Here is a 288,358-nt window from a genome sequence, read left to right on the forward strand (position 1 = left end):
GTTGCAGCAATCGGTTGCAAGAAACACCCCTAAAGCAAAATGGACTGAAGTTCATTTGGGATTATTGTAAGAATAATTTGTAATATTTCATGCGAGCTACTTTACTTGTGATATTTGAATGCAACACTTTTCAGCAACAGGAAGATTTCCAACCAAAACCAATTTTAACCTATAAGAACACAGGACCCACCACAAACGAGCAGAATGTTGTCTGCTGTTACAACAATAGAAACCAAAACACGTAAAACACATTTCTTTTAGAAGGTACCTTTATTTACAGGCTAATAAAAAAAATAACTTTAATGTATGACATTGTGTGGGAATGTTACTGCTACTTTCATTCATTCCAATATGCAAGGGTGAGGTGCAGAAAATCCACACTCAGTTTCTGAAAATCAATCAAATCCATGAATCAACTATGAGATTTTTAATGTGTGGAGAGTTAGAATCCCGTTGTATTGAATTAGACAAAATTTGCACAATTGCCAGAAAATCTTGCATTTCTTTAACTTTTCCTGTGTCCCGAACAATCATAAACCAATGGAAATGCCTTTTGATTACCAACGTACTCTGTTGCCATATATCTTGCAATCCCGTTTCAGTTCTTCAGCATTCCCAAAAACATAGCGTCAACCACACAAGTGATTAAGGATTTAGTGATTAAGCATTTAGGGGGAGGGGGTGCAGGGGAGGGAATAAACCAATAAAGGCAAGGTTGCAGTAAATCACAATGTTGAAAAATGGCCGTGTCAAGTGTGACACTCTCACCCAGTCCAACAGATCTGTATACAGCACTTAGAATTCTGGGCTTTGCAATATCTCAGTACAGGCACACCTCTTCTAGCTTAAGTAGGAGAGGTGCTGCTGGGTGGATAGCAGTAGGACTGTGTGATGGGGTGGTACAAGATTTGGGGCCACTCGGTGGCAAAAATCACATTGCAACTAAAATATGCCCATTTCTGCAAATAACATTTCAATATCATGCAGGAGATTTTCTGCAAGTCTTCTGTGGGAAATGTTAAGTCTATTCACATGGTTTGCATATAATAACCATAGGCCACAGAACAAACACAATCTGCGGAAGGACTAAGTTCTGTATTGCCTGTCACTCTAACTATTAATAAGGAGTGGGTGTAGCTCACTATTAATAGGTGCAAGCTTGCCGAGTGCTTACAACTGTAAGCCTTAAACACAGCTAGAAAGATTGTACAAAATGTTTTTGTAAAGGTGTATTACCTCTTACCCCAGTGTTCAGAGAGAAAAACACCAACTACTGAGGCAGTCTACACAATAAAGATAAAACGGAAACACCTAGTGGCCATTCAATGGGAAACGCCAGTGCTAAAAGGGATCCTTAAATTTTCCGGTTTCATTTTTCCCCAAATACAAATATAAAGAGAAGAAGTAGGGACTGCTGGGGGAAAATATGACAGTTTGCTGAAAAGTTCCTGTTTTAAGTTCTCTAAAAAAAAAATTAAAAAAGATTTAACACTTGCCTCGGCCAGTGGGGTGTAATTACGAGATAAAAGGTAACCAATTGTAATGATGTACAGAGAGGTAATGATACTGGAGAGGACAAAAACCAGTTATCAAGAATATAAAGAAACACACCTTACAAATAAATCCTTTCAATCTGTATTAGTTTTAACTCAAGGCTTTTCTGACGCAAAAGTTACTGATAGTTACTTGGCTCATGAATAAATGAAAATAGCAAAGTTTAAAGACGAGAAATAGGCTGCACCTTTAAATTTATAGCAGGAGAATAGGTTTATAATGTGTCGGCTAGTAAAAGGGTAACACGGAGCAGACAGCAACCCCACTTTAATAGGCTGAACCAGGTCTCGATGTAGAGAACCAGGTCTCGATGTATTAATAGTTTTAACAAAAGCAAGTAAATGTTAAACAAACAGGAAATGTGCAGTGAAATGTAAACAAAAAACTTTCAAAGGTTTCGACAGAAAAGAAACGTGCAACACTACACATAAGTGGTGTTAAAAGAGGAAAAAGCAAACAAAACGTTTTCAAATATTGTATTACAATTCCTGGTGCACGTGGCACATGTGATATTTTATAGGGTAAATCACTGCAGGTTATGTAAACTGAAGCTTTATGCTAAGCAAGCCTAAATGTACTGAGATCCTTTGCAACTGCACTCACTGTGGCATTGCCAATGCCAGGCCTGACGTGCCTTCTGCATAACTAAGCTTTACAGTGAGCAAAAAAAAAAAAAGCATAGAACTTTGTGAGAGATAACTGCCATTCTGCCTTCCGGTTTCTTGAAATCTGCTTAGATGAGAAGGTGCTTTTCTGAAACACTGCTGCGGAATAAAGCAAGCTGTTGCTAGACTTCCAAGACTGCGAGGGAATCAACATCCCAGATTCTTCTCCTTTCTTTTTTGACTAGTGCATAGGTATCCTGACACTGGGTAAACCTTTTACTCTACTGGTAATGGGCATCACAGCTTACCACTTACAAAGCAAGCTTTAATGAAGCAGCTCTTGTAACATATTATTGTTCACTCATCTTCTGTAAGAAATTAAAGAGTTCGGAGTATCTGCATAGACTAACTGCAAATATTACATCTCGGATATGCGTAATTTGCTCTCCAAAATGCTGTGACGAGATGTCTGGAACATTTAGGTTTTTGGCTACAATTAGCTGTGCTGCATTTAAAAATAAGGGCGTGTTCATTGCCCATAAGACCACAAAGAGCTTCATATATTTAAGAACACACCCTGCCTTCAGTTCACAAAGTCTTCCACTAATGGGTCAATTAAAGCTTTACAAAGAACGAGCAGAGCTACCTTACAACTACATTGCAATAAAAAGGTACGGAATTCAGCAGCACAAAAGTGCAAACAGGCAAACGCATGATTGTGTGTGTCACATCTGAGCAGTCTAGTTATACCAGAACCTTTGCTAAACCGCAGCTCCCACTTAAAGGAACTACAAATGCTATGCTGCAAAGCTCGGTGACCAAAAATAGCTTGGAATATAGTGCCAGACTTGTGAAACCAACCCTAGCACTAAGTACAAAATGAAAAAAGGTTCACATGTGGCTTCACATGGTGGTGGTATTTTACGTACTAAGGTCTTTCCCACCACATGTAGTTTTTTCGGATCGACTAAACAGTTGATTAGTGGAAGAGAAGTATCCTTGCTCGGCTAAAGTGCATTTACAGACTATGAAAGATAACAAATGGTAGATATACACTTATAAAGAGTTGTCTGCCATAACTGGCATTCATTTTCCCACTGTAAAATGCAGAGAACAAGTCTTCATCATTAGCGATATGTCTAGCTAACCCAACACTTTTCACGTTTTTGCCAGAACCAGGAGACAATAAGTTGAAATATTATAATATGATGTAACAATAAATAATAGTACATACATCACACTATAAATTAATAGAAAGAAAACCATGCCTAATGTATGTATAGAGACTGTGTTTTGGTACACTGAGCAATGAAGCGAAAGACCACACAATGAGCAATAGGTTTAGATTTATAAATAGATGAATCCTTGAATAAGGTATATACATTTTAAAGATTTTTCTATGGACCATATATAGTGCACTTAGAGACAAAAAACTGTGACTTACATCACCAGTTTTAAACATTAAACAAGGTATCAATTGATATTCCTCTAAGGGGTGACATATGCATTTAGTCCTTGTGCACTGCACTGCAATGCAAGTCAAGCACCAAATCCACTCAGTTTTTTTCTCAAAATGCACGTAGAATTTCTCTATACTCTGGGAAGAGTGCCTGCAGGGAAGCAAGAATGAGAGCATGCTTAACTTCATGCTTCCCACAGTACGCAGAACCCAAGATCTGCCTACAGCAGGTAAAGGTGCAGAACACTCATGGGGAGAAACAGCCCTCTCCACTGATTTCTCATGCATCACACATCCCTCTCGCTTCAAGATGCAGCTAAGTTTAGCTTAACATGAGCAGAAGGCCAACACTTTTCCTTGCAACTGAATACTAGTTTAACATCTGCTTAAGTACCAGGAATGTAGCAACAAATGCCCTTGAACAACTCAGAATTTATAAAACCATGTTATAGCTTCCCTAGAAGGAAGGGTATCCACGTGTTGATCTCATTTACCATGCACAAAAGTGCACATCATTTGAATCTGCCGTTCAGATTATTTAAAAAGTTATATATACTGGGTTGGAATACTGCCCATTTTCTGTTCTTTCCTGGTAAATATTCTGCATAAAGTGATAATGAATGAGTGAGGCTAAACAGAATTCAATGTGCTATTTCTATATACAATTCTAGGTCATACTACCAACACTGTCATATTCACCAAGAGAAGCGAGGAATATCAAGAACACATCAAATTTATGTCAAGACCACACACCCTGAAGCATCCTTCCACAAACTACATCTTCTGATGTATATTTAATTTAAAAAAGTGGTAATCACATATGCAACATTTTAACAACTACAGTGAATGGGAGAAAGACAAAAAGGATAGTTTTACTCATTTAGATTTGCTCACTAAGAAACCCTGAGGTAACCGCCTTTTAGTCAACAGTATTACAGCCGGTCTTCGGCTTCCCATAGTGCGCTGCATTCAGTCCTTCAATATAAACTTTGGAACGGTATACTGATTATCCATGTCTAGTGTTTCATATGTTCAGTCCTCCTGTGAGATTTTTACGATACTGAATTTGCATGTTTAGGAACAGTGTCTTCTGAAGCAGTCTCACTTGATGAACCGATGTCACCATTTTCGTGGCCATCCTGAACTGGTTTTCTCTCAAACACTGCCAAAGACAAAATAGTTTAATTAACTGAAAATAGTTACTGTGTGGCATTAGACAAATTAGATGTAGTAACTGTGGAAAAAATACATTTAAAAACTGAAAAACAAGTTCTGGATTCAAGATAGAGACTGAGGGCTAGTCAGAATATCAAGATAGGTGCAGGCAGCTACAGCAAGAAGAACATTATGGGCACAGACTCCTCCATCTACAAGAGATGTTGGAACAGACAGAAACAGCTAGAAAACTGTAGAAATAGATAATCAGAGCCAGAAGAACGGTGTTGCGGCATACAGCTACTGCCAGTAGCACAGTGCATGGTACAGACAATACTGCCAGAAGAATATAGAACTGTCAGAAGAACTAGGAAGGCAGAGACAGTCAGAACAAGGCAGGGGTACACATAGCCACTGCTAAAAGAACAACAGTACAGAAAGCTACAGTCAAAAGAGCAGTGTGGATATAGGCAACTGCAGCTAATAACACTTCAAAGTTGCATCTTAGGGAGACTTTAGGCTTTAGGTACAGCCCTTTCTTATGAACAATAGACTAAATTAAATCAAGTTCAAGGAGACTTAAGTTTAATATCCAGGAGAAAGTAAGTCAAAGAAAGTATGTTGTGGTCAAGGAGGCTTAGCATGTGATGCCAGTAGCCGCATAGAAAAATCCAAGCTTACTAGAGCTGCAAGCACGGAAACCATAGCTTGGTTATAGGCGAGAAAAGAGTTATCTCAATACCTCTTCTCAACCGGTAGAGTTAATCAGATCTTAGATCTGTTAATCATACTTACTGAGCCATTAGACACTATAGCCGCGATTCACTGAGGTAAAAGACGAAATCTAGGGGTAGAGTCTGTCTTTGCACTAGATTTACTCATTTCCTACACCTATGGGACACACAATGTCCTCCGGCAGACAATCCACCCATTTAGAGTGCAAAAGTAATTCCACATTATTATTCACTGGCAGTGTGTTTAAGAGTCACGTGAGCTGTAACCAGTTGCACTGTCCTTTTAGCCTGCGAAAACTGATAAAATTGTACAGTTCCTATTTTAATTCACATTCCTGCGTCCTCCATGAGGAAGCACTACTTGCGCGTGTTATGAGAGCTTCCATTGTGCCAAAGGAAGAAATTGTAGGGCAGAAGGCACTGCCACAATTATGTTAATAGATGCTGCATTGCTATGTCTGGTGTGAAGCCAAGGAAACAGGGGTATTTTAGGGATTTTAAGCTTTAACTATACACTGGCTTTTTGTTCTTCGTATTATGTTGTGCAGCAAAGATGGGCATGTTTAAAGAAAATAATCTTAACTTTTACTTTGCAAAAATAACTCACATGGATGAGAAAAGGATAGAACAGACTAATCCATGTACTGATAAATCTACTCGAGGGGAATCCTGGGTACATCACATTATTGGACTAAACTAGCTAAGAAGATTTTATTAAAGTATCTGTAAGTTTCTCTTTCTGCTCTCCAGAATAAACATTCTATAAAAACAGCGTCAGTGAGTGTAGTGGCGATATTAAAAAAAATGAAATGAGACAAAATCTGTTAAATGAGAATATTATCTGTCAGAAGAAAGGTCAAAGAAGGGTCTAGCTTGCCACACAGCTTATGGTCACATCACAGTGTAAGTTATTTACAAATCCACTCTCCGTACCCAAGAGGGATACTACTGGTCAGGTATCATGGGCATTTTTGTTTGATCAGTATATTGGGAAACATCTACATGCACACAGGCTACCGTTGTGGCTGTTGCCTTTTTTAACTATCAAATGTTTGGATAATACTTGAGAATGATACTACTTGCCCTAACACATAGCCAAAGCCACTCCACAGCATGTGAATAAAAGGGTAGGACAACAGAGCACATGAACAGGTATATGACCCATCAACAGTGTAGACCAATATTGCCATTCTAGGTAGACCAGGAGAAAGCAGGGGAGAGAAATATAGGCATGTTAGGAAAAGATTAGGGGCCAAAAGAGAAGATTGTGTGGAAAATGTAATATGAGTAGCAGACAAGGAAATCTAAAGATTGGACTGTGAGTACACAGCACAATTAGAGTGTCCTCCATCTAGAGTGCACTCCATGCTTGCCACACCTACAAAAGAAACATCATATTAAATACTTACTTCCAACTCGTTGAAACCGAAAGGTGCTATTTCCTGTTGGGACTGGAGGAAACAACTGCATAACAAGGCATTGTTAACTTTACTCAGTTATCGCTGTTACCAATGGACAATAAGTCAGGTAGGGAGATAGAGTGCTATTTATTCTGAACCTCATTCACTCAAACACTAAGTAAAAAAAACGGAGCATTGAAAGCAATTGTAAAAAAGAAAGGAGAGAAATAAAAATGGGGGAGGTGGGCTATGCAATGGATGAAAAACGGATATTTGGAGACATATCTCTAACAGAATTAAAAACATTGGCAGTCAACGAAAAGTGTAACTCAATCTTACCCTGCAATGGTTTTGCATCCCCACTTCCGTCATTCCTACTCGCACCCGTGCTTCCACCTTCTTCCAGTTCATCAAGGTACAACCGATAACGATGACCACTTTCATCTTCATACTCTACGTTTTCATCATCAGAGTCTACTTCTGGCGCAACGTATACTACTTCAAACTCAATCTCCCCTCTCTGAAATCCAATCAGGAACAACACAATATGAGAAATAAAGTCCCAACACAGAAACAGTAAACAATAGTCCCACTTGAATGTTTAACAAAAAGAAATAGAAAGTATGGTTTATAGATTTTATTTCAAAACACAAACACAATTGCAGATAATTATGTTCGTTTTGAATCATGCTTACGAGAAAACTACTACGCATCAATAGGAAATTAAAAGAATACAGGCAGTAACCCTGTTATTTGCAGATATGAAAAATATATCCTGCAATCGTTCATACGCTCCATTGTTGGCAAAACAGGTCTTATAATGTTTTACTTCAAATTGTATTAACAGTACTATCTAATAACGAGTTCCATTTAGCACCTGTAACCATGGACTTCAGTCAATGAAACGTTTTAATCGAGTATCTGCTACCAAATTGGGAATTTAAAGCATTTCACTCATAAGCAACATTGTTTAGTTCAAATGAACAAAATAATTGTTTCCAAAGACAAAGTCTACAACTCCCAGAAGGACGTGACTTACCTTCATGAACTATATTCATGATGAATACTATCTACCTGTAGATACTCTAAATTCCTGAATCCTAGCCGGCATCAAACTGATCTGGAAACTGTAACAGTTCTCCTGTGCCACTAGGTGTCAACACGGCTACAGATGTTAACAAAAATTGGTAAAGCCAATAGGTCTCACCTGTGGGACCTTATAAGTATTTAGGCATGCAGCACATTAAACCTTTATCAGAAATAAACTATGTTTGTACATTCCTTCACACAATTGGCATTAGACTGTAATGGGTAGAATATCCCCCTAGAGGCCACCCCAATAGAAATATCACTTGGAAGAAACAGGTCACGTAACCACATAGTCAGCCCCTAGAGGGCATAACCACATTAAAAGAGAAGGGCAGAGATCATTGTAATGTAACCATATATTCAGCCCCTAGAAAGCATCATGCACTACACATTTTCAGGCCTAACAGCCCTGCTAGAATATTATTACAAACAAGGCCCTGAGAATAAAAAACGCTCCCAGCTATGAAGCAAAAGCTCCAGCCATGAGAGAGCTTAAAAACACTGAATGGAGGGAGAGGTTATGAATTTGCCACCCCGTAGTGTGGGGACGCAGAAGAGCTGGACAGAAAGACCAACACAGGCTGAGTTATGGTCAAACATGTGTTGTCAAAGGAATGCTCCACAAAGCATTATGGGGCAAGTTTCCAGAGTGCAGTGAATATTGTAGTATTGGCTTTCCCACTGTGCCGGGGACAGCAATGTTGAGGATTTACCTTGTGTTTTTCTATTTAAAAGGTGCCAGTTTGTATATTTTTCAACTGCTATACTTGGGAAGAATTTAGGAATGAGGCTGCAAATTTAACCGGTTCAAATCAATCTTCGGTATGAATTCATACTACATAAATTAAAAAAAAAGAATTCCCCCTCCAGCTTTCAGCCTTTGTCGGACTCAGACACTGCAAAGAAACATCAAGATGCCAGAGTAAGAAGCAACATACTGCCACAAGCGCAAAGTGGAGAGGCAAAAGAAAAAAGTAGTGCACCGACAGTAAGGTATATGGCAGATTGGGCAATAATCCATGTAACAGGGTCTGTCTCCAGGGCAGGAACAAAATAGCCTCAAGGCGGGACAAACCAAAGCAAATTACTTAACAAACCAAAGGAATTTAGAAAGGCAGGCCAAGGAATTAATTAAAGTGATGGGTGCGGTGAAAGCCCACAGAAGTCCATTACAGCATGTCAAGAGACAGCGCAAGCACGCTGCCTAGGCTCAACCTGAACAGGAAGGCAGGAGCGATGGGTGAGGCATCTGCAGGCAGGTAGCTTATCCACCAGATAGATCATGCCATAAGTAACTTGTTCTTCTGATGGCTACTTCTATTGTGGATTGCTTACCTCTTGACTCAATACCACAACAGTACCTCCCAGGTGGTTCTGAAGAAACAGCCCAATCAGTAAGTCCTGCAAAACCCACCTGGCAAAACATTAATCTTGGTGGACTTCAAAGTTCACTTAATAGTGTCTGGTGAAGGTGTGCGTGGCGACCAGGTCACCACTCAGCAAATATCCAGTAGTGGTACTTCCCATAAAACCAACAAGAAATTGTCTGCTTCTGGAACATCTTGCCACTCTTGGAGCCAGTGTAGCCTAAGACAAGTTAGTTGTCTATCTGAAACTACTGGGTTCGGTCTATGTATCGCTCTGTATGGGTCCAAACGGTGTGGCTGTTCCTCCTTGGTAGGATAAGAAGGCAGGTAGAACACTGACAAACAAATTAAATGGCGTCCATGAAGTGCAGTAACAAACTTAGGAAGATAAGATGCTTTTGTCCTCAGGATAAACTTGTCAGGGAAAAATACAGTGAATAGAAGCTGAACCGACAAGGCTTGGAGCTTCCTAACATGCCTAGATGATGTTATGGCAATGACGGAAGTCTCAAGAAGGAACTGTGCATAGAGTCAAATGGAGAACACATCAAGAACAGGAGTATGAAATTAAGGTTCCACTGAAACAGCAGAAAGGGAGAAGGCGGGAACGAATAAGTCAGCCCAATCACAACTGCTGATCAGGTACACAAAAAACAGGACAAAAAGACAGACAAATAACATTTAACTGTGCTTACAACAAGAAATGCAAAATGCAGCATATTAGATAAGCAGGACTTTTGTAGATCAGTATCCAACCCATCACACCAGGTAACAAAATAGGAGCAGCACTGACACAAGTAGTGGATGGGTACAAGCTCAGAAGATGACATCAACCAGGTATGGGACCAGATCAAAGGAGCTCAAATTGTCCTACTCAATCTCTAGGCATCTTGCTGGAGGCTCTGGAAGTTTGGAAGCAGGACCTGACCCTCCTTGCGAGAGGAGGTCGGCTCTCAGAGGAAAAGGAAGGGGCAGGCACACAGGTAGGCAAAGCAGATGACAGTAAAACACTTAACGAGGCAAATTTGACATTCCCAATTTCATATGTGGCCAGTCCTAATGCAACTTCCTCAGAACACAAGGAATAATAGGAACTGTGGACAGCCTACTTGAGATGGAAGTTCCAACTCCGAATCAATGTGTGTCCCATGGATCCCTTCAACGGAAACTGCAGGGAGCAGGACCACAGGCATTGCAAATTCGAGCAGCTAAACGGACCCACTTGATGGTTGTTCTAGAGGTTGGATCTAACCATCTCTGGGTGAATAAATTACTCATGGTTGTCAAGGTGGTGCAGACTGAGGTCGTCTGGTCGCACCTTCAGGGAACCTGCCAGGTGGTTTATCACAAGTTGTATACCAATATCCTAAACCCACGACCATAGCCTCAGCGCCTCAAGACACAGAGCTCAAGGTCAAACCACTCTGCTTATTGGCATACACATCATGGTTGTATTGCTTGTAAACACCTGAAGTGACTAACCACAGATGAAATGCAGAATTGCCTTGAGACTTAGTGTGGTTTTTGTTCTATTGTTCAATAAAAGACTTTTCTTTATGAAAGTCAAAGTGGACAATCCTTTATTGCATGGATGTGCGTTTGCTTAGTGCTGAGCTCAAGCACACCCAGACTACCTCCCTAAAAAGCCTGTGACTGCTTGCCATCACTATCATTCAGAGTCAAGTGCTAACAGAGTTGTGCTTGGCCCAGTTTAAAGAGCCATTGTAGGACAGATTTGATGACATCAAAAGCAAACAAGCTGAACCTCACAATTGAGGCACAGTAGCCCATTCTTTCCCAGTGGTTCTCCGCCATTCGCCTCGTCTCCTGTAGAAATAACACTGTCCTGCACATTTGAAAGAGTTAATTTATGAGCAGCTGACAGTTAAGTTAGGAATCCTTTCCAAACATCAATTCAAATTTAAAATGAAACCTAATATCATATACCTGCTCATCTCGAGAGTCACTGTGGTGTTTGCTAGTATCACATTTTTTTGCAGGTATCTAAATATGAATGGCTGATTAAAATTTACCATTTGGTTCTGTCACCATTATACAGTGTGAATCAGTGTCCCAGAAATAAATTACAAAAGGGTCTGTCAGGGGCTGAGGTATGTGGAAAGTATGGAGAGCACACTGCGCTCCCGTGAGGGATCAGGGGACAATATGGCATAGGTTTTATCCACAGCAGCAATGCATTTTGAAATTGCTTGGAGTTGCGTCATATGAATTTTGTCCCTTACTCAGCAGGGTGCTATGATATGCTGGGCTGGGGATAAATAGTGGTCCCACTTTTGTTATGGCAGATTGCTACTGTCCTCTCACTAGCCTAGAGTGATGGTGGCAGATGAATAGTGGCATTTAACTTTGCACCCCTAGGAGTCGAAGTGTAGGCCAGTTCATTTAATAAAGCAGCACTAGTGGCACCATTGGATGATTTGAGAGCTGTTGGTTCAGGTGCTTTTGATATCCTAGACCAGGGGACCTTGCTGCAAAGATCTGTTGAATGGTAGGGGTAGGATAATTATGTGACACCTGTGCTTTGAAGTCTGGCACGCGGTAACAGTGGAACAAGGTTCACAAAGTTAGGAAAATGGGCTTGCGTCCTTGTTTTAAGAGAAAAGGCAAATGTTTGTACTCAAGAAGTCATTTCTGTAAAGGTCCTGTGAGACGTAGGGGAGCCGAGCTTGGAGTTCCTTGTTTACCACTGCTATATTGCCTCAAGAATTATGAGGCTGCGACAGATTGTAAGAGAGAAGGATAAGTTAATTACCTTTAATCCTAGTTCTCTTCCAGGGGAATTATTATCAAAGTCATGAGCACTAAATATTCCCGCCCACTTGTGGGGACCACGGAGCACATATAAAATATATATTCTTTTATAATAAATATCAAGTCAGTCTCAAGTCTTTCTGTAAGTCAGAAAAAGAGACCGATACTGTGCAAAAACGTCCTTTACTGAAGAGAAACTGCAACGAAATGCAAAGGCATTGTTGGCCAATAGGCTGCATTTAAAACCTAGCAAAGCAAAAACTGATACCATGCCTTTAAGATCTTCAGGACCTCCGGTATTCCACTATGCCCCAGAGGTGAGAGTGAGGTGACAGTTAGGTCAGTACTTTTTTACGGTGATATGAAGAACAGAACACCGCCATGTATTAACTGCTGTATAGGAGATTTGTCCAGGGAGGTGGGTGGGTTGCTTATGACGTTGATGGAGATTCCCCTGGAAGAGTACTAGGATTACAAGTAGGCAACTTATCCTTCTTTTCCAGGTGACAGGAGATCCTCATTATTAGTAATAAGCACTGAATAGAGTAGGAAGCCCATCCCACACCCCTACGGACAAAGCAAGGGTAAGTAAAGCAGTTGACCTGTTTATTTGAATACATTTCTTAAGGAGGCCTGTCCTACTTGGGTGTCTGGCTTAGTACTCAAGTCTAGACAGTAAGGCCTTGTGAAAGTATGGACCAATCTCCACATTGCTGCTTTGCAGATTTCGGAGATAGGGACATTTTTCAGAAGGGCTGCTGTTGCCACCTTACCCCTTGCAGAGTCGGCTTTGGACCTGGCAGACAAGTGCTTGTAGCTAACTGATAAGAAAAAATAATGCAAGCAACTATCCATCTGGAAATGGTTTGTTTAGAGGCAGTGATGCCTGTTCTCATAATACCATAGTTCACAAACAAATGATCAGACTGTCTGATGTCCTTTGTCTTATCAAGATAAAACTTTAGTACTCTTTTCAGATCTAAAGAGTACAAAGTGATTTCCGCTGGTTTGGATGGTGTGGGAAAAGAACATCAGAAGTGAGATAGTCGGTTAATGTGAAAATCATATATAACTTTGGAAAGGAAACTAGGATGGGCCCTCATCACTACTCTGTTATCATGCAACTCTGTGTAAGGCTCTGTGGCACAGAGAGCTTGAATTTCACTAACTCTACATCCTGAAGTGACAGCGACAAGAAAGGCTGTTTTCCATGTAAGATGTTGTAGAAAAGCTTTATGTATAGGTTCAAAAGATGGACCCATGAGTTTTGAAAGTACCACATTCAGCTCCCAAGGAGGAGAAGGAGAACGAACAGGAGGAAAAACCTTCCTTAAGCCCTCTAGAAAATCTTTAACCACAGGCATTCGAAAGAATGATGTCTGAGAAGGTGATTTTCAATAAGCAGTTATTGCTGCAAGATGTACCTTAATCGATGAACTGCAAACCTGATTTTGCTAGGTGAAAGAAGTAGGGTAGTATGACATCCTCTTGACCCAGAACTGGAAAAAGTCACTCTGGATACAACACATATAAAATCTTTTCCATTTAAATGAATAGGAAAGCCTGGTTGATGGTCTTTTGACTCCTTGAGAATGTTCATGCATTCCAGCAAAAGCCCTAGATGACCATATTGCAGGAATTCATAAGCCATGCTGTCAAGCTCAGCGAGGGAAGGCTGGGATGCAATATCTTCCCCTCGAGCTTGTGAAGGAAATTCGGTCTGCACGGCAGTATCCTGTGTGGCCTTTCTGATAGATGTCGAAAGTCTGTGTACTACCACTGGCGGGCCATTTTGGGGCTATCAGGATCATTCTGGTCCTGGCTCTGTAAAATTTGTTGATGAATGCTGGTACCAGGGGAATGGGTGAAAAAGCGTACAGAAATGTCCCTGACCAGTCTATTAATAAGACATTCCCCTTTATCCCTGGTCGGTAAAACCTGGATGCAAAGTCTCAGCATTTTATTTTATTTTTCGTCGGCAAACAGGTCTGTTTGATGGTACCCCCAGTCTTGAAAGATGTATTGCACAATGTTGTTGTGAAGAACCCAGTCATGCGAGTCGGTGAAGCTTTGACTGAGGGAGTCCGCTTCCTCGCTAATAGCCAGTTCCAGATGGTCTGTGCTTCCCGAGATAGGGGGCGAGATCGAGCATCCCCCTACTTGTTCAGATAGTCCACTGTGGTTGTGTTGCCCGTTTGGACCAGAAGAGAGCTGTCTTGTATGGATGGGTAAAAAGACTTCAGAGCTAGATGGACTGCCCTCAGCTCTCGCAGGTTTGATGTGATAGTGCTGTTTTGTCCAACTACAAGCCCTGAGTTTGGAGGGAGCCCATTTGAGCCCCCCAACCCTGAAGAAATGCATCTGTTACAAGAGTTTGAGTCGGAACGTCCTCATGTAAAGGGACACCTGTTAGCAGATGCTGTTGATGCGTCCACCACAGTAGTGACTTCCTTGCCGCTGGTGACCGAGATAATCTGTTGTCCCATTTGTCTGCAAATTGACGCCATTGATCCTCCATATCAATGGAGTGGTCTCATACGTAATCTGGCATTTGGAACAATGAAAATGCAGGCCATGGAACCCAGAAGTGCAGACGAACGCCAAGTGTGAAGGAGCTCATGACACTTCTGCGCTACTGATGATAGTCTCTCCTCCAAAGGATATACTTCTGCAAAGTTTGTATCCAGGGTTGCTCCTAAGTAATGTAGCCTTTGTGCTGGAGTCTGTATAGACTTGTCTAGATTGACCTGAAGTCTGAGATATTGGAGGTTCTCCAAAATGATCTGGTAATGTTGCGCTGTGAGTTGTGGAGGAACTTTTTACTAGCCAATCGTCAATGTAAGGATAAATGAAGATCTTTTTCCTCCGCAGGTGTACTGCCGCTACTGCTATGGACTTGGAAACCATTTGAGGAGCTGACTTCAGACAGAAGGTTAGTACTGGTAGTGTTTTGATCCGACTGAATCGCAGGAATTTCCGGTGCTTCTTTGCTACTGGGATGTGGAAGTCGGCATCCTCCAGATGTATGGAACACATCCCGTCCCCCTGATGGAGCTGGGGGTAAATCTGATGGAGAGAGCAAGCATTCTAAATTTTTCTTTGCGAATGTGTTTGTTTAGAAGTCTTAGGTCTAGAATTGGTCTGAAGTCTCTGTTTGGACCTTTTTTTCCTCACAAGGAAGTAATGGGTGTACACCCCTCAACCTCTTTGAGAGGGTGGGACCCCTTAGATAGCTCTTTTCCAAAGTAATGTGACAACCTCATTTTGTAGGAGCAGTTGCTGATGTCAAGATGTTTTTGACGGTGGGACCGATGGGGAAGGAGAGCTGAAGCATAGTGCATACCCATTTTCTACAATATTTAGGACCTAGCTGTCTTTGGTTATGGAATGCCACTCATCTAGATGATTACTGATACTTCCCCCTACCGGAGTGGTTGAACTGGCGGAAGCGATGTCTCATTGTCTGCCTGGAGTTTTGGACGCAGTTGGAAGTTGTCTGCTAGCTCCTCGGTCCCTCAGTTTATGGGACTGGTACTGGAGTTTCCCTTGTAGTTGGTGCTGCCTTGCAGCCCAGTGAGGGATTTGAACTCTCTGATCATAGGGGAGCCTGTCATAAGGTCTGTACCTTCTAAGGAAATCTTTATGTTTGTCCATACCTACGGCCTGGAGCATATCTAGCTCTGTTTTCATTTTGGCCATCCCATCATCTGTGTGAGACCCAAATAAAGAGTTGCCTGTGAACAGGAGGTTCATGAACCTTTGTTGTGCCTCAGGTTTGGGACCTGTCAAGATGATAGTCTAGTCCACATTCCATGGGCATATCCGTGAGCTGCTAAGTCTGAGCCGTCCGCAGCTGCGCTAATTTCTTGGTTTGCCACAAGGCATCCTTCAAGTAGGACCTCTTGATAATCTGGTCTATTCTCTCTAGGTAGTTTCTCAGCAAATCTGCATAGTGAACCGCAGAGAGACCTGTCATATCTACCCAAGAGCATGGAAGCACTGGATACCTTCATAAAAGAGGCTGATGTGCTGCACATTTTTCTCCCCAAAGAGTCATTAAGTTTACTTTCCTTATCTGGAGGTACAGATGGTAGCAACAGAATGTGTCTTCCTGGCAGCTGGTAAGATGACTGAATCTGGTGGAGGGTCAGCGCTTAAGAAGAAAGGGTCTAGATCTGGGGCCTTGTATTTCTTTAGGATTCTTGGTGGAGTCGCATGTAAGGATGCTGGAGTGAGGAAAATGTCCATTACCAGTTGTAGGAGGCTTGGAACCAGAGGGAGGAGCTGTCTTGAAGAGGAATGATAGTGTAGAGTTTCAAAAATGACAGAAGACATCGTGGGAGCAGGGATAGTGATATTTAATTTATTAGCGCCTCTAATGAATACTTCATTAAAGGTGTTTATTTCATCCACCGGGGATACTCTCGCCGGGGGAGTGTCCATTACAGTAGGTGAGTAATCTTGCATGGATGATTTAGTTGAAGAGGACCAGGAAAGAGATCTGTAGATTCGCTGACAAGACCTAGGGCAATGAGATCTCCTGGTAGGAAAGTGTGATCTTTCTCTAGATCAATGTTGTGTTCTACTCCTTGTTCGTGATCTGGGAGTATCATTCACTCTAGGTATCCTGGTGTGTCTTGGAGACCCAGTTGTTGTCGGCCGCACAGTCTCCTACATCTGAGGAGTTGGTGACCGTGTCCTTGGAGGAGACCATGTAGAAGAATAAACTTGAGAATACTGCGAGTTGAGACTGTGTAGGGTCTGACCCTGTCCGAGTCTCTCTAGCCATGTTGGCGATAGATTGACAGGACATAATTGTCCTCTTGTGGAGCCATGCAAAGAAGGTCTTTATGTTGCAGTCGAAGGTCTACTTTCCTTGGTTTTGGCTGTAGGTGACTCCTGTCTAGAAGTTGCTTGAGGTCCTGACGTTGACTGAGGCCTCTTAGGTGAGACAGTCTTTGTTGGTGAGTGCTGCTTTGATGTTGTATGACATTGTATTGCTGTCGACAGAGAGCGTGACAGTCTATGTCTCAATGTCAAGTGGTGTCTTGATGTTGAATGGGACAGCACAGGGGAAGTGTGTCTCTATGTCAAACAGTGCTTGGTTGCCATAGACGAAAACACAGATGGTTGTTATGACATCGACAGATGGCATGACTTTGACGATGTACTACTCGTCGCCAGAGGTGGTCTCAACGTCGATGGGCTATGATATACCCTCAATGGAGTCTCAGCACGCCTGTCCTGACTTCAATCAGCGAGTAGCTGTTGGCAGACACGTCTCCAACCTTGTCGAGAATGAACGGTGCAGTGTTACCTCTTTTGGCGTCATGTCCCTTGATGTCATGTGCGTCACCATCAATCGACGTCGTTGATGCGATGACGACGGTGCAGGCACCGTTGACGCCGATCCATACGCCGAGGGGGAACAAATAAGGATCTTTCTATCTTTAGAGGTAGATCTTGCACGTCGTTTTTCTGTAATTTGTAATATTTTGTCCTTGGAGACCTTTTCAAGAAGAGTGGCGGACCTGGATACTCCTGATGTTGCCTTTTCTCGCTCTTGTAGGCCAGTAGACGAATCTTCTTCCGGTCTTTCAAAATGTTGTTATCAATGACCAAATGGCAGGGATTAGCCATCTGAAAAAACGACATAAATAGTCTGCAACATAAAGAACGGCTTCACGGCTCTACCACCGAGAGTGGGAAGGACACTTCACCTCAGTATGGGAGTTACAAGAATGATGGTCTAGGGTTCTGCAGCTGGAAAGCGGCTAGGGTCATTTTGGTTGAGGGATCCTTAATCAACTGAGGACGTCCTCACATGTGAAAGGAGCCCAGTTTGGATGAAGGGAATTCTCCATTTACTGGCTAGTGCACCGGATAAGACTTGCATCTCACCATCACCTTTCTCAGAACCATCCAGGACATAGAAAGAAACATCTGGAAGGAATGTAGCCTCTGTCTGCAGGTATAAGACTGAATAACTCTTGACTCCTGCTGGCACTAAGGGACTGGAACCGTTCTCCAAGGTCCAAGTGTTAGTGTTTTGCTTCTTGTTGCTGCGAAAGGGGGGACACAAAAGGAACACAAGCACTGGCAAAGCCAATAGGTTTCGCCTATGCAAGAGCTATTGGCTTTGCCAATATGTTTTAGCCATTTTGTACACTAGCGTGACTGGTGTTCAGCATAGCTACAAGTAAGTGGGGTAAAGGAGAGTGGCATGGAGTGAAGTGTTGTAAAGTTCAGTTCTATTGAGTGTTATAGAGTGGTGTAGAGCTCAGTGCCATGTAGGGGGGTGTCGTGGAGTGGCACAGAGTGTTGTGGAATTTTTTGGGAAGGAGTAGTGTAGAGTTGAGTCACAGTGGAGTAGAGTGGAGTGGCACAGTGTTGTGGAGTGGTGAGGCGTGGAGCGGCATACAGGGTTGAGTAGAGTAAATCGTAAATTCAAGTGGCATAGAGTGGAGTTGTGTGGGAGTGTTGAATGGCAGAGTTGAGTAGTGTTGTAAAGTAGAATGCAGTGACAGAGTGGAGTACTGGACCGGAGTAGTGCGTTATAGAATAGAATGAGTAAAGTGGCATGGATTGGCCTGAAGGATTTGCGTTAAGCGTTGTACAGTGGACTTGTGTTGTAGAGTGGAGTGGCAGAGTGGAGTAGAGTTATTGAGTGAAGCAGAATTTAATTGAGTAGAGCGTCTGAGTGGAATATTGTGTAGTGTTGTGTTGTAGAGTGGCGTGTCCTAGAGTGGAGAAGAATGGTCTAGAGTGAAGAGGGTTAAAATACAGTGGTGCAGAGTAGACTGGCATAGAGTACACTGGCGCTGATTGAAGTGAAAGAGTGATGTAGAATGCAGTGGCATAGAGAAGAAAGAGGAGAAGGCAGTGGCGTAGATTATTTTAGAGTAGGGTGGAGTAGTTGAGGGTAGAGTGGAGTGGTGGCATAAAGTAGAGTGGTGTAGAGTAGAGTGGTGTAGAGTACAGTGGTGTAAAACAGATTAGAGTAGTGTCGAGTGATGCAGAAGCTAGTGGTGTAGAGTGCAGGAGAGTGGGATGGACTTGATGGTGCAGAGTAGAGTACAGTGCGGTAGAGTAGTGTGGTGCAGATTAGAGTGGCATAGAGGGCAGTGTGGTGCAGTGTGGTGCAGGGCAGAATAGAGTGGTGTACAATGCAATGACGTAGAGTGCACTGGTGGAGAGTGGCATAGCTTGCAGTGGCGGAGACTGCAGTCTTGCAGAGTAGAGTGTTGCAGAATGCAGTGACAGCAGAGTGGTGCAGAGAGAACTGTGATGCAGAATCGTGCGACTTGAAGTGGACTGACTGACAGTGTAGAGAGGCATATTGAGCAGCGGTGTAGAGTGCAGGGGCTCAGAGTTGAGTGACTGAGTTCAGTGGCAGAGAGTTCAGTCTGGCAGATAAGAGAATACAAGTGTAGTGGTGTAGCATGCAGAGTGTTGAAGAGTAAAATATAGGAGCAGAGAGTACAGTGGTGCAGAGAACTGGCACAGAGTGCAGTGGTTTAGAGTGGAGTGGCGTAGAGGGGAGTGGCGCAGTGTAGAATGCAAAGTGGAGTAGAGTGGCGCAGGACAGAGTGCAGCAGCATAGAATAGTGGTGTAGAGTGGAGTAGATTGTTTCAGAGTAGAGGAAAGTGGCTTTGAGTGCAGTAGTGCAAGGTAGAGTGGTGCAGAATAGAGTGCAGTGGCATAAAGTGCATTGGCGCAGAGTGCAGTGCTGCATAGTAGAGTGGGGTAGAGTTTACTGGTATGGAGTAGAGTGGTGCAGAGCAGCGCAGCGCAGAGTGAAATGGCATAGAGTACAGTGTCGGAGTGCTGCGGTGCACAGTAGAATAGAGTGCCATGCTGTGCATTAGCGTACACTACAGTAGAGTTTTGTAGAATGCTGTGGAATAGAGTGCACTGGTGCAGATTAGAGTACATAGAGTTCAGTGGAAGAGTGCAGTGTTACAGAGTAGGGTGGTGTAGAATGACATAGAGTCGTGAACAGTAAAGTGACGTAGAGTGAAATGGTGTAGAGTGCAGTGGCATAGAGTGTTGCAGAGTACAGTGGCATACAGTGAAGTGGTGCAAACTAAATTGGAGTAGAGTGTAATGGCATTACATAAAGTAGTGAAGAGTGCATTAGCATTGAGTGCAGTGCAACAGAGTGCAGCTGAGTAGAATAGGGTGGTGTGAAGTGGTGCAGGGTAGATAGTGTCACAGAGTGCAGGGGTGCAGAGCGGGTTGAGGTGGATTGGCATAAATGCAGTGGTGGAGAATGGAGCCATGTAGAGTAGTGACATACAGTGCATTGGCGAAGAGTGTAGTAGAGTGGCGTAGAGTACAGTGGTGCAGAGTCGCGTGAAGTGGCATAAAGTAGAGTGGTGCTGAGTAGAGTGCAGTGGCGCAGAGCAGAGTAGAGTGCAGGGGCAGAGAGTGCAATATTACAGAGTGCAGTGTTGTAGAGTAGACTGTCGTAGAGTGCAGTGGGGTGTAGTACAGGGGCTTAGAGTGCACTGGTATTGAGTGTAATGGTGTAGAGTGGAACAGAGCAGAATGGTAAAGAGAGCATTGGCCTGGGGTGCAGTGGTGCAGAGCAGAATAGAGAGGCGTAGAGTGCAGTGATGTAGAGTGCAATGGCAGAGTGCAGTGGAGCAAAGTGTTGCAGAGTGCAGTGGAGCAAAGTGTTGCAGAGTAGAGTATGGTGGTGTAGATGCAGCCGTGCAGAGTAGCTTGGCATAGAGTATAGTGGCACAGAGTGCACTGGTTTTGAGTAAAGTGGTGAAGAGTGCATTGGTTTTGAGTAAAGTGGTGAAGAGTGCATTGGTTTTGAGTAAAGTGGTAAAGAGTGCATTGGCATAGAGTGCAGAGTAGACTGCAATGCCGCAGAGTGAAGTGACCCAGTATATTGTTTACGAGTGGAGTGGTGCATGGTAGAGCACTGTGGTGCAGAGTGCAGAGCAGACTGGAGTGGATTGGCATAGAGAGCACTGACCTAGAGTGAAGTGGTATGGAGTAGAGTGCATTGACAAAGTGCAGTAGCAAACAGCGTAGTGATGTAGACTAGAGTGGCGTGGCAGAGTGGAATGGCGCAGAATAGGGCAGTGTGGGATAGAGTGCATTAGCATAGAATAGTGGTGTAGAGTGAAGTAGCATGGAGTAGAGTGCAGTGGCGTAGGGTGGTGCATAGTAGACTGGAGAGGAGAAAAGTGTAGTATTCATGGTGATAGCATACTGCCATCACACACAACTTCAATTGAAATGGCAACGACATATTGCTAAAAGTATAAAGCACACAAACAATGTGTGGAATTTATGCAAACTATACGACAAATAAGACAGACAGGCCAACATTAGCTATAATAAACGTTCAGTCCTGTTTAGCACAGCTCCATCTTGATACCTGTTTTTCTCCTGCTGCCAGTTTTACATATTTGCCTTAGCATAAGCCCTGGTTAGTGTCGTAATTGGGGCCCCTAAACATAAGCACAGCACTAGCACACACAAAAAATCAACTGGTAAGCCGTGAAGCCTCTGGTTGCTCAGACATCGCCGACCACTGAAATAGGAAGCAGGCGCAGTACAGAGCTTCAAGGCACACTGGTGGCTGAGCCCCATTTAAAGATTGGCTTTGAAGAACGAGACGTTCTTGCTCAGTGCAGCAAAAGAAATATCTCATGGAAAAAAACACAACTGTTTCCATAGCATTTCAGAGGCTTTGAGCAAACATGCCACCTGTGTGAGTAGCACGGATAAGTCTCTACTGCTGTACTGCAGACGTGTAATTAAACATGCCATGTCTGCGTGCAGTGTGGTGTCCGAGCAGGCTCTATGAGGAAAGTAATCAGTATTCCTCTTTCCTGTAAACATTCTCACTTTGAAGTCAGCATAAGCAAAGTAAACACCAAACTCCCTGGAAGACATAGCTTAACATTTGACCTTTGTCTCTGAATGCCCAGCGAATGTAACAGTGACAAGATAAGAAACAAGATTTAAAGGGCTGTGTATAGAAAATGGAAGGACTCAGTCAACATGATTTTGGCAAAGGGAGAGAGGAACTGAGCCGGGAGGGACTAAATTAAATGAAGCCAGCAAACAGAAACCAGTTACAAACCACAAAGCCAATGGCAAGCAGAGGACGGAATGTCCTTCTGAAAGTCCCCAAGAAGTTTTTAGCAAACCAGAGAGTTGCGCTGTCTGGTAGGCTGCGACCTAAAAAGAGTTCCCTGCCCTGAAGAAGGCACAGCTGACCACTGATGACTGGACCCCGACAGTCCTGGCTGGAAAAAGACCTGGTACCTGAAAGCCTGCCATGAGGATCTGGGGTTTAGAATTGAGACCAGAAAGGACTTTCCAGCTCCTACAAACCTTTAGGGCTCTTGGTTGTAACACAAAGCAGAGGCAGAGCTGTGACTGGACCCTCCCTCCCCCTGAAGAGCATCAGGAAGAGTATAATGAATGCAATGTGCCACCAGGAAAGATTACTCGTGCCCCAGACCTCACAGCTTGTGAACGAAGCAGTTTATTGGTGCCTATTTCTTGGGGTTCTTTTGTTCGGTGCCACAGCGGACTCTGTTGGCTGTTTTTTTAGGTAATGCATATAGACTGAAAATGGCCTATTGATCTGCATTGTTCCTACAGATATTTTTTACTATTTTTCCATAAAATCTAAAAATGTATATATTTACAATTCCCATTATCCAAGGTTGACCATCGTTGTGTCTTTTCACTTATTAAAGTTTGCTTGATTTTCTTGAATTTTCTAACTTGGTCTGGAAATCTATTGTGCTGTGGTCTTAACTTTAATGCTGTTTGGTCCTGCTTGAACTTAAAGAACATTTCATGGCGAGCTGCTCGTGACATTTCTACCAGGGTGGTTTGAGCAGATATGTTCTTGGAATTTGTCGTAATCTAAACAGATTGGATTTATTGAACTGGTAGAGATACAACCTCCAAAATTAATATTCAACATCTCTCAAAATACTTTTTGCGGTATTTGACAGAACCCCCTTGTTTAGTTTTTCTGTCCTACAAATCAATTCTGGCCACAAATCCAGTACATAGGTAAAGCCTGGTCCTTTGAACAGGAATTTGACTAAGAGCTTGCTGATGTGTAAATATATTAAACTGTGTGGCAAACCAAAATCTCAAGACAGGGATCTGGTAACATTTCAAGTATCCACTAGTCAGATCAGCCTGAAATTACAGCAGCTATATTTAAACTTACCCAGTAAGGAGGGATACTCACTCAACCTTGTAAAGGTAAGCTCGGGCAGGGCATGGCAAGAAGTATTAAATACTGAGCCAGAAATCCTTCTAGCCAATAAATACTGTTGATGAAAACATAGTGTAATCTAACATAAAAAGGATTTGAGAACAAATAACTGAGTCTTTTTAAGACCGAGGCATTCCATACAACTTGTTCTAAAATGACAATGTTAAGTGGCGTACAGGTATCCACATGCAGGAACGGCAGGATGTCACAGCCGAAAATGAAGAACACTAAAAAACAGTTTCGTGGGGTCTCCATCTACCAATTGTGAATACATTGTAACAGTGCAACTGATGCATAGATCAGACCTCTAGTAATCTGGCATAAATCATGACACAGTGATGCCATTTTATGGATCTCCCTCGGACCCTTTTTGCGTGAAAACCCCTTAACAGCCTCTTGTGCCTTTTCTTGCATTACAGCCTTTCTCCTCCTCTGATCTGATTTTCTCCTTTTTCATTGTGCGTGTGATTTGACATGAATTTATAAAATGGGCATTCCACAATTAACTTAAGTCTGGGTGACAGTAGTACTGTATGAAAAATTAAGACATTAGCAGACGTTGGAGCAAAAGAAAAAAATGAAAAGCAACGACGGTTTAATCTCAATGTTTACATAACTTAAAAGTCAAAGACTTCAAGTAAATCAGGAAACCAATCACCATGTTATATATTGTCAGTTAAAAATATATCAGTTCATCTGTCAGTGCAAAGCACTGTGGGAAGCAAGTGGTGCTACTTCCCTTGCTGTTACTTTTGCAGCTGCACAAGTTTGCTGCCTAGGTTTTTTTCATTAATTGTTTAAAAATGTAAGAAGGGAGGTACACATCAACAATCCACATAAAATACTAGTGTTTTTTTTCTTAAATGAAAAAGCAGAGACATGGTAAATATAATCTGCAGATAAGGTTCTAAATTGTACTTACTAATTACAGGTCTTTTTACTAAAATAGTAGGGATGTAAAATGTACCTAGAGATTCCACATATGTGTGGGACTAGTTCAGATTTAAGACTATCACTGAAGAACCCATAATGGAAAAAGCTACTTGACGGTTGAGAGTGGTAATCCCTGCCACCATCAGCCAACCTTGTCAGTTGACCTTCACATGAACAGGAATATTCACAGGATGGTTTATTTAAAACTTGCACGCTGGAAATATTAGCCTCTAAGTCGCATATTAACAGGACTACTAGAGAATAGCTTATTCAGCCTCAGGCTTAGATTTACTATTTTATGATAGTGGAGTGTACTCCACACAGACGAAATAAGACAAGAAATGCATCTGAACAGAAACGATCCTCATGGGTAGGCCCACAACACTGGCCATCCTACCCAGAACTGTGTAGTAGGTCAATGGGTTGTTAGTGAGTAAAGTGACTGGCGACATAAATGGTCCACCTTGTCCCAACATAAAAAACCCTTGTTACCCCCTATCTTCAAAACGATCTCCCTATCCTTGTTGGTTGGATAAGGCAAAAGGCTGTGCCTGCCTTCTATGGTTAGAAAAAGGTGTAGTCGGACTTGACACAGAGAGAGCATCAGCTAAAGAAACAAGCTACTTATCTCCAGGAATTCTTTCTGGTGGGTAGTCTCAGAAATTATACACTTTACAAATAAGCCAGGTGCCTGAATGGATCCAGAAAACTCTCCGAGCAATAGAGTGTTACCAGGTAGTATCCCACTATTCCAATCACAGCTCTGAACATCCTAGACATGACAACAGTGGTCCATATATGGCTCTTCTGGCACCTTATTCCACAACCAACTGATGCCTGAGGAAGACGATCTAAATCATGCCAGAATATCTGCAAGCAAATAGAAACCATACTAAACATGTTAGGCAAGAAAGCTACCACTGAAGGGGATTAGGGAGGGTAGTGAAGAAACTGTATGAACATGGATTATCCCCCAAGAAAGGCATGACTGAAGGTATGCAATTTAATCTTTTGATGAATACCTCTTCACGCAGATTGTTCACTTATGAACGGGTCCAAAAAAGATTCCCAACATGAGACAGTAATACTGTTTAGTAAACATGGGAAGCGAGACCAGGTTGCATCTGACAAATGTCAGCTAGTGAAACACTCTTGAACAAGGAAGTCTCCATGGCTACACTGGAATGGGCCAGGGTACTTTCAGGCAGCTCCTTCAAAGAATGATCCAGACAGAGATGATGCACTTATTCACAGCCTTACACTTCTTGACAACAGAAAAGCCTACATAAAAGCTAGTCTTTCATCCTGCCCGCCCTCCACCTGTCAATGTAGAATAAGAAGCTTTCCAAGGGTCTAAAATGTGTATTCTCCTTATTTCTCCTTAGAAGGGTGAGAGGAGGAAAGAAAGATGGTAACGTAACTGAGTAACGCATATGAAAAGCGAACCCCTCATTTTGCCAGAACGAAAGGCGGGTATGCAACACTAACATGTCCAGGTAAAATGGCATGTCACGCCTTCACTGCCTCATACACTTGCAAAAGAGGTAACGGCCCAATGCAGCTGTTTTTTCTTCTTCTTTTTTTTGATCCCTCGACGGGGAAACAAATTCCTTCTTCTGGGGTGGTTTATAGAGTACTAAAAAACTTGAAATGAGTTGTCCCACTGCTCACTAGTGACGTTGTCACGCACCTTGGGAAACCTACCTACCATAGACATTTCTGAACACTAGAACCAAGAGGAGTCATGGGTGGCCTGTGAGAATGACACCCCTTTTCCTTACCCAGAATTCCTTGCACAGGACAAAGTGAGTTATAAAAAGGATTTCCTCATGTTATTGTGATGGAAAGCACCAGAATAATTGGAGACATCAAACCTCCCAAACAACCCAATGTTTTCACACTTCTATCAATAAATTGGTAAAGTCAATAGTTCTGGCCTTGGAAAGTTTTTTCCTAGCATTTTTGCAAATACATGTAACATGCAAAAAATGTTTGCTACAGAAATATAAAGGAGAGGCCCAGGAGCGCAGGCAGTCAAGGAGGAGCAGAAGTGTAGGTCTTTCCAGGAAGCTGTGAACATGTGATGAGAAAACATTGCATCACTCATAGAGCAAGAAAGCAAATTAAGAACTAGGCCGACCCTTTGCCCCATGCTGTATGCTGAACACTTTAACAGACCAATAACTAAGGAAGGACGTTTGGTAAATGTCTTACTGGTGGATACTCTTTCTGCCTATAGATTCCTCAAACCTTGAATATCCCAGGAGCCAGACTGGATCTGGAAACTTCTGGCATAGCTCTGCAGCACCTATAGGGGTTTTTGGCTCCATCTCAATGCCGGAAGTGGAGTTGTGGTGAGGTCACTGGAGCCCATCCAGGTGCCCACACATCAGTACACGTCTGTTTTTACAGACACTATTTGGGGCAAACATACCAGCAGTTACAGCAGTGTAGCAGTATTGGTACCTTATTAACAAGCTTATGACCTCCCTTCAGAACGAGGAGGAGGGTGGGATTGGTAAGGAATCTGCAGGCAGAGCATCCATAAGAAAGACAAGCACCAAATGTAAGTAACTTTTCTTTCTCATGGGTACTTCTACTTGCACATTCCTCACCTCCCAAATAGATTTCAAAGTAGTACCCACATCCAGTAGAATGTCTGAAGGGAAGGTCAAATGAGGAAATCTTGGAGTACTAAGCGAACAAAATGGCTCTATCTTTTCATATAAGAGTAGCGTTTGGCAAAGTTGTAAAGGGAAGCCCATGTCCCCGGCTCTGCAAATCTCATGCACAGGTACACCCCAGGCTACATCTGCAGTAGAAGAGTTTGCCTTGGTAGACTCAGCCTCGATTACCTAGGCGGTTCCTATGTGAGAGTGTAAGCACATTTAATTCTTAACAGTACAGTATACAGAGGGACAAAATCTTCTTCTGGACCATATTGCCCTCCTTACTCCTGTGTACCCTATCACATTACTCTTCTTGCTGCCTGTGAACCTTATGAAGAGCTGGCCATTTGACCTGATCTGATTGGTGCTGTCTATATAACAACTAACTGGAAACCTGTGTCACAGCCAGTGCAAACTCTCCACCTCTTTGGTTAGTTGAGGTGGATGATAAAAAAAACTGGAAAAAATGGCCCAGCTGGAGGGGCCCACTACCTTGGGCAGGAAAGCTGTTTTAGTTCTAAGGATAGGTTTGGCAAGGAAGAACAATGAACACTGGGCGACTGCTCAAAAACCGCAGCTCGCTCGCATGTCTCGCTGAGGTGACAGCAACAAGAAAACAATGTCTTGCTAATCAACCAGCATAAATGTCCATTGTAGAAGGGTTCAACCGGAACTCCCTTCAAGACAGACAAAACCAAGTTCAAATCTTATTGGGGCATGAGAAAGAGTTTGAGGTGTCATGTTTGTCAGTCCTTTCAGGAATATCATCACCTAAGGTAATTTAAAGAGAGGCTGATCACTGAGGCAGAGCACAAGGCCGCAAGGTATTCCTTGATTGTGCCCACGACATTATTTTGCTTGGCCAGGATGAGGGTGAACTGGAGGATTTCAGACAAGCAAGCCTTTAAGGGGTCCGTATGTCACTCAGCACGTCAAGTGACAAATCTGTTCCTCCTCCTGGATTATATAAACTTCGTGGAAGGGTAGACAGCTGAAAGGCACACACTGACCACCTCCGGTGCAGCTGTAAAGAGCTCTGATTTCTCAGGACAATTTCTAAGTATGAAGTTGTAGGCTCTGCACATTGAGGTGTATCACCTGCCCCTCCGGCTGGAAGAGGTGGTCGGCCTGGAGAGTAAGACAAAGTGGGGGACACCGGGAGAGGAGCAGAACGTCTGTGTACCACACCATTCTCAAACAGTCCAGGGAAATGACCATGACTTGGGCTCGGTTTTGCCAAATCTTCCTCAGAACTTGAGGGCCCAAGAGCAAGAGGGAAAATGCATAGTAAAGAAGAAACGTCCAACTCAGCTGAAACACGTTTCCAAGTCTCTCTGCACCAGATACTGGAGGCACAGAACATTAGGAAATAGGCATTGTAATGAGCAGTAAAAAGGTCCACCCGAGTTGTGCCCCATTGTGCAAAGATGTTCTGAACCACCATAGAGATGTCACTTATGGTCAACAAGATGACGCTGTCTGAGACTGTCAGCCCTGACATTCAGACAGCGTCCAGTTGGTCAGCCACATTCCATGCTGGTGCACCCAGGTTCAGCGATTCAATGCTTCTCAACAGAGAAGGTGAGACCCCACTCCTCCTGGTTTATTGACATACCACGTTGCAGTTGTACGGTCCAGGTCTGGACAGACTGACGGCAAAGGGGAGGGAAAAAGACCCTGAGCACCAACCTAATTACCCTTAGTAAGGTTGATAAAAAAGAACCTGCTCGACCAACTGCCTCTAATCTCCAGTTCCAAATGATGCATATCCGACCAGAGTGGAAGCATTATTCATTACTGTGGCCACAGCTGAATGTGGGACAAAAGGACATCCCTTGAATCAGGATCTTCTATGCAGTCCTCTAGTTCAAGTTGTCTGCAGGGTCCCTGGAGATCATGATGGTGTCCATCAGAAATACCTGGTGCTGGAACCACTGCCTTCAGAGGCACCACTGAAGACCCCTCAGGTGCCAGCATAAATATGTGACCAACATGCACGAAGCCATCAGATCTAGTATGTGCAGAAACGCTAGGGCTGGAATCTGAACCCTGCAACCAAAACACTGAATCATATCTCTAAGGCCCAGGTACTCTGTGGTGGGGGCAAGGTTCAGGGTAATGTTGTACCCAGTAATGCCCCTAAGAACAAATAGCACCGACTCTAGCTGAGGCTTGGGCAGGTGGATGGAAAAGCCGAAGTTGAACAGCAGGGGTTTTGTTGTATCCAGGTGCTGCAACACTGATCTGCAGTAACCCCATTTGAGCAGCAAGTCGTCCAGGGATGGAAATAAATAGATTTCCAACCTTCCAAGATAGTTTGTGATCACTGCCATCACCTTTGTGAAAACTTGGTGCTGAATTCAACCAAAATGGGAAGACTACAAACTGGTAGTGAGTGGACCCTATCACAAAAAACTGGATGCTCCTGTGTGAACACAGGATAAGAATATGGAAAAAAGTATCCTGCAGTGCGAGAGATGCCATCCAGTCTCCAGCCTACATTAGCATAAGGACCCGAGCCAGGGACGGTGTCTTGAACTTCTCCTGGGCCAGGTAAAAGTTCAGGAGCCTGATTTCAAGGATTAAACAAAGACTGCTAGGCCCTTCTTGGGCACCAGGAAGAAAGCACCCCTGCCTAGTTTCCAGCTCTGGCACAAATTCCACTGCTCGTTTCTGCAGTGGTACCACCTCCTGCTGGAGGATATGTAGATTGTTCTCTGACTGAAAGGATGATGGGGAAGGATATGGGGGATGGAGATGCAGCTGGAAGGTAGGGTAATCCCTTTCTACACTTTCAACAACCTGCTGGCCTGAAGTTATAGAAACCAGTCTTGATGAAAGGAAGATACCTGTCCTTCCACGGCTGCACATGCATCTTCAGGCGTGAGCTAAAACAGACTTCCTATGGGTTTTGGGAAGGAAGAAGAGGAGGATTTTCTGGAAGCCACTTCCCTTTCTACCCTTGTACTGCTGTATGAAGGGGTTTTGTTGCTGTTGAGATGCCTGGGTAAAATGCTATTGCCTCTATTGAAACCCTTTACAATACTTTTTAAATTTCAAAACTGTTGACAGTCATTTGCAGGGGACTGAAGACCTAGAGACTTGGCCACTGAGCTTCCAGATTGAAAAAGCTATAACACAGCACTTACCTTGTCCTAAAGAAGATGTACAACATTAAACGGATGAGCATAAGTGTGGCCTAGACATCGCCAGAAAATCATGTAGCGCGGAACCAGGTGCAACAGCATAGGGTTAGGGGCATGGATGTGGAATTCCTATAGCCCAACGCCCAGGACATATTTTTTTGGGTCAAGGACAACAAGATTTACTGTTTATTTTGGCCTTTGGACAAGTATGCCCAACCCCATCCAGCACAAACCCTTGCGCTGACAGTTTACTGTAACACATTATGGAGCAGGGAAGAGCATTGTCTGAAGTTAAGGTAATATTTGTGTCCACGTGTTAATGCTGTTTGAACTTGTATTTGTGGTTCATTAATGCAAAGGCTTTATTATTAGGGTGTGCGCTCCAAGGAAATGTTATAAGCTCGGACTGCATTAGTGACAGGGGCCACAGAAAAATATGAGGCTACGTATAATGCTCCCAAAATGCTCTCTGATTACATGCTAATATTTGCAGATGCCAAAACCAAGAATCATGATTCTTTGCTTTCAAAATAAAATGTTCCCTAAAAAATTGCAACTAGGAAAGAAAAACGTTTTGCTAAAATACTGTGAAATTTTAGGCAGCATTTCTTTGAAGCATCATTTAGTAAAATGTGTTTATACACGTTAGCATTAAAAAAAAATATTCAAAATCTAAAATCAGTGTAACCAGTTTCAAAAAGATTATGGCAAACATTACAAAAAACAAGCATCGGCAAAGCCAATAGGTCTAAAATTGGTGGCCAGCCGTGTGGTTTTGTCAATGTGTGTCTTGTTTTGACATGATTTTGGTAAAACTTTACTGTTGTGGGAGCTGCCATGCCCTCGCCATTATAACGAGCATTGGCAAAAAACAAAAATATTTTTTGGTCTCAAAAAGCACACAATGTCACAGCAGTTCCTGGCACTTAACAAAACCTTGTGTGCTGATATACTCCTTATGAAAGAGAAGTATACTGTCCAGTGAAGCCAACCGATAGAGAGATAAAATGTGAATAATTATGAAACAAGAGTTTGTTAGTAGGGCGAGAAATTGTACTCCTAGAAAATATTTCTGAACTCTATTTTAGCACGAGCCAATGTGCATTTGTGGATTTGCTCATGGTTGAGCAACTCTGTTCAGCGTTTACAAGATCACTTTCCCTCCAACCACTTATTTCCCAAACCTGAAAGACGTTTTACTTCTGCCCTTGTCAAGGAGTAAGTGTCCAACCTTTTTCAGTTGGGAAAAGATTAGTGAAAAGCTGGTGAAAACCCCTAAAAGGTACAAATTATTAGGTTTGCAATTTTCTCAACAGGGCACTTCAACCCTGGAACTATTGCTTGCTGCTACCTCCAGTCCCAGTATCCAGATATGCAGAAAGGCGGCAAAATAAGGGAATTGCTAGTATTCAAGCCCTACTATAGCACAAGCGCTGGCATAATCAGAGAGGCTATTATCAGAGCTCTTACATGATGAGATTGCTGCCATAATTTGTCACCACACTATAGGGCATCAAAGGGACAAATGGATTTTGTTACAGGACAAGTAGATTAATGAAGAAACCTGTGCCATGGACAAGTAGATATTTTATGAAATTCCACACCCCGGTTGAGGCCACCATAGCTCTGGCCTCCCAGTCTGCACTGTCCTGACTTGCCCTTATAATGTGTGGGTACGCGTCGACCAGCACAGACGACCACTGCAAAGATCTTTCAGATGGTCAGGAAGGCTGGGTAAAGCATGTTTATAGTGTCCAAGGAGGCAAGCAGAACTGATAGAGCATGAAGCGAGGCTACCAGCATTGAATACCTTATTTTTTACCCACTTGCTCTGGCTTGGGTTTCTTGTCTTGTTAGTGGTATGATGGTAGGAAAAGAGCCTGGAATTACATTGGTGGTAAAGGACTGCTAGACAACAAGACTCTCTGGCAAAGGCTGCACTGAAATAAAGTTCAAACCTTCCAGTATGGGCCCTTACTGCTTAGCCACCATGTGACTCACTGACTAGGCCATTGTTGGTTTTACCCAGGACCTTTTAGGGACTCCAGAAAGCAAGAGCTCCATCGATGTGATGTAGTTTTAAGGATCTCTGTGAGGTTGTTTGGCCTGATTTCCACAGAAGAGAGTGTAATGACACCATCTCTGCAGAGGCAGGAGCCTGAGGTGGGCTTGTATCTATATCTAGCAATGTATCTAGCCCATCTGCATTCTGAAGGGCTAGCAAATCTGCTGCCTCAAAAGCCGAGCAAGGGGAGATGGCTCATAGTCTGTGCCTTGATGCCCTTAAAAGTTGGCAGGGATCAGAATCTGTGCCACAGATATTATCTATGGTGTCCCAATGGCACCAACTGGCACAAGCATGATGCAAAGCACTAATCCTCTGCAAGCAAGCACTGAGTCTGCCTCCTGACTGTCTTGATTGGATGCAGGGGTAGTTCCAGAGAAGGGTATGGTGATGGTCATGGTGGAACCCCGGGACTGTCAAAGGCCCCTGCATTGGGACAACATCATACAGCATTAGCACATTGGTGTCAAAAAGGAGGTTAGGTGCCAATGAAGGTGCCTCCTTTGTAGGAACAATCCCTACCAATTCCAGTTCTGGTGAAAAAGAGGCAGATAAGAAGAGTGCAGAGTTGACTTAAGCTTCTGCCTCCTACAGAAGTACGAGTGTTCATTTTTCCTCTGTTTTCCTCCTCTTATCCCGGGAGAGCTTTGATGCTGGAGAAGAGCAGGAAACAGACAGAGTGGAAAAAGATCACAACCAATGCAACTCGATCTCAAACCTGAGGAGAAAGGTTTCCAGACCACTTTTGAAAAGGCTGGGACAAATGGTACTAACATCAGGACACCAGATTCTGTACTATAAGGATCCAGTGACTGCACCATAACTTCAATTCTTGCATCGAGATGAAGCTAGCACACCATACTGCGGTGGGAGAGCTACAGCAGAAGTTTCTGAATCCAATCCGGTGCCTTGGCTATTCAGTGCAAGGAATCTGCAAGTAGCGGTTTTATATATTTATTTTTTGAAAAACATCAGGCAGATGAGATGTCTAAAGCTAGCTTTAAGACAGACTTAAAAATAGTAAGTCACATTAGTGGGCAAGACTATTGTAACTGACAGTAACAGGCCAAATATGTGACCGTGTTAAGTCAATGTAGTGTTAATGTGGTCTTCACAAAGTCACAATTTTGCACTATTACTGTCCCGTGCAATAGGCCATCCACGATGTGAAGTACTGTTTTTATCAGAAAGTGTGGGAACACAAGATGGCAGAACATTTGCACTTTCCCTCAAGTGTTGGATTTTTAGGTCACAGAAAAGGGAAGAACTGTGACTTTTTTAACCATACTTTGACATCTGCATGGGATTATGTGTAATACAACGTGTTGGGTTTCATGCAAGCCACAACACCGTGGACTCCCGTGTATCTAGTTTTCAGAAATTTCTGTAGTGGTAGGTTCCCAGGGTGCGGAATGTGAGCCCAAATACTTCTGACACCCCCAATGGAGCACCTTCTATCAAAATGATTTTCCTGTTGTCTACCTTGTAAATCCATGCTCACGCCCTTGAAATACCCTCCTTTGTCTGATAATGCCACAGTCAAATTTGAGTCAAGCCTTGGTTGGGTACGTTCCTGTGTGATGGAGGAAGCTACAATGTTTGTAGGGAAAATGGCTGAATATCTGACAAATGTCCTGTTTAACACTGTGCCATGGCCAGCCAAACAGGGCGAAGGAGGTTTGATTGATGAATGTTTTCATATAGTCATATATGTCATATAGTCATACAGTATGCCCTAAACCGAATTTTCACTAGCAAAAGTTTATCAAATTGCCAAAAGTCACTCCACACAGTTTATCGCCTTTGGGCACCCTGAACCCATAAAAAACCATACAAATGCAGTATCCCCCCCCACACTCAGGAGACCCAGAGGAACAAAGTTGGAGGTTAATCTTGGCAGGGATATGTTCCCGCAGCGGGACCTGAGTGGTAGGGGCTCTGCCCCCGAGCACAACCATTTCTTTTGACATACAGTTCTAACTGTAAGTGATCAAGGCAGGGGGTGGGAGACACTGCTTTCATGATTAATGCTTTTGTACCTTGTGTCCTATTAAAAACTAAAAGAGAGTCTATAAAATATGTTTCTGCACAAGGGAGACTGGAAGCCTACCTTGAAAGCCTAATTGCGTGTGAAACTGGTATCCCAACTCATTTTCGCCCTATCATCACGCTAATCTAGCATGGTCTCAGAGGCCTAGTTCTGTCCATTCTTAATGTGATATTGAAAACCACACTGTAGATTGGCAGGCACACAAAAGAACAAGTTACTTACCTTGGGTAACACATTTTCTGGTAGAGACTATCTAGCTGCAGATTTCTTACCTTTGAATTTCCTGGCGTCAGCTGCGAATCCGGAATCTTTTTGCTGAGCAATACCATGCGCGCGCCGTCGGGTGGAGTCGTTCAGATCTGGGTGGAGTCATCTGGGTTCGCGTGGTTTCGTCAGCGCTGTTGGATCTGTCTGTGACATCATGGTTACCTATAAAGGCTCCACCCCGCGTGTGTACGTCAGTTCTTTTCCTTCTGCACCGGTTAAGCGCAGGTCTGGGATAGAGCTACCCTTTGCCTTTTTTGTCAAGCTTTAATTTATTTTTTTACCCTTTTGTCAAAGAATTTTTGTGCGAGGAGCTGTCATCCAGGAAGACTGGGTTCAAGCCACGTGGCGCCATGTTGGTGAGGGACCCCCACCAGATATGTCACTGGTGCCTTGACCGGGACCACGACTTGAAGTCATGCTCTGACGGCTGGGCGCACCTTCTGACCTGTGGTAATATTTTTCCACGGGCCAAGGAAAAAAATGGAGGCTGATAGGAGAATGATACATTAAAATGGTTTGCAGCTGCTGAACTAGCAGAACGACATTGCTGATTTTGTGGTCTCCACCTGAAGTCTCCTTTCTCATGGAAGTAAAAAGAAAATGCCACAGTATCTGCATGTCTGTTCCAGTTGTAACAGTCTTGAAGGTTGATCCACAGAAAATCCCCCAAAACACTAATATTGCTTGTGGAGCCATTTGCCAGGGAAGTCTAGTCCCAGAAGTACACAAAGTCCTTGCTTTGTTTAAAGCACTTCAAGGAGTGATCTGCCTTTTCCATAAATTATCTTTCCCCATCCAAACAGCTTATCCATGATGGCCACCTGGATGTCTTCAAAGAAGTCAGGAGAGCACATCTAGGCATGACTTAGTATTTGCTAGCAGGCAGCCAGCCACTTAGTATTTGTTTGCGGGCGACCAGGCAATCCCAGACTACTGTTCATGAAGACAATGGCAGCCAAATTGGTCACTTTCCAAAGAGCAACAATATATTTCCCATGTGGCATTACCTCAAGGCACCTCAACTACCAGGTTCTCTGGCAAGATGTGGGTAGACAAATTGAACACTGGCTGGAGCTAGCCTATGGAACCACTCGAAACGGTTGTGGACTGCCAGGCTCTAAAAAGGGTTTCCCCTAGTTTTAAGATTCAGCAATGAGCAGGGGCAACTGAAGAACATCTGCAGCTTTACGCATCATAGCAGTGAATGAGCAAACTTATTCTAAAGGAGGACTCAAAGTGTATAGAATGTCCCATTCGTGGGTATGTTTGGGTGCTGGCATCCTGAAGGCCAAGATATAGACAGAATTTCTATAATGTTGATGGAAGATGTAACCCATATCGGTCACCCTCGTTGATGCACTGGAACTCTAAGAGTGACATGGCATCTGAGTTTCAGGCTAAAAGCTTCATCAAGCAGACATCTCACTGGACCTTGGGTACATGTTCCACCAAAGTGCAGATCTTCAAAGGATGACTGGACCTCCAGTGAAATTAGAATATTCTCTCTTAGAAGGGGGCAGGTGGTCCAAAACAGGAAATAAGTCTGCAAGAGGTGCTATCAAAGCTGTAGATGGTGAGGAAATCGGCTTCAGGGTTTAGCAGATCGGTGCCAATGGCAGGGTGGCTAGGCCACCAGGAAGCAGCATCAATGATGGGGTCTAAAGCATCACAGAGGCTAGAGGTGTTGAGGTGGAGGCCAGCACTGATGAATGAGGCATAGAGGGCCTCTCAGCCTCAGAGGTGTGTAGTAAGGACAAGTGGCAGCGACAAAGTAGTCCAACATTGCCTGATGAAAGGTCTCCATTTGAGAGGTGTTGGCAGATCTGGGAACTCTGTTCAAAGCTTGTTTAGGGTAGGAACCAGCACCAAAAAAGACTAAATAAGGTTGCAGGAAGATGCCATCGACTTTCTAACCAGTTCCAAAAGCAGAACCTTTTGCTCAATGAGGAAGAAGACGTGTCCCTTCAATACCTCTTTTTATGTTTTTTTATGGGAAGGCCCTTTGAAGGGCTGCTCCAGATCTCGCGGTTTACCTGAAGGGGAGAGAGGAACCATTTAGGGGTATCGTTAACAGCCTTGGCCAGGCACACCTTGGCCAGGCATACCTTGGCCAGGCATACCTTGGCACTCCACTCTCCTTTGGCCTGCAGATGCATAAAACTACTCAGGGAAGGATCCTGCTCTGGCCCCAAACACCACATGTAAATATCAAGGTGGTTGGAAATGGACACTAGTACCTAGATTTGAACTGTGACACGTTATAAGTTGACATCTGATCTAAGGTCTGCAGACATCACAAAGCCAACATAAGAAACCATCAGAAAAGACAAATTAGGAGCTCTGGTCCTGCATCAGTTAGGTCCAGAAAACTAGGAACTGATGTCAGCATGCCAGGTAGCAAGAATATGTAGGACAATGTTGTCATGTTCAGGGTGTTAAGAGGCATGACTGTGGTCATACATCACCATCTGATATAAATGAGAAGCTATTGCTTGGAGAATATATAAGAATCAGACTGGATATGTGTCAGGTGAGAAATCTGGAGGAAGAAGTATACATCAAAAACACACAAAATATGTCTGACAAAGCCCACATCCGATGTCTGATGCATACCAAGAGATGTGACAAGTTAGCTTTGGTCCTCCTGGTGCACTTGGGACACAAAAGACAGAAAACACCCCTTATTGTCTGCTTTAAGAAAATTCTTGACACAGACACATATCAGAACCTAGTTTACTACCTATTTGGGAACTGTGAAGAAGTAGAACAGGCACTGGCATAAGTAAATGATGGAGGGTGGGGGCTGTAACCGGTACAAAGAAAGAACTGGAATTAAGGTTGATTTAAGAGGATTTGTCTTGGATTGTAGTAAAAGTAGTAGCACCCTAACATCAGGGTTACTTCCCCCACCTCCCACCAAGACAACATTGGAAACGCTCTGGTTGTACAACTAGCCTAAACTTCACACACCGAAAGATTAAGAACACAATTTCATGACAATGGTCCAGCTACTGAGTTCAATATCACTTGACACTCTTAAGAGATTAGCAGCAGGTCTTCAGTGTCTAGAACACAAGGTTCTAAGCAACATTTATCTGAGGAGCTGTAGGACTCAGACATCAGAGAGTCAGTATACATGGCTTCTTTCAACAGGCTAAATCTGGCAATCAAATATCCCCAGAGTTAATGCTTGCAAGGCCTCTAGAGCACAATAGAAAGAAATAGAAGGAAAAGTTACTTAACTGTAATCCTAGTTCTCCTCCAGAGGAAAGAAGAATGAGAGAGGAGACAGAGGGAGAGAGAGAGAAAGAGAAAAAGAGAGAAGGGGGAGGAGAGAGAAGGTGAGGGAAAGGGAGAAAAACTGATGTCCAGAAGAACAAAAAAAAACAATTATCCAGTAATGAAAGATAAGTGTGTGTCAAATTTGTGTAATTTCCTTTTGCATAATTATAGAAAAAGTAAACGAAAACCAAATCATACATTTAGTTCTATATTTTAGTGCAAGATGCGTCCTCGCATCCCAGCACATTATGCTCTAAAAAGATATTGCAAACAAAAATAAAATACACAAATGCTGTGAATAACAGCCACTTATGTTCTATTTGTCCATTTTAGCTGTGCTCCCACATAAGTTTTTTTTTACTCAAACGAACATAATTACATAATGTGGCACAAAAGCATTATTATGAGAATTTGGCACAAACAATGTAAAGTCAAATGCAATGAGTTACACAAGATTACACTGACAAAATAAAAACTTCGTCCAGGCCTACTAAAAAACTAGTAAAATATCACGAAGTAAAAATAGGCATATTCCTGCTTGGGCACAGGCTTTTCAGAGTTTAACATCAAAATTAAAATGCAAACCTATATATTTAAGAAGACAAGCAAAATATATTTTAAAACAGAACGTAAAATGTGGCTGAACAAAATGTGGTGATTTTGCATATAGAAGGTAGAAAGTACCTGCTGTGAAAGAATGGTAACTGCTTCTTTGTGTTTAGCATCTCTTAGGTTTATTCCATTCACGGCTAATATGGCATCTCCGACATGCAGCCCACCACATCGATCAGCAGGCTGACCAGGATGTATTTCTGAGATCAGAATTGGAACACCATGCTCCTTGCCTCCCTGGTGGGAAAAGAAGAAACAAACTAAACTAAAAGTAACAATTAGTGTACATACAATTGTTCAAGGTTACATCTCAGCAACAACACAAAAAAATTTAATGGGTTTCTCAGCTATCTCAAATGCATAATTAATTTAGGCTACGTTTCCGCTGGGGAGTAAATCACAAAATAATGTTGAATAGGAACAATGAAATGAATTTCTTATCTGTATCTCCAGTTCTCCAGCATTGGCATCTTTCATATGTTCACATACTTGAATCATTTTTTATCATCAGGCTGGGAATCCCAGTAATCATAAACAGCAGTAAATCATGTTAGAACAGCCATATGCCTTAACATAGTGTTTATTAAGGAACGCATCCACCTCATTTGAAGCAACCCGAACCTCAGCCAATGAGATGAAGAGCCAGCTCGCTTTCTTACCCTAGAGGCCACCATATTTCATAGCACAAGTGCGAGACTAGTATATAATAAATTAGTTTCTGACCGGGAAGGAGGGAGGGTCGCAGAAGAATATATGAAATATACCAAGGCTAGAGAAATGGAGTTACAGGTAACTAATCTCTTTTCTAGCATTGGATTTTTCATAAATTCACATTCTTGAATCAGAAAAGTAAGCAATACATACAGATTATAAAAACTGTTGAGAAAGCAGGAAACAGGCTCACTTTAACTGAAACAAGTTAGGGAGGACTGCCCGCCCACAGCTGAGTCTGCCTCTGCATTCACCTAAAGGCAGTAGTGCTTTGTGAACGTGTGCCTGCTCCTCCAAGTAGCTGCAGAGCAGATGTCTTGCAAGTGTGCACTAGTACAGAGCTCAGTAATTGTAGTTGTGATCCTGCTGTAATGAGTACGGAGTGGATGCTTGGCTCTGCTGTGGCAGAAGGTGATGTAGGCTGACAGCCAACATGCTATGCCCTGTCTGGATAGGGATCAACCCCTCTCTGGTTGCCCAAAAGACACAAACAGGTGGTCTCTTGAATGGATGCACTTTGTTTCGTCTAGATAGACTCTAATGCAGAGGTCTTTAAGGGGGCCTCAAGTGATTCCAGGGGGAGCCGCTAGACTCTGGCCAAAAGAAGCATTATACAGATAACAGGCCTTTGTTTTAAGCAGAGGCATGTTATTGCATTTTTAAAAAGGTAACAGTACCTAACTGCAATGTTTAAATAGGTCTAGACATATTTAAACATTGCCATCTTTATAAAATAATTGTGAAACATTCTGAGGGGGGGGGAATGATTTTTATTTTTTCAACTGGGGCATTAAAAAGTTTGGCGAGAAAGAAGAATGAGAGAGAAGGAGACAGAGAGAGAGAAAAAAAGAAAAAGAGAGGGGGAGGAGAGAGAAGGAGAGGGAAAGGGAGAGAAACTGATGTCCAGAAGCATCTGTGTCTAAAGAGTGCAATGTTCTTTCTGCTGATGTTGGATTTGGGAAGAATGAGCACAGTAAGATAGGGTCATTCAGATGAAAGTTGATAGGAGCTTTGGGTATGATTTAATGGTTGGGGTGCAAGATGACTTTGTCCCTTGTGAATCGGAGAAAGCGTTATTTGACAGTGAACGCCTGCATTACCCCTTCCCTTTCTTGCTGATGTAAGCGCTAGAAGAAGTGCTGTCTTCCAAGAGATGAACTTTAGGTGTTGCTTGGGGATCGTTCGAAGGGAGACCAAATCAGCTGAGCCAGGGCAGTGTTAATTTCCCACGATACTGGAGGGTGCTGTACAGGTGGAAATGCTTTAAACAGTCCTTCCATAAATTATCTTATGATTCTTTGAAAGAATAGAGTTGATGAGGTGTCTTATGTTCATCTAAATCTTCATTGTCCAGCATAATGAACTTGTACTGTTGGGTACTTCAGACATCTCTTGGCTAGGTCCAACAAGTATGGGAATATATGGTGAGGTTTTTATATAGAATGGATGAAAACCTTTGGTTCTGCTACAGACACAAAAAAGCTTCCACTGGCTGGAGTTTTATACCCATAAGGTTGTTTGTGCTCTTACCTGCACCAGAATGTTCTTAGATTCTGGGCCAGATATAGGTAGCATTTTGCATGGTGCAAACTGCGAAAATCGCAGTTTGCACCATGCAAAATGCGCATTGTGATGATCATTCCCATTTTGCGAGTCGGTACCGACTCGCAAAATGGGAATGCTACTCATAAATATGAAGGGGTGTCCCCTTCCTATTTGCGACTCGCACTGCGATGCTAAATTGCTTTGTGACCGCGAACGCGGTCGCAAAGCAATTCACAGTTACCACCAGTGTCACACTGGTGGTAACCCATTCGCAAAAGGGAAGGGGTCCCCATGGGACCCGTTCCCCCTTGTGAATGGCCCTAAAAACATTCTAAAATGGTTAATATTTAAAATGGTTTCGTAATTTTTTTGTATTGCAACTCGTTTTCCTTTAAAGGAAAACGGACTGCAATACAAAAAAAAAAACTGCTTTATTTAAAAAGCAGTCACAGACATGGAGGTCTGCTGTCTCCAGCAGGCCACCATCCCTGTGAGTGCAGGGAATCGCTATGGGGTCGCAAAATGCGACCCACCTCATTAACATTAATGAGGTGGGTCTTTGCGACCCAATAGCGATTCGCAGACGGTGTCTGAGACACCATTCTGAATCCGAATTTGCGATTCAGAAATTGCGAGTTGCTCCGACTTGCAATTTCCGAATCGCAAATTCGGACATTGCTACTTCTGGCCCTCTGTCGGCAAATTCAAGTGATCAAACTCTTAGTGGTCATGCACCACGTTGTCAGGTTTAACAACTTGGGGTCGTGATGTGGTATATCTCCATGATGCCTGTAAAAGTCTTGAGTGTAGCTTCAGCAATATAAATGAATGCACAGATTGTTCCAGAAGCTTGCTGTACCTGTACGTGCGTGGTCGTGCCAGAGCAATGAGGATCATGCAAGGATCAGGCTACAGTGATCTGGCTTCACCTTCCTCAATACCCTTTGGATCAGAGGAAAGGCGTATGCAAAAATGTTGGCCCATCTAATCAAAAGGGCTTTGCCTGTAGTCCATGGTAACCAAAATCTGCTGGCATATCACTGTCATTTTCTGCTATAAAGGGTTGCAAACAAATCCGGCATGGGCTGTCTGCACTTTTGAAAGATGTAGTTGACTTGTGCCAGGTGAAGTTCCTACTTGTGGAAGTCTGACAGTAGCAGATTGAGTGTGTCTGCTTGATCGTTGTGGTGCCCTTGTAGAAGTTACCCTACAATTATGACTTCATGAGAAATGGCTTAATATCTTAGCTGTATTGCCTCTTTTGAAAGAGGTAGGTACAGTATTCCTCCCAGCTTGGCTATATTAAACATTGTCTGTCCTGATGAGCACTGCTTGACCTACCAAGTCTTAGGATGCCTGCTTCTATGCCCAGTCTTATGGCTTTGACATATAAAACCTTGATATAGAAAAAAAATTCTGCATATGACCAAAGGCCTCTGGTCGTCAGGTCCTGCAAGTGAGCACTGCAGATGCCCATGGACGATCCGTTGTAGACATTATTCTATCTGATAAAGGTTGGAAAGAAAGACCTGCTTTGAGATTCACAGGGGATCTTTACAACAGTGTTTACTTTATTATGTCGTCCCGTGAGCTCTCTTTTTGTTTGATTGTGTATCCAGTTCTTGTTGGGCAGGTCTTATTCTGAGTCTGCAAAAGGGCATAAGATCTTTGCAGGATAGCAACAGGCTTAGCAAACATTTGTAGTGCCTAACAATGACTGATTGCTTGGTAGACAGATTCTTTGCCACAGCCTTCAGCTTCACCACTCTTTCAGGCAGTTGCAATTGCATGTCTAGCAATGCTTCCATGAACTGAATATTCATGTGTGGTTCCAAATAAGACTGCTCGGTATTCAATCAACCAATCAGGATTTATAAAGTGCGGGTAATCAACCGATAGGTTATGCAGGCACTTGCAGGTCCCGGAGGCTTATTCGGACAGCGAGGTCTTGAGGGCCATTCGGAATTCCAGAAGTGAGGTGATGGTTCAGAGGTATGAAGGGAGGCTGTCCACGTTTTTGCTGCAATGTGAGAGAAGGAGTGTCCTCCACTATATGTATGTGTAAAAGGGAGCTAGACCATAGTCTTCTCAAAGGTTAGTGGGAGTACAGGCGGTGATTAATGTACATGGGTATTCAGAGTAAGATCCAACTTGTGAAAGAGACTAATGAAGGTGGCCGAAGAAGCCACTGCACCTTCCCTTGATGGAGTTTTGATGAGCCAGTCATCTAGGTATGGTACACTTGGTGACCTAGTAATCCGCAGAAAGGAGCAACCTGGCGCAGGCACTTTGCAAAGATCCGTGGCTCTGATCTGAACCTGAATGGAACCGCCTTCAATTATTAGTGCTGCACCACCACTGCAAAGCAGCATTATTTTCTGTGCTTCCAGTCTACTGGGATGTCAATACATGCATCCTGAAGATCCAGGGACGATAGCATGAGGAGGACTTCTTGGAGCTCTATTATGAGGAAAGTCGGTTTTCTGAGGTCCAAGATAGGTATCCATTAGACTGCTTTCTTCTTTATTGGAAAGAATCTGGAAAAAAAATCCCCGAATCTTTTGGGCCTTTGGGGCTGCTTAAGTAGGAGAAAGATAATTTCCTTTTGCAGCTTCCTCAAATGAAGATTATGCTCCTTTCTGGGCGGCAGATTGCTGGATTCTGAACAAAGTCCAAGGTATGAGCAGAGCATACGATCTGCCTTCCCCAACTGTCTGTTGTCATGGACTCCAATGAGGAGGCAAAAAGGGAAATTCTCCCCCATTTGTTGAAGTGTGGATGTTGGGGAGCGAGAGGTTGGGTGGGAATAGGGATGAGAGATGTTAAGCTATTTTTTTGTTGTCTAGGGAGCACGACGGCAAGGTGTTCCTTTTTCGCACAAAAGATCTGCCATACCCTTGCCAGTGGTTACGTTGGGCATATAACCTGGGTCATGTTTTGGTTGATTTGAAGGGTAGTATGGCCCTTGACCCCAATATTGTTTGAAACCATCTCTATAAGTCAAAGATCTTCTTGAGCCACAAAAAGGCTTAAAACCAGAAAAATGATATTAGAGAGATCCCAGAGATTTTGCTTTTTCTGTTTTAACATTCTGTAAGGCATCGTCAACATGCTTACCAAAGAGGGCGATTCCATCAAACTGCAAGCCTAAAATTTTTGCTTGGACTTCCAGGTGGACGTTAGTTGATTGCAGTCAACCTTGCCTTCTTAAAACAGCTGCTCCTGCCAATTGGTGAAAGCCTCTGTAGGAAACATCAAGTGCCACACCAATGACGGCTGCTAAAGTTGTTGCTCCCTCTTTGGCATGAGCTCTAGTCATGTCCCTCTTATCCTCCAGTATGATGTAACTTATTGGCGAGATGTCATGCCGCATCTGGCTATCATAATTGCCTAGAATTTCTAAGGCATTGTCTGCCTTGCCTGATGTCGCCACCAAGCACACAACTGCAGTGGAAGGCGTGATGGATTCTATCACCTACACTGAGCCACATATACTATAACAGTGTGGCTTTGGGTGACTTTTAAGCACCACAGCTGACACCTTGGCTTCTGTTTTCATCAACTTAGACCTTCTGACCAAGCAAAGTCTATTATAGGTATGGACTTGATCGCTTTACGTGGCTGCTCCTTGAAATCATTTTGTAAGCACTGATACTTCACCAAAGTCAATGGAAATAAAAAATACAAAATTAAGAAATTCACAAGTTAAGGGGTTTTTATGATTCAGAAATGGTTATAACTTACGGGTAATTAAGGTATTTTTAGGGCTCAGAGATGGGTAAAGTGAAAGGCTAGTAACAAGTTTGTAGGATGTTGAGATGGGTAAAGTTTAAGGGTAGGAAGGTGTTCAGGGATGGCAGGATATAGGGGAAGTAAGAGGTTTTTCAAGATTAGGAATGGGTAGAGTTTAGGGGTATTAAGGGTTTTAAGGATACAGGGGTAGGTAATGTAAAATGATTTTATATTAAATAAAATAAATATTAATTAAAATTACATTTTAAATACAATGCTTATTTAAAAAAAAAAAAACTTTTTAAAATTGAAAGTGTGTTTTCTTTATTTTTACAAATATTATTAACCAATTTATTTGCGATACAAAGGTTGTCTCAATATAGCATATCACAATCTAAAGGTATGTAAATATAATGGCTTTCAATATAATAGTTTTGGCATGGCGAGTGGGGTTATGGGAGTACATACTATCCCTGCCCTTTGGCAAAACAGAGGCAGTTACATTCACAATCCCTTCCCCTCATTTTTGAGCAAGGCTGTGGGAAACAGGGAACATAATTCCCCTGCCCTTCTGCAAAGTAGAATTAATCATTAAAAAGCAGCATCTCCATCAACTTTGGCCATGGATGGGGTAAGATGCCTCTACTGTCCACCCACATTACCTGGGTGACAGATTTATATTAAACCCAAACACATGGTCTTATTTCTATTTTTTTAATCTCTCTCAATGTAGAATATTTGTAAACAGAGACTGCAGAGGTTTGGGAGTACAAATGGAGGACGGAGGAATTATGGGGCCACATAAAATAGGGGAGGAAGGAGCCAATAGAAAGACAGGTGAGGCAGGGAAGGACATACACTGGCTCTATGCACTCGGCCGACACAGAGCTGGGTTAATTAATATAGACCGGCTACAAGGGTGATGACAGTGAGTCAATAAAGGTGGTACAGAAGTATGAGTACCATGGATTCCAGTGCTATTCACCCTTTACTTAAACTTCTATGGATTCCCATTACCCTCCAGGAAGGCCTACTGTTTCTTGAAGCAATTCAATTTTGGAACCACTTTCAAAACATGTGCATTACTTTGTAAAACAATTCACCCCAAAAAACGACTTCATACACCCATGATAGCATCAACATAACTGAAAATAGTGAGAAGGCTATTTAATCGCACAGAGAATTTATTTCTTACAAGAGATGTGGATGCACTTTATACAAACATTCCTTGGGATACAACATTAGAAATTATTGAACATTATCTGGATAAAAGGGAAAGACCGCAAACAGTGCTAAAGACTTCATTTTAAAGTTAGCCATGATAAGCCTGATCTGCAATTAAAAGGAACAGCAATGAGTTTGCGCATTTGCTCCAAAATGGATATTCTCTTGACAGAGGAATAAGAGAAGAAATTGATTTATAATAACAATCCATATATATAATACATATTATTCTGGATCAGATATACTGACAATATATTCCTAATTTGGAATGGTACAGATGAGCAAGTGTAAGACTTCCATCCATGAATGGCTGAATGAACGCTCAAGACATATGCATAAAACATTTATTTGCCACCATAAAAAAATCTGTTTATTGGATTTAAAAAAAATCAGGGCCATAGATGACACTTTTTTCATCAATACAAAAACAACATTTAGAAACTGCATGTCTAAAGACTATTTCTTTAAACATGCAAAAACACCTGAGACTAAAATATCAGCAAGAGGATATTCCAAAAGACTACCAAAAAGGTAATTGGTATGTGCCTGGAATACAACAAAGGAAACATTATTAATGCTGAGAGATAATAAGGAAAACACTGATATAGGTTATGTAGCCACTTACAGGAGAACCACAATTACACATTTGAAAAGATCATCGACAGACACTGGAAGATCACTGAAGTATTAACTGGTATGAGTGGAAGAAAACAACTTTTGTACTAAGAAGTAACAGGAACGTAGAGTTGTGGCAGGACGTTTGGGGAATGTTACAACAGAGTAAAGTCATAGATGCTCATTGACTCATTAGAATGCTGGTTTAATTACCTTGCAAACGTCAAAGACAAAAGTTCAGAGGCAGAAGTGTCAACCCAAACTTCTGACCTGGTGGGGATGGCTACGTGGGCACACCAGAAATGTGGACACCTGGGAGAAAAAGCCACTTACAGGTGGGCAGAGATTAAAGGGATGCACATTCCCCTAGATTTGACAAAAACTGTACTTTTGCAATGTCCTATTTGTCAGCACACAGAGATCTGTCCTGCAAACAGTCAAAGGTCAGTTGGGGAGAGAAACGTTACCAGGACAGATATGGCAAATTGATTACATTGGACCACTACCGATTAGTCAGGGGTGTCAATATGCCTGCACCGTAGTGGCAACTTATTCTGGATACTTGATTGCTGTCCCTTGCTAACGTGCTACTCGGCACAATACCAGAACTCTGGACTTGTTAATGTTATACTATGGAGTACCACTCCAGATCCAGAGTGACACTAAGTCACACTTCAAAGGCAAATTGGTACAGGACTACTGTTCTCAGCACAATATTGAGTGGATATATCATATTCCTTATTATCCACAGGTCTCAGGACTGATTGAGAGAATTAATGGTTTACTGAAAGCTCAATTGCGAAAATTATCTGATGGAACTTTGAAAAACTGGAGAGAGCATTTAATGAAGCCCTCCAGATTCTGAACAATAGACCATTAACAAATGCTGAAACACCTTTGATGCGAATGTTAACTCCAGCTTTGCAAATACAACCACTTGTGGCCACCAATACCACTGCATACTGGGAAATACAACCTGGAGTGTTAGCTCCTTACAGAGCCACACCTGAATCTGCAGGTCTTGACTTATATGCTTCACAAGCTTACAGACTAAAACCCCTAGACATGGCATTGTGTGAAACAGGTGTTGGAATACAGATTCTGCCAGAGCTTTTTGGATTGATTGCTCCCAGATCTGTGTTGGCCCTTAAAAGTATTCAGGTTTTAGGGGGAGTGATTACCAAGGAGAAATGAAAGTTATTCTGTTAAATAGTAGAGAAGTTGACATATTCATTCAAATTGGAGACCGAATTGCCAAACTTGTCATAAGTGTAGTGTATGGATGTTTGGTAAGGAAGGGGACTGCCCCAACCCTTCTGACAATGCAAGGAAAGGGAAGTTCAGCAGATAAAACCCTCAGTGCTAGGGGGTGGGTTGAATCCGCAAATGGCCCTCCAGAATCTGCAGAACTTAAAGCAAATAACGCCCTGCTGAATATAAAACAAGGAAAGGAAAAATGAGAGCACATTTCAGATGACAAATGTTATTTGCAAGAAAAGTCATATCTGTTTCTTTTGCAGATCTTACTACAACTTGCCACTGACCATGAGTATGCTTCGGGCATTTGCATGTGGGGTCGGGGGAGGGACCGCACACCCAACCTGAACCTGATTGTTAACCTTTGTGCAATGCTCCTGCTGCTTTTAAAGTACAAAACCTATGGAGCCATTTAGCGCTAATTGTGCTTCACTGATTCAAGATCTACATGGGAACAATACAGAGTACCATGGATGTTCTGTCAACTTGTTTGATTACATTCTTCCACTGGAACTAACCCATGGCTTTTTATCATCTGATGACTGCTGCCAGTCTCATTAAGCAAAACTGCCAGTTGGCTGGCTGTTTTTCGGGTGGAAACCTGACTTTCACTTACATTCCAGCAAACCTTTCAGGTGGACCGTGGACCTTTTCATGATTATAACTCATGATGTTTTCATCTCATTTTACACTAACTTGCTATCCTAAAGACACTATTCAATCAGTTATCATCCCAATCAGAATATATAAGCTTCAGTCCTTTAATTCTACGAGTGTCTGGTTTGACTGTTGTAGGAGGCTGGACTGGCTTGTAGTGAGTACCAAGGGGTACTTGCACCTTGCACCAGGCCCAGTTATCCCTTATTAGTGTATAGGGTGTCTAGCAGCTTAGGCTGATAGATAATGGTAGCTTAGCAAAGCAGCTCAGGCTGAACTAGGAGACGTGTGAAGCTACCACAGTACCACTTAGTGTCATATGCACAATATCATAAGAAAACACAATACACAGTTATACTAAAAATAAAGGTACTTTATTTTTATGACAATATGCCAAAGTATCTTAGAGTGTACCCTCAGTGAGAGGATAGGAAATATACACAAGATATATATACACAATAGCAAAAATATGCAGTATAGTCTTAGAAAACAGTGCAAACAATGTATAGTTACAATAGGATGCAATGGGGAAACATAGGGATAGGGGCAACACAAACCATATACTCCAAAAGTGGAATGCGAACCACGAATGGACCCCAAACCTATGTGACCTTGTAGAGGGTCGCTGGGACTATTAGAAAATAGTGAGAGTTAGAAAAATAACCCTCCCCAAGACCCTGAAAAGTGAGTGCAAAGTGCACCAAAGTTCCCCTAAGGACAAAAGAGTCGTGTTAGAGGAATAATGCAGGAAAGACACAAACCAGCAATGCAACAACTGTGGATTTCCAATCTAGGGTACCTGTGGAACAAGGGGACCAAGTCCAAAAGTCACAAGCAAGTCGGAGATGGGCAGATGCCCAGGAAATGCCAGCTGCGGGTGCAAAGAAGCTTCGACTGGACAGAAGAAGCTGAGGTTTCTGCAGGAACGAAAAGGGCTAGAGACTTCCCCTTTGGTGGACGGATCCCCCTCGCCTTGGAGAGTCGTGCAGAAGTGTTTTCCCGCCGGAAAGACGCCAACAAGCCTTGCTACACGCGAATCGTGCGTTTGGCGTTTTTGGACGCTGCTGGGGCCCAGGAGGGACCAGGAGGTCGCAAATTGGACCTGCAGAGAGAGGGGACGTCGAGCAAGACAAAGAGCCCTCACTGAAGCAGGTAGCACCCGGAGAAGTGCCAGAAACAGGCACTACGAGGATGCGTGAAACGGTGCTCGCCGAAGTTGCACAAAGGAGTCCCACGTCGCCGGAGACCAACTTAAAAAGTCGTGCAATGCAGGTTAGAGTGCCGTGGACCCAGGCTTGGCTGTGCACAAAGGATTTCCGCCGGAAGTGCACAGGGGCCGGAGCAGCTGCAAAGTCGCGGTTCCCAGCAATGCAGCCCAGCGAGGTGAGGCAAGGACTTACCTCCACCAAACTTGGGCTGAAGAGTCACTGGACTGTGGGGGTCACTTGGACAGCGTCGCTGGATTCGAGGGACCTCGCTCGTCGTGCTGAGAGGAGACCCAAGGGACCGGTAATGCAGCTTTTTGGTGCCTGCGGTTGCAGGGGGAAGATTCCGTCGACCCACGGGAGATTTCTTCGGAGCTTCTGGTGCAGAGAGGAGGCAGACTACCCCCACAGCATGCACAAGCAGGAAAACAGTCGAGAAGGCGGCAGGATCAGCGTTATAGAGTTGCAGTAGTCGTCTTTGCTACTATGTTGCAGGGTTGCAGGCTTCCAGCGCGGTCAGCGGTCGTTTCCTTATCAGAAGGTGAAGAGAGAGATGCAGAGGAACTCGGCTGAGCTCATGCATTCGTTATCTAAAGTTTCCCCAGAGACAGAGACCCTAAATAGCCAGAAAAGAGGGTTTGGCTACCTAGGAGAGAGGAAAGGCTACTAACACCTGAAGGAGCCTATCAGCAGGAGTCTCTGACGTCACCTGGTGGCACTGGCCACTCAGAGCAGTCCAGTGTGCCAGCAGCACCTCTGTTTCCAAGATGGCAGAGGTCTGGAGCACACTGGAGGAGCTCTGGACACCTCCCAGGGGAGGTGCAGGTCAGGGGAGTGGTCACTCCCCTTTCCTTTGTCCAGTTTCGCGCCAGAGCAGGGGCTAAGGGGTCCCTGAACCGGTGTAGACTGGCTTATGCAGAATTGGGCACCTCTGTGCCCAACAAAGCATTTCCAGAGGCTGGGGGAGGCTACTCCTCCCCTGCCTTCACACCATTTTCCAAAGGGAGAGGGTGTCACACCCTCTCTCAGAGGAAGTTCTTTGTTCTGCCATCCTGGGCCAGGCCTGGCTGGACCCCAGGAGGGCAGCTGCCTGTCTGAGGGGTTGGCAGCAGCAGCAGCTGCAGTGAAACCCCAGGAAGGGCAGTCTGGCAGTACCAGGGTCTGTGCTACAGACCACTGGGATCATGGAATTGTACCAACAATGCCAGGATGGCATAGAGGGGGCAATTCCATGATCATAGACATGTTACATGGCCATATTCGGAGTTACCATGGTGAAGCTACATATAGGTAGTGACCTATATGTAGTGCACGCGTGTAATGGTGTCCCCGCACTCACAAAGTTCAGTGAATTGGCTCTGAACAATGTGGGGGCACCTTGGCTAGTGCCAGGGTGCCCTCACACTAAGTAACTTTGCACCTAACCTTTACCAGGTAAAGGTTAGACATATAGGTGACTTATAAGTTACTTAAGTGCAGTGTAAAAATGGCTGTGAAATAACGTGGACGTTATTTCACTCAGGCTGCAGTGGCAGGCCTGTGTAAGAATTGTCAGAGCTCCCTATGGGTGGCAAAAGAAATGCTGCAGCCCATAGGGATCTCCTGGAACCCCAATACCCTGGGTACCTCAGTACCATATACTAGGGAATTATAAGGGTGTTCCAGTAAGCCAATGTAAATTGGTAAAAATGGTCACTAGCCTGTCAGTGACAATTTGGAAAGAAATGAGAGAGCATAACCACTGAGGTTCTGATTAGCAGAGCCTCAGTGAGACAGTTAGTCACTACACAGGTAACACATTCAGGCACACTTATGAGCACTGGGGCCCTGGGTTACCAGGGTCCCAGTGACACATACAACTAAAACAACATATATACAGTGAAAAATGGGGGTAACATGCCAGGCAAGATGGTACTTTCCTACAACTGTTTAGAAGATCACTATGTTATCAACTCCCATTGCTTTACAGCGATTGCTTTTATTATTGCATTATGTTGCTGTATACAATGCAAACCTGATTTGCCTATGATGTTTTCTTTTTATTTTAAATAAGAGAAATGTACAGAAAGTCATTGGTCAGAGTGTGGAGATGTAATGAAAATAGATGTTTTTGACCACTGACTTTGTGTTGCACCACTTTGCATATTATTTGTTCAGTGTTCACCAGTTGCAGATTACATTTTGTATTCAGTTTAGATGCCTATTGCCTTTTTTGTGGTGTTAGACGTTGCAGTTAAGACATTGCAGTTGAGCTGTGTTTTTCCACATGGTAAACTAAGCTTGTTTCTTCCTCACCGAACACGAACAGTTCATGATAAGAGAGCACATATTTTTTGTTTTCTTCAGTGCAGGGAACAGGTCGGCCTTGGAAGGAGAGCCTTAAAAGGCTGGCCAGTTTTCATTGTTTGTCTTCCAACTCTGACCTACAGTAGCCAGCATTTTTTAATATTTCCATCTGAGAGGGGGGGGTGCCTTCTAGAAGGCTCTTTCTATGGTTGTTTAAGCTAGAAAAGAGGTGGCCCTGCTCAGTAGCGAGGGAATTTCCGAGACCTCGTCAGGATTGGACATCAAATGCCTGACACTTGTCCCGTGAGGGTGGACATCTCTTTCTCGCAGTTGAATGGGGTCATCTTCTTGCTGGCATGAGAAAGACGAAGAGCTTGGCAGGCCCTACAGTGATCAATTTGTCTTTATTCTTTGCTTTGCAATTATGCTATAATATAATATAATCACATATATTTGCTACTAATCTCTTTTTAGGAACCTCGTGGTGACGTAATAATAAATGTCTTCTTTGAACTAAGAAGTGCATTCCAGAGATTTTTGTCAGCTCGGATATTAGTGAAAGCAAAACACCACCATTAATAGGACACCATAGATATGGTTCCTGTGCCATCTGAACAAATAATACCTAGATCCGAATTAATGTGCAACAACAAAAAGGAGATTCTTAAAATAAATTCAAACTTCAATACAAGGAATGGGGTGTTCATATTATTCTGCCCAGGTAATTTGAATGATGTGGGGAAAATGAATCAACAAATCAAAAAATTGATTTATCAGCACTTACAGAAAAGGAGGCACACGGAAATGACCATAGACTGAGTGTACCAGAGACTGTAAAACACAGGAAAGAGGTTGTTCATCTTAGAGAATTAAACTCCAAAGGGAATCCAAAAAGATTCAAAGCCTCCATAAAGCTGAGAACAGACTAAACAAAATGTCTGAACTACAGCATGTAGTGTAGACACACAACTCAAAGTAACCGCAACAAAGGACAACGGACATTCTCTTGATCCCATAGAGCAAGCTCGTAGGTACAGAATACCACATGAAGAAATATTAACCACTGAATCCAGTATTTTTAAGGAAATGTTACATAACGGTAAGAAGAGCGAGAGTCAATTTCTTTTTCAGGTCACAAATATATATCTGCAACAGGGACTAAGCCTCTTCTTTTCTGATAAATATAATGGCTTGGACAATTGAACAATCTATCATGTGTTGATGAATGCTTTCAATGCCTAAAAGAATGAAAAAATATGCTTGTGCATGTAACAGTTTTATCACATTGACACTGATGTGGCACAAACAGGATGTAAATTGTGTGTTGCATTTATTGGTATTCTTCGACTACCATATTCCAGTTACAACTAAAGCATTTGATGAAAGGGCTCAATTGATCTATTTTAATTTATCAGAAAATGTTACTGAGTACTACTGACAAAAGTTGCATGTTCAAGTGCCATTGTTAATGTGAGTAAACCAAAACATAATTACGGCCTAGTGGGAGCATTTCTACACTCAACAACAAATACCTATAAAACCAACATCAAATAGCCATGTAGTCACTATCTTACACCGACATGTCATTATACACTGATCCATCTACCTTCATGCAGACAAACAACAATAGTACATGCTCAACACATGATATACCAAAACAATGTTCATCATACACCCACAGTCCTCTTTTTCAAATGCTCTACAGCATGACTGCATTACAGTCACAGAATCATACATCCTTTTACTGACTTACAAACATAAACCAACGATTCACTCACAAAAATAGGACTTTGTAAGCTTACTCGAGGAATAACAGAAGTGACAAATCTACTATCAATAACTGACAAAGCCACATTTATACAACAAAACAATTACCATCATACATCAAAACACACCATTAAAGACTCACACATTAACCAACTTGCACTTGGACCAACATCATTATATACCAAAATGCCAATCATTATTCACCCACACAGCCACCAATTAAAAATACTCTACAATGCACTCAACAACTGAGTCACTCCATTGAGGACAATTTCACACACCTTTCTTTAGTTTACTTTATTCGGTGCAAAAAGACCATAAAAGACATAAATAAATAAATAACATACAGAATTTCACAGTCATAAAATTTCTAAAAACATTGTTAATACATTTTCCGAACACCAAAAGCAGCATGTATAAAGTTTAGCACAGCCAGAATTATGTCCATATTTCCCAGATCATGTAAGTGGGAGTAAGCAAGTTGGGTAGTTCTAATGCTGTTAGACTGGAATAGCGGACGTAAAAACCTTTTTCTTGGAACGGTATATAAAGTGCAGAAAAGCATAAAATGTAATGTACTTTGAGATGTCTTTCCATCGCAGCAACAGGGAGGGAGGATCTTAAACCAGGTTCCAGCAACTGGGAATGCTGCCAGATAATGTAAGGTGTTTAGACGTAGTCTTGTGAGTAAAAACCTTTGTCGCTCATGATTAATGATGGTCAAGTACAACTTTGGTTGAGGTTGTTGTGTCTCATAGCTTGTCCGTTGACTCATTAAACTAGAGGCTGGGTCCATATCCTGATTTTTCTGCCAGAATATGTCTTTAACCTTCTTAATGTCCTGTCTTGTTAAAGTATCTGGTTTAAGAAAAAAATCTCCTAGTCCTAATGATAGGAGAGAAAGATAAACATATCTAAGCCAGGGTATATCTAGAAATTGTGATATATCACGTATATTAGGGACTCCTTTAGATTCTAAGGGGGACTGTGAGAGTACATTTGTCTCCAGAGGATCTTGCGAGGGTGGCTCAATTAGTGATTGTCAATCTAACTGCTCTAATGAGGTCAGGATCTCATACCTATTAGATAATGTCAAAGCAGTGTCAGAGGGATTAGAGAGACCAAGGGTATTGGGATTCTGAATCCCAGAGTAGGTTGAATCAGGATGGCATGGGTTTGATAACGGATGAATAAACTTAGTCAAACGTTGGACTCTTATAGGCCCTACAGATAATCTCATAGGTGAGAGATGGTGAAACAGAGCATTAACGATCCGGGGGGTCCTAAAATGTATTATAATGCAATCCCCAGGTGATGTTTTAAGGGATGAGCCAACCCAAGGTACCCTTCTTACAGCTAAGATGTCCCTATGGAAGTCAGCCTGCCCTCCCGTGTGTTTTCCTACCCAATGAGTCACTTTATTCAGTAGAGACATATGGGATTCGGAGTGGGTGCTTTCCAATATAGGGGAATTTTCCAAAATTAGAACATAGGGGTTACATGCCAAAGGTATCCTTGGGCAGGCTACCTGAGTACTTATAGTTTCCTGGCCCCGGCGGCTTTCCCGTTTATTTGTGCCCCACTGATATTGTGGATTGGTAAAATGATGTGAGGCCTCTACATTCAGGGGTTTTTGGGTTGGGTTATGGGCAGGAGATATTCTAAAGTTCTGATGCTGATGAGTAGGTGGAGCTGGTAAATATTCAGGAATGGAATGAATGTTCTCAGATTCTACCTTCGGTGGTTCGGGTTTTATATTCATTAAAGATTCAACCTTGTGTTCAAGAATGGCCACTTTCTCCAGAACTGACGAGCATAGCTTTTTAATGTCTCTAAGTTGGTCTTCAATTTGCAAAAAACATGTTTTAATTAAATCCAGATTTTTACTGTCTTTTGGTTGCTTCCCTATAGTTTGTTTTATTTTTTGGGTTTTAAAAGGACATTTGTTCTTGGTCATCTTAGTTCCTGGTGAGGACTCTCCTATGCCTTCCCTATCTACAGGAAGTCCGACTTGGTGTATGGGGGTTACTGCCGTTTGGGAGGGGATTATTTGCCTGCTTTTTTTTTTTTTAAGGTGGACTCTCTGGAGTTGTAGGAGTAATTAAATCGATTAAATCAATTTCTGTTATTACACAGGGGTTTCTTTTCTGGGTCTTGCTCGGCAGCAGTGTTGCCGACGGGTTCCGTCCCCCCTCCCCAGCCTTTCCTGCTTTCTCAAGAGACGACTCCAGGGAAGCTTCCACCCTCCCTATCTCTGTCTCAATGGCACCCATTACAGACGTTAGGTAGCTTGTTATTAGCCTGGGTGGGGGGGGCCTCCTGGGTGGATTCCCTTCCCCCATTATCTCCCTTATGTTTTCCCATTTTGACAGGCTAGTCCCTTTGTCCAAGATAGGTTACTGTAAATTACTTTAACGGATATATCAAACTCAGATCCCCTGACTGGAAGATTATAGTCAGACCCTAGTTGGTTCAGATGTCCAGTCACGGCCTTTAACCACACCAAGTCCCCTGCAGTTATGGGGTTATAGGCAGGACTTACGCCTTACGTGTAAACCGCCTATGTCAGTCCTTGCGTGAGGGGGGGCGCGTCCTTCAAACTAGAAATCAGTGCTCCTTCTCAGCAGCACCAAAAGCGCACTTCCTGAAGACCCTCTTTTATTTTAAGGAATAATCACCAGCACAGTACCTTTAGGTAGCCCTGCTCATTGGGCTAACTGAACCGGACTTCTTTTGGGTGGATGTCAGGGGGGTGGCCCTGCCCTGCCTCTTCCTGGCAATGACGGGCCCGCCCTTGGCCCGGGCGCCTCCAGCGCGGCGGGAGCGCAACCAGTTTTTTCAAAGGGCTCCTGCCCCTCCTCTCTGCAACAAACGTGCATCCCGCGACGGCGGGAGCGCGACCGGTTTTTTAAAGGGCTCCTGCCCCTCATCTCCACAGCAAACGCGCTTCCCGCGACGGCGGGAGCGCGACCAGTTTTTCAAAGGGCTCCTGCCCCTCCTCTCTGCAACAAACGCGCTTCCCGCGATGGCGGGAGCACGACCGTTTTTTTAAAGGGCTCCTGCCCCTCATCTCCACAGCAAACGCGCTTACCGTGACGGCGGGAGCGCGACCAGTTTTTCAAAGGGCTCCTGCCCCTCCTCTCTGCAACTAACGCGCTTCCCCTTTCACACACCTATTAACATAATCAATCAGTCTCTGAAACTATTTGCATCACAGACTATATCAAGTAATAAATATTTTGAGAGTCAGTGCTGACTTACTGCAGTGGGCATGGGACACCAGGTGAAGTCTTATATTTTTAGGGATTTATGATGAAGCCACCCACTGCAAACATTAGTTTATTTATCCCACAGAAAAGGGATGGCATAATGACTGGTTCTAAGACCCAGAAGGGGGTTGATATGAACAAAGGTGTGGTAATATTCTAAGAAAAATCGAAAATATATGTATCAGAAGATGTAATTTTCTTTTCTTTAAAAAAAAAAAAAAAAAAAAAAAAAAAAAGAAAGGAAGGGGGTCATCATTGCTGTGGACAGATGAAGAGCCCAATAGGAATAGCAGGCTGGTTGCCCTGGGGCCTAGTTGCAGGCTCTGAAAGCTGTTCCCCGTGTGTGATGAGTGCATGATAGGTGAATGGAGTACATTATCCAAAACACTCCTGAAATGCTTTGCAATAAAAAACTAACAGTTGAAGTGAAGTTATGTTTCAAAACAAAACTCACTTGTTAGGTTCATTATGCAAACCATACCTTGTCATTGCCATGAGAACTATCACTTAAACTCCCAAGTTTAATTTGAGCATTTAAGACTTCAAAATATTTAGCTATTCCTCCATCTCCATTACACAGCTTGTGAGATAAAGAGCATTCTGTATTAAGTTTTCTTACTTTAGAGTGTTAGTGTGTGACTTCCCTGGTGGGGGAGTTGGTGCGGAGGGTTAAAGGCAGTGCCTGCACCTCTGGGTTCCTGTACCAAACTTGCTTGTTCACGATTAAAGTAATTATTTATTATCAAGAAGCACACCATATCTTTATTAGCTACAACATTCAAAGAAGTGTACCCAGAGGTGACAGACCCATGTCTGATGTTTGCTGTGCTGTGCCATGGAAATACAACATTTAAGAGGACATTAGAGTGGCTTTCCTTTGCTGCCTGTTAGAGATTTGTGGTTTATGTTTTGCCGGTGATGGGCCTGAAAAGAAACATTTTGGGAGCTTGATTGGCTCATTTGGGGGTAACCAATGATCACCCTTACCTAGTTTGGCTTTGATCACCACTTTTTTCGAGCTATCCTTGCATTTCTTGCCAGTGTCCGACCTGCTAGTCATGTGCTCCTACCAGACAGAGGTGTGTCCATCACATCACTGTGCTTCTGGGAAGAAGGAGTCAGGTACAGGGGCATGGAACTCAGAAAGGCGGATGGAGATGGCAGGGACAGGCAGCAGCCATCTGACCATGCTAGGTGGGAGGGGCAGTTCAACAGAACATTCAGAGTAGATAGGATGGGCAGTGGCAGGTCTATAGAACATGGTGGGCAAACAGGAGGGAGAAGGGGCTTGCACGCAGACATTGGAGGGCAGGGGGAAGGAGGGTAGAGGCAGCAAGCTCAGTACACATGCTAAGAAGGAGTACAATGATGAGGCACATAATTGAGCAACCGAGGGCAGGAGGAGTGGGCAGGGATATTGAGCTAAATGGAGGCTAGTGGCAGCACATCAGACCATGCTGGGCAGGAGGGAAGGGGCTGGTGCATATACTCGGACAACAGAGGGCAGGGAGGAGGTGGATGGGACAGTAAGCTAACTGTTCAGGGCAGCCTGGGAGGGCAGTGGCAGAGCAACAGCCACACAGGGCTGTAAAGAGGGAGCATGGGCATGGACAATGGATGGCAGACACAGCAAGCTTGGGTGGGGGGCAGCACAATGCCGGGCCATCAACCCCGACCTGCATTGCGATGGGCATATTACTTGCTAAAAAAAACTAGAAATTTACTGAACAAAACGAGTGTTACAGGGACGTTATAGCTAGGAAACAGAATTTAAAAAAAAACATAGAAATTTAATAAAAAAAACAAACAAACGTTAAAGGGATGTTATAGCTAGGTTCAGATTTCACACTCACAAAACCATAGAAAACCAGCTTTTACAATTTGAGTTATTTCAACTATAATTCGAGCACTAAGGTAACTATAACTTGCACCCTTACCATGCACTGCTAATTACCCCAGATATTACATCACTCATGACATCTTCTATGACATCATTGATAATACTGCTAACATTTGCAGTAAAATTATTGATGCGGTAACTGTGCATTGCAAGGGCGCGAGTTACTGTTACCTTAGGGCACAAGTTATTTTTACTTGAAATAATTAACTATAAAAGCTGAATTTCTATGTTTGGTGTGTGTAAAATCTGAACCCAACTATAACATCCCTGTACCCTTTGGTTTTTATGTTAATTTTTAAGGTTTTTTAAAATTAAATTTCCTAACTATAATGTCCCTTTAACCTTTGTTTTTTTCAGTGAATTTCTACTTTATTTTTATTTTTTAGCATAAAGTAATTTTCATTACTATATGTTAATTCAACAACGTGTGCGGTGGGGTTGGCCGAAGGGCCTGGCCTGTGACCAGGACCCGTGGCCAACTCCCTTTAAACACCCAACCCCATGCCGGGCATGGCCGAGGTTGGCCGCAGGGCCTGGCCTGTGACCAGTCCCTGCAACCAACCCCCCTAGCCACCCAACCCCACACTGTGCACAGCCTTTGGCCATGCACAGTGGGAGTTGCCCACAGGGCCTGTCTCTATGGGTGTGAGAATAGGTGTGAGAGGGTGTCTCTGGATGTGAGAGTGGCTGTGAGAGTGTCTGATTGAGCTCCAATAGGTGAAAGATGCATTCACTTCCGCAAAGCATTTCAGACAGTTTTTCAATATGGAATCAGGGAGTAAACACACTTGCTTTGCCTATGCCAAGCCCACTAGTTGGGATAATTTGTCCTTTCCAGAATTGGAGTTTCAACTGGGGCGTCTAGTACATTTATATTTGTAAGCGTTTCCTATTGAGGTTTAATTTCTCTGAAATAAGCATCATGGCCAGAAGGAAAGCTTGTTTATCCAACAATAGTCCACAATTTTCAATACAATGTCTATCCAACTGGAGCACTTTCTACTGGTTAATTAGTAAGTGCTACCTTGCTAATCGAAGGTCTAGTGTAGGGGAACCAAGCCGATTTCAGCCCCTGGGCCCCCATCCCTGGCCTGCACTAAATGGAGGGGGCGGTGTGCAACCTCCCTTCCCCAGACAATTTCGGGCCCCAGGAACTCCATCTCCCAGGGCCAGCCTTGATATATATTTATTTTTGGGGGGGAGGGGGGCACGCGCCATCCTCCCCCGGCCGATCTCAGCCATCTGTCCTGGGTGCTCTGCAGGGTACCCAGTATGCAAAGGAACCGCAAGGGAAGCCTGAAGGCCCCTGAGGTCCCAGCCGGCTGCACACCTCCTGCAGGATCCGACATTCCTTTTGCACACAGGGAGCTGCTAAAGATGCAGCTCCCTGTCTGCAAAAGCAACTTCTTATAGATACCGGGTCCTAACAATAACTACCTAGTGGCGGTCCCCACTAGGTAATATATATAGATATAAATGTGTAATACATAACAATAATAACCAGTGTCCTATGTCCAAGTGATCTGTAAATGCTACTAGTACCCTACAAACACTGTTCCCCGAAAATTAACTGACATACATCATACAATTGTGCTGTGCTGTTTCTACAATGCCTGTATTTCTCCATCTACAGTATTATCTAGATTTCAAATGTTTTTATGGTTTAAGGTAATGCTATGTTCATATTGAGTTTCATGTTAAGTGCCTTAATATCCTGCAGTCCATAACCACTATACAATTCGGTTGAATCAAAATAAACACTATGAAACTCTATCTTTAGGTGCGTCAAGGATTGTTTTCTGCTCGTAACTAAATGGTCCTTTTAGACAATCAACCGTGTTATAAAGAGTATCCTTACTGTAATTGAAATCCCTAATCCTTCATGATCTTCTTTGACCAGTAGGACTTTTCTGATTGGGCCCACGCCTTGACTCTTCTTTAAACAGTCAGGATCCTAGTAACAGGCAATCAAAAACATTCTGCCATGAAATAAACATGAAGGTAAAAAGTAACATAGTTCAAAGACAGTTCTAAGACTATACATGATATACAGAAAACTCCTGAGATTTATCTAGATTGCTAATGCATTGCCAATTTTATTAATATGTTTCGTGAAAACAATGTTCTCATTATACTATTCTCTACAATGGCTTACTGGATTCATGGACAAGCTGCAGGTAACAGATCTGAAGCAATAGTTTACTAATTTATGAACTGGTACAAAAGTTGAGCAGAAGAAGTCACCTGCACCAAGCGAGACTGTGTTACATTCTTCAGATCAGGAGATGCGGAAAAACGTTTTACCTCACCACTTATATTGTGATCTTGATTTGGAACATTACAGGTAGCCAGTGTAAATTATAATGTACATATGTGAAGACTACCCAACAATGAGTCAAGGAGGCCACTGCCCTTGCTTTCATTATGGCCCAGGGCAATGTTGCAACGTTTCAATACTGCTCAAATTGGTCTGACTAATATAGCTCTACTTTATCAATCAATTTGTTTGAAATAATTTCCCCATTAAGTTTAATTATGTGCACAGTGCTTTAATACTCATTTGTGATGCAGAAACACTATATAAAAGTTAAATAACCTGCATCTCTGGACAGCTCCTGTCTTTGGTCCATAAATAGAGAAATCATTTCACTGAGCAATGCCCCTACCGACAACTTGTGGTACTGTGCTCTCTTAGCTACTTTCCAGCGCTTAGCAGTGGAACTTCAATGATAATAAATGGGAACAAGGAACACAAACTGAAATGGAGAAATGAATAAAAACATTTGCCAATAAACACATTTAACTAACTCATCATGCTTATGCACAGGCACATTGTTTCCCATATTAGAAATCATCATATTACTAATCATTAAAAAGGAAAATGTTGCTTACGCAGTAAGCATCTGTTTGTGGCATGTATTGGTGTAGATTCACATGCTTAGCATAATCTTGTGATTGGTTCTTGGATGTATGCAAGTTGGTTTTCTTCAAAGTAAGTCTTTCGAATCACGAGGTAGTGCGGCGACTCCCCTTGCTTGCAGTGGCATAACGAAACTTGAGGGCCCCCCTGAAAAGTCCTGGAGGGGGCCTCCTCCCCCTGTACCTAGTCAGGGGCCTGCTGCCTTTGCACAGTGTAGTGTGCTAAGGGGGCCCCTTGGGACTCCGGTTGGGGGGGGGGGGGGATAGGGGCGCACCTTGGCAGCTGCCCCTGTCTAAGGCCCCTTGGCAGCTGCAGGGACCTTCGATACACATGCTTAGCACAGTCTCCATAGACTGTGGCTAAATCCATAAGCGGGGGCTATCCTGTGGGGGCTCCTGTTTGAAATAACGGAGTTAGAACTACTTGGCCCAAATTGGCCTGCTGAAAGTCAGCAGATCTAGACAGCAATGTTTTGTAAATGCATGAGGTGTAAACCATGTAGCTGCTTTACATATGTCAGCTATAGGTATACTTTCTATGAAAGCCACTGAAACGTCTTTTGTATGATTGGGGTGAGCTCTAGGAGGGAAAGGTAAAGTTCCTTTAGCTTTACTATAGCACGTTTGAATGCATTTAACAATCCAACATGCAATACATGACTTAGAGAATACCCTTCCTTTGTGTGGTCTTGAAAAAGAAACAAAGAGTTGTGTTTTCCTAAATGATTTAGTTTTGTCGATATAGTACATAAGAGCTCTTTTTACATGTAAGGTATGTAGAGCCCTTTTGGCAACAAAGTCAGGTTGGGAATAATAAGAAGGGCAATTCAATAGATTAAAGTGGAATTGAGAAACCACCTTTGGAAGAAATTTAAGATGGTTACGGAGTACCAACCTATCTCTATCTAACTGGAAGAAGGGTTATTCTAAAGTTAATGCTTGAAACTCACTGACACAGACACGGTCTGAGTGAAGTGATAACAACAAGGAAAGAAACTGTTACTTACCCAGTAATCATCTGTTCCTGGCTGTAAATTCACATGCTCTGCATACTCCTGCCATCTAGTGTTGGATTTGGAGTGTTGCAAGTTGTTTTTCTTCGAAGAACCATTTCCAAGTCACAGGATTGAGTGACTCCTTCTCAGGGATACTGCACATGGGCACAGACTCCTTTCTTAGATAATTTTCCCGCAAACGGGTGAGAAAAGGAGTCTACAGGAAGTACAGAGAAAGAAGTCCATACAAATGTAATTATATATGTACAACAATATACAAGTATAAAAATAAGTGAAACGGCCACAGGTGTCCGGGTTGGAGGGACGGCTCATGTGAATATACAGCACTACATGCCACAAACAGATGCTTACCGGGTAAGTATCATTTTCTGTTCGATGGCATGTGTGGCTGTAGATACACATGCTCTGCATAGACTGTAAATCAGTCCCTCCATAAAAGCGGTGGCTAACCTGTGGGAGATGCAGTTGACTGGAAAAGTGTTCTTAGTACTGTTTGGCCTACACCAGCTTGCTGGTTTGCAAGTACGTCCACACTATAATGTTCTGTAAATATTTGTGGTGTAGCCCATGCAGCTGCCTTACAAATGTCAGCTATGGGTTTGTTTCCAAGGAAAGCCATAGTGTCTTACTTCTTCCAAGTAGAGTGTGCTCTGGAAAGTTGTCTTTTTGCCTTGGAGTAATAAGTTTGTATGCATTTCACTATCCACCTAGCTATGCTGTTTTTGGATATTGGATTTTTTTTGTGGGATAATGAAAAGCTACACACAGCTGCTTGGTTTTCCTAAAGTCTTTAGTTCAGACAATGTAAAAGAACAATGCACGTTTAACATCTAAAGTGTGGAGGGCTCTCTCTGCAACTGAGCCAGGCTGCAGAAAGAAGACTGTTAGTTCAATGGATCGGTTGATATGAAATTGGGAAAGTACTTTTGGAAGGAACTTCGGGATTCTGCAAAGGACCACCTTATCTCTATGAATATGGAAAAAACGCTCTTCCAAGGTTAGGGCCTGGAGCTCACTAACGTCTGAGTGATTTGATAGTGACTAAGAACACCAATTTTTCCAAGAAAGATACTGAAGAAGGCATGAATGAAGTGGTTCAAAAGGAGGGCCCATGAGACTGGTAAGCACAATATTGAGGTTCCAGGATGGTACAGATGGCACTCTGGGAGAAATAACCCTTTTAAAGCCTTCCATGATAGCTTTGACGCCTGGGATTCTGAACAAAGAAGTGTGTGGTCTGTTCTGTAGATATGCAACAATTTACTTTTTGTAAGTGCCACAAGTAATACTGTCTTGGACAGTAGCTTTAATAGGATAAATATGTTTGGATTGGCACTAGCATACAAAACGTTTCCATTTTGCACCATAACAAGCTCTGGTTGTGGGTCTACGAGCTTCCCTGAGAATGTTCATACATTTCGCATGCAACCCTAAGTAACCAAAATCTGACTTCAGGAGCCACCTATAAGGATCATGGTGAGAGATGTCCGCCTGATCCTCTGAACCAGAAATGGAATGGAGGGAGAGGTGGAAAAGTGTACACAAATATCCCTGACTAGTTAATCCATAGTGTTGCCCTTGGATAGAGGGAGTGGGTACGTGGAAGCAAAGCTTGGGCATTTTGCGTTTTCTGCTGTGGCGAAAAGGCCCATCTGAGGAGTTCCCCATTTATGGAAGCATTTTTGAAAGACTTGCGGGTGGAGTTCCCATTCGTGGACTTGTTGCTGTATCCTGCTGAGCAGGTCTGCAAACTCGTTCATTCTTGGGAGATACTCTGCCACAAGGTGAATGTGGTGGTGAAGAGCCCATTTTCATATGGTCTGAGAGAGTTGTGACAATTGGGACGACCGCATCTCCCCTTGTTTCTGTAGGTAAAACATGGCGGTCATGTTGTCCGTGCACATTAAGACAACCTTGTGACAGAGGTGATGAAGAAATGGCCTAAAGCTCATGATAAATGATATGAAGGGATTGGTGACTGAGATCCCAAAGGCGCTGTACTGTGAGGTCTTGAAGGTGAGCGCCCTCACCAGTCAGTGATGCATCTGTGGTCAGAATGACCTAGACACAGGGTCCAGACAAGGTCGCCCTTTCATCAAGTTGGTGGTGTTCCACCATTGCAGAGAACGGTGAGTTTGGCGATCTAACACTAGATCTTCCAGGTGTCCCTGTGACTGAGACTACTGACGGGACAGACACTGCTGTAGTGGATGCGTGTGAAGTATTGCATGAGGAACTATGGCAATGCAGAAGGCCATCATCCCTAACAGACCGTGCATGAACAATTCTCTCGAAACTGGGGAAGAAGAGACAGGAAACTGAGAACCCAAGCGGGACTGGGATATGCTATCCCTAATTCTACATTGATAACAGCTCCTAGATAGGTTGTATTTGAATAGTTTGTAGGTGGGTTTTGGTTATGGTGAGTGTGAAGGCCAAAGTATGGAAAAGGTCCACTGTCATCTGAGTGTGACGTTGGCATTGTAGTACCGTGCTGGCTTTGATGAGCCTGTCATCTAGGTAAAGGAACACATGTATGTTGTGTCTCCCGAGATGTGCTGCCACTACTGCTAAACACTTTGTGTAGACACTGGGAGCTGTGGTGACTCTAAAAGGGAGGACCTTGACCTGCTAGTATTTGCGATGTACACGGTGGATGGGGATTTGGAAGTAGGCTTCCTTTAGATCTATGGCCGTCAAAGTGGTAATGACCTAGTCAGTTAACTGCTCTGCCACCTCGTAGCTCCACCGGCAAGTAAGCCTTTCTGTTCCTCTGAACTCTGATCTCTGTCAAGAGTTCGAGGCCCTCCTCCACCCGCAGGCTTCTGCCTGCGCCTCATCCCTGGTGTTTCGTGGGAGAGCTCTGCTCTTCTATTGGGCTGCCCTCTGCCCTCTTTTGCCTCTGTTCTCTCTTTGTGTGTATTTCCTTCCGTGTTCTGTTCCTTTTGTGTCTTTCGCTCTCTCCTCATCGTTTTTCTCCCCTCACTCCGCTCTCTCTCTCGCTCTCCCCTGCCGCTGCTTTCCCTGCAGCCCCGCTGCTGCCCCCAGGGTCCTGGCCCCTTTTTTTGCGCCGTTTTCCGCTCCCACCTTCCAGATGGCCTCCCTTTCCCTCTCCCTACTTCATGGCAGCTACTGTGCAGCCGCGTGAGGCGGGTGCGCCGCTGGTGTACCTAAGGCAAGCCTGTCTAGGCACGTCCGCGACCTGAACGCGACCAGGACCCCTGTTCTGCCACCCGCCGCCTCTACACCGCAGATGTACTAGTCGCACTCAACCCAGGATGTAGCAAAAACTGCAAGCTAGCAGCTCCAGGCAACACACATGGCCCCTTCAGCTGCCTCCGCTGCCGTCAAACCTGCACCACCACCAAGACCCGGGACCCAGCACAACCCAACAGCAACAACTCACCGAACCCAAAACCCCTGCAGTGCATCCTCCTCAACATCCGCTCCCTCCATAAACATGCCAAACATCCCGGACCCCGCACACCTTTCGCCGACTCATCACGGACTTCATCTCCGCACAACCCATCGCAGCCACCAACTACAACCTGCTGGGACACCTCAACTTCCACCTCGAGAAACCTCAAGACCCCAACACCGAATCCCTCCTAGACAACCTCCACAACATAGGTCTTCGACAGATCGTGACAGGGCCAACACACTCGGCAGGACACACTCTCGATCCCATCTTCACTACAGGAACCTCCGCTACTTTGAGCGACACCACAGAACTCCCATGGACAAATCACTGATGCATCCACTTCACCTTCAACTCGCCCACCATCACCAGACCCCAACTCTAGCCATCGCATAGAAACTGGACAAGAATAACTGACGATCAGCTCACCGCCGCCCTCGCCGCACCCACCATCGCACGCAACGATGACCCAAACACCGCAGCACGCACAACACCCACGCAAAGAGAACCAGCTGGTTTACCTCGGAACTCCAGAAATCAAGACGCACCTTTTGCCGCCTTGAGAAAATCTGGAGAAACACTAAATCCCCAGAAGCCCACAGCAACTTTAAAGCCGCCACCACCACCACCGCACACCACCAAATCATTAGAAACCCCAGAAAGAAGGCTATCCAAGACAGGATCCCCTCACAAGCACATAACAGCAAGGAACTCTTCAACATCATCAATGAGTCTGCCCAACCCAACAGAGAGACAACGGACATCCCACCCTCACAGGACCTATGCGACAGACTCAACACCTACTTCAACCACAAAATCAAGACCATCTACGACACTTTCAACAATGACAACCCACGTGCAGAATCCCCTCCCCCCCATCCAACCATCGACACCAACAAACCCACAATCTCCACCTGGACACCCCTCTCCACCAAAGATACATTGAAAACCATGGAGTCCATACACTCCGGGGCCCCCACGGACCCATGCCCCCATCACGTCTTCAACAGAGCTGCAGACACCATCGCCCCCAAGCTCTGCCTAACCATCAACTGCACACTAGCTGTCGCCACCGTCCCAGACGGCTGGAAACATGCAGAGATCAACCCCCTTCTCAAGAAACCCTTGGCTGACCCCACCGACCTCAAAAACTTTAGGCCCATCTCCCTACTTTCATTTTCTGCAAAAATCATAGAAAAAGCAGTCAACAGCCAACTCCCCACGTTTTTGGAAAGCCACAACATCCTCAACATCTCCCAATCCGGATTCAGGTCAAACCACAGCACCGAAACGGCCCTACTGTCCACAACAGACGACATCCGCTCCCTACTGGACAAAGGAGAGATGGCGGCACTCATCCGAATTGACCTCTCTGCAGCGTTCGACACAGTCTCCCATCACACCCTGATAAGAAGACTCCACGAAGCCGGCATTAGAGACAAGGTCCCCGACTGGATCCAGTCCTTCCTCTCCGACAGAATGCACTGAGTGAGACTCTCCCCCTTCCGCGCAGAACCCACCACCTGCAGAGTACCCCAAGGATCCTCCCTCAGCCCCACGCTGTTCAATGTCTACATGGCCCTGCTAGCCAGCATCGTCAGAAGCTCGGAATAAGCATCATCCTGTACGCCGACGACACTCAACTCATCCTCTCCCTCTCCAACAAAACAGACAAGGCCAGACACAACTTCCACGAGGGCATGAAAGCAGTCGCCAACTGGATGAGAGATAGCTGCCTTCAACTCAACACAAACAAGACCGCGGTACTAATCCTGGGCCATCAACCCAATGCATGGAGTAACTCCTGGTGGCCATCCAACCTCGGAAAACCACCTACCCCCGACAGCCAAGCCTGCAACCTCGGAATCATCCTGGATCCCAACCTCAGCATAGATCAACTCAGTCACCTCCACCTGCTTCCGCACCCTCCGCCTCCTATGCAAGAACTTCAAATGGATCCCCCTCGAGCATAGAAAACCGTCACACATGCCCTCATCACCAGTAGACTGGACTACGGCAATTGACTCTACTCTGGAATAAAAAAAAAAATAATAATAAATCACCCGCAAATTGCAAAACATCCAGAACACCGCCGACAGATTGATCCTCAACCTACCCTGACACTGCTACACTCTCACAACACCTACCTACACTGCACAGGCTCCCCATTGAGAAAAGAAACACTTTCAAAATCCTCACCTATGCACACAAAGCCCTCCACAACACCGGACCTGCCTACCTTAACCAGCGACACAACTTCCACATACCCCACAGGACCCTACGCTCAGCCCAGCTCGCTCAAGTACCCCAAATCAGGAAAACCAGAACAGGAGGACGCTCCTTCTCCTACCTCGTCACCACCACCACCTCAAATGCCCTATCTATCCACATCAGACAAACCATCTCCATCCCCAGCTTCACAAAGGAACTGAAGACATGGCTTTTTTTTTTAATCCACTTCGGGTACACGCTACACCCCCTTTTTCCCCCAGCGCCCTGAAACTCTAACAGGTGAGTAGCTGCGCTTTATAAACTCTGATTGATTGACTGATAAAGTCACCCTGTTGTAGGAGGGGAATAACATCTTGAAGAGTGACCATGTAAAAGTGTTCTGATAGAATGTAGTGGTTTAAGGGTCTGAGATCCAGAACAGGCCTGAGACAGCCATCCTTTTGGGGGATGAGGAAGTATAGGGAGTATACTCCTGTTCCCTAGTGTTGTAATGGGACCGGCTCTATGGCCCCTTTAAGAAGAAATTGTACCTCCTGTTTAAGAAGGGTGAGGTGCTCGTGGAGTAGCCTGTGAGAGCAAGGGGGAATGTTTGGAGAGGTGGTAATGAGCTCCAGACAGTAACCATGTTGGATAATAGAAAGGACCCATTGGTCCGAGGTGATGTTGACGAACTCTGTATGAAAATGTTTAAGTTGTCTCCCAAAAGGTGTGGAGTGGGGTGGGGAGACATAGGTAGTCACTGTTTTGATGTGGAGGCAGAGCTACAGATAGTGATGCTCTTACCTCTGCCTATGTTGTTATTGCCTCTATAGGCTCCCCTGAATATACTTCGGGAATATGAAGTTGAAGGCTGTTTGGGCTGGGGGTAGGGGCCTCTGAGGTTTTTGATCTGTAACCATGTCTGCATGCAGGGAGTCAAAAAGTGCCTTGTTGTGAGGGGGACTGAAGAGCACCTGTGACTTTTGCGGTGTCTGTAGCTTGTTTCAGCTTCTCAAGGGTGAAATCCACTGGAGGGCCAAAAAGATGCTGCTTGTCGAAGGGCATGCTGAGCACCACTTGCTGGACCTCTGATTTGAAGCCAGAGCATGGAAGCCAGGCGTGACTCTTTACTAGGATACTGGTGTTTAAGTTGCGTGCAGATGCGTCTGTGGCATCCAGGGCACAACAGATGGAATTATTAGTGATTGTTTGCCCCTCTGCAACAATCTGTTGTCCTCTTTAGGGGTGCTCATCTGGGATATACCGGAGGAGCTCCTTAATTTCATCCCAGTGAGACTGATCATATCTTGCTAGCAATGCCTGTGAATTGGCGATGTGCCAATGATCGGCTTGCTGTGCAGCCACTTTTGCCGGCAGCATCCAGCTTTTTTCTCTCCTTGCCTGGTGAAGGAGAGTCCCTTGTTGCTTGACTATTGGCCCATTTTCGTGCAGTGGTTGCCACTATGGAGTCTGGCAGGACTTGGGATCTGATATATAGTCAATCAGAGGGAGAAGGTTTATACATTGTCTACTCTAGGGGCGATAACCCTAGAGTGGACCAGTTCTTTGAAAATGTCTGCATCTCAAAGCATGCTACAGAGCACGGTGAGGAAATGAATATCACTATGTGTGGACGTTAGGGTAACGAAAAGGCGGTCCTGCTCAAAGGCGTTCTTGTGCAGCTCAACATTGTGGAAGGCGGCTGCCCGAGCTACTACCTGCCGGTAGGAATTTAAATCCACTGGTGGGGAGGGTGATGCAGGGGTCTGTCCTTGGAGTCATAGGTCTTTAATGGATCTGGGTCCTGCTGTGTCCCACCCAAATCCTCCCGGTAAATAAAGAAGAACCCTGAGGTGTCAGATCTCCTGCAGTAGGAATGAGGAGGGAAGGCTGGTAGAGGAGAAGCAGGGAATGGAGGTGGTGGAAAAGGTGGATCAGGAGGAGGCGCTGGAAGAGAAGGCTTGAGGGAAGTGGTGGTAGCCTTGTCCCTAGTGACTTTCTTTGGCAGTGGTAAAGTGTCCAAAGCCTCTTGTAAGGACAGTTTCCTCTTGAATGTAACAAGGGGGATCAATAATGCACCCTGTACCCTCCTGGATATAGAGGCGACACTGTCGAGAACCGATAGTCTCCAAAATAGGCTCAACTGGTGATGCTATAGCTGAGGACTGGCTGGAGTCTTTGTGCCCCGAAGGAGTTGGCTCCCTTTTGTCGGCACTGAATCAAGTTGGAAGCTGGTAGGCTTGGAACCAAAGTGCTCAATGCCAAAGTCTGGATCGAGATGGCTTGGATCGAGAAGCTGGAGGCCGATGCCTTAGGCAGTGTTGTGGTCTTGGCTATTTTCAGAGCCGAGCCGGAAGGTGGGCAGCCAAAGCAGTTTTTTGGGATCTGACCACGGCTTGAAGCAGTGGTGGTCTGCAACCTCTATAAAGGGCCTTTTAGCACATATAGGGTGGGCAGGAGGGGCCACGGTACTCACAGGGTACACGGATGTCACCTTGTGGCTTTCAATATCCGATTGAGCTTCGGAGTCGGAGTCCTGGATGGAGAATGCTCTGCTCCTCTTGGGTGTCGTCCTTCCCAAAGATGTCTGGAGTGTCATCAGAAGTCTTGTGCACCATCTCCAACCAACAAGCTATTTGGTCCCGAAGGGTTATCTTCAACCGGCAGGATTGGCAGGCGTTGCAGGAAGCTTTCTGGTGACAGGGATAGAGGCACAAGTTACAGAACAGATGCTGGTCGGTGTGGGGGAATTTTGAGTGGCACAGAGGACAGAAAAGAAACAGCGACTGTTCCATCAGCTCAGCATGTTCTTCTGTGCCCCGTGATGAGGAAGGCCCAAGACAGGAGAGGGTGCGCAGTCGGTGCCCAGACCGACGAGTGGAGACGAATGCTAAGATGGAAGTAAGCAATCAAGCAAACAATACCATTAATAAAGGGAAGACAGAAGAAAAGTTTAGAACTGCAGCGAGTCCAAAGACGGAGCAAAGACACACACATCCGAACCCGATGGCAGAGACAAAACAATCCAATGGAGGAGTCAATGCCTATGTGCAGTATCACAGAGGAGTCGTCACCCGCTCCTGTGACTCGAAAATGCTTCTTCGAAGAAAAACAACTTGCAACACTCCAAACCCAACACTAGATGGCAGGAGTATGTATAGCATGTTTATCTACAGCCACACATGCCATTGAACTGTTACTTTCCAGGATAAGAACTGGTGAGAGCAGGACTGGAGGGGTTCAAATGGAGGGCCTATCAGTCTTGTTAATACATTACTCAAGTTCCATGTAGGAGCTGGAGGACCTTAAGACCTTCCAGAAATGCTTTGATGACTGAAGTCCTGAATAGTGAAGCGAGTTGAGGGTTTTGTAGATATGCAGCTACTGCCGTTAGGTGTAACCTTATAGTTGTAAAACCTAAAGCAGAGGTATCCAAGTGAAATAAGTTGCAGACAATGTCTTGAACTTTGGCTGCTAATGGATCAACGTGTTTGGAATAACAACAGTGAACACATCTTTTCCATTTAGCAGCAAACAGGCATGAGTAGTAGGTATGCTTGCTTATTTAAGAATGTTCATACACTCCTGTGGGAGATTTAGGTAACCAAACTCTAGGACTAAATTGGCCAGATCGCAAGGTCGATGGACTTGGGGGTCTGATTTCTCCATGGTTCTGCCTGAGAAGGTCCTGTTGGTTCGGCAATACTTCATGTGGAACCACTGAAAGTTCTAACAGTGTTGTGAACCATGGTGCTGTGCCCATGTGGGAGCCACTAGGATGAGGGGGATTGATGTCTGCCAAAGTTTGTGAATCACAAACGGAAGCAGTGTGAGAGGTGGAAAAGCATAAGCAAATATCCCTGACCTACCTATCCATAATGTGTTGCCCTTGGACTGTGGGTGTGGACACCTGGAGGCAAAATATGGGCAGTTGGGTTTTTATGCTGTGGTGAAGAGGTCTATTTGTGGTTGGCTCCAATGCTGGAAGTATTAGTGGACTTGTTGGCATCTCCTGCTGAGTTTATCTGCAAACTCATTGTCCTCTCCCAGGAGGAACTCCACTAACAGGTGAACGTTGTACCGGCAGACCCACCTCCAAATGGTCTGGACTAAATGAGAATGCTGAGGGGACCGGTTGCCCTCTTGCTTTTGGAGACAATATATGGAAGTCATGTTATCTGTTTTGATCAGGACTACCTTGCCAATCAGGTGAGGAAGGAAGGCTTTGAGCACCAAATGAACAGCTAGCAACGCCAGCTGATTGATAAGAAGATGTCTCTGGCTTGATGTCCAGTGTTTCTGGACAGTTTGGTCTTGGGAATGCACTCCCTGGACAGTTTGATCTTGAAAATGCACTCCCTGAATGTGCTTCCCAACCCCATGAGGGAGGCATCCGTTGTTAAAGTTCTCGAGGGAACTCAGTCTAGGTTAATACCATCCTTTCAGAAGGCTGTTGGTGTTCCAACACTGCAGAGAGTCCGAGAGTGGCAACACTAGATCTTTCCAATGATCCATTAGAGTACATTAGTGCTCTACGAACTCTTGAAAAGGATGCATGTTCAGTCTGGCATGAGGTACTATGGCTATATATGAAGCCATCTTACCTAAGAGATGAATCACCCTCCTTACTGTTACCTGTTGGCCTGATAAATTGAGAAGTGTGTCCGGAAGGATTGTATTCTGTTACTATTGGGGTAAGCTATTTCTAGTTCTGAGTTGAGAATTGCTCCTAGATAAGGTTCAATCTCAAGTTGTTGGAGGTGGAATTTGAGTGCCTTGATTGTAAAACCTAGTTGGTGAAGAAGGTTTATGGTGACCCAAGTTTGTTGGAAGCACTTTTGGTGAGCTGCACTTTAGTGAGCCAGTCATCTAGATATGGAAAGACGTATGCTTTGTCTGCACAGGTAAGCAGCATCTCCTGTGAGACATTTGGTGGAAGACCCTGGGGGCGGTAGTGACCCCAGAGGGAAGCACTTTGAATTGGAAATGCTGACCATCTATTACAAACCTGAGATATTGGTGATGTGCTGGGTGGATGTGAAAATAGGCGTTCTTGAGGCCGAGAGCTGCCATGAAGTAGCCTTGTTGTAATAACGGTATGACATCTTGATGCATGACCATGTGAAAGTGCTCTGAATTAATGTACTTGTTTAGAGGTCTGAGATCAAATATCTCAATGACCTGCCTTTTTTGGGAACAAGGACGTATAATGAAGAGAGTCTTGTGCCCTGCTGGTGGAGTGCAACATGTTATATAGCTCTTTTGTTGAATAATGCCTGTACTTCTTCCCAGAGCAACTGGTGATGTTGTGGAGAAAATCTGTGCTTGTGAGGTGGAATGTTTGGCAGTGTGGCAGTCAGCTCCAGACAATAATCATGTTGGATAATAACCAACACCCACTGGTCGGAGGTGATGCTGTTTTTCTGGCTCCGAGGCTAGGTGTGTTTGAGACAGCCAGTCAGTGCTGACTAAGGCCCGAAGGCTGGGGTGGCCAAAAGGTGGATTTTGGGATGTCTGGCGTGAGTAGTCGACCCTTTGTGGTGGTCTCCTGGGGTCGGGGTCAAGTTGGAGGAGGCAACTTGACCTTGTGGGAGATCTTGGATTTTGAGCTTCGAGCTAGAGCTGTCAGCAGGGGAGAAGGTTCCTTCTTCTGCAGCAGATGCCTGACATGGTGTGTGTGGTGGGGGGGAACGCCAAAGATGTAACGCCCGCCTTAAATGGCGAAGGCCTATGAGGGCCACGGTCGAGTTGATTTGTCCTGCTGAAGTCGACTTCATCGAATGGTTGAGAGTGAGATAGAAGAAGCTGCAAGCTAAACATTACAGATGGTAAAGCCAAAGAGAAATAAGTGAAGATGGTTTTGAACGGCAGCGAAGGAGCACAAGTCCAAACCAGGTGCCGGAAGAAAACAATCTAACAATGGAGTCGATGACCATGCACATTACCAGCTAGGGGAGGAGTCACACTTCCCTGTGACTAGAAAGACTTTCTTTGAAAGAAAAAAAAAAAAAAACTTGCACACATCCAAGCCCAATACTAGATGGCAGGATTATGCTTAGCATGTGTATCTACAGCTACACATGCCTTGAAAATCGAGATCGGTTCAGAGGAGAAATCTTACATCAAACTTCAGCAAAGAAAACATAATGTCAAATAGTAAGATGTTGGTATTAGTAAGTCATGCACACTTACATGTCCAGAGGGTACTGGCAGAGGTCTTTTCTGGTCATTGCGACCTCGACAGGCTCTGATAACCGTTTTGTGACGATGTAGGTGTATTTCTGCTTCTAACTGGTTCCATAGTTTGTCATGAGCAGGTCCTTTCATATCACGTCCAAGTAACTGAATCTGCTGCACCCTATGTGTTAGTGAAGTGAGGGGGGGGGGGGAGGACAAAAAAACATGACTTTTAACACCTAGAGCAAAAGGTACTAATGAGCCTTAAACCATCCTAGTTCATTTACCCACTTTTCATTTCCTGAGTGTTTTACTTCACACAAGCTCCTTAACAAAAGAGAGTACTACTAAATTTGTATTAAAAGACACTTAGCAACAATATGTTTTAGACTCTGCAACTTGATAAAGATTAGAAATAGCACAAAATATTTCTGAAGATTGCTTAAACAATTTAAGTTAACTTTGTTAAAAAATGTTTGCATTTTCGGGAGGCAGAGCTCAGTGGCGAGTGAAATGGTCACCTTTTTCTGAGCTGTGAAAGTTGCTCTTCCTTTTTGCTACCCTAAGTGGCTCACAGGGCTCTGTGAGCCACAGGCTGACGTGGTGGTGAGGTGAAGCAGCAACGAAAACTGGCCTCAATAGACTGAGACAGCCTGAGATGACCAAACACAAATGGATGGAGGTAACATGCCTGCCATTGGCAATTTTGAAAGTGGTGCTCTGCTGCGTCAGGTGTACCTGGAGGGCCAGCACTGCCAGTGAGAAGGATATCCTCTATGGGAAGGAAGTGCACCAGAGCAGCTGCAATCCCCTGGTTGACGAAGAATCTTCTGGCAAAGATGAAGGGTGTCAGCATAACTAGGGTTGATGCTGAGTCTGATGGCCCGATCAGCACTGGCAGAGGTGGAGGGATGTGGTGGGGAAGAACTGCCTGAGAGGAGTGACAAGTGTCAATGGGACAAACCGAGGCCCTGTTGCAGAGTGAGGCTGAAGTTCAAGCTTTTCAGTATATAATGTGAGACAGACACAGCAAAAGTGACATGCAAGAACAGGGATGTGCTGGACGATGACGCAGTAATGCAGCTGCCAGCACTTATAACCTCTCCAAGTGATAAGGTGACAACTCTTTAAAACATCCTGCAGAAACTGAAGAAAGTGGAAGAAGCAACAGCGGCAGTAGAGGTATGACTGTATAGTACTGAACCAGGACTGTTGAGAGAAAAGCTACAGAGGAGGCCATACTGCAGGAGCTGGGGATGGATGAACTACACAGACATACTGAAGTCCCTAAACAAGCAGGTGTTCAAGTCCAAGTGACACAGGCACAGCTGCCTCTGCGCACAGATATTGGCTAATATTATGGTTCTAGAGCTCTTTGTCGTCTCGCCGACAGTACAATCATGGAAGTAATTTGGCCTTTTTTGAGGGTGACGTTACATCAAATAGGCTTTTGACTCAATAGAGTAGCTGAAGGGAGCAAGTAGTCTGCCATCTCCCTTACAACCTAAGTAACGAAAAAGGGTGGTGGCATAATCATGATCCTTAGCAAACCTGACATAGTGGATCAAATACAGAGTGGCTACTCTGAAACAGGATCTGAAAGTCCAGGGTTGGTGCTAGCTCCTTTTTCCAGGTCTTAATACAGACAAATCGAGCAAGGAGGATATAACTAGAAGAGGTGCGAAAAGAACTGCTGGACCAGGGCACTGCACCATTCTTTTGGTTCCTTGCCAATCTGTGAGAGTTGTGGGACAGCACAAATGTAAGACTTCACCTAGATCAAGGTGCCATATTCCTTCCTGGAGAGCGCTAAAGCAAGCAGTGAAGCAACAGACATGTGACATTGGTGAGAGAGCAGTGGTGACTTTGTATGCTTGCAGTAACTGCTAGGTCCTCTAGAACGGCAGCTAAGTCCAGAAGAAATTGAGGAGACCATGGGATGTTTCTGCTCTTTTGCTTCCTGTGTGTCCATCCAGCTGATTATTCCTGGGTCCCTCTCCTTATTTCATTTCCTACCACACCATCCCTTTTTCCCTATGTTTATCTTAGTGGCGTATACTATACTCTAACTTACTGTAAATGAAAATTATGCAGTCATGACAATGTATACAGTAATTCCAAAAAGGTAGGGTAGACAATACATATGTTATTGTTAAGGTTATTTGGCTTTTTGGGCAGAATCTTTTAGATGTTGCAGGTTCTGTAATACTGGTGATGTATTCTTATTAAAAGTGATTTCAACGATTTAAATATAAAAATCGTTTTTGAATACAACTTACTTTTCTCCATGTGGTGTATGGTTCAGCTGGTGGTGACATTGCATGGCGAGTTCTGATCTGATGAATGGGCATACAACTGGGTAATTTGGCACCGTAACTAATGAGCTGCATCCAACTATTTCTCCACAAAAAATGAGAGAATCAGGATGCTGCCTCTTCACTTCCACAGGTCATGATTACTTTCTTCAGCTCTCTGAAGCTGCAGAATAAAGTGAACTCCATTCTGTAACAGTAAGTACTTCTCTTGTCGCATATCTTTGGGAAAAACATCAGATCAGTCTAAGTATACATAAGGGAAACTCGGGTGGCAGCTGCCTGCCTACGTAGCAAAGATGTGGATCTAGTAAACCTGTTGCTGGGGAGAATAAATTACCTGCTCGTAGGCTAAACGTACAGGACACAAAACATACAATAATAATGAGGCACCCAGCACAGTTACAGAATTTAGAAAAAACATAATTCATTTGAGGCATTCAAGCTCTTTGCAGGTTCTTGTCTATACAGTCAGACACTCGAAAGGGCATTTGAATTTATTAACAGTGTATTCAGCCCACATGCAAAGCATAAGGCTCTCTTTAACACAAGAATAAATATTATTTACATATAAAAAGCTGTGTACATATATTTAGCACCTTTAAGTTAAAAAAAAAAAAAATAATCACAAAAATATGAAATGGCCAGTACCAAAGTCATCATAAAAACCTGGATAGCAGGTTTCAAGGGACATAGGCAAGGCCAGGAGAATTCCCAATATGTATTAGTTTTGTCCTCCAGTTCCAGGTTTTTCTCATAAATATTCCAGTCAATTTTGTTGCTTGCCTGGACAAGTCACTTACGAAGAAAATAATTAGTTCATCCAGCTAGTCTAACTGTTCTCTTTGGACAACTTACTGGTAGTGCTTGATCCGACAGTACTGTACATATACCAATCCAGGAGGATATATCTCAAATCTTCTGTTGCACCACAGTGGCATTTAGGGGAGATTGCTATGTTTCTTTTATTCAGCATTTCGTAAAGCTCTTCTCACAGGGGCAAAAGGCCTTCTTTCTCTCTGGTTAGCCAGCAGAATTAAGTACTGTTATGCACTTGGTGAGGGGACAACCCTCCTTCTCTGATGGGTATGGGATAAATTGTCCAGTGCACCCATTCTCCGTTCAGTGAAAAGGGAACTGTGGTGGGTGAGCAGTTAATACAAAATGAAATGGAGGGGACTGGAGAACGGCTACACTGTGCAGAGAATACCACAGCTGGTAAAGGAAGTTCACGGGTTAAAATATAAACATGTATGAATCAGTTTTGAATAATACCACAAGGAGAGACTCATGTACACACGAGTTTGAACCCAGAGATACCCAACTGTATGAATTACAAAAAAAGACCGTAAAAGAAAAGAATAAAAAAACAGTAAAAAGCAGCATCATAAATTGAAAATACAAAATCATACTTGAAGTTATAACAAGCTAGGCAAGGCATCATAATGAAAATGTCACTTACCCAGTGTACATCTGTTCGTGGCATCAGTCGCTGAGATTCACATGTTCTGCATTAGCTCGCCATCTGGTGTTGGGTCGGAGTGTTACAAGTTGTTTTTCTTCGAAGAAGTGTTTTCGAGTCACGGGACCGAGTGACTCCTCCTTCTGTGCTCATTGCGCATGGGCGTCGACTCCATCTTCGATTGTTTTCCCCGCAGAGGGTGAGGTAGGAGTTGTACTATAGTAATAGTGCCCGCGCAATGAAATGTGTAAGTATGTACCTATTAAAGGTTTAAATAATATATATACAAATGTACAAAATTGAAGGTAACTTCTGAACTGCTACAGGCTTCCGGGGAGGTGGGTGGGCACATGTGAATCTCAGCGACTGATGCCACGAACAGATGTACACTGGGTAAGTGACATTTTCAGTTCGATGGCATCTGTCGCTGTAGATACACATGTTCTGCATAGACTAGTAAGCAGTTATTTCCCCATAAGCGGTGGTTTAGCCTGTAGGAGTAGAAGTTGTCTGAAATAGAGTTCTTAATACAGCTTGACCTACTGTAGCTTGTTGTGCGGATAGCACATCTATACAGTAGTGTTTGGTGAATGTGTGAGGCGTAGACCATGTGGCTGCCTTACATATTTCATGCATTGGGATGTTTCCTAAAAAGGCCATTGAAGCACCTTTTTTCCTTGTTGAATGTGCCCTGGGAGTAATGGGCAGTTGTCTTTTTGCTTTAAGGTAGCAGATTTGGATGCATTTAACTATCCATCTGGCTATACCTTGTTTTGATATTGGGTTACCTGCATGAGGTTTTTGGAATGCAATAAATAGCTGTTTAGTCTTTCTGATGTTCTTTGTCCTGTCAATGTAGTACATTAATGCTCTTTTGACATCTAATGTATGTAGTGCTCTTTCAGCCACAGAATCTGGCTGTGGGAAAAAAACTGGTAGTTCTACCGTTTGATTTAGATGGAACGGTGAAATAACTTTGGTAAAAATTTTGGATTAGGTCGTAGGACGACCTTATTTTTATGTATTTGTATAAAAGGTTCTTGTGTTGTGAACGCTTGAATTTCACTTACTCTTCTTAAAGATGTAATGGCGATGAGAAAGGCAACTTTCCAGGTTAGGAATTGTATTCCGCAAGAGTGCATGGGTTCGAAAGGTGGGCCCATGAGTCTTGTTAGGACCACGTTTAGGTTCCATGAAGGAACAGGTGGTGTTCTTGGTGGTATAATTCTTTTAAGACCTTCTATGAATGCTTTGATGACTGGTATCCTATACAAGGAAGTTGAATAGGTAGTCTGCAGGTATGCAGATATTGCTGCAAGGTGTATTTTAATAGAAGAGAAGGCTAGCTTTGCTTTTTGTAAATGGAGCAAGTAATTTACTATATGTTTTGGAGTTGCGTCTAGTGGTTGTATCTGATTATGATGGCAGTAACAAACAAATCTTTTCCACTTACTTGCGTAGCAGTGTCTAGTGGATGGCCTTCTGGCCTGCTTTATGACTTCCATACACTCTTGGCTAAGTTGTAAGTGTCCGAATTCTAGGATTTCAGGAGCCAGATTGCTAGATTCAGCGATGCTGGATCTGGGTGTCTGATCTGTTGGTTGTGTTGCGTTAACAGATCTGGTTTGTTGGGCAGTTTGATGTGGGGTACTACAGAAAGATCTAGCAGTGTTGTGTACCAGGGTTGTCTTGCCCACGTTGGTGCTATTAAAATGAGTTTGAGTTTGTTTTGACTCAATTTGTTTACTAGATAAGGAAGGAGAGGGAGAGGAGGAAAAGCGTAAGCAAATATTCCTGACCAGTTCATCCATAGGGCATTGCCTTGGGAGTGCTTGTGTGGGTATCTGGACGCGAAGTTTTGGCATTTTGCGTTCTCTTTTTTTGCAAATAAATCTATTTGAGGTGTTCCCCAGAGTGTGAAGTAGGTGTTCAGAATTTGTGGGTGGATTTCCCATTCGTGGACTTGCTGGTGATCTCGAGAGAGATTGTCTGCCAGTTGATTCTGGATCCCTGGAATAAACTGTGCTATTAGGCGAATTTGATGGTGGATTGCCCACTTCCATATGTTTTGAGCTAATAAGCTTAACTGCGTAGAATGTGTTCCTCCTTGTTTGTTTAGATAATACATCGTTGTCATGTTGTCTGTTTTGACAAGGATGTATTTGTGGGTTATGATTGGTTGGAAAGCTTTTAGTGCTTGAAAAACTGCTAATAATTCTAGATGATTTATATGCAGTTTTGTTTGATGTATGTTCCATTGTCCTCTTATGTTGTGTTGATTGAGATGTGCTCCCCACCCTGTCATGGAAGCATCTGTTGTTATTACGTACTGTGGCACTGGGTCTTGGAAAGGCCGCCCTTTGTTTAAATTTATACTGTTCCACCATAGAAGCGAGAGGTAAGTTTGGCGGTCTATTAACACCAGATCTAGAAGGTGACCCTGTGCTTGAGACCACTGTGAGGCTAGGCACTGTTGTAAGGGCCTCATGTGCAGTCTTGCGTTTGGGACAATGGCTATGCATGAGGACATCATGCCTAGGAGCTGTAGTATTGTTCTTGCTTGTATTGTTTGATTTGGAGACATGTGTTGAATGACTCTGTTGAAATTGTGAATTCTTTGTGGAGTTGGCGTTGCTACTCCTTTTGTTGTGTCTATTATGGCTCCTAGATATTGCTGTACTTTGCTTGGCTGAATGTTGGATTTTGCAAAGTTGACGGTGAACCCTAGTTTGTAGAGGGTTTGTATGACTTGATTTGTGTGGTTTGAGCATTGTGTGAGCGAGCTGGTTTTGATTAGCCAGTCGTCTAGATACGGGAATACATGTATTTGCTGCCTTCTGATGTGTGCAGCGACTACTGCTAGGCATTTTGTGAATACTCTGGGAGCGGTTGTTAAACCAAAAGGCAATACTTTGAATTGGTAATGTATTCCTTTGAATACAAACCTTAGATATTTTCTGTGTGATTGATGTATTGGTATATGGAAATATGCGTCTTTGAGGTCTAGGGTTGTCATGTAGTTGTGTTTTTTGAGCAATGGTAACACTTCTTGTAGTGTGACCATGTGAAAATGGTCTGATTTGATGAATGTGTTTACTACTCTGAGGTCTAGAATTGGTCTCAGTGTTTTGTCCTTTTTTGGTATCAAGAAGTACAGAGAATAAACTACTGTGTTTATTTGTGTGCTTGGTACTAATTCTATTGCATTTTTTTGCAGTAGTGCTTGAACTTCTATCTCTAGAAGCTGTGAATGGTGTTTTGATAAATTTTGTGATTTTGGTGGTATGTCTGGAGGGAATTGCAGGAATTCTATGCAATAACCATGTTGGATAATTGCTAGGACCCATGTGTCTGTAGTTATTTCCTCCCATGCTTCGTAATATTGACCTATCCTTCCCCCCACTGGTGTTGTGTGGGGGGGGTGAGTGACGTGTGAGTCACTGCTTGTTGGTAGTGGTTTTGGGGCTTTGAAATCTTCCTCTATTTCTAGGGAATTGCCCTCCTCTATACTGGCCCCGAAAGCCTCCCCTGTACTGTCCCTGGTAGGTGGACGGTGCGGACTGTGAGGTACTAGCTTGTGTGGCCTGACCCCGAAACCCTCCTCTAAAAGGTGTTTTGCGGAAGGTGGTATAAGATCCTCTGCTCTGCGGGGAGTAGAGTGCGCCCATGGCCTTGGCAGTGTCAGTGTCCTTTTTGAGCTTTTCTATGGCTGTGTCGACCTCCGGACCGAACAGAAGTTTTTCGTTTACTGGCATGTTAAGTACTGCCTGCTGAATTTCTGGCTTGAATCCAGACGTTCTGAGCCATGAGTGCCTACGGATGGTAACCGACGTATTAATGGTCCTTGCGGCTGTGTCTGCTGCATCCATAGAGGAGCGTATTTGATTGTTGGAAATGTTTTGACCCTCCCCAACAACCTGTTTTGCTCTTTTTTGTAGATCTTTTGGGAGATGTTCAATGAGATACTGCATCTCATCCCAGTGGGCTCTGTCGTATCGCGCTAGCAGCGCTTGTGAGTTTGCGATGCGCCACTGGTTTGCTGCTTGGACAGCGACCCTCTTCCCGGCTGCATCGAACTTTCTGCTTTCTTTATCTGGGGGAGGTGCATCCCCAGAAGTGTGTGAATTTGCCCGTTTTCTGGCAGCCCCTACCACCACAGAATCTGGTGGCAGCTGAGAGGTGATGAATACAGGGTCCGTAGGAGGCGCCTTATACTTTTTGTCCACTCTAGGCGTTACTGCCCTACTTTTAACAGGCTCCTTGAAGATCTCTTTTGCATGGCGTAGCATGCCTGGGAGCATAGGCAGGCTTTGGTAGGAGCTGTGGGTGGAGGAGAGGGTGTTAAATAAAAAGTCATCCTCTACTTGTTCAGAGTGTAGTTCCACATTATGGAACTGTGCTGCTCTAGCCACCACTTGTGAATAGGCTGTGCTGTCCTCAGGTGGTGATGGCCTAGTTGGGTATGTGTCTGGGCTGTTATCAGACACTGGTGCATCGTACAAGTCCCACGCGTCTTGATCTTGGTCATCGTGGCTCATGGCGGTGTGAGCTGGTGAATGTGATGGGGTGTAAGTTGGCGAAGCCGGAGTTACAGGTGGAGGCGAGGGAGGAGGTGTTACCTTCTTTGCTGTTTGTTGCTGAGGAGCCTCTAGTGCTCTAAACTGAAGTGTTCTCTTTCTTTTGACAGGTGGAAGGGTACTGATCTTCCCTGTCCCCTGCTGAATAAAGATACGCTTTTGCGTGTGATCCACTTCAGTGGATTGCAGTTCCTGTTCGAATCTGTGTTTTTTCATTTGTGAAGACATAGAATGTTCTTCAGTATATGAGCCTGAAACTGGGTCTGTTGGTGCTTTTTTCGGCTCCGAAAACCCTGTGGTTTGTCTTTTCGGCTCCGAGGTAACCTTCCTCTTCTTTTGTGCCGAAAAATCTTGGCCTCTATGGTCTTCGGCGCCACTGTCTCGGCGTCGATCCGTGTCGACACCGAACTCTCGGTGACGATGCTTCTCTTTAGCACTCTCTCGGTCCCGAGGAGGCTGCGTGCCGGTGTCTCGACCGGAGTCGGACGATCTCGACACTGAATGGGCCTTTTTCGGTGCCGATTGTTGGTCACCGGGAATTTGGGTTGAGCCATGGCCGGTTGGCAGTGGCGTCCCCTGGGCCTTTTTGCCTTTTTTAAGTTCTGATCTCGACGTCTTACTCACAGTTTTTGTATTGTCGAGTTCGTCGGAGTCTGAATCCTGGATGGAAAAGGATTCCTCCTGTTCCTATTCTGTCTCGAACTGTCGATGCTCCTTTGGCGTGGACGCCATCTGCAGTCTTCTTGCTCGACGGTCGCACAGAGTTTTTCGGGACCGGAACGCCCGACAGGCCTCGCAGGATTCTTCGCTGTGCTCGGGTGACAGGCACAGGTTACAGACCGAGTGTTGGTCCGTATAAGGATATTTGTTGTGGCATTCAGGGCAGAATCGAAACGGGGTCCGTTCCATCGGCGTTGTTCTCCACGCGGTCGGGCCGACTAGGCCCCGACGGTGTGCCGAAATCTACCCCGAAGGGCTCCGAAGCGCTTCGATGTTCAATGCGTCGTCGTATGTGTTTATCTCGAACCGGATCGCAACGATACCGTCGAAAATCTTCCGTTTTCAGCTATCTTTCCGTTCCGAAACTCGGAGCGACAGGAACACGTCCGAACCCGATGGCGGAAAGAAAACAATTGAAGATGGAGTCGACGCCCATGCGCAATGAGCACAGAAGGAGGAGTCACTCGGTCCCGTGACTCGAAAACACTTCTTCGAAGGAAAAACAACTTGTAACACTCCGACCCAACACCAGATGGCGAGCTAATGCAGAACATGTGTATCTACAGCGACAGATGCCATCGAACTATATATTTAGTTGATCTAATATGAAGTCACAGTACAATTGCCAAGCCTTGTCGTTGACAGTCATTAGAGAAATACACCTCGAAAGCACTTAGAACAGCTATCGCTTCATGGACTTCCCATTACAGATTGACATTTTTAAAAAGAAACAAACACTAAACCAAATCTGCTGATTACCTAGCGACTTTAAGTACAAAAGGGGACCCTTACACTTTTTAAAGACCAATGGTTTCACTATATGCTTAAGAAAAAGATAAAAACATTTCTTTTCAAATTTACAAATTTACAAAAGAACGTAAAGTGCAATAGTGACATCACTGTTATTCCACTGCAGGGACACGGGGGCAGCTTAGAGTCCCATGCCAAAGCCTCCTGAGGAAAGCACAGAGCACCACGCTGTGCCCGATCTGAACCAGAAGACAAGTGACCTCTCCCAGCAAGTGAGCTCTAGATTCAAATAAGGAGCAGGTACTCCAAGCGATAGGGTAACTAAAAAGTAGCTTATAGATTTATGTTGTAGAGCAGCATCAATTTTATGGGAGACAGCCAACTCTTCAAAATGGGCCTTGGCCCTTCTTTTATCAGACTTACAGATGGACTCTGGTGCAAAAATATATCTAAGAGTCCAATGTCAGCAAGGGACAAGTTAATATAGCTTAACCAAGGAATGGACAAGTCCTTGTCCTGTCTAAGCCAGTCAAGTAGAACCTCTTTATTAAAAGCAGTGTTTTTGTTAGACCATACACTCACCCACAACAAGAGAGGGGCCTGCTTAATAAGGTAAGAAATGTAGTCCAGAAGAAGCTCAGAGTGCAGAATAAAATTAGAACTGGAGGGTGGGAGGTTTAATATTTGCCAACAGATCCTGTTTTCCTCTACCTATATAATGGAGACATTACGAGCAGCTCCCCTGCCCCATAGGTTGCCAGGAATTGTTAGCATTAAACATAATACCCAGATAACATAAATTGCTCACTGATCCTAAACATGGCTCTTGCATTCCCAGGGAGGGCAAGCACTTCCAACCTGGGCGGCAGGCCTTTATATGGGATTTCTCAAAGTTGGTCTTCATATCAAGATTACCCATAAGTGTGAAAAATGAGTCAACCAAGAAGCGTAAGGCACGGGGGTTCTTGCCAATTAATACCATGCCATTCCAGTTTGGATCCAGTCATATGCAAATCAGTCTTCACCCTGTTCCCCATGGGAACAGTCCAGCCCAAACTGCCGGATCAGGTCCTCTCTGGACCAGAAACAAGCATCCTGGGACCGGTTTCGGGGTATCACCTCTCTTCAGCCAGGCTAGCTTGAATCTGGTGGCATAGTGTGCACGGGACCCACGTCTGGGCATACCCTTCCCACTTGGGGTGACAAACGCAAAAAGAACAGTTGATGGACGGAATGTAGAACAAATCAAACATTCACCCCAGTCACAGATCTGGGTTTAATCCATCAGTTTAAGCAGCATCAGCCACAATTTACTTCTGTTCACCCGACCAAAGGCTGATGACAAGTTCATAAAAATCCGGTACAGTGCATTGAGATAGTATTATACGTTCCAGTTGTCATTGCGTCTTAATTTAGAAAGGTCATTTATACATGCATTGGTGGTCAAAGGCATGAATCAATGTTTGTTACTGGAAAGTGGCTAAAATGCTCCATTAAACGTTTCGGAAAAACTCTCCCACAGGACACAGCAGACTGAAGAACGAGTTACTTACCTTCGGTAACGACTTTTCTGGTGGATACATTAGCTACCTGTGGATTCCTCACCTGATGAATACTCCCATGGCGCCAGCATTTGACGGAAATCTTCTTACTAGTCTCTGCACGTCGACGAGGACGTCACTCTAGCCCACGCGACGCCGTCTGACGTCATACAGGCAATAAGAAGTCCTCGCCGACGTGCCGATGACAGTACCAACATTTTTTACGTGCATGAGAATAATAATAATAACCCAATGCAATGAAAGAGCAAAGCAACATCTCTTAATATTGTAAATCACACAACATTGCAATAAAATTAGCTGTAGATTTAATATAACCTTTTTCTAAACAAATAAATATATTTATACATACGAATCATGTATATACCCAATATATATATAGATTTATATATAAATATACACATATATACAAATATCATACATGCAAAATGTATTGCAACTTTGAAGACCAAAAGGAGCACACTCAAGGATTGCTTGGAGAGACCAAAAAGGCAACGGGGAGGCGGGTGGGACCGTGAGGAATCCACAGGTAGCTAATGTATCCACCAGAAAAGTCGTTACCGAAGGTAAGTAACTCGTTCTTCTGATGGATACAACTACCTGTGGATTCCTCACCTGATGAATAGAGTCCCAAAGCAGTACCACGCCCGGCGGTGGGTGCCTAAATGGTCAAACCAAGAAATCCTGCAGCACTGACCGTGCAAAATGACCGTCCCTTCTGACCTCAGAGTCCAAACAGTAATGTTTCACAAAAGTGTGAAGGGACGACCAAGTTGCGGCCTTGCAGATGTCAACCACAGGAACACCCCTGGCCAAGGCCGAAGAGGCCGACTTAGCTCTGGTGGAGTGAGCTCTAATGCCCTCAGGCGGATCCTTCTTTGCCAAAGAGTAACAGATTTTAATGCAAAGAACAACCCACCTGGAGAGTGTTCTCTTGTGGACTGCCTTTCCTCTCCTCTTGCCCACGTATCCGACAAACAGCTGATCCTCCAGCCTGATATCCTTCATTCTGTCGATATAGAAGCTCAACGCCCTTTTTGGGTCCAGGCGATGTAGTCTTTCTTCCTCCTTTGAAGGATGAGGCGGAGGATAAAACGTGGACAAAGTGATTGTCTGAGCCAAATGGAAGGGTGAAACAACCTTCGGAAGGAAAGCAGCCTTGGTCCTCAACACCACCTTATCCCCATAAAACGTTATATAAGGGGGTTTAACCGATAAGGCCTGCAACTCACTCACTCTCCTTGCAGATGTTATAGCTACCAGGAATACTGTTTTAATAGCCAAATACCTTAAGGGGCAAGAATGCATAGGCTCAAAAGGGGACCCCATAAGGAAAGTCAGGACCAAGGACAAATCCCATTGAGGCATAACGAATGGTTTTGGAGGATATTGATTCAGAAGACCTTTCAAGAATCTGAGAACAATAGGGGATTTAAATAACGATGGTTGGTCTGGAAGACAAATGAAGGCTGACAAGGCCGACAAATAACCCTTAATGGTAGCTACTGCACAACCTTTCTGCGCTAGAGACAGTGCAAAAGACAATACATGTGACAGATGAGCATGTAAGGGATCAATCTGTCTCTCTCCACACCACATAACAAAATTAGACCACCTATTAGCGTAGATAGATTTAGTGGAGTGTCGCCTGGCCGCTAAGATAACATCCACTACATCAGGTGGGAGAGAGAAGGAACTCAGGTTGCCCCGTTCAATCTCCAAGCATGTAGGTGCAGACTCTGGAGGTTGGGGTGTAAAACCTGCCCCTGCGACTGCGAGAGGAGGTCTGCCCTGAGAGGGAGACGGAGCGGAGGGCACAGTGAGAGTTGGAGAAGGTCGGAGTACCATACCCTCCTTGGCCAATCCGGAGCTATTAAGATGACTTGGGCCCGGTCTTGGCGAATTTTCCTCAACACTCGAGGAATCAAGGGTATGGGGGGAAACGCGTAAAGCAACTGGTCGCACCAGGTTATCTGAAACGCGTCCCCCAACGCTCCCTGCATCGGATACTGGAGGCTGCAGAATAACGGGCAATGCGCGTTCTCCCGAGTGGCAAACAGATCTATCCGAGGAAACCCCCACATCTGGAAGATTAAACAGACTTGATCTGGATGGAGACGCCACTCGTGGTCTGCCGAGAATTGGCGACTGAGACTGTCCGCACGTACATTCAAGACCCCGGCCAGATGATTTGCCACCAAGCAAATCTGATGGTCCTTTGCCCAGGACCATAGCCGAAGAGCTTCTCTGCAGAGAAGGTACGACCCTACTCCTCCCTGTTTGTTTATGTACCACATCGTGGTAGTATTGTCCGTCAGGACCTGTACCGACTGACCACGAAGGGATGGGAGGAAGGCCTTGAGAGCCAAACGTACAGCCCGTAACTCCAACAGATTGATATGAAACACCTGTTCCTCTGGAGACCAAAGCCCTTTGATCTCCAGATCCCCCAGATGAGCTCCCCATCCTAGGGTGGAGGCATCCGTTATCACCGTGGCCACTGGTGGCGACTGCGCGAACGGCTTCCCCTGTGAAAGATTGTTGCCCGCAATCCACCACTTCAATTCCACAGCAGCATCTCTGGAGATCTTGACAGTACCTTCTAAATCTCCCTTGTGTTGAGACCACTGCCTTCGGAGGCACCACTGAAGAGCCCTCATGTGCCAGCGAGCATGCGTGACCAACAGAATGCAGGAGGCGAACAGACCGAGCAGACGAAGGACCTTGAGGACTGGAACTACCGCTCCATTTCGAAACATTGGAACCAATTCCTGAATATCTTGAATCCGCTGAGGCGGAGGAAAGGCTCGACTCAATGTTGTATCCAGTACTGCCCCTATGAACAGGAGGCGCTGAGAGGGCTCCAGGTGAGATTTGGGCACGTTCACCGAAAAGCCCAGGTCGAACAACAACTGGGTTGTTGACTGCAGATGATGCGACACAAGCTCCGGGGACTTGGCTTTGATCAACCAGTCGTCCAAGTAAGGGAATACTGCTATCCCCTTCCTTCTGAGCTCCGCCGCAACCACTGACATCACCTTTGTGAAGACTCGAGGTGCTGAAGTAAGACCAAACGGGAGGACCGCAAACTGATAGTGCTGCGACCCTACCACAAACCGGAGATACTTCCTGTGCGACTTGAGTATCGGGATATGAAAGTAAGCATCCTGCAAGTCGACAGACACCATCCAATCTTCCTTGTTCAACGCCAAAAGCACCTGTGCTAGGGTCAGCATCTTGAACTTTTCCTGTTTGAGGAACCAATTCAAGATCCTCAGATCCAGGATTGGTCTCAACTGACCATCCTTTTTGGGAATCAGGAAGTATCTTGAGTAACAACCTCGACCCTTTTCCTGCTCTGGGACCAACTCTACCGCGCCCTTTGAAAGGAGGACTTGAACCTCCTGTTCTAGCAACAGGAGGTGTTCTTCTGAACAATAAGATGGGCGGGGCGGGATGAGGTGCGGGAACTCCCGAAAGGGAAGGGCGTAGCCTTTTCCCACAATGCCGAGAACCCAAGTGTCCGTTGTGATAGACTTCCACTTGTGGAGAAAACGCTGTAATCTGCCCCCTACAGGAGAGGAGTGAGTGGGAAACGGTGGAAGCCTAAGGCTGCTTCCCCTGCTGCACCCCTCCAGAGGACGAGGAAGAGGCAGAGTGCTGTTGAGAGGCTCCTCTGGTACGGACCCCACCCCTCCCCCTCCCTCTAAATGACCTATAGGGGAGGGAAGAGGCGGGTTGCTGGAACCTCCCCCGAAAGGAAGAGGAATAAGAGCCACGCCCAAATCCCCGAAACCTCCTGAAAATTCTAGAAGAGGCAGAGGAAGAAGGAGCTTGCAGTCCTAACGATTTGGCTGTGGCTCTGCTCTCCTTAAATCGTTCCAAGGCTGAATCTGCCTTGGCTCCAAACAGTCTGTCCCCATCAAACGGGAGGTCCAGCAGGGTCGACTGCACATCCGCAGAGAACCCTGAGTTTCGGAGCCAGGCCTGTCTTCTTGCCACCACAGCCGTGCCCATCGCCCTGGCCACCGAGTCGGTCGTGTCCAGCCCAGACTGGATAATCTGGGTCGCGGCAGCCTGGGCGTCCGAGACCACATCCAAAAGACCCTGGGGAAGCTCCGTGAATGAAGACGAAATATCATCCATCAGCGCATGGATGTACCTCCCCAGAATGCACGTGGCGTTGGTGGCCTTCAACGCCAAACTGCATGACGAAAATATTTTCTTGGACTGCGCATCCAGTTTCTTGGAGTCTCTGTCTCCAGGCACCGTCGGGAAGGAACCAGGCGCTGACTTTGAGGAACAGGAGGCTTGCACCACCAAGCTCTCCGGCGTAGGGTGTCTAGAGAGAAAGCCAGGGTCAGATGGTGCAGCTCGATACCTCCTGGCCACAGCCCTATGAACGGCCGAGGAAGACACCGGCTTCTTCCACACCTCCAACACCGGATCCAGCAAAGCCTCATTAAATGGCAAGAGAGGCTCAGCTGCAGCAGAGGCCGGATGCAATACCTCTGTCAGCAAATTCTGCTTTGCCTCTGCCACCGGCAAAGGCAGGTCCAAAAAGCTCGCTGCCTTCCTCACCACAGCATGAAAGGAAGCAGCCTCCTCCGTATATTCCCCTGGAGATGAAAGGTCCCACTCAGGGGAAGTGTCCAGCCCACTGGCTGTATCCAGACCATGCAGTCCGTCTCCAGAGTCCTCAATCTCTCCCTCCTCTAGGACTCGCTGGTACTCTTGCTCTTCTAAAAGACGGAGAGCACGCCTCCTCGAATGAAGTCTCTCCTCGATACGCGGAGTCGACATGGCCTCCGCCGACGTCGAAGAACGGCGCCGATCTCCAGAAGCATCTGACGCCGCGTCCGGCGCCACAGGCAGCTTCGGCGCCGAGGCAGGAGCCGGAGGACGAGGTCTTGGAGCCGATGGACCAACCGGAGTCACAGGGCAAAATCCTGACTTCGACGGAGGGGCAACCTCCGGGGCCGAAACATCCGAAGCCTTCGGAACGGCCACCGACGCCGGCACCGGCGCCGAGCCCACATTCCCAAAAGGGAGAAAGGGCATAAAGGGTGCCGGCCGAAGAGGCGCAGGATCACCCGACGAAAAGGCCAAGGGCCCCGAAGGACCAGCCGGAGCAGCTCCTGGAGCCATCTGCTGAAAGATGGTATACATCGCATTAAGAAACGCGGTACTATCGGCTCCAGGAGTGGGAAAAGCCGGATACTGGGGTGCCTGGATCGAGGGCGACCCCGACGCCGGCCTCGACGTCTGCGACGCCGGAGAAAACACAAGAGGCTGCACCACCTCAATCACTGACGCCTGACCAGGTGAAGTCGGTGACGCCGGAGAGGGCAACGGCGTCGATGAATGCGGCGTGACCGTGGGGCTGACCTCCCAAGTCCTCCGACGCCGAGCCGAAGGTGACCTCGAACGAGACTCCTTGCTGGAGTGACGTCGTGAGTCTCTACGGCGCCGGGAGTCTCGATGACGCCGGTGAGACCTTAGCGAAGAAGACTTCTTATGATGTTTCTCCTTCTTCTTTGACTTTGCCATAAATAACTTGGCCTCGCGCTCTTTGAGGGCCTTCGGATTCATGTGTTGACATGAATCGCAAGTCGAGACGTCGTGGTCGGAGCTCAAACACCATAGACAGTCGGAGTGAGGATCTGTAACTGACATCTTGCCCCCACACTCTCGACAGGGCTTGAAACCCGACTTCCTCTGAGACATTGTTACCGCAGAGAAGACTACGCAGCAGACAATACACTGTAACCACGAAGGTAACAGTAACTCCCTCGAAGATAACCGTTTCGAATGCACGGAAAAAAGGGAACTGTCATCGGCACGTCGGCGAGGACTTCTTATTGCCTGTATGACGTCAGACGGCGTCGCGTGGGCTAGAGTGACGTCCTCGTCGACGTGCAGAGACTAGTAAGAAGATTTCCGTCAAATGCTGGCGCCATGGGAGTATTCATCAGGTGAGGAATCCACAGGTAGTTGTATCCATCAGAAATTAGCTATACACAGGGGGTTATACTGGATGTGCTGTCCTGGGAAGTTCTTACCTCACTACTCTCATGTTTAGCAACCACATGTTGTCTTTGGCTCAGGTAGTCCTACAACACCCACTCTTTTGCCAGACACATTGATGGCACCCAAGTCTACATCTGGCTGGAACACAAATCGGTGATATCACAAAATAACTTTGCTCCATGTATTTCTGGCCAAAGGAGAACTTCCTTTGTCTCAAGGGAGTCAAAACAGAGACCATGTTGCTTGATGGCGTCAACTAAGAAAAGTCATTTCGGGAGCAGCTAGACCATGTAGATCGCTACATCCACAACAAAAAACACTTACATTTTAGCATACTTTTTTTTACTCAGATGTCACTTCCTCATATGGTAGCTTGGATAATGTTGGAAAAAATGAAAAAGATATCTATTGCATTTGTCTATCAATACCACTGGGTGGAATGCACGGTGTTCCACCTATGTTAGGGAAGAACTTCAAAAGTGATTTCCTCTGATATAGAATGAGCCCATTTGGTGATCGTTTTCCAAATAAAACATTACCATTTATAGGAAGTGTAGACTTTGTGATTATATTTTCAGTCGCTATAGTATTTTGTCACTGAATCAGAGCAGTAACAGGAGTGGGTCAAGGATTTATCAGTTACGCCAAATGTACATAGGGCAAACGTGTATGTTACTAGGCTATCTGGAGAGGGCAGGTTGATATAGGGAACATACAAAGAGGAGTGTGCTGCAAAACCTTCTCCACCGACAAAGGAATAAGGGAATGCTAAGAAGTGGATTGAAGTAATGGCAATTCATTTTAAGACTGATTAAAGAGTTTTTAACATATACTACAGGTTTTGCCTAAGTATTAGTATGAATATATTTGGGTATAAATATCTTCATAGGGTCTAATAACCTAATGATCCCCACAGTCTCTCTTCAAGGTTGGCTAAGAATGCAATCTAACTAATTAACAGTAATCACATTTTGCACTTACATTTGGCTCTGCCCACTGAGCTTCTCTTTAGATCTGGTCTCTGCCATAAAATGTCTTTAGCTCAATATTAAAACTTGCAACAATGTATGGGTAAATATCTTGCACAAAAAAAGGCTAAAACATGCAAGACCTAAAATTTAGATTTAGCTCAACATTCACAGTGATTGGTGTTACCTTCCTGCTAGCTCTTTGTCCAGGTACTTCGCTGCCAGTCTTGCTCCATATACCTCAGCCTGCAGAACAGCAATATGCCGACGAAGGGCTTGATTCTCCTTCCTTAGTAACTTCACCTCTGCTTCCAGCTGAGCTTCTTTCACCTTTTCTTTTTTGTTTGCTTCAAGTTCTTTTTCCTACAACAATTTGCATACAAAAAGTGGGAGGTTACGTTATAGCAAATCTACACTGAAATATGGAATGTATACTCTACTAAGACAGAGTCCAGGCCCAGATTTCTCAACTATATCAAGGTAATTACATTTTATGGATTAGGCTTAAGCTTGATAAAATATAACACCACTTTAGGTGTCTTATTTTTGCTTTGGAAATACAACTAAAGAGGTATGCGTAGTGAAGTCACTTGTTACGCGATTTTGAATAACACTGGGTTTATTATTAAAAAAACAAGGGACTCATGTCGAAGATGCTGTAAAACCTAATAGGGTAACCCAGTAACCCCCAGGGGACTAGGTATAAAGTCGTTCATACACAAACAAGGGACTCCTGAAGGAGTAACTGCATGATAACTTCAACCAGTTAATTGATATCAAGAGAATCCAAGCACTAAAGTCAATGAAGGGGTAAAACAGACGGCATGTAAAATGTACAGCGGCACACTCAATTTGAAATTCACACTAGAACGCAAGATTATTTATTCTATAAACAGTTGTTTTCAACATTGAAATGTTTTTTCAATAGCAAATCAAATATTTAACATCAAGGCGAACTATCACTGCCCTGGTGAAGAGCAGTCAAGTGAAAAACTAAGTGGCTTTGAAGCATTCGCTCCTTGTTTCACTGTGCAGGCGGCAGCCCGCCTGTAATTTTAAGGGGAATTAAAGATCCCCCTTGCAGGTGGGTGCAGTGAGTGAGGGGATGTCTGGGGGGAGTCCACAGGACCACCTTTCTCCCCTCCAGAGGGCTGCCACTAGGGGCGCTCTGACAGTGTGCCACCTTTTAGCTTCTTTGCCTCTGCAACCGCATCTATAATACTGCTTGGCCACAGAGGCAAAGGGATTCCCTCATTTGCATGGGGCTAAGCCCCTATGCAAATTAGGGAACACCCTCTGGTGATAGCGCTGGCGCAATATATGCGCTAGCGCTATCTGTATTACAGAAAGGGCCGTACAAAGCGTCAGCGGCCCTTTCTATAATACCAAAGTGCCCAAGGGGTGTGCAAAGTGGGCCTGTATTATGGAAAGTGCCCCAGGGGGGCCTGTTGTACCCCTGGGGCACTTTCCATAATACAGCCCCAGGTTTTCATAGAAAAGGAATATTTATTTAAACACAACAGTGGAGTACGATCAATATCAAAACAAAATAAGAACAGATGCTGGAGAGGTGAATGAAACCCTAGTTAACTCTTAACAGTTAACTGTTCTCTTGTGGCTTACTTGACTGCTGGGTGTTTCATTCCCCTCTCAAGCTTGATGTAACCACCAAGTTTAAGTGGCCCTGTGGCATCACAAAGGGCTTTGGGGGAAATATATGGTGCGCACCTTAATGAAAACGTGTCACAACAGGTGATTTGAACAAGGATGCCAGTAAGTATTAAAGGGCTGAGATGGGCAACAAGTAACCTTTAACAGTGCCCACAGCAAGTTCATGCTGGGCCAAAGACAAAACAAACTACCATATTTCCGACAGTTTGGCCTGCAACGAGTCAGTCTGCTGGGTGCCGCACCCAAACACAAACTTATTCCAGCACCAAGAATACACTGATTTTGTAGAAGGGCCATGCATGCCAGGATGACATCAACAACTTCGAGAGGGAGGTCAGAGGAGATTTACAGCCATGCTTAATCTCCAGACATGGAGGTATACGTTGCACAGGTCCATCTGCAAGACCCAGCCCTGCTGCTGGGACAAAAGATCCTCTCAAATCAGCAGCGTGATTGGGGACAGATGCTCAGATCCAGAGGTTCTAGGTACCACCCTCACCTTGTCCAATCAGGAGCCACTAGGGTGACTTGTGCCTGGTCATTCCTCATTTTCTTCTGGACTTGGGGCAGAAAAGGTAGATGCAGAAAGGCATACACCTATCATGTGCTCTACCCTATGCAGAGTGAGTCTCCGAGAGAGAGCCTTCTTGGAAACGCTAACATGCAAAAGTACTGAACCTGTGTGTTATTACTGGTGGTGAAAAGATCAAGCCAGACTTCTCTCCATTGCTGGAAGACGCCCAGCACCACCTCTTGGGTGTAACTGGCATTTGTGATTAGCTAGGAATTGCCAGCTGAATTTGCCTGCCCTGTAATGTAAAGATCCAGCCAGGTGATGTACAACCAGGGAAATGGATCTGATGATTTAACAAGTTCTAGAGGCGCAGTGCCTTCTAGTACAGGACCAAGAATCCCACCCTGCCCTGCTTGCTGCAGTACCACATAGCCGAGGTACTGTCCGGAACATCCTGCGCCAACCTCACTTTGCTAGTGTTGTGGGCAATTTGCTTGGCGTTGAAGGCCTTCCTGCCCATCATCAAACTGACAGGGAGGTGCATTTTTGATGGAGACCAGAGTCTTCTGATCTCCACTCTCCCAGATAGCCTCCCTAAGTCTGGATGGGGTAGGGAGAACTGTCTGCTGATGGTCCAATTGCAGCAGAGTAGCCACTACTGCAGATCTTTTGCAGCCTCCTCCAACACATATATGACATCTGACAGGTTCCTTTGGGTCCACTGATTCTTCAGATCCAATTGCAGAGCTCAAATGGGGCATCTCAAATGGTTGGTGGGCAAGATGCAGAAGGCAAGCAGGCCAAGAAGCCTCAGAGCCATCCTTCCTGAAACCGTCATTGGTCCAGAGCAAAGGCCTGAATGCGCACCACATCAAGGATACTTTCCACGAAAGGGAGCCTTTAACAAGGAGCCAGGAATGACTTCAGCAGCAGTGCTGTTAGGCTGTTCGCCGTAGTTTGGAGGTGGTCCGGGACTGACTGCAGTGAGCCCACCTTCAACAGTCAGTTGTTGTGGTAAAAAAAACAAAAAAAAAGACTGGTGTCCCATCCTCAGAAGATGGGAAGTAAACCACCTCCATCACCTTTGTGAGCACCCAAGAGGCCCCTGTGAACCCGAAAGGGAGCATGGCAAACTGAAAATGCTGCATGACCTGTATGCAATGCCTGTAGACCTGCAGGATCGGAATGTGAGCAGGACCTCTCAATGGCCTATTTGGCCAAAACAACCTGCACCTTCCAGTGCAAAACAGACAGCTAGTCCTTTGAAAGCTGCTCTGACATAAGCAGCAGGTGCTGTGGGTCGAAGAAAAATGGCAGGGCATAGCTTGTTGAACAATATGAAGAGCCCACATGTCAAATGTGATGTTCTGACACCCCTGAAGTAAACAGCTAACCCTGCTCCTACTAGATGGTGGTTGTGGCCAGAGGGGTGGGGGATTGGGACAGAAGCTGTCTGATGGCCTGGTCATTGTTTGTCAGGCCACAGCCCCAACGTCAAAAGGGCTGGGAGAACTGCTAGGTAGGCTGCGGTGCCTGTTACTATTAATGCACCAAGACCCTTGCACAGTCCTAAAAAGAGCAATACTGTTGGGGGTGACTGCCAAACTGATGCGGAAAGGGGCAAAGAGCATGCCCTGGCATTTTTTTAAACGCTCCTTTTTGAGTAAACGACAATAACTGTCCAATGGCATTTCCATTAATAACCATCTGGAGATTCTAAGAGAAGCCTATGGATCCAGGTTAGGCACTAGTGGATCATGCATGCCCCAATAGTCTTTCCTAGATAATCAGTGTGGTCTAAGACTAAGCGGATGACAAGTTTGCCTCATACCAGCCAGTATGAATAGTTTGGGCCCGTAATTCTTCTAGGATTGCCTATAAGATCTCACCAACCATGCCCCAGAGTGCATGGGTGTCACATCCAAGGAGGCAGCAGGTGTTGAAGTATCCCAAAGCAAGGCTAGCTGACCATAACATTCTTTTGCCAAACATTTCCATACGTTTAGGCTCTCTGTCTGGAGGAATGTGAAAGGAGTTAGGGTTCACTCTACACTACCAGACTCTCAGGAGTTGAATGTAGAGTTAAACAGTCCAGGTCATCTGGACCTGGTCGATGATGGCATGCAACCTCGCAATTACTTTGAGAACCAAAACATGAAATGCCCAATACACGGTCTGTGAGGGCCTCATTGAAGAGCAGGAGAGGTTAGGTCATACTCTGGCCAGACTGAAAGACCTAAGTGAGCACACTTGATTTCATCTCCAAGGAGGGGATGGAGAGGTCAAGAACTTTTGCAGCCCTCCTAATAACCGTAGCAAAAGACATACTTTTGTCCGCTGCTGGTCCAGGATGGGAATGCTACACAGGATTGGGTGAGGTATGCAACCCACTAGCATTCTGTAGGTCAGTATACCAACTGTCTTCATCATAAACTGAGGCAATCTCTTTCCCATCCCCTCCACTGTTGTCTTCATATGGCTTGCTTTGGTGGGAGTGGGAGCCAAAAAGTTGGTGAAGTGTCTGTGTGCGACCAGGTGATAATGGAACAGTGTCTGAATCTCGGGTATTTAGTGCTGGCTATGCCACATCAGGATCTGGGTGCAGCTTCAGTCGAGGTCTAAAAAAACTTGGCTTGAAGTTGGATACAACAATAGAATCCGGCTTCCCCCCTGGTACTGACATTCAGCGGACAAGTGCAGATTTTGGCACCTGATAGAAAAAGCCTGCACAGACATCAGTGCTGAACCCAAAGCAGATGGGAATGGCACATACTACTATAAGAATGAATCCACTGGTGGTAACCTGACTGGATGCACTTGCAGATCCCTAGGGCTGAAAGCGTGCCGAAGATGTGCGGCATAGTCTCTCAAAAGGCTTTGTGGTACCAATGGACCCAGGAACTCTGGGTGCATCGGGATTCCTCAGTGGAACAGGAATGAGACCTGGAGGTACAGAGATGCCCTTGTGCCTTTTTTGGAGAATGAGAAAGGCAGGACAGGGCTGACTCCCACTTGGACTTTTATGTTTCTTCTTGGATTCAACTGAAGACTTTGACCATAAAGAAGATCTGTCGTGGGAAAGACTTAGAGAGTGGGTATACACTCTTGACTTTGACCTGCAGTGGTACCTGCATTGAGTCCTGTGGTATTTCAACACAGAGCTTAGCTTTACGTTTTGTGATGGCTTTTGGATACATCTGAGCACAGCTGTTGCAGGCCTTGGAGTCATGCGCCGAACCCAAACACTAGAGGTACACCCAATAGGGGTGTGTCACAGACATCAGTTTGGAACAGTCCCTACAGGTTTTAAACCATGCAGTCTTAGGGGGTGCAATGTTCCCTTCTGGAAGAATTTAGAGGAAAAGAATCTCTTCACAGAGTGAAGAGGAGCAGCGCTCTGGATGTGAGGCAATAACGAAATTGATGTCAGCATGCATGGTGGCTTATATGTGGCGTCACTCAACCCTTTCAGAACCCAATCCCACAACTCCACCTACAGGAACAGAGGAGAGATGCTTTTTGAGTTTCTGGAGCCATTCAGATATTCACAAGTTACGGAATCTACAGTTAGAGGTAGCCATCAGACTGATAGTGAAATAGTATGATCAATATCCATGGAGCACCAGTGAGACAGCCTACATCACATTAGGGACACAATAGGCCATACTTTCCTGTTTAACCACTGACATGTACCCAAAGGGCATGTGTGATGAAATATGCTGCACACATTCAAGACATTTTCAGTTAACATCTGTGTTTGAGATACATGAAAGCTACTCATCCCTTCATAAACTTGAAACAACTGCCCTTTTTTAATGATGAACCCCCAAATTTCCTTATTCTCAAACCAAACTGCTTTGTCTCAGTCACACACTTTCAAAATCCTCCAACTGCTACGGAATGGGCACTTTTTGGGCCATCGAGATCAGAGTATTTGAGCAGTGTGGAAGAACAGAGTGAGGAATAACTGCTACAGGGCAACAGCTTCAGCTCTTCTCTTCGAAGGACACTGGTAGGCAGCTAAAGAACATTTCTGAGAATCTTCCATTCCTTGGTGATGCTGTGCAAACTCTGTCAAAGGCTCATCCCCTGGCCACGTATCACTGGATGCTGGACAGGAAAGTGGTTGTGCCTTGACATTTTAAGTGGCAGTGTTTCTTTTTTACCCCTTTCTTCCTTTGACCTTCTCTACATGTTCATTGGAAATCGTATGATTTGGGCTATATCAGGAATCACCAGGAAACACTAAAATGGCTTGTGTTGAGGCACCTAAAGTTTTACCAGAACTGGCCATTTAGTGTGATATGTATTTCTGTGTTACTTCAAGCCTCGTATCGAGTGGTAATGGCGTGAAACTTCCTCCAACAAGTCTGCAGAGGCACAGTGCACAGCCTGGGCTTTTTTGGGCTGAGAGTATGTCCGAGTCTGTGTCTTGAGTAGAAAGTGATGCATGAAGGATGCTTGCATCTGCACCTCAAAGCGTCAGCAGCGATGGTGAATATACATATGGGCAGCATTGCTAGTGGCTTGTGGTAGAGGCAATTTCAAACATCCGAAGCAATCATTACAATGATCTTGCACAGCAGGAGGAGCAAAACATAGTACCATGACTTTAATAAACTGCAGCCAAGTCTTACTCCCAATTCGTGCCGTTATGCTTTTGTTGGTATATAATTTGTTCACCACGTCTATTATCGGAAGATGAAGATGTCCCTTGAACCACCAAAGTTATCCTTAACACTGCCAACAAGCCCAGAAGGCTCGGAAAAAGGGAAAGCATCTCAGCACCTCTTGTATAGGCTGTGAACGCGAAGCCCTTTAACTCCTTCCAGCAAACAAACATTTCTGAAAATCTAGGATACCCATGATCGCAATCATGAATGTATACAAGCAAACACTCAATACAGAGAATAAAAAGGCATCAAGTGCAACCTCCAATAAATGCAAAGAGATAGAAAAGTCCTTTTTCAGTGTATACCTACTTGTAAAAAAACAAAAAATGCTCAGCAACCTATTTCCTAGGAAACAGTCTCCCTCATCTCCCAAAACATTGAATAAGCTTTAAAAATAGAGAACATTTACCTCAGCCAGGAGACAACATTTCTGCCCACTGCCCTGAGAAGTAGAAGAAGGGTCCTTAAGAATCAACAAACAAGTTCAAGACAGCTTGGAAGACAAGCAACCCACAGGCAGATTGACACAATGTTTCACAATGCTATTCTCCATATAGAAACACCAGCAAAGTAAGCAACTAAGCCAGAAATGACGCAACACAAAGGCTGTTAAGGTGCAAATGAGCCAGAGGTGCCATTAGGACGGCAGTCTGCTAGAGATACTTGGACCACTAGAAACATTTTAAGGGCATAAGCGTGCTTGAACTAGTGATGCGTTTATTCTTTAAAAGAGGAGACCCTATCTACGTAATCAAAGTTATCAAAAGGTATCAACTGCTGAAAAATGGCTTTTAAGTACTGTGCTGCCATATTGGTCAGAGGGGAGGGACTCATTTGAAAGAAGAGCAGAAGGATAGAGCTAGAAGCTGGCTCTTGGGTGGAAGGTCTTGCATATTTTGGCCCACCAGCAGATAATGCACTGAAAAAGGTAAAACTGTGAAGCTGGTCACACTCTAATAAAGGGCTGACAAACTTTAAGATGTATATTATGCACGTGTTATAACTTTTTATTAAACCTATTTAAATCTGTTAAACAGCTAAGAACTCACTCTATACACCCTGCTTACTTTCTTACAAGGATCCTGCACCAGCACTCATCTCACACAAACATTCTTGCCTTGGTCACACATGTCAGAATAGTGAAAACAAAATGAATTGCTGTAGAATTTACATCAGAATTGTGTATTGTTGTCTACTATGGAATGCTGTCACAAAAGATAAACTAGCAACACTAACCGTGCTCGTTTTACTTTTGTGGAATTGCAGATCAATGTTCGTAACATCAAGGTGCAACCACAAAACACTGAGAAAATTCTTACAGGTTAATGTTTTTTTCAGGTTAACAATCTTAGACTAAACTAGCAACTTTAAGACTTTGTGCACTATTCCCATGGTGTGCTTGGGAGTGTTCAAATAAACCCCAAGGAGTTCCATAAGAGAAAGCTAGCACAACTGTCCTCGGGATCATAAGAGTCTGGTGAGTATTGGGCAAGATCAAATACCATCAAGAACTCATGGGCATCTGAGCTGTAGCTAGCTACAAAGTACTGCAGGCAAACGCAGGTCAAAAACAAGTTGTGCAGATGGCAACCACGTCTTAAGGGCTACAGAGCTGTCTTTCAGTTTCATCTCTCGTGAGTCATACATTTCTTCTAGGCATAGGGAGATACATAGGGTCTGCTGGTACTAGTATGGACGTGCAAAACATTATCAGAATCCTGATAATTTTCAATAGGAACTAAACAGATTGCTGACCAATCCCAGATCAATCAATAAACTGGAATTTCTTGAAGATATATGTGCTTGGTCTGCTCTGTATTAAACGTGTAATGCTAAGTAAGTCACCTAGTGCAGAAGATCTGATTTTCTGACCACGTACACCTTCCGCCTAAAGAAATTATTTTCACAGCGGATTTATTCCTGAATATATGGTGGAAGAGTAGTGATAGGATATTGGGGATTTGTGGCCTCCTTTACAATGAGGAAAGACCCAGCTCAAAAAACGCCCTGTGACTGGGTACATCATTTGGGATGCTGATGTCAAAGTCAACAAGACCCAATTTGACACTGATCATGGTTTTATTGTTCTATGTTGAATATGACTGAAGCGAGGATACTGTATGATTCCACAACAGGAATTTCCTGATTAGATGGTAGTTTCTGAAGTAGGTCATGATAGCTATAAGCTATAAAATGTTTAATGCAGATTTTGCAACATTAAAAATCATACCAAGAAGTCCAAGTATAGTACTGTGTAAAACTACAAAGAAAAAAAAATTCACAAATGGGTACGACTACCACTATGCTGCATTAGGATAGAGAGTGAAGTAAAATATAATGTTAACTTGTTTAGGATCCTATGTCGAGGACCAGGAATTTCTCAAGCATGTGACTTGATAGAAGCTACATGCTGTGAAGTCCCTGAAATGAGGAGCCAGTAATATGCAGATGGGCCAGGAAACTAAACTCCTCAAGGCACAAATAAGACCCAGAGAAAGATGAGCAGTGAGCCATACACAAACATGTTCTTTGGTTGGCAAATCACAATTGTATTTCAACATGGTGACTAGGAAGATAAACACCGGCCAGGCTACAGAGCACGCATACATATTAAGAAAACAAATCACAGAGTCAAGCAAAAAACAAGCATGTGCCATACTTACCATTTTCTCCACTGAGGGGACAGACTTAAGACAGAAAAGAAAAGAGGAATTATTAGAAAGTTAAAGTGTGCAGGAAAAGGAGAAGACAGAACACTCTCAAGGGAACAGCAAAACAAATTAGGATTCATATTCACACCTGTGGATAAAGAACCAGACATCTTTCATTGAGTCCGGAAATTTTACAAAATCTAAATGTTCTGTCATAACATAAAAATATATATATATATATATATATTTGTTATAATTATTATTATTTTTTTTAAATCGCAGACTGCATAGCTTGGGTTTTAATATTGCCATGTGAGAATTTACAAGTTGCAAAACATGTTAAAGAAAAGCAGACTATAGATCTTATGTTACAGAAACCGTACAGGGAATGATGAGCAATTTAATGGGGAGCTTCACAAACGATTAGACACACTGTGCCTCATATTCAAAATAATTTACATTTGCACAGTCAGTGCAGATGAATGTGAGATTACAATGTCGGCTATCAATAAAAGCACACATTCTGACCGCTTGCGAATTGTAAGGTAAGGGGAAAGCAAATGGGCTCCCCCCTTCCCTTATACTTCACATAGGTATAAACAAATAGTTTATGATGTGTTTTGAAATTGAAAAACGTGGGTGGGTTACTGCTTGCCAAAGGCAAGCACTAAACAATTGCAAAAGTAAAGTGCAATTTTTCCAAATTTGTTAGATTACTCTGTCTATACAGAATGAACCACATTATGCCACTTGTTCAGGTACTGTGAATCCTTCCCCCTTTAAAACTGCATGGGTCACAACAGTGGTACAATCTGATTCTTAATGTTGAGATGGAGATTTGCTGTCAAAAACCAGGCCACTGCTCCAGCTGACAAATTTTCACTACAAGTTGTGAGCCAATTACTGTCATATTAATATTCAGGAGGAGGTCTGCAGTTGTCTTTCGAGTTACTAAGTTTCATTCTTTTGGGTCTGACATAAAAGTACATGGCTTCTTAAATCTTAGAACTTTATAAAGCTGAATCTAATGCCCTTACGGCTTCCACTGTCATTCCTTGCAGTTTGGATAGTTTTACATTTTATACTGAATTTATTAGTTAAGAGTGCGTCTTTGAAAAGAGTTGAAATGAATAGAGGACTACTGGTTTAAATATGAAATGTATGGTTATTGCTGCATTTGGCCACCGAGGCTTTGGTGTATAGAGTGGTACATTAGTATAAAAATACACAGACAAAATAAAGATGTAGAAAAAAAAGTAATTAAAGAGGCAACATGCAGGAATAGGTCTGCTAGGAGCAGACGTGTGTTTGAAAAATTGTGTGAGACAAGTTTGCAGAGTCAGTGGCCTGACAACAAGGATTATTTGTGGTCTCCTCAGTATGCCCAGAAGAGCAGCCATGACACCCATGGTTAATTGACTTATTACCTGTGAACTGTAAGGGACCGTTGAAGAGGGCGAACTTCATTTTGTTCATGAGTGCATGAAGATGCGTGAGGAGTAAGGCAGGAAGAAGCCTGTACTAGAACTTGGAGGAATGGAACCACTCGTGTGAAAGTCTGTTTCTAATTGTATAAATTGATAAAATGAAATTAAGATGTCTTACGCCTCTGCATTTGCTGATTGGAAGTTTGCATCTTAAATTTTGATTGCTTAGGGTTCTGAGAACGTTTGCTACTTAGAGCTTAAATTCTCTGATGTGCATGGAAATTATGGCACCTTGTGGGTCTGTTAATAATTACCCCACCAACATATTGTCTTCAACTAAATCAAATCTTTCAAGAATCTCCTTGAGCATTCAATTTCTCACCTTCTCATACCATGATCAGGCTGTCAGGATATCATGTGCTGTCCCCACTTTTGGCTTCCTGCACTGCCCTATGGCTTGTTACTTTTGCTAGTTTCGGTAAGGTAAGTTTTGGTTTATAAAATATACACAAATGTCAAAATGGAGCTTGTGCTGTTATACTACTATTAGACTCCACAAACAATGCTATTTTAGGCAACCCGTCACAACAGTGTTGAACATAATTGACTGAGAAAGGTATGTCAGTGATAAACTGAGGTAGGAACTCATACTTGGAGTGCGAGTCTAAGCACATCCACAAGATAACCTATAAAGTACAATCGGCTATGATGCTGGCTTCCCACTTTTAGGTACAAAGTAAAGTATACTTATCCAGTAAGGACCGTTTTCCTCATGATGGGAATCCGCTATGGATCTAGACACTTCAATCTATTTCTTTTCAGCACTAGGTTTCAGGTCCCTCTAAAACTTTGGTTATAACAAATACTTGAACTGTACAGTCCGAATTCCAAAACTAATGTATCCCTATTTCACAGTGCACAGTACTGAGGTACCTGAGATTCGGAGTCTCCATCTTGGTAATATGTGGAGCAACCTAATATAAGAACGAGTTGGACAAATGGGTTGATGGTCTCTTCACTTCACTATTGTACTACCGTACCAAGAGGGAGGGTTATGTAACACTTTCTGATCAAACTGGGATCTAGCCCTGGAGTCAGTACGAACGTTAGTGTTTGCACAAAGGGGGAAAATAAAACTTGCTGCAACATCATCTCTCGGTACCAGCCACTATATCAGTCTTGTACTTACTGAATGGGCTGAAATTCCAAGTCTTCGTAAACATGAATATATACTGCCAAAGAACAGAGCCCTCAATTAATTAGCCATCCACAGCAGAGAGGAGATTTAGAGCCTGGCAACTGATCACAAGTCAAAAGCAAATGTTAAGTCCTTGAGAAGCACTTGAGACCTTTACAATTAAAACACAAAGCTCTCCTGACTGCAATTCTAAAGCTACATTTGCAGAGGTAGCATTGTAGTCCCAAAAAACATGCAGACAACATATTGTTTAAGTTCAAATGATAAATACCGAGAAATATGTAAGAGTAGAGAAAAGAAAAATATGGCCCCTTCATAAATACAGAGTGCAGCTTTTCAGTCATTCCTGGTGCTGAAGCCAATGAAAATGTTTATTGCAGTAACAATCTTCATAACCTCAAGAAATCTGCCTCCAGGGATTATTCTCTTATATGTGATCATACAAGACTGCCCTTCTCCATCTGGCAGGGACTTTCATTACACTACCCCCTCCCCCCCAGCCTAAGTATAAACATAACAATTTTGCTTAATTTTGGTGGACCTCGTGAAGTAACTTCTCAGTGGCACAGAGTGACTGAGAAAAAATTAACAAAGTCGAGATACCATGAGACCAAGTCAAACAAAGACAGTAGGAAAAGAGGAAGATTTATAAAATCCTATTTGAATTGGTTTTAACAGCTGGACTTGGTACCAAAGGGTTATGATCATAAAAGATAGCAGAAATGGAGAGTGGACTAGATATCATTTTTGGAGAGCACTCTTAAGACTTAATGGATAGGGGAAAGATTGGGCCAATAGGAAAGGGCGGAAACACCCACAACATGCCCAAAATCACAACACCTCCATTCTCAACTGCTAGAGAAAACCACAACAGACGCAGCTCTCAGTGGTCCCTCTTCAGCAGAGAAAAAATAATAATATACATTGTAGGCTCACCATATGACACAGTATGGGTGGGTGCTCACACAGGAAAAGACACTAGTATTGTTATTACTCATCTGAGCTGTGTATGTATGTTTGCTATTTGTATCATGTGAACATAGCCAAGAGGCAGCGGATAGCTGTACATGGTCAAAGACGAGCAGAAAGTCAACAAGCAGGAGGCGAGTGAACTGGGTTGTGGGTGGTTAATGTTTAACTTTTATAAAGAGCTCCAGGGCTGTGCTGCATTAAGGAAGTATTCTACAGTTTGAATCAAAGAACAGCATTTAAAGTAGAAATGTTTCTTAATCCTGTGTACAATCTAAAATGTTACCAATTCTGGAAAATAAAGGCAAATGTTTTAGTGGCTAATACGCACCAGCTTTGCTTTGATTGCTCCAGAGTCCACACTCTGGCCGGTTTTGGCATGAAGCTGGAGCTGAACGGCATGGAGTTGCAGAAGCTGATCATGTACCTCCTTATCCAGTACTACTTTCTCTGCCTGGGTCTCTGTCAGCTCGGACTTAAGATCAACCAGCTGTGCCTATAAAACACAATGAGAAGGAAAAACCATTAGGTGATATGCAAAGAGTACACTGTTTATAACTAAAACTTGTCTGCATGAATTGATGAATGCTTGTACTTGCAATTTTCATCTAAAGAGACAGATTCCTTATTAGTAATTCTATTAAACAATGTTTATCCCAATGAAAGCTTCACCTCTGCCGTATGTGATCAAGGGATCCAACCAACTTTGCAAACAATGCACAAGTGTCATTCGTATGATGTAATAGTGGTAAGGTACTGCAGTGCCAACCAGCTGGTTAATCATTACAAGTCAAACACTGGCTTTGAGTATGTAATGTCCTTTTCAGTCCTGTCATCTCTCCCATAGAGTTTGCTTTAACACTCATCTATGATCAGCTTCTGCTAGATGGGTAGCCACGAGTTGTCTTCCTTCCAAACTTCATTTGACACCTTCCCCAAACTGGTCACTGCATGTTATCGACGCAGACGCTTGCTTGCCTAATTTACAAGGCAGTCTGTGAACTGCCTCAGCAGTCTTGCTTTGCCCATCAAAAGAGACATTTCAACGTGCGATGACTATACATCACTAGATAAGTTAGCTTTATGTCAGGAATCTACATCACATTGATGTGATTACTAAACTTAACTGTGTCAAAAACGGAGTGACAGGATTGGAGTAGTTAGTTTTAAGAAAAACAGAATCTGCTCTCTAGTAACACACATTTTGATTTCTACAAAAAACTGGTATGTCCCATCTGTTGAAAACATTTGACTGTAAGGAGAAGGGTAACGGCCACATTACCTTAACAAAAAGGCTGAAAGTTTTCATATATTAAACAAACAAGTACATACCCTTAAATCTTGGAGAAAAGACCGTTCGCCCTTTTGCTGTTCATGCAACAAAAAGCATTCAACCACAAATACTGAGTTCGTGGACGGGCAGATATTAACAAAGGCGTTTTCTAATCAATGCCATGTGCTGCAGTGCTCTTGATCTTAGGATTTCTATCCCAAAGCAACAGAGAGACCTTTTTATTATTTAAATCAGTGAGGAATTCCCGTTTTCAAGTGTTATTCAGTAAACCATAGAAGTGTGTATTTGCAGATAAGGATTCAGCTGGCACCACTGGATGAAAAATGTGTTTAATGCACTACTGAGCAAGTTAATCTGATCAAAGCTCCGAGCGCAAATCAATTTCTTCTTCAACTAGACGGGTCAAACCCCATTGTGCTGAGAGGCATACTCATGAGATACAACAAAATGCAGAAGTAGATATCCAAAACTCAAGGCTTTGAACTGGACACGGACTTCTACCACTGACTGATGGAAGGATCCCTAGTTGAAAGAGGCGTTTTCTCAAACTTACTCTTTTTAGCCCAACAAGCAACTGAGATCTGGAGACTGTCAACTCCGAGACAAAACTTTTTGTGCGAACCGTAGTACTGGGCGTTTGAGATGTTGAACTGAAGGTTTAAGGGGGAACACATAACCACCTGTCAGTTAAACTGGGGGTGAATAGCTGGATTTTTTTATTGCTTTTGTGACTGAAGACCGCAACCCATTTGAACATCTGTTTTTGAAGGATAAAGCACAGGTCAAATGTTAATCTCAGATTTCTTTTTGAAGTGATGATGGAGCCAGGCTAAGAGAATGGTTAAAACAGCTAACAAGTGTTCTTTTTTTATTTGTATCAGCATGATATCCGTTTTGATTCCCCTTGGTTTGTGAACATCTTTAGACACAGATATCGTAACCCGGTCTGGAAGTGTTTGTTCGTGCCCTTAGATTCATGGATATTATCTATGTACGAAGGGGCTTAATTTCAATAATAAATAGCATTAATTAGTTTGGAACCTTTTTAAGGACTCTTAGGAAACTAGATAAACCCTATATCATTTTAATGGAAGCCTGACTCTTCTCTGAAATTTGGTAATGGCAGCAAAAAACCAAGTGTTTTGAAAGTAGCATGGCGTTAAGATTAAAGAAGAAAATAAAAACGGGCCCAAATTATAATCAAACATGCAGTTTCATTGTACTTAATTTCGAGGTAGAAAAGGTGTCTAAGCGCATTCGCAAATCACACACTTATTCTGCAGAGTACCTGGAGGCCCAATTACTTTTTAAAAGACGTGCACAGCACTTCGGATAGCAGGTGAAACATTGTTAAGTCAAATGCCGTCCAAAGATCAGACCACAACGACGAGGGCTAGAACACTGTAAATTTTAAGGCACAGTACATACTTTTTAAGAGCAAACAGGGAGAACCACGTCATCATTTCAGAAAGGACTAATGGCACAGATTTACTGAGGCATTTGCTTCCAACTCCTTGTTGGAGCTAATATACGAACTGCTGTAGGAGTGGTTACACTAAACAGCAGTTTTCACACTGAATTCAAGAGTATGAAAAAGGCAAGCTGCAATAGTTAAATCATGCGGAAATTGCTGCAGGCTTTCACTTACAAAGATCACTGTGAAGGTGCATCTCACAAAATAGATAAGCGCTAAATTAAAAGCAGCAAAAACATACACTGTAGACTCAGAGCATTTTGAAAGCCTTCCATGAAAATTGTAAAAATTGTCTGTACTGCATTAAACAGAAGGAAACATTCAATGTCCGAAAAAGTATTAGGTTTTCAGGGTTCAAAAATGCTCATTGGCTCACTGATTACATTACTGGAAGTGCCATCAACTTTCACTTACAACACAGAAAACGACCATTTTACTCTGTGATGGAGGACTTCCTGGTGGCGAGGCGAAGAGGTGCCATCTTAAATGTATCCAGTTATGTAACGGCGCCTCTTAGACCGAGGCTAAAGAGGGTAACACATAAAGGCAGGAAGCTCGGAGAGCCAGACAAATAAGATGGGAAGATAGGAGGAGGGGGAGGGAGAAAACCAGACAGCATGTTAACAAGTGCAAGGCTAGCGATAGTGCATCAATACAATTCAATGTAATATGATGACAAAGCACTACGGTGAGCAAAAGCCCTCTGGCGTGGCTCTAGTGGCATGGCAATCTACCTCAGCGCAGTGACGGAAGCGTGTAGTAGTGACAGTGAAATCACACTGCAGTGTGAAGGCAGTGGTGCAGATAATGGGCCAGATCGTCCACATAGTTGTGACTTGCTGGCTGTGACAATGTGAGCTACAATGCTCAGAAGCAAATGTCCACTGGTAGTGGTGTATGTATGCTTAAGGTGCCAAGGCCAATCTGCAGCTCTGAGTCGCACATGCAGCGAGTTGTGAAGTGCAGGTTTGACAGGGTCATGTGATAATCCACAGTTGCTGAGGTTTGGAGTGCCAGTGTGCAGCACTACTGTCAGTCGGCATTGTGTGGTCATCAGTTTGCATGCTGGTGCAAGTGACAAAGTGCCAAGTCTACCAGTATGCAGTGCGCTCTCAAATGTCTAACTGAAATCGGAATGTGTTGTGCTGTTGCGGGGATGCACTCAAGGGCTGGTGTGCAGTATTGTCTGTATTCTTAAAAAGATATATCAAAAGAAGGCTTTTTCCAGTCTTCTGAGGGCTGTTAAAGTGCAGCATCTTAATTAATAAAATGGAATAACACGTTTATCAGCAAAACCAACTACCTTCATGGCCGGAACATAACTGAGGGTAAAACCTGTTGAAACCGACAACTCTTCCTCGCGGCTTCATAGTACTTTCCGAAGACTATTTGATTTGGTATCCTATGGAATCAATGTAGGGATAGGTAGTCAGTATGGACTATTGAGAATCTTGTAAATAAATTGTCAGAATAATTCTTTTCAAAATAATAAAAGAGCTTCCGTCACGGGCTTTCAATTGGTCCAATCAGTAGGCATAACATAAGAGCTGCTCCCTGGGCATTCTTATTTTCCTCTCTAATTGAGTAGGCGATCTGTTCGGCATGAATGTGGATAGAAGAGCACCCTAAATTTAAAAAGTAAGATTCTTCTACCCCCAAAAAGCTTTCCTAGGATAAACGGAAGGAGTTGAATGTGGCACTTCATGTATGATGTTGAACACTGCAAGCCTATGACACTCCATGCATGCTATGCAATAAGCTGCAAGCAAATCCGGACCAAAAAGTGGAGTGGTGATTCCCAACATTCGTGAAAAATCTTCAATCCTCAAGCCAAATGCCTATGTTATTTTAATCAGCAGAGCATCTACAGTTCTCTGACCACTTCAGAATAAAAAATGGCAGGATGAGCTAGAATAGAAGAGGAAACATATCAACGGGAGAGGCTCCTGACGGAGTCCAAAAATATGGGGCACAGAGAAGGAAACAGGCATAATTGTTGGCAGGAATGAGTTGCTGGTGCAACCATTTGATTATGAATGACAGCAGACGGAGGCGTGTAAGCACCAAAGAGCACTGGCATATGCAGGTGAGACTGTGCCAACGAGAACTGAAGGCTATCCAATCAACACAAACCCTGTAGCCATCCAGATACCACCAAAATAGAAATAGTCCGAAATTACTGAGGTAGGACCCCTCAATTCTTTAATCCGAACTGAAGTAGGATGTATCTGAACTGGAACAGAAGTCTGTTGCAAAAAAAGCATTTAATGACTTACAGCAAAGAAGTCCATATTACGAGAAATATCCTTTTGTTACAGTTATATCCTTTGCTCGCTAGTCCAAATATGGTGAAGTTAAAGAGCAGGAAATTAAACAAAATGATCAACACAGTCATGACAAGCATAGCTCAAACGAACCGGGCTGTAGGGCTGCACATCCTGGGAGTAGTGCCTGCCGTAAACACATGCAGCTAGCACAAGTGGCTGTCTTGACGATTACATTACTGAGAGCATGCTACTGGAAAGCAAGAAAAGCTGCCTTAACATTAGCAGGCGTTTTGTAAACATTTCTCACAGAAAGGAGGGCCATTGGATGAATACAAAGGCTTATGCAGTAGACAATGAACGACTGAGTGTCTTGCTGGATCTTTCCCTGTGTACATAACTATGAGCCTCAGATGAATAATCTCTGCTCTTTGTACCATCAAGTAAAACTTTAGATCAGAGATGTGAAGCAAACCGTAAATTCAGGACCTCAGGCAGAGTATTCTTTAAATAATGTTGGTAATTACTGAGAAGTGGACCCTATGTAGCACCTTGTCATCCCTCATTGTGTCTCAGATGCCATGAGTGAGTGCAGTGAATTTAAAAGTCAGGTACTGGGTGTAATATTACCACACAAAAGCCAGTTTTCCAACTTAAAACAGCAAACCACCCTAGTTTTAAACAGGGTTGACCAATATGGCTAAGAATTTTTAATTAGATTATTTAGATGTAAATTACACTGGAACAAAAGCTGTATCGTAGGAGAGGCAGGCACAGTTGGCCTTCAAATTGTATTTGACTGCTCAACTATGGAAATAAAAAGGCTTGAGATTTGAGTTTCTTGGCGATCTAATGGCAGCCAAGTAACCTTTTAAGAACTAACCTGGATATCAATTTGAACTTGATTTTGTTTTTAAAAACGAACCCCCATTAATTAGGTGAATGGCAAGTTCATTTTTGTTCATTTATAACCCAATTTCAACAAACCGCAACTACATGTTTCATGGCCTGCACATTGCTTTTGCCTGCCTGCTCAATTATTCTATGACACTTTTTGGTAGCTATATGCCAGACTTACAGGGTGTAGGTGAAAGAAAGTACCATCTTGCCTGGCATGTTACCCCCATTTTCACTGTATGTATGTTTGCTCTTGCCAGTGTCACTGGGATCCTGCTAGCCAGGACCCCAAGTGCTCATAATGTATGCCCTGTATGTGTTCCCTGTGTGGTGCCTAACTGTATCACTGTGGCTCTGCTAACCAGAACCTCAGTGTAATGCTATCTCTGCTTTCTAAAATTGTCACTGCAGTGACTAATTTTACCAATTCTCATTGGCACACTGGAACACCCATATAATTCCCTTGTATATGGTACCTAGGTACCCAGGGTATTGGGGTTCCAGGAGATCCCTATGGGCTGCAGCATTTCTTTTGCCACCCATAGGGAGCTCAGACAATTCTTACACAGGACTGCCATTTCAGCCTGAGTGAAATAACGTTCATGTTATTTCACAGCCATTTTTCACTGCACATAAGTAACTTATAAGTCACCTATATGTCTAACCCTCACTTGGTGAAGGTTAGGTGCCAAGTTACTTAGTGTGTGGGCACCCTGGCACTAGCCAAGGTGCCCCCACATTGTTCAGGGCAAATTCCCCGGACTTTGTGAGTGCGGGGACACCATTACACGCGTGCACTACACATAGATCACTACCTATGTGTAGCGTCACAATGGTAACTCCGAACATGGCCATGTAACATGTCTAGGATCATGGAATTGTCCCCCCAATACCATTCTGGTATTGGGGGGACAATTCCATGCATCCCCGGGTCTCTAGCACAGAACCCGGGTACTGCCAAACTGCCTTTCCGGGGTTTCCACTGCAGCTGCTGCTGCTGCCAACCCTTCAGACAGGTTTCTGCCCCCCTGGGGTCTGGGCAGCCCAGTCCCAGGAAGGCAGAACAAAGGATTTCCTCTGAGAGAGGGTGTTACACCCTCTCTCTTTGGAAATAGGTGTGAGGGGCTGGGGAGGAGTAGCCTCCCCCAGCCTCTGGAAATGCTTTGAGAGGCACAGATGGTGCCCATCTCTGCATAAGCCAGTCTACACCGGTTCAGGGATCCCCCAGCCCTGCTCTGGCGCAAAACTGGACAAAGGAAAGGGGAGTTACCACTCCCCTGACCAGTACCTCCCAGGGGAGGTGCCCAGAGATCCTCCAGTGTGTCCCAGACCTCTGCCATCTTGGATTCAGAGGTGTTGGGGCACAATGGACTGCTCTGAGTGGCCAGTGCCAGCAGGTGACGTCAGAGACCCCTCCTGATAGGTGCTTACCTCTTTCAGTAGCCAAGCCTCCTTTCTTAGTAGCCAAACCTCCTTTTTTGGCTATTTAGGGTCTCTCCTCTGGGCTATTCCTCTGATAACGAATGCAAGAGCTCACCCGAGTTCCTCTGCACTTCCCTCTTCGACTTCTGCCAAGGATCAACCGCTGACTGCTCCAGGACGCCTGCAAAACCACAACAAAGTAGCAAGACGACTACCAGCAACATTGTAGCGCCTCATCCTGCCGGCTTTCTCGACTGATTCCTGGTGGTGCATGCTCGGAGGGCTGTCTGCCTTCACCCTGCACTGGAAGCCAAGAAGAAATCTCCCGTGGGTCGACGGAATCTTCCCCCTGCTAACGCAGGCACCAAAATACTGCATCACCGGTCCTCTGGGTCCCCTCTCACCCTGACGAGCGTGGTCCCTGGAACACAGGAGCTGGGTCCAAGTGTGTCCCACAGTCCAGTGGCCCTTCTGTCCAAATTTGGTGGAGGTAAGTCCTTGCCTCCCCACGCCAGACAGTAATCCTGTGTACTGCGTGATCTGCAGCTGCTCCGGCTTCTGTGCACTTTTCCAAGGATTCCTTTGTGCACAGCCTAGCCTGGGTCCCCAGCACTCTGTCCTGCATTGCCCAACTTGCTGAGTTGGACTCCGACCTCGTGGGACCCTCCTTTGTGGCTCTGAGTCGACCAATGTCCTCAGATCTTCTAAGTGCCTGCTCCGGTACTTCTGCGGGTACTGCCTGCTTCTGCGGGGGCTCTCCGAGTTGCTGAGCGCCCCCTCTGTATCCTCCTCCAAGTGGTGACATCCTGGTCCTTCCTGGTCCCCAGCAGCACCCAAAATCCTCAACTGTGACTCTTGCAGCTAGCAAGGCTTGTTTGCGGTCTTTCTGCATGGAAACACTTCTGCAACCTCTAGCACGCCGTGGGACGACATCTCACCAAAGGAGAAGTTCCTGGCAACTTTTGTTGTTGCAGAATCTTCGGCTTCTTCCACCCGGAGGCAGCCCTTTTGCACCTTCATCCGGGGTTTAGTGGGCTCCTGCCCCCACCGGACACTTTTTTTTTTTTAAGATCTCTTTATTGCTTTATAATTGCATGAAAACGCATACAGAACAAAATAACTTCCCATCTTTTTGTGACCCCCCCTCCCCTTCCCTCTTCCCTTTTGCACATTCCATCAATTATATAAAGGTGTTTGTTCGGTTCACAAATGAATTACATATTTGGTCTCTTGTACAATCTTCAACAGGAATATCTTAGTCAGCTATACATGGTCTGGTTCTCATATATTAGCCTCTGCATCAGAGTTAGAAGTGTTGGGTGTTCTAAAATTGTCCAGTATCGTGTTCCAATGCTGAGCATTGTCTTTAGTTCCTAGGCCCCAGAGTGCCTCTTAGTAGTACTGTCCCTTCAATTTCCGCCCACTTAATTAATGCATTTCTCCAACGATTTATCTGTGGGCCCTTCGGGTCTTTCCAGTGTGAGGTTATTTCTCTCCTTGCTAGTATCAGGGCCAGGTCTATGAATCTGTTTGTAATTTTATGCTTGCTAGGGCAAGGGATATCTCCCAAAACCGCCACCATGGCTGATCGGGGTAATGTTCTGCCCGTGCAGGTGGAGAGTGCCTCAAATATCCCCGTCCAGTATTCCCCGATTAGTGGGCAACTCCAGAGCATGTGCAGCAACTCTGCTGCTAGTTCGGCACATCGAGGGCAACTGGCATTTTCTACACCATAGATCTTTGATATCATATAGGGGGTTAGGTAGGCCCTATGAAAGACATATAAGTTTATTAATTTAAACCTGGCATTTCTGGAAACTGTACATATATGTGTGAGGTTATTCTGGTCCACTCTGCGTCATCTATTGTAACATCCAGCTCCCCCTGCCATTTGGTCCTAAGTTTATTTAAGGGAAGACATGTGCTGGTTAGTAGAGATGTATATATTCCGGATATCAACCTCCCTTGGTCTCCTATAGTGCATATTTGGTCACAGGTAGTATGTCTGGGGGGTTCTTCCAGCCCTGTGTTCCATTGTCTACGAAGAGTTCTGGCAATTGCGTTAAAGGTTAGGAACAGCCCTGGCGGTAGCTGGAACCTTTCCTGTAGTTCCGCATAGGAGCACAGTTTCCCATTATTATATAGAGCCCCTATGGTGTCGATCTGAAATGCCATGAATCGGATGATACCCCCTATCACATGATTTCCTGCAACAGCTCCCACACAGATCAGGGGGGCCTCTGGTGAGTACGGTGTTCTGGCGTGTGTTCATTTTAGGTATTGTTCCCAGCAGTGACACAATGCCTCCCATTCTACCGGAAGCGGTTTAGTCTGTTTCTTGGGGTTTAGTAGAATGCCCAGAATTCTATCTCGGGAGCAGTGGAGAGGGGCTCTCAGTGCTTCCCCCACTGGGGGTGCTCTGATGAATCGCACCAGCCATAGGAGTTGGCTCGCCCAATAGTATAATTCAAAGTCAGGAACAGCCAAACCACCCTCTGCTGTTGTTCTCTGGAGGGTGCGCAATGCTATCCTTTGTCTGTTGGTTCCCCATATAAATCCTGTAATCAAGGACGAGATTGTTTTAAATACCACCCTCGGTATTATGAGTGGGATGGTTGCGAAGTAATATAACACTCTAGGTAATACTATCATCTTAATCAGTGCAACTCTCCCAGTGACCGCTAGTGGAAGTGTCTGCCAGAATATCATGCTGTTTTTGATACTCCTAATCGTGCTCTGTATGTTCCCTTCTAGTAGATCCTCAGTGGAGTGATAGATATTAACCCCTAGGTATTTGAATGTGGACCGGGACCACAGGAGGCCCGATTGTCCATTGGTTCTTCGATACCCCTAGTAGCTGGAAAAATGGACGACTTCCCCCAGTTTATCCGGAGCCCAGATGCAGCGCCAAAGTTGACTAACATTGTCATTGCTCCTGGTAGGTCGGCCTCTACGTTCCGGAGAAAGAGTAACATGTCATCCGCATATAGATCAATATGATGTGTCCAGGCATTGATTGTAATGCCTTCATAGAGCCTCTGGGACCTAGCTGACTGGGCGAGAGGCTCAACTGCCAATGCAAAAAGCAAAGGTGATAGTAGGCAGCCCCGTCTTGTGCCCCTACCTATGGCAAAGGAAGGGGATATTGTACGGCCAGTGCGCACTCTCGCTGTGGGGTTTATATAGAGAAGCCTCGTCCATTTGACAAACCCTCCCCCTAGTCCTAGCTGCAGCATGACTCGTTCTAGGTAGTCCCATCGTAGGCTATCAAAAGCTTTCTCGACATCTATCGAGATGATTACTTCTCTAGTTGCATCAGAGGGCAGGGCATGAAGGAGTGAAATCAATCGACGGATATTTTGGGCAGTGCTTCACTGTGGGATGAATCCCGATTGGTCCTGATGGATTAAGGAGGACATGTACGGTAAAAGTCTGTTAGCTAGCACCCTGCTTAGTATTTTATAATGTAAGTTCAACATTGATAGTGGGCGGTATGATCGAACTTCTGTGGGGGATTTGGTGGGTTTCAGAAGAGGAATCATTATGGCTTCTGTAGTGGAGGGAGGCAAGCTGTTGTTATTCCATGCCTCTGCATATAGTATGCTGAGATGGGGGGCTAATGAATCCTGATACGTAAGGTAGAACTCCAAGGGGAGACCATCTGCTCCTGGTACCTTGCCCCTTGCCATACTCTGGATTGCAGTCTTTATTTCTGTAAGCGATATGGGAGACACCAGGGCTATTCTATCTTCCCCTCTCAGTGCCGGGAGGTTGAGGCTTCCCAGATCTTGTAATTGAGCGTCGCTGAGTACTTCGGTGGGAGGGGCATATAGCTCTGAGTAATGTTTAAGAAAGGTGGCATTGATCGCCTTCTGCTCCTATACTTTAATACCCGGGGTGGTCTCCAACTCCACCACTATGGTTTGATGTTGGAGTGGTTTGGCCAACCAGGCCAGTAGGGCACCTGCTCTGTCACCCTCTGCATGTTGCTTCTGCAAGAATTGCGTGTAATCGAAACAAGACAATCTAGTTTCTGTTATTCTAGCCCTTGTCTCTTCTAGTTGTGTTGAAAGGTCAGGTTGTGTGGGTTGCATACGTTCGCGATCCCTAAGGGAGTTCTCGAGATCGCCTAGTTCTGTCTCTAACACCTTCCGTACTCCCACAGTTGGGCTAATACAATATCCCCTGATCACTGTTTTAAAGGATTCCCATTCGATAGATCTGGACAAAGCAGATCCAGCATTGTTCCCAAAGAAGTCTGTGATCTGCGTACTCAGTTGAGCCCTAAAAGCCTCGTCTTCAAGTGACTCTGCTCTCAGACGCCAAGTGGGAATCAAAGGTCTCTCGCCGCACCAGGCCAAAGAAATCAATAAGGGATTATTATCAGAGATGGTGCGGCCAAGATACTCGGCCTTCGCCACCACAGATTGCACCTCCGGAGACGCCAGTGCTGAGTAGAAAGAGTATTCTCTATTGGGGGGATTAAGTTTGCGCCAACAATCCGTTAGTTGCCAGTGTTTTTGCCACTGCTGGAAGTGCAGTGCTGTTTTATGGGTTGCGGATTGTGACAATTGTGGGTGCGATCTATCCATTGCGGTATCCATTACACAATTAAAGTCTCCTCCTATTAATGTGATGCTGGTGAGAAGTGTGCTCATGACCAGTGATAGTCTGTCTAGGAATCTTCCCTGTTCGTGATTTGGGGCGTATAGTCCCGCAAGAGTTACCTCTCTCCCGTCCAATCTACCAGAAATCACTACATATCTCCCCTCAGTGTTGATCAAGGTATGGAGAACCTGTTATGGAACGCCTGGTCTGATCCATATCAACACTCCCCTCGCAAACACTGAGTGGGTAGTGGCGAATATTTGTCCCCTCCAGCGCTTTTTCAAGGCCTTGATCTTCTGTTCCAAAAAGTGAGTTTCTTGTAAGATAGCTATGTGCACTCCCCTTCATTTAAGAAAACTGTGAACCTTGTACCTCTTGGACATGTTATTTAGGCCCCTGACATTCCATGTGATTATCTTGTATTCTGTGGTCATAATTTAAGGAGGGATGTAGAGGCGACCTACTGACGCCGCTCTATTACTACCACTGGACAAACCTATTGAGTTTCGTAATCTAAGGTGTGAACCGTTTGGGCTGCAAGATAGATGTGCCTGATATACCCTGAAAACAACACAAACAAGCTCAAACCCCCTTTGTAACTCCCTCTCCCCAGGACCGGTACCTACAACTCTCCCCGTCCAAACCATTACAACTAGTGTAATCTTAATTATCAACCTATTGGAAGGAGGCGTGCCAGAGACCAAGAGGCAGTGCTCCGGACCCTTCCCTAGGCCCGATCATGTGTAATGTGCCAGTTAAGAAATGACATCCAGGGTCATATCGCTCTATATTCACAGTTGGGACCCAGCAATGTCCCCAGAGTGAGGTTCCTCCACAATCCTCAGCTCACTTGCCAACTTGTTCTTTCAACGAGGTCAAATAATCTCGTCTGCAGTTCTTGGGGTGATCAATGGCAAGCCGATGAGTGTCCTGGGAGGATATTGAGGAGTGTTCGCAGTCTGAATCAACATCCGATGTAGCATCCGGGGCCCGGCGTGTATGGAAGTCTCCCCCGCTCAACGCTGCTGCTGTTTCCACCGCATCACGCATCTCCTGTTCTGACGGACGTTTCGATGGAGCCGCTTCTGTAGTCTTCTTCCGGGATCTACTACGTTTCTTCCCGGGGTTTCGAAATGTTCGGTCGCGGGTTGACCTGCAGTGGATGTTCAGCGATTCGAACCATTCTATCGCCAGCTGAGGTGTGAGAAAAAAATGGGTCCTGTTATCGTATTCCACTCGGAGTTTTGCCGGAAAGAGCATGGCATATTTTATACCATGCTCACGCATGGTACGTTTTACTGCAATGTAGGATGCCCTTTGTGCCCGTGTCTCTCTCGTAAAGTCTGGGAATATCATGACCTTTTGGCCATCCAATTGAATCTCTCCTTGCTGGCGGGATTGTAACAGTACGTAGTCTCTATCTTTGTGGTGGAGTAATCTAGCGATTATTGGCCGTGGCCCGACTCCCGGTGGAGGCGGCCCACCGGGGATCCTGTGGGCTCGTTCCACTGCAAAAAATTGTGAAAAGCCCTCTGATGCCATAGTGTCTCTAAGCCACTGTTCCAGGAATGTTTCTGTATTAGTTGCGGTGGTCTCCGCCCCCTCCGGAACCCCCACCAGTCTAATGTTGTTCCGTCAGGCTCGGTTTTCGGCATCTTCCGCCCTTGCCTCCAATGTTTTCAGCTGGGTGGCCAGATCTTTAATTTCTGAGGATAAGTCTTTGTGTGCCGCTAGTACCCCTGTCAGCGTAGTCTCTTGCAAACCCACTGTTTCCTTTAATTTACGGTGGTCATCTCGTAAAAGGGAAAGGTCTGCGGTGAGGTTATCGATTTTACGCTCAAGCGCTTCGCGAGAATCTTTAATGGCCAGCAGCACAGTGTCCAGAGTAGTTTCTTGTTGTTCGTGCCCCGCTTGTGATTCTCTGGTGGGCGTTGGGGGTGGATTCTCAGTGGGCGAGGAGTCCCCCGCTGGTGATTTGTCGTGTTTTTTGGGTTTTACTATTGTAATAGGTCTCAGGTTGGCGAAGGTCGTTTGTGTTAGTGGAAGGTGGTATCGTTCGTCAGCATCGTCCAGCCTGTATGTCACCTGTCTCAGTCCCGGTGCTCTCACATGAAAAGTACTGTTAGAAGTTCACCGTTTTGAGCTGTTTGACCATGAGGGAGTTCTCTCATAATTATGCACGCGTTGGTCGTCGGCAAGGGCAGCTTGTGAATGCCGAAAGACAATGTTACAATCTCACCTCTGGACGGGCTTCGGATGTCGGCATTTGCGTACTGTTCTGATAACAGGGGGAAGTTCTGTGCCGGTGTTCCCGAACTCCCCTTCCAGCACGAGACTGCGGTCTCCGATTCCTCTCAATGTGCCAGTATTAGTTCCCGTCTCGGGAGGCGGCCTCTGCGTTCTCCCTGGCCTTGCGGCAGCTGGTAATCAGACTCATCGGAGCCGTCTCTCTCTTACTCGAAGTTCCGGGACTTCGCTCCTCATCCGCTCCTCTCCACTCCACTCCCTCCAAATTCGCTGATGTTCCGCTTCATATTGTTGCTCTCGCCGTTGGTGGCGAAGGTGTCTGACCCCCTTGCGCCCCTCAATGGATGGTGGGGGGGGGGTCCTCACCTCCACGGGACCTTCGTATCCTCTCAGACGAGGGCCGCGGTTGCAACGGGTTCACTGCTCTGTTGCGGCCGCCATTTTGGATCGCGGCAGCCGCGAAGTTGTCGGGGCGTTTTTTCCGGGTAAACTCTGCCCCAAAGTGGGTCGCCGCAGTCTCTACTCGTGCTGTATATTCTCCGATCACTTCTCTTCAAATTTTAAGACCTCCGGTCGTTATTATGGCAGCATTTAAGCTTCAGGCCTGGATTGTGGTCTGAGAGCGCAGCACTACGCGTGCAGCTCCATCGGTCCCAGGCCACCCCCCCCCCAGGACACTTACGTGACTCTTGGACTTGGTCCCCTTCCTTTACAGGTCCTCAGGTCCAGGAATCCATCTTCAGTGTTTAGCTGGTGCTTGTGGTTCTTGCAGAATCCCCTATCACGACTATCGACTATTCTGTCTTTCTGGGGTAGTAGGGTAACTTTACTCCTACATTTCAGGGTCTTGGGGTGGGGTATCTTGGACACCATTACTGTTTTCTTACAGTCCCAGCGACCCTCTACAACCTACACTAGGCCTGGGGTCCATTCGAGGTTCGCATTCCACTTTTGGAGTATATGGTTTGTGTTGCCCCTCGGCCTATTTCTACCTATTGCATTCTATTGTGATTCTACATTGTTTGCACTACTTTTCTTACTGTTACTTACCTGTTTTGGGTTTGTGTGCATATAATTTGTGTATATTACTTACCTCCTAAGTGAGGGTATCCTCTGAGATACTTTTGGCATATTGTCACTAAAATAAAGTACCTTTATTTTTAGTAACTCTGAGTATTGTGTTTTCTTATGATATTGTGCTATATGATATAAGTGGTATAGTAGGAGCTTTGCATGTCTCCTAGTTCAGCCTAAGCTGCTCTGCTATAGCTACCTCTATCGGCCTAAGGTGCTAGAACACCTCTATTCTACTAATAAGGGATAACTGGACCTGGCACAAGGTGTACATACCACAAGGTACCCACTATAAGCCAGGCCAGCCTCCTACAGTAGGAGACTGAGATCAGCAATCAAGAGACAGAATGGAGATTTTACTCGTATCTTTGTAATGGAGGTTCTTCTGAAGAAGATGCAGGACCTGCCCTATGGCCATGCCACGATCCAAAAAATGAAGCATTTTCCCAACAAAATATATGATCACTAGTGAATAATTTTTTTTATTATTTATTCTGAAAAGTCAAACAAAATTTAGCCTCCTGGTTTAATTCAGAAAATGGCACTCAAAGGAACATTGACTGGTTTCCTCTTTGAGAAACTTTTACAGTTCTGCTGATCGCCTCAGAGTTCACTTGTGTCAGTAGTGGCTGCTAAGTATATCTTCATTCATATTCTCATGGCTAAGGTGATGGACATCGACTACTGAAAAACAAAGGCACAGCTACTAGCCCAGGAGGAACGTACCGAATAAACATAAGTCATGAACAGGCCAGTAAGAGTCCCATTAGGTAATAAGGGAGCTGCCTTTTGAGAATACAAATCTTTTTACCTTTCTTTAAAGCTAATGGCAATGCAATTTTCATTTAGAAAGCAGTATTTTCCAGTATTCAATGCTGTGCTTTAAGTGTGATGTAAAAGGTGTGGGAGGCAACCGCTAAAAGGGATGTAGCCTAAGAGGTGTTAAAGAATTTAGGCCTCATTTAGAGTTTGGTAGAAAGGGTAATCTGTCACAAAAGTGACGGATTAATCACAGCAGAGCAGTCGCAGGGCTGGCGGTGATCTCTAAATATGGCAGTCTACTGTTCAGCAGGGTGTCGGATATAATGTCCTCTGCCACCCTACCAGACAAGGTGACGATTAACATACACTAAATCAGGGCCACAGAATCCTCTACAAAAGGCACGGTCTATGTACTAAATATACAGAGTAAAACAAGTGAACTACAATCCTGAGCTTTCCATAAACAATTTTTACTAACAAAGACTAACTGGAATCAAAAGGCAACAAGCCATTTATGTGTTTATGGTGCCATTATCCTAGGTCAATTTCAATATACACTTGACAGGGCAGATTTAAACGTAGTCTTGCTATCTATTACTACTCTTGGAAAGTCAAGTGTCCAACGGGAATACCTTGATAATTCAACTATAAAGAAACTCTATCTTAGATCCTCAAAGACCAATGGTAAGCAACATTCATCATAACACTGCCCACTAACCGCCTACTACCACGTGCCTGAAGAGAAAAGGTCTTATAACTCCAGTCTGCCCTGAATCCCTTATCTGAATACACTAATGGTCAAAGGAAATAGGCCCAGTTCAGGTACTGAGAGCTTCAAAAACGATCTTGGATGCCTTGCCAATGTGGTAATTTACTGGTGTGCAGGCACAAACCCCAATGTTCAGCAATAGCTGAGGGCCAGTACACCCTGAAATGTAAACCTGGCTTTAACAAAATATATTGATGATAAAATGTCAACACAGTGACAATTTGCTGGACGTGCAGTTTTTTTTTTCCCTTCTGGGAGGCGAAGGACACTTCAGAGTATGATGGGCAGAAATATAGGCCCCACATCCGACCCTGTTTCCACGTCCATTTTACTCGTTCTGTCTTGACTGTGCAAATGTTTCAAGAAGTCTTGTAACCAATTATTTGAAATATACATATAGAGGGCTTTGGCTCCACCCAGAGAAGTGTACTTTACCCCCTCGTGCTACAGGGTAGTTGATGTATCATTTCACCTTCCAGGCAGTGCTTTAATTGGTATGAATGAGCTACTATTTTACAGTTGAAAAGCACGTTCAATGTTTGTTACATTCAATTATTTATGTCATATATGCATTCTATACTGAAAGATATTTATGTTGCTACTTTTCCCCAGAACTGCCGAAGCCAATCGGTCTGACGTTTCCACGTAAAACAGCTATTAAAAAACCTTGAAGTGGTAGCTATTGATTTTGCCAATGCTTGTTTTCTTTGCCAGGATTCAGCACTGGCATGCCATCTCAGAACTTTAGAGCACCGAGTCTATAACACGTGTTTATTTAGCAAGAACAGTGTCTGGCACATTCAATACTTTGTAAAGATGTTTTCCAATTAAGACATTTAAGATGCACTCAACTCCTGAATTTTCTCAGCCCGTAAAATGTAACTTGCCTCATATGTTGGGGTGGGGAGGAGTAAAAGACACACCATGTTGACGTAGGGATGCCCCTAGAGACCAGTAGCATAATACTGTTATGCTTTAACTCGGCAATCTCCACTCAGGCAGCGGCGGCACACCCGAGGATTAAAGCACCCGCGAGAAGCCGGAACTTTCCTTTCTGTGTCAGTGGCAGGTTAGCCTCGCCCAAGGCGGAAGCGCGACAATAAAACACCTCGAGACCCAATAGCACAGCACACGCAACGCCTTTAACTTCTGTACAACTTGGCAAGGACGGGCTGGTCTACTTAAAATAAATAACTGGAAAAACCTGAGCTGATAACACTCCTCACAGAAACCTGATCTGATGTTTATCTCCCGCTCAGTCAGAGGGCTTCTATTTTTCCTACAATTACAAGTGCAGCATCAACATCATTAAATATTGACCACCATAAATACCAAAACAGCATTGATGTTTCTCTGCCCATCCAAGTCAGCGCGTTCATTGCGCATCCATTAATCTTGACGGGCTGACATTTCGGGTAACATGCGTGACGTCTTCCGGTAAGAGCAGAACACGAACCACGCAGAAGGGCTAGCTCAGCACATGATCCTGGCAAAGGACTCAGTTCATTCACTTCGCTCAAGAATGAACGTTCTTAAAGCAAACTGTCAGCAGTTAATCCAAATGCTGGGAACGAAATGTATAAAGTTCTTTTTTAATAAGAAAAAAGTATTACTGAATCATCTGCACCGCAGTTCCCAAAAATATTTAACACACAAAATATTTGTTAATACGTTTTTAATTTTCTTGATTCTGAGATTCATAAAAATAAATCAAGAAATCGATGTCCTGATCCAACTGATGGCCTGGCGACATGTGTATCTTTTTCTACGAGTTCCCCTGTTCATTACTTTCATGAGCAATACCGTTTCTAATTAATGAAATGGTAGCTTTACTCTTTTACCATCATCTATGGGATAGTAATAAATTATATATCTCATTACGTAACAGCAATCATTGTAATCAGATTTAGGCCTTGACTGGGCATGCGGATAGTCCTGGCACCAACCAAGGCTGATATTTTAGAAACAGTGGACAAATCTGGTCAGATCTCAATTTTGTCCTTGAAAAGAATTTAAAGTTTTCTGTGTTTCTAAACTCTCAGGTCAGACATGCTCCTTTTATGTCTTCCAACTCCTAGACGCTATGCCGCAGTGTTCGAGGCTCACTTGTGAGTAAATAACAGCTACACAGACCCTTTCTTATTAGACAAAAGTTCAACTTGGCATGCATGCATAAGCATGGATGGCAATCACCAAGCTAAACTCCCAACACCACAGTGGGAAGAGGTAACAGCAGATACAATAAGACCCCCTAAAACATGCTGTTGTAGGCAAGTCCAGTCACTCACTGCACCCGCCTGCAAATGGATCGCTAACCCCTCTTTAAAGTGCAGGTGGGTTGACAACTTCATAGTGAAACACAGAGGCTTTGAAGCAGTCGCTCCGTATTTAACTTGAATGCACTGTCCCCAGGGCAGCACAATTTGAGTCTGCCCTGGGGAAAGCGTATTCACTGTACACTTTTACTGTTTGCATACAGAGCACCTACTTAAAAGGCGTGATGTGGCGCAAACAGGAAAACTGTGTCCTATATATAATAGTGCGCCAGGTGTTAATCCTCTTGCTATTCTCATCTGTTTGACTCCCCATAGCAGTTAAAATGACGTCTTTATGAGGAGAAGAATCAGATGTGCTACAAGTAACCCACATGGTATTTAAATTGCCCTTACTTGTTTATCCCTTCCGGTGTCTGGTAGTACCCATGCCTCTGTAGTTTCAAGGAAAGTATTCTTATTTTTAATAACATACCAAAGATCTGATTAAAATTTCACTTTAGCGAGGTAAGTGATTTCACAATGACACAATGCTCAGTGCAAAGATCGGAGGCTCTGTATTTGGATGTCAGTGAGCGGCATCCAACTTTTTACATTTAGTAATGATCTACCCTCACTAGTAATGCGCCACTCTAACCTGAGCAACAGTGGTTGACTGCTAGAAAATGGCTAACCTCTTTTTAATAATCGTCTCACTGCTATCTCAGAAATATAACATTGTAGCACCATTTTTCAGTCACAAACTAATTCCCTCTAAAACTAAGGTGTTCCTGTGTCATTTTGTTGGCCAATAGTGCCTACTGTGCACCACAAAAGGTCTCACAGGCAGAAGCTAATTTGTGGTGGTTTGTTATGCATTACTGCCTTTTCTCTTTCGCTTGCTCTTCAGTAAAAGCTATGTGGAATGCGGTGATGTCACTTCTACTTTACATCGCATTCCAAGTTTGGCAGATGCCGTTCGAAGATGGGATGGGAGGACCTTAATGCAGTTGCTTAAAAAAAAACATTTTAGAGATTACTAAAGCTCCTCATCATTGGTCAATGGAATGCTCTTATTGATCGGTCCCCATACACCTTCCTTGTCACATCTCTTCTGTCGCAGGATGTTGCAATGCCAGATTTAGTTACCTGTGGCTCTTTGTATGTACTCTCTATAAACCACTTTCACTCGTAAATCTCGCTCTATGAAAGAGGAACAGCCTAGCCACCTTAAATGGGGGAGCTTTAATTAATCCATGCTACTGGCACACAGTAAAGTTGTTTTTTCTCCTGCATGCTCAGATGTGGTGTTTATGTGAGGCATCTCTCTTATTCAATTTCTTCAAAATCTTTGGACTTTATGTTGGCAGCCATCTCGAGTCTCGTGCATCACCATGTGGAGCATGTTATATTTCCACAAGGTGCATGGCCACTTTCTATATTCCTTCCAGCTCTATTGGCATTATCTATTCTATGCCAAGATTTCTCAGTTGGGAACACTTGATTCTTTACTTTGGAACTGAATCTAATACATAGCTTAAAATGGCAGATTGTTCCACTCCCTATTTCTTTTCTACGTCATCCAGGTTAAGGATTTCTTCTACTAAATGCTTGTTGATTGCTCAAGAGGAATCCATCATCACATTGTACTGCAAAGCTTTGTTCCCTTTTGGGTTTCAACATCTGCTATTTTAGTTAATCGTTCCCACTCCCACTGTCCAATCTTGCTGGAAGGATTGACCCCAGAAGCTGTCGGCCCTAGCTTCGAAATAAGAGGTGTCCTCCAGTGTGTCTAGGGGACCAGCAATTGGGCCTCAGCACCAGAAGGACAGCAGTAACCACCCTCACAAGAGTTCAGTTGTTCCATTTAGACGATTTAGCATCCTCACGCTACGCATGTGAGCACTGCCATGATGAAACTCTGGGCCCCACCCAGTTCTGCTGTAAAGTCATACAAATGTGGGGCAGGAGAACGATCATCGGGCAGCTAGTCTTGCCAAAAGTCGATGTGACATCCGCCTCTGCACATTATCATTTTGAAAAAAGTAACTCATCTAAAAATCAGACAAAATAAGGCCGACCTTGTTTAACTCCAAAGTAAAAGTCAGTCTAAGATAAATATTGAACTGACCACTACACAAAAGTACTAAACATTTAGGGCAACTGAGGTTCAAAGCACGACAATCTAGGCTTCAAGGCAAAACATTCAAGGAGTCACATCATCCTAGAAGAGCTTAAAAGGTGATATACCAGGCCAGGAGGGGCCACGTGGAAAATCGAAAGTTTCATCTACCTGACAGCTATCGAATCCTTTGGGTGTGTAACCAAATGTGCTCAGTGTCACGAAGAGCTGCGCTTAACAGGTTGTAAAGACCAACTTGTAGGGAATGGCATATATTGCATTTCACACGTATCGCAATTATCACACCCAAGGGCAAAAAAAACACCCGAGATGGCTTTGTAACAGATCCTTCTTGTACATGCTTTACGTGGGCCATGACTTGTAAAACTCACGTACCACTACTAAAAATAAATGTTACATGCACATGAGAGCGATTCCATGGCCCTCGCGTTTTGATACTTCTGGCTAGAAGGTACTCAGTTATGCGGCGTGCGCTTTACAAACATAAGTAAACAAATAAAGATGTTACAGTGAAATAGCGCTATAGGGTCCGGAAGTGATCTGATGCAGGATCTTCCATCGTTTACTCGATCTTTCTTCTCAGGGTCTTTGATGTCGATTGGTGACTAGTGGCAGCGGAATCTCCGATCTCTTACAAGTTTACTCGTGCGACCGCTCAATTAAAGTGGCACCCACGTTCCTCACATTCGGCCACGGTCAAAGGTCAGACAATATCCAGCAATGTGTACTGCATTTTAAGATGAGCTATCCAAGCCTCCCTGTGGCTGTTTTTGAAAATACATTTGCTTAGATTTATTACGACAGCACGAGGAAAAGTGAGCAAGCATAAACAACACAAAAGCAGTCAAAAGCTAATAAAACAATGCATATTGTGATACCCACAATGACAACCAGCCCCACTGCCACTATCGAAACACTACTACTTCGATCCGGCCCAGCGACAAGACAGGAGACAACACATCAAATTAATTGCAACACTCTTTTTAAGAGTGAATACAAAGGGCACGGTGTTTACGTATTTTACATATTCAAAACAATTTATAGAGACAGCTAATCCGAATAATCTCAAATTCATAAACAGCAAGCACCGAGAGCAGTGACAAACCACCCAGAAAAACAAAGGGCACCAAGTGCATGTGGAAGATGAAAGTGCCAGTGGGCAAAATATTAGGGCAGGCAAGCACACTCTTTTTAAGTGCTGCATTAAAGTAAACAACAACGGAAAGAGGTTGATGCCATTTACTCATCCCCGATGATAGCCAGTGTAACCACAGAGAGGCATAAGGAGTCATCACAAGGCAGGTTCGGAGTGTGCATTTCGATGGCCTCTTCATTTGTCCCAACTCTCGAAAACGCTCTTCACGTTAACTCGGACACGTGATCTAGTCAGATTACTGATTTTACTCTGGGTGACAAGGTACCACAACAGGTTAATCCAGATTCCTGAAGCAAGGAATAGGTATGTGGATATGCCTGCTCTTGTGAAAAGACATTGGATGGAACCTGTCTGCGGCCGCGACAAAATATTTGGTGACTTCGAATCATGATATTTGTACTTGAGAGCTGAATTTTGTCACATTTTGCAATCGTTCCAAAACGTGTAATTTTCCAACAGCAACTTATTTTAACGCTTCCAAAGTATTAAAACTCAAAAAGATTCAAGAACAGCAACAATACTTTATTTTAACGATTTTAGGTCAAGAACTGGTGGAATGGAACAAGGATGACAGCTTTCTCATTTGAGTTATACAAATGAATATTCTGTTAAGTAAAGGTTTTAGCCACGCAAGGGGTTTTATTCTTATCTTGTATAGAAAAGCAGTAAGGAAATCACAAAGAAGAAACTTGCAGAGAAAGCGCAGCTGAAAAAAGCACTTCTAACATCAAACCTGGAGCCAATTGGTTGGCTGTTTGTATCTACTCGTGAAAAAGCTGGTGTAGAGAGGGATGTGAGCCACGTGTGTTATCATGTAACTACATTCTCAGGGGACACTGTGAAATATAGAAGTTAAAATGCAGAAACAACACAGTAACAGCAGACCCCTGGACCACGGAAAGAATCACATTTGGTTCCCTGGATTTATAGAGATTCTGTGAACCGAATAAAGAAAAAAAAAGACAAGCTGCTGATACAACCTCCAATGAATCTGAAAAAATATAATAATTCGGCTCAAAGTGGTTTGGAGCGACTGCTTCGTTCAAGTTCTTGGCAGCTGGGAAGCAGCCAATGTATCCACCTGTATCCTAACAGTTTGAAGATCCAACCCAGGCAGGGAGAGGAATTTCTGTGAGGGACAAAGCTAGACGTTCTCAAACTGCACATTGGTTGACAGTGCCTAAGTCGAGTTGACCATGTACTACCTTCAAAGGTGCTACCTTCGGAGGCCTGCTCTGGAAGGATACCTTGTGTACTCTCCTCAGACAAGTTACAGAGGACAGGGAGTTGGATTCCTGTGGGCTACTTGTCTGTCTAAAATTTGCCTTTGGTGCATCGGTGACCATGCCTTCTCATATTTCTCTCAAAACATGGCACCTCCTCACGCTACATATCAGGTCACTCGGTGACCATTTAGCTTTCTGTAAATCACTTAAAACTTGTCATTTTTAACTATTGCTGGTCTTCCATCAGACTGTCACTCCCTGCTGATCCTCAGGCATCAGGATACCCTTCCGAGTAAAAGTACATTCTATAAATACACAAAATAGAACCGGGATTTCGATTTAATATATTTCCTACTTACACATTACTGTGGTTCACTAGAGCAATGAGTCAACTGAAAGATATAAAGCACTTGAACGATTCTAGAGGGTGTATTAGAGATGTGGCAATATTCTACAAAACAAATAAAGGTAAGAAAATTAGCAAACCCCAAATATATCTCCACCCAGAAAAAACGTATGTTACAATTTCCAAACATACTACATCAGGTAAGCAACATCAGGATGGGGGCGAAAGAACGGTGTGACTATCCCACATGTCTGTTTCTATAGACAAACATAGTCAAAAAAAGCAATTATACTAAAAGAAAAACGTGTACTTCCTTCACAACAACATGGGTGCGCGGCTAAGCGACTCCACTTGAATAGTGCACCATACCAAAACCGGCAGTTCCTATAGCTGAATTTATCCTGATGCTTAAGCGCAAAAAGCACACCTGCAGTTTGAGTAGCTTCTGTGCTATTGGTGCAACGTTTGTCATAAGAAAGAATGAGGAACCAGGAAAGTAACCGTTGAGGGTGCAGTGTTAAGCTCGTATAACCAGTTTTGTTGAGATAAGGGCCTTTGTTGTCACACGCAATTTGCCATGCATGCCACCACACAAAATAAACTGATAAAATACGGCCTTTCACTGGTCATTATACAGTGTCATGCAACAGCATCTGTGTTGCCTTATCAACAAGGGTTGGCTTAATGCTGTTCGTTTGGCCTGAATGATTAGAATAAGAAGACGCCACTAAACATTTCATTTCTGAATGAGATTTTTCACGTAGGGTGGGCAATATATGGTCTGCATTGAAACACAAATAATGTGCTACAATTTTATAGTGAACCCTGTCTTTAAATCTGCTTCATTACTGGACTTGATCAGGACATTTAAAAAAAACTTGTAATTACATAAATTATCCCAGTGACAAAATAAATACAACAGGAACAGTCCTCCATATATAGTTTTTATTCCCACTCTCTCCAGTCAAGTGTGCCATTGACGTGACATCATCATACCTGACTGCCTCCAAGAGGAAGGCCTACCTTGAGCTGAGCAGCCAGGAGAGCCGTCAAGAGTAAAGGGAACTAAGGGTAACCAATGCAAGAGGTGACAATGGAGAGCGACTTGTAGTTACTTCTACATCCAGTCTCCCTTTTTCCAAACTTAAAATATAAAAATCGTCCATGCCAAAGAAGGTGCAGATAAGCGACCACCCTCTCTAAGTCAGAGGCCTCACGATTGAAGCTCAGTATAAAGAAGGACCCCACGTCTCAGGGAAACAATACGGGAACAAACATTACCATCAGTCAAAGGCCTTCTCGACAGGCAAAAAAATCACCCTTGTCTTGAATGAATGAGCAGGATGGAGAGAAAATGCCAAGCCGAATAGTTGGTACGAAAAGGGAAGATTTCCTTTAACGAGGGGACAAATCCAGAGGCACTCTTCTGCCTCAGAGGGCTCAAAAGGAAAATACTGTATCGGAAGGTAAGCGGGAACACCAGATCACGAGAACGAAAGGGTCAAGAATAAAATGTAAAAAGCAAGAGTGCTCAGAAAGGGAGGAATCCCAAAAGTCAACAACGCAGGCTGCAGTCACTCACCGTGGAATTAAACAAGAAACCTGGAGAGGAAGAAAAGCAGGAGCAACCTTCACATAGTTAAAAGAAAACTGGCCTGAAAAGAAAGGGCAGGTGGGAGGAAGTAGCAGGAAAAAATATGGAGGTCATAGGCTGATAATTCAACAGTCATAAAATGAACTTAACATGCACAACAAAAAGCAACGACAGTGCCATTATGTCCCGTCTATTTGAGATGTATTGGCTTTGTTATTTTAGTATGGGATGGTCTGGTAGGATATGATACGGCCGCTCGTTGAATAATATGGTATAGCTTGTCATACTGTATTGTATGGTATAGTATCTTTGGTATGGTATGACCCGCCATGATATATCATAAGGTATGTTATGGTATAGTATGGTCTATTACTGTATATTATGGTATGCGTTGTTATTGAATAATGTAGTATGGTGTGGTATGCCATTATGGCATGCTATGGCTTGTCATTTTCTAGTACCGTATGGCTTGGTATGGCTGGTCATTATCAATGTATACTATGGTATGGCTTGTCATTAAACAGTATGGTACAGCATGGTCTCTTATTGCATAATATGGTATGCTATGATATGATATGGCATGGTATGGTTTGCCGTTGTATAGTAAGTTATAATATGGCTTGTGATTGTATAGCAGTATGGCTTGTCACTGCAGGATATGCACTTTCCTGTAGTATGGTGCGTCATTTCTGGAAGGACTTACATTATGTTTTTAAGATGTTACTGCAGGGGAGTGGAATTCCTATAGGCCGACGCCCGTGACATATTGTTTGGGGTCAAGGACAACAAGTTTTCATGTTTACTTTGTCCTTGGGACAAGTAGACCCAACCCCCATAGCACAAACCCCTTCGCTGCTAGTTTACAGTGCCGCAATCCGGGAAGGGAAATGTCTGCAGTTTAGGTAGCATTAGTGTCCATATGTTAATGTTGTTTGAATTTGTATTTATGGTTCATAAACGCAAAGCTTTTACTACTGGGGTGAGCGCTCTAAGAAATGTTGTAAGCCCGGACTGCACTACTGACAGCATAAAAATATGTACACACGTTAGCAAAGTTTACCACTATGCGCTACATATTATGCTCCCAGAATGCTCTTGGAGAAGATGCAAATATGTGCAGATGCTTGAAAGCAGGATTGATGGTTCTTTGCTTTCAAAATAAAAAGTTCACAAAAAAATGCAACCTGGAAAAAACCTTTCCTAAACAAAAAAACACAAAAAAAAAAAAACAACCACACACCTGTGAAATTTAAGATTACATTTAAAATGTCTCGATGTATGCTAGTATTACAAAATGTATTCATTATGGAAAATCAGTTTCAACAAGATTATGGGAAACATGAAAATAAACAAGCATTAGCTAAGCCAGTAGGTCTGATATTGGTGATCAACCTTTTGGTTTTCTCAATACAAGTCTTGTTTTGACATGTTTTTTGTACAACTTTATTGCTATAGGAGCTGTTCAGTCCTCACCATTGCAACAAAAACAGGCAAAAGCAAAAATATTTTTGGTCTCAAAAAAGCACACATTGCCGCGGTGGTCTCTGGCACTGAGCAAAGCTACGTTGTGTGCGGATATGCTCCTTGTGCTGTCACTCACAGTGAAGTGAGCCAACAGATAGATAGAGGGACAAAACTGAATAAAAGCAAAAGGTCTTGGTTAACAACAGACCTAATTAGGGACCCAATTCTTAAAGAATGTCACAAAAGTGCACATACGATATATGTCCTTGCATCAACACAGATTGACAGCTTTCATTAATTCACAAGAATTTACAGAAGTAGGCCAGAAAATCACACTGCTAGAAAATATTTGTGAAGTGAACTTTAGTATGAGCAAATATGCATGCATAGATTTGCGTATGCAAAAATTTGATTTTTTACAAGTCCACTTTCCCTCCAACCACTCCCCCCCCCAACCCTGGAAGAGGTTTTACTTCTGCTCTTTTCAGGAGTAAGTTTTCTAATATTCCCAGTACGAGAAAAGGCCACAGAAGAACTGGTTAAAATCCTTAAAACATGCAAGTTAGTAGGTTTGCACGGGCTCAAAAGGGCATTCCAGCCCTGGAACTATTGCTTACCGCTCCTTCCAGCCCTAGTATGTAGATCTGCAGAAAAGTGGCAAAATAAGGGGCATATTTATAAAAGAGTTGTGTCACTCCTGCACCAGACTGACCTTGCAATTGCTTTGCTTGGCTTGATAAATCTACAGTAACGTAAAGCAGCGCATTACTCTGCCCTGGGAAGGTGTTGTTGCATGGGTGGAGCGGGGTGTTCCAACACATCCACCCATGGATTTTGGCCCATTCCCAAATTTACCATTACTGGTAGACCTGGGAATGAGTCAAAATCCAACCACTCCCCAGGGGAGGCCTAACAATGAGAAATATCTTTATTTCACCTTGTTACATACTCTTTGTACGTGTGCACATTGAAAGAAGAATATGCCTCAAGACAGTTTTTTTTTTTTTTCCCAGGAAGGTGCCCCTTCCTGCACAAAAACAGTCCCGCTTACAATGCAGGCAACCTTCCACCATGGTGCAAGGTTGTCTGCTTTGTAAAGTACACGCAGATAATTCCCTGCAGTGGTGTGGTCTATGTGAGCCATATCTAAAGTGTGTGAAAACAAAATCCTCCAAAAGCGGTCTGGTAGTGAGACTGCAAAAATGAAAGAAAAGAAATGCGAGTGACAATGAAGTTAACTAATGCTAAGTAATGGATGGAAACAAAGCCATTTTTAAGGTTTAATTTATTAAAAGAAAATATCTTGCAAGTGAGTGTGCATGCGCTGTCTCAAGCCAGACCTAAAACACTCAATTAGAGGAGGTTCATAAATGTCTGGTTTTGACAAGTAAACCAACACAACTACCAGTCACCCAGCAAGGATTCTTCCCATCTTAGTGAGGAGTTTTCAGGGAGCTCTGCTTTGGTTGTAGTAGAAGAATAGGGCAAAAAAGGCACAGAGCAGTCTGTATCACTTTATCAATCTCCAATGGCTTGATGGACGAAGGACAGCAGTAAGAACAAATTGCAGTGACAAATTCAACAACACTGGATCGGAAGGGTTAGGACTGAGCCATATTAGCAAGCCTGGGAAGCCAGTGTTTTGTGAAGGGTCTTGGAAGGCATCACAAACAGGCACAAAAAAAGGAATTTATGTGGCTTCTTGCAGCCCAATATTCAATCTAGCCTCATCAAATTCTTCTCTTTACAAAGTATCCAATAAATTCCATAAAAAACACAAACACACAAATTTTTGTTTACAATCGTGTTAGACCTGTCCTCTGTTGACGTGGTTTCAGCTGTCTTTTTGGCTTCTGACCAACCTGTTTCTTGATCCTGTGCTGAATTTTGTTTTTGCTGGCTTTAGGACTCTGGGCACTTTACAACTGCTGACTAGTGCTAAAGTGCAAGGGCTCTCTGTTTAAATTGGATTGGTAATTGGTTTACCCTTGATTGGCATATCTGATTACAAGTAGGTCCCTAGTAAAGTGCACTATGTGTGCCCAGGGCCTGTAAATCAAATGCTACTAGTGGGCCTGCAGCACAGATTGTGCCACCCACACGAGTAGCCCTGTAAACAGGTCTCAGACCTGTCACAGCATTGTCTGTGTGTGCAGTTTTACTGCCAGTCCAACCTTACCCACTTGCCAGGCCCAAACTTTCCCTTTTGCTACATGTAAGTCACCCCTAAGGTAGGCCCAAGGCAGCCACATGGGCAGGGTGCAGTGTATTTAAAAGGTAGGTGCAATGCGTTTAACATGCCAAGATAGTGAAATACTGCTAAATTTGTTTTTCACTATTACAAGGCCTATCGCTCCCACAGGCTAATAAGGGGATTTTCTTAAATTATCTTTTACGTGCAATTTCCCATTGGACGCAGATAAAGATTTGCAGTTTGGGGTCTTTGAACTCACAATTTAAAAATACATCTTTTAGAAAATGGGCAAGTACATCGACTCCAGAGAGACTTTGGTACAGGCACCAATGCCAGACTCTGCGCTACTACCTGCATAAGGAGCCGTGGTCCCCGCTAAATGCAACGACCGCGACCAACGCCGCAGGCCCACCCACGCTGCAGCACCTCCGAAGTCCCGCCACAGCATGAGTCCTTGGTACCATGTTCCCAATGTCCGGTACACCAGACTGACTCCACCACAGCGCCCATGGCCCAATGGTGTGATCGCAACACCGCAAAGTCGACGCCGCACTACTTGATCTGCTGGATTCATTGACCCGATGGATCGTAAGGAACCGATGCCTCACCACCGACGCCGCCGCATCACCTCCCCTGCAACCGTAAGGAACTGGTGCCTCACCTCCTCCGCCTTGCAGTAAGGAACCAATGCCTCAGCTCCCCATAAACAGTAAGGAACCGACGCTGCACTGGCTCCAGCAACGCCTCATCTCACCGACTCCGTGCAACGTCTTTGCTTCCTCATCGTTTTCAAACGTACAGGGCCTGGGGTCTGTGCGACTGTATGACCATACCGCATTTACTTGTGAGTGGCATCGGACTGCTGCGTCAATGACGTTGTGATAACCCCAGCTGGAGCTATTGTGTTTCTAAATGCTTTACTGAGATTTAATCTTTAATAATTTGTATCTTTGCTTGCGTTTGTTAGATTGTTGTTGCTTTGGTCTTGTTTTATTCAGAAAAATATTGGGTATTTTGTGAACTAGTGTGGAAAACTGTGGGGGTGGTGTGCACAAATACTTTACACATTACCTCTCAGATAAGCCTGATTATTCGTACCAAGCTACCAAGAGGGTGAGCGTGGGTTATCTTAGCTGTGTGGCTTCCTTATCCTGTCTAGAGTGAGGGTCCCTACTTGGACAGGGTCCAAACAACTGCCAACTAGAGACCCCATTTCTAACAAATGGGCATAGACAATTCTAGCATATAGTAAGGTCCATAATTTATTTTTGTGATGTGGACAACGTACCTGTGGTTAAGATCCTTTGTGTTCTACCTTCCACCTTCCTCTCACCCCCAACCCAAAAAAGGTCCAAAGTCAATTAAAAAAAGGTGATAGTGGGAAGTGTATTTCCCCAATCCTCCTACTATGAATATCTGTGGAGTAAATAGTCCTTGAAGTCCATGGGGAACAGAATCCTTTCACATCTAATGAGGGAGGTCATCATATGAACTGCAAAGTCTGTACATTTTGGCAGTGATCATAATGCCTTCAACAGGTCGGGAAGGCCACATATAAATCGCCATGGCTACTTGCAATGCAGAATCAATCTGAAATTATGACGTTTTTCAGGGGAGCCAGAGCCTGAGCTGGCACAAGCCAATACTATGAGGAGCAAAGAGGGTCAGCTAAAAAGCTTAACCCTATTCATTACTTTATTTCTCGTATTTCAATTCAGGGAAGTATGAAAAAATTCAAATCAATCTTGTCACAACAAACACAGAAAGAAAACTAGCATGGAGTCTGAACCCTGGTGGTAAAGAAGAAATCGCCAGGTTTCTACCTATCAGCTGTGTCCAGCCCTGCACAGACCAGCTACAAGCCTTTGTTACCAAAACCTGTTACGATTGTTTGAAGGGCCCACAATATCAATACGGGGGTCCCAGCCTTGCAATAGCTGGCTTACAAGAGTGAAAACATCAAAACCATAGCTCCTCTAGGGATTCCAGAGGGGCAGAGGATCTCAGGCAAGGCCTGATGTGGGGAAAACTAATGAGCCCTTGAAAAGAAGAGAAAAACCCAGAGAAAGAGATGCCATAATAAACATCACAATGTGGTGATGGGTGTAGTGTGGTTTCTGAAACAAGACAACAAAACCCTGGGTGACAACTCTGGACTGGAAGGGTGAGAAGGCAGAGCCATAAAAGTATTCATGGAGACCAATTGTTATGAAAGGGCCCATAAAGTATCACAACAGGCCCAAATAAGGATTCTTTGTTACTTCCTGCAGCTGGACCGGAGATAAAAAAAACTAAAAAAAAAACCTTAGGGACATTCAGGCACAACCAATCATGAATTATTCACTAAGGGCCATATGTACAAACACTTTTTTCCATAGACACAGAATGGGTAAAAACCTTTGCTACATCTGGCCCTAAGTCCCTTGGTGGGGAATGCTTTGGGAGTTACTAGGTTGTGGGCCTTGGAACAAGGGCTTAAAGATCAGTACCTCAGATGTCTAAATGATAGAGGGAATCTTGGGCAAAACCCCAAGGATCTATACAATGATCAAGACCAGATAAGAGGCCACAGTGTGAGAGGGTCCGGATGGACGTGCAGAACACGAAGCACGGTAAAGCACTTCAAGCAGGTAAAGTAGGGAAAAGCCTCCTAAATGAAACATTTTCATCTTGGCAAGAAGGGCACTATATGGCCCCACAGTTGTGGCTCTGTGAAAAGAACTCCAAGGGTCCAATAGCAAGGGCCTGGATGATGGGTTGCTCAATTGCAGTGCCGAAAGAAGGCCCCTAAAATATACCTTCAGGCAATGCTTGGTGACAGGGCCCTGTGGAACACTTCAGTCATAGTTTTGCTGATGAGGTCTAGCTAATGCTGGAGACAAAGACCAATGGACAAGCTAAGATGGGTCTAGGTGGTGGGGGGCTTTGGGAGTAGTGGGGTGCCCTGAGAACATCTCATGTCATGTGCAAGGCCGTAAGTGGTGTCAACATTCTAGGGGCTGCAATCTTTCCTCTCTCAAACACGCACATAAGTCACACATGTCTCACTTGTCAAACCAGTTTGCTACTGCAGTTTAATAAAAACGCAACATTATTACCTGATGCTTCTGCCCCTTTCTCCTTTTTCTTACAGTAACATCAAATTTCAGCACATATTCACCCCTTACACATCTCACTAATCCTAAAGGAGCTCACTCCTTCTGTGCTGCCTCAGAGAATGCCCAGATCATCAACTCCTCTCGGTAGAAACGCTCTACTCACTGTTCAGGCTCAAAACAGTCCCTACTTAAATCTAGCTTCCCTCCATTAAAGCCATGTTAATCCTTGCATTCTTAGGTGAATATGTGCTGACATCAGAATGCCTCTGTCCCCCTTTTATCTTAGACTTCTTAGAGGAAACAGTCTTTGAGTAACCTGCCAATTACCCCATAACCAATCATATCTGTATTATGGAGAAAAAAAATGGCCTTCGTCAAAATACACTGCATCAAAATGGTTTTCATCCATGTTGCCAACTTCATAACTAGCATCAAACTCAATCATTTCTCCTCTAACCTCATCCCTAGGCCTGTGCCTTGAGGCCTTTAACACCACTGTCTCTATTTTTTTACTAGTAACTATGCTCAATTTGGGCATACCACTGTCATGGCTTTCTTTCAATTTTTTCACCTGCCATACTCTGTATCCTGGTACTCTAAAAGGTTTGCTGACCACCACTCTATCAAACAGTGTCCTCAGTGGGCTGTCCATGCCCATTTACTACTCTTTAATATATACAAATATTAAATCAGCAATCTTCAACTCTCCATTTTCATCACCTTAACTGCAAACTCCACAACATTGTCAGACTCAGTTCCTAACCTCATACTTCAATTATATAAGTGTGATGCACTAGTATTTACTATGCTTTACTCGCAGCGCTGTCCTTAAACTATTTTAGAACTCCTTACAAGCTATCACAGCTTTAGTTTACAGAATTATGCAAGCTCTATAAAATATTTGTTGACAACTTTTCTCAAATGATGGAATCCATGTGGAAATTACATCTTAAGAGAACATATTTAGGGAAAAGAAAGCAAGAAACTTTAAAAAAAGTTAAATCAGGCATCACTTATGCTGCAATATTTAAAAAAATTGCATTAGAAAACTATAGTTACAATATATGCTTCTGTCAGTGGACGGAAAGCAGCTTCAAACATTTCAAGTGAGTCAGAAGGTAACACAGAATTTCCATCATGCACCTCTCCATCTTCATCACTTAATGCACCTAAAGAGCACTGAGCACAGATATGTTACTTAAAGAGACTTTTTTTTTTTTAGAACCAAGAGCATTACGTTTTTTTACTTTACTCATGCAATAATCAGTACATCGGTGAGAACACTGATTAACCATGAAATACAACTTTACATATGAGATCTACTTCAATAAAGGCATGTTCGTGTCAGTGTCTGGGAACAGCCACCAACAGATCCTTTTCCTCCCAGCATGTGAATCCATTTAAGGAGTCTGGAGCCCACTAGATGGGAGGGCAGATAGTGATAACATAGCGTGGCATACAAGCCAGTCGTAGGCGGTCTGGTGATGTCTTTTTAGTCACTTTTGAATGAGAAGGTCAAGTTGTCCCACACAGCAACAGGACATTTGCGCCTCCTTATGGAGTAGAGATACGACTCAGTCTCTGCCCACTGAATCACTGTGTCTAGACACTGTCTAATCTCGGGTGGAGACAAACCCTTCCCTCTCAATACGACTGAATGCCTAACTAGGTCAAGTCAAAAAATTGGCTTACCATCCCACTGGATTTCCGGTACTTACAGAACCCAATATGAAACATTGCACACATTGCAATTCATGCCGATCAGTGCTTTGTGAAAGAATTGTATAGATCTCAATCAATCAGTACTTGTAGAGCACAGCTTATCATCTGCAGGGTCTCAAGGGGCTGTGGTGGGCATGCTAATCATTCGAAGACCCAGGTCTTGAGATCCTACCTGAACTGCTTAAGTGATACGGCTTGTCTGAGTTTGAGAGAGAGTGTGTTCCATGTCTGGGCTGCGAAGTAGGAGAAGGATTCGCCTCCAGCTGGGCTTTTCTTGATTCTGGGGATGGCGATGAGAGAGAGATGGGAGGATCGGATTTGCCTGGAGGGGTGTAGAAGGTCTGGCGGTGGTTGAGGTAGTTTGGTCCGATGTTGTGAAGTGTTTTATAGGTGTCAGTAGCTTGAAGGTGATGAGTTTGTCGACCGGTGGAGGTCTCTGAGGTGGGCTGAGATGTGGTTGTGAAGGGGGATGTTCAGGATGAGTCTGGCTGCTGCGTTCTGGATTCTCTGTAGTCTTGCTTGTAGCTTCTTTGTGATGCCAGCGTACAGTGTGTTGCCATAGTCCAATCTGCTGCTGACCAGGGCGTAGATGACAGTCCTTCTAGTATCAGTAGGGATCCACTTGAAGATCTTTCGAAGGAGCCGCAAGGTGTGGAAGAGACAGCGTTTACTTGACGGGTCAAGGAAAGCGGAGAAGAAGTATCTTCCTTCAGTGGCCCCTATGGCGTTTTCACTGGATCGGTCCACTGGCTCACCAGTCGCCAGCAGGCATCACTGGGGAATAAAAGTGCTCGATGATGTTCGGATAATGAAAGATATTTTCAGGACCCGGCCAAGAGCACCACTATCTTGTGACGTCAGGCTACATCTCCTCCTGAAAGTGAATCTTAGCCTGCGTTTGGGGAAGTAGAGTATTTCAATCAATATATCAGACAAAATAATTTAAATCTCAAGACAGATCACACACCACTGGTAGCATTCTGTAACCATATGGTGGGTTACTTGCAACAGAAGGAATTACTAGATTAAGATTCCAGATCAAAGGAAATTGCAAGGAACGTATGTGCATGAAATGAAACAATTACAAGTAAGTGCCTCCCAGCTCTACCATATAATTCCCCTGACCTTGGCAGAAGGATAAATAGGATGTTGTTGCCAGCTTTAATGATGTAGTTCTACCTATTTTTGGTATGTTAAATGAGGAGTTGTTATACAAAGCTGAACTCAATGATGGTACTATGGGAGAGGTAAAGAAATCTTTGCAGTAAATATGAGTACATGCTCAATTTTTTTAATCATCTCTGCATTCTGAATCTAACAGGTGAAACTATTTTCTTTGAAGAGGTACTCTCTAATGTCCTAGAGAATACTCACAAGATATAGGGAGGAAAATCAGGTATGAGAGGTTTGTAAAGAAATGTGTTCTGGTGACCAGGAGCAAACTGCCACGTTGACAAGTGGGAGAGTAATTGTTCACTGTGTGCATAAAAGATCACCAAAAGTTAAAATATCACCTATATTAGCAGTGACCTACATAGAGTGCATGGCACAACATTATTTTGACATATCTGAACAGGGATGTGTTTATAAAAAAAATAAAAAAATAAAGAAATCTACTTGTCGATGTGACGAAAAGCTTTCAAAATCTGCATGTCCTGTAAAGAAATCCAATGGTCCCAACATACTCCGTAAATCAATTATTGTTAGCATTTCGTTTTTGCTTGATTAAACCTGCCAATTAAAATGAATCATTCGCAGTAATACTTATTCACTTATTTTTTGAATGAGAATACATAAATAAGAGAAAATGTTCCAATCTGTTTTTTAACTTCCTTTTTATATTCCCAGGACTCCACTGATGTGGAGTTCATATTGACAAGCAGCATACTTCAAAGTACATACATTACTTCCATGAGATTTCCTTGCATCCTGAGCTCTGGGCACCCGAACACATTTCTTAATGATCCTTTCATACCTGGCTTGCCAGGACATTAGAGAGTACATCTTCAAGAAGAATAGTTAGATTCACAAGGCAGAGGTAATCAGAAAAATTGAGTGTGCACTCTTATTTCAATACAAAATGATTTCAATAAAGGACATCACTGAATTCAGCTTTACATAACATCTCATACTTCAAAAAAATTAAATCACAAAAATAGGCACAACTACATCATTAAAGCTGGCAACTACATCCTCTTGTAAGACTGCAACTGGTGGACTGGAGTACAAGTATAGTACTGTGTCTGGAGAGCTGGGATTAAAGAAGGGGTACTGCACAGTATATTAAATAAGGCCTTTGGACCTCAAGCAGAGGAATTACTGAAGACGACCAGGGCTCAAGAGAGAAAGTCAGGCAATTGAGTCCCTGCAACAGTGTTAACAACTGTAGTGTCCCTGGTGCTCAGCACTGATACGGAGTCTAAAAAAGACAGCCTCCAGTCTTTTTCTACATGGTATCTAATGTTGCTTTTCCTTACTTTGCATTGCTTTTCTTTTTCTACTAGGCCTTTGCATAACTGAACTTGAAATCTAGTTTAATTGGGAGCTTTTTAATCTAAGAAAGAGCAATATACCAGAGGAAAGCCTGTAGTAATGGGTCAAGCAAAGCTTGCGTCTGGCCTGGTACTGGCAGTAATTCTTACTATATTACAGTGTCAAAGAAACCTTGGTGTGTCTGATGTGCAGGCATGAAAGAACCACCCGGAGCAAAAGAGCTCAAAGCCGATGCTAGAGATGTGCAAATTTAGGAGTTGCATCGTTCTTTGTGTGCAGGTTATTCATGATTACCATTTCAAAATGCCTGTTTATCGTAATTTAAGCTTTAGTCGTCTACTGGCCAAAACAGACATATCTTCTTGTCTTGGCAATTGAAAGATATTAACTCTATGTACCAGCAGGAAAACTCCTGATTTACCTCCACATTATCACTCTGGACTGTTAACAGAAGACCAACTGAATTGGCTAGAAATCAGACTTGCTCAAAACATTACCACACATGTTCTTATGGTTTGTTTTCTTATTTTTTAACATAGATTCCCACAAAGATTAGTAACAGACACCGGTTTTCAACTTGTGTCTAACCAAATGAAAGAGATTCACAAAGAGTATAATGTCAGAAAAATCACTTTAGCCCTAGATGGCCGCAGTGATATGGTCAAGTAGATTAATTTAATTGAGTTCTGAAAGAAAGTTTTTTGAATGCTATTAGGAATGATGTGACTGATACTGTGGCTTTACAGGATTGTGTCAAATTCCGTGATGGGTGTGAGTCCTCTTCTGTTGCTGAAGAGATCCAGCATCTAGTGTTGTTTCTTTGTACTTAAAAAGGAACATTAGGAAATAAGAGGACATTTAGAAAGGGTAAGCATGAATTCAGAGAGAGTACATAACAGTTATCCAATAAATATTATTATAATGTTGAGAGGGAGGTTGCAGCTCCCAATGTTGTTTAAACATGTAAGTGGATACGGATCCTTAATCTACGAGGAACTAGTAAAGGTACCTCACAATTTGGGAAACTTATTAAAATTTTAAATTGTAAATACAGTTCCATTATCCAAAGAAAAAGTTACTTAACTTCGGTTTTACAGGGGGATAATAAACTTTAGCAGATTCTTCACCTTTTGAATAGTCCCCGAGGCACTAGAGTGGATATGGGATCTTTTCCCTGCCATCATCTCTGTAGCAGTGCCAGGTGGTGCCATGAACGGAAATCAAAGGGGGAGGGGTGGTCTGATCACTAACGGGATGGATTTGATAACACCAGTGTTAGTGTTCAATAAGTTATAACATGCTATTGAAAATACCAAACTCAATTGATGTTCTTTTCCCGACTTTATTGTAAAAACATTTTCTACCTGGAGATCGGACTCTGAGCTTCTAAAATTATTTGACAAGACACTGTTTCTTTTTCAAATTCAATGCAAGGATTGTACCTTGTAGAAAATATAATTTTTTGCGTTTAACAAAAAACAACAACTTTCTTTCTTCATGTATTGGTATTTATAAATAGATATATGCATGCCTGCAATTAATTATATAATACAGTTGGAGGTACGAAGGAAATTGAAAAATGTAAATTTCTGTTAACATTAGGTATTCGTTTCACTCTGCACAACAATGAACGCCCTGAGAGATAACAAAATGTTTTTGGTTTTTACAGTAAATAGTCGAAAAAAGCCATCAATTGAGTTTGGTATTTTCAAAAGCAAGTTAGATTATCGAAGTAGATTAGGCACGAACTACAATGCTGGCATCAGCCCCAGTTACGTTTTCAGTGTCTCATAGTGGTGAGGTGGGAGGAGACGAACCAAGAGAGAATCCCCAACTGAAACAATTACAGCACATAACAGGTTGCAATATCTAGGCACCTTACTATACTCAGCACTAACTCAAAAAGAGGGAGAGCAGTGAAAATACGTGAATTAAATATGTATGGTTTAAGAAATACTGTTCCCAAAGTTAGCAGCTTTTCCTTCTGATGGATACATTTTCCCACCAATTCTTTACCTTACAAATGAATCTCAAAGCAATACCCTCCTGAAGCGGGCTGGGTAACACAGCTAAATCTAGGAAATCATGAAACAGAACCCTGACAAAGTATTCATCACTGCAAGCGTGGGCTATGGGGCAACAAAGGTAGCAAAAGTATGCAGGCATTACCACAAGGCAGCCCGACAGATGTCAGCTACCATGAAGACTCTGGAGGGTCTTTTTTGGTCAAGGCATAACGGATCTTGGTACAGAGGGTGACCCAGGTGAAGTGGTGAGTTTGGTCACAGACTTGCCTTTGGTGAAGTCCACAAGGAGCTGAACATCCACTTTGTCTTGCCAAGTGAGGTCAAATGGGCCACACACCTGAGGTCCAGTCTGCGCAGCTGCTTCTCCTCTTTGGTGTGATGAGGAGGGAAGAACGTTGAAGGGTAATAGGATGACCAATTTGAAAAGCATGCACTACGTTTGGCAGAAAAGACAGCCAAATACAACAAAAAAAACAAAACAAAAAAAAAAAATCAATCTATTTGGGTGGAAAAACATTAATTTTACTGATCCCACATGCTGATGTTATTGCAACTAACAAGTCGAGCCAGGCAACAGTGCATTGGCTTGAAAAGGAACGCCATTAGAAAAGTCAACACAAGACTCAGATCCCACTGAGGAACAATAGAGTGGAAGAAAATAAAGCAACCCATCAAGAAAACGTGGCACTAGTTGTCACTTTAACAAGGAGGCACATGAAAGCGGATAAAGCAGCCTTTTGATAGTAGCTACAGCAAAACCATGCTAAGGCAAAAGACGGAGCAAACCACAGAATATAGGAAAGATTTAACTAAAATGTGTTCAAGCCTTCAAACTCACACCACTGAACAAACAGTCCCTTAGATTCTGTGGCAGGCTTTCTGGCAGAAAAGATGAAACACACATCTTGAGGTGGCAGATAAAAGTATGTGGCCAGCAATGCTCAATCTCCACACATGCAGCCACTACATCAGAGGGTTGGGGTCGAGGAACACACAATCCTCCTGCTGTGCGAGAAGGTCTACTGTGAGAGGGAGAGAAGGCACAATAATGAGTGCCAACAGATCAGAGTACCACATTCTCCTTGTTCAATCAGAGGTGATCAGAATCAGCTGCGCTTGATCTTCATAACCTTCTTCAGGACCTTCGACAGGCAGAAGGGGAAATCTGGGGAAACACATATAGCAAGCCTCTGACCAGATGAACCTGAAGGCATCCTCCAAAGAACCATTCAGACGGAACTGTAAAGCACAACATTGAGGACACTTCCTGCTCTGGGCCTTGGCGAAGTGAGCTCCACATATGAACTCTCTAATATGAGGAACACCATAGCATTCAGTTTAGGGGTCAAGTTCCCAACCATGGTCCTTCGGGGAGAGATTCCTCAGTGCGTCCGCTATCATGGTGAGGAATCCTACAAAATGTGCAGACCCTGGAACAAACCGTCACTGGTGAGCTGACTGCCACAAGTGAATTGCCTACAACACGGGGTCCATCTCCCCCATGGGTCTATCTGTTAATATAGTGTATGTTGTTGGTGTTGTTAAACACTATCTGAATGGCACTCCTTGAGAATGCAGAGAGAAAGGCCCATAGCTCCAGCATGTTTATTTGCAGGCACAGTTTTGATGCTGATCAAGGGCCTTGCACGGTCATGTCACCCCGACGGGCGCACAAGCCCAGCAAGGGGACTTCCCCCACTACAAGTGGGGAAGCAATCAACAAAGATTTGCGAGCAACACAGAGTTTTCACACTATGTTGTGCAGAAGCAGGGAAATTTTTCCCCAACTGAATTTTGAAATGTGTTAAGCACAATTTAAACAAACATTGGGGAAAACAAAAGGTATCCTGTGTGGGAGAGCTATTGGCTTTGTCAATGTTTTTTTATGCTATGATGTGCAGCAGCATGGCTGCTGTGCACCATGCTGAAAGATTTATTTTTCCAGCGTGAGGGGCGGGGCAAGCAACAAAGTGAGGCGAGCAACATAGGGTAGCAAGCAATAAGGACGGGGAGCAGGGCAACAACGTCAAGGTAAGCAAACACATGCATTATTATGAAGTGCTGTAAAAGACAACTAATAAAAAATAGTACCTCGAAAAGCACAAGTAGCGGAAAAGCATATACTGTACACTGGAAGCAGTACTTGGGCTCTGCTCTAGGGGAGGGACTAACACACGAAGATGAAGTGAAACCCAAAGAGAAACCAGCAAATCAGAGTGAGAATGAACCAACCAACAGTAAGCAGTGTGTAAGGCCATTGTAAGTAATAAGTGAAAAAATGCCTCAAAAGTAACAGCACATGAGCTATCACAGATGAGATCGAAAAATGGTCCACTAACAAGATAGATGAAAGGATATCGAAAAGCAAGCCTGCCAACCAAAGTATAAAGCAGTTGGATTTATTCCTGCAGATGCTGTACTTGGTGAAAAAGAGTTTAATGAATCAGTAAAACTGGATGAAATAATAGAAGGATGCCAAATAATAGAAGACTCTTCTGCTGTCTAACCTTCAACACAAAAATCTTCACTCAATGTACCACATGGTCCTTATTCACTTTCCCATTTACCCAACAAACTCATTACAGCCGTTTCCATGAGCTTTGTCCTCAACCTACTCTCCCCCAGCGGCTGATTGGGAAATTAACCAGGAACCATTTAACACACCCTCTTTATACTAAAGTTGATCGCATCCAGGGAAAACAGACTAACTTTTGCCTTTTTAAAAAAAAAAAAATATTTTTAGATCCCGCTCTGGAACAATGTCTAGTTGTAAGGTCTTCAGCTCCCAATGGAATCACATCCATCTACAAACAACAACACCACTACTACTACAGAAAGCTTCTGTTAGTCCTCGCGGTCTCCAAAATTTTCCAAAGACTATTAGTTTCCACTACCCAGTAATGTTATCGGAAGAGGTGTAACCACAAAATTATATAGTTGGGTAAAAAAAAAATCACATTCAGGATAGATACTAAGCAGGTTTTACACCATATGATTGATAAGATATGTGAACATGGGGAGTTGTGGAGCCAAGGTGTTAAACCACATGTATTTGCTGGCAGCATTCAACACTAATGATGACAACTGTCTTACAGCAACTCTTTGATGCTGTCATTAGGGGACTAGCCAGGATTGATTCATTTCTGTTTGAGGAAACTTGGTGGCTTTCAATCCCTCATTTATATTGGGCACCTAATATCTAACAAGCAAAGAATCGGGTATCATAGACCAAGTTGTCATTACTTCCACAGATAAGCAAACTGGTCCAAGTGTTCTGTTCTGTATGAGAACTCTAAGAGAGAGATTCCTGTAACTTCATTAACTCATATGAGTGGTTGCATTAGTACTATTTCCCTCAACTAGGTTAGAGAATACTGAATCCCTTTATCTGGGTTGGTGGAATGTGCTCTGCTAGAATTTCAAAAACTACAGAACAGTGCTTCTCATCTGCGTTTGTTGCCAAAATAAATTCTGCCTGTGCTGAGAATCTTCAGTGACTCCTAGTTCCATGCTGTAGAGTTTTAAGCTGTCTGAACAGCACACCATACCTGTTTTGGACTTATACTGCCTTATTTGCCATCTAATTATCTCTCCTCGTCCTGCTTAGGTTTCCTTACCATCAGTTTTAGGTTTTTGGCGTATCTTGCTTCAGGAAAACATGCATAGGTGTAATTGAATTTGTGAGCTTGCAGCCATCCATTGGAACAGAATTCCAAAGCTTTTACAGTATACAAATACATGAGCTCTCCATGGCACTCAGCTCGCTAGACATATCTGGCAGTACGAAGGGGCTTGCATTGTATACAGAGGCTGTCTGAGTCTTTACATGGTCAGAAAAATAGCCTTACAGCTAATTGCAGAATCAACTCTTTATTTGTTTAATAAATATATGACGTCCAATTGTAGCACTCGTAAAGTGCCATGTACGGTGTTCAAAACTTGGCATGTTGGTGGAGCGACACTGATGATATTTGAAACTTTTTTGCACAGCATAGCTTTTGAAATTTCTAGGTGAGGTGTTCTGTAAATAAACAAAGAAGGTTTCTACCAAGTTGTGGGCATATTCTTCATACACAGTGAAGACTAAGATGACCTGGTAAATAATACATCTTTAGCAGGGGTTTGAATACATGAGCTCTCCATGGCACTCAGCTCGCTAGACATATCTGGCAGTACGAAGGGGCTTGCATTGTATACAGAGGCTGTCTGAGTCTTTACATGGTCAGAAAAATAGCCTTACAGCTAATTGCAGAATCAACTCTTTATTTGTTTAATAAATATATGACGTCCAATTGTAGCACTCGTAAAGTGCCATGTACGGTGTTCAAAACTTGGCATGTTGGTGGAGCGACACTGATGATATTTGAAACTTTTTTGCACAGCATAGCTTTTGAAATTTCTAGGTGAGGTGTTCTGTAAATAAACAAAGAAGGTTTCTACCAAGTTGTGGGCATATTCTTCATACACAGTGAAGACTAAGATGACCTGGTAAATAATACATCTTTTTGTTGGATTTCCCACGCCCTTGATATAGTCAGCACCGGGGCAATGTTACGGCTCTCAGAACATTTGCTTTATATAGCAATTCCAAGACATTTTGAAATTTCTCATGGATATTTCGCATTACTGCGTCCATATTACTCGTCAAAACATATCTTTCTATTTTCTCATTTAGTTCCATCATTATGCCCAGATTCCCATTATTATGCACACCTTTCGTAAGAAAAACGTGTTTCTACAGGGGCGCAGTAGTAATATTTACATGTATCCAAATCAATGTTTCTGTACAGTACAGTAGAGACAGAATCTAAATGTTCTAATTCAGAGTGATCCACCAAAAATTTCTTGTTATATAACTTGATATTATCGATCCAACATAAACACTAATTTGTTAGAATCACAATTCCATTTCGAATAATAAATGGTCTATTTTATATGTATTTATGTATTTCTTTTAAATATCAAATTCACATATTCAATAATCAATAAACAATCTTTGTTTATTCTTTTTTTTTATGACATTACAGTACACTTGATTCCAAATCAATTATTTCACGTCAATTTCTAAGTTATTTATGCTAAAACTCCACACCTCAACAGACTTTACTCTATTGGGCTGATTACGAGTTTGGCGGTCCGACCATCGGACTGACAAACCAGTGGGGATGAGGCTGTTGTCAAGCCGACAGCCTTATCCCCCCGTGGTAATATGATGTTTCCACCGGGCTGACAACAGAAACATCGTGTAGTATGACATTTCTGCCGGTCAGCCCAGCAGAAGCAGTGCAGTGGCATTGGTCTCGGCTCCCTTAGGGAGCCGAGACCAATGCCGTCGCACACCAGCACCCTTGCACCTAGGTCACTGTTTTAAGGCATACATGAAGGCATGTACATATGAACATTCTTTAGCAAAAAATAGTCAACAGAGGGAGAGGATTTGCTTTACATGCAATCCATTGGAGGTGGAAGGACAGACCCAAACAGCATTAAGTGAAAGAGAAATGCTCCTATGGGTTGAGTTAATATATGATTGGCCAATGTCTCAATCCAAAGGCTACAAGAGGCTGCTAATAAAGAAAGAAGACAGCATTTGAAGGGGATGAATCCAAAGTGCCTTGTATTTGGACTGGAAACAGTAGGTCTGTTTAGAAACATACGGTGTCACACATAGACCTAATAAGCGCAATTTTTAGGGCTTGCTTACACAGCGCATTCGCTGTCCCTTTGAGATATTTTGTTTACATACAGGGAGAGTACAGTCCACCCATTGCTTATCATTTGTTGGTATCACTGTCACTTTCATTCGCTTGGTTGTTGTTGGTGGTCAGCTGTCTTCCTCTTTGTGTGTTTGACCCTCACCTGGAGCATGGACTCATTATCTGCGTCCTTCCACTGCATATTCTTAGGAGCTAATTTTATCTTTGACTTTATGCACTCTACCAGAGAGCATCTGTTTTCACCTGGCTCCCTCGTGCACTTCTCCCTGTTCGTGTTCCTCTCCTGTTCATTTTTCTGTCTCAACCACACTCCATCCCTCATTTAGTTGTTTGTGTTGCCCTAAAACCATGCATTTTCTCTCCTTCTCTTGTCCCCGACCACATCCTCCCTCCCTCCCTCAGTTTTCAGTGTTAGCCCCCACCCACCATAACAAGAAAAGAGCTGTGACACTGGCCGCATTATAGCACTTATTTCCACTCCACACCCTTAATTGTCCATCTTGCCACCAACCCCCCGCCCCCTTTGTTTTCTCTCGACCCTTCACTCCCTACTGCAGCAAAAAAATATAAGACATGCATGGGCACCCCAAAAAAGGGAGCTTGCAGCCCAGTTACTGTCATCAGGGGACAGACCTGAGAGCAATATGCCTCTGCTCTTCTCCCTTCTATGGCTAAGCCTGCTGTCAGCAGACACTTTAATTTTAGACTGATTTTAAACTGATACAGCAAGGGGTCTTCGTTAGTCACCTTAAACAAGTTATATTTTGATAGTTGACCTTTTTGACGCTCAGTAGTTCTGTCCCTTGTCTGCTGCCATCACTAGCACAAAAGGCATTCATTCCATGTGAGCCTGTGCCTGTGAGCAAGGCCGGAGATGTCTGAAAGGCGTTAGGCCTAAAGAGAAGGAGGTCTGTATTTGTTATTATCTTTTCTGCACTCCAAAATAAAATGAATAGAACCTGTTGGGAGTGTGCCTTCGTTTTTAGACAACTCTTTTTTGTGAATCTATCTCCATCCATCGACCCGCTCACTATGAAATTGCTAATATCACGTCATCACCAATATCATCATCTCCCTGTGTCTATTGAAATATTTTCTTTAGACAGCGCGTGTGCGTTGAATATTATATAAAAATAGTTTACTTAATCTAAATTGGTTTTCATCTGTCTAGCTATCCATGGTAATAGTTTTTTGCCTGTCACTTTGGCAAAAATGTTTTGCGTAGAAAACTTTCATGTTATGTTTAACCAACTTGGTGCTTATTTATTTGTCTGCCCCTTCTCAGTCTCTCTCTTTAAAGGGACGTTATGTATAGGGGCAGCTATTATTCATAGTGCTTAATATCTACACAACTGTAGTACTTAGCAATATATATTACTGTTGCATAGTTTGTTGTTGTTGTGATTACTGTCCATCCCTCCATTCACTCTGTGTCTCAGCCCTAGTAAACTGGCTGATGCAATACTCTATTCCGAACCAGAATGCAGAATGCGGTTCACCTATCATAGTGTTATAATTGCATGTTTAAAGTTCCCAGTAATCAGACGAGGAAAACGTGTAGTAAATTGGCGAGTGCAGATAGGGATTCTTGTAAACATACTCCATTAGCTGCTTTGTCCAGCAGGGCACATAGACGTAAATTCGGAGCACTGACTTGTATACGCTTAATAAACAAGTACAAAATACCAGAGATCAAAAGGAATGATCGTGCGAAGATCAGACTATAATATAAAATACAGATATAATTTCGTCCTGTTTTGGAAAATACTGTCCCCCACGTAGAAAAGTAGAACTGCTGAGCTTAACCGAGACAAGTTTATGTTTGGTGCAGATCACTGGAACCGCAGTTTAAGTTGCTCCACACATGCAGGCGTCAGAGATCACCAACTGACTGCATTTAATAAGGGGCATAACACAACCTGACGTTATTTAACCTACAAACGTGTTTGTGTTCTGAAAATGTTCTAAAAAGCGTGTAAGCTTCGTACTGAACGGAATACGGGACCTGCGCTGTCTTGTGAAGCACAAGATCCGTGAATATAGAAATCCAAATTAAAAAATAGAGCAAACTGATCAAATGCCAGTGTCTAATGGGAGCACTTATGTGCACACACTGACAGCTGCTTTACCTTTGGAGCACATATAACAATAATGCAAGCTCTACAAATCACATTCTGTGTTTTTAGAAGCTAGCATTCCTGCATCAACTATGAAAACTGCTATACCCAGATACTCATCAGCGAAATTTACGGTAAAAGCGCCACTCTTCTCACTGAGATTTTTAACTAGAACATAAAGCATTAGAAAAGCCAATGAATGGCACTCACCTACGTGTGGTACTGGTTTTGTCAATGTTTTTTAGGCCACGTTGTAGAGAAGCGCAACTGCTGTGCATCATGGCTGAAAGTGAAAACCAAAAAGAAAAATGCCCTGACGTGGCCAGACTCATGAATGCAAGAACTACTGGCTTTGCCAATGCTTGTTAAATATTGAGCATTTCCTTCAGACTCCAAGAACAATCCTTTGAAGATATTAACTTTTAATGGCCTGAAGAGGACACGGAATCAAACTACCAACAACCGAGTCTCATTCTCTTATCACTCACTTATTTCCAAATAATTTAACAAAGGTGACATGTTGTTCCACTCATGGAAACTTTTCAAACTGAAAATACCACTGAAGTCAAATTCTTCATCATGCCAAGTGCTACAGATGCACACCGGGTGTATGCAATATACATCATATTCTTAGGAACTATCATTCCTTGCAGATATTTGAACTGCTGTTGGAATAAACTACACTTAACCATCACTACTACACTGCCCCCAACTGCACATTTTGCTGTCGTATGGCTTTTCAGCTATACCCGATCTGAAAGTGCATACTCCTAGATGTTTTGCAATTTCTCATATGGCAGACAAACAGTTTTTTCAGACATTGGTAGATACTTACCGCCCCTATTTACGATGAGCAGCTAACCGAGCTTCAAACGATAGCTCACTGTTAGAGCTACAAGGTGAATGACCAACTGGAAATGACTGCGTTGATATAGGGAATTTTTCTAGCCTCGTAAGACGCTTGGATCCCTGAATTCTCTTTAGATAGGCTTAGTGAAACAGGAGAATTACACTTGCTAGGCTCTGCACATGATTCGTATTGGTATGTACAATAATGCTGATGACCATCCAACGTTTTATAGCAGGGACACCGTCAATGCATTACAAAGCATGTATAAAAACGAGTTCTTGATAGGAAGGGCCATATTGATGGGATAGAGCCAACATGCTCTGTACTCTTCATCTAACTGTTCTATTTCTTTTAAGGCAGTGACTTGAAAGACGTTAGTGACAAAGTGTTGCTTGCTCTAAAGAACGGCCGCACCCTTGTCGACAGCCTGGTAGGGACTCTTCAATTCACCCTACAACTCTTATCTTGCTAATCTTCTTGTTGCTCTGGTTTTGTTTTTCATGTTCTCCTTGTTTCGATGACTGACTGCCCCCAATGCTTATCCCACAGGTTTTACACAACTGTATCTCGATAGATGTGTACTAATCAAGACAATATGTTGATAGCTGGGAATGATTGTTCCACTTAAATATTCTGAGTGTTCTGTATTCTGTGAATCTTATACTTACTTGAGTATATCCTAATGTGTTTCTTGCTCGAAGAGATCCCTCCATTATAGGCTTCTGCACCCCATCCAAACCATTCCACCCCTTTCTTTGACCAGTATCCTTACCTATTTACTTCTCAACTCTCTTATGCATTTTCCAAACTCGTCATACTAGATGAAGAAAGGTATGCTGATCACTTATGTAAATCTTCCGTATTCATTCTTACTACTATATGGATATTATTATTATTTCGCAAATATTGATGGATACTATTATTGTTTGGCGCACTGGTTAACTTTGCTAGCTGTTCTGTTGATTTTTCACAGTGTTTTATGCACTCCAATAAATAAACGATGCAAAAAAAAGTAAATCACCACTGAACCTAAAATACTAGCTATACTCGCTTAAATAATACATGCTTCCAACAAATTAGATTAGAGATGAAGATGAATAAATGTGCGACAATCACAAACTAGAATGTAGCATGCTAGTTGAAGACGTAATATGCTGTAGCTTCCCTCACTGCTTTCCAGGATGAGTTCACATTGTGCTCAGAAAGGTCACAGAATATTTTTTTCAGGCCAACGTGCACAGTCCAGAGGTGGCATATTGCCGATGTCCTATGGGTATATTAATGCTCCAGACAGGTCTCACATAACTTGATAGCCACCATGGATGACACATTTTAAGGATTGATCTTTCTATGTCATAAACATATAGAAACAAGCAGAACAGTAGTGCCTCTGTAGATGGAAGACTGCACCAAACAAAGCATGATTTTGCCCATGTGCCAGAGTTGCATAACTCTTAATAGTTCCGTGATGGGAATGAAACAGAACTAGTTCAACAGCAAGAGAGAACCAGGAAGGCAGAGCTGCTGCACTATTACCCGCTGTTGCTTTCAAGTTCCAGAAGCGCATAGTTAGACAGTGTTTTGTGTTAACTTATAACCTTTCAAAAAGCGAGCTAAATGCCCCCCATACAGACAAATAGCACAAATTGGAGTTCATTCGCCTTCTTTTGCTGATGAAGGGTAAAATGTGTGCTTAATTATAGAAATTATCAAGGGAGTTGTTTAGAGTCATGGGACGGGCGGTTAGATGATGCATGCTCTCCTTTGTACCAAACTGCAAAGATTCTCCTACGATTCCAGTCAATTAATGTATAATACTGCATGAATGCATTACAAATAGGCGTTCCCGACTCAAACTACGCTGTTTTCAAAATGTTTAAAAAGCAGAACTGTGTAACACACTGCCTAATTCCTGCCAGACTTCTAGTGGTTCTGAATAAGGGTCAAACTCAAACAAGCATTGCCAAAGCCAATAGGTCTCACTTATGCAAGGGCTATTGACTCTGCAAATATGTTTTAGCCATGTTGTTCATCAGCGTGGCTGCAATACAGCATGGCTAAAAATTAGTGGCATACAGGAGAGTGGCACTGAGTGTTGTACAGTGGAATGGAGAAGAGTAGAGTGTTGTAGGGTGGAGTGGAAGAGTGTCACGTGTTGGAGTGGCATAGTGTAGAGTCCCGGACAGTGGCATACACTGGAGTGGAACAGAGTAGAGTGGACATGTGCAGAGTGCATTAGCATAGAGTGTTGCAGAGTATAGTGGCGTAGAGTCCACAGGCATTGAATGCAGTGTTGTAGAATGCAGTGGCATAGATTAGAGTGATGCACAGTACAGTGGAGTGGCGCAGTATAGAGCCAAGTGGCACAGAATGCAGAGTGGCATAGAGTGGTGCAGAGTACAGTGCCAGTGGAGTAGTGCACAGCAGAGTGGCTCAGAGTCCAGTGGCTGAGAGTACAGTGTTGCAGAGTAGAGTGTCTGAGTGCAGCGGTGTAGAGTGGAGTAGAGAGGCATACAGAGCAATGGTACTGAGGACAGCGATGCTGAGTAAGTAGAGAGGCATACAGAGCAATGGCACTGAGGACAGTGATGCTGAGTAGAGTGCTGTCGTGTCGTGGTTAAGAGTAGCATGGCGAAGAGTTCAGTGGGGTGGAGTAGAGTGCCGAAGAGTGCATTAGAGCAGAGAGAAGTAATGTATAGTGGAGTGCTGCAGGTTGGGGTGCAGTCACAGTTGCACAGAGTGTAATGGCATAGAGTAAAGTGATGTAGAGTGCAGTGGCATAGAGTGCAGTGCTGCAGAATGGTATGGAGTACAGTAGTGTGGAGTGAAGTTAATTTGAGTAGTCTGGTGCTGCCTAGACTGGAGAGTTTTAGAGTGCAGTGCTGTAGAGTGCAGTGGTGTATAATATAATGGTAAAGAGTGCATCGGAACAGAGTAGAGGCACGAGGTAAAGTAGAGAGGTGTAGCGTGAAGGAACGTAGAGTGAAGTGGTGCAGAGGCATGGTGTGGTTCAGAGAAGAGTGCAGTGGTGTGGCATAGGGTGGTAGCGCCCTGCCATTACAGACAACACATTTTCACTTGAAACGACCATTACATTTACGCAGACATACATCTTTTCTAATAAAAATATGTAATGCACAGAAGAAGATGTGACAACACTGCATCACCTAGTTTAATGATTTGTTTTTAACATATTAAAGTACTTGTTTCCAACACACTTCAAAAATAAATGTATCGTTTGTGAATTCACAATTCTGATATATTCTGAAATACTTATACACTTAATTTAATTGTTGTTGTGTGCTAGAAAACAACTCTTTCCTACCCCCAGTACCCAGCAAGATTGTCTCATAAACTCTCTTTGAAGTCAGAAAAAGAAAAGTAAACAAGCACCATTGACCTCGATCTTGGAATGCACATCAAATGTGACAAGATAAGAACAAGATTTAAAAGCCTATTAATAGAAAGCAAGTTAGTGGGTGAATACAGAAAACACGGTTTAGGCAACGGGAGGGACAAACTGAAACCAGTGAGCCCAAGGCAAATAAAGCCAGCAAATGGAAATCCAGAAAGTGCGAGTTACAAACCACAAGCCAATGGTAATCAGCGAGTGGTATGCATTCCTAGGTCAACTTTCTGAAAATCCCCAAGATTTCTTTAGCAAACCAGGCAGCTGCGTTGTATGGTAGACTGCAACCTGGAAAACCATACATGTCTTTTAAAAAGCATGGACACCATGTCTCTTCAACAAGGTTAATCCCAGAGCACAAGAACAAACCTCTTTGCAGCCTTAAGCCATAAACTGGTGGTCCCTCAAACAAGATACAAAGGTAGGAACAAAAGACACACGCACTATAGAACATTATTAAACAACACCAACATCCCAACCTATCCTATGTTCCGTAAAAAATGTTACAGGGATGTGTAATTCCTATAGCTCGATGCCCCGGACATATTGTTTGGGTTCAAGGGCAACAAGTATTCCTCTTTATTTTGTCTTTGGGAAAGGTAGGCCCAACTGGCTGCACGACAAACCCTTTGGCTGCCAGTTTCCAGAGAAGGAACTGTCTGCAGTTGAGGTAATGTATGTGTCCATATGTTAATGCTGTTCAAACTTCTATTTATGGTTCATTAATGAAAAGCCTTCGTTATTAGGGAGAGCGCTGTAAATAAAAGTTTTAAGGTCACAATGCAAGTGTACACATATGTTTGAAAAGTTTAACAATATGAGGCTAAGTATAATGCTCCCAGAATGCTCTCTGATTAGATGTAAATGTTTTCAGAAGCTTGTAAACAAGAGTGATGATTCTTTGCTTTCAAAATAAAATTTTAAGAAAAATGCAAGTAGGGAATAAAAGGTTTCACTACTATGAAATTTTAGGTGCTATTTCTTTCAAGTGTCATTTAGTAAAATGTGTTGATGCATGCTAGTATTTCCAAAAAAATATTCTTAATGGAAAATCAGTCTAGCCATTTTCCTCAAGATTATGGGAAGCATGCAAATAAACAAGCACTGGCAAGGCCAAATGATCCAACATTTTTTGTGAGTCTTTTGGTTTTGTCAAAGCATATCCCGTAACACTTTATTGTTGAGGGAGCTGCCAAGCCCTCACCATTGTAACAAACACCAGCAAATAGGGAAAAAAAAAAAAGTTTTTGGTCTCAAAAAGCACACATTGCCAGCAGTGGCTTAACAAAGACTCTGAGTCCCCCTCCAAACAGCACCTGCCCTGAGTAAGTCTGGAGGGGGCCTCCATGTTCGTCGTAAAGGAGCCCACTCCAGTTTCGTTACACCACTGATTGTCACAGTAGTTCCTGGCATTGAACAAAACTACTTTTTGTGCCAATACGCTCCTTGTGGAAGAGCAGAATGCGATCACTCCCAGTGAAGCCAGCCAATAGATAAACAGAAGTTAAATAAAAACAATATGTCTTTGTTAACACCAGACCCAATTAGAGACCCAATTCTTAAAGAAAGTCACAAAAGTGCATCCGACGAATGTCTTTGAATTAGTGGCTTTCAACAATTCACAAGAACTTACAGAAGTAGACCAGGAAATCGTACGCCTACAAAATATTTGTGAATTGTATTTAGCACGAGCAAATATGCATGTGTAGATGTGTTCATGTGAAAATCTGTTGAGCGTTTACAAGATCACTTTTCCTTCAAACCACTTTTTCCCAACCCTCGAAGAACTTCAACTTCTGTCATTGTTCATTGTCAGGAGTAAATTTCCAACCTTTCTCATTATGGGAAAAGGTTACATAAGAGCTGGTGAAAATCCTTAAAACATGCAAGGTAGTAGGTTTGCAGATTCAAAGGCATTCTAGCTCTGGAACTATTGCCTACTGCATCCTCCAGCCACAGTATGTAGAGCTGCGGAAAGGTGGCAAAACAAGGAAACTGCTTTAGTAGGGATTGAAATTGCAAGTATCCAAGCCTATAGTAGCAGCACTAGCATAATCAGAGAGGCTGTTATTGGAGCTCTTACATAATGGGATTTCTGCTAGAATTTCTTGCAACACTACATGGCACCAAAGGGACAATTAGATTTTTTACAGGACAAGTAGATTTAGGTAGCAATCTGTCCCATGGACAAGTAGATATTGTACTAAATTCCAAACCTCTGAATGTTGTAAACACAATTCCACTCAACTGGCCAGCACAGTCAAGATGGCTGAGCTACCAGAATATGCACCTTGAGATCAGTGACTTAACACTGAGCGCAAAACACATCTTGTCATGTCTCAACTAAAAATTAGATTTTAGCAACTGTAAATACGCATAATTCATACTGAAGCATTAAGGGTAGCATTTTGTTACAATTAAACAAGCATTTAGAATTAAATGTAATAAAAACAGAAAAGGTTTTGAGCAGAGGCTGAACAAAATCAGACGTTATACAAAAAAAAAAAAAATGTATGCGTGTCTTATGGCACAAGGGCTGTGTCATAAAAAGAAAATAGCATAAAAACAAAAAACACAAATAAATGATATGTTTAGCACCTATTTCGCGGAACTTTCCATTCTAAAAAATTATATCGTTTGGTTTCAAGATATGCTGTGCCTGCTTCCTCAATATCAGTTGTCAGTTTCTGAAAATGAGACCTGTAGAAAATAAAAGCTCTCCAAAAACACTCAGAAATGAGACCCAGTGAAAATAAACTAGACTGATCTCTGGTTTTTATTTTTTTATTTTATTTTTTAAATCGCTTGCACCCTCACATGGCAACAGCATACCCTCCAAATACTCTAAAGAAATTAGAGCTATATTTTCAAATAACCATGGGTTATACCCTGCTAAAGAAAGCTACATCCACTACATGATCACCAATGATCACAACACATTGCGGGCTGTCACTGTAAATCAATGTTTATTGTGTAAAACATTCGTACCACAGCTCAATTTACAGGCCAATTTCTGTCCTAAACATGGCACTGAAAAAGAATATTAAAAAATTCATGTAGTACAGACCCTTAATTTTCTAGTCACATCACATCCTGTGGACAGCACCACAACCATTGCACCCTCATCCTCCCTCTTCAAAATCCCAAAGATCATCGGAAACCACAACCCCCAGTACCAATGCTCATAACTCCTCCTACTACTCACAGAACCAACAGAATGGCAGCCAGCTTTCTGAAATGCAATGGATCTAAATATTGAATTACTATTGCTTGATGCTACAGTGACCCCACACAAATCCAAACTCTGCAACTCATTCTAAGTGGATTCGTCACCCAGGGTGAAAGCCTGTGTGTCATTATGGACTTTCAAATGTCAACACACAGATTGGACATACTCTAAGCTTATATCACCACCCCAAAGAATCGCTCAGAAAAGTACATGGTTATAGAGGGAACTAGAATCAACCCTTAACTCAACTAAGTCACATAATTAAGTGTCTCATAATCTCTCCTGTCTGGTAGGGGATAAAAATGCTTCTGACACACCAACAGATGTCAAGGCTCTACAGAAATAAACCCCTGATATCAAGATATATGCTTTCTATTGCTGACCAACTCTTCTGAAAGATTTTCTGCTTCACCTAAAAAAGCATATGCAGGAAAGTAACAAAAAACCCCTGCAACAAAATATTATGCTGCACCCAATCACAGAATGCACAAGAGCACCTGAAAATGTTTGGAAAGAAGGACAATGTTTTGTAGCCAAACTTCTGTCTATTAAGTGTGCTCATTATGACAATCTAGAGAAACCAAACACTGCACCTTCAGAAAACAACCTTTCCTGAACTCTTCCTCATCCAAGGAAGCACCTTCAAGCGAGTCAATTTCAACATTCCAGCATTCCCTCAAGAAAATGTGTGACTATATACGATAAGTAACACAATTAAGTAAGGATCTACAGTATCAGTGATTGCCATGTGACCGATTGTCTCAAAAAGGACCATAGACTATGTATTTGCAAGTATAGGTGCAGCAGATGAGCATGCATATTAACATGCACACAGAACCACTGCCTTCATCATCAGCTCTGTCTCCTTCTACTATGCTTCCAATCATTGTTAAGATACAAACCTTAAACCTTTTTATTTACTGAGACACTTTCAGGATTCTATTTGGAATGCTAATTTATATAACAAAGTTAACAAAATGGATCACAACAGAGTAGTCAAGTGACTCAGGAACAGATAACAAGTTTGCCCTAGCATAAAATAATGAAGCACAGCTATGCTGATTTTGAGATGTGTAATACCTGTGGTGAGAGCATGACTGATTACCATCCAGTGTCTATAAAAGTAAAAATATAAAATGCCTGGTAATTTAGAAGAGATTGGGTAAATGTCAGCTTTTGATGCACAGCAAATCTCATAAATACATGATACAGGGATGTGGAAATCCTGTCGCCCGACGTCCAGGACATATTGTTTGGAGTCAAGGGCAACAATTTTTCATGTTTATTTTGTGATTGGGACAAGTAGGCCCAACCCCCTGCAGCACAAACCCTTCCTCTGGCAGTTTACAGAGAAGGGAAGTGTCTGTAGTTGAGGTAATATAAGTGTACATATCTTAATGCTGTTCGAACTTATATTTATGGTTCATTAATGAAAAGCCTTCATTATTAGGGTGAGCGCTGAAATAAATGTTTTAATGTCACACAGCACTACTGACAGTGGTTCCAGTAAAAAAAAAAAAAAAAGCAAGAAGTGTACACGTTTTAAAAAGTTTAACAATATGAGGCTAAGTATAATGCTCCCAGAATGCGCTCTCATTAGATGCAAATGTTTCCAGACGCTTGTAAGCAAGAGTGATGATTCTTTGCTTTCAAAATACAATGTAAAGAAAAAAATGGAAGTAGGGATAAAAAATCATTTCACTATCATGAAAGTTTAGGTGCTATTTCTTTAAAGCGTCATTTAGTAAAATGTATTGATACATGTTAGTATTTCCCCAAATACATTCCTAAAGGAAAATCAGTGTAGCCATTATCCATTTTTAACAAGATTATGGGAAGTATGAAAATAAACAAGCGCAGACAAAGCCAACCGATCTGACATTTTTTGTGAGTCTTTTGGTTTTGTTAATGAGCGTCTTGTTTTGGCATGGTTTTTGTACCACTTTATTGTTGAGGGAGCTGCCAGGCCTGTACCATTATAACAAACAATGGCAAAAAAAATAAAAAGTTTTTGGTCTCAAAAAGCACACATTGCTACCAGTGATGTAAGAAAACGTCCCACAGTCCCCCTCCAGGGGGCTCCCTCAGCACAGTACCTGCCCTGAGTGAGCCTGGGGCAGGGGGGTCTCCATGTTCTTTGCAGGGGAGCCCTTTCCAGTTTTGTTAGGCCACTGATTGCCACAGTCGTTCCTGGCACTGAACAAAACTACTTTGTGTGCCAATATGCTCCTTGTGGAAGAGCAGAATGCAATCACTCACAGTAAAGCCAGGCGATGGATAGAGAGAAAAATAGAAGTTTAATAAAAACAAAATGTCTGTGTTAACGCCAGACCTAATTAGGGACCTAATTCTTAAAGGAAGTCACAAAAGTGCACCCATGGTATATGCATTTAAATTAGTAACTTTCATGAATTCACAAGAACTTACAGAAGTAGACCAGGAAATTGTACGCCGAGGAAATATTTGTGAACTGTATTTTAGCCCGAGCAAATATGCATGTGTAGATTTGCTCATGTGAAAATATATTGAGCGTTTACAAGTTCACTTCCCCCCCAAATCCTGGAAGAACTTCTACTTCTGTCACTGTCAGGAGTAGATTTCCAATCTTTCTACCTTTCTCATTATGGGAAAAGATTAGAGAAGAACTTGTGGAAAATATGCAAGTTAGATTTGCAAACTCGAAGGCATTCCAGCCCCGGAACTATTGCTTTCTTCTTCCCCAGCCCCAGCATGTAGATCTGTGGAAAGGTGGCAAAATATGGAAATTGCTATAATGGGAATTGAAATTGCAAATATTGAGGCCCTATTATAAAAGTAGCCCTGGCATAATCAGAGAGGCTATTATAAGAGGTCTTAGATGAGATTGCTGTCATAATTTGTCACCACACTACCAAAGGGACAAGCACATTATTTTACAGGACAAGTAGATTTCAGAAGCAACCTCTCCCATGGACAAGTAGATATTTTAATAAATGCCACACCCCTGATGGTAAGATTTCCACTGCATGCAAACAGCACATTGTAGTCGCCATACACCATGTCATGTGGGCCACCCACATACAGCCAAGTATATAGCCAGTAGTTAGTATATGCAAAATACAATGTCGTAAAGCTAAGCAAGGATCACTTAGTGACCAGCTGTATTTCTGCAATGGGTCTTTGGGAAATGAGTGGCTAGACAGAAGCAATTTTCCTAATATCACTAATCTAACAAGGGTCTTCAGATTTTATAGAGCTTACCTCTGCGTTGTAGCCTACAATCTATCCATTTTAATACACTGTAGTGACGCAGTGTGCCCAGGTTTCGTCCACTTTACACTAATAGTGAATTGTCCTTTTGACACCTTCATACGTGTACAAGAATATTCACTAAACATTTTGCAACTTTTATCTAGCCCCTGTTTTTCTACACTTTGTCATTTCTGCTCACTGCACAGTATTGAAAGTAACAGGTTCAAAAATTGCAACACCCCACTGCTCATCACCGCATTTGGTTTGATCACGTCTTGCCTACAATAATCCAAGAATAATAAAAGCAGTGAGAAGTACCTGTGCAGTTCTCTCGTATTTGGGTAAAAAGTATCCATTTATATTTCCAATTTAAATATTAATTTGTTCCTTCATTGGTCTTTTTTCAGGTTCACTTGTCGGCTGTTCGATGCACCCACACCTCTCTCCTTGGTACGAACACATGGTCTCACAATAACAACCCCCACTCTGCTAAATCTCAAACACGTGTCAAAACACATGCAAAAACAAAACTGTTTTAAATGCTCTAGTTTCTCATATCAAGAGATGGATACCAGAAATGTATATCTTCTGCTTTGAAGAGGTTCCATTGCACACAATGTTTAAAGGTGCCTTACATACAGAACTGGTCAAAGTATAACAAATATTCAGTGACGTGTTCAGAGTAGTTGTTTCGGATGCAGAACCATGACTTTTTAAGCAGTATACAACCAACTTCCTTTATTCATCACCATTAAGCATTTGCCTTTAAAAACAGATTTTATATCTTTGAAACCTGCACTACCATGCCACTCTCAAATACTAGTCAAATCAAACTCTGAAGTCAACTACTGCGTCTAAGAGTTGTCACAAACACGTACTACAGCACGTGGTTGGCACCATTTCCATGCTCTGAGTTCTGAGCAGAGTTCCAGCCTCGCTTTCTCTCTCAAGATATCAGACTAACCCAGTGCTTTGTAGGCATACGGAGCTCAAAATAACTCCTTGACTACAATGTTGAGAAAATTAATTAAAGGGCAGATTTGCTTTATGGCTTTAGTCGCTCTAGGTGGTGAATAAATTAATTTGCCAGGGATATGGTCACTTTGAACTTCTTTCATTTCTGCAGGCCTAGACCCTTTGAGAGCTAACTGTCAGTGGCACGGGTCTGACCTCTTCTGTGTGCGATCATTTTGCATATACTTGAAAGAAATCAAATCACTCCTTGGATGAAACAGCCTGAGATGCAAGATGTAATTTATAGATAAAATGATCTAGCAGTGAATTTGTTCAAGCAATGTTTATCTAACATGTTGCTAAAAAAACATATGCATCTTTTATTGCATGTATGAGAGCCGATCCTTAAACACTCAAAAAGGTTAGTAGGATGGGGAGCAGTCATTGACATACTGACATAGAAGCCCCTTTCAAAGGTGATATAGGGTTTATTACCTAGTAGCGCTTCACGTGCAGAGGCCTGTAAGTGCACACATACAATGAAAAAAACAAAATCTACAAGTTCCAAGGAACAGCGTGAAAAACTTTGATTTGCTGAAGGTAATAAAGAGGAAACTTGGGGGACCACGCAGTTCTCATCATGATCATCTATGAAAAACGGGCACGAGTGGAGTCTAATGCATGTCAGTGTTACCAGGGCTGAGAAAGAGTTGGTCACATACGAGGACCCACTATAAAAAGTCAGGATGGCTCTGTAAACGTCAGTCATATGACAGATTTTCCCATGAAAGGGCAACAGGGCTGGTTCAGATTCAGTCACATGAAACACCAGTTAATGAATCAGTAGTAGTGTGAGAACAGTCGGTAACATGTCAGGATCATTGCTATAATGCTAGCTGGGTTGGGCACAATCAGTCCTGTCACTCTTGCAGTTGAAAAAGCAGCAGAGCTAGGGTAGAATCAGTCATGTCCCAAGTACCTTCATACACCCGCCTTGCTTCACCTCATCACTACTGCATCATATGACAAAAATTAAACAAACATAAAAACTGTTATCTGTAGAGTGAGTGCATATTCACCCTCTGAACTCAGATAACAGGTTTATTTTTGCCCAAATCAATGGCACTCATTTTATCAACTTCAGACTGACTAAACTTTGAGTGGATCCACTGGGATAATAATCTGACCATAATGCAATCGTTTTAACAAATTAAAAACCTAATAAAATATAAATGTCACCTCAACTTTAAGAAAACAGTGGATTGGGTGACACTAGGGCTGCATTAACTTAAAGTTACTCACATGCAGGCCTACGAGTAATTTGTTAATTTTCAAGCCCTCGGCTGGATGTTTAAGCTCTCCCGACAATTATATGTAGCTGAATATATGGCAGTCTTAGTCACACTGTAGTCAAAGATGTTGACTAAGGCAGACAGATAACCAAGGGACTGCATTTAGTATCAGTACAACTTTCAACTAAAGGGGGTAGTTTAAGAGGAACCTATATCTTCAATGTAACATCTCTGTCCGAGTAAGGCATCTGAAAACTTTTGCTACACAAGAGGAAAAAAAATGTTGTTTCAGTACTCTGCCAACGGAAGAACTTAAAATTCTGTTAAGCATAAGCATCCACATTCAAACGGACAATCTGTGTAGAAAATCAACATCGATTTCCAAAAACCCAAACCATAAAAGCAAATCTAAGTAAAAACACGCTAGTTCATAAGTATACTAGATAAAAAAAATAATTAAGAAAACATTCAATAAATTGATGAACTGTCTAAGAAAAAGTGATGATAGTGCCCGAGGAATGGAGATTTTGTAAAAGCCCGACGGGACCTGCAGAACAGCAACAGTGTTGTATTAAGAACTTACGACTGACACCGATATAAGAACAATTCTCATGCTTAGCTAGCAGTTTAAGAATTGGGAAAGATCGCGCTGAGTAACGAAACTATATAAACAGCTGCACTGTAGCACAGTGGACATCAGTTGCTTTCTAAAAGCATGCATGAACAAACTACATTTTTAAAAACACGAACATTTAATGTACCGTCCCACCCACTTCGGGCTTCTTACACACCCACACACTCGATGATTCTCATCATGGTGAGAAACTATATCTCCTCTACCCATTTACTTCCCTTCTAATTCACCTATCCACTGATAACCCTGCATTTTCTTTCTTCGGGTCAAACTCTTTCAGTCTACACACAAGCAACTAGCCACTCAACTCATAGGCCTGCTCTATACTACCCAGTACTCTCTAATTGTCCGTTCTGTTTTTTGAAGTCGAATATTTTCTTCCCCATGACACTCTTATTTCAAAAGCAGTTTCTTCTGCCGGTGATCCATTCATACCAGGTACCACTGACCTACACTTACTGATACCGAAACTCTCCGTCCACTCGTCATCAAACTGCCACTCAAACATCCACCGGACCCACAGCAGTCATTGCTCCTCACAGCCAGACTCACACCGACTCCAACTCTATCACCCCAACTTATAGTTGAAGTTCCTTCTCCACTATGCGCCCCTCATTTCAGGTTCTGTCTGAGAACCCTGTGCTGGTGGCCTGTCGCTCTTCATCTGGTAGACAGCCCATTCACTCATGACCGCACCCCCTGCTCCTCACCTCCAGCTTGTGGTTGATCTGGAAGACGGTCTGCGCCTTGTGGCAGAGCTGCGCGAAGCAGGAGCTAAGGCTGGTCATCTTCTGCCGACCCTCGTACGTGATGTCCGCCTGGTCGGGGTCAATCTCGCCCAGTAACAGGTCCACATCCACGAAGGCCTTATCGAACTCCTTCTCCAGGACCTCCAGCCAGCGGAACATTGACACCCCGGGTCCCGGGGCAGCGGCACCCCCTGCAGCGCAGGCAGTGCCGGCCGGACACTGGGGGCCTGACATGGCTGCGCCGAGCGGGCAAGGGTACGGACGGAGACTTTAAGGCTTCGGTCAGAGCTGCCTCTCCGCCCTACAGCCCTTACCGATGAGAAGCGAAGTCTATGATCGGCTACTACTGCCTGCCACAACTGACAGCAGAGCTCCAGGTCGGCTGGTCGAGCGACGCATAATGGATGTGGAGTTGAGAGCTAGAAACCGTACTCACGTAAACACGGAAGCAGTAGGGAAAGCAATAAACACTAAAGAAGGACAACAGGCGAGCAAACGTGTTTCCACCTACCAGTAACATGGCTACACCGTGATGAAAAAAAAGTGGGTGTGTGGCATCGACGGAAGCCATGTAGGTGGGCTAGAAGTGGGGAAATTCGCAGTTCCTATTGACGCTAGAGCAGGTTAGGGTTGCCACCTTTCCTAGAGTAAAATACCAGCCACTTCACGTTTTAAGATTTTGCAAAGGCCCAAACATGCTACTTTAATAGAGACTTAATAATTATTCATTCTTTTGCGATCATGTTTAACATGCCCTTTTTGACTTTGTGTCCTTTAAGTATTGTTAGAGCAGGTGTTTTAACTAGAAAATATTAATGAGTGTGTATTTTGAATAATGAGTTCATGTAGAAAAGGAATAACAGAGAGAAATAATGCACGCGTTTGGAAATGTGACCTCGAAGAATGGCCACTATGCTCACAAAGTGTATAAATTAATGATTTTATGAAATATTGAAAATGTATTAGATTAATGTAGTAATATGTCATATTTAGGGTTATGAAGTATGCTTTAGGTTATTAAATGTTGGCCTTAACTTAGCAAGTCTCTTGGACTAGTTTTGCCAGGCCTCATGCAGAAGCTGTATTTCTTCGCATTTAATAAAAATGCTGACAGAGTTAATTAAAATGTGAAATGTCCGTTGTCTTGTTAAAAGTGCTTAACAGAAGCTTTTTGTGAGAACCGACTAACATTAGATGATGTTCCTGCCAGTGTAACAAATTATTAATTCAGCAAGGGGTCATTTGTGTAGATCCTACAAGGTTTTCCTGCAGAAAATAACAGCTGAAATAAAAAAAAATATTCATATTGAGGTGAAAAAAACAGCAATTTTTCTCCACGTTTTACTCTGTAACTTTTTCCTGCAATGTCAGATTTTTGAAAGCAATATACCGTTTTGTCTGCTGGACTCTTTCTGGTTGCAGGGATAAATAGGGCTTGTAGGTTCATCAAGAACCCTAGGTACCCAGAGCCAAGAAATGAGCTGCACCTTGCAATGGGTTTTCATTCTATACCAGGTATATAAAGCAATTCATTTGCTGAAATATAAAGAGTAAAAATAGGTATCAAGAAAACCCTTGTATTTCCAAAATGGGCACAAGTTAAGGTATTGAGAAGCAGTGGTTATTTGCACATCTCTGAATTCCTTGGTGCCCATACTAGCATGTGAATTACGGGGCATTTCTCAAATAGATGTCTTTTTTACACAATGTCGTAATTTTGGAAGTTAAATATGTAGAGAAAGACAAGGGGCAATAACACTTGTTTTGCTATTCTGTGTTCCCCCAAGTCTCCTGATAAAAATGGTACCTCACTTGCGTGGGTAGGCCTAATGCTCGCGACAGGAAACGCAACATGCACACATCACATTTTTACATTGAAATCTGACGTGTTTTGCAAAGTGCCTAGCTGTACATTTTGGCCTCTAGTTCAGCCGGCACCTAGGGAAACCTACCAAACCTGTACATTTTTTAAAACTAGACACCGAGGGGAATCCAGGATGGGGTGACTTGCGGGGATCTCACCAAGTTCTGCTATCCAGAATCCTTTCCAAACCTCAAAATTTGGCTAAAAAACACTTTTTCCTCACATTTTGGTGACAGTTCTGGAATCTGAGAGGAGCCACATACCCAGCGTTCCCCCAAGTCTCCCAATAAAAATGGTACCTCACTTGTGTGAGTAGGCCTTGCGCCCGTGACAGGAAATGCCCCAAAACACAACGTGAACACATCACATTTTCCCAAAGAAAACAGACCTGTTTTTTGCAAAGTGCCTAGCTGTGGATTTTGGCCTCTAGCCTAGCCGGCACCTAGGGAAACCCTACCAAACCTGCACATTTTTTAAAACTAGACACCTAGGGGAATCGAAGATGGGATGACTTGTGGGGCTCTCACCAGGTTCTGTTACCCAGAATCCTTTGCAAACCTCAAAATCTGGCCAAAAAAACACTTTTTTTTCACATTTCAATGACAGAAAGTTCTGGAATCTGAGAGGAGCCACACATTTCCTTTTACCCATCGTTCACCCAAGTCTTCCAATAAAAATAGTACCTCACTTGTGTGGGTAGGCCTGGCGCCCGCAAAAGGAAATGCCCCAAAACACTATGTGGACACATCAAAATTATCAAATACTAAACTACCTGTTTTTGCGGGTGGGGGACCTGCGTTTTTGGTCCTGGGCTCAGCAGCCATATAGGGAAACCTACCAAACCCAAACATTTCTGAAATTCACACACCCGAGGGAATCCAGGGAGGTGTGACTTGCATGGATCTCCCAATGTTTTCTTACCCAGAATCCTAAGCAAACCTCAAATTTAGCTAAAAAAATCACATTTTTACACATTTCTATGTGGGATCACTGCACCAGGTCAAATTTCCTACCACCCAATGTTCCCCTCAGTCTCCCAGTAAACATTATACCTCACTTGTGTAGGTGGGCCAAGTGCCTGTAAGAGGGAAGAGCCAAAAACATGTTGAAATTGAGGGGGAACAAAAGCGGGTCACAAAGAGCAGTTTGAAAAAAAATATTTGTAGGCTGACAAGTGCGGCAGAATTTTTATTGGTATAGACGAGACAATGCTGGGTGGTAGGAACTTTGTGGATTCCTGCAGATTCCGGAAGGTTCCATCACAAAAATGTGGGAAACATGTGATTTCCAGCAAAGTTGGAGGTTTGCAGGGCATTGTGGATAAGAAAATGGTGCTGGGTGCATGTGAAGCACACCACCCTGGACTCACCCAGATGTTTAGTTTTCAGATGTGTCTAGGTCTTGTGGATTTTTCTACATGGCAGTGTCACAAAGCCCAAAAAGTGCAACCCTCACCATTCCAAGTGGGACGATTTTGAGAGTTAGCCAAGCTCTCGTGGCCCAAATGTAAAACCAAAACCCAAATTAATCAAATGTCCTCTTGCTTGCTGTGGGATAAGATGTTTTAGTGTGCGGGGGGAGAAATGAAAGACTGTTATGCCCTTCTGTTGGGGTGAGGGCATTACCATGCCCATACTGGTTGGTAGCCACCACCACACTATTTTTTTTTTTTAATTCCCTGGCATCTAGTAGACTTTCTGCCTCCCCCCCCCCGGTGTGGACAGGGGGTAATTTCCCCATCTGCCAACTGGTGGGCAGAACAACTTTGGCCCCATTTATTTGGGGTGGGGGTATGGCTATACCCCCACCCTCTTAATTTGAAAAAAAATCTTCCCTGGTCTCTATTGGGCTTTTTGCCCCCATTGGGGGCAGATGGGCCTTCCAGAAATAGGCGGATCAGCCCCCAAGGGGGGTAGATATGGCCAACAGTAATGTGCCCCCTTGGGGAGCAACCCTTGCCCAAGGGGCTGCCCCCCAAACAAAACACACACACACACACACACCAATCCCTGGTGCCTAAGTGGTTTCTGTCTCCCCAGGGGGCAGATCGGCCTAATAGAAATAGGCCGATCTGCCACCAAGGGGAGCAGAAATGGTCTAAAATAAATTTGCCCCCCCAGGGGAGCAACCCTTGCCTAAGGGGTCGCTCCCCTTGCGTGAAATTGTCGCAAAAAAAATAATCCCCGGTGCCTAGTGGTTTCTGCCCCCCCTTGGGGACGATCGGCCTAATAAAAATAGGCCAATCCGCACCCCAGGGGGGCAGAAATGGCCTAAAATAAATTCCTTCCTCCCCAGGGGAACGACCCTTGCCTAAGGGGTCGCTCTCCTTGCGTGAAATTAACACAAAAAAATAAAAATCCCTGGTGTCTAGTGGTTTCTGCCCCCAAGGGGGGCAGAAATGGCCTAAATACAATTTGCTCCTCAGGGGAGCGACCCTTGCCTAAGGGGTCGCTCCCCATACATGAAAACATAAAGTAAAAAAAAATATATATATCCCTGGTGTCTAGGAGTTATATTTTGCTCCCCTGGGGAGCGGCCCTTGCCCAAGGGGCCGCTCCTCTTATACGAAAGTATGAAAAAAAAGAATTCCCTGGTGTCTAGTTGGCATTTCTGCTCCCCGATAGCAGGCCTTTTCTTTCCTTTCATGCCTCTGCCTGTCCCCTCTTCCTGCTGAGCATTTCTCTTCCACATCACGGGATGTGACCTCTGATGAGGCCAGCACGCAATCGCGTGCTGACGTGATCAGATGTCACAGGGGGGGAGATCAGGGGGGTGGAAGGGGAAGCGACGGGGTGTTTTGGTGGGCCGGGTGCAGGACCAGCATCAGAGGGGTTAATAGAGACTTTACAATTAGTAACTCTTTTGCGATCATGTTTAACATGGCATTTTTGACTTTGTGTCCTTTAACTATCAGTGAAAAATCTTTAAGGAAGCACTAGAAAACATTTCAAAGTGCACCTTTTCTTATATTTACTGCTTAAAGCATGTACTAATGAGGGGAAAATGCTGGCTTTTCGAGACTTTTCAAATTTTTGTACCAGGCACGACATTGCCATTTGTACCAGCCAGGTGGTCCCTGCAGCCCCAGTGGCCCAGGCCAGGGGAGACCACGCTTCAGTGAGTCCCCATTTAGTCAAACAACTATGAATATCTGTGAGATATGCATAGCTGGCAAGTGTAATGATGAGGTAAACGGGCTAAAGTTTAACTCTTCTTTATTTCCGAACTTCCTTCCCCTAATGTGCGCTCAACCGTCGTAATGCTGAGCGCCTCATCAACATTCCAAAAGCCACGTGCGGCGTATGCCGCTCGCACAGACACACAAAGATCACAGACAGCAGGGGCAGACACAACACAAGGGCTAGTTAACAGGGCGTTACATCTCACCGTGCTAACAGTTCCTTACATCTTTTCCCTTTTTTCAACAATTAATTCAATACGTTATCTTTGAATCGGACGGGTGGTACAATGTTTTTTTTGGTTATTACAGAATCCTTTGGATTGGGCGCAATCATATTTAACATGTTTAAAGAGTTATTATTTGCAATATTGGCATAGCTTGTTTTGCATTGCTTACTGTGATCAGCTTTTCTGTTGGATTCAGGCACATTACTGTGAACAACTTCATGGTCACTGACTGGTTCCCACAATCTAACGCCTACCACATTTGATCCATTCCACCATTGACCATTGTTTAATAAAACAACAGTGCAATGGGTCTTAACTACACGTCTTGGTTCCCTGTACTTGCTCATATAGGCTTTCTTTCGATACTTCACTCTTATAAAATCACCAGCACAAACATTCATTTGCTTGACTGCATTCCTAGCACTGTAGTTGCTATGCATGAGTTTTTGACATTTGTCCACTAACTTTCTCATTCTGGTTTCACTTTCCTTCATGTTCTCCTCTTACCATTTCTTCCATGCTAAGGACCAGTATGGCTGCAATTGTGTTTTGGCTAATCTACCCCTGAGCAACTCGAAGGGTGTTCTACTCGTAGTGCTATATTGAGTGGTGCGGTATGACCACAGTCTGGTTCTAAGGGCAGCCTCAATGGGAATATGAGACCTTAATGCCTTTTGAATGGTTTCCTTGACCCGCTCGACCTGCCCATTGCTTTGGGGGTTATATAAGGAAGACCGTAGATGTTTTGTTATTTACCTTCAGGAATGTAACCATTTCTTGGGAGAGAAACTGCACTCCATAATCAGGGACTAATTGATGTGGGAAACCCTCCCTACAAAACAATTCCTTCAGAGATGTTGTCACTTCAGATGTGGTGGGTTGTAGTACAAACTTAGCTTCGATCCATTTACTGAAATAGTCTAAAATAACAATGGCGTAACCATGTGTATGAGTAATGCATTCATTGGTCCAATAAAGTAAATTCAAATTTTTATCCAGGGACCTTCAGGTAGCTCTACGGATGACATGGGGCACCGGTGAGTAGTCATGGTTTTGTCCGCTTTAGTACAAATGGAACTGTAGCCGGCAGACGGATGTTCCGGCTACCGTGAGAGCAGAATCGGGAACGGAGTCCCGATTCTCTCTCCTTGCCGACGCCCGGACAGGGCGTCATAGCAACATGGACGCCGCCTGCCTCGCCGGGAACCCGGATATCCGGGTTCCCGAAACAGTAAAAAGGGACGACGGACTACGCGCGGCGCGCGTAGGAGAGGAAGGAGACGCCGAAAGACACGGAGGAGCGACGAAAGGAGGACCCGAGGAGACAGGAGGATGCCCGACCTCAAGAGAGCCCCGGAAACCGGTCGTCCAGGAACGGATAGAAAGCAGAGAAGACCCAGAAGAACGTGAACTCCGCCACATCCCAGGAGGGACGTGGCTCAACCAGGTACAGTCCTACATAAAGGACAGTTTCTGGTTAAAAGGGAGGGGGGACGAAGGGAGAGGAGAGGGGAGGGGGGCTACAGGGAGAGGGGAAGGGGAGAAGGGTACTAGAAGGAAGGAAGAAAGGCATTAAGGAATAGGAGTCCTATAGGGGAGGCAATAAAATACTGGGAAAGTAGAGCACTAGAAGGGAGGAAATAAAAGCACTGAAAATAAGAGCACCCACAGAAATAAAAATCTGTCACTCCGAAAACACTCAAAGGTGACTAGTCCTCTATATTCTGATCTCCTAGTCATCACACTATCCTAGGGGACAGTTTCTATCTCTCTCTCTCTCTCTCTCTCTCTCGTGTTGACACTAAACGTCCATCACAAAACCCTAGACTCACCCATATCTCCATTCCTCTTGTTTCCGGTATACCTGGGAGTCCCACGAAGAGTATCTACGCCGGTCAAGAGGAACCCTGGGAAAAGAAGAGACAACTTAGTACTAAAATCCCACAAGCCATATAACTCTGAAGACTACCTCGTACCTCTAAAATTAAATAAAGTCATCATTCATACCCCACCTGAGCCTCATAGTCCTTATTATCGCCACACCCACTGCCACAGGAACATTGACTGACAAACATGTCAACATCATGATTCATGGCTGGCCACCAATATCTTTCCCTAAGCTTTTGCTTAGTTCCTGTCATTCCCACAAGGCCTTCATGGGCAAGGGTCATCAATCTACCTCTTAGGGACACTGGCACAATTAGGGTTTCTCCACGGAGAAGAACCTCATCAACAATGGTGATGTCATCTCTAATTTTTAAATAAGGTTGCAGCGTTTCTTTCAATAACTTCTCATGCGGCCAAACTTCAGTTACTTACTTTTGTATTTCTGCAAACACATTGTCATTTCTAGCGACCCCCCTCCACTCTTGTTTGTTGATAGCACCACTGGATTCTTCACAATAAAACAAACATGCAACCAGCAAATCATCATCGCACTCATCTTCTTCACAATCAGATTCATTATCACCCAGAGCTCGTGACAAGTAGTTAGCTGAAACATTCACTCTGCCAGAAATATGCTCCATTTTGAATTGGTACTTTTGCAACTTACATGCTAATTTTGCTATCCTTGGAGAAGGTTTGCTAGAACCTTTTCCTTCCAAGATGCTGACTAAAGGCTTGTGATCCGTGAGTATAATGAACTCTTTGCCCCAAAGAAAACCGTTAAACTTTGTAACTGCCCAGACACAGGCTAACAGTTCACACTCAATCACTGAATACTTTAACTCTGCTCCTCTCAGCTTTCATGATACAAAGGCAATGCTTTTTTTTCTCCTTTAACTGTTCTCTGGCTGAGTACCGCCCCAAACATGATCTGGCTAGCGCCAGTGGTGCCTATGCTTTGTAGATTTTCAATGAAAGACTGCAGGGATGGTGCCAGTTCAAGTCTTTTTAATGTCCTTTATGCTCTGCTCACACATTTCATCCCATATAAACTCTGCATTCTTTTTTTATTAATTTTTGAAGTGGTTCAACTTTTATTGCATAATTTTGTATGAATTTAGAGTGAAATTCACACATGCCTAAAAACAATGCAGCAAGTTTTGTTTTGTTATTTGGGGTTTGCAACTTTTAAATTGCAGAAATCACGGATGGCTTTGGTTGAACGCCATGTTCATCAATGAGGTGTCTGAGGTACTCTACTGTTCCTTAGAACACTGTATATTTGTTTCTTTGTGATGTTAGACCACTCTCTTGGATTCTTTGTAGAACCTTCTGCAAGATAGACATGTGTTCTTCTTTTACTTCACTGTAAATTAGTATGTCATCTTGAAATGACCTTACACCTTCCAATTCTGAGAAAAGTTGGTTCATTATGCATTGGAAGACTGCCGATGCCGAACATAACCCGAACGGCAATCTGCAAAATTGGTAAGCTCCTTCAGGAGTAACGAATGCTGCGTAACCTTTTGAAGCCGCACTGAATTCAAGAGTTGTGAAGATTTTTTTTTCTCCAAGGTCATTGCCATTTCATGTATTAGAGGCAACAGTTAACAATCAGCTACCAGATGGTGGTTGAGTTGGCGAAGGTCGCTGCATAAACGTATTGATCCATTTTTTTTAGCTATGACCATGGGTGATAACCATTCCGATGCATTGATGGGTTTTATTATTCCATCGTCACACCAATTCTTAAAAATATCTTTGACCTTGGAGTGGGCTGACAAGGGTATATTTCCTACAAGTTGTTTGACAGGTTGCATGTTTCTTTTTTGAATTATTTTATGTTTAAAGTTCCTTGAGCATCCAGGTTTTCCAGTGAATGCCTTCTTGTACTATTAAAGAATAGCTTTAAACTATCTTCTTGGATGCTGAGCACATATGGAGGTTGACATGGATTAATCAACATTTTCAGTTTTTGTTGCTCCAACCATCCATGGATGTTGACATTCTAGTCTACTATGAAGACCTTGGATGAAACATTTTACTCCATGAACATAAAATCAGCTTTAAACACTCCTTCCAGCTTTATTTTATGACCTCCATAGTCTCATGGGATGAACCTGGTAGCATGTAATGGTGCTTTGCATTCTAAATTTTAGTAGGTGTCCTTTGATAAAATAGTGATTCTGGATCCAGTGTCAACTAGCATCTCCACACTTTCCCCATTCACTTGCACATTGCATTTGTGTTGATTCTGTAAGTCTTCCTTATTGATGATGGCCACAAGTAACACTACATTTTCCATCATTTCACTGTCATCTGAGTCTTCCTCTGATTTAGATTTTTCCACTTTGAAGTGTTCCTATGCATGCAACATTTTGCAAACTTTAAGGAAATGTCCAGTCTTTCCAATCCTTTGCAAATTTTGCCAATAGCAGGACATCCCTTGCTTGATGCTAAATGGGTACTGGACCCGCAACTATAGCATGTTCATTTTTTGTTGCTTGGATTTTAACCACTCTTTCTGTTGTATTTTTTGATTGATTCATAGATGCTTCTTCTTCTTTGTGAACTAGGTTGACGTCCGCATGATGGTTATCAGATTTGTTCAGCAATTTCACTGACCTTTCTATACTCTTTATAGTTGATATCACCTTCTCCAAGCTAGGATTCCAATGACATTATAGCTTTTCTTGCTCTTTGACACAAGTGGTGCGCATTACTACTTGATCACGGATCGTTTCATCTATGTCTCTAAATTAGCATGTTGTGGCCAGCATCCTTAGTGTTACAAGACTCAATTGATTCTCCAGACGTTTGGTAGTGGTAGTAAAAGTTGTATCTTTCCATAATGACACTCATTGTTGTATCAAAATAGTTTTTCATTCTAGTTTTGGCTTCAATGAATACATCACATTCTTGGCCTTCTTCCTCCTCTTTCTCAACAGGGGTTATGTGGTCAAATAACCTCCTTCCTTCAAATCCTCGACAATTATGCCTCATGGCTTGTTTCCTGGCTGGCTCATACTTGGTTCCATCTATAGCCTCTAAAAGTGTTTTTCAAAACATTTGATTTACTGTGCCCAATTTTATGCAGGTGATCCTGGCACTTCTAAAAAGGTACTGGGCATTGCACTGCATTCATTATGCCAGCCATCATATTTTAATCAGCTGGTATAACGCTTAAAATATGTTTTGTGTAAGTCATTGAAAAAATGCTTATGCTTGTAGTATTCTCTTAGTATTAGTCCTTAACATTACTTTTAAGGATCTGGCTCCCTCCAGTGGCTATTTTGTTTATATCATGGTATTAAATTCAGTGCATTCAATGGGTTAATAACTCACAGAACTGTTCATGAACTCCTCCCAGGGGCTGGTTGAGGTGGGGCCAAAAGATCTTTTATTGCCAGTAGAAACCTTTTGTGGCTTTAGTGGGCGTGTTATGGGAGTTACCGGTAGATAATAAGCACTCCTCTCACCTCGTCAAGCCAGAATATGAATTTTATGAAGTTTGTCCAAAGCTGTGAACACAGCGCTGATTCCAGCAATAAAATTCAGAAGTGCAATGGTGACTTTAGCAATGGTTTCCCCGCCATCATCGCCAAATTCAACAGTGTAATGACGGGGTAAACGGAGTAAAGTTTAACACTTCTTTATTTCCTATTTTCCTTCACATAATGGGTGCTCAACCGTCGTAACGCCAAGTGCCTCATCAACATTCCAAAAGCCACGCGCGGCAAATGCCACACGCACAGACACACGAGTATGACAGACAGGACCAGGTCAGACACAATGCAGGGGCTAGTTATTGGTGTATTACATCTCACCGTGCTTGCAGGACATTACACCAGTTCCTCAGGTCCCAGGAAGTTTTTCTTAGAACTATGAGACTAGTAGTCCTGGGTTTGTACTGGGTTGAATAAAACTACAAGTCCTGGAATTCTCAGAAAAACAGGAATGACCAAACTTGTCATGCATGCATCAGGAAAACTTCGCTGCTATTGATATGGGAGTCTCATGTGCATCTCATGACATTCTTCAGGGAAGCCTGTCATTGTGAGGTACTCCACCAGGCTGCAGGAAATGAAAATATGTGTTTTTGAGCGCTGCGTTGAGCGTTACCAATAAGATGCTGACAATGTGCAGCCAGAATAGCAAAATATAGAACTACCTTGAATATTTTTTATGCACTTATGAAATCTAAGACTTGCTCTTATAGCACCATTTCAGACGGCCATGACAGGAATCACAGCTTTAGGTAAAAAACTAGGAACAGTGACAGGCACCCCGAGACCACCGTGCAGGACCTCAGTAGCTCATAGCAAGAGCACACTATACACCAGTATGTCCATTAACATTTAGGCCCTCATTATGACATTAGTGGTAAATCCCACTTACCGCCACACTGACTGCCGCCAACTTAACGCTGCCGCTGCGGATATCCGTTCACCATATTATGACACACACACACCAGTCCGTCAGTGTTAGAAATGGGGTCTCTAGTTGGCAGTCGGTTTGCACCCAGTCCATGTAGGGACCCTCACTCTAGTCAGGATAAGGGAGATACCCGCTCAGATAACCCCTGCTCACCCCCTTGGTATCTTGGCACGAGCAGTCAGGCTTATCTCAGAAGCAATGTGTAAAGCATTTGCACATAACACACAGTAATAAGTGAAAACACTACAAAAGGACACTACACCAGTTTTAGAAAAACAGCCAATTTTTATCTATATAAAACAAGACCAAATACAATAAAAATCCAAAATACAGTAAGAAAAATATGAATTCTGCAGGATTTACTCAAAACTACAGATCCTTGAAGTCGATAGCTCCACCTGGGGCTATAACGGCGTCGTGATCAACAAAACCAACAGTTCAGGCCGGCCGCGGTGTTGCAGGCCAGCTATGGTGTCGGGAAGACCCGCAAACAGTACCTTAGATTTGCAGGGCGTCGTGATCCTCGCGGTGAGCTCCGGAGAGCGGCGTCGCTGGCGTCGGTTCCGGAGTCGGTGCAGGAGTCGTCAGGCCGTTGACGTCACGCACCTCGGGGATCGAACTCCGGGCTGATGAAATCAGGTGTGCTGGCGTGGATGGCGTCGGGGCTGCGGTGCGAAGCGGGACAATGCGACGTGCGGTGCCCACAGGTCACAGTGCAGACAGTGGCTCGGTGACGGCGTCCAGTGGCGTCGGTGAGACCAGGGCTGCGGTGTGAAGAGGGGCGGTGCAGTGTGCGGTGTCCACAGGTCACGGTGCAGGCAGCGGCGTTGTCGTTGCGGAAGCGCTGTCGTAGGTAGGCCCAAGCCAGCGGTGCGGGACGGTGCTTCGCGACCCTCACGAGCAGTCAGGTCAGGCAAGGATGCCTGGTGACGACACTGGAGCCGATGGTGCTGGTGTCGGTGGACCGGGGCTGCGGCGCTGGACGGGACGGTGCTTCGTGCTCCTCACGAGCGGTGTCCACAGGCCACGGAGCAGGCAGCGGCGCCGGTGTCAGCAGGCGCGACGTCATCGGGGATGCCCAGGCTGCGGTGTGAGCAGGTGACGCCGGAGTGCGGGACCCACAGGTCGCAGTGCGAGCAGCGGCTCGGTGAAGTTGTCCGATGACGGCGTCGGTGAACCAGGGTTGTGGTGCAAAGCGGGGCAATGCGAGTCCGTGTGGCGTTGGCAGGTCACGGTGCACGCCAGCGGTGTAGCAGTGGTTTCTCCTCTTGAACAGAAAAGGTAACACTGTACTCCTCCTCCAGCTCTTCAGCTCTTCTCCTTAGCAGAGGTTCCTCTTGATTCCAGAAAGATTCTAAAGTCTGTGGTTTTGGGTGCCCTTCTTATGCCCATTTTGCCCTTTGAAGTAGGCTTACTTCAAAGAAAAGTCTCTCTTGTTTGTGAAATCCTGCCTTGCCCAGGCCAGGCCCCAGACGCACACCAGGGGGTCGGAGACTGCATTGTGTGAGGGCAGGCACAGTCCTTTGAGGTGTGAACGACCACTCCTCCCTCCCTTCCAGGACAGATGGCTAATCAAGATATGCAGGCTACACCCCAGCCCCCTTTGTGTCACTGTCTAGAGGAGAGGTGTGAACAGCCCAGCTGTCAAATTGACCCAGACAGGGAATCCACAAACAGGCAGAGTCACAGAATGGTTTAAGCAAGAAAATGCCTACTTTCTAAAAGTGGCATTTTCAAACACACAGTCTCAAAACCAACTTCACTAAAAGATGTATTTTTAAATTGTGAGCTCAGAGACCCCAAAATCCACATGTCTATCTGCTCCCAAAGGGAATCTACGCTTTAATAATATTTAAAAGCAGCCCCATGTTAACCTATGAGAGAGATAGGCCTTGCAACAGTGAAAAACGAATTTGGCAGTATTTCACTGTCAGGACATATAAAACACATTAATATATGTCCTACCTTAACCATACACTGCACCCTGCCCATGGGGCTACTTAGGGCCTACCTTAGGGGTGTCTTATATGTAAGAAAAGGGAAGGTTTAGGCCTGGCAAGTGGGTGCACTTGCCAAGTCGAATTGGCAGCTTAAAACTGCACACGCAGTGGCAGGTCTGAGACATGATTTCAGGGCTACTGTTGTGGGTGGCACAACCAGTGCTGCAGGCCCACTAGTAGCATTTGATTTACAGGCCCTGGGCACCTCTAGTGCATTGTACTAGGGACTTACCAGTAAATCAAATATGCCAATCATGGAAAACCAATCAACAATACAATTTATATAGAGAGCATATGCACTTTAGCACTGGTTAGCAGTGGTAAAGTGCCCAGAGTCCTAAAGCCAACTGTAGCCGGTTGTCTTCAGACATGGCTCTGGCATCCGAGTTGCGATGCTCGCACGGCCGCGAGGTCGGTGTCACTCGTTGCCCTGACGACCGGGGGGCCGGCGTCAGTGACGTGACCCCGGATTTCCGGGTCCGGGAGACAGAAAAAAGAGAGGGCGGACGAGAGCCGAAGTCAGAGGAGTCGGACGCGGATAACTTCCAGACGGACGAAACCACGGAGACGGAGAGCGGAGACCAGGAGGATCCCAAGACAAGAGCGAGAAACACGGACGGTTCAAGGGACGCAGGAGGCACGGAGAACCAGGAACGGAATGAGGACACGCTGAAAAGCCGCCACGTCCCAGGAGGGGCGTGGCTCACCAAGGTATGGTCCTTTCTGAGGAGCAACCAGCTATTAAAACGGGAAAAGGGTGGCAGGAGGGGAGAGGGTAGGGACGGGGAGAAAGGGGTTGGAGAAGGGAGCAGTTGGGAAGGGGTAGGGAGGTGATGAGACAAGGAAGGACTGAGATAACAGAAACAGTCTTTTGTGGGGTATAAATCTAATAGTAAAAAGAGACATTAAGTTTGACATTGCTCTCTCTGGCCAAACACCGAGGGTGACTATAATCACGACCTACCATTCATATCTATCCCGGGTTTACTCCCTCTCTCTCTCTCTCTCTCTCTCTCTCTCTCTCTCTCTCTCTCTTTCTCTCTCTCTCTCTCTCTCTCTCTTTCTCTCTCCCCTTCTTACCTATCATTTATACGATCCCTATAAAAATCTATCCTGACTTACCTTCCCTTTCGTTCCATTCCGGTACGTCGGGAGACGCATCAGAGGATCTCCACCAGTCAAACAGGGAACTGTGAGAAGGACAAAGAGAGAAGACGGACTAAGAGGACACCGACACACTGTGACAATTATAAAAACCTTTAAATAAATACCCACTATCACTTACCTGAGTCTCAGAGTCCTTTCTATCACCTGCCCACTGTAACAATGGTGTCAGAAGTGGGATTTTAAAAAGGTGATACAAAGGAGACCCTGAATCATGGGGGAAAGCCTACCCTGGAGGACATGATCCAGCAACTAGCCGAGGGACAAAGGCACCTCCAGCTAGTATGGGAGGCGGACCAGAGGGAGGCCAAGGAAGACCGGGAAGCCTTACAGAGTGCACTAAAGAGCAAAGCCACCATCTTGACCAATAACCAATTAGTGCACGAGACGGCCCTACAGAAGTTGACGGATACCATAGCGGCGAGTAAGGTACACCCCAATGTCCCTAGTTCGGTCCTCCAGAAATTCCAAGACGGAGAGGATCCAGATGCGTTCTTCACGAACTTCGAACAAGTGGCTTCCTCTGCCCAATGGCCTGAGGAACGTTGGGGACAGTACATTGCACCGCTTTTAACCGGCATTCTACAAACAGCCTACCAAGCTGATAACCCAGGAGGCACGACACCCTATAAAGAAATTAAAAGAAGTATACTAGAGAGGGTGGGCCATGATTCCGAATATTATAGGTTGAGATTTCGGAAGATCAAGTGGGGCCAGGCTGAGGATCCCCGGACCTTCTACTTTAAAGTCAAGGATCTCGGGTTAAAGTGGTTAGGAACCCTAGGAATGAAGAGTGAGGATGTAATTAAGGCAGTAATACTGGAACAATATCTGGAATCCCTTCCCTCATCCACCAGGAGTTGGATAAGACAACACCCTAATGTGAACACGGACATGGCAGTAGATTTGGCCTGTGCCTACCATCGATCAGTCGATTAAAAAATCCCAGTCCTAAGATAACAAGCAAACCACCTATTGTACCCTATAAGTCTTTTCCCCTAAAATTCCCAGAAGAGACAGGGCCTGGCCGCAGCGGAGATATCCCTCCCATGCAACAACCACAATGTTACAGCTGTGGGGAGTGGGGCCATATAGCCAGATTATGCCCAAGAAAAGAAGAAAGAGGGGAACCCATGAAAATTGGGGTCACCCGGGGAAGGGTCTTGTGCACAGGGAAGGGTACTCTTAAGTACAAACAAGCCATTAAAATAAATGGACGGGCTGTCCTAGCTCTTATAGACTCGGGTTGCAGTCAATCAGTGGTGCAAGCAGAGATATTAAATACCTCCGACCCACATACTAACCAATGGGTATCCATCTGTTGCATCCACGGCGACAAGAACAACTACCCTTTGGCGGTAGTTCGAGTAGACTGGGAAGAAACCAGGACCTCTTACCAGTGGGAGTCATGGACCGACTAGTGGAAGAATGTATTCTTGGCACGGACTATATAAGGTTTCCCGAACTTTTAGAGAAGGTTAAATCCCATACCTTGACTACTGACTGGTCGACAGAAGCACCCTTTCATAACACCAATATCGAAAACAAACCATGTCGCACCAAACTGACAAGACGGGAAAAGAGACAAGCAAAACAAAGATATCTAACCTCTGGACAAGGGAAGGTCACAGAAAAAGTAGTAGCCACTCTCACCACGTCCCCACCATCATTTAGGGCGAGTCAACGATAGGACCCAACCCTACGTCATGCGTGGAGGACGTCAAAATCCTAATCCACGAATGAGGTGGGTCCCTACTTTCTTATCCAAAATAACCTCTTATATCGGGTCCCAAAATCCAACAACATTGAAAAGAAACAATTGGTAGTACCCGAACCGTATCGCATACAGGTCCTCTTCTTAGCACATAACCAACCGGGGGAGGGCACTATGGAAGAGAAAAGACCGAGGAATATCTACTAAGACGGTTTTATTGGCCCGGGATCTATGGCCAACTCTGAAAATATTGTGCGCAATGCCGTCGGTGCCAACTGATCGATTCCGGACCCCACAGGAAAGCCCCACTACAACCCCTTCCTATTATCGATGTACCCTTCTCCCGGGTCGGTATGGATCTTGTAGGCCCCCTTTTACCCTCCACCAAGGGATACACATATATATTGGTATTAGTTGATTATGCTACGAGGTATCCCGAAGCCATTCCCCTCTCCAGCATGACCACTAAGGCAGTGGCCCAAGCGATGATCACGTTCTTTGCAAGAGTGGGATTTCCTCAGGAAATCCTAACGGACCAGGGAACACCTTTTATGTCCGCTCTAATGAATCACATCTGTAAGATCCTCGGGATAAAACAGTTAAAAACCTCGGTTTATCACCCACAAACGGACAGCTTAGTCGAACGTTACAACCGTACCATCAAAACACTACTCAGGAAGACGGTATCTGAGACAGGGAGGGATTGGGACCAGAAAATCCCTCTAGTACTCTATGCTATAAGGACCCACAAGCAGGCTTCCACCGGACACAGCCCGTTTGAGCTGGTCTTTGTGAGACAACCCCGCAATCTCTTAGATATGGCCGCAGAACTCTGGGAAGAAGAAGGCGGGGAAGTGAGACCTCTGCTAGAATATGTACACAAATTAAAAAAACAGCTCCAGTCCGTGTGGGAAGATGTCCGTAAACACTTAGAAAAAGCCCAAATCAGTCAAAAGAAATACTATGACCAAGGGGCCCGTCCTCGCTCCTTCCAATCAAATGACAGGGTCCTAATATTAAGGTCCTGTTCTGATAACAAACTTTTAGCCAGGTGGCAGGGTCCGTACACCATCTTAAAACCCCTATCCCCAGTCACTTACCTAATTGAGCTCTCCAGACACCCCAAAAGAACCCAGATATATCACGTCAACTTACTAAAGAAATGGGAAGAACCCAATGAGAACGCTCCTATGGAGACTACGGGTTTTTAGTAACTCCTGAGGCCCCCCTAGGAATAGAACTATTTTCCACTAATCAGAAGGAGATAGAAGAAACTCCACCCATCAATCCGAACCTTACAGAAGGTCAGAAGACCCAACTTCTAGGTTTATTAAAATCATATCAAAAGTTATTTTCCGGGACCCTCTGAAGAACCAAAATCGTGCAACATCACATCAGGACCCCTCAGGGACAAACAATAAGACTAAGACCCTACCGTATACCTGAGGCCCGCATACACCTCATTGAAGAGGAAGTACAAAAGATGCTTAAATTACACGTTATAGAACCTTCCACAAGCCCGTGGTGCTCCCCAGTGGTTATAGTACCAAAACCCAACGGAACTATCCATTTTTGCATTGACTTCCGCAAACTGAACGAAATCTCGCTATTTGATACCTATCCCATACCCCGAGTTGACGATTTACTAGAGAAATTGGGAAAAGCACAATATATGTCAACCCTAAACCTCACAAAGGGATATTGGCAAATTCCTCTAGCACCCGCAGATAAGGAGAAAACGACCTTTGCCACTCAATCAGGGCTTTATCACTTTACAGTTCTACCCTTCGGCCTACACGGGGCCCCTGCAACGTTCCAACGATTAATGGACCATTTATTAAAACCATTCCAGTCATTTTCCGTAGCATATTTAGATGATATTGTCATATTCAGTAATACATGGGACGAACATCTAGAACACCTACATAACATCTTCCGTGCCCTGCTTCAAGCAGGTCTCACCGCCAATCCTAAGAAATGCAATCTCGGGAACAATAAGATTGCATACCTGGGGAATTTTATTGGAGAGGGACAACTACGGCCCCAAAAAAATAAGGTGGAGGCCAATACTTCAGGTACCCACTCCCACTACTAAGAAAGATCTACGTTCCTTTTTGGGTCTTGTAGGGTATTATCGTCATTTTATTTCCCAGTATTCAACGTTAGCCGCTCCCCTCACTGATCTCCTTAAGAAACAATACCCATCGAAGTTACCTCCCTTCTCCACGATACAGTTAAATAGCTTTCACCTACTCAAAAATGCCCTCACTTCCAAACCAGTTTTACGGTGTCCTGATTTTTCTCAACCCTTCCATCTCTACACGGATGCTTCCGATGTGGGTCTTGGGGCGGTTCTGGCACAACCAAGCGAGTCGGATCTTGACCTCCCTATTGTTTATATCAGTAGGAAATTGCTTCCACGTGAATGTCATTATCCCATTATTGAAAGAGAGTGCTTAGCCATTAAGTGGGCAGTGGATAGCCTGAAATATTACCTTTTGGGTCACCCTTTTGTGCTGTTCACCGTCAAATGCCCCTTTGACTTGGTTGGCTTCCCATAAGGACTCCATCTCCCGGGTGCTGCGCTGGTTTATGGAACTCCAACCTTTTTCCTTCCAGGTCCGGCACATTCCGGGCTCTCAACAAGGCCCGCCGACTTTCTGTCCCGGTTTCCGGATCCTACGGTACTGTATCAGTCCCGATCTTGGGATGGGGTGTGTAGCTGGTTGTCTTCAGACATGGCTCCGGCATCCGAGTGGCGCTGCTCGCGCGCCCGCGAGATCGGCGTCACTTGTTGCCCTGACGACCTGGGGGCTGGCGTCAGTGACGTGACCCCGGATTTCCGGGTCCGGGAGACAGAAAAAAGAGAGGACGGATGAGAGCAGAAGTCAGAGGAGTCGGACGCGGATAACTTCCAGACGGACGAAACCACGGAGATGGAGAGCGGAGACCAGGAGGATCCCAAGACAAGAGCGAGAACCACGGATGGTTCGAGGGACGCAGGAGGCACGGAGAACCAGGAATGGAGTGAGGACATGCTGAAAAGCCGCCACGTCCCAGGAGGGGCGTGGCTCACCAAGGTATGGTCCTTTCTGAGGGACAACCAGCTATTAAAACGGAAAAAGGGTGGCAGGAGGGGAGAGGGTAGGGACACGGAGAAAGGTGTTGGAGAAGGGAGCAGTTGGGAAGGGGTAGGGAGGTGAGGAGACAAGGAAGGACTGAGATAACAGAAACAGTCTATTGTGGGGTATAAATCTAATAGTAAAAAGAGACATTAAGTTTGACATTGCTCTCTCTGGACAAACACCGAGGGTGACTATAATCACGACCTACCATTCATATCTATCCACATACACACCCGGGATTACTCTCTCTCTCTCTCTCTCTCTCTCTCTCTCTCTCTCTCTCTCTCCCCTTCTTACCTATCATTTATACGCTCCCTATAAAAATGTATCCTGACTTACCTTCCCTTTAGTTTCTTTCCGGTACGTCGGGAGACGCATCAGAGGATCTCCGCCAGTCAAACAGGGAACTGTGAGAAGGACAAAGAGAGAAGAAGGTCTAAGAGGACACCGACACACTGTGACAATTATAAAAACCCTTAGATTGAACTGGGGTCAGAGGTGAGTCTCTCCCTCCCCCGCCCCTATTCCTAGGGTTCTGCGCCCCCCCATGGAGAGTACCCCTAGAAATCACACCGGGGGGTGATTGGGCAAACCACCCCCCCAAAATCAAGGCAGGGTTTACCCCATGCACCTGATCCTCCAGTCCAGGGTCTGTACCCTCAGACTGGACCACTGCCTGGCAACCTAGGACTTCCTGGGGGGCACACCTACCCCCCACCAGGTCAGAGTTTACCCTCTGAACCTGGTCATCCAACCCAGAGTCACCACCCTGGGGTTGAACCACTGCCTGGCGCACCAGGACTTCCTGGGGGGCACACCTACCCCCCACAAGGGAAACACCTTCCCCTAGGGTCACACAAGAGTCTGGCTGGCACAGGTCTCCTGACCCCTGCCCATCTGGCAGAGTCTGGATTCCACCCAACCCAGAAATGGTCTCACCAAGGTCATTCCTGGGGGGCTCTGATCTCAGAGCTAACCCCTGACCCTCCAGGTTTTGCACTGGGGCCTGCAGCCCCCCCTCCAACCCTCTGTCTAGACTTCTGCACCCCCTCCCTAGGAGTGGTACTGCCAGACTCCAGAACTGGTGAGACGGTGGCTACAGCTGCCCCACAAGTTCTCCTGACACTGTGGGGTCTCCCTCAGCAGGTGGCCCTATGGCACAGGCTAGGCTCTCCTCCTGGTGTTCCCTCATGGAACCCTCCAGGACCTGGGACTGGATCTCGGGCACCCTGGGCCTCAGCCCAACGCCATTCCCTCTCCTCTGAGACTGGACATGGGGACCCTCACCCATCCCACTACACTGGGACCTACCTGGGACACTACAGTCCTTTCCCACCTCACCTGGTTGGGAAATACCTAGACCACTCCTCTCAGGAGCCCCCCCAAATGCCTCTTCAGACTCTTTGGTACTCACCCAGAGGTCTGCCTCCAATGTGAGTTCCCTGGGGTCAGAGAACTCACACTCCACCTGGTGTGGCCGTAGCTCTGGAAAATAAGGACTAGACATATGCTCTCCAGCAATTACATCACTCAGCTCCTCACATGAATTAACCAAACTACCCTTCACCCAACCATCCAGTGACTCAGCTTTGAAAAAGTACCCCACATCCCCCTCCTGAGACTGGTGAGACAATACCTGACTGTCCGTGACAGTCAACCCACACTCTTCTGGGATGTCTCCACCCTCCATAACCAGGACTTCTACCTGGGGGGAACCCCTCTCCCTGTCACTCCCACCTAGAGCCAGTAGAGTGTCCTTCCCATCACTAGGAATATGACTCCCTATGCCAGTTCCCCAATCCACCTCAGGGGCCCTGTGCATCACTGGAGCTACCTCATAACCCTGAACATCCTGGTGTGTGTTAACCCCCTCCTTCATGTCAGGCACCAAGTCTCTGGGCATGTGCACTTCTTCATCAGCACTGGATATAACACTTTTGCTACCACCATGTGAACTGGACTCAGCCCTCACGGCTTCCAGCTTCAGCTCTTCACAGCTCAGTTCCTGGCTGCACACAATTCTTTTTCCTTGGCTAAGGCTCTCTTAGCCTTAGCTCTCTCGAGCTGTTCGTCCAGCTCTCTCATCCATTGCTCCTGAACTAGGAGCCATTCCTCTGTCTCTGGTTCCATTTCCTCATCAGAGTAGTCCTCCTCCTTGGAACAGTCTGGTATGGCTGCTTCCCAGCGTGTCATCTCATACTGAAACAGGGCTGTCTCAAGACCCACCTTGGGGACCTTCTCTTCACAGCCAGCCCCCTTTCCTTGCATAAAACCTTTAGCTCCCTCAATGTGTAGTACTCCAGGTGCCAGACGTTGACTTCCATTCTGCAAAGGCCTCACAACCAAAAACCATAGTCCAGAAATATCTCAATATCTCGAGGAGGACACCAGGGAACAAAAAGGAAAACACAGTATGTGGTACGCAGTGGTCTGCGATATGGTAGTAGTATACACCAATCACTGTAAGTCAAGTGCAAGTGCAAGTCCTATCCTCACCGCTGACAACCAATGTTAGAAATGGGGTCTGTTAGACCCCAAATGTTAGAAATGTTAGAAAAGTTGGCAGTCGGTTTGCACCCTGTCCCAGTAGGGACACTCACTCTAGTCAGGATAAGGGAGATACCCGCTCAGATAACCCCTGCTCACCTCCTTGGTAGCTTGGCACGAGCAGTCAGGCTTATCTCAGAAGCAATGTGTAAAGCATTTGCACATAACACACAGTAATAAGTGAAAACACTACAAAAGGACACCACACCAGTTTTAGAAAAATAGCCAATATTTATCTATATAAAACAAGACCAAATACGATAAAAATCCAACATACAGTAAGAAAAATATGAATTCTGCAGGATTTACTCAAAACTACAGTTCCTTGAAGTCAATAGCTCTACCTGGGGCTATAACGGCGTCGTGATCAACAAAACCAGCAGTTCAGGTCAGCCGCGGTGTTGCGGGCCAACTACGGTGTCGGGAAGACCCGCAAACAGTTCCGTGGATTTGCAGGGCGTCGTGATCCTCGCGGTGAGCTCCGGAGAGCGGTGTCGCTGGCGTTGGTTTCGGAGTCGGTCCAGGAGTCGTCAGGCCCTTGAAGTCACGCACCTCGGGGATTGAACTCGGGGCTGATGAAATCAGGTGCACTGGCGTGGATGGCGTCAGGGCTGCAATGCGAAGCAGGACGATGCGATGTGCGGTGCCCACAGGTCACGGTGCAGGCAGCAGCTCGGTGGCGGTGTCCAGCGGCGTCGGTGAGACCAGGGCTGCGGTGTGAAGCAGGGCGGAGCAATGTGCGGTGTCCACAGGTCACGGTGCAACCAGCGTCGTCGTCGTTGCATAAGCGCTGTCGTCGGTTGGCCCAAGCCAGCGGTGCGGGACTGGGCTTTGTGACCCTCACAAGCGGTGTCGACAGGCCACGGTGCAGGCAAGGATGCCTGGTGACGACAATGGAGCCGATGGTGCTGGCGTTGGTGGACTGGGGCTGCGGCGCCGGATGGGAGGGTGCTTCGTGCTCCTCGCGAGCGGTGGCTACAGGCCACCATGCAGGCAGCAGCACCGGTGTCAGCAGGAACGACGTCGTCGGGGATGCCCAGGCTGCGGTGTGAGCAGGTGACGCCGGGGTGCGGGCCCACAGGTCGCGGTGCGAGCAGCGGCTCGGTGAAGTCATCCGATGCCGGCATCAGTGAGACCAGGGTCGCGGTGCGAAGCGGGGCAATGCGGCTCCCTGCGGCGTTGGCAGGTCATGGTGCAGGCCAGCGGCGTAGTTGGCGGCGTCGCAGTGGTTTCTCCTCTTGAACAGCATAAAACGCACAGTTCCCAGTGCTGCATGTCAAGGAAGCTGAAGTCTTTGGTGTCCATGAGACTTCCAACAGGAGGCAAGCTCTACTCCAAGCCCTTGGAGAACTCTCTCAAGCAGGAAACACAGCAAAGTTCACCCTTTGCACTCTTTTAAGGCAGAAGCAGCAACTGCAGGCCAGTCCAGCAAAGCAACACAGCAAAGGCAACACAGTACTCCTCCTCCAGTTCTTCAGCTCTTCTCACACACCTGACAACCATACACATACCACACCCACGCCACTATAAAACACACACCCACATTACCCACAACCCTTTACCATTTCAAACCTTTGCCAGCAGAGACATCCAGACCACTGACACAACTAGAGCCACACACTATTCACACCTATACACCACTCCCGCACCCCACATCGCACACCCCACTACATTACCCAACACACCCTCACCTACACACCTCACACAACACCCATGGCACCACAAAGACACCCCCGTTTCACAGAGGAGGAGCTAATGGTCATGGTGGAGGAAATTATCAGGGTAGAGCCACAGTTATTTGGAGCACAGGTGCAGCAGATATCGATAGCTAGGAAGATGGAGCTATGGCGGAGAATCGTGGACAGGGTCAACGCTGTGGGACAGCACCCAAGAACTAGAGATTACATCAGGAAGAGGTGGAATGACCTACGGGGGAAGGTACGTTCCATTGCAGCAAGACACCAGCTCGCTATCCAGAGGACTGGCAGTCCTGCATCCCGAGGGCCTGGCTGGAGTAGGAGGAGGACTGGACTCTGGTATGTCAACTCTCTACTACTACTACCCCCCTACCTGCATGCCATCACATACCCCCACCCTCACTCCCATCACTCCACTCCATCCCACACACCCCACCATCACATCTCACACATCCCAATGCCAAGCCCTGCATGCTGTACCAATGCATGGACACCACTCACAGCCCTGCATGGGCACTTATCACTAAAGCATGCACACTTTAGAGAACTAACTATCCCACCATACACCAACAAACAGAAGTGAAAGCTGCCAGGACAAATACAACCAAAGAGGGCAAGCCACGGATACACAGTATGTCAGACACAGAAACCATAACACATCATTTACATCCCCACAGGTACCCCAGCAAATGTTAGCGGAGAGGAGGTGCCAGCAATATCCAGTCCCCCAACTGAAGAGGTTCACAGTGATGACAGCAACTCTGGTCTTCAGGATATGGATGACCCACCTGGCCCATCAGGGACCTCTGGGCAGCCGGTACCCAGGCCCAGGCACACACCACCACAGAGCCTCCCCATCAGGAAACACCACCACAGCACCCACCCAGCATCCCCAGGACACGTCAATCAGCAGTGTGTCTACCTCTACAGGGACCCCAGGACACACCTCATACCCAAGACAATCAAGGACCTGGGGTCAGTGGCAATGGGCACCCGGTTCAGGGGACAGAGGCACAGGCCAACAGGGAAACTGGGAGCACTGGTGTGCGCCAGGGGGAGGACAGGCCCAGGGAACCGACTCTCCAGGAGGCACTTGCAGAGATCCTGGGTGTAGGAGGCTGGCCTGGTTTGTAGTGGGTACCTTGGATACTTACACCTTACACCAGGTCCAGTTATCCCTTATTAGTGAAATGTAGTAGTGTTCTAGCAGCTTAGGCTGATAGAGGTAGCTATTTCAGAGCAGCTTAGGCTGAACTAGGAGACATGCAAAGCTCCTGCAATACCACTTATATTTACACAGTACTTATACACAAGTAAAGACAATAGTCAGTGTTAACAAAAATAAAGGTAGTTTATTTGGGAGGCACAAGGCCAAAAATATCTTAGAGGCAATACTCCTTCTGGAGGTAAGTGTTAAACACAATATATACACTCAACACCAGAATAAGGTAAGTAATTAAACATAGGATAGTGCAAACAATAGGAAATGCTATAGAATGCAATGGGAGAAAATAGGTCTAGGGGCAACACAAGCCAGATACTAAGAAAGTGGAATGCGAATCACAAATACCCCCCTAGACAAGTGTAGTGTGTAGCGAATCGCTGGGAGAGTAAGAATACAGCAATGGTAAGTAAAGTCCTCCACCCCAGAGCCCAGAAAAGCAGGAGTAAAGTACTGCAAGGTCCTTAGGACACACTACAAGTCGTGATTAGAGTTATTGCAAGAACCAAGCAAGACTGCAAACAACAAATGGTGGATTCCTGGACCTGAAAACCTGCAAAGGAAAGAGACGAAGTCCAGAAGTCGAAAGAAGTTCCAGGAAGGACCAGAGCCCCTGCCAACCCAGAAGAGGGTGCAAAAGAAAAGTCCCCAGTTGGACGAAGACTGTAGAAATGCACCCAAGGAAGATGTAAGCGGGTTCCTTCGTGATGCATTGGATGTCCCACGAAGAGAAGTTGGATGCAGGCGAGTTTTGGCACTATGGGGGTCATTCCGACCCTGGCGGTAAAAACCGTCAGGGCCGCGACCGACGGAAAGCACCGCCAACAGGCTGGCGGTGCTTCCTGGGCCATTCCGACCGCCGCTGTAAAGCCGTGGTCGGAAAACCGGGTCCGGCGGTTTCCCGCCGGATTAACCCTGGCTGGCCGAATCCTCCCTGGCGGCGCTGCAAGCAGCGCCGCCATGGGGATTCTGACCCCCTTCCCGCCAGCCTGTTTCTGGCGGTTTTTACTGCCAGGAACAGGCTGGCGGGAACGGGTGTCCTGGGGCCCCTGGGGGCCCCTGCACTGCCTATGCCACTGGCATGGGCAGTGCAGGGGCCCCCTAACAGGGCCCCATTAGGCTTTTCACTGAAAAGCGCGACAGGTGCAACTGCACCCGTCGCACACCTGCAACACCGCCGGCTCCATTCAGAGCCGGCTTCAGTGTTGCAGGCCGCTTTCCCGCTGGGCCGGCGGGCTCTATATTGGCTGGCGCCCGCCGGCCCAGCGGGAAAGTCAGAATGGCCCATGCGGCAATATGGCGGTTCCCGCCTGGTGGGCGGCGACCGCCCCCCGCCCGTGTTGGAATGAGGGCCTATATTCCTCCAACAAGCCTTGGTTCCGGCAAAGTTGTGTTTTGCGTCAAGGTGGCACTGTCTGGACTCAGGAGGGACTTGGGGGTCTCAACTCTGCATGAGGAGGAAGAGTGGGCTCTTAGCACTTTAGAGAGCCCTCAGACAATCAGACAGCACCCACGGGAGTCCCAGGACATGGGGACAAAGGAGGTGCAAAATGCGGTTGGTGCAGCACTATAAAGGAGGGTCCCACGCCACCATAGGTCAACTCAGCGAGTTGAGCATTGCAGGATAGAGTGCTGTGGACCTGGGCCGGGCTGTGCACAAAGGAATTTAGTGCACAGAGGCCTCAGGAAGTGAAGAAGATGCACTGCACAGGGGTACTGTCGTACTTGGGGAAGAAAAGGTCTTACCGCCTCCAAATTGGGACAGCAGGACCTCAGGACAGTCTGTGTCAAAGGGATCCACCCTCTGTGTTCTAAGGAGCACACTCGTTGCCAGGAGACGAGTCCAAGAGAACCGGTCGTCGACCTAGAAGGTGCCTGCTTGAGCAGGGAAGTGACTCTGTCACTCCACGGGAGATTTCTTCGGTCCTTCTGGTGCTTGGTGAAGACAGTGATTCCCCAGAGCGTGGACACCATGGAAACTGTTGCAGTTGCTGGCTGGAACTGAAGTTACAGAGCAAAAGTAGCCCTTCTGGATATTTTGTTGCTGTTACAGCGGTTCCTGGAGCAGTCTGCGGTTGATCTGAGGCCAGAGGATGAAGTAGTAGTTGCAGAGGATTCCTACTGGAAACTTGCAAGTAGAATCTGAAGAGAGCCCACAGGAGAGACCCTAAATAGCCCTGAGAGGGGGATTTCACTACCTTATCAGGTATGGACCTATCAGGAGGGGTCTCTGACGTCACCTGCTGGCACTGGCCACTCAGAGGCCTCCAGAGTGTCCCCACACCTTGGAAAACAAGATGGCTGAAGTCTGGGACACACTGGAGGAGTTCTGGGAACCACCCCTGGGGTGGTGATGGATAGGGGAGTGGTCACTCCCCTTTCCTTTGTCCAGTTTTGTGCCAGTCCCTGAACCGGTGTAGACTGGCTTATGAAAGGAGGGCACCCTCTGTGCCCTTCAAAGCATTTCCAGAGGCTGGGGGAGGCTACCCCTCCCCAGCCTGTAACAACTATTTCCAAAGGGAGACGGTGTAACACACTGCTCCCAAAGGAAATGCTTTGTTCTGCCTTCCTGGGACTGAGCTGCTCAGACCCCAGGATGGCAGAACCCTGTCTGTGAGGTGGCAGCAGCTCTAACCGCATTGCAAGCCTCAGAGAGCTGGTTTGGCAGTACTGGGGGTCCATGGTGGAGCCCCCAGGATGCATGGAATTAGCTCCCAAATACCAGATTTGGAATAGGGGTACAACTCCACGATCTTAGACACCTTACATGGCCATATTCAGAGTTATCATTGTGAAGCTACATATAGGTATTGACTTATATGTAGTCATGTAATGGCGTCCCCGCACTCACAAAGTCCCGGGAATTGGCCCTGAACTATGTGGGGGCACCTTTGCCAGTGCAAGGGTGCCCTCACACTTAGTAACTTTGCACCTAACTTTCAGTAAATGAAGGTTAGACATATAGGTGACTTATACGTTACTTAAGTGCAGTGAAAATGGCTGTGAATTAATGTGTGCACTATTTCACGCAGGCTGTAGTGGCAGTCCTGTGAAAGGGTTTGTCTGAGCTCCTTATGGGTGGCAAAAGAAATGCTGCAGCCCATAAGGATCTCCTGGAACCCCAATGCCCTGGGTACCTAGGTACCATATACTAGGGACTTATAAGGGGGGTCCAGTGTGCCAATTGAAATTGGTAAATTAAGTCACTAGCCTATAGTGACAAATTTAAAAGCAGAGAGAGCATAAGCATTGAGGTTCTGATTAGCAGAGCCTCAGTGACACAGTTAAGCACCATACACAACACACACATTAGGCCATAAACTATGATCACTGGGGCCCTGACCAGCAGGATCCCAGTGAGACAGGAAAAAACATACTGACATACAGGTAAAATTGGGGGTAACATGCCAAGAAAGATGGTACATTCCTACACTGGGAGCCTATCCACATTCCCACGACACGATGGGCCAGATCCTGGACAATGTGCAGGAGAACAGGTGGCTGCAGGAGGGACAGTACCAGGGGATCAGGGAGGACTTGCAGGCCATCAACAACACCCTGATCTCCATAGCAGGGGTGCTTCCAGGCATGTCCAATATTATGCGGGAGGCAGTCTCACAACAGCGGGCCCCTGGACTAGCCAGACATCTGAACAGCTTTCCACTTCCGCTGTCGCTAGTGGCCAGGAGGCCCCGCCAGAGGACTTACAGGCCACCAGCACCCCTCCCCCTGCAGAAGGAGAACCACCCCGCAAACAATCCCGGCGACCCTGACAGAAGCCAGAGACACTTGCCAAGACCCCTGCCAGGAAATGAGACTCTCCTGAATTTCACCCGTGTGTCCTACCCTGTCACCATGTCCACCTTGAACTGCCATTGCTCCCCTTCCTATGTCCCCTTGGACAATGCACCTGTACTACAAACAGACTGGAACAATACCCTTGACTTTCCTCCATCATCAACCCATCCCATTGCACTTGCCCCTCAATATTTTAGCACTTCAATAAACACCCATGGAAAAAAAAAGAAGTTTGGAGAATGTCATGTATATCAAATACGTATTCATTGAAACAGGTACAAACATTGCAAATCAACTGTACAGAAAATACGCATAGATTAATGACCTGTAGCTGGCTGCAGTGATCACACCAGGAGTATATGTGAGGTCACCAACATCTGCAAAATGAATTGCCAGAGGGAACAGTAAGTGTGCATAGAAGTGGGAAATATCAGCATGCCAGTGCCACAGAAATTCAAACAAATGTAATTGAAATGTGAAGTAACACTGTCCTACCTGTGTGTCATTGGAAGTATTGTCTAATCACAGATGTTCTGTTGTCCTCATCCTCATCCTCTGCCTCCTCATCCTCATTGTCCACAGGGGCCATGTTGGCACACAGGCGTCTCCAGCCTCCTCCAGAAATGGGACATGGCGCCTGAGTGCCAGGTTATGGAACATGCAGCATGCCACCACTATCTGGCAGATCTTCTTGGGTGAGTCACACAGGGATCCACCTGTCAGATGGAGGCACCGGAACCTGGCATTCAGGAGGCCAAATGTCCTTTCAATTATCCTTCTGGTTCGCCCATGTGCCTCATTATAACGTTCATCTGCCCTTGTCCTGACATTCCTCACAGGGGACAGCAGCCATGATAGGTTGGGGTAACCAGAGTCTCCTGAAATATTGAGGTACAACATTTAGCCATGTTGGGGATATGTCCCATTGCATAGAACTCAGCCTTCACTGTGGCCAAATCTTCAACCTGGGGGAAAACAATGTAGCTGCACATGTGTTTAATCAGGGCAGACAACACTCTTGTCAGCACTTTTGAGAACATTGGCTGTGACATTCCTGCTGCCAAGCTCACTGTCACTTGGAAAGAACCAGTTGCCAGGAAATGGAACACTGATAGCACTTGCACAAGAGGGGGGATCCCAGTGGGGTGACGGAGAGCAGATATTAGGTCAGGCTCCAATTGGGCACACATCTCTGTAATTGTGTCACTGTCCAGTCTATAGGTGAGGATAATATGCCTGTCCTCCAGTGTTGCCAAGTCCACCAGGGGTCTGTACACGGGGGTATGTCTCCATCTCCTATTCATCTGCAGCGGTAGGAATCTAAGGGACACAAGAATGAGGATCCGGTCACAAACTGAACAATGGAGCTACAACAGAACTTTGCATCCTGGAAACTTGTAATGGGTCATTGTGATTTGTCCAGTATGTCCTAATGCGTCCTGTGAGGCAGCATTTTTCCAGGGCCTCCCCGCCCTCCCGAAATGGCATCCGACTGTCCTGTGTGAAGGGACAGGTGGAAGTGAGGTAATTCCGCTGACGTTGTGTGCCGTTGCGGGAGGAGGTCGGGAACCGCTGTGCAACTCCTCATTGGTTATAATTGGGCCCTGTGGGGTACAGTGGCCAATGGTTATCTACGCTGGTGGTGACGGTATGCACCGCCGCGGACGTGACTGCCATTTTCTATCTGATTCCTCACTTGCTACCTGACCGTCCACAGGAGAGGACCTACACTGCATGTGCTGCTGTGACCTGTGTCTGGAACCTACCATGGCCCGTGTGACTGGGGAAAGGGCCCCAGCCTTCACTTCGGAGGAGTTGGAGAGACTGGTGGATGGGGTCCTACCCCAGTACGGACTGCTGTATGGGCCTCCAGACCAACAGGTGAGTACACTGTGGGCACGATGCATGTGGCATGAATGCATGGAGTTGTGTGTGTGAAGGCCTTGTGTAAGGGGGGTGGGTGGATGTCCTCTGGGCGGCGTACAGGTTGTGTGCTGGGCCATGTGTGTGTAAATGGTGATGGAAACGGGTATGGTGGGCCATATGTTTAACAGGCAGGACTCTTTGTCTAAATCTAATTTCCTATGTGTATTGCCTCTGCAGGTTAGCACCCATCAAAAGAAGGGTATATGGTGTGCCATCACCAAGGAGGTGCGGACCCTGGGGGTCTATGACAGGCGGAGCACCCACTGTCACAAACAGTGGGAGGACCTGAGATGCTGGGTATGGAAGACGGCGGAGGCCCAGCTGGGGATGGCCTCCCAGCGAGGAAGGGGTGCCCGTCGAACCCTGACCCACCGGATGGCCCGCATACTGGCGGTGGCCTATCCTGAGCTGGATGTGCACTTGAGGGCATCACAACAGTCACAAGGGGGTGAGTACAGTGCCCATCATTACAACTTACACATGGTAGGGTGTTATCCGGGTGGGGGATGTGTGTTCCCTGTGTGTGAGGGTGCTGTGTACGCCAACTCTGGTGTTGGTGCAGCCATTGGCCAAGTGAATCCTTTGTCTCTTCCCCACCGTTTTTGTTTTGTCATCCTGTCCTTATGTGCATTAGCATCATCTGGCGGAAGAGCAGAGGCACCAGCGACGGAGGGAGCTGCATCCCACAGGACCCAGGAGGGAGAGTCCACTGACGGTGAGGGCACCAATGGGATGGAGGGCGAGGGGATCACCATGGCAGAGACTGGAGGGGACAGTTCTGACACAGATCCCTCCTCTGATGGAAGCTACCTGGTGGTGGCGAACACTTCTGTGACCACCCCAGCTACAGGTACCACCGCCACCCCCATACCAGCACCGCCCTCCCAGCAGCCCCTCATCGAGTTGCCCGTGCCTGCTCACCCAGAAGGGTGGGCATCTCCTCCACCCCAGGCACCTCAGGCCCTGCCCCAGTTAGCCCTGCTGCCCTGAGTGAGGAGGCTATTGACCTGCTGAGATCCATCTCTGTAGGGCAGTCAACCATTGTGAATGCCATCCAGGGGCTGGCAGCCCAGATACAACAATGTAATGCATTCCTTGAGGGCATTCACACTGGATTGGCTGCCCAACAGAGATCGATTCAGGCTCTGGCCTCCTCTCTGATGGCAGCCATTGTCCCTGTTTCTACCGTCCTCCCTCAAACTTCCACTTCCCAGTCCCATTCCCCTCAACCCCAACCCATCCCTAGCACACAGGCAGATGAGCATGCACACAAGACAACACCCAAGAGTGGCACAGGCAAACACAAGCACCACACTTCATCCCACAGGCACTCACACAAACACCATTCAGTTGCAGACACACCAGCATCCATTATTTCCACTGTCTCCCCCTCCTCCTTCTCCACCACCTCCCACCCAGTTCCATCCACACTCACACCTGCATGCACTACATCATCATCCACTACCTGCATCATCACCATACCAAGCAGAACATACATCTCACTGGCAGACACCTCCACAACAGCCATGCACACGTCCCCTGTGTCCTCTCGCACTGTGTCTGCCCCCCCTCCTAAAATACACAAACGCAATCACTCAGACACCCAACAGCCATCCACCTCACAACAGCATATAGCTCATGCACCTGCACTCAAAAGCAGCAGACAGACACCTCCAGTGACTACTCCCTCATCCTCCACTCCCATTCCTTCTCCCTCTTCCTGCTCCAATGTCCCTAAAAAACTGTTCCTATCCACCATTGACCTCTTCTCTACCTCTCCTCCCTCATCCTGCATGTATGGAAGAACCCAGCCACACAGTCCATGGGTCCAGTCATCACCACACCCACTAGTGGTGGAAAGGGATCCAGGCCACATGTCCTGAAGGGGAAGGAGCCCGCACCAGGCAGCCCAAAATGAAAGGAGCCTGCACCAGCAGGCAGGACGACCAAGGAGCCTGCACCAGACAGCCTAAGGGAAAGGAGCCAGCACCAGCAGGCAGGAAGACCAAGGAGCCTGCCCCAGCATGCAAGAAGGGAAAGGAGCTTACCCCAGCAGGCAGGAAGATCAAGGGGCCTGGGCCAGGAACTGTGACAGAGCCCCCACCACCAACCATGGTTGTGCAGCCGTCCGAGGTTTCAGGGGATGGGCAGGGGCCTCACCCTACCAGCAGCACCACCACTGTGCAGCCTTTCGAGGTTGCAGGGGATGGGCAGGGATGCCCGAGGTTGCAGGGGATGGGCAGGAGCCTCCCCCCACCAACAGCACCACCACTGTGCAGCCGTGTGAGGTTGCAGGGGATGGGCAGGAGCCTTTCCCCACCAACAGCACCACCACTGTGCAGCCGTCACCGCCGGCAGACGGTATGTTATCCTGCCTCCATGGGCTGCTGTGCGGCCTGCCCCCTCCAAAGCCAGAGGGTATGACACCCACCTGAGAGACTGTGGCCCATCACTCCCCAGGATCAAGCGCAGGGCAGGTTGCCCCCTCCAGAACCAGTAGGTATGACACCCACCTGCAAGATTGTGGCCCATCACTCCCCAGGATCAAGCACAGGGCAACTTGCCTCCTCCAGAACCAGTGGGTATGACACCCACCTGAGAGACTGTGGCCCATCACTCCCCAGTATCAAGCACAGGGCAGGTTGCCCCCTCCAGAACCAGTGGGTATGACACCCACCTGAGAGACTGTGGCCCATCACTCCCCAGGATTAAGCACAGGGCATGTTGCCCCCTCCAGAACTAGTGGGTATGACACCCACCAGAGAGACTGTGGCCCATCACTCCCCAGGATCAAGCACAGGACAGGTTGCCCCCTCCAGAACCAGTGGTCTTGTTACATCTCCCGGCTGAGGTGCCCCCCATCCCTCTGAGGTGCCTGCATATTTACCAACTGATGCCCCTGCAGTGTTCTCTCCGTGTTGAAGCAGGTGACATGTGTGACCTTGGACTTTGGCCTGTGGCCATGTGGCCTACGCAAATTGTGGACTGGGCTGTGTCCCTTTTTCTGTACATATCTATATATCTATTATCTTGCCTAACTTATTTTCATACTGTGTTGATTTCATTACATTCACTTTTGCAAAATCGTTTTGTCCTTGCATTATTCAGCCGAGTGACGGGGTAAATTCTTTTTGTAATGCAATGGTTGTGTGTATGGTGTGTGTGTGTGTGGGGTGTGTGTTGTGCTTGTGTGTGTCACTCTCTCCCCCCCCCACTTTGTGTGTTAGGCAGTTGTACTCACCGTCGTCGTTTTCGCCGGCATTGGTGTTTGTGGTGGAGCAGAACGTAGAAGATCATCGGGAAGACATGCAGTTCAGGTTCCATGGCGGCGTGGTTCTTCCCTGTGTCTCCAATGGTGAGTCTTTTCCCTTCTGAGCTCAGTTTCCGCCAGCTCTTAGATGTCGTTGGTACCGCCCCGGAAAAGGTGGCGGTTTTTCTGTGTCTTAATATGGTGGGCGGAACATTGACTTCCGCCTGGCTGTAGGTGGCTACTGCTGTGGTGGCTGTTGTTTCCACCCTTGCAGTCGGTGTGGTACATTGGCTGTCTATCGGAGATCTTTCCGCCATGGTCATAATTTGGCGGTAGTTACCGCCGGCCTGTTGACGGTATTACCGCCACTTTATCACTGACCACCAGGGTCGTAATGAGGGCCTTATTGCCCCTAGACATAAGATGTCACTTGACATATGGATTTCCTGATTTGCATTCTGTAGGAAAAAATCCCCCTCACACACTATTCAAAAAGAAAATATATACCGGTAAAGCCACGAAGTCTTGGTTTTAAGTGCTAATGCATGCAAACAAAGGTATGCATAATTCCACACAGACTACTGTTCGTGCTGCATCACTGTATAATCTGCGCTGATGTTGGAGAAAAAAGCAGTATGCAGAGATGAACTACAAATAGTCTGTACCATTATGTGCGTGCCTGTATGTACATACATTAGAATGTTAAAGTTAGCCCTTTTGACTTTTCCACTGTATGTTTATTTTCTCAGTAAGCTGCACAAAGAGTATGTTTAGACATGGGCCCCATGCTCACTTTGCAACAGGACCCAAACTGTAACTCAACAGCCCAATACCATTCTGGCTAACTTGTGTTCATGTTCAGAGGGGACCCAGCTCATCAGTTCTGGCTGAATTGTTCCTACTGGAGCAGGACCATGTTTGCTTTGCATGTGATTTGGTCCTACCTGTAGAGGCATTGTTAGAAACAACAATGGAATGGAATGTGTTCCAGAGTAATTAAGAGAAACTGAGGTTAATTCAAGCATTCAATGTATCATTTTTTTGTTTTTCTCAGTGATTACAACTGTGGTTACTGCTGATTTCCCTGCTGTGCTGCCAATTGTTGTTCAAATATTGTCCCTGTAGCAGTAGTAATGGTAGTAAATGTTTTATTTGTATTTTAATAAATTAATTACAAAAATAGAAATTTGTATTAGTAAAATCATCATAAACTCTGAATCAACTAGTCCTCTACTGTTATGCTTGAATCTGAGTCGCCAACAAACTGTCCTAGTCAGGTGACTGATTTTATCAGCTAATTTAGCTTAAAGTAGGCATGATCAAGAAATGTTACTATTTGCTGACAAAGCAGTTTGTCTAGAGGGAAAAAACATCTAACTGCTTCCTTAAATGTTCTTATGTTATTCACATTGAATGACTGCCGTACATACTTTCTCCTCAACTCCAGTAAAATTGGATAAATGCAAGTTATATGTTCCAGAGACTCAAGTTTATAGTAACATAGTCTGCCATGGTTCTGAGAGTGTAAATGTCTTTTCCAGGAGCTGGCAAACTCAGCAACAGGAATATATCATAAGCTAAATCGGAGATATTTGATCTTTTTGAACTTCTCCAGGTCTGAATCGAGATACAGTTGTTTTACAGAACATTATGAGTCAAGGAGTAGATAGGTGTTTTTGTGTTCGAAGTGAGTCATTAGGTAATTATCATGTCTGTATCGGTGCAGGAAGTTGTTATTAACCGTTTGCTGCTGCCTCTAGGCAATAATTATAATAATTCTTGTGAAGGTAAGTTGTATTAATCAAGATGATGACCTTAAGTTAAGTTCTAAGCAAAGAATTGACTGTGGTGTAGCAGACAATGGGTTGAGTAAGAGCCTAACTTTTTGCATGTAGATAATGTTGAGCTATCCAACAATAGTGGAGGCTGGTTACTAGTAGAGGTAAGTATGCACCTACCACTAGCAATAAGGCCCCCAACCCAATGTTAGGTCCAGTTAGGGTCTAAAAACATTAGCCCTGGCTCAACCCCTGGTAGATTGGCAACGAGCAGGCAGGCCTAACTTACAAGACAGGTGTGTAAAGCTTTTAAATACACCAAAACAGTAAAAATAGGTAAGACACAACACACAATGATAATCCTACACCAATTTATAAAAATAGTAAAGATTTTTATCTTTAAAATTACACCAAAATGACAAAAATCCAAGTAGGGAACCAGAGATATGAATTTTTTTAAAGATTAAAAGTAAAACTAGTGCTTAGAAGCAAATAGCGCTCAAAGGGTTAAAAAAAAGGGTGCAGTGGACCGGGACACAATCAAGAGTTCCAGCCATCTGCAATGTAACACTTTTACTTTTACTTTCGGAAGTGTTTCTTGATGCAGGAAAGTGGTCCACAACCCCAATCAAAGGTTCCAAAATCTCTTTGAGTTGCTCCTTGGGACATTGGGGCTACAATTCCCACATTGCACCTGGTCAAATCCTTAAACATCCACTGAACGCTGTCCAGCTGGGCTCTTCTTGCAGGAGTTGATGCATGTGATTCTTGGTAGCTCCTTTATAACTGTCGCTTACAGGGAGTCCACTCCTGAATCCTTTAGAAGCCAGGCAAAGTCCTCTTTTGTGAAGCCGAGATTGTGGAGCCGATAAAGTCCCAGTCAGTGCAGCCCTTCTTGGTCCAGACCAGGGGTTCAGCAGGGCAAACCTTCTTTTTCTTGTTTCCAGGCAGGGATATTTGGGCATCCACAATACTATTCCAAGGGTCTAGAAGCTCTGAAATGGTTATTGAAATGTTGGGACTACGTTTCTCAGGTAATTATCATGCACCTGGCTAAACCTGTAAAAGTTCACGGGACACACTCCAGGATGGGGACTTTTGTGATTGTTGGTGCAGGCAGGCTCTGTTAACCTGTTACTTTCAGGGAGTCCACTCCTGAGTCCTTTTTGAAGCATGGCAAAAGCCTTAGGGCTGCTGTTCCAGTGTACAAAAGGAGCAGTACTTCAAAGTGCAGTCCTTTGGTTTGTAGACCCGGGTTCCAGCAGGGCAGTCCCTCTTCTTCCTGTGGTTTCAGGCAGCAGATCTGAGTTGCAAAGCAGATCAGCTACTTTAATTTAATCTTCTTGGGGGACATGCAGGGGGGCACCCTTGTCCAGTGAGCAGCAGGTTGCAACCCAAAAGCATGAAAGCTTCCTCCAAAGTGTGGCATTTTCTTGTCCCATAAGGCACTGCAATTTAAAATTCCAAGATGGACGATTATCGCCCAGAAGAGCAAGTATGGCTCATTTCCATTAACACTCCCCCTTTGGACATCTGCAAATTCCTTTTCTGGGCCTGCTATATATCTATCTGTGGGGTACAGGGTGAAAGAGCAGGCCTTACTGGTATTGCTTTCTGTCCTGCTACCTTTGAAGCCCTGTTTGATTTACCCAGCCCCCTTTCCTGGCCTGCCTTCCCCCATCAAATAATCACTGCCCAGTGCCGGCCACTTATCATCTCATCATAGCAGCCTGGCTAATCCTGTTAACCCCTCAGCTACTGGGCCTTTTCACTCCCAGTGCTCAGCCCTTTTCCGGCTATTTGGGGTAGTTTGCGCTTAGGCCCCCATAACGTTTTGTACACATAACCTATCCATGACAATTGTGTGTCCTTTTTTTTCAACATCCTGAGGGGTGTAAAGGTAACAAGAGTTGTTTGTGAGTTGCTCTGGAGGACACTGAGAAATTAGCCAAAATACAGCTAAAATGTGATTTTTTGGAGAAAAAGGGGAAAAAGTGCTGCAGAAGAAATCACCTGTTTTTTCCCTGCAAATGGGATCAACAAAGGGTTTGCAGTGCTAAAATCACCATCTTCCCAGCTTTCAGGAACAGGCAGACTTGAATCAGAAAAACAAACTTTTCAACACAGTTTTGGTATTTTACTGGGACATACCCCATTTTTACTATTTTTTGTGCTTTCAGCCTCCTTCCAGTTAGTGACAGAAATGGGTGTGAAACCAATTGTGAATCCCAGACAGCTAAACATTTCTGAAAATAAGTCAAAATTCTGAATTCAGCATTCAGAACTGTATACCGGATATACAGCAATTCATTTGGTAAAATATAAAAAGTGAAAAATAGGTATCAAGGAAACCTATGTATTTCCAAAATGGGCACAAGATATGGAGTTTAGAAGCATTGCTTATTTGCACATTTCTGAATTTGGGGGTAACCGTACTAGCCCGTGAATTACAGGGCATTTCTCAAATTGACTTCTTTCTCACATGCTGTCTTACATTTGGAAGGCACAAATGAAGAGAAAGACAATTGGCAATAACACTACTTGTTCTTCCATACTGTGTTCCTCCAAGTCTCCCAAAAAAATGGTACCTCACTTGTGACCAGGGGCCAGATGTAGCAAAGGTTTTTACCCATTCTGTGTCTATGGGAAAAAGTGTTCGTACATATGGCCCTAGGTTCTGTCACCCACAATCCTTTGCAAACCTCAAAAAATGTATCTAAAAATACACATGTTCCTCACATTTCAGCGACGCAAAGTTCTGTAATCTGAGGGGAGCCACAAACTTCCTTCTGATCAGAATTCCCCCAAGTCTCCTGATAAAAATGGTGCAACACTTGTGTGAGTAGGCCTAGTGCTCGTGACAGGAAACGCCCCAAAACATAATGTGGACACATCACATTTTTCTAGTGAAAACAGACGTGTTTTTTGCAATATGCCTAGCTGTAGATTTTGGCCTCTAGCTCAGCCGGCACCTAGGGAAACCTAGCAAACCTATACGTTTTTAAAAACTAGTCACCGAGGGGAATCCAGAATGGGATAACCTTTGGTGCTCTCACCAGATTCTGTCACCCAGAATCCTTTACAAATTTCAAAATTTGTCTAAAAATGACACATTTCCCTCATATTTCAGCAATGCAAAGTTCTGGAATCTGAGCGAAGCCACAAACTTCCTTCCACCCAACATTCCCCGAAGTCACCCAATAAAAATGGTACCTCACTTGTGTTGGTAGGCCTACTGCCCGCGACAGGAAATGCCCCAAAACACAACGTGGACACATCACATTTTTCAAAAGAAAACAGACACGTTTTTTGCAAAGTGCCTAGCTGTCGATTTTGGCCTTTAGCTCAGCCAGCACATAGGGAAACCTAGCAAACCAATACATTTTTTTTAAACTAGACACCTAGGGGAATCCAGAATCAAGTGACTTGTGGGGCTCTCACCAGGTTCTGCCACCCAGAATCATTTGCAAATCTCAAAATGTGGCTAAAAAAACACTTTTTCCTTCCATTTCAGTAATGCAAAGTTCTGGAATCTAAGGGGATCCACAAACTTCATTCCACCCAGCATTCCCCCAAGTCTCCCAATAAAAAGGGTTCCTCACTTGTGTGGGTAGGCCAAGTGCCTGTGACAGGGAAGGTCCCGAAACATATTTTGGCAATAATGATAATTAAGGTGAGTGTACTAATGAGTCCTGGGATAGGGAACCATTTAGGAAAACATATCAAACCCAGACATTTCTGAAAAGTAGACATCAAGGGGAGGCCAGGGAGGTATCGCTTATGAGGATTCCCCAAAGTTTTTTCCTCAGAATGCCCTGCAAATGTAAAACATTGAATAAAAACACTATTTTCCTTGCATTTCTGTGACATAAGCTACAGGAATATACAGGGATCCACAAACTGCTTACTACCCAGCATTCCCCAACTTGTCTAGATAAAAACGCTACCCCACTGGTTTGCCTGGGCTTAGTGCCTGTGACAGAAATGGATCGCTCAACGGTCAAAGGTGGTCCTTACATGAGGGCTACTATTGACCCTGGGGTGATCCATTCCTGATGCAGGCACTAGGCACAGGCACACAAGTGGGGTAGTGTTTTTATCAGGACAAGGGGGGAAATGCTGGGTGGTAGGAATTTTGTGGTTCCCTCATATTCCTGTAGTTTGCATGACAGAAATGCAAGGTAAAATGAAGTTTTTATCCAATATTTCACCTTGGCAGGGTATTCTGAGTAAGAAAACTTTGGGGAATCCACACAAGCCACACCTCCATATACTCCCCTGGGTGTATAGTTTTCAGAACTGTCTGGGTTTGGTAGGTTTCCCTATATGGCCATCAAACCCAGGACCAAAAACGCAGGTGCCTGCCTTACAAAACCAGGTTGTTTTTTGATAGATAATTTTGATGTCTCCACAATACAATTTGGGCCATTCCCTGTCGTGTCCCTGTGCGAAGATGGGGGTTACCCAAACCGTGCGAGTCGTCCAGTAGTACTGCAAGGTGGGTTTCTGCACTAACCCCAAAAATATCTTCAATTCCGCCAGTGAAGTGGGAGTCCACTGGCGTGTCCTAGAATGGGGCACTAGAGTGCCTCCATGCTCCCTCAGAAATTGTTCTGCACGCAAATTAGTTTGCTGCACAATTTGCTGAAGGAAGTCAACATCCAGAAAGAGATGGACATAGTCGACTGGCAAATAGTTGGCCGTATCGACTTTACATCCAGCATCACCAGTAAAAGGTGGAATTTGGGACTGAACTAAATTGGGGGGCTACCAAGTGAGCACTCTGTGTGTGCTTGCTACCGTACACACTAACCCACTGTTGTCCCGCTGCACAGACTGTGCTTGCGAAGAGACACCACAACTGTCCTCATCATCTCCCTCAGAATCACTGGAAGAGGAGTTATAGGATGGGACTCCTCCGACTTAAAAATCACTCCCAGAGTCTGCTCCATTATCCTCTCCCTCAGATGCTATCTCATTATCTGCTGTCTCGGTCTCTGGTACTGCCTCAGAGCTGTCCTCCATAACCCAAGTTAGAGCTCGAGCAGCAGTCATCTAACAAGACCCCATCTCTGATACTGGCTAAACTGTCCCTCTAAAACACTAGCCTATGTAGAGGGTCACAAGATTACTGGTGGGTGTGTGATGTGTACAACAGTAGGTGTCAGTTACCATACCTTTGCTTCTTCCCTCAATCATCAGATTCTCTGAAGATAGTGAAAAAAAAACAAAAAAAAACACACTATTTCTTCACCTTGCAACATACCCATCATGACAGCTTTCAGTACTGGTGGCCCCAGTCCAACAATAATTTTTGGTGCTCCCACTCCCATGACCTCCTCCTGGGATTCTCTCACTACCACCCAGCAAACGTTCCCTTCATCGCTTCATGGCCCCCCTCACACATACATGTAATTTGTTTTAAAGCACAGGTAACGGCTGGCTTTACTAATCCACTCAGCTATTCACATAAAATACAGATCTGTTCTTTGCAGCAGGCATATAAACCTCCTGCACTACTTTATGGCATCAAAACTGCCACTAGACAAAAGTCCAATCTCTTTCTCTAGCAGGAACATAATCACAAGAGTTATCTTGACATTTTTATTGCTGCCTAAAATCTACGGTAGAAGCGTGTTGGTTAGAGTATGTGCGTTGTTCTGAAGACGCGTTGCGAAGTAACCGGTGGTGAGTGTATGTATATATAGCTGCCCAGAGTTCTCTATTCTTTTTTGCATACATATATATATATAGACACCGGCAGTGGAGTGCGCCGCCCAGCAACACTTTGACCACTTTGTTTTACAACATATATATAAATATATATAGGAAGAGAGCGTCTCTCTCTCTCTCCTTATGTATATGTAAAGTGTTCACTTTTATATGTGTGTGTGGTTTCCCTGGGTACCGATCGCAGCCCCAGAGAAACCACACGTGCATTGACAAAAGTAATCTCACTAGACATTTATATATCTTCTCATGGGCGACCCCCTGTCAATTTCATTTATTTTTTTACATTTTATTTATAACCCCTGCGGGAGGAGGTGGGAGGTCGATCCCGACCCCCCACCCCCACCCAGAGGTAAATCAACTTTTTCTTATTAAAAAATTTCTCCCTGGCTGGGGGTTCGGCTTATTTTCCAAAGGGTCGACCCCCTCCAGATTGAATCCCTGGTGTCTAGTGGTATTCCCTGGCTGTGGATAGCAGCGCGGATGCAACCAGGGCCAATCTCCCCTTTCAAACAAGGCCTTCCTGAAAGGTGGGAAGGCCCTTTTGGGCCCACTTTCCCCACTGGGGTAGAAAGCTGCCTCACCTGTTGCTTCTTGCTCCGTTGGGGAAAACAAACTGAGTTGTGGCGCACTGATGTCACAGATGGGCAGGTGGTGAGTTCAGGGGAGACACAGAAGCTCTTCTGTGTCTCTCGAGGAGTTTTCAATAAAATAAAATGCCTTCTTGGTGTTGGCCAATAGTCGTGGCCCGCACCGGGGAGGGTGTGCATGTATCGCCTCTGGCCACACACACACCCGAGGGATTAAGGCTGACCAAACATGAGAGGCCACTAGCAGGCTGGAATTAGGCTTATAGGGAACTAAGGGCCATATGTATGAACACATTTTCCCATTGACACAGAATGGGAAAAACCCTTTGCTACATCTGGCCCTAAGTCCTATAACTTGTTTTCTGTATTACTCATGATAGATTCAACAGTGGCAAGTTGTTGGATTTAGTGTTGTCAATCCTGTGAGTCCTTTCTTGATACATTTAGCTCCTACCTAGCAATACTTATGCTTATGGAAAATATTCCCATGTTAGTCTGTAGAGCTAAGTATCTACAATGAGGAAAAATGAAAGTTGCTGTTTTTCCCTCACCAGGGCATATAAAACATATTTTATAATGTCCTTGCATATAGTTTCATGGCACACCACCACTGGGGCATCTAGGGGAGACCTTATGGGTGACAAATGTAAAAATAAGTTAGATTATCACTTTGGAAGTACCTTTAATTCCAAAGTCGAATTTGCACACATTTTGCTTTTTAAAGAGAGTCTGCAAGGCAGGGCTGCCTTTAAAAATGACAGCAGGCAACACTGCAGTGCACACTCCAGTGTAGGAAATCCACTGGCCCTCTAAACTTCCTTGCCCTATTATATAATAGGGGCTTATAGGTCGTTTGAATCCCCCTTGCCCTATTATATACTAGGCACTTACAGGAGTCTGTCATTGCCAACTGTAATTGTACCATTTTATCATATACCTTTTATTCAGAGCACTGGCCCTGGGGCTGTTTAGCAGAGCGCAGGGCACAGTCAGGGTCAGTTACCACCAATATCAGTCAGAAACATTGGAGTGAACATGCTAAAAGGATGACTTTCTCACACTTATTAATCAGTTTGTCTCTGAATACCAATGAGGTGTAAAGAAGAAGTGGGAGGAGTTTGTCATTCAGAGCATGCATTATTAGTAGTTGCTTATATGCCAACATGTGGAAACAGGGAAGAAGGAGATTTTGAAAAGAAAAATAGGGGAATTCACTTTCCCCACTGGTCAGCATTGAAGTGGAGGCAATTTTAAGAAGAAAGCACGTATGATAAAGCCATTATCCGCTTTAAAAAATCAGGAATCTCCTGCTTGAAACGGGCGTGTTGGCATGTATGAAGATGTTGTTACTGCCATAATTCCTGCTTCTGTGGCATCTGTTGCTGTAGTCCGTGTTGTGGTTGTAATTGTTATCAGTGCTGCTGTCATTACTTTCCTGGCTGCTGCTCATTTTCCTGTCCTGGTGGCGGTTGTCTCTGCTGTGGTGTTTGCAGCTGATTGCTGCTTTGGTGACCTTTCTTTCTGACATGTAGGAGATTGTATTTCAACTATAGTTGCTGGTGAGGTTGCAGTTGGAGTTGCTGGTATGGTCCATGCTGCTTTTGCAGCTATTGACACTGCTTTGGTCCCTGCTATGTTGGCACATGAAGCTGCTGCTGTCCCAGTCGTGAAAGAAGTTGTTGTCAATTCTGTAGTTACAATTACCATTGTTGTGCTTGCAAATAATGTTGCCAATTTTATTGCTGCTTCAGTGGTGGCCATGGTTGTAGCTGTCGTGACTGCTGTAGTAAAAGCTATTATTGGAGTTATTGTTGCTGCAATAATGGCAGCTTTATTTGATAGTGTTGTCGCTGCTTGATTAAAGCTGTGGTCACTTAGATGGTAGCTGCTGCGGTCCCTACTGCCATTACAGATGTGGACACCACTGTGCTTGCAGTTGTTGATGCTTCTGCGGTAGGTTCTTTTGTGGTGGTGATTGCTGCAGCAGCTGCTTTGTTTGGTGTGGGGAAATCTGCTGATGATGCTGTGGTCATTGATGTTGTGGCAGATGTTGTCCAAGAGGTGGTTACAACTGAGGCCACTGCTTTTGCCCATGGCATGATAGGAGTTGTAGTCACTGCTGTGGTACCTGCTGTTAAAATTTGGTTCTTGCTGCGTACCTCATTGTGGTTAGTGTTGTGGTTGCTGCTATGGTCCCTGCAATGGTGGCAACTGTGGCCCTTGCTGTGGTTCTAGCTGTGGTTGCTTCTGTTATCCTGATCAATGTGGGAACTTCGGTTACTACGATGATCACTGCTATGGCTTCAGCTGTGTTACAAGCTGTCATCACTGCTATGGTCCCTAATGTGCTTGCAACCATTGTTACCCCTTTTGTTGATACTTTGTAAGCTGTTGTGGCTAATCTTGTTGCTGGTGTGGCCACTTCCTTGGGTGAAGCCATTGTGGCTGCCATGGCAAAAATTGTGGTTGATAATGTGCTCCCTGTCGTGGCTATAGATATGGACACTGTTGTGGCCCCGGTTGTGATGTCAGCATTGTTCACTACATTTGTTTCTGCTGTCTTCAATGGTGTTGTCCCGTCTGTACTTGTAGCTGTTGTGGCTTCTGTTGATGTTGTTGGTGGTGGTTGTTGTGACATTTGTTGTGGTTGCTCTGGTAGCAGTTGTTGTTGCTGTGTAGGTCCCTGCTTTGGTACCAAATTTCATTACTGCTGTGGTTCCTGCTGAAGTGGCAGCTTTTCTTGTTGCTGTTACCCCTGTCTTGGTGGTAAATGGTGTAATTTCTGCGGTCCCTGCTTCCATTACAGCACTGGTTGCTGTTGTGTTGCAGTAGCGTGCTCTGCCTTAGTAGCAGCTATGGTCACTGCTGTTTCACCATGACAGCAATCACACTAGCTTTCGTCTTCCAAAAATACATTGTTAGCCCTAGTTTCTCTTGGACATCATATCTGCGATTTGGGGCAAATGTGTACAGGAGTACACAATGAGCCCAGATTTCTGTTTCAATACATAGACAATTATCTTAAATGAATATTTTTAGTACCTCCATCCTGGTCAGTGGGGTTGAGAAACTCTCCATGTGAGTTTCACAATGGTAGAATGACAACATATACAAAGTAGGTTGGACACTGCTCTGGAAGTTGATGTACATGAGCTCCTAATGATGTAGGGTCGAAATCACATTGCATGCACACACACACACAAACATTGATGTGTGAAGTGAAGATAATGATTGTTTTTATACAAAGGCATTGACCCCAGAATCTGCATGGTAGCCCATTACACAGAAGTGTTTTACAGCTATTGTGGTACCGAAGAATATATGATGAGATGGCAGCTAGTATATGCAAGCAGGAGTGAGGTAGGTCCATCTTTTCAGTCGCATTAGTTAATGACAGTACTAACAGACCTGCCAACTCACATGGTGGCACTGTGTGACATACAATATTGGCTCCCCTCACACAGTCTCCAGATGAGGAGCCAATATCACACGATGGCAGGGAACATGAGCTGAAAACCACTTGAAAAGGTGGTTTTCAGCTTGCTTTAGTGGGTTTTTTAAAAGCAAATGTCCATTAATGGGTGTGAAAACACCCCAGGGCATCGTCAGCAGCCTCAGAAAGCTTTCTTTTTTTTTAGGAGGGGATTTGGCGCCAGGGTTGGGGCAAAAGTGCATTGTAGTTGCTTCTCGCATGAGGCCTCACCTCTCAAAGGCCCCGCCTCCTCTTTACACTGTGAGGTTTTTGGTGAAGTTGGCAGGTCTGGTACTAAGGATTTACCTAAGGTCAAGTAGATTCAGAGGAGGAAGAAGTCTTTCATGCACTGTACATCAGTGCATTGCAGAATGGCATGTCAAGTCAGATACTGAGGGCCTTATCATGAGTTTGGTGGTCGGACGAGCCGACTGCCAAACTCTCGGGGATGAGACTGCCATCAATCCGGTGCCCCCCCTTTGTATTACAATGTTCCCAACAGGCTGATCGGTGGGAACATTGTATTACAACGTTCCCACCAGTCATGCCGGCGGAAACAGTACTACAGTATTGGTCTCGGCTACCTTAAGGGAGCCGGGTCCAATATGTAGCACAACAGCACCCTTGGAATGCAGTGCGCATTCCGGAGGTGCTGTGTAGGGGGCCCTTCACTGCCCGTGACATGGTCGTGCGCAGTGTAGGGACCCCCAGTGGCCCCCTGCACTTCATTTTCACCAGCATTTTCATGGTGGTTGAAACGCCATGAAAAGGCTGGGGGACGTGTGATCAGCATGGCGGTGCTTAACTCAGCGCCGCCGTGGCTGACCACTAGTCTGACTGCTGTCAGCCCATTGGGGACCATGTTCCTGGCTGGGACGGCAGTCCGACCGCCAGGGTCGTGAGTGCGGCGGTCCGACAGCCACTGTGAGGCTGGCAGTCTCAAGACCACCAGCCTTGTAATGAGGCCCTGAGTTTCCTCGGCACTGGAGCAGCTGTACTGGTTATGTGGTGACTGGGAGGGGTTTCCTATGGGAGCAGGCAGCAAAGGGCACAGGTGGTGGAAGCGGGGCTTAAGAAAGCTGCCTGTTGCACTGAATATCAACCTCACATAGAGCCACTCAGACGAGGCACTCAGGAACAAAATTAAGTGCAACTTTCAAACCCAGCCTCATATGTGTTAGTTAAATGTTTCATTTTAATTTAAGAGCTGCTAGCTCGTCCTATCATGCCTTCCCTAATTCCAGTCGACCCTTTGTGAAAACTGGGACTTGAGCACAATTTTCTGTGATCTGCTGATACAGCAGTCAAGAATAAATAAATAATCTACAAATCCCATGTGGTGAACGTTACAAGCCAATGGGAAACAAATCATAGTACCTATTTCACAACCAATCAGAATAACAGACACAGTATAATGATGTCACTTGACTGCGAAAAGCCCTCTTTTCTTGCTGCTCACAGTCAAGTTAAGTACTACATATTTTTTCTATTAAACAATATTTGCCTTTCGGTAATGTTTATTGGTGTTACAGTAGTGTATATATTATAATAGTTGCACGCTGCACGCTAGTATCATTTGGTTTAATTTTTCTTAGTCAGCACGTTGCCGCACTGCTCACGAGCGCCATCGCCCTCGTGTTCAGTTCCAAAAAACATTCCTCCGATAGTGGTCACCATTTTCTGCCACTTCTGAGGAACACCGTGCTGCACTCACTGCTTCATTCAGATTTCATTCCGGATAGGTATTTGTTTTCCGCAGAGAAGCGGATTCCATTACTGCCTCACTCAAGCCTCGTCTGTTTCTTTATTTAGCTAGGAAGGCTCGAACGACCACGCCTTGTACACGCCCTTTGGCCTAATTTTAGCACTCACAGGTGGAGTTTAGCCTCTATAGTCCACTTCTTTTAGAATGAGCCCCCTCCTTTCTGTTTTTTTCTCCATTCCTGCATAATTTAATTATTTTCATTGTTTATTATGGATATTGACAGCTCTCCTTTGCTGCAGGATGTTAATGATGAACGTTCATTAAAAGAGGATTTAAATGACATCATTCAAGCCTCCGTGCAACAGGCAGTCTCTGCCTCTATGGATAAATTGTCAAGCAATCTGGAAAATTCTGTTTTTAATATAATGTCAAAGAAGATTTTGGCCCAGCCTGCGGAGAAATGTAGAAAGCGCCCTTTAGCCAATATTCAGTTTAAAAAAACAGAATAAATTGGCGCTATTGGTCAGTGAGGTTCCCTCACATAAGGTGATGGACGTGGTTCCTCAAGGCCTCCTTCTAAGGAAGAGAATATTCTTGAAAAACTAAAATTGTTGACATAATGCAAATCAAAAGCCAAACATATTTCATCCCCTATTATAATTTCCACCGTTCCAGATACGGATGATGACTTGGCTGACATGGATTCCGATAATGTATTCTGGTATCAAGGTGGAAGGCCACCTCTTTGGGGATTCTTCTGTCAAAGAGTTAAGCAAATACGTTTCTACCTGTGCTTCATTAGCTAAAGCTCAACTGTCTTTAAAGAAGATGTTTTCTCAATGGGTTTTTGCCAGGGCTGGCAGAGGCAGGAACTGCTTTGCCAGCCTGGTTACAACAACCTAGGTTCCAGAGGATACTACAACGCCTCCTATAAAGAATTTAAGCCTTAATTCTACCCCCAAAGAGGCAGAGGTTTTCGAGGCAGAGGATTTCAAGGTTTCAGATGCACTAACCAAGCAGGTGACCTTACATTCTGGCTTTCCTCCTGTAGGGGGCCATCTTTGCTTTTTTGTTCCAAAATGGTTGTCCATCACCACAGACCCTCGGGTGTTAAAACCATGCAGAGTTGTTATCGAGCTTTACTCAAAACCTTTTCAGTCTTCCCTTCCACATTCTCCCCAGTTTTCAACAGAAATGTCCAACCATAGAAGTAGAGTCCCTTCTACAGACACAAGGAATCATCCCGTCATCCCGACCACTTAGGTTTCATCAGTTAAATTTTTCTAGTTCAAAACAAAAACAAAAACATGCGACCAGTCATCAACCTCAAGTACTTCAAACATTTTGTAGTCTATCAATATTTCAAAATGGAAACGATTCTTCATCTCAGAGATTCGTTACTCCAAAACGATTGGATGATTTGTTTGGACTTACAAGATGCATAACTAGCTGTTCCTATACATCCAGATTAAGGAGAATTTCTACAATTTCAGTGATTAGATCAATACTTCAATTTTTCCTCTCTTCCTTTCGGTCTGTCCTCAGCACCATGTTGCTTTACCAAGCTCACGAAACCTGTGGTAGCTCTTCTCACTGCTCAAGGGGTCAGACTCATCATTTATCTAGATGAGCTTCCTCTAATGAACCAGAGTCTTCTCTCTCTTCAATCTCACATCAGTCTAACATGTTCTCTTTTTTCAGACCAAGGATTTATAATCAACAAAGAGAAGTCTCTTCTGTCTCCTTCCCAACAAATAGAATTTTTCAGGTTTCCTGATAAATTCTGTATCCGCCCTTCATCATCTTCTGTTGGCAAAGGTAAAATCCATAAAATCTGAAATTCTTCAGATTCTACACAGTACCTTAATTTCTCTCAGATCTCTAGCATGAATAGGAGGCCCCCTTTCCTCCTCTATCCAAGCCATTTTCCCAGGCACTCTACATTATCGGGCACTTCAAAGATAAAAAATTCAACATGAAAGGGTCTAGCGTATTCAGATGTCATCTCTTTAGATCAAGACTCATGCATAGAACTTCATAGGTGGATAGACCATTAAGATGCCTGGATTGGCAGGAGCATCTTTGCATCTGCCCCAGATCTTGTATTAGAATCAGATGCAAGCCGCACGGGTTGGGGCGCCCGCTGTGGACTACTATCGACTGCAGGTACATGGTCATTAGAGTAGTCCAGATTGCATATCAGTTGTTTAGAAATGCTTGCTGGCTCCTTTGCAATCAGAAGCCTTGCAAAAAACAGAGTTTGTTGTGCTATTCTTCTCAGAATGTGCAACATTTTGGTGCTAAGGTACATAAACCGTTTAGGGGTAACCAAATCCAAACCCCTAGCGGAATTAGCAAAAGGTTTTTGGGAATTTTGCCTTTCAAACAAAATTTTGGTTCATGCAGAATATCTAGTTACGCTATCCCACAGCGTTTGTGTTTTGCTTTGCTTTTGCTGCCCTAAGTGTGCCGGGTATGCCCAGACGTGGGTCCCGGGCTCACTGAGCCACTGGATTCAAGCTAGCCTGGCTGATGAGGGGTGAAACCCCGAAACCGGTCCCAGGATGCTTGTTTCTGGTCCAGGGAGAACCTGGCCTGGCAGTTTGGGCTGGACTGTTTCCATGAGGAACAGGGTCAAGACTGATTTGCATATGGCTGGGTTCAAACTGGGGTGGCATGGTGAGCAAAATAATGGATGGATTAAACCCAGATCTGTGACTGGGGGTGAATGTTTGATTGGTTCCGCATTCCGTCCATCCAGTTACGCTATCCCACAGCGTTTGTGTTTTGCTTTGCTTTTGCCGCCCTAAGTGCGCCGGGTATGCCCAGACGTGGGTCCCGGGCTCACTGTGCCACTGGATTCAAGCTAGCCTGCCTGATGAAGGGTGAAACCCCGAAACCAGTCCCAGGATGCTTGTTTCCGGTCCAGGGAGAACCTGGCCTGGCAGCTCGGGCTGGACTGTTCCCATGAGGAACAGGGTCAAGACTGATTTGCATATGGCTGGGTTCAAACTGGGGTGGCATGGTGAGCAAAATAATGGATGGATTAAACCCAGATCTGTGACTGGGGGTGAATGTTTGATTGGTTCCGCATTCCGTCCATCCAGTTACGCTATCCCACAGTGTTTGTGTTTTGCTTTGCTTTTGCTGCCGTAAGTGCGCCGGGTATTCCCAGACGTGGGTCCCGGGCTCACTGTGCCACTAGATTCAAGCTAGCCTGGCTGATGAGGGGTGAAACCCCGAAGCCGGTCCCAGGATGCTTGTTTCCGGTCCAGGGAGAACCTGGCCTGGCAGTTCGGGCTGGGCTGTTCCCATGAGGATCAGGGTCAAGACTGATTTGCATATGGCTGGGTTCAAACTGGGGTGGCATGGGGAGCAAAATAATGGATGGATTAAACCTAGATCTGTGACTGGCCGTGAATGTTTGATTGGTTCTGCATTCCGTCCATCCAGTTACGCTATCCCACAGCGTTTGTGTTTTGCTTTGCTTTTGCTGCCCTAAGTGTGCCGGGTATGCCCAGACGTGGGTCCCGGGCTCACTGTGCCACTGGATTCAAGCTAGCCTGGCTGATGAGGGGTGAAACCCCGAAACCGGTTCCAGGATGCTTGTTTCCGGTCCAGGGAGAACCTGGCCTGGCAGTTCGGGCTGGACTGTTCCCATGAGGAACAGGGTCAAGACTGATTTGCATATGGCTGGGTTCAAACTGGGGTGGCATGGTGAGCAAAATAATGGATGGATTAAACCCAGATCTGTGACTGGGGGTGAATGTTTGATTTGGTTCCACATTCCGTCCATCCAGTTACGCTATCCCACAGCATTTGTGTTTTGCTTTGCTTTTGCCGCCCTAAGTGCGCCGGGTATGCCCAGACGTGGGTCCCGGGCTCACTGTGCCACTGGATTCAAGCTAGCCTGGCTGATGAGGGGTGAAACCCCAAAACCGGTCCCAGGATGCTTGTTTCCGGTCCAGGGAGAACCTGGCCTGGCAGTTCGGGCTGGACTGTTCCAATGTGGAACAGGGTCAAGACTGATTTGCATATGGCTGGGTTCAAACTGGGGTGGCATGGTGAGCAAAATAATGGATGGATTAAACCCAGATCTGTGACTGGGGGTGAATGTTTGATTTGGTTCCGCATTCCGTCCATCCAGTTACGCTATCCCACAGCATTTGTGTTTTGCTTTGCTTTTGCCGCCCTAAGTGCGCCGGGTATGCCCAGACGTGGGTCCCGGGCTCACTGTGCCACTGGATTCAAGCTAGCCTGGCTGATGAGGGGTGAAACCCCGAAACCCGTCCCAGGATGCTTGTTTCCGGTCCAGGGAGAACCTGGCCTGGCAGTTCGGGCTGGACTGTTCCCATGAGGAACAGGGTCAAGACTGATTTGCATATGGCTGGGTTCAAACTGGGGTGGCATGGTGAACAAAATAATGGATGGATTAAACCCAGATCTGTGACTGGGGGTGAATGTTTGATTGGTTCCGCATTCCGTCCATCCAGTTACGCTATCCCACAGTGTTTGTGTTTTTCTTTGCTTTTGCCGCCCTAAGTGCACCGGGTATGCCCAGACGTAGGTCCCGGGCTCACTGTGCCACTGGATTCAAGCTAGCCTGGCTGATGAAGGGTGAAACCCCGAAACCGGTCCCAGGATGCTTGTTTCCAGTCCAGGGAGAACCTGGCCTGGCAGTTCGGGCTGGACTGTTCCCATGAGGAACAGGGTCAAGACTGATTTGCATATGGCTGGGTTCAAACTGGGGTGGCATGGTGAGCAAAATAATGGATGGATTAAACCCAGATCTGTGACTGGGGGTGAATGTTTGATTGGTTCTGCATTCCGTCCATCCAGTTACGCTATCCCACAGCGTTTGTGTTTTGCTTTACTTTTGCCGCCCTAAGTGCACCGGGCATGCCCAGATGTGGGTCCCGGGATCACTGTGCCACTGGATTCAAGCTAGCCTGGCTGATGAGGGGTGAGACCCCGAAACCGGTCCCAAGATGCTTGTTTCCGGTCCAGGGAGAACCTGGCCTGGCAGTTCGGGCTGGACTGTTCCCATGAGGAACAGGGTCAAGACTGATTTGCATATGGCTGAGTTCAAACTGGGGTGGCATGGTGGGCAAAATAATGGATGGATTAAACCCAGATCTGTGACTGGGGGTGAATGTTTGATTGGTTCTGCATTCCGTCCATCCAGTTACGCTATCCCACAATATTTGTGTTTTGCTTTGCTTTTGCCGCCCTAAGTGCGCCGGGTATGCCCAGACGTGGGTCCCGGGCTCACTGTGCCACTGGATTCAAGCTAGCCTGGCTGATGAGGGGTGAAACCCCGAAACCCGTCCCAGGATGCTTGTTTCCGGTCCAGGGAGAACCTGGTCTGGCAGTTCGGGCTGGACTGTTCCCATGAGGAACAGGGTCAAGACTGATTTGCATATGGCTGGGTTCAAACTGGGGTGGCATGGTGAGCAAAATAATGGATGGATTGAACCATGATCTGTGACTGGGGGTGAAAGTTTGATTGGTTCCGCATTCCGTCCATCCAGTTACACTATCCCACAGCGTTTGTGTTTTGCTTTGCTCATGCAGAATATCTACCAGGCAATCTCAACTTCATATTAAATTGTTGTTCGCGGCAGCTTCGAGGCACCAGCGATTGGAAACTTCATCCCTCTTTATTCCAGTCAATTTACAACAAATGGGATGCCTTGATAATCAATCTTTTTGCCTCTTGTCTCAACTCCCAAAATTACTCAATTTTACAGCTGGGGCCCAGCCCAGATCCATTAGAACTAGCCTCTGATGCTTTTTCGTAGGATTGGTCAACTTCTCTGAATTACGCCTTTCCTTTCTTTCTCATGATCAGCAGGTTACCTGGGCAGGTAAGACAGCAACAAGCTGTTCTGGTGCTCATAGCTCCATTCTGGCAATCTCAGGTGTGGTTCCCAACCCGTCTAGAATTGTCCATGTATTTTCCCATTCTTCTCCCTTCTTTTCCGAACCTGTTGTTGGGTCCCCTAAATCGTCCTCACAACCTAGTCATGGACAATCTCCTTACTCTTTTGGCTTGGAAAATTTCGGAAATTCTAAATCTTTCCCACTCCATTAGTCAGAAGCTTCAGACTATATCAAGGAATCCTGGGCTCCAGGAACTACGAAGGCTTACAAGCCAGCTTGGTCTTTATGGCATACCTGATTTATGGGAAAAGACATTGATCCCTTTTCAGCAAATGTAGCCTTCATTATTAACTTTCTAGCAGCAGAGGCTAGAAAAGGAAGAACTTATTGCACAAACAATTTGTATAGGTCAGCAATTTCATCTAACCATCCTTACATCAATGGAAAACCAGTGGTAGAACATCCTCTCATTTGCCGGGTATTGAAGGAAGTAAAGTTTTCTAATCCCCCTCTTCCTAAATACAGTACATTATGGGATGTAAATCGTGTTTTAAATCTGTTTCTGTCAAGGCCTGATCATTTTCTTCTTTCTCTAAAAATATTTTCTGCAAAACTGAGAATATTATTATGGCTCAATTCTATTAAAAGACTTTCTGATGTTAGAGCATTAGACATTTCTTCGTGTCAATTTACTTCAACAGGTGTTTTGTTCACAGTGGTTCGATGTACCAAAATTAATCTCACATCTGTGTTTTACCCTTATTTTCCTGACCATCCCAAACTTTGTTTTGGACAATGTCTAAAGGTTTACAAACAAAGAAATGTCAATCTAAGAACGTCCTCTGCATTGAAACTCCTTATTTCCTTTAGAAAACCTTATAAACCAGTGTCTTGTCTTCCCCCATACTTGCCTGTTTGGTTAAATGGATCATTCCTTAGCAGGTATTGCTACTTCCATCTTTGGTGCCCATTCTTCCAGGGGAGCTATGGCTTTTAAGGCATTTTGGGCTGGTTCCTATTTGGAGGACATTCTCAGATCAGCTGATTGGTCAAACGACAATGTGTTTAGAGTATTTTATTGCAAACCTGTTGACAATGTTTCTTCAACTGTGATTAATTTGCTTTAAACAAGCATAATGGGAGCCTCCGGCCTTGATATAAAATGTGGATTTTCCTAGTAATTTATGAAGGAAAGTCTTAATTTTATTAAAGATATGGAGACACGTATTATCACACCACAATGTTTTTAACTTCTTGTTTTTCCCACCCTGATAGCGGCTCCGGCTCCTTCACAACCTTCCTCATAATTCTGCTGTCAGTCCTTATGGATTCAGACATGTTGACGTTCCTTCTCCAAACCTACTTTGGAATCCAGTCACTTCCGTTCCTCCCTACAAGTTACAGTTTCCTGGATTTATGAACTTTTGTCATGAGCTTCTTTCATTTATCATGGCTTTGATTATTATGTTGTCTATTTTGCCTTTATTTCATACTTATTAACTTCTTGAGAAAGAAAAGAGGGCTGTTCACAGTCAAGTGACATCATTATACTGTATATGTTATTCTGATTGGTTGTTAAATAGGCACTACGATTTGCTTCCCATGGGCTTGTAACATTCACCACAAGGGATTTGTTGTTTATTCCTTTCTTGACTGCTGCTATTAAATTCTAGCAAGAAAAGAAAAGCATAATACTTGCCTCCGTGTCATTAATAAAATTAAGACTTTCCTTTATAAATTACTAGGAAAATCTACATTAACTCACATGCGACATATATTTACCATGCAATCCACTACCAACCATACGTTTACCATGCTTGCTGTTACATCGTTAGTTTAAAAAGCACTGTCTAACATGGTCACCTACTGTTCAGTACAATACCTCACCAGCACCAGTTGCCCTTTAATCAAATTTTTTTCATCCTATGTTTTAATTTTTACAAAAATATTTATTGTAATATTTACATTTAAAACTGTATAAATTTATATATATATATATATATATATATATATATATATATATATATATATATATATATATATATATATATATATCAAACAATTGCATCTCCCTATCCTTCGCCAGCAGCGCAGCAGACAGAGTCTGGGTTGCGACCCCCACTATATCAATCCAAAACCATTAGTCCGGCCGGGCGAAGCGTCATAACACGCCACAGACATAAATAATGAGTCTCCGTCACAAATAAATAATTGAAGTGAAGATTTAATGGGCAATGCTTTGCCCATTAAGGCCCTCATTACAACCCTGGCGGTCAGTGATAAAGTGGCAGTAATACCGCCAACAGGCCGGCGGTAATTACCGCCAAATTATGACCATGACGGAAAGAGCTCAGATAGACAGCTACTTTACCACACCGACTGCCAGGGCAGAAACAACAGGTACCACGGCAGTAGCCACCTACAGCCATTGACTTCCGCCCACTGTATTATGACCCAGGAAACCGCCACCTTTTCTGGGGCGGTACCAATGACATCAAAAGCCTGCCGGAAACACTGCACAGAAGGGAAACAACTCACCTTTGGAAACACAGGGAACAACCACGCCGCCATGGAGCGCGAGCTGCAGATCTTCCCAATGATCTTCTACGTCCTGCTCCACCAGGAACACCAACACCGGTGAAGAGGACCACAGTGAGTACAGCCGCCTAGCACACGGGAGGGAGGAAAAAGAGAGTGACACACACACAAACGCACAACACACACCCCACCCCCAACACCACACACACACAATCCAATGCACAAGAAAACATATTTACCCTGTACCCCTCAGGAATAATGCAAGGACAACACCAATAGATGAAAGTGAGTACAATAATATAAACACATCAAAAATACGTACATGAAATCTAAATTTATATACATATGTACAAATCAACGGGCACAGCCCAGTCCTCAACGTGCATGGGCCACAGGGCCATATCACAAAGTCCAAGGCCCCACTTGTCTCCTGCAACAACACGGAGAGAACACTGCAGGGGCATCAGTTTGAAAATAGGCAGGCACTTCAGGGGGACAGGGAACGGGGGGCACCTCAGCTGGTAGATAGAACAACACCACTGGTCCTGGAGGGGGCAACATGTCCTGTGCTTGGTCCTGGGGAGTGCAAGGCCACAGTCTCTCAAGTGGACGACTTGCCCACTGGTTCTGGGGGGGGCAACTTGCCCTGTACTTGGTTCTGGGGAGTGCAAGGCCACAGTCTCTCAAGTGGGTGACTTGCCCACTGGTTCTGGAGGGGGCATCATGCCCTCTGCTTGGTCCTGGGGAGTGGAAGGCCACAGTCTCTCAAGTGGGTGACTTGCCCACTGGTTCTGGAGGGGGCATTGTGCCTTGTGATCTACATCCTGGGGAGGGTGAGGAGAGTGGGTACCATACCCACTGGCTCTGGAGGGGGCATTGTGCCCTGTGTTCTTCATCCTGGGGAGGATGGGGTGAGTGGGTGCCATACCCACTGGTTCTGGAGGGGGCATCATGCCCTGTGATCTTCATCCTGGGGAGGAACAGCCCATGGATGCAGGTCTAATGATTGTCCACAGGCAGTGACGGCTGCTCAGTGGTGGCAGTGGTGCTGCTGCTGGTGGTGGCAGTAGTGGGGGAAAGCTCCAGCCCATCCATTGCCGCCTCGGACGGCTGCTCCGTGGTGGCAGTGGTGCTGCTGGTAATGCTGGTGGCGGTAGTGGTGGGAAGCTCCAGCCCATCCCCCGCAGCCTCGGACGGTTGCCCACTGCTGTGGCAGTGCTGCTGGTGGTGGTTGTGGGGGGAAGCTCCAGCCCATCCCCTTCAGCCTCTGACTGCTGCTCAGTGGTGGCAGTGGTGCTGCTGGTGGCAGTAGTGGGGGGAAGCTCCAGCCCATCCCCTGCAGCCTCGGACAGCTGCCCACTGCTGGTGGCGGTGATGCTGGTGGTGGTTGTGGGGGGAAGCTCCAGCCCATCCCCTGCAGTCTCGGACGGCTGCCCACTTCTGGTGGCAGTGCTGCTGGGGATGCTGGTGGTGGTTGTGAGGGGAAGCTCCAGCCCATCCCCTGCAGCCTCGGATGGCTGCACAACCATGGTTGGTGGTGGGGGCTCCGACTGAGGCCCTGCACCAGGCCCCTTCTCCTTCCTGCCTGCTGGTGCAGGCCCCTTGCCCTTCCTGGCAGCAGCTGGGGATTGCTCCTTGTTCTTCAGGGCAGCAGCTGGTTTGGCCCCTTTCCCTTTCTGGCAGCAGCTGGGGATGGCTCTTTGCCCATCCTGGCAGCAGTTGGGGAATGGCTCCTTGCCCTTCCTGGCAACAGCTGGGGATGGCTTCTTGCCCTTCCTGGCATCACTTGGGGCAGGCACCCTTTCCGTGAGGCTGGCTGGTGGCCTTTATCCTTTACCACCACGAGTTGCTGTGGACACTACTGGGCCCGTGGACTGGGTGGCTGAGGTGCTTGCCTGGGTTTTACACATCCTGGCCAGACGTGAAGGACGGGATGGGGTAGGGAAGAGGTCAATGGTGGAGAGGAAAAATGTCTTAGGGACATTGGGGCGGGAAGAGGAAGAAGATTTAGGAGTGGCAGAAGAGGGAGTGGTTGTGGGAGGTGTCTGTCTACTGTGTTTGGGTGCAGGTACATGGGCTGGATGCTGTTGTGAGGTGGATGGCTGTTGGGTGTCTGAATGCTTGCGTTTGTGTACCTTGGGAGGGGGGCACATACACAGTGTGAGAGGACACATGGGGACGCGTGCATGGCTGTTGAGGTGTGTGTTCTGATAGGTGTGCTGGTGATGGCGGTAAAGGCTGAGGATGTAGTGCATGCAGGTGTGAGTGTAGACACAACTGGGAGGGAAGTGGAGGAGGAGGAGGGGTAACACAGTGGAGGCAGTTGATGTTGGTATGTCTGCATCTGGATGGTGTTTGTGTGAGTGCCTGTGGGATGAAGTGTGGTGTCTGTGTTTGCCTGAACCACTCTTCTGTGTTTTCTTGTGTGCATGCTGGGCTGCCTGTTGCTTGGGATAGTTTTGAGTTGAGGGGAATGGGATTGGGTAGAGGAAGCTGGAGGGTGGAAACAGGGACTATGGCTGCCATCAGAGAGGAGGTCAGAGCCTGGATTGATCTCTGTTGGGCCGCCAAGCCAGTGTGAAAGCCCTCCAGAAATGCATTGGTTTGTTGTATTTGGGGTGCCAGCCCCTGGATGGCATTCACAATGGTTGACTGCCCAACAAAGATGGATCGCAGGAGGTCAATAGCCTCACTCAGGGCAGCAGGGCTAACTGCGGCAGGGCCTGAGGTGCCTGGGGTTAGGAGATGCTCCCCCACCTGGGTGGCGGCTGTACCTGTAGCTGGGGTGGGCACAGAGGTGTCCGCCACCACCAGGGAGCTTCCATCAGAGGAGGTATCTGTGTCTGAACTGTCCCCTCCAGTCTCCGCTGTGGTGCTCCCCTCACCCTCCATCCTACTGGTGCCCTCAGCGTCGGAGGACTCCGCCTCCTGGGTCCTGTGGGATGCAGCTCCGTCCATCGCTAGTGCCTCTGTTCCTCTGCCAGGTGATGCTAATGCACATAAGGACAGGATGCCAAAACAAAAAGGGGGGAAGAGACAAAGGAAACACTTGGTCAATGGCTGCACTAAAACCACAGTTGGCGTACACAGCAACCTCACACACAGGGAACAAGCCTACTCACTATGCAGTGCACTACCAGTAGGAATGCTAGTCACCAGGGTATGGGGAGGGACACATACTGCCAACTGCAGCACACCTGGGACCCACACAGCCCTGCCCAGTAGTGAATGCCTACTAGCTAGGTAGGAGGAATATCACTTCTGAACCCTGCCCAACATGGGCCATACTCTGCGATGTCAAGCCTGGCCAAGGGGCACCCACAGACACACATCCCCCACCTGGATACCACCCTACCATGCGTAAGTTGTAATGATGGGCACTGTACTCACCCCCTTGTGGCTGCTGTGATGCCCTCAAGCGCCCATCCAGCTCCGGATAGGCCACAGCCAGTATGCAGGCCATCAGTGGGGTCAGGGTTCGACAGGTATCCCTTACTCATTGGGAGGACATCACCAGCTGGGCCTCCACTGTCTTCTGTGCCCAGCGTCTCAGGTCCTCCCACCGTTTGTGACAGTGGGTGCTCCACCTGCCATAGACCCCCAGGGTCCGCACATCCTTGGCGATGGCACGCCATATACCCTTCTTTTGATGGGCGCTGACCCGCAGAGAAAATACAGACTGGGAAAGTTATTAGTCAGACCGTCCTGCCTGTTACAATCATGGCCCACCATACCCCTTCCCATCCCCATTTACACAGACATGGCCTAGCACACAATCTGCACATCGTCCAGGGGACATACACCAACCCCCCTTCACGAGGCCTTCACACACACCACTCCACGCATTCATGCCCATGCATCGTGCTCACAGTGTACTCACCTGTTGGTCTGGAGGCCCACATAGCAGTCCGGACTGGGGTAAGACCCCACCCACCAGTCGCTCCAACTCCGCCGAGGTGATGACAGGGGCCCTTACCCCAGTCACACGAGCCATGGTAGGTTCCAGACACAGGTCACAGCAGCACATGCAAGTGATAGAAGAGATAGAAAATGGCAGTCACGTCCACGGCGGTGCATACCGTCACAGCCGGCGTACATCACCATTGGCCACTGTACCCCATAGGGGCCAATAATATCCAATGAGGTGTTGCACGTCAGCGGAATTACCTCACTTCCACCTGTCCATCCACACAGGACAGGCGGACGCCATTTCAAGGGGGTTGGGGGCAGGCCCTGGATTACAACTGTGTCACAGTTCACAATTGTACAATCTGGACAAATGCAACAAATACATTTCACAATTACATCTTGCATTGTACTGTTGTGGCTCTAATGTACAGTTTATGACCAACTCCTCACGCTTTTGCCCCCTAGATTGCAACCGCTGCGGATGAATAGGAGATGGAGACATATCCCCGTGTACAGACCCCTGGTAGACTTGGCAACAATGGAGGACAGGCACATTATCCTCACCTACAGACTTGACAGGGCCACAATAACGGAGCTGTGTGCCCACCTGGAGCCTGACCTGATATCTGTTATCTGCCACCCCATTGGGATCCCCCCTCTTGTGCAAGTCCTATCAGTGCTCCATTTTCTGGCAACTGGTTCTTTCCAAGTGAGAGTGGGCTTTGCAGCAGGAATGTCACAGCCAATGTTCTCAATAGTGCTGACCAGAGTGTTGTCTGTCCTGATTAAACACATGTGCAGCTACATTGTTTTCCCCCAAGTGGATGATTTGGCCACAGTGAAGGCTGACTTCTATGCAATGGGACATATCCCCAACATAATTGGGGCGATTGATGGAACACATATTGCATTTGTCCCCCCCCCCCCGGCAAAATGAACAGGTCTACAGAAATCAAAAAAGTTTTCATTCAATGAATGTGCAGATGGTGTGCCTGGTGGACCAGTACATCTCCCACTTCAATGCAAAATATCCTGGGTATGTGCATGATGCCTTTATCCTGAGGAATAGCAGCATCCCAAATGTGATGGCCCAACTACAGAGGCACCGTGTGTGGCTAATAGGTGAGCCCTGGTTCCCACCCAGTGGATGTTGGTGTATGGGTATGATGTGCCAACATCCCTTTGTTAAGTCTAAAGTAAGTCTAAAGTTGTCATATTTTGCGCCTTCCCTGACCGCTCTAGGAGATCATCTATCCGAGGCATGGGATATGTATCGAAATGAGAAAGGGCATTTACTTGTCTAAAATTGATGCAAAACCGGATAGAGCCATCTGGTTTAGGGACCAGGACTATAAGGGAACACCAGGAGCTAGATGAGGGTTCAATAATCCCCGCTTTTAACATCTCCATAACTTCCTTTTCGACCAACTGTTTTCTGGATTCTTGTATCCGGTAGGGTCTTTGTCGGGACACGCGACCGTCTAGAGTATGAATATAATGTTTTATAAGATGGGTCCTACCCGGTATTTTTTAAAAGACTTCTGGATTGGTATGCACTTTATCTTCTAGTTGAGAATATTGAGCAGGAGTGAGGTTAGTACCAAAATGGGGCATATTTTTTTGTTCGGATGTCGGAATAGTAGGATACATGGTTATTTCTGTCTCAGAACAGGAAGGGATGTACAGGTTACTGGTCTGTGCTTCTTTTCCATGCCACACTTTCAAGAGATTAATATGATATATTGGGCTTCTACTCAACCCAGCTGGTATCTCTACTCTGTATGTTACGGGAGTTACCTTTTCGGTTATGGTATAGGGTCCCTGCAAGTGAGCCAATAGTTTATTCTCAGTGTTTGGTAACAAAATCAACACTTGTTTTCCTATTGTCAACTCACAGGTTTTACTTTTAGCATCATAATATGTTTTCTGTCTCTGCTGAGCTTCTTTCAAATGTTTATGACCCGCCTCCCAAATGGAATGTAAACTATCCTTAAGCTCACTAGTATATGTAAGTACATCCTTTATTTCCTCTTCTATTTCCTCCCATTGTTCAGCTAGCATTTCCAACAGGGTACGTGGTTGTCTCCCAAACAGGAGTTCAAAGGGACTATGGGGGACATTACGAGACCGCCAGGGCTAAAGTGGCGTCCGTACCGCCAACAGGCTGGTGGTACGGAGACCCATATTTCGACCGCGGCGGTAGTGCCGCGGTCGCACCGCCGGGGCCGGTGTTTTCCCGCCGTTTTAGCCCCGGCGGTGATAATCCACCAGGGCAGCGCTGCAAGCAGCGCTGCCCTGGGGATTATGACTTCTCTACCGCCAGCCTGTTTCTGGCGGTTTGCACCGCCAGGAAGAGGCTGGCGGTAAGGGGAGTCCCGGGGCCTAACAGGGCCCCGTGCAGCTTGACAGTGAAAGGCGCGACGGGTGCAACTGCACCCGTCGCACAGCCGCAACACCGCCGGCTCCATTAGGAGCCGGCTCCTATGTTGCGGCCGCATCCCCGCTGGGCCAGCGGGCGTAAACTAGGTTTGCGCCCGCCGGCCCAGCGGGGATGCTGTATTGGGCACTGCGGGAGTGCGGCCGCATTGGCGGCCGCATGGCGGTTACAGCTTGAATGACCCCCTATGTCCTGTGGAAGACTGTATGTGGGTTCTTAGGGCATATAATACCAAGGATAATTTCTTCTCCCAATTTTTCCCAGATTCGTTAATGACTTTACGTAAGAGATTTTTGATGGTTTTGTTATACCGTTCAACCAGACCATCGGTCTGAGGATGATAAACCGATGTACGTATTTGTTGGACTCCGAGAGTCTGACACACCTCGGACATTAGCCGGGACATAAAGGGGGTCGCCAGATCCGTTAGGAGCTCTTTTGGGAATCCAACTTGGGAAAAGAACTCAATCATGACCTGAGCCACAGTTTTAGTAGTCATACTTGTCAGTGGAATAGCTTCTGGGTATCTAGTTTCATAGTCTACAAGCACTAAGAGGTATTGGTGACCTTTGGCAAATGGTATCAGAGGTCCCACCAGATCCATAACCACTGAGTGAAGGGAATCTCTGTGATCAGTAAGGGAGGGAGGGGAGTGTTAGGATCTGTGGAGGGATTGAGCAGCTGACATTTGGGACATTGCTGACAGAGTTTCCGTATATCACCATATAGCCCAGGCCAATAAAACCTCTTGGTTACAGATTCCTCCGTCTTTTCTCTTCCTAAATGTCCTTCTCCGGTATTACCATGTGCTAAATTAAGTACTTGTTCTCTATAGTCTTGGGGAGCTACTAACTGAGGTGTTCGGCTAGTTGATGAAGGACACACTTGATATAACAAATCATTACTGATTTGAAAAGTTGGACCTACCGTTGGGGCATCATGAGTCAGGGCTGTGTGCCAGGTGTTTTTCAACGTGGGGTCATCCCGCTGTGATTGTCGGAACTGCCCTGCAATGGACAGAATCTGTTTCGTGGAACTCGTTTGAGGGGTAGTTTCATGAGTATTGTCCCTGGAAAACACTTTCTTCTGTTCTCATTTTTGTGATCTGAACAGTTTTTCCTTTGGTATATGATTCTCTATTTCTGAAGATACGAACGGGACCTCATTCCACCAGGAGTCAGTTTGATTATTATGATTGAGGGTATCTAAGAGTTCAGGAAATGATCCATAATCGGTTCCCAGAATGAGGTCTTCACCAAGGTCTGGAATCACTCCTACCAGAAGAAATTCTTCCTTTCCTTGTCAATTTATTTGTATCATAGCGACAGGGTATGTTTTACTATCCCCATAAACACTGGTGATCAGCACCTTCTCATCCGTTACCCATTGGTCTGGGTTTACGCATATTTGATTAATTACATTCTGACTACAACCAGAATCTATCAATGTTTTTTGTTTCTTTTGGTTCACCAGAAGGAAGGTGGAATACCGAGTCATTGACTGTCCTAACCACAATACCCTCCCCTTGGTCATGCCAATCTCCATAGGCTCTCCTTGATCTCCTTTTAAATGGTAATGTTGCGCAATGTGCCCCCATTACGCACAGTGAAAACATTGGGGGCCCATCGTGGGTTCCTTAGAGGGGGTGCGAGCAGAACCAGATTTTTCTGTGCCTGAACCCAGTAATGGTTTAGAAGGGAAGGATTTTGGTGGAATTGCCCTTGTCATCGATGGTGGTGGCTTCACATTGGAGCCCCGGAAATCTGGAGCTCTGTGATATGCACAGGCCAGTTCGACAGCGGCGTTATTATTGAGACCAGGATGCTGGCAAATTTAATTTCTCGTAGTGGTGGGTAGTGCATCTAGTTATTGTTCTAGTACTACTGCTTCAAAAATTTCTTCTTTGGTGATATCGGTGGGGTTCAGCCATTTGCTGGCTTCATGATGGACCCTATAGTAAAGGGTGTGGGGATTTTGGTGACTCACCCATCTCATATGCCGGAAGCAAAGTCGGTAATTTTCCTGGTCTAGATCTACCCGTTCCAGAATCGCTTTTTAAATTTCTGCATAAGGTGTTATACCACCTGGATTCACTGCCTGATAAGCTGCCTGCAGAGTCCACGTCAAAAGGGGAGCAATGTATTGACCCCATCTATCCGTGGGCCAGTTGGCAGAACTGGCTACCCGTTCAAAGTTCGTAAAAAATGTGCGAGGATCCTCATTCTCCTGATATTTCTGTAGAACACGACTAGGTACATTAGGATGCACTTTAGTCGTGGCTATCATTTCAGTCAGTTTACCAATGGCCGTCTCATGCACTAACTGATTATTGGCAATAATAGTTGCCTGACTTTTCAAGGCAGTTTGTAATGCTTCACGTTCTTCTTTTGCCTCTTTTAACTGTTCTTCCCAAACAAGTTGTAAATGTCTCTTGCCCTCAGCTAACTGAGCAATCATATCTGCTAGGGTTGGTTTCTCCTCCATTGCCTGTCCTTAAAAGTAGAGTAGTAAGAGTAGCTATCCCACTTCTGACACCACAGTTTCAGGCGTTTTTTTATGGGTTATTACGCTTTCATTTCTGGTTACATTCTTTTCACATGGCTGTTTCCTTCTTTTCTTGCATTTTCTTTTGTAATTTCTTGTTTGGAAATCCTCCGGGGTTTGTTCTGGTTCTTGACTCTGTTTCTTCTCTCTTTGTTTTCAGGTGGGCATCTCAGAGATCAGCCGTGGAGGTTTCAGGAGAGAAGAAGAAATAAAAGGCCATTTTGAAGGTACGTTTCGTTCTCTTTATCCTTTCCCTTTCTTTCCCTGTCCTCTTCTATGTATTTCTCTCTGTTGTCTCTTCTTGTTTCTCCTGTCCTCCCTTTCTCCTTTTCCTGCCCTGTTTTCAATAATACTCTTCCTTTTGTTTCCTGCTTTCTTTTTTTTCTTTCTTTCTTTCTTCCCTGGGTTGTTCTATAGCCTGTGGTCTCTCTCTCTCTTTTTGAAATCTCGGTTGCCTTTGCTTGTCGTTTTTACTAGTAGACACCGTCCTTGTCTTTCCTCCCTTCGTCCCCATGCCATTCTTGCTTTCCTATAATCTCCGCTTTCTCTCTTGATTTATTGTGCCCAGTGCTCAGTGTTTATCAAAACAAAAAACAATTAGTTCTTTCCCGTGCTCAGCCCTTCCCTCTCCCCCCTCTTTTTTAAAATATCTTGAGTATCCCTCCACCCTGTATCCCATTGAGGCCAAACCTCGTACCTGAATGGGCCACGTTCTTCCCAGAACGTGGCTGGCCTTTGCACGTCTTCTCTCTCCGTATCCGGCAGTGCCTTCTGGACAGCCGTCTTCTTTTGGAGCATTTTTTCCACCGGGCTCTAAGGATTTATCCGCGTCCGCTGTTTCTTTGCAGACACACGCCTTCATCCCTCGACATCCTCCTTCTCCTGCCGTCTCAGCTGCTTCTCCGTCTGCACACGTCGCCGTCCCCCACAAACCTCCTTCTCCTGTTGTCTTCCTCTGGACACAATTACGCACAGGGTTTAAAACCCCTACTATTTCCAGGTCATCCTGGCGGCTTCCATTGCAGTGTGGTCCTGCCTCGTCAGAGACACCGTCTCTGCACGCTGAGGTGCCCCCGGGGTACTTCCATTCTGGCGCTGGTCTCAGCGCATTATCAAAAGGGGGAAGTGCAGTGGGCTTGGGAGATGATGGAGGAAAGTCCAGGGTGTAGTTCCAGTCTATTTGTAGCACAGGTGCATTGTCCAAGGGGGCATAGGAAGGGGAGCAATGGCAGTTCAAAGTGGACAGGGTGACAGAGTGGGACACAAGGGTGACAATCAGGAGAGTCTTATTTCCTGGCGGGGTCTTAGCAATAGTCTCTGGCTTCCGCCTGGATCGCAGGGAACGCTTTTGGGCGGTGGTTCTCCTTCTGCAAGGGGAGGGGTGCTGGTGGCCTGTTGGTCCTGTGGCGGGGCCTCCTGTCCACTAGTGGCAGCAGAGGTGGAAGGTTGTTCAATTGTCTGGCTAGTGGCAGGGGCCCGCTGTTGTGAGGCTACAATGGAGACCAGGGTGGTGTTAAGGGGCTGCAAGACCTCCCTGGTCCCTTGGTACTGTCCCTCCTGCAGCCACCTGTTCTCCTGCACGTTGGCCAGGATCTGGCCCAGCGTATCCTGGGAATATTGGTATGCTCCCAGGATCTCAGTGAGTGCCTCCTGAAGAGTCAGTTCCCTGGGCCTGTCCTCCCCCTGGTACACAGCAGTCCTCCCAGCTTCCCTGTTGTCCTGTGCCTCTGTCCACTGAACCGTGTGCCCACTGCCACTGACCCCAGGTCCCTGATTGTCTTGAGTATGGGGGGTGCCCTGGGGTCCCTGTAGTGGTGGACACACTGCTGAAAGACGTGTCCTGGGGACAGAGGTATGGGTACGCTGGGTGGGTGCTGTGGTGGTGTTTCCCAATGGGGGAGGCTTTGTGGTAGCGTGTGACTGGGTAACTGACTGTACGGAGCTCCCTGATGGCCCAGGTTGGTCATCCAGATCCAGGCAAGCCGAGTCGCTGTCATCACTGTGGCCTCTTCTGTGGGGGACTGGCTAGTGCTGGCACTTCTTCTTCAGTGACATTGGCTGGGATACCTGTGGGGACGTAAATGCAGTGTTATTGTTCCTGTGTGTGACATTTTGTGCATGGGTGGGTTGCCCTCTTAGGTTATATTTGCCCTGGCAGCTTTAACGTCTGTGAGTTGGCATGTGGTGGGATAGCTGATTCTCTCCAGTGTGCATGCTTTAGTGATAGGTGTCCATGAAGGTCTGTGAGTGGTGTCCATGTATTGGTGGTGTATGCAGGGCTTGGCATTGGGATGGGTGAGATGTGATGGTGGGGTGTGTGGGTAGTGGTGGAGTGATGGGAGGGAGGGTGGTTGTATGTGATGGCATGCAGGTAGGGGGTGATAGTAGTAGATTTGACTTACCAGAGTCCAGTCCTCCTGCTACTCCTGCCAGGCCCTCAGAATGCATGATTGCCAAGACTTGCTCCTCCCATGTTGTTAGTTGTGGGGGAGGAGGTGGGGGTCCACCGCCAGTCCTCTGTACAGCTAGTTGGTGTCTTGCTGCAATGGAAAGGACCCTCCCCCGTAGGTCGTTCCACCTCTTCCTGATGTCATCCCTTGTTCTGGGGTGCTGTCCCACGACGTTGACCCGACGTTGACCCTGTCCACGCTCCTCCGCCATAGCTCCATCTTCATAGCAATGGATATCTGCTGCACCTGTGCTCCAAATAGCTGTGGGTCTTCCTGGATGATTTCCTCCACCATGACCCTCTGCTCCTCCTCAGAGAATCTGGGGTGTTGTTGTGGTGCCGTGGGTGTTGTGTGAGTAGTGTGGGTGAGGGTGTGTAGGGTGATGTTTTGGGGTGTGTGTTGTGAGGTTCGTGGGTGGTGTATAGGTGATAGTGGTATGTGGCTCTGGTTGTGTGCGTGGTCTTGCTGCCTCTCTCTGGTGGCAATTATTTGTATTCATAAAGGGATGTGGATAATGTGGGTGTGTGTTTTAAAGTGGTGTGGGTGTGGTGTCTGTATGGGTGTCAGGTGTGTGTAGTTTCAATTGTCCAATGTGGTGTTGTTTTGTTTGTGTGTGTGTATTTTGAGTTCGGCGGTATGTAATGCCAATGGTTTACCGACGTTGAACGTCCGCCGTGGTGATTCGTGTGTCATAATGTGGTCTGCGTAGTTCTGTTGGCGTAATGGTGTGGGTTTTGATACCGCCAGCTTATCACTGACCTATGGTGTGGCAGACTTGTGTCTGTGGCTGTATAGTGACGGATTAGTGTGTGTGTCATAATATGGTGAACGGATATCCGCAGCGGTGGCAGTATGTTGGCGGCAGTCAGCATGGCGGTAAGTGGGATTTACCGCCAATGTCATAATGAGGGCCTAAATCTTCACTTTGCAGCACCAGGGGCTCCCTATTTTCAGATTAGGCTCTCAGCGGAGAAACTCTGATGGTGATTAAGTTGAAGGAGCCGGATCTGCCCTATTCTACTGCTAAAGAAATGAACAGGTACGGGGAAACCCACCGAAGAAATAATGGAATACTAATTAAGCATGTACATGTGGAATCGGGAAAGGGAAGTGATAGAGATATCGATCTCATTCACTGATTTACAGCTCCGTGAGGCACGTAGGTGAAATGCAAGCCACTGAAAATTATTTAAAGCATTAATGAGGCCAAGAAACACAAGCAGCAGCTGTAGTCTGTTGATGAAATGGGTTTCAAAGTTAGGTGTATAATGAAAATGAATATAATGAAGTTTGCTACCAAATATTATGAAAGTAAGAATATGACATTACAAAGGAATATGGCAACAGCGTGGGATAATCACATTGACAATGTACTTTGATCCACTAAAAATCAGACTACTATGCACGTGACATTAATTAAGCGCACTCATTGCAACAAAGAGATTCTGTGACTTTAAGGCCACAATATAAAAGCATGGTTGATTTCATCACGTGGCTATTCTTTTTGAAAAACGATACACCTATGATTAAGGCTGTGCTGTCAGAAGAAACGCGTCAGGGAAGAACATTCGTTTGTTTGAAAATGAAATAAAATGCCTCATATCGCTGTGAAACTGGCCTGGTGCATTTCTTCGTGTGGAGAAAGATTGGGGGATATATATATATATATCCTAATCAAGAAAGCTCCTGCTGGAGTCAAAACCTGTGGGGGGTGGAGTGCCCACACCAGTGGAGCGCTGCTTGGCTGGAAACATGTGATCATGCCCGGGTGTCGGGCGAAATGCATCAGGTTGGTGTCGCAGAAAAACTACTTGCACTGCATTCTTGAGTGAGCTTCTTATTTTCAATATGAGGATTTGAAATAAATAAATATATCAATACATTTTAGTAAATAAAAATATAAACAACTACTTACCACATACTCACCAATACAAACATATATGCATTGTAAAGACTTGCGTGTTAAATACTTTTTTTAAACACATTTTATTGATTTTCATAACATTCCACCAGTGCACATTTTCCCATTTTTCAAGTCTGATACTGATTCATACTACATCTTAGTTTCAACAGGCATGGCAACAGAGGCAAGCTCCCCATCATAACTTTTTCCCCATGCTCCCCCCACCTGAGTTGTATATTAAACCTGCTCTAATGCCAAATCACAAAGTGCTCTAGTGCCTACTAGTAATTAATACAGTTGTCCTGTTCCATCTCTGCCGTAGAAGTGGGAGTGTCATGGGGAATGCAGAGGCCTCTCCTCCTGTAGATAGGTGTCTAGGGCTATCCTAGCTGTCGTGCCAGGATGTTCTCTGGTGTGTCAGGTGACATGTTAGACTCGGGGCCTTGAGACCCTCCACAAGAGCCTCCCGGGCTGCTTCCATAGTGCTGAAACCCCAGCTGGCCTCTCTCTTCAACACTCTTCCCTTGCAGCCCGCCCACTTTTCTAGTTCCCTGCGCCAAGGAGCTAATCAAGGTCATCTGGGAGACTTCCAATTGCTGGTGGTTTCCCGTTGGGCTAGTATATAGGCCAAGTCTTGGACCTTTGTTTTGGATGTGTGGAGGAGCCAACCTAGGAGACAAAGCCCTGGAGTGCAGGGGACCTCCCTGTCTATGAGTTCACCAATTGTTCTCACTATGCCTTCCTAGTATGTGTGTAATGTCAGACAGGATCATAGCATGTGTAAAAGGCCCTCCCACACCTCTCCACAACTTGGGCAGGCTGCGATTGCTACCAAGAAATATTTCCCAATTCATTTCGGTGTGAGGTATGCCCTATTAAGTACATTGTAATGATTAGTTTGAAGTGAATATTACGAGAGACCCTAGGGAACCTTTCCAATATAGGGTCCCAACCCTCTCTGGTATTTGTGCATCCAAATTTCCTTCCCAATAGGTCCTCAACCTATCCAAGGGCTTATGGAAGTCCTTCCACATTGTTCTTTCCATGCATGTTACTGCCTTGGAGGTTGAAGCCCATCCCCCAGTGCTTGCACAACGCTTGTGTAACCGCTCAATGTTCAAGAAGTGGCCCTGGGGGAGGTCAAATGTAGTGTCAAAATCCTCAAACAGCATTAATTTCACTGTTTTGAAGAGCTCCTCGACTGTGGACGCACCTGCCTCTACCCATTCTTCCAGCCCTCTCCAATCGCCCCCCCATGCGGCAGTTCTGTCAGCATGGTGAGTGGCAGGTACAGGGTAGACAGGATTTAGTTATGCGTTTTTTGAAGGCACCTAATCTAACATTTTGTGATCACTGCGGGGCACTTCACTTGTAATAGAACTTTGGTAAGGGCCAAAAGGTTTGGGAGAAAAGGCCCCACATGTCTACTAGGCCTGCCGCCAGCCATTGCATGAACTGTTGAATTTGGGTGGTAAGATAGTAGGTCTCAAAGTCGAGCACTTTTAATCATCAAGCTCCCATTGGATGCTTCAGCATGGACAGGGTCACTCTCCTTCAACAGTGGCCCCCAAAAAATGTTGTTATAAGTATGTATAATTCCTTGAATGTTGCTCGCTGGATCCGCACAGGCAGTGTCTTGAAGAAGTACAGGAGTCATGGCAGTTCAATAATTTTAAGCAGCGCTATTCTTCCCATCACTGAGATGGTCAGTGTGCTCCAGAAGTCCCTGTTTGATTTAAGTTTCCTCATAGCTTGCACCATGTTCCCCTCCAGTATGTCCGAATGGGTATGATACACCTTGACCCCCAGATATGACAAACATCTTGGTTCCCAGATAAGTGATTCTAATCCAACTGGTGGAGGACTCTCAGGAGTGGTTGGGAACAGTCTGGACTTCTGCCAGTTCACCTGTAATTCAGACAGTGTTCCAAAGTGCACCAGCATAGTTTTGGCACCCCTTAATTCCTCATGTGTGTTCTGCAAGAAAATCAATAAATCGTCTGCAAACAAGGCTATCCTATGCCAGTTTTCGTTTACCCGTAGACCTTGATAGAGGACCCTGGCCCTCGCACAGGTGGCTAAATGGCTCCATTGCCAGTGCAAAGAGCAGGGGCTAGAGAGGACAGCTCCGCCTTGTCCCACATTCAACCTTATAAGTGCCAGAAATTATCTTGGTCATGCGGATCCGAGCCATCTGGTCAGTGTATAGAACTTTAGTCCAGGTGACAAAGTCCTCACCTAGTTGCATATGTCGCATCATGTCATACAGGTAGTCCCGCTCCAGGCTGTCAAATGCTTTTTCACCTCCCACAGTGAATATCACCGTGCCCTCAATGTTGTTGCCCCTTGCTTCCAGTAAAAATAGCAGTCGTCAACTTTTGAGAGCCATATTCCTACTTGGTATGAAGCTCACCTGATCTAGGTGTATTAGTTTGGTCATGTGGTGCAAGAGTCTAGCTGCCAGCATTCCACTCAAAATCTTGTAGTCAACATTTAACATCGACAGCAGTTGATATGCCTAGTGGTCGTGGGCTGGATTTTCTGCCTTCAGGAGAGAGATCACCAGAGCCTCCCTGGTGGTGACCATCATGCATCCGAAGGCTCTGGCCGTTGCATAGAGCGTCACCAACCTAGGGATCAGCTCATTGGTATAGGCCATATAGAACTCAGCCAGGAATCCATCCATTTCCAGCGTCTTCCCTCATGCTAAGTTTTCAATAGCCACCTTAAATTCTTGTGGAGTTATGACCTTGCCTTGGTCCTCTGCGTCCTCTAGCGTAAGGGTTGGTAGGGGCAATTGCGTCAAATATTCTCAAATTTGCTCCCTGTCATATTGGTTAGTACTCCTGTACAGCTCCATATAATAGTGGTAAAACTGGGAATTGTTCCCCTCCTGGCTATATACTCGTTCCTCCTCATCTGTCCTCAGATCCAATATTAGCGAGCCCCACTTGGCAGGGTTAGCCAGCCAAGCCAGCAAGGTCCTGGTTCCCTGTACAGTCCCTCTAGGCGTGGGTACAGTTCATAAAGCCTCGGAAATCGAAGCAACGCATACGCTCTGTGTGACCCGCCACCTCCTCTTTTTTATCCAGTACGACTTGTTGGTGGTCTGGTTGGCCCACCCACTGAGCATCCAATGCACGGAACTCACCTCCCGTAACAGTGGGCCCATGACTCCTATGGAAGCTGCATCCCACTCTACATGAAGTATGGAGGCCGTCACATTATTCTCCAGAAAGTACTGCCTTATTCTGGTGCCGATTTCTTCCCTGAAAGGCTGGTCTTCCAGGGAATTGGGTTTCAGCCGCCAGGTGGGAATCCGGGCATCCAATCCAGGTGAAGCAAAACGGGGTTATTATCTGAAATCATGGGGGCCAAGTATTTAACAATATGGACTTGCCCATGCACATCCAGCGTACATAGGAAGGCTTTGAGTCGCACATGGAGCTCATGTAAGCTAGTAAAGAAGGAACAATCTCTGGCCTGTAGGTGAGTGCGCCACAATATGTCCACCAGCCCCCATTTTGCCTGACAGTCTGAGAATACTCAAGCTATTCTGATGACTTGTGAGTTGGTCAATGGCCGGTGCGAGTGGTTTATTATTGGATCCGCTACACACTTAAAATCCCTCCTCCCCCATAATGGTTGCTTGCTGTAGGTAAGGCGCCAGGGGGCCAAGGTGCCCATCAAGAAGGGGTTCTGGTCTGAGTTAGGAGCTGTCAGTAAAACTATTTCCACTGTTAAGTTCTTCCCTCAGCCAAAACGATTCCCCTTTTCCTTGTACCCACGTTGGTTGCAGCAGCGTCCTCACTCCCGGTGGCTCTTGCTGAGGCTGTTCTTAGAACTAGCTTCTTCAGGTTTAACTGCCACTCAAGATGGTGGCCGCAAATCCTTGTGTGGTCAGCGCTCTAGTGTTTCTATCTTAGTCTTATGCTGAAGCTTCCCTTTAGCTGTTTCTCTCTGGGATCCCTGCACTTCAACTGTCATCCTGAGGAGAATGAGCAGTGTTCCTAAGGTGCTTCGTTTCATAGAGAATTCTTCCAGTTTTGAGTAATTAATTATTTTTCTTGTTACGGTGTGCACACCAGATGCTTTTTCCCCTTTGGAGAAGCTGATTTTCTTCCTTCTTCCAACAACTGGCTATCGGCTTTCTGAGGAGAATTAATTTTGGCTTAACAGAACTTCAGGCAACTGCAGTAAGGAATCCTTTTGTATGATTTCCAGAGTTGCCAATATATATATGTACATATATATTCAAGAAACTCTTCGCTTTGCAGACTTGTCAGTCTTAGAGACAAACCTCAGTGCTCAGACTAATTCCTAGAGACTGTGATTGAGAAAACTGAACCTTGAGAAGGAGTTTTCATTTCCTGTAAAATACATTAGTAGTTTGTATATTTGTGGACTTTTTAACTGTTCTCCAGAGACCCTTGGAAACCTCTGACTCCTGGAGAAAAGAAGATATTAAGTTAACATTGTTCTCTTAGAGAGAGGCTAGTCTCTCAAAAGATCCAGGTTAGGAGAAATATAGAATTGGGTGAATGTGAATGGCTAAACAGTTGAATGCACAGTAGGAATGTACTTATCTATGCTCTTATCACCCGACTGCAGGTCCTTCCTTTAAAGAAATCCCAATAAGAAGAAATGTGCAGGTTTTCAGAGACACATAATGAATATCCTATCTTCAAGTGGGAAACACAGGCTGGAACTGGATCTGGAGGCTGTCTCTCTTTTTCTAGTCCCATTCTCCTTTCCCTCTAGTGGCTGCAGGGTTCAGATAATCAGTTAAAGTCTGAGCATGCATCTGTTGGAGGGAGTTGGGTAAAAGGCATCTGCTCCTGTGGAAGTTTGATTTAATGGGTAATCTTCTGACAGGAGCATAGACATTTACTATATGTATTATCCAGCCTTCCAACATGCCTGTTACCACCACGTAGCAGCCCTCCAGGTCAATCAAAATGCTTGTGTGTTGAAAGGGTTTCCCTGCCTTAAGCCATATAAGCCCTCCTCTGGGGTAAGTGGAGTAGCTGGTTAATAAGCCTGACCCCTCCAGCAGTGGTGCAATGCTAACCCCTCCTTGGTTGAATTGAGTTTCCTGCAAGAGTGCAACGTGGATGCCTTTTCTATTCAAATAGGAGAACACTTTATATTTTTTGCCCATTGTATGCATCCCTCGGATCTTCCATGATAGGAATTTATAGGACTGGTGTGTAGCCATTGGTTAGCGTATGGTAATCATGTCTCCTTCCAGGATCACCCCCCTCTCCCTTCCTCGTAGGCAGCAAGTTTGTAAGGGCTATGAGCAAATACCTAATAATGTCACAAATCATATATTCCCTAACATCAAAAAGATCACAGTCAAACCAACACTCACAACCCAGGACAAGTGGGTCCAAACCCTCCATCCAAACTAATAGGCAACCAAGAACCTCACCACTGCTCGTGGAGTAGCCACAAGCATAGCTAATAAAGGTGGATGTCTGGGAGACATCCCAAGCACGGTTCCTCCTATCCAGCACAGGTGATAAGCTAGTAGAGTAAGTACTGAGGGTGGTTTATGTACTTAGTTCATTCCCTTTCTCAGCGGGTGCCCCAGTGGTACACTGTTGACTCAGCAGTAAGTTTGTGGGGAACCTCGATCCAGTGTTGACCCTATATGAGTTTGTCTGAAAACCCCTGGATGACCTGCAGCAGTACCTCACTAGAGGCCCCCAAAGTCCCACATCCACAATCAGAGCCAGAGGCATTTGAAAATCTGTCCTGCATTGGTGAGGAGCATCCCTTTCCTGTCCCGCTCAGAGATGCCACTGTCTCCATTGCTTGCCGTCTTTCTAGCTGAGCCTCATCCTGTGATGGGGCAACAGATCTGCTGGACCTGTTCCTGCACATCCATCTTGGGGTTCATCACTAGCCCCAGTCGAGGGTGCTGCTGCAGCCAGTCCCATACCTCTTGCGGGGATTGGAAAAATCTCGTTCCATCAGGTGTCACCACCGGCGTTTTGCTGGAGACATCATTCTGTACTGGAATCCCAATTGTCTAAGCTTTCTTCTGGCTTCCTAAAAAGTGGGCCAACGTTGTTGTCCTTCTCAAGAGAAATCTGGAAAGATATTGCTAGTGCGCCTGGTCCTTAGTAAGTAAACTTACAAGGGGACGCATATAGGTCGATGAACCTTTTGAATCGCATGGAGTATCCTACTTATGCACTGACTACCGAATCAATAGCTAACATCAATAATCAAGAAAAATTCTGTAGAAAAAGATTAAAACCATCTACTCACGAATAACCGCAACTCATTAATGAGTTAAACAATTTTATTTCCCTATTGATTACAATTCTAAATCATCCGTTAGTTCAATCTTTATTCAATCCACTCGACGTATTAATTCATTAATAGAAAAACATCATCACTTGAAGGAATCATATGCGACAATGCAATTTCATAACTAAGAATACCAATATTAATAGCGAAGTTCAGCAAATAAGTTTGTCAGTCATTTGTCACTGTCAATGTCACCCTTAATAGCCTACCTACCCAAGATTAGCTTCGGCATGTGGGTCTTCATGCGAAAAACCTTTAGAGAAAACATTAATTTGGAAAAATCTATCTAAATGAGAATTTCTATAATCGGCACAGTTGGTACCTAGAAGAAAAGACATAAAAATCGTCAGTCACATTTCATAGCTACCTATCCAGGACGGATCAGCAAAAAGTCAGTCTTCATCTTCAGGTCATCAATTAGTCAGCCACGGATCAGGCTCACAGAGTATGAGCCCAATGTCAGCACCTCGGACAGCGTCTCCTGACGTCATCAATTCTCCCCTCGCATCTGTCCCTCATCATCATCGGAACTTTTAGCCCCTTGTCATGACTTTTTATTAGGTTCTCCCAGTCCATCCTGCTAATTTTTTATTGGTCAGTCAGTTTGCAGATATAACTTTAACCTATAGTATTTGTTTATCAAATCTACTAATTTCAATATCAGTCTGTTCACAAGATGCGGATTGGTTCACTTTACGATTTCCTCATCATCCGGCTCTTCAGGTATCGAAATTGTTGCATGTTCCTCTTCAGTTAGTGCCTTCATTGTTCAAGTCCTGGGAAAGTATATTTAGCCTACTCTACACATAATTGTATCAAATTGTCTTCATCATCTCCTGTCCGTCAGTACATTGCAGAAAATTCTAGCTAAGCAACTTTAACATCAAGCGGGTCAAGGCTAGTTCGTAGCAGCTTCTTTGCAAATGCGGTTATTGTTTTCTGCTCTCAGTGTGCGAGGCCTTAATTCAGCTAACTTAGCACAACAAATTCATGCAAAAGATAGGTTATACATCTCATTATGACATATTATTACATCTTTCTCATATATTTTCGTTATTTCTTACAGTTTCAGTTCTATTAGTACACATGGTGATCACACCTCGAGGGCACATTTTCAAATGTGCACATTATTTTCTCTATGATTAATTTCTCTACGCATTTCTCATTAGTAAACACATATACATCATTAATAATTTTCTTAATTAGCAATGTCTGCTTCAACAGTCCCTCCTCTGATGACTAAATATGTCATCACACCTTTCCTTACCATCATTTTACAAAACAGTCTCTGGTGTATTTTGTCTTCTTCTTGCAGTTTCTCCATAGATTCTTCCCCTGGGTTGTTCTTCCCTCCTCTGATTATTTTTAGATCTCCTTAATTGTATCCTTTGACATAAATTGCATATACCCCATAATCCTAATATACAAACAATCACAATTAATATTCCCTGTACAATTATCAATAATACCCATTCCAAATTTGACTAAACCAATTGCCTACTGAAGCAAAACCTTTTCCAACCTTTTCCCAAACCCCTGGTTCCTTCAGTTCTTTCAAATCCTTACTTGAATTAGTTAAGTTAGTAAGTAAATCTTTTATCTCCTTATCATTATTAGGTATGTGTAAGAACAACAATGCCTAGCATTAATCATCCTACAGACTCTGCCGTCTTTTGCTAAAATTATGTCTAAAGCAAGCCTATTTTGAAGCGTCATAGCTCTATCCGCAGCTAATTCAGTATCTAACAGGAGTATTGCCCCTGTAAAGTTTGTCAGCATGTTATCCACAGCAGTAGACAACTTTCGTATCTTGATTGCATTCAAAATAACTCCTACAGAAGGAATTACTGCACCAAAAATATCTCCCACAATTGCAGAAGAGGTTTCCCTCCTCTGTCGCTTATGATGTAATTCAGTCACTTTCAGAAACTTCTTTAACCTCTTAAGCGCGGGTGCGGGTCACGACCAGTGGCTGACACCAGGGAGGGGTTAATAAATCCTCGGGTGCGTCGCACCCAAGGATTAATTTTTTATTTTTTTGTTCCCTGTGAGACACGGAAGCTCTTCCGTGTCTCCCCCCTCCCCAGTATAGAATGAAAACCAACTGCAGTTCTTGATGAACCTACAAGCCCTATATATCCAACCAGAAGAGTCCAGCCGACGTAACGGTATATTGCTTTCAAAAATATGACATCGCAGGAAAAAGTTACAGAGTAAAACATAAAGAAAAATGGCTGTTGTTTTCAGCTCAATTTCAATATTTTTTTATTTCAGCTGTTATTTTCTGTAGGAAAACCTTGTAGGATCTACACAAATGACCCCTTGCTGAATTCAAAATTTTGTCTACTTTTCAGAAATGTTTAGCTTTCCGGGATCCAGTATTGGTTTCACACCCATTCCTGTCACTAACTGGAAGGAGGCTGAAAGCACCAAAAATAGTAAAAATGGGGTATGTCCCAGTAAAATGCCAAATTTGTGTTGAAAAATTTGGTTTTCTGATTCAAGTCTGCCTATTCCTGAAAGGTGGGAAGATGGTTATTTTAGCACCAGAAACCCTTTGTTGATGCCATTTTCAGGGAAAAAACCACAAGCCTTCTTCTGCAGCCCTTTTTTCCAATTTTTTTGAAAAAAATGAACTTTTCACAGTATTTTGGCTAATTTCTTGGTCTCCTCCAGGGGAAACCACAAACTCTGGGTACCATTAGCATCCCTAGGATGTTGGAAAAAAAGGACGCAAATTTGGCGTGGATAGCTTATGTGGACAAAAAGTTATGAAGGCCTAAGCGCGAACTACCCCAAATAGCCAAAAAAGGGCTCAGCACTGGGGGGAGAAACGGCCCAGCAGCTAAGAGGTTAAATCATCTATCTGATAAATTTTAGGGAAAACTATCCCCAAATAAAATGTCCCATACCATCCTCTAGGAAGACGGTAATAAGCATTAAGCCCACAAATATAGTAGATTCCAGGAATCACAGGGTCCTGACCATTCAGCATAAAAGTCCATTTACTCTGAAACAAAAACATATGCCTACATTCACTCATTCCCACAAAGTGTCAGTGCATGATTTTGAACTATATATACAAAGCTTCCCTACATGTCATGCATCTAAAGCTAATTTCCTTTGTGTTGTAATAGCAGTGTAAGCATAATCATTCTTATAAATTCTCTTCTCTAATTCTTTCTCTAATTTCTCCTTGAATGCCTTTCTCCTGTCATCACTATGCCCTATAAAGCTCTTTTCTAACGGGGTGAGTAAACATGTCAGATTATTTTTGTGAGTGTACGGGGTGCCAAACGTTAATGTTGGTTCAAAGAAGCCTATAACTAATACTATATCATGCTCTCTAGTTATCTTACTCAAATATCTAATAATAGGAACAAAAGAAAACACAAGGTCATAATTTGAATAAAAGTACTGTATATACTCTTGGTTATAGAATCTTGTTAGTAGCAGACTACAGCTTATGCCATATGTTAATGGCAGACTATGGTACGTAACCCCTTCTTCCACAGAGGAAGGAATTTGTGTACACACAAGACAATTCCTTGCATCCATCGTCTCAACATACTCACTCAACAAGCGATAGAATACATTAGAAGAAAGCTCTTCTTGAGCATTAGTATAGTCATGCAAGTATTTCTCATCTAAATTAAACCTTTCTAAAGCTGTTAGTGTGGTAGTCTCAGGAACAGAAACATTATTAGCCTTTTTTCATATCATGAATAGACATTCCCACAATCATTTTTATAAACATTATTCCACACATAATTGCTATTCCAACACTCAAATACCTACAATATTTAATATTCTTAACTTGGTTATTTAACTCAGCCATGATCTGTAAAGAATCAGGAAGTAGAAGCAACTCTTAGATAAAGTGCAACAGAAAAATAAAAAAAATGAAGAAAAATATTTATTTCTCGCAGTTCAGTTTTACACCCAGGAACCTTTTTCTCTTTTGTCAAAAATCAATTAGCAGCTTGTCACATTCGGGTTTCAATTGTATATCAGGTTATCAATGTCTTTTCAGGTTTTATTCCAACAGTCTTTTCTTTTCATGTTTTCTTTAGATCAGCTCAACAACTCAGTCTTTTGGTCACCTTCAGGTTACATCAAAGTACTGACTCAGAACTTCTCTATCAAAACAAAAGGACATAAACTTGTGCTGCCATTCACTTGTAGCTGCATATGCCCACTCAGGACCTGCGTATCTTCAACTTGCTACTCTCTTCCTTTTCAACCTTCATTCACCACCTAATTCTCCTTCACTTAATTCTTACTTTCTCATAGTATCCACTTCTTCCTCTATTGTTTCATTCATGACCAATTCCTTCTTCTTCCCAATTTGCGATTTAGGCCAATTATCTCCTTTTCTCATTCATTCTGTCAATATTCTCCTCAGGATTGGACTCTTTCCCTTTTCTTTCTCTATGGTGTTTTCTCTTGATGGACCTGCAGTGGGTTCAGGAGGAGTTGAATCACTTTGAATTTAATCTGTCCCAACTCTTTCACCCTCCTGATCTGGCACTCGTTCTGTTTGCCTTTCAGCACCGCCTGCTTCTGGGAGAACCCCTGCTGTGCTTGGTTCTCCTGCTGTAGCCATTGAGTTAGGCTCTTGCTCACCATCCTGTAATTCTTCACTCTCGTCTCTTACAGGGGTGATAGACCCATCTTCCACAAGCTCAGGTTCAACCTCAGGTTCAGCTTGCTCTTGTTCCGGCTCATTTACAGTCACTTGTTTTGATGTTGTTGGTGCTCTCAACAACACTTCTTCATGATCTTGCGGACTCACCACTCTCTTTGTATGGCTTGCATGTATCCAATTTGGCAGTCCTGCACACTTTACAACTGTCGTAGTTGTTAACACCACCTGGTACGGACCTTTCCAACGTGGTTCCAAACAGGTTTTGCGAACGTGATTTTTGATGATGACCCAATCTCCAGCTCTCAGATTGTGACCTGGGTGGGTGGCAGGGTAGCAGCCTGCACCTGCTGAGGGAAAGAGCTAACCACATCAGCCAGATCCTTGCAGTAGTCCAACACCATATCATCTATAATATTGACAAGTGCATTAGCTGGAATTGCCGACAATCTCATTGCTCTGCCCATGAGGATCTCATGGGGCAACAGCCCTGTCTTCCTGTCAGGTATATTTCACATTGACATTAACACCAAAGATAATGCATCTGGCCATTTCACATTGGTTGCAGCACACATCTTGGCAATTCTTGATTTCAATGTACCATTCATTTGCTCCACTAGTCCTGATGCTTCAGGTCGATAGCTACAATGCAACTTCTGCTCAATATTTAGTGCTGCACATAAGAGCTTGATCACCTCGTTATTGAAGTGAGTTCCCCTATCTGATTCTAAAGAGATCAGAAATCCAAACCGTGGTATTAACTCTCTAAGCAACAGCTTTGCTCCTGTGAGACTGTCATTTTCTTCGTGTGGGGTATGCTTCAATCCAATGACTAAAGACACACACAATCACCAACACGTACTTCAAACCACCACATGCAGGCATCTCAATTAAATCCAATTGCATTCTGCTGAATGGACCCCCTGCTCTTCCAATGTGGCTCAAATTCACCACTGTCCCTTTTCCCATATTTAGTTGCTGACAAATTACACATTGATGACACACTGCCTCTGCTGCTTGCCTGAATTTTGGATTGAACCAATCAACCTTGAACAACCTGACCATGGCATCCCTTCCAATATGTGCCTGGCCATGGTAGTACCTGGCCATCTGAGACAATAAACTATTGGGCAACACCTTACCCTCCTCAGAAATCCAAATTCAGGCCTTTGGATACATTTCAGCTTTACCCAAAGTCGTTTCTCCTCTTTGTCTGCATTTTCCTGCAAGGTTTTCAATTCTTCTAGAGTATCAATCACTTTTAAGGCATAACTTGTGCAATTAAGGCATAACTTGTGCAATTGTTCTCTTCCTCAGGCATCAATTCCCCACTTGACTTTAAACGATATACAGTTCAGTGCGCAAAACCTTGCGACTTGATCTGCATATCCATTTCCCAATGAAATTTAATCATGCGTCTTTTGGTGTGCACTGCATTTTACCATTGCAATTTCTTCAGGTAACTGTATTGCGTACAGTAACTCTTTTATTCTGTCGCCATTTCTCACTGGTGTTCTAGCTGAGGTCATGAAACCTCTCTGCGACTACAACTGACCAAAATCATGAACAATTCAAAATTCATACTGACTATCTGTATAGATTGTGACTCTTAGTCTCGCAGAAACATAGCATACTCTAGTAAGAGCTACCAATTCTGCTACTGTGCAGAATATACACCTGGAAGCCAGGAAGCTTCTAACGTGCCTGTGATTGTGCATACTGCATATCCAGCTCTCAATGTCCCTGTTCCATCTCTGAGACATGAACCATCAACTAAGACAATTTGGTCATTTTCTTCTAAACGCGCGTCTCTAATATCAGGTCTTGGTTTTGTACACAGCTCAGTTACCTCAAGACAAACGTGCTCAATTTCTTCTTCTTTCTCAATTTCAACAGTATCACTTGGAAGCAATGTCGCTGGATTCAACACTGTACATCTTTTCAATGTCACATTTGGAGCACCAAATATGCTCGTCTCATACCTTGTCAATCTTGCACCCGTCAAGTATTGTGTTTTCGTCCTTGTCAGTAAATTTCAACAGAGTGTGCTACCATTGCCGTCAAAGGGTATCCCATGACTACCCCCTCGTGTTGGGAAAGACTTTGACCAACTGCGGCTACTGCACGTAGGCAACCTGGTAAAGCTGCTGCGACCGGGTCCAAGGTAGCTGAAAAATAGGCTACTGGGCGATAAGCACCTTCATGGACCTGTGTCAAGACAGACAAAGAACAAGCATCACGTTGATAACAAAACAATGTGAATGAATTTGTGTAATCAGGCATTCCCAACGTTGGAGCTCTGCACAAACTCTCTCTCAATTCAGTGAACGCTTTCATCTGACCTTCATCTAGGGTAATAGGATCTGTAACTTCCTCATGTGTCAACTGCTGTAGGGGTTTCACAATCTCAGCAAAGTTTGGGATCCACTGTCTACAGTACCCCACCATTTCCAAAGACATTCTGACATCTCTCTGCGAAGTCGGAGGACTTCTCTGCAGTATCATGGTAATTCTTTCTCTGGAGATTCTCCTTAATCCCTTTTCAATCTTATGTCCCAAGTATTTCACTGATGTCTGACAATATTGCAATTTTACAGGTGAGACCTTATGTCCAAAATTTCCCTAAATGATTCAACAGGGCAATCAAGTCTACTTAACACTCATCCCTTGTTCTGGATGCGATCAGCAAATCATCAATGTATTGCACCAAAGTCAATTGGTAGGGCAATGCCAATGACTCCAGGTTCTTTTTCAAGATCTGATTAAACAGTGATGGTGACTCCGTATACCCTTGAGGATGCCTGCACCAGCTGTAGACTCTGTCTAGGAATTTGAAACTAAAAAGAAACTGACTATCCTCATGAAGAGGCACAGAAAAGAAAGCTTGTGACAAGTCAACCACTGTGAACCACTCTGCATCGGAAGGAATCTGAAACAGTATCACTGCTGGAATTGGCACCATTGGACAACACTTGACCATTAAATCATTCACTTTTCGCAAGTCCTGCACAACGTGCACTTTCCCACATGGCTTCTTTATTGCCATTATTGGTGAATTACATGGACTGCTTAACACTTCCTTCAAAACTCCTTGTTTTAGAAAATCTCCAATTATTTGTGCTACTTTAATCAAAACATCTTGTGGCATGTTATACTGTGGAAGTTGTGGAAATACTGAATTTGGCTTCAAAGTACTCTTAATTGGCTCCACTCCCTTAATAAAGACCTACTTCTTTACATGTCAGGTCCCAGACCTCTTCTTTTCACCGTTTCCTGTAAGTCTGCATGTAATTCTTTCAAAGTAAACATTGGGAAAATTCAATTAATGGGTATTCCTCACTAGCATTGTTGATCACCATTTCAGTCACCTGTTCTTCTTCATCATCACCATTAGTTTGTACTTCAATTCCAGTGTCCGAACAATTAATGGAGCAATTTGTCTTACACAGTAAATCTCTTCCCAGTAGGGATACTGGACTCGAATCACATTCTACAAATCTATGTAGTCCCTGGTAATTGCCGATCTCAACCTGCACTGATTCTGTGATTGGGTTTGTCAACTGTCTATTCTCCATGCCCATAACTTGAACTGTATTGCCTGAAAGAGGCAAATTCGGAACTTCCACACTTCTCACTGTAGAGCGTGTAGCTCCTGTGTCCACCAAAAATGAGACCTTGTAACTCATCACCTTTCCCTTCACAAAAGGTCCTCTCTGATCTACCTCTAGGGATGCTGCAACCACATATGGTCCTTCATCCGAACTATCACTCATCCATTCTTCGTTTATTCCATCCTCACTGTAAAATGGAAATTGGCATACTGTGTCATACTTCTGTCTTGTCTCTGACTTGTGACCTGCTGAGTAAGCATCACCTTTTGCTGCTCCATCGGGGCTTGAGGTATTTGCATTTGCTGTTTAGGTACCATGGGAACCTGCTGCTGCATTGGTTGCAACTGTGTTAATTGTGCATGCGGCACTTGCATTTGCTGCATGGGTTGGAAATTCTATACTCGATTCTGAACATTAGGAAAAAATCCTTTAATTCTTGGGACTTTCACAGTTTGAAATGTACTGACATCACCACCCTGCTGAACGACACCATCCTGCGCCATCAACGGACACTCCCGCTTCCAGTGTCCCACGTTTCCGCACAAATGACACAGCAACATCTTTTTCATCCCCTGCATGTCATTCTGAACCACTACAGTACCCAACTCTTGATCACGCATCACGTCAAATCCACGACCTCTACCTCTCATTTGAGGCTGGAACATAACAGTTCTCTGCTGCGGCGGCAAAGGTGGTACTAAAGCTCCTTGCGCTCCTGTATGAGCTGCCTTTATTTGCATCACCCTTGCTTTCTCTTTCAGCTTTTTCTGCTTCAATTCAATCTCATCACTACAGTATTTTGCATACTGCAACACTTCATCAATCGGCTTTGCCTACCAACAAATCAAATGGCTCTTAATCATCTGTCCTACTTCCGGTCTCAAACCTTTGGCGAACCTGAACACAAAATGCAACATGACTTTCGGCTCAATTGCTTCCTTACCACTGTACTCTTTGAATGCCTTTAACAATCTTTCATAATAGGTATGTATTGACTCCTTAGACTCTTGAACCGTTCTGTTGATTCTCTGCCAGTCAATATTTTTGGGAGAAATTCTTGTCTTCAGGAACTCAATCACCTTGTAGTGATGCTTCATCACCTCAGGTGAAGGTGCACCCGTTACTTTATCCCTTTCTGGTTCACTTGTTGGCCAATCCACTGCACTCTTACACTCAACCCATAAGTCGGCTGGGACCACTATCTCCAACAATGTGTTTATGTCTTCCTTCAGACATTTGGAAAGTTTCACAAACCTGTCTGTCTGCTGATACCACTCGACCGGTTTCTCTCTCAGTTTTGGGTAATCATTTGTGAATGACAATATATCACTCCTGTGCCATGGAACATGAACAAACTGCCCCCCTGGAATCTCTCTCATCGGAAGCATCGTTACTGATTCCCTTTCTTTTTTAACATCTTCAGACCCCTCTTGCGAATCTCGCTTCCGCTTATCTTTCTTCTTTGCCCATCTACCTTCCCACTTCTCTAATGCTCCCCAGATCTGAGCGTAGGGTGTGGTGGCAGATGGTGTTTAACACAGCAGAGAGGTCCTGGAGGATGAGGGCCGCGGTTTTGCCATTCTCCAGTATGGTTCTGATGTCGGCTGTGGCGGCGATGAGGGCAGTTTCGGTACTGTGGTTGCTGCGGAATCTGGATTGGGAAGGGTGCAATTTGCAGTTCTCCTCGAGGAAGCGGGTTAGTTGTCTGTTGACAGCCTTCTCGATCACTTTTGCCAGGAAGGAGAGCAGGGAGATAGGCCAGAAGTTCTTGAGGTCCTTTGGGTCCGCCTTGGGTTTTTTGAGGAGGGCGTTGATCGCGACGTGTTTCCAGCTCTCCGGCAGACTCGAAGGAGCTGTTGATGATCTTCCGTAGTTGGGGTACGATGATGGAGCTTGCTTTGTTTAGGATGTGGTGAGGGCAGGGGTCAGATGGCGAGCCAGAGTGGATGGTGTTCATGATTTCGATGGTGTTGTTATTGTTGACGTGGGACAGGAAAGCAGGAGGTTGGTCGGGGGTGAATCTGTGGTGTTGGTGGTTGCCGGGGGGGTCTGGGTGCTGAAGCTGTTGTGGATGTCTGCAATCTTGCGGTGGAAGTAGGAGGCTAGGGAGTCGCAGAGGTCTTGAGATGGTGGGATGTCGTTAGCGTTGGACCTGGGGTTGGAGTTTTCCTTCACGATGTTAAAGAGCTCCTTGTGGCTGTGTGCGTTGTTGTTGATTCGGTCTCTGAAGGCGGTTCTCTTGGTGGTTCGAATGAGATGATGGTGTCTGCAGATGGCGTTTTTGAAGGCTGTGTGGTTGTCCAGAGTCCGATCTTGGCGCCACTTTCTTTCAAGTCTACGGCAGGTTTGCTTAGATACGTGGAGGTTGGCGGTAAACCAGAAGGCCCTTCTGTAGGTGCGTCTGTTGGAGGGATTCTTGATCGGGGTGAGAGTATTGGCACAGGATGGAGCTTGTGAGGTTGTGTCCAGACAAGGCGTCTCCCTCTCCCACGTCGGGTGGTAGCAGCTGGTGCCCAGTTCTCAGTTGCAAGTAGCCAGCATTGTGATGTCAGGGGGCAGCTGGGGCATCTCAGGTACAGTGCGTGCAAAGTATGGCTGTATGATCTTTCAAATGTCTCCACCTTTCACAGCCCCACCGAGTCAGCGGAGTGTGCATTGTTGCCAAGTCTTCCAATGGGGGCCACGCTACTGATCAAGGCCTCTACCCCTCTGTGGTATGATACGGGCCTGTTCCCAGCTGTGGTTATTCTCAAGGTGAAGTGTCTCTCAATAGGCCCATGCTCCTCTAAGAGTGGTTATGGTCAATCGGGCCTGGTGCTGCCGGGGACAACTGTGACCATCCCGGGCCCTCCTTTTATGAAGCTGTGTCTGTTGTATTAGCCCTCCTGTGCATGGTCTCCAGGATGGGTCCCCAGGGTGGGTCCCTCCTGCTCTGCCGCTCCAGTAGCGTCATTGGTCAGCCCTGCACAACTATCTCTCTGCAGTGGGCGGCCAGGCAATCCTCCCACCTGTCGATCCCATGGGCCCATGACTGGCTCCTCTGCAACGCTTGCCCGACCTCTCTCAGCATGGTCTGGGCCTCAGATCAGGGCTCTCCCCACCTCCGCACAGCAGGATGCTGGCATCATCCCCAGAGGCCCTCCAGCCATCCCACTGTGCAGTCCTGCCTCCACCTTGGAACGGAACAATCTCTCTGGCTCAGCAAATGGTTTTCTCAGTAGTCGGGCCTTCTTGCCCTCAGCTGGTCTTCGAGCTGGATTGAGGCTGCTAGCTGCTTCAATGTCCCCTCAGCAGCCCCATGTCGCTCCTCGATCGGGCACCGCAGCAGTTGACTCCAATGGAGCTGCGTGGGCCTGAGTGAAATGGCCCGCAGTCTCAGGGAGCCGCCATCTTGGGACCTCACGGATCTGTCATAGTTTCAAAGGCGACAGCGCCCGGCTGTTCTTGGGCAGCAATCAACGTCTCTTTTAGTGCCTCCTGTGCAGGGCACCCCCTGTATTGGTATACCCTATGTGCATTTACTCAGTCAGGATGGGGCTGAATGGGGGTCTGCTGGCCGGAGCTGGAGTGGGATTGATAAAATATGTTATGTAATTATGTCTTTATTTTTGTTATATGCAACATGTGGCATTTAGCCATTGAATCCTTGGCTACTGACACCTATTTCATCCTCCAAAATGAGGGTGTTAACATGTATAACAGAGCACACATGAAAATGCAAAATACAACATACTTTTGGACAGCGTGGCCAGGCATTGGACTAGACGACATAGGTGGTCATTACTAACTCGGTGGGAAAACTTGCCGAGTTCGGTGCTGGCGGTCTACAAAAGACTGCCAGCGCGTTGAAGACCCCACCGGCCAAATTACTAACATTCCACTGGGCCGGTGGGCGGAAACAGTGTTTCCGTCAGCCGGGCCAGCTGAATGCATGGCCTGTACATAGACGCCGGCTCCCGGCGGTAATGTAGCAGTGCGGCGGGTGCAGCAGCACCCGTCGCGTGTATCACTGCCCGTAAATTGGGCAGTGACATGCGTGACGGGGCTGTGCACAGGGGCCCCTGCACTGCCCATGCCAAGTGCATGGGCAGTGCAGGATCCCCCAGGGGGCCCAGTGGCACCCTTTCCGCCAGCCTTTCCCTGGTGGGGTAAAGCACCAGGGAAAGGCTGGTGGTAAACAGGTACATTATCCGGCGGGTATGTAACTCTGCGATCGCCAGGCGGTGGCGGATTTACGCCAGTGGCGGTTTTGCCACTTCCATTATATGCTGGTCTGGGCCGCCATGCCGGTGGCGGCAATACTGGGAGATTGTCCTGGAAAGAAGAAGCATGGCAAGACTTATTTAGTTTTTTCTTCATCTAGTTCAACATCTGGGGCAACCACTTCATCCTTCACCCTGTGTGGTTCCTGGCACAGCCTGTTCTTCTATATCGACATCGAGTATCAACTATATTTATCACTTCAGGTGTAACTCTCTCAATTTCTTGAGCGTAAGTGATTTGCATCCTTTTATATTATTGATCTCACGTGTAAAAGTGCTTCCTGAATACCAAGAAATGTCATATGCTTCTCAGTAGGTTGTTGAAACACCTAAACTAGTGGCTCCAAGCTGCCTACTAAGCACTGTCTAACCATTACATTTCTAGTGTACATGATAGGCAAAGTCGTCACGCATTTTGCTATAATTAAAAAATAATCCATTCAAAGAAATTATGTCTACACCAAGCCGTAGTAAAGTAAAGTAAAACATTTGATATTTATTTAACTTACATAAAACGTATTCACTTTTAAATTCACTTGTACACATAAGAGAGTGCTAAGATATTTGAGCTTGCAATACCAGACCCTTCCACCAATGCCTTCTCTTTATGAATTCATCAAGTGGAAAATGTATCTATGAATTCCCCAGGACAAGTGTCTCAGGGTTGTCATTTTCCCTTTTACAATTAAAGTGGTGACCTCTTCAAAGCGAGCTGGCTCTCCAGAAAAAGGCTGGCTTGGCTCTCGAAGAGTTTGTCATCAAAATAAGAATGATCTTCCGCTGCCGAGTGTAGAGCTGAGTGCTGGAGCACTATTTCCAACTCCCCAATGATGTCACAGTGTCACACCATTCTAAAAACATAGATCCTGGTGGTTATAAATAAATCTGTCAGTGGTTTGTCTAGTGGTGCCTGGTCCTATTATTAGCCTTGTTTCGAAATTGAACAATCTCCTTTTACTGCATCAAGTACTGTCTATCAGTTCTGGAAAGCATCCACATAATTTGAGTTATTTTTGAATGAAGGAGAAAATGTTACTTTACTCTGTCAAGGTCTTTTTGATCTCCCTATAATCATTAGTACATCTAATCTCAAAATAGAGGGATCAGCACCAGAATACCTAAGCTACAATACTAATGCCTGTTATCAAATGAGGAATATCATCCAAAGGTTCTGTGAAGATGAATGTACCTTAATCATGGGCTACGTTTCTGACTTTCTTCTTATCTACTGAAACCCTCACTTTCCATCAAAGCAATAATAATAGAGACTAGCAATGATTAACTAGCTCAGGGCTGAAGTGCTAAGCACTGCAGGCTCATATTGAGAACACATTTACCCTCAATCTCACTATCGTCTTGTCAATCCTACCTGACTCTTTTTTGTCATTATTCAGAGGGGGTTTACAATTCTGCCAGTGCCACTAAAGTGGTATCCTTATGTCTTTCCCATGATCCAGTCTGCTCTGGACTCTGCCAGCAAGTTTACTGCTGCATCAACCGCATCATTAAATATACAGATATCTAAATTTTATGTCAAGACCGGTGGCTCCTATTATGCGTTTCTTTTCTTACTTTAATCAACAGCAGCAGTCAAGAAACGTACTACGAATCCCAAGAGGCAAAGAACCAAGAGCCAATGGGATTGAAAACGTACTCCTAACAAATGAACCAATGAGGATGTACACATAGCATTATGACATCACTTGACTGCGAACAGCTCTCTTTTCTTGCTGCTCGCAGTCAAGTTAAGTACCTTTACACCTTTTTCCCATGTATTATTACTTTTGTTATTACTATAATTGTGTATTTATTGAAATATTTCTCGGTACTGTTTTCATGCCGCTCGGTAGCACGTTTTGCTTTATTTTCTAGTCAGCAAGTTGCCGCACTCAATATCGGAGCGCTGCTCCTCGCGCTCTGTGTTTTCAACGTTTCTCTCGTCGCCTCAGACAGCGGTCACCATTTTCACTGCATCTGAGGAAACGAGAGCAGCGTCGACAGCCTTCTCCTTCCTGTACTTTTAAAAAAATGCAATTCTCTCCAAGCTTACTGTTTTTCTGCTCCCCTTACCGCAACTGCTCTCCTGCCTGTCTACTTTCGTCCAAGCCAGCATCAGCACATCGTCCAAATTCTTCCTCAATACCGCCCACAGGCGGAGCTTTCGTTTTCAGCCCTCCCTCCACTAATTTAACCCCTTTTTTGCTGGTTTCCCTTGAAGCTTCAATACAGCTACATTTATTTTAATACACAGTATGGAGACAGATGGTTCTCCTTTGGGACAGGATGTCCCTCATGATTTTAATCAAATTAGACAAGAGCTTAACTCCTTTATCAAAAGCTCTGTTCAACAGGCTGTTTCTTGTTCCATCCCAAAATTATCTACAAATTTGGAATCTTCTTTTTTCTAACATAATTTCTAAAACGATTTCGGCCCAAACTGCGGGGGAATGCAGTCAGCGCCTTTCACCCTCTAAACAACCCAAAAAAATACAAAAAATGGCGCAAAAGGAGAGTGAGGTTTCCTCACACATGGAAAAGGATGTGGTTCCTCATAAGGCTCCTTCCAAGGAGAATAAAAATTTGGAGAATGTCAAAACGTCTTTAAAACGTAAATCAAAATCAAAAAACATTATACCTCCTATCCTGATTTCTTCCATCCCTGATACGGATGATGACATGCCTGACATTGATTCAGATACCTATTTATCTGACAGGGACGACGACAGTTCCTTACCTTCCATCCCTTCAAAGAAACCTAAGCTATCCTCCTTTGACTCTTCCAAGCCCATGATCCTTTTCGACTCTGAAGGTTTACCTTTGTTTGACCCTTGTCACATCCTTCATCCCAACTCTACTGAGGGGACTCCGGCGGACCATGTGGGCGAATATGTTGCTGCCAAATTGTTTTCCCCTTTGGATAAGCAGACCAGGGCCAAGTTGAAATCCGAATGCCCACGTCCTTCCCTTTCTCATAAATCCACTATTACGCCCTCAAATGATCAGCCTTTACTCACATTTTTTACAAAACTTGGTAAAGATCCTCGGAAAGGAGTTGAGAAGGCATGGTCTTCCTGCCAGGACAAACTTTTAGATGTGGTCGGTCCCCTTACTCGTATTTTTGATTTGGCTGAGGCAGCTAGAATGGATGGTACCTTCATCGACCCTGAGGAACTCTCTCTGTGGGTTCAGTGCTCTTTCTGCCTCCTCGGAAATGCCAATTCCGCCCTTACCCATGAAAGGAGGAAAGGCCTTCTACTGAAACTGGACCCGAAATTGGTTAACTTAGCGACTGTACATCCTCACATCAAGACCGAAGGTTTACTTTTTGGAGAGTCGTTCATTAAAGAACTAAGCAAATATGTGGCCACCTTCACTTCTCTAGACAAGGCTCAGAAATCCTTAAAGAAAATGTTCACTCAACGTGATTTTGCCAGGGCCGGCAAAGGCAGGAAAAGCTTTGCCGGCCGCGGTTACTCTAACCAAGGTTCCAGTGGATTCTACAATCCATCCTACCAGGAATACAGGCCCCAATTCTATCCGCAGAGGGGCAGAGGCATCTGTTCCAGAGGCTACAGGAATCCCAGATCCTCCAACCAATCAGGTAAGCCCACCTTTCGGATCCTTTTCAATAGGAGGTCGTCTTTGTTATTTTCTTCCAAAATGGTTGTCAATCACTTCAGATCCTTGGATTCTGAACACAGTTCAAGGTTACATGATCGATCTTTACTCAGATCCTATTCAAAAAGAGCTACCTCCCCCTCCTCGTTTTTCCACAGAAATGTACAATCTCATTTCTCTAGAAGTCCATCCTCTTATGCAAAAACAAGCCATTTCTCTTACCCAACCCCATCCTTCAGGATTTACCAGCCCCATTTTCTTAGTTCAAAAGAAGATCAAGAAGATGAGGCCCGTAATCAATCTCAAACATTTCAATCAGTTTGTGGTCTATCAACACTTCAAAATGGAAGCCATCCTTCACCTCAGAGATACGCTCCTCCAAAAAGATTGGTTGGTTCGTCTAGACCTTCAAGATGCATACCTAGTGGTTCCAATTCATCCAGACTTCAGGAAATTTCTCAAATTCTAGTGGCTAGACCAACTGTTTCATTTTACCTCTCTACCCTTCGGTCTATCGTCAGCTCCAAGGTGCTTCACCAAGCTCATGAACCCAGTGGTAGCTTTTCTGAGAGCTCAAGGTGTGAGACTCATCATTTATTTAGACGACATTCTCATATTGAGCCAGTCTCCCCTGTCTCTTCTATCTCACTTAACCCTGACTTGTTCTCTATTAGCCGACTTAGGCTTTATCATCAACAGAGAAAAATCCATTCTCATTCCGACTCAACTTATAGAATTTTTAGGCTTCCAAAAAAAAATTCACTTTCGGCCACCCTCCTTCTCCGGCTGCAAAAATAAAATCCATAAAATCCGAGATCCTTCAGATTTTACACAGCTCACTCATCTACCTCAGATCTCTGGCTCGAATAGTGGGCCTTCTTTCTTCCTCATTCAGGCAATATTCCCAGGTCCCCTGCATTATCGGGCTCTCCAAAGACTAAAGATTCAACATTTGAGAAAAGGCCTGTTATATTCAGACACTATCCCACTAGATTTCGACTCGTGTACAGGGCTTCAATGGTGGATAGACCATTTAGACGCTTGGAACGGAAGAAATATCTTTGCATCAGCCCCAGATCTTGTGTTAGAATCAGATGCAAGCCGCTTAGGCTGAGGGGCCCAATGTGGACCAGTCTCGACTGGAGGTACTTGGTCTTCAGAAGAGTCCAAATTGCATATCAATTGTTTAGAGATGCTTGCCGGCTCCTTTGCAATCAGAAGCCTAGCAAAGAACAAAGTTCACTGTGCTATCCTTCTCAGGATGGACAATATTTCAGTGGTCCGATATATAAATCACCTCGGGGCACAAAATCCAAACCCTTGGCAGAACTAGCCAAGAGCTTTTGGGAATTTTGCCTTTCAAACCATCTTTCGGTTCATGCAGAGTATCTTCCAGGTTCTCTGAACTCAGTAGCAGATTGGCATTCACGCCATCTCCGAGACTCCAGCGATTGGAAGCTTCATTCCTCAATGTTCCCAAAAATTCAGAACAAATGGGGCCCTTTTGTAATAGATCTGTTTGCATCCCGCCTAAACACTCAGCTTCCTCAATTTTACAGTTGGTGCCCAGATCCATTGGCCTTGGCATCCAATGCCTTTTTACAAGATTGGTCTCTCTCCCTCAATTACGCTTTCCTTCCTTTTCTCATGATCAGAAGGGCGCTTGCAAAACTCAGACGTCAGCAAGCCTCCTTGGTTCTCATAGCCCCATTCTGGCAATCCCAAATCTGGTTTCCCACCCTTTTGGAACTTTCTGTGGACTTCCCTTTCCTTCTTCCTTCTTTCCCGAATCTCTTGTTGGACCCGCTCCACCGTCCCAACACCCTCATTTTAGACAATCTCCTGACCTTATCGGCATGGAAAATCTCAGGAACCCCCAGACTCTCACTCTCATTTCGTCGGAAGCTTCACAATACATCTCACAATCCTGGGCACCAAGAAAGCTTATAAACCAGCCTGGTCTTTATGGCACAGCTGGTGTTTGGGAAAACACATTGATTCCTTTTCAGCAGATGTGATTTTTGTTGTCAAATTCCTTGTTGCAGAAGCCAGCAAAGGCAAAGCTTTTCGCACCATTAACCTTTAAAGATCAGCTATATCTTCCAACCATGCCTATGTGAATGGAAAATCAGTGGGAGAACATCCTCTTGTCTGACGACTTTTGAAGGGAGTAAAGTTTTATAATCCTCCTATGCCCAAATACAGTCAATTGTGGGATGTCAATATAGTTTTAAAATTCCTTTTGTCATTGCCTGATAATTTAATGCTTTCCTTGAAAATGTTATCCGCTAAGCTGACAATATTGTTATGTCTTATTTCTATTAAACGTCTTTCTGATGTCAAAGCTTTAGACATATCTAATTGCCAATTCACTCCATCTGGAGTGTTATTTACAGTGGTTCGTCGAACTAAGACTAATCTAACTTCGGTTTTCTATCCTTATTTTCCACAGCCCCCAAAGTTATGTGTTGGACAATGCTTAAAAATATACGAACAAAAGACTGCAGATTTGAGAACACCCTCTGTATCCCAAATTCTTATTTCTTTCAGAAAACCCTACAACCCTGTTTCCACCGCCACATTGGCTCATTGGGTCAAATGGATTATGTCCTTGGCTATTGACACTTCCATGTCTGCGCCTCATTCTTCTAGAGGAGCTATGGCTTCCAAAGCTTTCTGGGCTGGTTCCCGTCTAGAGGAGATTCTTAAATCTGCAGACTGGTCAAATGATAATGTATTTAAAGTTTTTTATTGGAAACCTGTTGATAATGTTTCATTGAATGTAATTAATATGCTTTAAACTGGAATAATAGGAGCCTCCGGTCTTGACATAAAATGTAGATTTTCCTAGTCTATGACGGAAAGTCTTAATTTTATTAAAGACATGGAGGCGAGTATTATCCCACCTCTTGTTTAATCTTTTCTCCCTCCCTCTTTTAGCACCATCATCCACCAATCAGACTTCCTCCTAATCCATCATCCTTCGCCTGGAATGCCTGACTTCATGGTGCATCGTCTTCCTCTACAGTTCGATGGTCTACAGTTCCTGTCTTGCCGGATCTTCCTCAACTCAATGGATTTTTTTACTTTTGCTCTGACTTATTTGCCTTTATTTTGGCTATTTTTATTCTTTTTTCCATTTTTCCTCTATTTAATACTGCTTGATTTGTTTCGCAAGAAAAGAAGGCTGTTTGCAGTCAAGTGATGTCATAATGCTATGTGTACATCCTCATTGGTTCATTTGTTAGGACTACTTTTTCAATCCCATTGGCTCTTGGTTCTTTGCCTCTTGGGATTTGTAGTACGTTTCTTGACTGCTGCTGTTGATTAAAGTAAGAAAAGAAACGCATAATACTCGCCTCCGTGTCATTAATAAAATTAAGACTTTCCGTCATAGACTAGGAAAATCTACATTTCACCATAAGTTTACCAAACTGTCACAAAATATTCTTTTTGATTGTTTCACCCTTTAGAGTTGAGGCCAAGTAACTTTCTAGGTATCCTATTATGATGACGCATGATAGCTTATTCAAGAGTCGAAACATTGACTTGTTACAGTAGACACAGAGAACCGGACTGTGACCGTCCCTGTAAGATACAGTCCACTAATGTTGACTTCTCTGTCAGTTGTTGTACCACATATATGCGTAATTACACTACTTGATTTGTATAAACAAGAGTTTCTGTACCACATGCTTGACTTTCACTATGGGCACTGAGCACTAAAATACTCACTAATTAATTCCTTTGAGTTTTGGACCGTCTTGGTTTAGTAAATCAAATGTATTTGTTCTCTTCAAGATCTGTTTGATATGATCTGTGTAGGACATTTCAAAATAGATCTTTTTTCCCCCACAGATCTTTATCTAGGCCTATACTTTGTGTGCCCCACTAAAGGAATCAAAGTCAATCTCTGTAGTAAGTAAGGCAGATACTACTGAGAAATACTGTTATTTGCATTACAAATGTCCCAACATTCTAAAAAGTACCCCGGACAAAGCACTGTTGTTTTTGCAGCATGTATGACCAGGTTCTGAACAGGAGCCTAGAGGTGCCCTGTTGGTTTTTAGTTGTAGTTTGGTACTTTTTCACCCCTCTTCGCTGTTCTGTTCTTTGTTTGCTTTCAGACTGGCACTTTAACCAATACATGACTTCCTGTTTTTATTAAGTAAGTAGTATACTCCCAAAATGTAAGGTATGGGAGTATTTAGACGTCCAGAAAATCGTAGGATGACTCTCATGTGAGAGCCTAACGTCCACTCAAACAGGAGAAATAAATGCTAAGTGTGAGGCGACTCCTTCGGAAGTCACTCTGCAGGATCCCTCTAAACAGTGAGTGTTAGACTTTCATCCTTGGCGTGGTCTCCCTTAACTTTTTACCTCCGTTTCCCGGGTTGTTGATGTGTGCTCGACTCTGATTTAGCTGTTTTTGTTACTCTGGACAATTTACCACTGCTGACCATTGCTAAAGTGCAAGTGCTTCTTTACAAAAATTTTATGTAATTGGCTTATCCATGATTGGCATATTTGATTTATTAGTAAGTCCCTAGTACAGTGCACTAGAGGTGCCCAGGGCCTGTAAATCAAATGCTACTAGTGGGCCTGCAGCACTGGTAGTACCACCCACATAGGTAGCTCTGTAATCATGTCTCAGACCTGCCACTGCAGTGTCTGTGTGTGCAGTCTTAACTGTACATTTGACTTGGCAAGTGTACCCACTTGCCAGGCCTAAACCTTCCCTTTTCTTACATGTAAGGCACCGGTAAAATAGGCCCTAGGTAGCCCCAAGGGCAGGGTGCAGTGTATGGTTAAGGTAGGACATATAGTAATGTGTTTTATATGTCCTGACAGTGAAATATTGCTAAATTCCTTTATTCACTGTTGCATGACCTGTCCCTCTCATAGGTTAACATGGGGGCTACCTTTAAAGATGATTAAAGTGTAGATTCCCTTTGGCAGCGGATGGACATGTGGAGTTTGGGGTCTCTGAGCTCACAATTTAAAAATACATATTTTAGTAAAGTTGATTTTAAGGTTGTGTGTTTGAAAATGCCACTTTTAGAAAGTGAACATTTTCTTGCTTATACCATTTCTGTGACTCGGCCTGTTTGTGGATTCCTTGTCCGGGTCAGTTTGACAGTTGGGCTGGTTGCACCGGACACTAGACAGTGACACAAAGGGAGGTGGGGTATAGTCTGCATTTCCTGATGAGCCATCTGTGCTAGGAGGGAGGAGAGGAGTGGTCACTCACACCTGAAAGGGCTGTGCCTGCCCTCACACAATGAAGTTTCAAACCCCCTGGTGAGTGTCTGGGGCCTGGCCGGGGCAAGGCAGGATTTCACATTCAAAAGAGACTTTACTTTGAAGTAGGCCTACTTCAAAGGAGAAATTGGGTATAAGAAGGACACCCAAATCCACAGACTTTAGAAACCCTTCTGGAAACAAGAGGAACGTCTGCCTGGAGAAGAGCTGAAGAGCTGAGGAAGAAGAGCTGCCCTGCCTGTGACTGTGCTTTGTGGAGCTATCCTGCAGTTGCTGCTTTTGCCAGAGTAAGAGGGCAAAGACTGGACTTTGTGTGCCTTCCATCTTGAGAAGAAATCTCCAAGGGCTTGATTTAGAGCTTGCCTCCTGTTGTTGAAGTATCAGGGACAGCAAAGACTTCTCTCTGCCAGCACCTGGAATCTCTAGAGAGTTCCTGGGACCCTGAAAGGAGAAGCCGGCAGCCTAAAGAGAAGGAAATCCACGCACAGAGCGCTGTGCGGGGAAAAGATCGACACAACTCCGATCTGCGGCTGATGAAACGATGCGCCACCAGCTCCGCGGCTGAAAATCGATGCGCAGCATTGCTAACGGAGGCTGGGAGATCACAACCCGCGCTGCGTGGTTTTTGGATCATCGTGCGGCTGGATTTCCGATTCAAGTACCGCTGGGCGTGTAAAAACAACGCAAAGCCTGCCCGGACCCGAGAGTGCTGACCGGATCGACACATTGCGGAGAGAAGAAATGATGCGCCCGACCCGACGAAAGGAGAAATGATGCAAGGTCCTGCTTGTGAGTGGAATCGACGCATCGCAAACCCTTTTGATGCACACTCGCCCGTGCAGGGTTATTTTTGACACAACCAAGGTACTTTTTTTACGCTAACAGTGTTAGTGTGTGTTTAAAACTACTTAAAGACTCTTTTTGCATTTTTATTAATAACTTGACTTGTGTATTGTGGATTTTTGTCGTTTTGGTCTTGTTTTGTTTAGATAAATATTTCCTATTTTTCTAAATCTGTTTTGTGTCATTTTGTAGTGTTTTTCATTACGTTACTGTGTGTGTTGGTACAAATACTTTACACCTAGCACTCTGAAGTTAAGTGTTGAAGCCTACTGCTCTGCCAAGCTACCAAGGGGGTAAGCAGGGGTTAGCTGAGGGTGATTCTCTTTTACCCTGACTAGAGTGAGGGTCCTTGCTTGAACATGGGGTAACCTGACTGTCAACCAAAGACCCCATTTATGACAGTGAGTTTGTAAGGTGAGACTGGAAAAGGGTGCAAAAAATAGGAAAATCAGAATTAAAAGTCAGGAGACAGAAGAAATACTACAAAGAGAAAAAAGAGAAATGTTAAGAAAAACTTCCTAAGCACCAGTCAGCACAGCAAACTGTCAACCAAGCAAAAATATCAATAATAAGCAATCAAACAAAACAAACACGGAGTCAAAAACACAAGAGGCAGACAGTCCACAACATGAAACAGAGGTATACAAAGGCAATGGGGCATTGAGCTTGACAGGTACCCAGTTACAAAGCACTGATTTGCACTCCTTAATTAGTTACTGTAATGAAACAAAAATAATGTGTGAAGTGCCCTCTCACCTCACTGGGGTGTCCTGATACTTTGGGGATAAAGATCTGGGGAGGAGCCGCTTGTCAGGGGCGTCTCATTTACAGGTTGCCACTGTTAGAGGATTAGCAGTTACCACTCAGCAATTGTCTTTCGCTGTGTACGCAGATGACGTGCACCTTTATACTTGGAAACATGAAATTAATCTCTTCCCATTGATTATAACATCTGGTCTGCATACAGAATTGAGCAAATCCCAGATTCTATAGCTGGCAGATGTCACAAACCTGATAGTGTTAGAAAAGATACTAAAGTGCAGATATTCTGGGGCATATTTTGGTATTAAAATGCATAAATCTAAAGAGGTTGGGCTTCTGGGCGATTAAGGCACAGAAATAAATAACTCTAAACTCAGATGGATGTATAAAACTGCCACTACCTAAGTTTGGCAGAATAGCCATACTAAAGATGGTGGTACAGCCCAAATCATTGTATCTATTTGTGAAATACCTATTACACCCAGAGGAAACATTTTTTTTGCATGCTGAGATATATGATTAAGTTTGTCTGGGTAAAAACGCCAAGAACACTTACACTCATGTACTACAATGAGTGAATATAAAATTTTCTAGCTCACGCAACAAGAATGTTTAATTATATTAAGGACACAGAGGCGAGGATTATACTTCTCTCTCTTTACTGTGAAACTTACAGCAGCCAATCACAAAACAGTAAAGAAAAAACTACATTTCCCATGTTACCATGAATAATCCTTATGACATGCAACAATCATATCCAATGAGTCTCTATAAGTAACAAAGCTTCCATATTGCGTCCTCTTTGCAGAATAGTAGCCATAAAATAACTGACAACTGATGAACACCCAGAAGAAAAACTTAAATATCCGAAAAAATCCACAGGTCGATGACCCACTCTGTAAGTATCCATGATCCAAGTTTTCGAACAGGCCAAACGATCCGAAAGAAGGTCTGCCTCATTTCTTTTTCTGATCATAACCTGGAAATCCAGAAGACAGAAAAGCCATAATGGCCAGAGATGGTTGCAAAACATTGCCATCACAACAAACAAACTCTAAACAAATCTCTTATTTAAGTACAAAATGCTTAGTGTGGGCTATAATATCATACATTCTGATACAAATCTATACTTGGCCAATATGTAGAGGTGAAAGTAGCCTCAGGGTGCGATAATCCTCGTCTCTGTGTCCTTAATAGAATTGAAAATTCTTGTTGCGTAAGGTAGAAAATGCTATGTTCTATGTCAGGACCGGAAGTTCGGCTTATGCTTGTTTAAAGCCGATCTACCACAACTGAAGCAATATCCACAATGTGTTTGTAATAGAAAGACCTGAACTTCGATTATGAAGACCAAACTGCCGCTCTCAGAATATCCTCCAATCTGGATCCCGAAGCAAATCATTTAGAATCCAGAGCTCCTCTGGCCGAATGAGCTCCAAAAATGGAGATGTCATTTCCAGCTTCGGACAACAACCAACGGATTTGAAGAGCAATGAGACCCTGACCTCTACGATCTCTTCTAAATTCACTTGTAGCAGCTTCATATGGCTTAAGGCATTGAACCACACACCATTTAAAATTATGGGGAAATGCCGGATACAAAGTTGTTCTAATGTTATTCTTAGTCCGTCTAGAAATGGAGAAAGAAACTCCTTCTGGTGAAAAAACCCTGGCAGTCAGATCAAGGGCACGGACATTCAAGACCCTCTTACATGATATCAGACAAAGTAGCATCATGAGCTTGCAGACAATTGTTTGCGAGAAAGATATTTATTCTCTTGTCAGCCTTCTAGGAAAGACAATACCACATTAACATCCCACATGGAAGAGCATCTGGAATGTGGAGGTTTAGAAAAGCCAATGCCCCTCATGAGCTTACACACCACAAGGTGCTCTCCTACTGGTCTCCCTGAAACATGTAAATGCCACGCCGAAATGGCTGATCGGTAATTGTTGACCGACCTATAAGCCAGACAGGAGACTGCCAAAGAAGCAAGGAAGTTAATCACCAAATTGACATCAGCTTTAAAGGGATCCGAATACCGTTCTGAACACCAATGCACCCATCATCGCCAAGCCAAAGCATAGAGTTTGTGTGTGCCAGTGGCCCATGCTCAATAGATGTAGAACGAAGCATGTGGAGAAATGCCTGGCATTTTCCAACAACTTCGGAAACTCTCCTTGCTGCTGATTGCAACTGATCCGTCGATATTAACGGATGAGGATTCCCCAATGGATCCAGTAGCAGACTGTGCTGAACCGGGATCAGATGTGGAATGTCAAAAGACAGCTCTAGAGCAAATGGGAACCATGGATGTGCCCTCCAAAGTGGAGTCACAAAAATCATTTTTGCTGCCTGTCAACTCACCTGAGCCAGTACTCCCAGGATCAGGCTGAACAGGTGAAAGGCATACCCCTGATGAACGGACCAATGCTGAATGAAAGCATCCGTGGCTGTTGCTTCCAGATCTGGCCTCCAACTGAAGAACTGAGGTAACAGATGATTTAGGCACAAGGCAAATAGGTCCACTAAACAAGGGCCCCACATGCGATTGAGGCAATAAAACACTCCTGGGTGCAGCCACCAATCGTTGAAGTTCCAAACAAATCTGAAATTCCAATTTGCCACCAAGTTCTTCACCCCTGGGAGGTATTCTGCGATCACTGAAATCGTTTGCTGAAGAAAGAAGTGCCAAAAATGCTTGCCAATCTCCTCTAGTAACCGTGATTTCGTACTGCCCAGCTTGTTTACATGTGACTGCTGAGATGTTGTCCATCCTCAGCAGAATGCAACAATCTGTCCGATGAGGGGAAAGACTCTTGATTGCATAAGAGGCCGCTAGAAGCTCCAAACAGTTTATGTGGAGATGAAGTTCTTTCTCTGACCAATGACCCCACGTAGTCGTGGACCAGCAGCTGGCTCCCCAGAACTATCTGCTGGCATCCGAATCTAGGATAGCATCTGGGGAACTGCCGAAAATCCCCTTGACATTCCAGGCATCTATGTGCTTGGGCCACCACATCATCTCCGTCCTGGCCACCTCTGAGAGGGGGATTTGATCTGAATAGGACAGACCCCTTTGTAGATTAATGATTTTGAGCCTTTGAAGATATCTGTAGTGCAGAGGACCTGGAAAGATAGCTTGGATAGATGATGCCAAAAGACCAACCATCCGCGCCAAGGCTCTCAGCGAGATAGACTATTTGCTCAGAGTCAGCCTCCATTCCTTTTTTATACTGCAAACTTTCTATGCCAGAAGAATCAACTGTGACCAAATTGAGTCCATCTGGAAACCCAGGAACTCCATAGTCTGCGAAGGGATCAGGCACAATTTTGTTTGATTGATAAGAAACCTAGGATCCTGGAGCAGTTGAACCGACTGTGATAGGTGCAAGGTCACCAACACAGGGTCCTGCACTAGCATAATAAGGTTGTCGAGGTAATCGATCAACCTCACTCCCCTGGTGCAAAGTGACTCCACCAAAGGTCTTATTAGCTTGGCGAAGCACCATGGAGCTGATGAGAGTCTGAAGGGGAGGACCTGGAACTCGAAGCATTGTCCGAACCAAAGGAATTGCAGAAAATGATCATGAGGGGAATAAATTGGGGTTGTCAGATATGCGTCCTTTAGGCCCAAATGGGCCATCTAGTCTCCCTCCTGTAGAATGTTCCTTAAAAGATGTATCCCCTTCATCTTGAAGTCCCTGTAAACTACCCACGCTTTGAAGTCTGCTAGATTTAAGACCAGGCGGGATACTCCTCCTTTCTTGTCCACCAAAAAGATGGGGCTGTGGAAACCCCTGGGATGCAGGGAAGAATGGCCAATCACCTCTTTATTGAAGAGAGATTGAAGTTCTTCTGAAATAACCCTTTGCTCTCAAATGGAAAAATGTAGTTCTGTGGGAGGAGTTATTTGATAAGGGGATTGATACAGCTCCAGCTTGAAGCCCTGTACAATTTCTAAAACCCAAGGGTCTTTGGTTAACAAGTGCCAGTTCTATAGAAACAAGTGTGTTCTGCCCCCCCAGAGTTACTTCTGAATACAGAATAATCCCCACCTGTAGAAGAGGAGTCTAGAGAGGTTCCTTGTTGACCTTTGCCGTATCCTTTGCGGAAATGCTGTCATCTTCCACAATATTGTGTGGGATAGAAGGTGGTCTTGGCTGACTGACCCTGGCCGTAACCATCTCTGCAGTAAGAGAAGTGACGCTGGAGACTTTGTTGGTGGAAACAGCCTGAGGACCAGCCTCATAATCGTCCGGCCTGCCAAAAAAGAGTGTTGCGAAACACTTTTTTCAAAGACAGCTGCACTTTGTCCATGGAGCTGAATGTTGTGGCAAACTTGGAGAGATTCTTAATAAAGAGAGCCCTGAAGAGGAGTCCCTGCGCAACTGAACCCACTTTAGAAGATGCTATTCAGCTGCAGGTCGATCCTCATCAGAATGGAGTGTCTGCGTTCCATGGAGATCGCCACATTGGCATTCCCCAGCTGGCAAATTACTCTTTGTGCCCAGCCAACCAGGATGTCTGGGTCGATGGGGAAGTTTGTTTCATTGGCCTGAAGGGCCAGCTCCAAGATTTTTCTGAGGGGTCCAGACATGTCCAAGAGTTCTACCTAGAAAGAATGCCAAGCCCTATCCAGGCCTTTTTTAGGGTCTTTGCCCCATTTCTTCATGAATGAATGTCACCATGGTAGGGTCTATGTCTGGTGTATCAGTGACCTTCCCAGCTAGTTCTGGTCTGGGACATTCGGCGCAAAGCCTAGCCCGCACCTCCTTATAGAATCCTAGTCTGATGTGGTTTGAATGTATTCCGCCACCTCCTGTGGAGGCGTACAACAGGAAGACCGTGGATGAACGATCTCATCCTAGTTGAAGGTTAACACCTTAGATGCTTTAGGTATGGAATCGTGGGGGGCATGAGCCCGCCTTCTTTTACTAGGGCCTTGGAGGTAATTGCGATCACTGTCAGAATTGTCCGCGGATGAATCGTCCGAATCAGTAATATGAGAGGGATCCAATTAACCATCCCACTCCTGGGCTTTGGAAATGCTGTAACTGTGATCACCTCTGACTGTCGCTGACAGTTTTTCAAAAGCTTCCGTATGGGGCCACGTTTTGGCCTTCATTTTACCTTTAGAAGGTTTGTCTTGTGAAGCTTGTGGCTCATTTGAGGGCGTGAGAAGGGGAAGCCAGCCTTTTTCGCAGGTGAAGCTCTTAAAATGATGAGTAAGGGGGCCTAGAGCCTTCGCCAGGGATTTAAAGGGTAATTGGATGCCATTGTCCGAGGCCCCCATTAGGCTCTCATCTAAGGAAGGAGCGTCCTCTTGAAAATATTCTTCTTCCTCATAATTATCAAAATGAGCCATGCTGCACAATAAATCAATGAGCCCCTTGAAGCGTTGGTTCCACTAAGATAGCCGAGGGCTAAAATAAGGGGGAGTGCACAACCCCAAAAGGCACAAAATCAAGTGGAAGGTAAAAAAAAACGTGGATGGAGACGCCTGCAGCACTCTAAGCAGAGCCTATGTGTAGGAGGCTGGACTGGCTTGTAGTGAGTACCAAGGGGTACTTGCACCTTGCACCAGGCCCAGTTATCCCTTATTAGTGTATAGGGTGTCTAGCAGCTTAGGCTGATAGATAATGGTAGCTTAGCAGAGCAGCTTAGGCTGAACTAGGAGACGTGTGAAGCTATTACAGTACCACTTAGTGTCATATGCACAATATCATAAGAAAACACAATACACAGTTATACTAAAAATAAAGGTACTTTATTTTTATGACAATATGCCAAAGTATCTTAGAGTGTACCCTCAGTGAGAGGATAGGAAATATACACAAGATATATATACACAATAGCAAAAATATGCAGTATAGTCTTAGAAAACAGTGCAAACAATGTATAGTTACAATAGGATGCAATGGGGAAACATAGGGATAGGGGCAACACAAACCATATACTCCAAAAGTGGAATGCGAACCACGAATGGACCCCAAACCTATGTGACCTTGTAGAGGGTCGCTGGGACTATTAGAAAATAGTGAGAGTTAGAAAAATAACCCTCCCCAAGACCCTGAAAAGTGAGTGCAAAGTGCACTAAAGTTCCCCAAAAGACAAAGAAGTCGTGTTAGAGGAATAATGCAGGAAAGACACAAACCAGCAATGCAACAACTGTGGATTTCCAATCTAGGATACCTGTGGAACAAGGGGACCAAGTCCAAAAGTCACAAGCAAGTCGGAGATGGGCAGATGCCCAGGAAATGCCAGCTGCGGGTGCAAAGAAGCTTTTACTGGACAGAAGAAGCTGAGGTTTCTGCAGGAACGAAAAGGGCTAGAGACTTCCCCTTTGGTGGACGGATCCCTCTCGCCGTGGAGAGTTGTGCAGAAGTGTTTTCCCGCCGAAAGAACACCAACAAGCCTTGCTAGCTGCAAATCGTGCGGTTAGCGTTTTTGGACGCTGCTGAGGCCCAGGAGGGACCAGGAGGTCGCAAATTGGACCAGCAGAGAGAGGGGACGTCGAGCAAGACAAGGAGCCCTCTCTGAAGCCGGTAGCTCCCAGAGAAGTGCCAGAAACAGGCACTACGAGGATGCGTGAAACGGTGCTCGCCGAAGTTGCACAAAGGAGTCCCACGTCGCCGGAGACCAACTTAGAAAGTCGTGCAATGCAGGTTAGAGTGCCGTGGACCCAGGCTTGGCTGTGCACAAAGGATTTCCGCCGGAAGTGCACAGGGGCCGGAGTAGCTGCAAAAGTCACGTTCCCAGCAATGCAGCCCAGCGAGGTGAGGCAAGGACTTACCTCCACCAAACTTGGACTGAAGAGTCACTGGACTGTGGGGGTCACTTGGACAGAGTCGCTGGATTCGAGGGACCTCGCTCGTCGTGCTGAGAGGAGACCCAAGGGACCGGTAATGCAGCTTTTAGGTGCCTGCGGTTGCAGGGGGAAGATTCCGTCGACCCACGGGAGATTTCTTCGGAGCTTCTGGTGCAGAGAGGAGGCAGACTACCCCCACAGCATGCACAAGCAGGAAAACAGTCGAGAAGGCGGCAGGATCAGCGTTACAAAGTTGCAGTAGTCGTCTTTGCTACTATGTTGCAGGTTTGCAGGCTTCCAGCGCGGTCAGCAGTCGATTCCTTGGCAGAAGGTGAAGAGAGAGATGCAGAGGAACTCGGATGAGCTCTTGCATTCGTTATCTAAAGAATCCCAAGAGACAGAGACCCTAAATAGCCAGAAAAGAGGGTTTGGCTACTTAGGAGAGAGGATAGGCTAGCAACACCTGAAGGAGCCTATCACAAGGAGTCTCTGACGTCACCTGGTGGCACTGGCCACTCAGAGCAGTCCAGTGTGCCAGCAGCACCTCTGTTTCCAAGATGGCAGAGGTCTGGAGCACACTGGAGGAGCTCTGAGCACCTCCCAGGGGAGGTACAGGTCAGGGGAGTGGTCACTCCCCTTTCCTTTGTCCAGTTTCGCACCAGAGCAGGGCTAAGGGGTCCCCTGAACCGGTGTAGACTGGCTTATGCAGAATTGGGCACATCTGTGCCCAAGAAAGCATTTCCAGAGGCTGGGGGAGGCTACTCCTCCCCTGCCTTCACACCATTTTCCAAAGGGAGAGGGTGTCATACCCTCTCTCAGAGGAAGTCCTTTGTTCTGCCATCCTGGGCCAGGCCTGGCTGGACCCCAGGAGGGCAGATGCCTGTCTGAGGGGTTGGCAGCAGCAGCAGCTGCAGTGAAACCCCGGGAAAGGCAGTTTGGCAGTACCAGGGTCTGTGCTACAGACCACTGGGATCATGGGATTGTGCCAACTATGCCAGGATGGTTTAGAGGGGGCAATTCCATGATCATAGACATATTACATGGCCATATTCGGAGTTACCATTGTGAAGCTACATATAGGTAGTGACCTATATGTAGTGCACGCGTGTAATGGTGTCCCCGCACTCACAAAGTCCGGGGAATTGGCCCTGAACAATGTGGGGGCACCTTGGCTAGTGCCAGGGTGCCCTCACACTAAGTAACTTAGCACCCAACCTTTACTAGGTAAAGGTTAGACATATAGGTGACTTATAAGTTACTTAAGTGCAGTGAAAAATGGCTGTGAAATAACGTGGACGTTATTTCACTCAGGCTGCAGTGGCAGGCCTGTGTAAGAATTGTCAGAGCTCCCTATGGGTGGCAAAAGAAATGCTGCAGCCCATAGGGATCTCCTGAAACCCCAATACCCTGGGTACCTTAGTACCATATACTAGGGATTTATAAGGGTGTTCCAGTAAGCCAATGTAAATTGGTAAAATTGGTCACTAGCCTGTTAGTGACAATTTGAAATAAATGAGAGAGCATAACCACTGAGGTTCTGGTTAGCAGAGCCTCAGTGAGACAGTTAGGCACCACACAGGGAACACATACATATAGGCCACAAACTTATGTGCACTGGGGTCCTGACTAGCAGGGTCCCAGTGACACATAACAAACACACTGAAAACATAGGGTTTTCACTATGAGCACTGGGCCCTGGCTAGCAGGATCCCAGTGAGACAGTGAAAACACCCTGACATACACTCACAAACAGGCCAAAAGTGGGGGTAACAAGGCTAGAAAGAGGCTACTTTCTCACACAACCCCCCCCCCCCAAACGAAGGACAATAAGGCTAACCTTGGCCAGTTGAGACTTTATTGTCTAAGTGGTGATAAGTAGAGAGTAGCTCTGCAATAGACTGGTTACTCCCTTTATCATCCACTATATGGTTACTTCCCTGTGGGGATGTAAACCACCCTGTTTGAAGTTTTTTAGCTAAGCAACAATGTGAAGATGTATTTTCAGAGTTTCTATCAGTAAGTTTTAGTTTAGAGCAGTGGGAATTGTCCACTGAACCTATTTGTAGTGATGGAAATGCCAGACAGGGATGCTGTCTCAAAAAAGCCATAGCTGGGCAAAAACTTTGTCCATATGGCTGGAAGAGAGAACAGGGATGCTGTTTCTCTTGGGTTGGAGCAGGGCAGGGATGCTGTCCTATCAGCTCCACACTAGGGCAGGGATGCTGTCCTAAGTGTTGTGAGGCAGTGCAGGGTTTCTGCACTAAAGTTTCTCTGGGAGGGTTGGAGGGATGCTCCATGTTAACTAAAATGGTGCTCTTTTTGTCACCAATGTTAGTTATCCCACAGAGAGGTACTTCTACCTCAGGGAGTACAGTTTTGCCAACTGATGATTCCCTTTGAACAGGTGCCACCCCAGGAGAGGTTTCTCCCACCACAGGAATGGTATCCTGAATGGTAGAGTGGTTAGGGGATACTGTGATACCCTTTTTACCTGTTGATGGAGAGGGATCCTGAGTTTTCAGGCCTTCTCTCCTTTGCTTTTTCATTTCAGTAGAAATGAGAGGGAACAATTCCTCAGGGATGCCCAGCATGGCTGCATGGGCATAAAACTCTACATCAGCCCAACCTGAGGCCTCTAGGTCATTACCTAAGAGACAGTCTACAGGTAAGCTAGGTGATACCACCACCTGCTTAGGGCCAGTAACTCCACCCCAACTAAACTGAATTATAGCTAAGGGAAGAAACTTAGTGGAGTTATGGACATCAATAATCTTATACTGTTGTCCAATGATGTGTTGATCAGGGTGCACTAGGTTTTCAGTCACCAAAGTGATACTGGCACCTGTGTCCCTGTAGGCCAAGGCCTCAACACCATTTATTGAAACTGTCTGCCTGTACTTATCCATTGTAAGGGGACAAGCAGCCAGTATGGCAAGGCCAATGCCACTAGGTGTGACAGAAACTGTCTTGGGACTGACTACCCCAGTTTCTATGATGGACCCATAAGTGAACCCAACTACACCCTTTGCTTGACTGTTGCCAGCAGTCCCACCACTAGTACCACTACTGCTAGGGGCACTAGAGCTTGATGTATTAGTGGTGGTAGGCTCAGGGGGTTTACCTGGACAGGACTTATCCCCTGGCCTATGGCCTCTGTTTTTACACACAAAGCACCAAGGCTTTTTAAATTGTGTAGGTTGAGAAGAAGAGGAAGAATTTGTTTTATCCCCACCCCCTGAAGAGTGTTTAAGATTTGAAGTGGGATCTTTGGTTTTACCCTTGTCCCCATGCTTATCTTGAGATTTTTCACCATCTTTCTTCTTAGTGTTCTCTTTGTCACCCCCTGTATGAACTTTTCTGTTCACCCTTGTTCTGACCCATTTGTCTGCCTTCTTTCCCAATTCTTGGGGAGAGGTCAGATCAGAGTCCACCAAGTACTGGTGCAACAAATCAGACACACAATTATTAAGAATATGCTCTCTCAGGATCAAGTTATACAGGCTGTCATAATCAGTAACTTTACTGCCATGTAACCACCCCTCCAAGGCCTTCACTGAATGATCAATGAAATCAACCCAGTCTTGTGAAGACTCCTTTTTGGTCTCTCTGAACTTTATCCTGTATTGTTCAGTGGTTAAGCCATAACCATCCAGGAGTGCATTCTTAAGTACTGTAAAATTATTGGCATCACTTTCTTTCACAGTAAGGAGCCTATCCCTACCTTTTCCACTAAATGATAGCCATAGGATAGCAGCCCACTGCCTTTGAGGGACATCCTGTACAACACAGGCCCTCTCAAGTGCAGCAAACCACTTGTTAATGTCATCCCCCTCCTTATAAGGGGGAACTATCTTGTGCAGATTCCTGGAATCATGCTCTTTTACAGGATGACTATGGGGAATACTGCTGCTGCCACCATGGGTTTCTAAACCCAACTTCTGTCTTTCCTTCTCTAATTCTAAAGACTGTCTATCCAAATCCAGCTGTTGCTTTTTAAGCTTCAGTCTGGTTTGTTCCACCCTCAACTTATTGAGTTCCCTTTCTAACAATCTGTCATCAGGGTTGGTGGGAGGGACATTTCTAGATACAGAGGTATGATGGGAATGAACAGAAGGAGACCTGTCCCTTACAGAGGGCACCCTAACAGCTTGGCTGACAGTGTAATGTGAGAGCACATCATCTGGATGATGTGACTCCACCTCAGTACCAACTATGCTAGACTGTCTAGTAATGGGCAGGCTCAGAAGTTTCTTCCCTGAATCTTTTCCTGGGGGAGTCCCTGGATCAGATTGGGAACTATTAGGTACTTTTTCAACAGATGGGGCACCTATAACCTTATCTTGTTCTCTAAGCATGTTAAGTAACAGTTCCAAGGAAGGATTCTTCCCTACACTCAAACCTCTCTCTATGCAGAGACTCCTTGCTCCTTTCCAGCTAAGGTGATCATATGCAAGTTTGGACAGATCAACATTTTGGCCTGTGCCAGACATTTTTAGAGAGAGTTAAAGTGATAGAAAAAGAGAAAAAAGTTTGTCAGAGCTTTTAGAAAGACAGAGAAAAAAACTTTTTAGAAAGTTAGAAGTACTTTTCAGCACTTAGAAAAGAGTGAAAAGAGGAAATGCAAAACTTTTTGGCTATGTGTATATACACTGACCTTGTTTTGTATATTTTTCTCTTATGAAAAGTACAATGACAAGAGTGGTAAGTAGTCTCAAAGCACTTATCCCACCGCTGCACAACCAATGTAGGAGGCTGGACTGGCTTGTAGTGAGTACCAAGGGGTACTTGCACCTTGCACCAGGCCCAGTTATCCCTTATTAGTGTATAGGGTGTCTAGCAGCTTAGGCTGATAGATAATGGTAGCTTAGCAGAGCAGCTTAGGCTGAACTAGGAGACGTGTGAAGCTACTACAGTACCACTTAGTGTCATATGCACAATATCATAAGAAAACACAATACACAGTTATACTAAAAATAAAGGTACTTTATTTTTATGACAATATGCCAAAGTATCTTAGAGTGTACCCTCAGTGAGAGGATAGGAAATATACAAAAGATATATATACACAATAGCAAAAATATGCAGTATAGTCTTAGAAAACAGTGCAAACAATGTATAGTTACAATAGGATGCAATGGGGAAACATAGGGATAGGGGCAACACAAACCATATACTCCAAAAGTGGAATGCGAACCACGAATGGACCCCAAACCTATGTGATCTTGTAGAGGGTCGCTGGGACTATTAGAAAATAGTGAGAGTTAGAAAAATAACCCTCCCCAAGACCCTGAAAAGTGAGTTCAAAGTGCACTAAAGTTCCCCAAAAGACAAAGAAGTCGTGTTAGAGGAATAATGCAGGAAAGACACAAACCAGCAATGCAACAACTGTGGATATCCAATCTAGGATACCTGTGGAACAAGGGGACCAAGTCCAAAAGTCACAAGCAAGTCGGAGATGGGCAGATGCCCAGGAAATGCCAGCTGCGGGTGCAAAGAAGCTTCTACTGGACAGAAGAAGCTGAGGTTTCTGCAGGAACGAAAAGGGCTAGAGACTTCCCCTTTGGTGGACGGATCCCTCTCGCCGTGGAGAGTTGTGCAGAAGTGTTTTCCCGCCGAAAGAACGCCAACAAGCCTTGCTAGCTGCAAATCGTAAGGTTAGCGTTTTTGGACGCTGCTGAGGCCCAGGAGGGACCAGGAGGTCGCAAATTGGACCAGCAGAGAGAGGGGACGTCGAGCAAGACAAGGAGCCCTCTCTGAAGCCGGTAGTTCCCAGAGAAGTGCCAGAAACAGGCACTACAAGGATGCGTGAAACGGTGCTCGCCGAAGTTGCACAAAGGAGTCCCACGTCGCCGGAGACCAACTTAGAAAGTCGTGCAATGCAGGTTAGAGTGCCGTGGACCCAGGCTTGGCTGTGCACAAAGGATTTCCGCCGGAAGTGCACAGGGGCCGGAGTAGCTGCAAAAGTCGCGGTTCCCAGCAATGCAGCCCAGCGAGGTGAGGCAAGGACTTACCTCCACCAAACTTGGACTGAAGAGTCACTGGACTGTGGGGGTCACTTGGACAGAGTCGCTGGATTCGAGGGACCTCGCTCGTCGTGCTGAGAGGAGACCCAAGGGACCGGTAATGCAGCTTTTTGGTGCCTGCGGTTGCAGGGGGAAGATTCCGTCGACCCACGGGAGATTTCTTCGGAGCTTCTGGTGCAGAGAGGAGGCAGACTACCCCCACAGCATGCACAAGCAGGAAAACAGTCGAGAAGGCGGCAGGATCAGCGTTACAGAGTTGCAGTAGTCGTCTTTGCTACTATGTTGCAGGTTTGCAGGCTTCCAGCGCGGTCAGCAGTCGATTCCTTGGCAGAAGGTGAAGAGAGAGATGCAGAGGAACTCGGATGAGCTCTTGCATTCGTTATCTAAAGAATCCCAAGAGACAGAGACCCTAAATAGCCAGAAAAGAGGGTTTGGCTACTTAGGAGAGAGGATAGGCTAGCAACACCTGAAGGAGCCTATCACAAGGAGTCTCTGACGTCACCTGGTGGCACTGGCCACTCAGAGCAGTCCAGTGTGCCAGCAGCACCTCTGTTTCCAAGATGGCAGAGGTCTGGAGCACACTGGAGGAGCTCTGAGCACCTCCCAGGGGAGGTACAGGTCAGGGGAGTGGTCACTCCCCTTTCCTTTGTCCAGTTTCGCGCCAGAGCAGGGCTAAGGGGTCCCCTGAACCGGTGTAGACTGGCTTATGCAGAATTGGGCACATCTGTGCCCAAGAAAGCATTTCCAGAGGCTGGGGGAGGCTACTCCTCCCCTGCCTTCACACCATTTTCCAAAGGGAGAGGGTGTCACACCCTCTCTCAGAGGAAGTCCTTTGTTCTGCCATCCTGGGCCAGGCCTGGCTGGACCCCAGGAGGGCAGATGCCTGTCTGAGGGGTTGGCAGCAGCAGCAGCTGCAGTGAAACCCCGGGAAAGGCAGTTTGGCAGTACCAGGGTCTGTGCTACAGACCACTGGGATCATGGGATTGTGCCAACTATGCCAGGATGGTATAGAGGGGGCAATTCCATGATCATAGACATATTACATGGCCATATTCGGAGTTACCATTGTGAAGCTACATATAGGTAGTGACCTATATGTAGTGCACGCGTGTAATGGTGTCCCCGCACTCACAAAGTCCAGGGAATTGGCCCTGAACAATGTGGGGGCACCTTGGCTAGTGCCAGGGTGCCCTCACACTAAGTAACTTAGCACCCAACCTTTACTAGGTAAAGGTTAGACATATAGGTGACTTATAAGTTACTTAAGTGCAGTGAAAAATGGCTGTGAAATAACGTGGACGTTATTTCACTCAGGCTGCAGTGGCAGGCCTGTGTAAGAATTGTCAGAGCTCCCTATGGGTGGCAAAAGAAATGCTGCAGCCCATAGGGATCTCCTGAAACCCCAATACCCTGGGTACCTTAGTACCATATACTAGGGATTTATAAGGGTGTTCCAGTAAGCCAATGTAAATTGGTAAAATTGGTCACTAGCCTGTTAGTGACAATTTGAAATAAATGAGAGAGCATAACCACTGAGGTTCTGGTTAGCAGAGCCTCAGTGAGACAGTTAGACACCACACAGGGAACACATACATATAGGCCACAAACTTATGAGCACTGGGGTCCTGACTAGCAGGGTCCCAGTGACACATAACAAACACACTGAAAACATAGGGTTTTCACTATGAGCACTGGGCCCTGGCTAGCAGGATCCCAGTGAGACAGTGAAAACACCCTGACATACACTCACAAACAGGCCAAAAGTGGGGGTAACAAGGCTAGAAAGAGGCTACTTTCTCACACTATGCAAATTTGTACAACCCTGGGCGATCACACTGCACCAGGTCGTGATGGGAGCAATGAAGGGCACTATCTACTCAGAAAGTTTTTAGTGCCTCAGTTGAGCAAGCTGCAGCGAGAGGCACGTGCTGCTAAGGACTTGCTCTGTTGTAGAAAATCCAGGGGGAGACACTGAGGAAAGACTAGACTTCAGGAGGGAGAACTGCTCCACCGCTCACGATCACCGCCACGTTTGAATAACATGCAGCGGTCACGCGCATGCGCGTTAGTGCTTGAGGCCCCAAAGGGACTAGAAATAGGACTGCGACTGAATGTGAGGCCGCAGTCGGCGTCCGCTTCCACTCCACATATGAAGCCTGCAACAAGCCACAGGCTCAGGCAGCCGCGGCGCCCCCCCTCTTAACAAAAGTTAATCAGGCTACAGTAAAGTGCAAAAAAGAATCAGCTCTGTGCGAATTGCTGCCAATATCGCATTAGCATCACATACTGTCAGATAACACGAAAAAATGCGCACAAACAATTAATCATGGGTGAATAAAGTATAGACTTAACTGGCAGCTGAGCAGGAAAGAAAGAGGACACAAGATGGAAGCTTCGTTACTTACAGAGACTTATTGAATATGATTGAGGCATTTTTTAAGGGTTATTCCTGGTAAAATGGGAAATGTAGTTTTTTCTTTATTGTTTTGTGATCGGCTGCTGTAAGTTTCACAGTAAAGAGGGAGAAGCATAATCAGAGCCTCTGGTCCTGACATAGAATCACAATCCCTTTCTTGGGAAGATACCTTTGTACTGAACAAGCTCACTTTGCAATTTGTTGTATTAATCCTAAAAACTACTTACTGCATAGTGTTGAAGGTGTACAACTTAATAGACAAAGATGCAACCGGAAAGTTAATACATCATATGGGGCACGTAGATCCTTGGGTTTCCATTAACTGGAAATTGAAGGAACTGGTGCATCTTGTTGACAGAATGTGCTATAGTCAACCTCAGTTCCACTATATCCAGCAATACAACTTATGGCTGAAAAAAGAGTGATCACTTTTTTTGAGAAACAGCATAAGTCAAAAAAGGAAATTTGTACAGAGAAGGCAAATGTAGAATCCTAGATCAGTAGAAAAGCAGGGTGAGATGAATAATCCCCTAGATAGATCTACCTAGTTCCACTTGAAACATACAATACAGACCAAGACCAAGAATTATCATTATCCTACAGAGCTCATAGAGTTTGAGCCACTCTTATGACATACAGAAACATCTGACATAAGGAAATTGGTTGCTAGGCTGTATAACATGGTACAGAATTCATGAAATATGGGTCAGATAGTAGCTGGAGAAAGGTGAAAGGAGGATTTGGCAGCATTGTCTGGGTGCAGAACTACTGCTGAACTCAGACAATGATTGTTAACCTCAACTATAGACATAAGCCATTACTTTTCAAAAATATACATTGGTTTCTGTCTCTCATTTGGGCAGGAATGTCCCAAACATCGAACCTGCACCTTGTGTGGGTCTGTCCAAAATTACAACCAAACTAGAAAATAGCAGTTGACATAATTGCTGACAATATAGATCAAGGTTTTCCAGCCACACTTGGTGACACTTTTGGGTTATGTCCACTGTTCTACAAGCCCCAACACACAGACTTGCCATTTTGCTGCTATCACTGGCTAAAGGTTCAGTGGCAATGATGTGGATCCAGAAATCCTTCCCTAAGATCAAAGTATGGCTACAAGACCCTTCAGTGAGAATACTATACTACACTGCAGCAATAAGCAAATACACCAAATGAAATATGGGGTGTGATAAGAGACTATCTAAGCAACAATAAGACGACTACAAACTAGATACCTTAATGCAAGAAAGTCAGGAAGCTTCTGCTTAGCTTCAGTGTTCGATATTGTAATACTGCATAGAATGCAGGAGAAAAGAGAGTATACTAAATATACATACAATGTTAACCAAATAAGCATTGCATAGAAAGAAACATATAGTACTGGTACACAATGCTTGGAGAAGTATGACTGAACAATACTACTAAAACACAGGTAAGAGCATTCAGGATACTGATTTGTCTGAAGAAGGTATAAGTCCAGTGGGCAAGAGGGTGGAATTAGGAAAATATATAAATTAGCTGTAATTGCTAGTCTTTGAGACAGCATAAGCCAGGCTTACCAACTATTATTAACAGAACAGGTCTGTGCTTACAAACCATTGACAATAGCCATTATAACTAAATTTACCTAGAATAGACATCTCTTTCATTGCTGCTCAGCAGCTAGATAAGTCACCTCCTTTTTCTCTGCATTTCGTAACTGTTCGTTTGAAGGTTTCTCATAACAATTGTAAAGCCTATATTGTTAAATGGCTTGTATGAATCTTAATTTAATTGAAAGAATCCTTCAACAGCTAGCGAGCACCCACCATTTTGTGGTTGTTTTGAGCATTTGTCTCTGCTCGCACAATACCTCCTCTCCACCTTCTGCTGCCCACCCACTTCATGCCCAGTCCTGCCACAACTTCTGTGGTGTTTCTCAGCTGGCCTCTGCCACTCTCTATGCCTATTAGGCCTAACTGCAGAGGTAAGTGCTCAGGTGGTCTCAGGGTCCCATTTTAACTTTAATGGACATTTTACTTAAATGTATTAAATCATTTAACGATAATTATAGCAAGGCTGAGTCAGGTTCTTACTAAAGCTTTTCAATATGAAACATGCCTTGGCAGACAGTTTTCCTAAGAGTTTCCACAGGTACCTGTGGCCACTTATATGCTGGGGGAAAATTTCATCTATTTTATTGAGTCTTTGGTTCATAAAACAGTGGAAAAGGGTGGGTCTCTGAATCTTAAAGTTATACATGATTGTATTGTTAAATGGTCAAAATGAACATGGAATACTCCACTGAAGCAACAAGGGCATAGGCATTGAAGTTTTACAGTCAGTCCTAATGAGGATGTGCAAAAACGTAATCCACCTTTTCAAAACAAAGGTGAAAACTCGCAATAATTTGAATAAGCATGCCTTTGACAATTTGAAGATGGTATGTTTGGACAAGTCAAGCAAACCTTTTTGGGGAGCCCGCGGTCTTTTCCCCTGATAAATGACACTTTTCTGACAGAGTGCACATTTCACCTTCCTCTTGTTCTCACCATTACTCCGACAAGGAGGAGAATATGCAATTTAAAGGTCTCCATTCCTCTCAGAAGAAGATCAAAGATATGGTGTCCTCAAGGCAATCAGGGCGATAAGAGGAAAGGGATAAAGAAGATGATCAGGAGCTCAAAGCCCTCTTCAATGGTCTTTTTGATCCCGAAGACATTGAGTATCCAAATCCACAGACAGGTTCCCTTTGCCTAAGATGGCTGCTTACATACAGCTGCAGCTTAGAAAATCTGTTGACAGGGAGGTAAAAACCAACTTTGATGGGCAAGGTAGCTGCCACCCCCAGTGGGGACACAAAGATTTCAAATTTATGTCAAGGTTTTCCAGAGACCATTAAAAAGGACTTGATGGGGCCTGGCAAGGGGTGACAGGTTAAGCTCTTGGACTTGTTGGGTCGTTCAACTAAAAGTTTAGCCCAGGTAGTTTACCTATGGAAAATAGCTATACAGCCGATCTTGAAATTTTGGCAGAGCCGACCCAGAGGCCGATTAGCCTTCTGGGAATCACTAACTGTGCATTTCCAACAGAGAGCTGTTGGTCTACTCTAATAAAACTTCACACCAAGCTAGATGACCTGGCTGACACTATAGTGGGCCCAGTAGCCCAGCTATATCTCTTCAGAGACCCTTTTGTGAAAGAGCTTGGATCCTTCCTAACAACATTCATGGCCCTTGACCAGCGCAACTCTTGATAAAGAAAGGTTTTCAGCTCTGCACTTTTTGCAAAGGTTTGCAAAGTCATACAAGGCCACTCTCACGGCTCCCAAAAATGTCAGGGCAGAAGGGGAAGAGATGGTGGAACTCAAGACAAGTTCACCTTCTTCTTCTTGCTTTGGCAAAGCGTCATAACTCCAAAATATAAAAAAGGGGCCTATTAACATTATCAGCGAGTCAGCATATCAACATATATAAAGGAGACCTATTGGTTTTGTCAAAAATTCACCAATAACTGTAATAAAATTTACATTTTATAAGTGTACACATTACAATGTTTAATAATAGTGAGTATCACAAAATATTTTCAATAAAGGGCTTAATAAAAAACATTAAACCTATCTTTGAGTCTTTTTTTAACCTTTTGCAGGCCACAAGTGTAACCATTGAACCAACCACAAGAGGTCCCTGCACTCTAGCTGAAGAGAATACAGCTCCAGTTTGGAATGCTTTAGAAAAATATGGTAAACTGTCCTAGGTCTGAGGCTGCTGTGCTCTCTGCAGCCACCACACAACAATTAAAGAAAGTTTCTTGGTGCCACTGCCACTTCTAGGTGCACCACCAATATAAAAACTAAACTATACAATTGTATTTGCAAGTTTGCGCCGTTTTTGCATCAAAAAATGACACAAATGTGGCGCTAAAAAAGTATAAATATGGGCCAAAGTTTTATATATATAACACAACAAGGTCCTAAAGTGGCGCACTCTTGTTGCCGGCGCTAGTATAGGGGTAAAAGACCACAAAAACCCCTCAGTAATTTTAAAATCAAAGGGAAGAAAAGCGCTGCACACCCAGAGACTCCAACAGCCAGTATTGTTTAATGGCAATATAGCAATTGACACCACGACGTGTGTCGACATCAAGTCTTTCTCGAGTGGTCACAGTCATTGGTAGTTCTCACAACTATGCCTTACATATAGTCCAGGGCATTCTGGGATTTATAGTATCAACTTTACTAAGCATCTGCCCTCGTTGTTACTTTCAGTTCCAATCATAGCTTAGTGCTTTTTCCTGGCAGTTCACACATTGTATTTGAAACAATCCCATAAGTCAGTTTTCACTGCATGGCATAGTCTTTTTAAATGCATTGCAATTTATAACTACATGATACTTGGCCTCCAGACCCACCTCCAATTAGTTGCGGGTAGCATCGGTGAGGCTCTCTGAAAGGGCACAGGCTCCCTTGCTGAGCCTGTCCCAATAAAAGCAAATTTCGCTAGGTGCTTTTGATTACAACTAAAAAAAAATATATATATATATATATAGATATATATATATATATATATCTATATATATATATATATATTTATATACCTATGGATATCATGTCCGCTGTATTGCAATCTCCAAAGGATATATCTGGATCATAATAAGGCAGGTGGGATATCCGTCAGTATTCCCCTTCACCAAGATCTAAATCAGGCCCATAATTTTTACCTTAAAAAATTGTGAGCCTTCCACCTAAATCAAAGGCATTGGCATGTATGAAAAGACTTGCCACATCTACTGCTTTAGGGGATGTTTTTTCGTCAGAAGTTCAACCAATAGATTTATTAAAGTTATCCTACTGCTTCACAAACATTATAAGTGGTGAAAGCCAGCTTGCACCCCCAAACAGGAAAAGAACTAGTAAAAACCATAAATTATCGCTACATCCTTGCCCAGTCATTAATGATAAGGTAATCTCACCGTTGAAATGAGAAAGAACACAAAGTTTAAAAAGGCCTCACCCACTCTCTAGCCATATAAGGCTAGTATGCCCATCTGCGCTTCCACTTTTTACCCTTGTCCCTGTGACTGGGAAGAGAGTAGGAAGTCAGGGTTTTGTCTGGTCTTAGACCTTCCACATTTGCCCCGGGTTCTTTCTGTGCTGGGCTCAGAGAGTCAAGGTGGCATTTTTGGTATGGCACTAGGAAGCTGATTCTTGGCCGCGTAGTGGAGCACAGCTGTCAGTATGCAGAGCAACGTGATGTCATTTTGCAGGTATTTATTTAAGTACTGCAGGTAAGGTCCACCAAAAGTAGTTCTACGTCTAGGGCAGAGGTTTAGGTTGTTACGTTTAATTAAATTGGTAGAGCGGTGACTTGGGCTTCCACACATAATTTTGTTAAATACTATAGCATTGAAGGAGTTGGTTTGGGAGAACATTTATTTGGTCGTAAAGTTTTGGTTTCACTATTGGATAAGTAATTGGTTCATAAATCTGATGATTTAATTTGGAAATTGTGTAGAGATATTATTTATTCATGTGTTGTTTCTGAAGGGCAGTTACGGCTTTGGTATGCCTCATAATTAATGACTGAGACGAGGGCATAGGGATAACGACTGTGTTTGAGGATATATCAGGCGAAGGATAACAAACATTATCACCAAGTAACTGGGCAAACGCCACACAGCACTTTAAAACGCATGCCTCATAGTGTTATTAAGCAGAGCTCTCAATTTTCCCTTATCTAGTACGTCCAGACCACATTTTTTTATCTTTGTATGCTGGGATTTATAGACCTGCCAACTAGAAAAAAATATAATAACTGTGAGGAGGGGATGGGGCCTTGGAGGGAGCTGGGCCTGGTACTGAGAAGTACCTAAGAGGGACCTTTGCACCCTCCCCCACCAAACCACCTCTCCAAATAAAAAATAAAAAAAGGTTGCTGAGGCGGCTGCTCATGCCTTTGGGTCTTTTGACTCTCCCAAATAGACTTCAACTGTTCAGAGCTTCCAAAGACAGCTGGAAATCCACCCTTTGCAGTGGGTTCCAGCTCCTTTTCCCTGTCACCTTGTAAAATTGGCTCCTCATTGGGCGCCCATGTGAAGGGAGCTGATATCCTGTCCTGTGACACAAGCATACATGCCAACATTTTAGAAGAGGAAAGAGTGAGATTCTAAAAAAATAAATTGGGTAGTGTATTTCTCCTATTGCCTTCTATTGAAGTAGAAGCAATTTCAGGCGGGTGACAGGAAATATTACCCCATTTTTGGCATCAGAAATCAGAAGTCTCCCGTCTGAATCTGGTCTATTGGCATATAATGCCCACGGTGGCATTATAGGAGTAGTCAAATTAGATAAATGATTTTTGGTCCTGTGAATCCAATTATAAGGTTGTTAATGCGTTCCTTTATGGCTAATTTACTCAATTTGGGACTTGTTTTAGGCCAATTAATTTTTTGACCCTGATTGAAGACACCTTAGGACAAGATAGCTAATCAGCATGTCAATTAATATGTCAATAATGTCATCAAAATTCACAGTAATACGACAATTCAAATTAATCAAAGACATTTAATAGAACTCGCAAACCACCATGACCTTTCAGTCATGAATAACCACACCAGTTTAATATAATTTTGTGAAGTTTATTCCCTATTGATCACAATTCTACTAGCAAGTTTATTAATCTCAAAACCAAGAAGCACATTAGCATAGTCACAATATGGCAACTCTGATAAGATTTCATCAAAGCAAGAATCACGAATATTAGAACATAACACGGCGTCAACGTAGATTCACTTTAGCAGAGTATCATCACGTTATTCAACAAAGCATTGATTCAGTAATTTGTCTCCTTGCGTCAGTATAGTGAATCCCTCTCCTAACCTCGAATTAGCATTGGCATGTTGGGCTTCATGCAAAACACTTTAGTAACATCAATTTGGAAAACATCTAACTATGTCAAAAGAAGCAGTTGGTACCTAGAAAGTAAAAGCAAACAGACAATTACAATTTCATTGTCATATAGTTACCCTCCGTATTTGGGTCAGCACTCAGGTTCGGTCTTCGTCCTCAGGACATCAGTTGGTTCGCCATCAGGAATTCAGCAATCGGGTAAAAGGGGGAACTTCCCTTATAAGGAGATAAAGTGTAAACGGGCAATATAAGGCGCGAATGGTTTTAAGAACCAAACAGCAAAGTCTCTATGCAGAGTGACAAAGTGTCTGGGTATAGCAAATCGCATCAGCATCTCCATAACTCTCTCCTAGTCTCCTATTCTCTCCTGTTCTGCTTTACTTCCTGGTGTCAAGGGTTTTTTATCCCATTTTTGTTGTACATTCCCCTAAAATTTGGTTGAATAAGGGGTTGCACCCCATTATCTCCCTCCAGTAGAGTTCCGATTACTTCATCAAATTTGTCATACCATAACAGTTCTCACGTATTTTATTGGTCCTTATGATTGACGTCTTTTCAGCGGGTGGAATATCCGGTATGATTTCATACTCTTGTGGTCGTTTGCGCATCTTCAGTCAGTGGCTCCATTGTCTGTACCGATTCAGGCGACCTTGTACCTGCTATTAATCTACACTGTTGCATTCAGCTAAAATGTTTCTACAAGCAAGACGAATTTCATGAGAACGGATCTACTACAGTTACATTCAGCTTCTAGTTTGGAGAAAAAAACAAGAGTTCATGTCCTTCAGCAAGTCAGCACACTGTACGTTAGAAAAACACATTTAATATGAAAACCAGGCAGCAAGGCCTCGACTCATACTAAGGCCTAATGATTTATTAACAAAAACTTAACGTGTAACCTATTATTATTAGTTCAAAATCATCTCTTAATATAACATTTATTAGTCAGTTTCATTAGTCCCCATTAGTTGATTAGTATATATTGACGGCCACTCCCCGTGGGCACGTTTCAAGCGCACGTTACAGCAAAATACATTAATACATTTTCTATGTGGCGTTATTACACATTAGTTCATAAACATTTCATGTTAATATTGATTATATAAACTACGCTCTCTCAAGGTCAAGACTACAATTCCCAGAATACAAAGGAAAAATAAATCTGGACTAGATAGGCTACCAGAGCATGCATTAGGGGAGGAGCGCTGCCTGTAGAATCTAGTGTAGTTATTGACGCAACTACATATTTTAGCTTGGACGACTGATTCAGATAATGGGTTTGAGAGGGTAAGGATTACCGTAGTGCCCAATAACGTGATGTATGTATTTCTTATATAATCCGAGTATCAACGTAAGGTGCTTATCGGACCTCAAGTCGCCCTTATCATT

General features: G+C 44.7%; 1 protein-coding gene across 1 annotated transcript; it reads right to left on the reverse strand.

The window, feature by feature from the left end:
* Positions 1 to 251: 251 nt before the first annotated feature.
* Positions 252 to 166,882, reverse strand: GOPC (golgi associated PDZ and coiled-coil motif containing). Its single transcript, XM_069235369.1, has 8 exons — positions 166,489 to 166,882; positions 106,151 to 106,315; positions 92,904 to 93,079; positions 74,354 to 74,519; positions 60,456 to 60,551; positions 38,502 to 38,666; positions 7,247 to 7,427; positions 252 to 4,780 (listed from the first exon to the last, which is right to left on the reverse strand). The coding sequence occupies exons 1-8, from the start codon at positions 166,759 to 166,761 to the stop codon at positions 4,671 to 4,673; spliced, it is 1,332 nt and encodes a 443-aa protein (XP_069091470.1). The 5' UTR covers positions 166,762 to 166,882; the 3' UTR covers positions 252 to 4,670.
* Between the last annotated feature and the right edge of the window lie 121,476 nt (positions 166,883 to 288,358).

This window comes from Pleurodeles waltl, chromosome 5, assembly GCF_031143425.1.
Source record: "Pleurodeles waltl isolate 20211129_DDA chromosome 5, aPleWal1.hap1.20221129, whole genome shotgun sequence".
Classification (NCBI taxonomy): domain Eukaryota; kingdom Metazoa; phylum Chordata; class Amphibia; order Caudata; family Salamandridae; genus Pleurodeles; species Pleurodeles waltl.

Excerpts from the sequence above, each read along its gene's own strand:
- GOPC (XM_069235369.1), bottom strand. The coding sequence starts at position 166,761 with ATGTCAGGCCCCCAGTGTCCGGCCGGCACTGCCTGCGCTGCAGGGGGT. Across the intron at positions 74,520-92,903 it reads GACAAAGAGCTAGCAGGAAG|GGTGCAGCAGATTCAGTTAC; the intron begins GTAACACCAATC and ends ACTAACACATAG. Across the intron at positions 38,667-60,455 it reads GATTAGGGATTTCAATTACA|GGAGGCAAGGAGCATGGTGT; the intron begins GTAAGGATACTC and ends TTTTCCCACCAG.